General features: G+C 44.3%; 2 protein-coding genes and 1 long non-coding RNA gene across 3 annotated transcripts; all 3 read right to left on the reverse strand.

Moving 5' to 3' along the window:
- Positions 1-875: 875 nt before the first annotated feature.
- Positions 876-39,513, reverse strand: LOC139816176 (uncharacterized). Its single transcript, XR_011732964.1, has 3 exons — positions 39,419-39,513; positions 14,211-14,350; positions 876-1,564 (listed from the first exon to the last, which is right to left on the reverse strand). It is a non-coding gene; the product is annotated as an uncharacterized lncRNA (long non-coding RNA).
- A 50,246-nt stretch (positions 39,514-89,759) lies between these two features.
- Positions 89,760-169,330, reverse strand: LOC139815785 (uncharacterized). Its single transcript, XM_071782950.1, has 8 exons — positions 168,429-169,330; positions 159,712-160,164; positions 147,375-148,601; positions 141,812-141,957; positions 106,372-106,497; positions 95,479-95,668; positions 94,666-94,868; positions 89,760-94,212 (listed from the first exon to the last, which is right to left on the reverse strand). Exons 2-8 carry the CDS (start codon positions 159,884-159,886, stop codon positions 94,186-94,188), a joined length of 2,094 nt encoding a protein of 697 aa, XP_071639051.1. The 5' UTR covers positions 159,887-160,164; positions 168,429-169,330; the 3' UTR covers positions 89,760-94,185.
- A 25,693-nt stretch (positions 169,331-195,023) lies between these two features.
- On the reverse strand, positions 195,024-203,980 carry LOC139816311 (uncharacterized). Its single transcript, XM_071783724.1, has 2 exons — positions 203,780-203,980; positions 195,024-203,633 (listed from the first exon to the last, which is right to left on the reverse strand). The coding sequence occupies exons 1-2, from the start codon at positions 203,978-203,980 to the stop codon at positions 195,024-195,026; spliced, it is 8,811 nt and encodes a 2,936-aa protein (XP_071639825.1).
- Between the last annotated feature and the right edge of the window lie 54,474 nt (positions 203,981-258,454).

Raw genomic sequence — 258,454 nt, forward strand, 5'->3', positions numbered from 1 at the left:
AATATCGAGGCGGTTGTGATACTGAAGTCATCGTCAATCAGATACTCTGTTTCGCCCAAGTCGCGAACTACCGTTATTTAATTAGTCGTTGAGAACGCTCGTCTAAATTCGACGGTGATATTTAGACCGCTCAGCATTCCTCACATAGTCCTATCTTGAACCGAGATTAAGTTTCTGCGCTCGAATAAATCATCCGACGTAACTTTCGAATAAATATTTTTACGAGTGATAAAAAAAATTGCTTTAGTCGAGCATAAATAAAGTAGAATATTTCTACGTTTTTTAATCGCTATAGATTAAAAAAATAATATCTATTTACTAATTTATCCGTTAATTCTAATTCGCTGAATGCAAAATAAAGATGTATTTTTTTTGTCACAATAATTTCTGGATTAAAATTCCCACTGTGATACGTGGAAATATCGGCGACGACACTAACGACATTTCGAAGCATGCAGCATGAAGATTTACGAGCATGCTAATTTTATTCCTGCTGGTGTTGATTCTTTTTCAAAATAAATCACTTTATGCACCTTACATCTCTACTCCGCATTTCATTAAAGTGTGACGAGTCGTACTTGTACCTAGACATTACGTGCACGACAAAATTCCGATGACGTAATTCATGCGATTTGTCGTATAAAACGCGAAGAGAAGCACCAGATAAACCGTTAACCACGGCGAAGGATGTTTTATGCTCCGACCTCACCTCGCGAGGGCAAGCATGGTTTCCAGAGACACAACATCGCGAGCGCAATGCGAGATGATTCCTCAAAAATAAGAGAAACCAGCTTGCTTTGCCTGAAGTTTCGAGAAGAGGAAGATTAACAAAAATATAAAAATATAGAGTAGTTTTACATATTAAGATTGTTATTATTAGATTATTTTTATTCGGGAATATTATGTAATCAGTGTAGTGCAATTTGAAAATGTAGGTAATGTATATGTCACGGTAAAAGCGTGAAATCAATAAATGTATACACTTTATGTTTCAAATTTATATCTTTTAATAAGCAATATCATTATTACACTGATACAGATTAGGTTGGGTTAGATTAATTTTTTTTTGAGGGTATTAGGGGCGCAGCTCCTTATCCCTTTATCTCACTACACTCATACTTATAAATTAGAGTTCTTGTAAGTGTAAATACATTTACAGAATTTCACACGCTTTTACTGTAACATATACATTAGAATAAGAAGGCTGTGGGCGTCGATGAGGCGGCTGTCGAATAACGTTGTAAATATACTTGGGATGATTACGTGATTATTCTTGGTCACTTTAGACCGTGACAGTCCCGTGCTTCGTAAATTTCGTCGGCGTGCTTCTACCTCTTTGCTTTTTTCAATTTCTCTTCTCGGGTCGAAGTACGAAGCGAGAGTCCGGTACGCCAGGACGGATGGTTACAACCGATGCGCACGATGATTCATCCGCTTTGAGTCAGCTGTCGTACGTTGACCCATTTGTCTCGATGAGATGCACTCACGAGGAAGAAGCGCCGATCGGGGTTGACAACGTCTCGCCGGTGTCCTCGATAGTTATATACCTTCGCCATTGGTTTGCCTGTAATTTTACCAATGAGAAACTCGCCCCGAGGTGATCGCTAATCTACGATTCTTTTATTCTACCCAACATAGATAAATCAATGTAGCGAAGAAATGTACGTCACGGAATATATATTAATTTTTTCATCAGTGATTAATAGAAAATATTGGTTTGATAGAATTAAAAGTATTTCTTCGAGTTCCAAATATTTCGTATTTGAGAATAACTTTGACGTCATTCGGGACGAGAGACTCATCGTCAACTAGAAAATGCATCCGAAGGCCTCCATTACATTTTTTCAACCTGCATTTCTAACGTTTTATATTTCAAAGGGGAGATCCGAATGGGGCAGGATTCGGACGAAACGTTATGGAGTTGTATCCTGTTACACGCGAGATGCTGGGAGATTTCGACTAATTTACGTTCGTCCAGGTGTAGTCATAGTGATTATCGTTATCCGACACTATCTGTCGTGAAACACTAACTTTTTGGAAATTGTTGGCTGGTTTTTAGGCAAAACGGGTAAATCAGGCCGATAAAATGCGCAAGACAAAGTTTCGAAATACATTTCCGAACACGAGTTTTTCAACTTCTGCTTTTTGTTTGCGACAAAGAAATATTTATGAGAAATATAATTGATAATCTTTTCTAATTTTACGAGAGATAAATTTACGAGGTAAATACGTACCTCGCAAATTTACAAGAGTTTGGAAGTGCCGTGCGCACTTCGTTAAGATTTTACGACTACCTCGAGAGCTGTATCTTTTTCTTCTTCCCCCATTATTTTTCTCCGGTCCCGTTCCACGGATGAGGCTGCTGCAATCGCGGACACGCTTCGGAACGAGAGATATGCGTGACGAGTGGAAGCGCTGAGGCGTCATAGGCACCACGAAGAGGAGCCACGTCGCGATAAGAATCTCTCGTTCTCGCAGTGTGACCAGAATTACATTATTTTTGCTGTGAAATAATGCGCGCGAGGTGAGGTCCTGGGATATTGTCACCTACGGTCGGCTATACATTCCAATAAGACTTGGGCAATTACGAGCGCGGATTTTCGTAACGAGGACTCGGCCCGGTGACCGACGATGACTGTCCTTGGGGACATTGAGACTGACGATTGTTTCGCACGTCATAAAACGATCGGACGACGAAGAATGGACTTATATTTCGACGTCGAAATAATAACTCGAGTTATTATACATTCTCTTTCGTGTGAACGTCGAGCTATGCGTTTATCGCGCAAACTTTTGGTGTATTAAAATTCTCCTATTATTCTTGATAAAATAATATACAGATAATAATCCTCTAATAACCCAATTAATTGGTTTCGTGCTATTGAAAATTACAATTGAAGACCCCAGATTCATATAAAATTGATCATTTTTGGTTTCAAGAGATTATTTAAAAAAACTTTTTTAAAAAGTATGATTGTCACAATTTTTACCGTGCTATTCAAGTACCGTGTTATTCGAGAGTCACCTGTATTAAAATTGACAGTCTCTTCTATCAAATAATAATTAATCGAACAGGTACTTTTTAGATATAGGTACAAATACTTTTCTCCATACTCAATTAATGTTTGTCATAAATTTACAATTAGCGCAGTTATTTATGTTATTAGCAATTACTTTTCGTCAAAATTCCGCGGCCCTGTCGGAAGATTGATTAAAATTTCACGAATTTCCTCGTTATGTACTCCTCTAACAAAGATAAATGATACATTTAATTTCGACGTTTATATCTTTAAATAAACGAGCTTGTCGACCGTTATCGCGACCTGTACAGATCGTAGTTAATAATCGAGGGTACATACGAACGCGCGCATTGCATATGGGCTTCGCAAAGCCCTAATTACTAGACAGTTAGCGTGATGCTTCCGCGTTCGGATAGAGACGATAAAAAAAAGTCGCGCGCGTATGAATTTCAATTCGTGATAGATCGCGATCGATGCCGATGGCGCACGAAGCCTCTGTCTAGCTACAACGCGAGCTTTTTCTTTATTTTTATTAGAGAGAAAAAACGGCGCGCCTTCGTGGCGGCCATTTGTTCCAACTCGTCGGATCGAAATCAGTGACTTGTCCCGCATCCATGATAATGCGACTGTCCGTATATAATAATAGAGTCGGGCGCACGCACGCACGATGGAAAATGACAACGCGACTGAAAAGCTCTAGCCACCGAAAATCCGAAGAGAAATCGTATCTCTTCGCGAATGAGCGGCGTTCAATCTTATTCCAAATGGGTTTCGTCGAGAGAGCGAAGCGAAAAGGGCATATGTGACAAATATATGTGAGGGCTTAATAATACATTCGATAGAGACGATAATAAATTCTTAATGTACGAAATGCGAACTACGCGTATACGTCCTCGGAAACACTGCGAGATCGATCGGCGTTGACGAACTCGTTCGTATCGAGGCGTCAGATCGTTTTATATAGCAAGATAGCGGGTGAGTTTCACGCGCTGCGTGGCTAACGCGACTCTATGACGTGGATCCTATAAAGTAAAATAAAGTATATAAGGGTATATAGGAGAGAGGCGACGGACAGGCGGTGGACGAGGGAGTAGTGGTGGTCAGTACCGTGCCGTTGAATAAAAAAATAACCCCATTAATTCGTCGGCTTATGTCTCGCAGTCACACGTTCTCACAGCGAGAGCGTCACGCGACGCGTGTCACCTTCGCGTACGTGTCACTCCTTCTACGTTCCTGACAAAAATTCGAGAATCATGCTACGTGGACGACGACGTCGCGATCGAACGAGCATTCACGGAAGGTGGTCGCGTTCGATAAGCCTTTAGGAATATTTACAGCGAGTTTGCTCGAAAGTTGAGCCTTTGTGATATGGTTAAAAAAAACTTGCTAAAACAATTCAAAACAAGTGCAAGAAAATGCATTTTATCAAATGCTCCGCTGCTCATTTCGCAACGCGTTGTATTTACTTTATTATGTCCAAAGACGTTATAAACACTTAGCTTTTTTATATCTCGAACTGTTTGTTGTAAGCTTTGTTAATTATTTTTATATGGATTTCTTTTTTCTTTCTAAATTTAACAAGTACATTCTTACATCCAAATCTTCAATAACTTTTTATTTAAAAAGATTTGTTTGTCAACTTTGATTTAAGCGTTAATTATTGTACAATCTAAAATTACATTTTATTCGAAAATATAAGAATTCTTTAAAGAAGTAGAATTTCTGCATGATAATTTATTTTTCATCTCGATGAGTGTAAAGAATAAATATCTTAGCCGTGCAGAAAAGTGGTCTCTTGCGTTTTATCAAAGGTAAGAATACCTATCGTAATTGTTTCATCGAAGAAGGGAGACAAAGTAAGAGATACCACCCACGATTTAGTCGGGGGGCCGACAGCCGATTCTATCGTAGATTCGAGGGATTATCAGGCGATGCTGTGAGGAATCGTCGGCGGCCGCTGACATAATGCATATGCAGCGCGGTGCATACTGATGGCACGCACTCGATGCATCGCGGCGCGTTTCCGAAAAATGCGAGTCCTTGTAACCGTATTCCTTCGTCCACCTACCTCCGTCATCTCATATGACAATGTCTACGTGACTTGCCTCGGCTATAGATCGCGCCGTGCGGCTGTTTGATCTCCCGGGTATGGCGGCCGTCTCGTAAGTTTTCACACAAATCGTCGAATTTCGTCGAGCGCCGCCGGCCGCGCGTATACGGATGCGACGCGACGCGAGACGCGAGACGCGCCGCGTGGGAGATGATTTCCTTGGAATTATGCTAATTGCGTCCTCCCCCGAAACACGTGCTTCGCGACCGGGCTCGCACGGCACGCCCCGTGTCGATGCGACACCTGAGCATGCAGAATTTTCGTCGCCGATGTTATCGCGCGTTTACGCGCGCGCGATTCCGCAAAAAGAATCGATCGACCGATAGAGTCATATCGGAAGTCGATTAGCGGAACAAGATAGTTCAGTTTAGAATCGTGCCTGGAAAATCAGGATCATGCCTTGCATTCTCGATTAATTTTGATTTTGATTATTGATTGCGGCTTATCCGCTTACGTGGATTCGCGATAATATCCGCCTCTATATATTCGACAAATTATGTCGCGCCCGTTGCAGTAGACATATGTTTTCCTGTATGCAAACGTACAGTTCCAGCGTTACTCAGCTGTCTCAGTTCATAAATGTGTATTAAGATATGATCTAACTCGTTTGACACACTCTTGATACGCACTAAATATTCTTAAAAGATATTGAAATAATACGTAAGATATTAGAGTGATACGCCGATACGCCTTTTTTTACCTTTTGTGAAAAAGGTAATTTTGTACTGCTGAAATAATACGTAAGATATTAGAGTGATCTAGAGATCTCGAAACTGGTTTATTTAAAAATTCTCAAACAATTTCCTGTTACACCTGTATATATAGTTAAGTATAAAGTTTATGACAAAATTTAAGTTTTTTTCTTAACAAAGACTTATAAATGTTACATAAAATATCACAACGGCATTGTTTTTTTATGCGTTGATGCGAGAGACACGCTTCAATCGATCGAAATTACATTTCGATCGATGATATTTTCGTGCAGCTTACGAGTTCATCAGCTTAACAACTATACGTGACACGGTTCTTCGTTGTCCATCGAGTACAAAGTAGCATGATAATACGGAATAAAACGCAGCGGGCGGTGACATTTTCATGCGCGCGTCCATCCCGGCGAGGCGCGAAGACGTTACTCAAAATGTACAGCCATTAACCGTTGGCATCCTACGGAAACTGCCGTCTCTGAATTAACAAGTACTCCAATGTGCGCTCGTACATCACGCGAGGTGTCACATCGTTTCAAAGAATCGTTTCCCCCGATCTCGGAAGCTATTCACGAAGCGACCGTATATTCGGGGAGGCATGTCGTCGCCCGGCCGCGATTAACATTTTAAATATGCAACGAAAGTGTTCGGTTACCCGCCGAAAACATTCCCGCACATTAGCACAAACGAAACGATCGCAGGCTTCGTCGTTATGCTTATTAACTCTGGAAGCGACAAGATATTTCTCATAATTGCGAACACAGTGAACATACGAACATTTAAGATACAATGTCTACTTATTACACACCAGTGTTAAATTTTGATTTCTTTTTATTGAAAGCGTGTAAAAAAGATATACTATATATACATATAGCTATATATTTATATAAGATAGAATTATTAAATTATTATATATCTATATATATATTTTTTAACAGATAAGTTTAGAGATTTTTAGATTTCTTCAAATCAAGAATTTTTGGTTTCTTTAAACCAAGTTTAAAAATTTTTTGTTGGGTACTTATTTTAATTTATTTTTACTACTGTTTTATTAATTAAGGATATAATAAATATGTAGTTGAACGTACGCATAAAATCCATAAATTTCTAGTAAATCTTACATCGTTTTCTTGACGTATAAGCTGAGTACAATATTTGCACCGCCGTTTACCGTTGCGATATGGGTTATCAATTTTTTACAGATTTGCGAATTTAACTGCTGGCGGGTTGACACTCAAGCGACTATCATAAACCTCCGGTTACGCAGCGATTCAGCTGCCTCAATTTGGAGTGTCATTAGCGGTCTCTCTCGGCGTTTTACACGTATAAAAATTATCCGGGCGCTATTAACGCGTGACAAGAGCGTGGCGTACGCGTGATTGTCGCGGATACCAAAGCTCGCAAGCGCGAACCGTGAAAAATTCAGAGCGCCGGCCGCGTCGATTTGCGAACAAGGTGGCGATCGGTCGCCACGCGGTGGTAAGTATAAAGTAAAATAATTAAGATCTCCGCGATAGGTGTCGGTATTTATCCGATTCGACGAAAACGCCCGTGGTCACATGCACCACGCGAACCGGTCGCGTTGCGCAAGTCGTTGGCGGATAGCAAGTTGTGTTTTGCGAGCGTATACGACCCGTCATATCGGACAACGTGGTGCGATAATCGAGGCGGCCCGAGCTCGTTAACGAGTCATTAACTCGACAACAAACTCCGCCGGCGGAGTTGACTGAAGTATATGCGATGATAAAAAAAAGAAGCGAATTTGTCGACGTAAATTAGTATCCGCGAGTAAATCTCGGGGATAAAGGTGTCCGAGAACAAGAACCTTATCTAGCAGTCTCGGCCTATTCGCCCGCAGAAAATCGGTGCGTATCGATTTGCGTTGGAGATTAGTCCCGCGTTGGAGAATATTAATAATATCGTCGCGGGTGCATAGATACGTGATAAACTTGATCTATCCTCTCAGAATTCATTTTTTTATTAATGTAATTATTGTACATACGCTTGACATATCTCTTCTTTGGAAGATATATGCATCTCTGTTTTACTTTAACATATCTGTACATAAATTCAGCTTTGGTTCAACGAAATATGAAATTAAATAATTCACAATGCTTGTTTATCGTTGTAACAGCGCGTTGCGAGCCGCGAGTAAAATGTGAAATAGAATTGCTGGGGACCTCGATTACGACCAAGAGAATTTATGAATTCGAGGAACTCGGGGAGACACGTGTGGAGTCGCGAAATGAGTTCCGCCGAGTGTGGTATAGCGGTTCTTCGATTCTACATTCCCGCGTTAGACAGAAAAAGAACGATGGGGGGAAAAAAGGGGTGACGCGGGGTGCAGAATCGATAATGGACTGTCACGGGTGCGTGCTCGTTAGGCTCTCCTTCGCGTTTCTTTGCAATCCGGCGCGATAAGCGCAAAGAGGTGTGCGAACGTCCGAGGTGCGTTCCGCGCGTCGGGTGTGTGCCCGCGCCGGACGAGGACGGGCAGGAGCCGAGGGGGTTGAGACGGCAGGGCGGGATGAGCCTTGCCGCGCGGAGGGCACGTTCGAGTTGTCCTCTCTCACCCTCACTTACTTTCTTTCTCTCTCTTTCTTTCTTTCTTTCTTTCTTTCTTTCTCTGTTTTTTCGAAAGAGAGAGAGAGCGCGCGCGACGGATAGACGGCAGGAGCGAGACGGAGGCGAAGCGCGCGTCCGCACGAACGAAGAAGAGGATTCGCGAATAAAACAAAAGCGCCGAGCGACGTCGAGGTTCGCGCGCACATCGCCGTCGCTCGGATGAACGAACGGACGAGCGAGCGAGCGAACGAAGGAAGGCGCGCGTACTACACGTACGCGTGCACACGTACGCGCGCGCCGTAACCCACACACCGCCGGCGTGACACCGCGAAACGAAGGAGAAGGTTGCGTAAAAGGGTTCTCGCGCGCGCGGAGGGAAACACACACGCGACTCCGGGTGGCGATGCGAGAGGAGGTGCTGGGCCGACACGCGATGTAGCGTGTACGTGGCACAACGTGCACCCATTGGTCGGCCGATGGTCGGGGCGTCCATGGTAGAGAGTCTCCGATTGGTCCCCGGGACGGTTAACAAGGCTCCGCTTCGCCACAGACGAAATAATAAACCGCCGCCGTGCTCGCGCGAACCGTCAGGTATGTTTATTTCTCTCTAATCCTCTTCTTTTCCCTCACTCTTTCTCGCCGCTTCTTTCTCTTTCTCTCTCTTTCCGTCCGTCTCGTTTCGTCTTTTTCTCCTAGCCTCGCGGTGCTGTCCTTTTTTCGCGCTATTTTTTTGCTATTCTCTCTCTCTCTCTCTCTCTCTCTCTCTCTCTCTCTCCCCCTTTCCTCTCTCCAGCTACTGATGATAAAATACATCATTGAGTTATCCTCGTGCCAGATTTGCGCGAATTTAAAGAGTATTGTCAGTGAGGACGTGGTAGGGCATATTTACGATAAGCGGACTAATACAGCGATACACTTACGTGACATTAATTATTTAGCCAAAATATAAACAGTGTCAGAAATATTGTATAATGAGCAGGAGAGATAAAGAAAGATTGTGAGATATTTGTCATGGACACTGTTTCAAAATGCACGAATTGAAGAGAAACAGTTTATTCCTCTCTTTTTTCTTTATGACTCTCTTTTTTCTTTATGAATTTTGTAAAAAAATTCTGAATATGTGGATCTGTCGGATTGGTTCAATATAGAGCGTCTTCCCGTGCAGGATTTAATAACTTTTACAACACGAAATCGAACTTTTGATTTAACGGGAATTTCATTTCGGGAAGGATCAACTGGGGGGGGGGGGGAAACGATGTCCGCATGTAAGAATGCCGCTCATACGAGCGCTCGGGCGCTATTTTCGGGCAAGATTCCAAATGAGTTTTCCCGACACCCACTTATACGCGGAACTGGTTCTTGTCTACTCAGTAAATCGCGTGCCTGCACTTTAATAGGCTCTCTCGGCGGCGCGTCCGAAGTTGCATGGAAAGTTGTTTGAAAAAAGAAGCACGGTCCGCTATGCACATCGGGAGTAAAACGTACTGTATAATTGAACGAGCCCTCCTCCTCCTGCCCGCCGGCATTTACATAGTTTCGCATTAATCAGATTTCAGATCGTATCGTCTCGGCCAAGGCACAAATTAGATTCCTTCCCCGGCGACATGACAACTATTTGCGTAATCCTTCGAGAGGCGACTCTTTAAATTCGTTCCATTACACAAGAGGGAGATATTTAATCTTTCTCGTAAATTCAAACTATTTAGATCTCAAACTTTATTTTTTACGTGAAAATGAGTCCACATTACTTCTTTTGTCTTGGACTTAATAATTTGGTATAATCTGCACAATTATCATTATCACATCGAATTTAACGATGCATCATCTTACAAATTCGTGGGAGTTTTTTTTTACAAAAAAATTATATTATATTTATTTTGGTTTAATAAGTGGGTAGAATATAGTTATACTTTTTTTTTTACGAGTTTTGCCTCTTCGTTGTACATACGTTCTTTCTATCAAGGATTTTCAGGCGGTAACTTTACCATAGTTTATCATCCTTATCGTTCGGTTATATGAAACTGATGTATGAAGGTGATATGGGCGATAGATCCGCGAATCGAGGGAATACGTCCCCTAGGTTCATATCTTACCCGCATCGTTGCTCAAATGCGATGCGACAACTCACGCATCCCGCCAAGAATGTGCAAAGCGTATATCCGTATGGTAAAATATACCAGATTATTTCGATATTAAGTGGACGGTACACGCGAGCCGCGTAAAATCTAGATGTAACGAGGCTATACGTTTATATACCGTAACCGCAAAAACTTTTCGAGCTCTTTATAACTTTGCACAAATACGCTTATCTTCGCTACGTCGCGCCGCGTTTATGATGAATGAAAATCGATTATTTCGCTATTTGTATTCGTTTCCATACCTATATGTTTATTTCCTTCTCTCTCTCTCTCTCTCTCTCTCTCTCTCTAGGCTCTCTCTCTCTCACTTTTTCATTTAATTCTTGACCAAACTCCTGACTAATTCTTGATTCTTGACATTAAATTTATAATCTTGCAAGCTAAAACCACAAAAACGAGACGTCTATGCCGCGCGCGACGGATACGAGGCGCTTTTCGTATAGTTTTTTTCGCCCGTAAATAGCCGCGCGATAACTCACGAGATGCCGACCATAATTTTGCGCGCTCAACATCAAGGCCTAGACCCAAACGACACCACTTCCGAATGTCTCGGGCCGATACCGCCCGAAGGACATTATTTTCGCCGGGACACGAAATTTCGTGGCCGCGGCCCTTGGAAAGCTGGCCGATTGTAAACAAGGGCTAATCAGCTCGACACGAGACGTTAAGATTAGGGAGGGACAAGTCAACGGGACTCAGTATGCAGCGTGGATCACGTTTTTTAAGGAGGTATCTTCCGAGAAATAAAGGAAGATACCCGAGAGCGGCGGAGAGAGAGAGAGAGAGAGTGAGAGAGAGAGAGAGAGAGAGAAAGAGAAATACGTCCAGGCATGTGTAGTTTAACGCGGCTCGTGTGTCCACACGAGAAGCCGCTTGTTCACGTCGAAATAAAAGTGAGCGCCCGTGGAATTTTCGTGAACTAGCCCCTCCGCTTTTTTAAACGTCGCCGTCCGTCCCGAACCGGTCGGGAAATTATAATTCGTCTGACCAGATTGGCGTTGTCGCGGTGTAGATTCTCTGGATGAGACATGATACTCCTCGCGGCTCGTCTTACACCATCTTTCAAAATTCTTCACCGCAAAATTCCTTCGTCCTCTTGTCGTCGGAAATTCTTACATCCATAGCTAGACGTATGTATGTAACAAAAATATAAAGTTTAATATTTCATGTTGTTTAAAGTTAAACGATTGATAATCAAACGCTTAAATCTATTGAGTATCTCGATGACATCATGCACTTGTGTGTTGCAAAAGAAGTGATCTTTTTACCAGACAATCTTTTCCCGTAAATATTTTTAAATATAAAAGATTAGCACAAGTTTAGCGTTAAACAGAGACACAAGTTCAGATTCAAGATGAGATTATATTAATTTACATTAGTTTGATTTATATCATTGTACGATACTTAGAATTAAAAATTTTTTAGTAACGTATTATATAGTTATATTTAACGTTTAGACGCTTTCTAGTCTTAGGTCATAAAATTTGTATTTATGTTACACGCGCAAGCCGTCATATTTCTTCGGGCAGCGTTAATCGATGTCGACAGGGTTTTCAAAAGTTCGCTCACCTCGGGCGATGATTTTCGTAGTTTAGTTTTGAAAGCGGATACAAGACATTTCGGCGTGCAGCACCGTCGAAAATGAAAAATTGTTCGCTTAATAGGCAATATAATAATTAACCGTTTGACCCACGCCCTACTCGGGAGTAAGAGGAGGAAGGATAAGGAGGCAGGCCATCTCTCACCTGGTCCCACATTGGACCTCACTTAGCAGCGATTTGATGCATTTAAAGCGGACCCACCTGGTGAGCGCCGCTTCATTTTTCCCGAACTCCATTAGCCGTCCGTACAATTATCTTTCGCCTCTCTCATTCTCCGGTCTCGCCCACTGTTCTCTTTCTCTTTCGCCCGGGCCATTGTATTGGATCCCCCGGACCAGGGATTTACACGGTGATGAGCAGCATGACGAGAGAAATGCAAATATCGGCCGAAATTTCACGCGGCATTCCAGTTCGAAAATGTTTCTTTGTATCGAGATCGATACGACTATGTAGCCGGCCTGATTGGACGGCCGGGGATCGTTAATATTTATATTAAAATATTCGCACACGTGTCACTCCTTTCGCGCAAGAGGGATGTAGCTGTGGTCATGAATGATGATTGACACACGTTGTAATTAAGCGCGCGGCGCTATATAATTTTACGTAATTTTCATAAAACTTGCGAGACTGCAGACTCGACGGTGCAATTAAATCGCGCTCGCATCTGCGAGCACTCGCGTTCGGTCGCGAAAAGAAAGAGAGGGCCCTCGACCTTGGAATCGGGAGTCGTCGGTGCGCGTCGCGGCGACTTCCGCGGCGGCTTTCATCCATTATAGACGGCCCACGCGGCTGCGGCTGCGGCTGCGAGAAACCGCGCCGAGCGCGGGAGAGAAAGAAAAAGAGATTCGATCGACGCATCTTCGGCGCGGCGTATTAGCATAAACCTAATATGCCACGCGAGGGGCACAATGCGTTATTAGAGGAGCCCGAGGAATGGGCCACCGGGCCCGGACGGAGATCTCACGGCACGATACGTCACAGGCCGCGCGTATGCTCTACTTAACATAATATAATTGACCACACGCAATTCAATGGATTTTGCATAGCAAACAAATCGTATTGTTCCGCCACAGGGCATTCGGGGATTATCCTCCTTCGTCTCGCGCAAGGACCCCCGTATACCGTCTCGCGAAATAATGAGTTTTTTTTCTTAATCGCGCAATGACAATGCAGGGAATCATTATTCAGATCAAGCAGCTCGAGATGGACGAGTTCCCCATCTGAGATTGTTGGAAAGTACTTCCGTTTGAGAGAATGTATAAAGTGGTATATTTTAGTGGCGCGTGTAGTTATTATATTTAGATTTTTATTAAAGTGATCTTGATTAAAGATATACTACACACACACACACACACACACACACACACACACACACATATATATATGATATTTCTTTCAATTATATTCATGGATTTTAATGAATATATAAGGAAATGATGACATTGATGAATATGCTATGCTTACCTCGAAAAGATACCATTTCACACCCATGCATTCTCGTTATTGACTATAAATTGATAGTCGTTGAATTCATCTCTGCAATTTATATAAAGAGTTATAAACAAAAAATTATCTCGAGAAAAATGGTTTCGAGACTCACGCGAAAGCTTGCGCGGGTCAGGCATGGAGAGGTTTTCGTGCGCGCGACAGAAAGCGGAGAGGAAGAGAACGACGTCCGTAAAGTAGCATCCGCTGAGCAGTGGGCGAGCACAAAAAGCGGCGATTCCGTAAGAGGGAGCAGAAAGAAGAGTGTCGGGAATGATAATGAGAGATTGCCCTGGCGCGATAATCGCCAGGTCTCTTACCTCGACCGCAAGTCGGGAGAGAGAGCCTATGCATATACATACGTTTCTCGTCGTGTCTCGTATACGCATGCGACCGTACGCATCGAGAGTGAGTTTTGTGCTCGGCGCGCTTTTTTTTAACGCTTCTTCTCACCGACCGGAGTTGCTGCCGGACCCCCCGGTGCGTTAACGGAACCCGATTGTGCGTGAGCGAGAGAAGAACGTGGCGTGGAAGGTGAAGAAGAGTCGAGGTATCGTCTTTCGTGTGTATATGTGCATACATCGTACCTCTGGACGTTCCATTATGCGTATCGAGGTCTCGCCGATCCCGAGCAATCTTCTTCATCGATCCTTTCGTCCCGTCTCCTCTGGCATGCGCATTCGAGAATCTATAGACATCAACGCTCTCGACACATGAACTTCTTCATCTGAAATTAAAAAATAATCTTTAGTACTTTTTATTATTAAAGGAATTGTTTTAATGAGCAAATTTATTTCGTAGCAGCGGAAGATAAGAATTCTAATCGCGAAATTAATATTTTTTTGGGAATTCTTCTCGCAGAAGAATTTTGTTAATTTCTGATCGTCAATTTTCTTTATCGTCCGAAAATAATTAATAGTTGACGCGACGCAAATCGAAGGAAAGAGCCATCTTACTTCCGAATAAGACGAGTACAAAGCGAGAAATTGGGGTAGAGACAGGATGAGGAGAAAAGAGATGGAGGATGAGATGGTGATCCTCGCGGGGAGGCAGCGGGATACGCGGAAAGGGGAAATGCGGGAGGTAGAAATGTGGCCCGGTATGGTCGTGTCCTTAATTGACAGGCCGTAGTCCCGTGTCCTTCGGGCAGGACGTGGCAGGACCTCGTTAGCGTGAGGCTCCGCGAAAGAGCGGGAAGGAGCGGGACAGCCAGCGCGACTTTTTTTTTTAGATGGCAGTTAGAATGCCATCTGCATAGGCATACAGGATCCACCGGACCGGAGAAGGGAGCATCGCGTCTCTAAATTAGTCGGGACACATTATCTCCTCCTCGATAACGCGCCGCTACCACCGGCCGCGGCTATACGAATCGACAGATCGATCGTATACGCGGAATCGAATCCGCGTGTGTGGCTAATCGCCATAAATTCAATTACAACTCCTCGATAGAGGCGCTTCCTGGACTTTTTGTAGTGACGAATGTTGTAGCTGAATTTTGTATATGTCACGGTAAAAGTGTGACATCAGTAAATGTATACACCGAGGGGCAAACCGCTGCAATGCCAATGCCTAATACTAATGCACAATTTCTGGGCATTACTGCCGATTTTTTTTATCTAATGCCCACTAATGCCCTAGTAATGTCCGAGGTATACACTTACTAGTCAATGTATAAATTTACTAAATTTTATTTTTTAAATTTACATCTTTTTAATAAGCAATATCAGTATATATCACGCTGATAAAGATTGGGTTGGATTAGATTAGTTTTTTTTTGCGCAATTCCTCACCTCTCTGTCTCACTACACTCATACTTATATAAATTAGAGCTCTTGTAAGTTACATTTACTGAATTTCACGCTTTTACTATATGACTACATTAGAAAAGATTTAAAAACAAAGAATTAATTTACACAAATATGATTTGAAGTGAGTGTTATTTTATAATGTTGATGAATACAGGTATACAGACTTCCCACGATCGAAATACATACATACATTTAATGTATTGCTTGGGAAACCAAAATATGTAACTTATGCCTTTGTTCTTACTCTTAATGATTAAATCATGATAATTTATAATGCTAGACGTGAACCGTAAAACCGTAAATGTCGTCGATATCTAATTAATTTCATCGCACCTCCGCTATTGCGCTCGTTACATTTTCGCACGTCGTTATTTCGTCGCTTTATTTTACCGCCGGTCTTTGATACGTATGCGCTCGCCGTAGCTACCGATGATGCGCCCTTAAAAGCAGATAAGCCAAGGCGAGCGAGTTTCCGCGATCTCCAGGCAGTCAGTATATTTTCTCAGGTCGGACACGTCGCGACAACGGGAAGGAAGGGTTCGGCCGTTATCGTTCGCGTCCATCCGCGACATTGAAAAATCGCGACCTCGGCGCGCGGATGTACGACCGCGGTGCAATGCGAGATAAAACTGCAGGCGAGGGGGGGGGGAGGGAATCACGTGCAGCGGGGCACTGCTCAGCGACTCGAAGACCGGCTGGAACGAAGTAATTACTGGTAGGGCAAATAATTAGTCGCTTAGCGCGTTAAAGAGCGCGAGCGAACGAAGGCAGTCGCGTTTAATACGCGATACGCGAATGCGAGCGTAATCGTCGAGACGTGTGTGCGTGCGCGATCTCGCGCACCTGTGTGTATTGCGTACACGTACGGATATTCGCGACGTGATTATATCGGCGCATCGTGCACTGGAATGCGCCGTGGTATCTACGCACTCGTAGAATGCGCACGAACGTATAATGTTCGCGTTATAGCCAGCTCACACACATTTACGCGACTAGACCGCTCGGCAGCCTAATTACCGGCCCATTACCGAATCAACACCTGCCCGCTCGAAGGTCAATAACACGGACGGGTTTCCCAGACGAATGCGCCTTCGACTTCTGACGAAGTCTTTTAATTACAGACGATTTTAAGACGGTGCCGCGCCGCGTTGGAAATCACCCTTTCGGGCCCATTAGCTGCCTTGCTTTAGTTTCTCTATCTTGGTCCGATCCTATAAACATAAATGTGACTGTTATTAGCCTTTCCGACGGAAGCGTACGAAAACGTACGTGTAAACCGTGAGACGAAATAATATTCGGATTTAAATGATTATCGGGATTAATTCGAGGACTCCCGGAATATTCCCTTTACGTCCTCACTGCGCGTTTCCTCGCGGGTGTCCACATGACGGTAGCACTCGCGTGCTCGGAAGACGATGGCTGTCCAATATATTATAATTTGTCCGGGGCGTCCGGGGGCACGTTAGTGATTCTTAGGACCCCCGCAGTTTTGGGGCGCCGACCGCCACCCCGACACCACGGTATATCGTAAGATTCCCATATATTCCCACGCGAAGCGTGGTCGCATGTGCGTGCATCTATCTCTGCCCGAGTCGACATGAACATGAAGCGTGCTCGTACAATCGCGCAAGTGCTTCGCGTTTCGTCTGTTACTCCTTTCGCTTAAACGCTGCAGCCGCTTCCCGCGCTAACGAGAGAATTATTCCGGCTGTTACGGCGCCGTTCTCCAACTCTTCCGTAGAAATTCAATGGAAAAAAAATCCATTCTAAATGATTCTCAGCGTCTGAATATTCCGTCTGAGCGCGCTCATCAGACGATGAAAGATAAAGTATTCGGTTACGAAGTCTTGAAATAAAAAACAAACAATAAAGACGTAACACGGACGCTTGTTTCTCTAAGGAAATCAATTCAGCGGTTTCTTCATGTTTCTTGATGTTTAATTTTCTACGATTTGGTAATTTTCTACGTTATGATTTTGGTAAGCGAAAGTGTTTATTTTTCTCTTGTTCAAAAATACCATTGGAAAGTAATAAGTACATGTAATGATTTCAAATTCTCACAATTTTAATTTTAATAATCTTCTTGATGAAATTCATTATACTCGCGATGTCGATTATATTATTTTCTTTTCTATAAAATAAAGCGAGCGCCCATGGGTGGGTTCTTATCGTCCAGGAAAGATCAGGATTCTGACCCCGCTAAGCACGTATCCAGTAGCCAGAAACGTTTCGGGGATAAAGATTAATATTTACTCGTAATCTTTGGAATCTTTATCGACCAATTATACGGGGTGTGTCTCTAGGAGGCCGTGAAACTACCTGCCCCGTCGATACTCACCGTGGATATAAAGTGGAAACTTTATTTTCTCGGCATCGACGCCGAGGCGAAAAGGGTCAGTAGGGTCCCCTTACCTGGGGCCGCGCCAACGATTCGCGTCGTGTTTTTAGGGAAAAAACGTCAAGAAGATTTAGCTCGACGATGCACAAACGTCGGGACTTTTTGACATTAACGCAAGACTTTCTCTCCCTCTCTCTTTCTCTCTCTCTCTTTCTCTATTATTTATCTCCCGTCTCTCTTCTCCTCTGTCGACGCTATCTTGCTCTTTTCTAAAACGTGATTTGTGTATCGTTATGCATCGCTGAGTCCGACGTTTGTAATTATTACCTGCGCCAGGATGCAATGATTCTCGAATGTATCCTGGGAAATTTCTGCGTCGCAACTTGCGTGCTCATTTCGACGAGACAATAAATATGTAATATTTAATTTGATAAACTTTTTTTGTTAGTTTCGTAATGTTCTAAGATAATATTAATGGGATATATGGTTAATAAAAAGAAAACAATATTAGATATGCGAAAACTGAATAATAAGTTTTCCTATTATTAAACATGAAAAACGAATAAATAAGGAAAACATGTGTTCACATTAATTAAATAAGAAGAAAAGTTTTCAATAGATTTAAATTTATGTATAACATTGTTTATGTTTGTATAAATGTCATGTCAAAATGTAAAGCAAATTTATGTATCATGTAAGCGAGAGACTCATCAGAAAATCACATGAATTTTAATTTTTTAGCTGAATCTTCGTGTTTCTCGAAAAATTACGAGGGCCGCTATACGAAGCAAGCTCGTAAAATAAAATAGGCTCGTCCGTTACCTGGAAACTCCGAAGGAAAGTCCCGTTAAGAATTCCTTAAAACAATGCCGGGGTGACATCCCTCCACCTGCGACCCCCGATGAGAAAAACGAGGAGGATCTTCTCGATATCTAATCTCGCAACCTTCCGACAAACCCAACGTGATTTGTGCGCATATTTTATTTCGGAAAATGTTCCAAGCAAAACGTTACAACCGCATGCTAGGATTTCTAGTCTATCGATACTATCATTTTGCACTTTTTTATCGTGTATATTTATCTGATTGTACAGAAAGGATAATTATAGATAGTTCAGGATCGATTACTAGTTAATACGATGTATGATAGTTACTTTAATTATTGCATCAATAAGAGAAAGGCGAAGAGGTTGGTAGTCCAGTTCCAAGATCACTCTCAAGCTATATCGACATGTTCCACATGTATCGCTCTGCGAAGACAGCTTACGCCTTGCATCGCGTATTGTTCTGTAGGACGAGGGGGGGGGGAGTCTTCTCGTCGGGGCGGAGGGAGTAGGTCTGAAACGAATGATAATGTGGGGGATATCGTATTAAAATCTGGCGCTACCTAGGCCCGAGCGCAACGAGTGTTGGGCGCCAAAATAGATGGACCTCGTTACAAATGGAATGGAGTTTATAATCAGTATCTCGGTGGTGGCATCTGTACCCCGTTGTCGAGGGCCCGCGGAGAGACGGTAGAGAGACGAGAGAGAGAGAGAGGAGAAATGAAGAGAGGGCAGGGTAAGGAGGAGCTGAGGAAGAAGAGGCGAACGGCAGACACACGGCTGTTGGCGGTTTCTCCTCTTCTGGTTCTGGTTTCTCCGGCTTCTCCGTACCCGTTTATATCTCTCTAACCGGTGCCCTCGCGTCTCTCCGCCGCGCCCTTCCCCCCTTTCTGTCCCCCGCCGAATGCAGCCGTGGCATGCATCGCTGTGGCTGCTGCCACCTGCATACGAGAAACAAGTCCAACAATAAGATTATAATGGTTTGTGGGAATGCGTCGTATTTATCACTGGCCATTGTTTACCGGTGTCAGCTCGCGCTTTTTTAAAATTGAACTCGTGCCCTCACTGGGGGGCTACGCTAGGCGTTACAGTCGAAACGCTAGGCAAAGGACAGTGCACTCTGCGAAAGGTCGGTAGCACGAGCGAACGATAGTGTTCAGTTTCGTATACAGCGCATAGTCATTGCGCGTAATTCGTTCTTAAGATATTCCTTCCGTGAGAGATTCTTATCCTTCAAACTTTCCAACGATGATTGCATATTTCGCATTTGCCAATCGTTAAGTCGAACTCTGGAATACTCTCAATACAGAAAAGCGATATCTTCCTGGCGACCGTACCGCGATATTTACATTCGCGGACCGTGACGGTCAAACCTTGGCCGGCTAAAAAGGCGACAGCCGGGGTCCGTGATAAATATTACCTCGCGACGAGACTGACTCCTTAGCGAGAGACAGCGAGGAGTCGCGCGAGAGGAGGAAACGTCCAGGAGGCAAACGAAGATCAGCGAGGAACGAAGCGAGCAAGGAGCGCGGAAAGGAGTGGACAGACAGAAAGAGAAAGAAAAGAGAGAAGTCGAGGGAGTCGAGTAGAGCGAAGGTGCATCCTTTGGTGCATCTCGCACGCGCGTATTTGCATGCCGTCTGTGCGGAGTAAGTCGAAGGGGGCGTGGGGATCCACTCCATTGGCTCACCATCCGAGTAATGGTCGCTTAGCTACTCCACGAGGGTCCGTTGTGCCCCGTAGGCAACGAAGAGACCCCGATAATTCCTGCCGCGAACCCTCCGCGCGCGGCACTCTTCTCGTCCTCTCTCTCTTTCTCTCTCTCTCTCTCTTTTTCTCTCTTTCCCTCTTCCTCTCTTCTGTCTCTCTACTTCGTCCACCCGTTCGCCGGCTTTCCGCCTCCTCCGCCTCTTCTTCTACTTCGCCCCCTTCTTCCTTGTTCTCCGGTGCGCGCCTCGTCGCGCTCCATACCATCGGTATGCGCCGTGACTCGAGCTGTAAAATCCATTCGCGTAGCCCGGACTACGCCTACCGCACCGTGCGCCGCGGAATCCGCTCGCCGAAGTACGCCTACGTAATATGCCCGCCACGTTTCCTGGAAGCGAGCTATCAAGCGCTAGGCGTTACGAAATGCTGCCTGTCAATTTGCGAGCGAAACGATATTATTTAGGGACCGCATTTTTTTCTCGTGAGCTCTTAACGAGAAAATCGATGTATCCGCCGCACTTGGAAATCTTTTAAGAATATTGAGACTTGACTTGTCGCGACAGCGACGCAGTCATTCCTGTCCACTATCGAATTCTGCCAAGTGGTACCAAGTTTACATCAGGTAATCTGAATGCAGGTAAGTAATAGAACGTCACGCGATATTATCCCGCATATTATATCCGACGAAAATAATCCGACCGGCCAATTTACGGTTTTACCAAACCTCTTACGTGTAATACGTTCGCCCAAACTCGTTGCCGTCTGTCGCGCTGACTCGCACAGAAATTGGGTTCACGCTCGCGCAAGCCCGCTAATTAGCTGAGCCGAGCCGAGCCGGCCAAATGACTCGGTGGTCCCACGAACGGTCCCATATGCCGACCTCGTCCGGAGCTAGATTAAAATCTTAGTTCCCTTCTCCGTCTCTCTCTTTCCTTCGCTCGCCTCGCAACGTTTCCACGTGGGCCCACGGTCCCGATGAGCGTAAAACGCCAGAGACGAGAGTAATTCCGCCGCGTGCGTGCGTGTATGCACGCCATCATGTTGCGCGCGCATGGCACGGTTGTGCGTTCACGACCCTGGATGCGTTTTGTGATCCAGATCGAAGGGATCGTTATCTCTCCCGTTCGGGGCTCGGCCCCGGCCCGTCATGCCTCGCTCGTCGTCAGAAAACCGTGTCTCACCTGGTTTCTCCTCTCTCGGAAGCCCGCCTTCCGTCAACCCACCCGTTTCTCGCGCCATTCGTGTCATCGAACGCGTTGTCCGCGGCGAGACGATTTCATACGGAAGTCCTTCTCTCGGTCGTCCCCGACTTTTCGCGCCACAACGGATGCATACTTCCCCGTATTTATTCTCCACGAGTTTTAATTTGTAACGATTTGCAGTACGGTACCTTGCGAATATATATCGATAAAGAGTACAATTATGTAAAGTATGTATGATTACTGGCGATTATGTAAAGTGCTATCGGCGATGTAAAATTTGCAGCGAACGACTAGGTACGCTTATAAGAGATATGATATCAACCACAAAGTTTCCTTTATAATTTTTTATATTTTTTGAACTGGAAAATTTTTATATTTTTTCTACAAGTATTATATAGAATATTTCATATGTTAATGGAGAACAAAATTGGAATATATTTCCTCTCAGGACATGACTACTTAGCACAATTTCTATCGTTGCGGGAGATCATCTCATTCGCTTCCTCCGCGCGACGTGTGCCGGTACGTCTTTTGCGCGAAACTCGATCCGCCGTCGAAGGCTATAGTTAGCGGATCTAAAAGACCGATCGATCAGTGATGTATTCAAATTTAACATCCCCGCTGTATCGCGAGCGCGAGCGTGTGTATACCCCGTGTAAGGATTTAAACATCAGGTACGCGAAAACGAACTCCGTATTACCTTAAACGCCGCTAAAGTCGTTGGCTGTCGAATTATTCGTGTGGGCCGTCCAAGTCAGCACTCATATTGTCCATTACGCTATCTCCGTCATTATCGCGAATCCTTCGTTATCCTCACCGTGCGTCCCTCGCTGTTTAATATGGAGCTTCTCCCGCGGCCAGGTCTCTCGCCAAATCAAACCTCGACGCTTCGCGAGTTGCAATACGAAAACGTTTTTATCGCGGAAGAGAGACATTCGCACGTATTTATAATTAAATATATCCATTTACGTTTCATCGTTGTAGGTATATCATTCCTGGCGTCAGTCTGCGCGTATTAGCTATCATTCCGACGCGCATACATCATCATTCGTGTTATCAACGATTGCTTACAATCAGTAACATTGATATAATTATCGAGAGATGAATTAATCAGTACACGGCCGCGATCTTTAGACCGCCTCTGTATATTTCGTGCAGATTAACCTGAAAATTCGGGGATGGCGTTCCGTGAAGGAAACGTTAATTCGCGATCGAGAACATTTTGCGCGGATGATTCTTCATACGTGCGGAGTCGTCCACGAGAGTCCACGGCGATAAAATGCGAATCGTGGTGGGAAAAAAAGGTCAGGGCGACGAGACGGGGCGGGGGAAGGAGCGATCGGTCTCGGAGGGAGGAGTAGGGCGAACGGAGCCACGGGGGTAGTGCGCTCGTTTCTACGACGACGCGAGCGAGCGAGCGAGCGAGCGATGCGATGCGATGCCAAGGGTGCCTTAGGTAGGTACCATTATGCAAATCCGTAGTCAATACCTAATACAAGATAATCACAATGATTATACGTCCGAGCCTCCCTTCTCACGGGCCCGTATCTGCCTCCTCTCGTGTACACACGTGTGTATCCCGTCGCCCGATACCTACTCTCCTCCTTTTTGCGGGACGCACGCTTATCCTTTTCACTCTCCCTCCTCCTCCGTGCCCTCCCGCGCCTCCGCAAGATCGTGTACGGTTGGAAGTTAGAAGTGCCTCGGTGCCCCGCGGCGGTCCGCGGGGTCTCGTGGCAAAAATGCAACGCTGCTTATCATAAAATATGCCCGCGATGGAGCGCCCAAGAAAGAAGGGCGGGGGAGAGGGGGCGACGGTCTGCACGTTATACACGAATGTACAGTGTGGTTTGGAAGTACTCGCCAAGAGATTGACGATGGTAGCGATAAAAAGATTTCAGCGGGAGGAACTTTGAGCGGACTTTGGTAAAAATGGCTCGGGGAATTCAGGGAAATCCTGAAAATATTATATTTTATTTTATTTGCCTGTTATAAAAAAGAACATATGCAATATTGACAATGAATATAAAAAACGCGTTAAAATATGAGATATCTATGTGATGCCTCGAAGGTATGATAAAATTCCGCTAGCAATACTGAATTTCGCTAAACGTACACGGAAAGAACGTTTTGGTGAAGTGTCTAAAAATTTAGCTAGATACAGATCTGAAAATAATAATTTTGTTGCACCATCAAAATAATTATAGTAGGTCGCTGAAGTATGATAATAATGCTGTAAAAAAAATTTGACATTTTAGCAATCAGCTTGAGTGTTCCACATAATTATTTTGATGATGCAACAAAATTATTCTTCCGTGTATGTAAATGTATAAGAACGTAAGGCGTCATAATAATAATACTAATTTTATTGAATGCAGAAAATGTTTTTTTTCTAATATTCATTTTAACGCAATATTTTTTACTTTATAGAAATTCTAAATCACAACGGTTTAATCTGATTAGAATTAAGCTTGATTAGGTATAAAGACGTTAAAAGATAGTCGTGACGATCTATCCGAAAGCTTTGTTCAAGCGTTAAGTCGCCACTTCGCGCCCGCAGTCCTCTCGCCGTTACTAATCGTCGCATGCAGGGTGAGGTTCCTGGATGCTGTCGTCCCGGCTATAGAGTTCCGCTCTCCGAGATGTTGCAACGGGGCCCCCGATCGCGGGGCCCTCGCTTCTGCACGCGTGTGTACACTGTGTACGCGGACGTGCGCGCGTATGCGTATCTCTCGCTTGCACTACCTCGTGCGATGGTAGCCCCGCGGCCAATTGGAAATTGTCCCTAATAACAGGGGAACGAGCGCGCTGCACAGAGCGCGGTCCACTCCTATCGCGCGGGGTGGAATGCCGCGCGCTCCGCTCGCTTCTGCCGCATACCGCGCGCCACGTGAGATATTTCGCTGCGCGTGTGTGTACACGGCGCGTAGAGAGCGTACACGGAACCGTAAGTGCATACCGACCAAAGAGATCCAAAACGCGAGTAACTCGAGGAGGACGAACGACCAGATTGGCTGCTGGTCCCGGCACTCCTGCCTCCTCGCGCTCGTCCAATCTGCCGAGACCTCTCGCGAGGGATTTCGAGCTGATCTTATGAAGTCAACGAAAATGTAACAGAAATGACGTCACGATTATTTTCGTTTACTCCACAGATTTAATTATCGCTTTTTTTCAAAGTCAGAACGCAGAATCTGTGAGCGTTGTTCGTATTAATCGTACTGGAAACCGCTAGCGTTCCAGTGAATTTAGAAACCATTTTGCCAGCGAAAATTTGATGATACTTCATGTGTGAGATCGACGATGTCTATCAGATACCGGACAGCATTGTTTCTTCTAATTCAACATTGTGAGAGTAATTTTGTTATCTCTCAGAGCGGCGAACAGAAGCCATTAGTCTAAATAATTAGCGCTCGATCTTCCGAGCCAAAATTTAACTCGAGACCCGTGATGTTTGACAATGTTGATTTACCGTCATGAATCTACACATTGTAAAATGTGCTCGAGGAGAAGAGTGACGGACAAGATGTAGAAACAACGTGATAAATGCGAGGGATTAAATGTAGCAGGCCAGGAAGATCGGTGGCGGATAAACCGTCGGAAGAAATATGACGGTCTAAGTGGAATTGATCGAGCGTTTAGATCACTACGTGGCTGCTTTGCGTGCACGGTAGCCGGTCTTCATCTTTCTGTCTCTCTATTTTTATATATATTTTTGCGGCCACATCGACAGCGATATCGAAGCGCTGGCAAATTGCGCTCGCCACAATTTGCCTATGGAAAATTTATCCCCGCTAACTATTAAGATATGTTTGATAGAGAGCACTCTAAGTGTTTAACCCGTATCGTTTAAGCCTCGCTAGTGAGCATAGATATCGTTAGCATATAGAGATATCATCTCGGCGCGGGACCTTTTATAAAGCATAAGAATAAAATCGCTCTTGGTGACTGGATTTAATCGCGTTAGTTAAAAGCTAATATTCCCTTTTTCAAACTAGAGAACGATCGTTCGCGAGGAAGCGGATTAGTTGCGGTTTGCGAGTACGCGAATCGGCGATTGTCCGTCCAGCTTGGACAGAACGAGGGGGAGAGCGGGTTCCGATGGAGTCGAAAGGGGGCGAACGGGGGGGAAAGGAGGAAGTGATGGTGTGCCGTGTGTTCCTTAATGAAACGTCGCGACAAAAAACGGCCACCCCGGTAATGTATTCGCGGCGGAAGTAGGGCGAAGGGGTCGGGGAACCTGCAGTACTGACCGGCCGTCGCGTCGTCGGCAGCGGGCCCTTCGGTAAAACCGTTACTAATTAACGCACACGGACGCACTTCCCGCTGTCGAAAGCAACGATCGGGCCCGTCGTCCTTTCGTGATTTATCGATCGACGGCCGACCGGCCCGCGTTACTCCTTTGCTTCTCGCTTGAAAAAATAAAAATAAAAAAAAATAAATAAATCGAATGATCCTCGCCACGAGTTCCGCGGCGGTTTCCATCGCCGTCTCTCTCGACGTAGCTTCTTCTCTCCTTTGCCGTCACTTCCTGGACGAACTAGCGCGCGAATCGGCCGGCCGCGGTAGCAAGAGCCAACGATTTCGTTCGTACGTGAGGATAGCGGAAGAGACAGAATGTGAGAAGGAGAGAAAGAGGCGCAAGAGCGACGCGCCGCGCCGCGCCGAGCCGAGCCGAGCCGGTGAGGAGACGCGTGCACGAGTGCGTGATATCGCCGACACGCATCTGAGATCCCGCGCCGTGATATCGAGCACGCATATTACGAGGCCCAGAGAGCAGATGCTAACTTCGGTTGAACCCGAAGCCGCTGCTGCCTCCGTTCCCGGTCGTTGCTTCTCGGCACTTGCGCTTGGGGAGAGAACGGACGGACGCGGACGGCGACGGGGACGGTGTGTGTGCGCTAGAGACTTTTCGAAAGAGTGCCCCGCGGCCACTCACCACCCCGGAGAGGAGCACTTCCTCCTCCGGCCGGCGAGCTGCGATCCGAGCCAACCGGCGCGTCACGTCGCTCGTTTTTATCACGAGCTTGGAGCCCGAAAAAATCCCGCTGTTCCGAGATACGTGAACATACTTATATTAATTATTTTTTACTTACACGAAGAATATACGTTTATGAAAATAACAAATTAATATATAATACTTTGGAATTTACGGACAGCGAGTGTTTGGCCTTAAGAAATAGCGACGGACGGTTTGGGGTACGAGATCGATCGGTGCAACGAACACCTCGCGCGTTAATCATAATTCGTTTCTTGCCGCTTAATCCGCCGAACAATCCTTAACGAGCTGTTTCACGAGCTGTCGATTTATTTCCCTCTTTCGCATTCCACGCTACCGACCGTGCCGAATTGCGAGTGAGCGCGATCACGAAAGCGTCAATCGTTCAATTAACTGCCGCGTTCGCACCGAGGTTCGCACGTGACCGGCACCGCATGAATTTTCGCGAAGGAGCTGTTTCCGAGACGGTTTATCGTTGGTACGATCGTGTGCGTGCGTTGTCTCTTCCCTCTTCTGCGTACCATCCACCTTGCCCAACGTGCGTGCACGCGCAAACGCGCCAAGTGCGTTTGCGTCTTATACGTTTGCAGCCAGGCGCGCTTATCTCGCCGTCGCGGTCGTGTCGCTTTTAATTTAAATACGGATTTCGATTGGGACCGGCGCACGCGAGTGCAGATTCCTTTCCTCTTCTATTGAAAGCGTTTGCACCTGACACTTCTTTCCTCCATTCTCGAATAATTCAGAGATTTTTTTTCTTTTTACAACACGAGCGTGATAATTGACGATTATTTTTGCGGATGCGTCGTTCCTGATGAGGATATCGACGGAGATCGACGGAAATCCCTTCGAGTGAGTCAGAATCCCTTGCTCTCAGGCGCCGTCTTTTTTGTCTGCGACTGTCTGCGAGAACACGGGACTTAAGACCCCGAATGCCTTCATTCCGCGAATACCGCGCGGTTGAGCCGCGCGACGAGAGCCGCAATGAAGAAAATATACGATAGTTGCGGAGACAGGTCGTCGCCACCACCGACGGTGGCTGGGGATCGGAACTCGTGGGGAACCGATTTAACCCGCTGCCTTCTTGAGTTAGCACCTTTTGTCTCGGCCCGGCCGAGGCGCATTTGTCGACGCGGTATGCGAGGCGTTTCGCGCCTCCGTGATCTTTGATTGGCAAATTGCCGCAGCTTTTTGTCCCTCGTTGCAGCTAGCGTACGTTGTCAAGTCGTGGCAATGTACCACGACTCTGCCTTGCTAATGCTCTCGCGTCCGCTTTCTTTCTGGAATTCCAGTATTTTTGATATCGAGGATAATAGTTGTTTAAACGAGCATTAACTTAGAAAATGAAAATAAACATATCATAAAAAAACGCATGTATAAATTCAAACACATAATTTGCAATATGATGTGATAATATAAATTAAAATCGTAGATTTTAGATTTGTGATGCACAATGTTCTTAAGAAATTAATTTTTGATACGAGACTTTTTCCTCATGGTTTAGAAGAACGATTGCTCGCAAGGCATTAATCATCCCGATTATACACGCACTCATTAAATATTAATAAACTTCACATAGATTTGAACTATTTCTTTTTTATCAGGAATTAATTATTGCACGTTTGCATTTAAACCGGATAATAGTGCACAGTGATGCTTACGTTTAGAAAAAAATGCCGGCGAAAGAGTCTCGCCCAGGCGGAGACCGCGAGACGCGATAGTCTCGAGAATTGATTACGAGCGTAATTACCGGTCGCGGATTAACATAAATTTCCATGAGGCTCGCGCGCGCGGCTCTTAGTCGCTTAATAATGCTTGCGTAAAACAATTAAAAAAGAAAGAGAAGAGATCGCGAGAGTAAACAGGCGAATTAGAGATTGAAAATTAGCTTCTGGAATCAGCTTCTGATCCTACTCCGCCCCTCCCGCTCCCCTTATTTCTTCTTTCTCGGCCGTACCGACGAGGTGCCTCGCGCGAGGGACGATTTCCACACAACGGACGCGCAATTATTAATTGCCGTAATTGCATAAGCCGCGACGCTCCGTCTTAACAGCGCAAACGTTGCTAAATTGGTGAATGGCGGCAAACGTTGCTTGGCGCGAACTAACGAAGAGATCTCGCGTGATTTCATTCACATTACCTCGCGCGCAGCACGTCCGTTTGCGCACATGAAAATAGCATATCCGCTTGCGTTTAGTTGCAAATAATTACGTCGCGAGCGAAGCGGTCGATTTCTGTTGAAAAATATGAGGTATCCTGTGTTACATCTCTTCGAGTCAGTGCTTCGTGTTTTGAAAGCACGGCGTTGATATTTTCACGAGTATAATACACATGAGAGCGTAGAGATCATTTATAAATTTTTGATAAAATTAAATATAAATAGGATAAAATAAATTTCTTAAATATCCGGTTTGGAGATTTCAAACTGATTATCGCGGTTTGCATAAAAGATACTTCAAATTGCAAGAAGTAATTAAAACGCTGCATATATATAATGAGAACACCATCACGCGTTTATTACTAGAGAATTGAGGTGATATACATACTTTCGCAGTTTATTGCATAATTGATCAATAAATAATAAGAAATAAGTCTCGGAATGTATAATTAAGTTTTACGATATATAAAGGATAATTCGATAATTATAATTAATAATGCCCGTAGCACGAATCGCTCTGTTCCTTGCGTGCATGTTTAATGCGTGATTCCAAGAAATAACGCGAATCGATCGCGTCGTTATTTGTCACTGTACGAGGTGGTGTCAAGGCCGTCGATAATTTGTGGCGAACATTTCGCCCATCAGCGAATGCTATAACGTTAGAACGGTGTACGTATACAGATAAGATGAGCCGAGATAGCTACGTGGTAAATACAATTTTTCCTGGTGTCATGGCGCTCTTCACCTGTACGGAACGTTATGCATTAACGTGTCGGACGATCGTAATCGCCGCTACGACAAGATCCATGCAAAGATGCAGTTTAGAAACACAAGCTTTCAAACGCCCTTATACAAATGGCTTTAAGCAGAGTTTGAGCACTATTTATTAGGTGATTAAATGAATTCGTAAAATCTACGTGCATATTTAACGTTTTCAGGACTACCGACCTTTCGCGTGTAATAACGAAGTCAAATGCACGTTAAATGTTACAATTTATTTTATATCTATTTCTTTACGTGAGTAACTTTCTGTAGCTTCTCTTGGGACTGTGAAGGTTAACAGAAACGTGTTTCGATTTCACGTTTAGCAGCGTAGCAGAGTAATGGCATCACGCGAGCGACGATATCTCCCGGGAGGACAATTTCGACTCGGCGCGGCTGCGGCAGCGTTCGCGTTAGCTCGGTATGTTCGACTCGGTAGCGTCAAGTAGACAGGGCTAGTTCGTAAGTGACATTTCTCAGAAGCAGAGAGCGAGCGGGATTCTCTCTTTCTCTCTCTCTCTCTCTCTCTCTCTCTCTCGTTGCCGCTCGTCGGGAATGAACGAGAGTGGCACTCCGGACAATCGTTCTCGAAAATCTCCCACGGTACGTGGAGCTCCTCTGCCTTTCTTGCCTCCCTTGCCTGGCCCGATCGTTACTCCCGCATCACCCACGCCCGACAGACATTCCCCCACTGGCCGACGCGACATAGACCTTCTCTCCTCTCAACCCCTCCGGGCCTTAAGTCCCGAGGTTGCGCGAATTATCAGTCGTGTGTGATCACCAAACTCGCGATCCGGCTTGCGAGCATATCGGCTCCCGACAAAGAGGCTGGCCCATCCATAATTCAAGCAATCTGACAGCCGTGTACCACCGCCGTGAGAGTCGAGGCGCCGATTGGCTCCTTAAGCGTGCAAAATAAAGTTCTTTGCACGGGCCCTTCTTGCATTCGCTGCCAACGCCCTTTTTCTCTTACGCGTCAATTATATTGACGTGTCGTCAACACTGACAGCGGGCAGGATAGAAGAAGAACGTTGAAATCAAAATCCCGGTGGATAGCCGTTATTTTTATTCCCGTGGTTTAAAATTGATTCTTAAAGAATCCAGCTTCCATTATATACATACGGTTTCTTACATTTACTTTCATAAAAGAGAAAGTGAATGGATATAAACTTAGGAAACCAAGTTAGAGACAAAGTGCGCATCTTACACGATGTTTGAAAAAAAAAAAAAATATATCGCTGAACGTAGACTTCGTTGCACCATATAGTAATTAAGAATTGAATACGTGCTTTCGTGAAACACACGAGAAAATATGATGTCTGTATTCGTGCGCGGTATAACAGGATACGAAGCGCATACAACAGATCACAAGCGCACAAGTGTAACATGTACGACCATCGAGTGGAACAGAGCGGAACGGGTATATGATTGTAACATTAATGAAAGACGAACTCTTTGATCATAACGACGAATGCGCTTTAATATCTTTGGTGTCTCGTCGTTTATTAAATTATATTACTCTTGTCGATCTCATTATTGTTATAATTATTTAATAATCTTTCTGTATGATGTCGGGTTCTTGAAGAGGAAATTTCTTCGTGCCGCGTGGCGGACGGAAACAGGATTTGCGACGGGCGGCAAACGCGGTTCCGGTTGCATTCGTGGAAGGGAACGGGTGCCGATTGAAATAAAGCAATTAGAAAATTACCATATATAATACCGGCCGTTTCCGAAAGCAGTACGAAAAGGAACGGCACGGTGCACGCACGCGGTTCGAAGCCGAATGCTATCTGATATAGGAGCGTTTCCCCGCGTTTAAGCCGTGGCATGCAGCGCGCGCGCACTCTTCCTAATCTATGTGGTAACTCTCGCGCGGCCGAGGGCCTCGTTAAGAGGGGGTCACAGGCCTCTTTCGCAGAGACTTGCGAATTTCGCTGCAGATCGCCGATTGAGCTTCACCCCTCTTGGGAAAATCGTCCGCCATCGAGGCCAAGGCTCCGTTGTATCCCTCTCTCTCTCTCCCGCGTTTTTCACCGACACGATCCAAAATCCTGTTGCGTGTCGTGAACCTGACAGACCTTGAAGGACATTTCACGCGGTAATAATGCTCGTGAATAAAGTTGAAAGAGAGAAAATGCAGGAATTTTAATTAGCTTTTTGGCCTGTTTCTTATGTATTCTGCTGGAAAATATCGCCGAGTGACCATGGGTAATTGGAGAGTTAATTTATGGATGCTACTTTAATATCCTTATAAAGAGAATTATTCATGTTTTATTTGTGATATATATATTTCGAAATTATCTTACGCTCATAAATAATAAGCAGCTTTTGTTATGCAATTAAAAAAGAGAAGAGATTTCGTAAAGATTAATTATTTAAAAACGATTAGGAAAAAAGGATCGTTGTGAGGGAGAACAATACAATATCTTTTTCAAGATAACTAAATAATATTCTTACAGAGAGTGTTTAATACGCTGTATTATTTTCTATGAGAGCATTCTTTTTAAGTGCAATTTTCCACCATTATACGTTACACGCAATGATACGCGGATCTTTCGTCGATTATCTCGAATGTCAGTTTCATTCTAACGTTTATTCCAAACCGCTCTAATGATACGCTAATGATACCGCTCAAAGAGTAATTAGATTTTAATTGTGCGAAGTAATAAATAATCGTGATTGTGCTGTCGCGGTCCGAGCGCCCGCGCGCCGGCCAGGGTGAAAGCGAGCTGGCAGATTTCCTCCGGAAGCCGTCGCCGGCGCGTCCTGAATCCGCTCATTCCGAAAATCCTTTTGTATTTTAATGCCGCCGGCCGATATTTGAGCGCGCTGGCACGCACGCCCCGCTTGTATTCAAAGCAGCCTTAATTTGAATAAGGAATAAAGTGCCTTTTCGAAGTGATATAAGCGAAACGCGCCGATCCGCTCGGGGAGGCGCGCGGCGCGGCGCGGCGCGGCGGGCCCCTCCGCGCACAGGGGCATTTTATCTAATCTTGTCATGCCATGTAAGGCGGAATGGGACAGGCAGCTCTTAAAAGTCGCAGCCACCGACGTTATTATTTAAATAAGGTCCACCCTTTTCTCTCTTCGGCGGTGGCGAAGCGCCTTTTTATTCACCTCGCGCGTCTGCGCCGCCGCGCCGCCGCCGGCTGACCGATACGGAAATATCGATATATCCTTTCGACGCTAAAAAGCGCGGTCCATTATTCGCGTTTTTGACGAGAATCGGACTGCGAGTATCCGAGAGATTCGATCGATCGCCATTCTCAATTAAATTTATCAGACCTGTAATATTCGGTTATGGAATAATCGTGTATGGAATAATATATGAAATTCAAGCCTGTAAGAATTTACTTGGTTTCACTATATAATTCATCGTGAAGGAAATCCTCAAACGAATTTTCTGAAATGTTGAGACGTGCCTGTCGGCCACAGTCGCGCTTTCCGCCGCCTTCTCCCATATTAACGCATTTACATAAAACATACCGGGCAACAATCGGCGATCGCGCTTCGACGTGCGTCGCATGACGGATGACGGCGGGCGGGTGGAAATAAAAAGAAAGACTTACCTATATGGCCGATAGGGACGTACGATAAAGCTAATGGAAACGTGCCAATAATATGTCCGTGGAGTAGAATGGAAAGACGTGTAATGAAAGGTTGCGCGCGAATAATATGTAACTGTCGCGTCGCAACGCGTTCCCGATTTTGCGACGCAACAGGATCGTGCGAATACCTTTTTCCCTCGTCTGATAATGGAAACGGACAAGGCGCCGCGACGCGTTGTCGCGCGTTGGGAAATATGGAAACTCGAGCGCCGCGCTCCGTGCATATTTTTATCGCGTGTCGCTTTTGTTTATCGCACGCCGTCAATCCGCTCGAGCTGAGCGACAATGTATACAGCATTTTCTCATTGTTACTGTATCTTATTGTGAAGGGAAAAACAGTATTTTCTGTGTTCTCATATTTTTTGGCAGATTTTATCGCGGTACCCTGAATTAATAATCTCATTATTTAATTAAACGTGGAAGAATTGAAGACATAAAGGCTCTCGTGCAATACGTGGAAATCCTAGGGTAATGCACGGCCGCTTGCTTTGTTGTTATTAAGCGGTCATCGTACGTCAGAAAGCGATTAAGATAATCTGACTGCAAAATCGGAGCAGCCTCGAGGCACCACCGACTAGGCGAACGAAGTACTGCCGTAGGCCGTGCCACGAGACCCTACAGGGCATCCGGGAACAGGTGAAGAGCCGTAATAATATGGAAATGATAGGCAGCGCGAACGATTTCGCGGCGGAACGGATATACAAAGCGCCGGCTGTAAAAACGCGTTTGTTGGTTCTTCCAACCGCAACAACGTGGTTTAGTTTATTGCGGCTTCTCTCTCGTAAAAGGTCTCGGTTCTTTTATCTCTTCTCAGTTTTTCTCTCGATATTATGCGTTATTAGTATCGTTCGTCTTGAACTCCAGGAAATTGCGCTCGCTCACGTGTTTTATTTCGCATCCCGTCAAAAATAATGATTCGAATAATACAGCGATTATTTAAGACTTTAGCATCTCCGTATACTTCACTTTTTTTATTATACGTAATCCCTTTGTACATGAGTCTGCGACAAACGTCGGGTGTTTTTTTTTTTTTAAACTTACGAGCCTTGGGCGAAGTCGGCTCGGATTGACGATGCTCATCGATCATTCGCGGTCAACGCGTGGCACGTTTTACGGAGGGACGTTTGAAAAATGCCCTTTGGGTACCTAATCGTCTAAGGTGAGCACGACTGACGGCGACAACAACGCTCGACGAGAACGACGACGACGGCGTGGTCAGCCAGGGCCGAGCTGGCCTACATCGTACAACTCGGCCTGGTGGTTCGTGAGCACGCGATCTGATAAACCTAGACGTGGCTCTCGTGCCGAAATAAACCGTCGCGCTTTACATAATGTGCGGAGAGAGAGAGAGAGAGAGAGAAGGAGAGGAATGGAGAGAAGGCGCGCGAGGGTGGAGGGAGACGAGGGCTGTTGAGCGTGCGGTGCATGTCCGTTTCCGCGTGTTTGCATCATCGATAAGTCATCTTTCTCCCCGGGTATGGCGAGGAGGCACTCGGGAAGTACTCGAGAAGCTCGCAACATACTTTAGGTTTTGTTAAACCTTTCCGGTTAGGCCCAACCCCCGCGCGCACGAAATCTCCCTCTCGCGACAGTCTCGCCCCTTCCCGCGCGATACATATCGAATCCCGCTCTCGGTCAAAGCGGCACCGATAATGTCTATCCGAATGCAGCAAAACGAAAATAGTTTGATTGTGTGCGACTGTCAAGAAAAAATTCTTATTTTTGCGAAAGTCGGAGTGGAAAGATTTCATTGACGATCTTCCGACGGTAGAATATTCCGCGAATAATTTACCGCTCAGATTTATCGTTGTATCATAAAATATTTTAGCACAAAATCAACATCAAGAATATATTTGTCATTACTCATTCGATAACAATTCTGTGGTATCGCCTTTATCAGTCGAAGAAATATGTAACTTTTATTGCTATTTCGACTGCCGTTTCGGTTCTTTTACGAAATTTTCAGAAACAGTTTATTTTAACGCGTTCACATTTTCAACAGTTTCTTTTTCCTGCAAAAAGCGTGGAGTCGCGACGCTCATGACGCGAAGAGATGGCGGTCGAGGTAAGGTAGCCAGAATGGCGAACTGGGGAATGGCCTGAAACAACGAGAAAGCCGAGGCCGGAGGATCACCGAGTGGGTGGTGGAAAGGCGAATGGTAGAGGTTGAAGAAGTCAGGATGGCGCGGTGTGGAGCTAGCCAACCGAGACCGGCGGTCACGCGAACGCATCCGCGATTCGCGTCCTGTTGTTATTTTTATCCGTGAGCAAAATAATTTAAATAATTCCGTCGCGGAATGCGCCGTTTGTGTATGAATTTTCCATAAAATGTTACGTTCCAGACGTTATGACGGAAAACGTCCGAGTTTTCTCCCTCTCTCAGCCTTTTTCTCCTCTTAACCCAGGAATCTGATGAAACCTAGTCAGGCAATATTTTATAAATAGCATTGTTATTATATTGTTGCATCGCAACGTTACGATTTTCACAGACGATATCTGATAATTCGCGCGCGATCGTCGCAGATATATCCGTCTCGGAATAAATAAAGCGATGAGTCTCGAGTTTTCGCGAGCGTAATTAAAACGTCGAGCTTCACAGGCCGGTAGATGAGGAACACGGGGGGGAGGACGATCGATGAGCGAAGATAGTCGGCCTTCCGTTTAAATAATTCTCCCGCAATTCCAGGCAAAATGTTATCAAAGACGTGGTGCTTTATACGGATTATAACCGGCCTCGCGTTCATCGCGAGCGATTCTCCACGCGCGAGAGCCACGGTGATTCTTCAATTTCGCCAGTAGCAATTCCCTTTTCCAATTTGCGAAGGCGAAAATGAACGCTAAAGCGGTCGTTGCGGCATCGACGACGATCGCCCCGGCGCGGTAGCGTTCGTCGGCGCGGAACGGCGACCACGCGGATATTATCATAATTTCATAATTAGCTCGTTCCAGGGGTCCTTACCGCCTGTCTCGAGGCAGCAACATTTAAACGCTCGTCGGACACGCTACCGGCTCTCGCTTCTGCGTTTCTCTCGTCTTTCTTGTTCGCTTATTGGCCGGCCGGCTGTTTCTCCTCGCGCCGACGGATTCGTTAGTTTCATGCTGGGAACATGTACAAGTTGCTCCCACGACTTCGGAATTGTTTAAGTAACTTGAGAGGCTCATATACACGCGAGCTCATACTTATTTAACAAAATTCGGTCTCTTATTTCGGCTTTATTGATCCTACTTTTAACTCGTTAGTCGATCTGGGTGTTGTATACTTATTGTTAGGAACTTTTTAAATTTACATTTGTCTGTCGTATCACATATTATTTACAATTCATTACATTACATATATACGCAAGATTACGGATTACTATGTAATTTTCTCAAATTAATTCGCAGTAGTACGATTAATAAATATTTTATATCGCTTTAAAAATGAGCAAACATAAGAAGAGCAACATCAAAGCTTACTTATCTTTATTAATTTAAAATAGATCCTGAACAAGATCCGAAAGATTTCCGTATCTTTCGCATTGGCTATTTCACGCGTTGTTTACTCCACTTCTACACGGAAATTTGATATCAAATAATAGACAACGCGAGAGAATCGTCTACTTCGACTCGGAGCGCGCAACAGTTCATCCTTAGAAAATAATAGCACGATTCATCTCATGAACGGAAATCGATTTTCTATCTGACTCTCTTTTCTCTAGCGTAAAATGTTCTCTCCTTCTCTCATCCGGTTAGGAAGAATCGCATGGCACTTGTTAGATGTGATGATAGTAAGTCGAGCAACCCCCGTTTGCGCATACCATAGCTCTGTCGATCTGAATATCTCATACTTACAAATTGACCGAAAATGGCTGAAGAACATAATTTTGAAAGTATATATCGATGCGCTGTCCATCGTCTATTTATTTAATGCATATATACTAATGCAAGTCTTTCGAATCCTTAACTGTTCACGCAACGTAACGATTGGTCGCGAGAGGATCGATTGACGAACATTTGTCAGTCGAATTCGGAAATAGAGAATTACAGCTTTTGAACGACTAAAGTGCTGGTCTACAACCTTGCTTTAAAGGATATTTAAGCTTTAAGCCGTAAGAAATTGACCAATCACAATGAGGAATGTGAGGAGAATACTCGACTGTGATTGGTCAATTTCTTACGGCTTAGAGCTTAAATACCTTTTAAAGCAAGGTTGGTAGACCAGCACTTGCGAGAAACCGTCTAAGGGGCCTGGACGATTTACGTTACAACGATTGCATATTATACATATATCATGGAAAACTTTACGTCGCTCTTTGTATAGGTATTAACAAGCCGGTGTTACAAGGTATTATATAGGGTATAATGAGAGGCTACGTGATATCGCGCGTACGTATGTTTAGAGTGGTTCTGCACTTTTACGAATGGGGCGTTGCACGTGGATGGATCGCTGCATGCGTAGACATCGTACCCTTCAAACGGATGAATTAATGTCGGGGTGATATCATCTCGAGCGATGCGGCGACAGATACGTGTCTATTTATAACGTGAACTGTGCCGCCCGAAAAAAATTTCTTTCGGATCCCATCGCGTTGAATTTAAGATTCTCGAGACAAAAAAGGGGAGAACAATCGACGTCAATTTCAATTAAATCAAATCGCTTGAATGATTTACCCTTTAGCCGAGCGCACTGTCGTAACCGTGTACGGGAGATCTTAATCCTTTCTGCTATAATTAATTGCATTACAATAGAAGAATTATCTCGTTTACACACTTGAAAAATTTTCTGCTGAACGCAAAAAATTTATTTTAGGAAGTTAAACATCGGAATTTTTTTTATTTTTCATGCAAATATAAAACAACAAATGCATACACGAAATTTGCTGAAGCACATGACAGTTGGTATTGAAAAAAAAATATACATAGTTGTTTCCAGTCGAGCGAATTTGTTATTTAATCGGCACGGCAGCCGTAATCAGTCGAGGCGCATAATTGCTCCACGCGTTTTGTTTCGGTTTTTCGTTCGTTGCTGCAGCGAGAAATCGCGTGGTAGCCGGCGGCCGGAGATTATTGTCGAAAAGTGGGCAGCAGCTGATCACCGGAACCGCATTTAAATACGTAATCGTTCGACTAATGCTCGCGTTTTGCCGCGATGTGTGCTCGCCGCTGCGCCGCGCCGCCTCCTCTCTTTTCCTCTCCCGAATTTCGCTCATCGAGGTTTCGACGGCCGTTGATTTGCTTCCGCCACCTGCCGCTCTCGCTTTCGCGTGTGGAGTGCCACGTGTCACGCGCCTGTACTTCGTATACGCCAATATTTGGTTGACATATCGTCGGTTTAAATCGATCACTTACAAATGATATCCGCCTTGAGAGTCATAACTTTAATGTTCTAAATTTGTATAATGTTGCCAAATTTGTGTTAAAATAATCTACAAGTTTAAAATAATTTTGCAGATTTTAAATCCTTCGCAGATTAACCCCTAAATGCCCAGACCCTTTAGAATGATATATTTTCAAATGTTCCCCCCAAAAATGGAGCTCATGCTCTCATTGATGATAGTTGAGTGATTGACCTAGCCGGTTGTACACGTAGCAGTACTCAGTTTACTTAATTTTTTATACTATGTTGAAATTGAAATTTTAACAATATAAGCATTTTATTCTTTTTTCCAAGCCTTGAACAACATTGAACATAATTTTCATAACTAAATATCAAAAAATCAATGAGTAAGGAGACATTTTTCATGCTGGGGTCTTTTAGACCCCATGTGTCATTTACGAGATTCTTGAGAAATGTGGCATTTAAGAGTTAAAAATTTGTACATTGAGTGATTTAATTCAATTAGAGCAGTATAATTAGGTGATGCACACAATGAACAACAGTGCGAAATGACGAAGCACATTATCAAATTTACGTGCTCGCTTTGTAATAATTTCACGTCGGAAAAGCGATATATTTATATCGATAATTTTTGAGTCTGTAGACTCAATTATAAACAAGCATCCGCTAATTCTCTAATCTTTTTCTTTATTTTTATCGAAACCTCATATTATTATCTGTCTCGTTTAGTACATAGTTCTTCTCTCTTTTTGACATTTTCACACATCATTACGACTTTCACAATTTTCTGTCTCGCTTAGCCCACAATTTGATTTGAAGTGGCATTTTGTTCTACTCTATTATGCTACAGAGATATTTATAGAATATTTTACGATCTCGAAACTGCACGGCCGTAATCGGAGTGCACGTCGTATAACAACTCCGGCTTATTCGTGACAACGAGTGCGTTGGTGACACGCGGTGGACGCATACAAACATACGATCGTAGATGCATACGTACACATGCGTACATACGTATACACACATGACGGCTTTTCAATTCCGCCGAGTGGAAAGCCCCATTTAGCCGGAGATACTCACGCAAAACAGCGAGGAGGACGGCGTTTTGTATCACGTTTTGTACAAGCGCGCAAACACGCACACACGTGCGCCCGCGTAAACACGAAGAAGAGAGCTCGCGAGAGAAAGGGTTCGTCGTCGGATGAGGACAACAGGGGCGGCCGGTGGTGTCGTTGCGCACACTTACACGGAACGTGTGTATGTGTGTGTGGAGGAGGAGCGCTTACGCGCGCGTGAATGCGTATCGCAGCGTATGGAGACGCGCGGGAGAAGGAAGAGGAGCTGGAAGTTATTCGGCGTGTGGATGTCGTCGTGCGTTTATCGTACATATGTACTCTTGTCCTCACGTACCACGCACGCAGGGACAGGGGTGTATTAGAAGTAGGTGCACCGACACGAGGAAGAGTACGCGACGGAGGTGGAGCAGGAGGAAGAGGAGGATGAGGTTGAACGCGGTTGGATGGCAGAGACGGTCAGCCGAGCGAATGGTATCGTGTCGCAGTGTGCAACTCGGCGTACTGTGTACCCCCGTGTGTCTCTGTAAAGATTCACAAGAGCGTCGGAAGGGAGGGAGAGAGAGAGACAGAGAGAAAGAGAGACGGAGAGTTGAGACGCGCCGCGTTGCCGAGGGAAGCGAGAGGGACGGGCTCGTCGATATTAAACACTTCTTTATGCGCTTCCGCTCGAGGCAGCGTGTCAGCGTCCATACACGCCGCAATCGCAGAGACACACTCGCGACACGTTAGAAAAGATGGTTGGAGGAGGAAGAGGAGGAGGAGGAAGAGGAGTGGACTCGACGAGAGGGAGAGAGAGAGAGTGGGAAAGATCAGAGAAAAAGAAAAAGAGAGAGAGAGAGAGGGAGATCGGATACATAGCGTGTGCATGCATGCGACTGCATCGGCATCAACAGCCAACGAACACCGCTCTCGTCTTTTGTCCATCCACGCGAGGCGACGGCCGATTGTGCGACGCGTTGATAATTTTAAAACAATGCCGACCGGCCCGGCCGCACATTGTGCAAAAATCACGGGGACACCGGTGAAAAGAGAGCAAAAGAGGAGAGGAAGAAACGAGAGAGGGTGGGTGGCGGCTCGTTCGTTCGTTCGTTCGCTCGTTCGCCCGAACAGGAATGGATGATGGTGCGCGCTTTTATCTTGTATTGATGAAAAGCCAACCTGCCTCTCGATCGGCTAATCGACCGTGTGTGGACACCGGAGATTCCATAGAAAAGCTCCCGAGAAAAATGGCCGCGAATATGCTTGTCTTGCTCGGCAAGCGATGACGAGATACACCCATCCGGATAGAGACGGCTCGTCCGAGGACGAGCGGAAGCGAAGAAATCACGTTAATTGAAACAGTAAGAGTTCCCTCGATGCGATTATAACGCGCTACATTCCGCTATTCTTGATTGCTATCATCCGGATAGGTAAATGCGTTCGTGACACAGTGGTTTTGAGTACTCAGAAGCGGAAGGTAATGATGAACGTCATGGTATAAACGCCACTATGTGTTGGAAGAGAAAGATAATAACACGTTTTAAATAAAAATATTAATAAAGGTCACAAAAATTAATAAATTAATAATATTATTTTTTTATCCCTTATAGCCGCGCTGTCGTCATTTGCGCGCGAAAAATGCAAAATGTTGATCTATATTGGGAGCTTTCCAGCAAGCGACACAAGTCGACACAAGCATCGTTCTATCTTTCTTTTTTGGTAATGAGTAACAAAGATAAAACGATACTTATGTCGACTTGTGTCGCTTGTTGGAAAGCTCCCATTATAACTTTCCGAACACAGTCCTGGACCAAAATCTTTTCTATATAGTATCGATGTCCCATGATATCAGTGCTACTCGGCTTCCACGTTGACCGTCGTTCGATATGATTCGGAATACGTATGCAGATATATGTATATACATTGTATACATACACATGTAGGTGCTCACGCTCTCGCCCGTCCCCATGTAGTCGCATTTGCCGATATCCACGTTGCGTTCTGCAACGAAACAGTGCAAATCACAGCCGCGCGTACAGCGATGCATGTCATAATGAACGCCGGGCGACTTTTTGTTTCGGTCCCGTCGGCCGGAAATATCGGCCATTTTGAATTTTCAATTTTCAACGCTCTAGTAAGCCCCTTCGCGGGCCCCTCCTCCCTCGACGTTTCCTCTCACCCTTCCTGTTCCTCCTCGTTCCCGTTCCCCGTTGCTCCCGTTGCCTCCTCCCTCGTCTTGTCGCGCGCGTACGAGAGAGCGCGTTACACGGGAGTGCCGTCTTCGCGGAAATTCAGAAAGAACCTCGAATTTTTGGAAAAGCAGGTATCGAAGTGGAGTAAACGTTCGTGGAGGAATTGAGAGGAAATTCGATGCTTTTAGCCAAGGTATTTCGTCGGAACGGTGTGGCAACTCGTTACGCGATATCGCGGCTGATGTACACAGCTCGTGTGCAACTCGAACCCCCCATCGGCCCCCCCTTCGTTCTCCGTGCCTATCTCACCCGACATATGAGCGGCGATTCTTATTTCCGCGGATTTCTTACTTCTCGCTCTCGGTTCCGCTTACCCTCGCGCAGGAATCCATTTCGCGGATGGACGATTTTTATAGGCGATGACGGAGATACGAGCGGTAATAGCGGGCGCCGCGGTGGATCCGCGGACTGATTTTACGCGAGAGATTGTCGGCGATATTCGGGAGAGAATAATTATATATTTCTCCCGTTGTGCACTCGATCGCACGTTGCACCGACGCACTTCGCTGCACCTCGCGCCCCTTCGACGCGTTGTCAAGATATATGTGTTAACATTAACGTGATGTGTTACGTATTTGCGTCTGACAGATTATATTATTAATAAAACGTCTCTAATTATTTCCAAAAGCGAATACTTAGCAAATTGTTAATTGGAGATGTCCCAAAAGAGAGTTTAAAAAGAGAAGACTTATCTTAGCAGAATTTATATAAATTGAACTTATATTATAAATGTATATAAAACATTCGCGAGAATATATTATACGTATTAGAATATATTATTTCGTATACATGAAAAATTTTACTTACAAAATAATATTTATAAGAATATATATTACACGTATATTAAACGAGAAATTACGAACTTAACTTATAAAAATTAATATTCACAAGAATATGTTCAAGAAATTGTAAACTTAACTTATAAAATAATGTAAGAATGTGTTATACATATTACAGGAGAAATTATAAAGATTTTTATCTTATTAGGCGTTATATAATAGCGTAAATCTCAATTTTTCTGAAGTTATTGGATTTGTCATCATTAAATCGAGAAGCTCGATTATGATACAAAGTTTTATAGATGTTTATTAAGGATTTTTATGATTTTGATGTGCGCGGCAGGTACATAAGATATATTTGCATGACTAATGAAAGTTTAAGATCCTCGTTTATTTTCAATATACGATGCATTCGATCGAGTGAACGAAGGAAAGCACCGAGCGGAAAACGAGTCATTTACCGGGCGATTACTGTCAGCTCTCCATAATGATTGGCCGTTCTCCAGCTGTAAAATCATTTATTAACGAGTAAAGATTGGCATCGATGATCGTTCTCGCAATTACAGATCGCCGATTGACGGGCGTCCGTCCCGTTTCCAAATCGATACAATGACGCGAGTAACAACTCTCGCGCGCAGGTGTTGCTCACGCAGCCGATGGAAATTAAATTCGCTTTCTGGACTTGTAGTGTACCGCGTGTTTTGCACGTACGTGACGCGCATTATGCTACATTAGTTGAATATCTTTCTGACGTCTTTCATCCCATACGGCGATACATTGACAAAGACATTTGAAAATTTCATCGACGTTAAGATGCAGCAATCTTATAACACGTTTGGCATCATAATTTAGGAATAATGCGCGTTCTACACGTTTTACTTGATTATATCGTAATAAAAAGTGCGAGAATATACAGAGAAATCCGTAGAGCGTTCCTTTATATATTGTCAAGAGTGTTCAGAGTCGAGAGTGACGTTTTCCTTCGGTTAAATCATCGGGAAGGAATCCTAAGCGGTGGAAAGCGAATCTGTTAGGCGCGCGCGCGTGCCGTTTTCTTGTCACCGGCCGGATGATTTAATAACGGATCGATTGGTATCGCGATTATGGATCGCCGATTGACAGACGCTCGTTAGATGCGATCGGCTTGGCTCTGCACGCGCGTCTCCGCTCCGCTCCGATGCAGGTGTAACTGCCGAGCTCCGGGTTAACGACACCTGCGGCGAAGGTGCGTTCCAGACCGGGGAAATTATGGCGCGAGATGTTGCATACATTCGCAGGTAATATTTATAGCGCGCCCGAGTCATCGTCTATCAGCGAATCATCATAATTTATTCCGCGTTTCTGCGCTTAATCGCTGTCGCTAATTATGCGATATCTGTGTTGAATCGGAATCAACGCAGCGTACGACGACTTGACGACGTCCCAGTGACAGTTCGAATGACAGTTTTCTTCATTTATCATCGCGATAATCACCTGTCTTCCTAATATGCTACTAAAAATTTTCGTAATAGCGGAAGAGACAGATGAGAGTTTTATGCGTTGAGAAATAGATCCTCAAAGTTTACAAGAACTGAACAATTTTATTTCAATTATTTAATCAGTATTAGATATTTTTTGTGTGCAGATAACCAATTGTAGATAATTTTGATGGATTATGCGTAAAAATAATTTAAAAAAGAATAATAACAATAATAATAGATTTAATGAATGAATATGTAATACATGTCGTATATTTAGAAATATCGTAACACTTTACTTATCTAGGGTTTAAGAAAGTACGGAATAATGAATTAATAGTTGCACGCGTTAAGTTAAAAAAGTTGGTATGAGTGTGTATAAGGTATATTGTAAACCAAGTTTATTTCATGGCTTTTTGTAGCTGAAATTAAATAAATCTATCTACTTAAATCTACGGAAATTGAGAGTCAGGACTTAATGAACAGTTAGAGTCTTGGTAATTAACCTAATTTATTTAAATTCTTCTTTTGTAAAACTTTATGTTATCATTAAACGGACTTGATGCATACAGGTGAAAACGCGAATTGACGTTGTTAGCTTCGCCAATTAATTAATTGCAATTTCGTAAAAGGAAGGTAAAAGCGACAGGAATCATGAATCATCAAATATGTTCAATCGCGAGAATTAAGACGTGTATCCGCAATCGAGATAAACCGATAGGCGGAATCTAACGAATGTCGACGCGAATGAATGAAGGCTCTATGAGTGGACTCTGAGAATGTTGACGTGCCTACCAGAGCGAAATCGTGTAAGTATAAGTAGCTGAATCCAGCATAGTGAATCAAGTTTTCATTAATAACGCTGCTTTTATACTGAAATTTTAAACGAATAAAATCATATTCAAATCACGACGCGATTCAAAAGAGCAAGTTCAAACGCGTGTCTAAATTTATGTATAAAAATGTAGATTTTTTGAACCATTTAATCTCCAACTGGTAGACCTGAGGCACCCGGTACATTCGGGAGATAATTTACAGAATTAACGAGATTTTTGCGTTAGTCATTCGGTGACGAAGTGTGGGATAGAGTAACTAGGTGACAAAGAACACGTCGGAGAATTATACTTGTCCGACGGACTACTCAATTTCCTGTCTGCGAAATCGCAGACTTGGCGGACTCCATTCTTTCCGAAGGATTCAACTTGTTTTTGCCATGGCTGGTGGGTGTCAATGGAACAGTATTACGTCGGATAAAGCCATATTCTGGAGTTGAAAGACGTCTTCGGCGAAACTCACCAGACCACTTCGCTCGTCTGCAAGTAAAATTACGAAATCGCAGATATTGGCGAAGCTAACAGAATTTATATTTTTGTAAAACATTGCGTTATGCGTTGCACCATGTTACGCTGTAGGTATTTATTTTATGCTACGATACTATTATACGATACGTTATAAAAAATGTTTATAAAAACGCGAATATTCGGTTGGGTACACCTGAAAGATTAATTTACCCGGGAAATCACTTTGATTACCTTTCTCAAAAATTTTAATTGCAATCTTGAGCTCCAAAGATAGAAGAATACCTTAAAAATCCGTTCGCACGGCTACACCAAAGCGAATTTTAAGCTGACGCTCCACGTGCCGTCTTCCGGCCGAATTAATGGAATTCCCTCATTCAAGCCCCGGTGACGAGAGATTCGAGATAGTTTTGAGCGAAGAGACGGGACGCCCGCCTTGACGCGGTTTGTCTCTGAAAAGAGCCGGTGGTCTTGTCAATTAACGGCGGCGCGGAAGTAATCTTTCGAGTATCTATTATAAAATGAAAAGCGTAGCCGCGCGCGCCGCGAAATGAAGTACTGTATATCAACGACGCTCCATCTGGCTGCATGAGACCCAGTTTTTGTTTCCCTGCCTGAGCGTGCAATAGGTACCCATTATGTGTAATAGGTATGTCGCTACACAAAATTTTGACGAGCTATTTCCTTTTGGCCCTCATCTCCCGCCGGTAATATCTTTTCGCTTATCCTACAGTACATTGCAGTGTGATTCTTAATCAGAATATCCATCGATATGCATGCAGATTGTTTAAATTAATTTAAATTTTTGTACAATTTATTAACATATTAATTCACATAGATATTTGTTCTTATCCTATCTTAGATTCGCAGAACAATGTTGAGTCATTAGGCCTGTTCGTCTTAACTGAATTTCTTGCACGGTTCATCTTTCCTCTTTTCTTTTCATGTTGGAGAGAAAAAGATAAAAGATGTACAAGAAGTTCAGCTAAAACGAACAGGCCTATTATTCAACAGTATTAGTGTAATGGGAAAATCTGTTTTCTTGATTAGATATTTTTTACGTTGATTCGCGAAGTTGATCTGATTTTTAAGCAACGGCAATCGCGACCGTCGTGTCTCTCATCCGCGATAAAATCTCCCGCGAGTGTCGTCTTCTGCATTTGACGCTGTCGGGCTTTTCAATGCGACCTCGGCTCGATAGGTCGCATGACGGGCGTGCGTTCTCTTTGTGAGGAAAGCTCCACGAGCTTTGCGTTTGACGTATGCACTGTGCACCGGTCGTTACGTATCAATCGAGGCTTTGAACTCTCTCGGCGTTCTCTCCGCAGCCGACTCTACCGGAAAATTTTACGGCGAATGCAAACGCGAGAGCGTCGTACGCGAAAGTACGCGTTGTACGCGCATATGCCGTAGAACGGCGGAATGAAAGATCATCGTAAAATCGGGCAACGACGAAGTATAACGTGAAAAAAGGCAACAATTTATTACGTCGGACATATATTACTTCACGCGATACGTTCGCTATATGATTTACAGGTAATAAACGTTATTCCCCTAGCCCAATTAATTATCGTAACAACAGGAAAATGCAACCTTAGTCGCGCTAATTCTTCGGCGCGCGGCTATAATTCCTCGGGAAAAAAATCTAGCAATAATTTCTCCAAGTAATTACCAAGTAAGGGAGTCCGCCCCGCGGGGGCGTGTTTTTTTTTTTTCGTTCTCATCGTCGGCGTTCGCGAACGATCGCGATTTGCGATTAATAAATGGCGCAGTTTTATCTGCGCGAAATATATATTGCGGGTTCGCGCGCCGGCTCGCGCGCACATATCTTCCGGCACGCTTAATATGAAATAAAAACGGCCGCGAGACGTGTTCGGCCACGTCACCAGATAATCGTGAATTATCTACAAGCCGACAGAATGCAGATAAAACGCGCGGCCGCGGCGCACAGGCCGCGGTTCGCGTGCGCACGGTGAGTTATCTAGATGATTATCTGGCTGCTTTATCGGTAATTTATCTGGGCAGGCATTAGTTTTTGCTTGATGGTGGCGTGCACCCCAGGCCAGCCTTCGCGAACCTAAATTATTCATTATATGGAGCAATCCCCGTATATATACATGTATATATAATATATACATACCCCCGCACTCTCGTTCTCCGCGGTCAAGCCTGCACTTGTCCTTACGAAGTCTGACGTTTATTAATTGTACTGGCCAATCACGACCGCTCCTGTGCCTCGGACCATCGATCGATCGTCCCCGACGTAATACACACAACCCCTAATAACTCTTAAATATTTCTTTATACTCGGAAGAAGTATCATTAATTCGTCGTCGCGGAAATCCACTTTCGTCTTTAATATTCCAAGGTAACAATTATCCATAAAGATCGTTACAACAATTTAGTATGTTTTGTTTCTTTATTAAATCTTGTTGAACGCCAAGTAACCAGGAATTATATTATTCTTATTTAACAGAGGTTGCGCGTTTAATATATAAACTAAGCTCATCCCTTTTCTGCGCGGACAGTTTAACGAGACAGACACGTCCTAGAACGTGTTTGCGGCGGGACGTGCGACGGTAACCGCATTACGCACACACACATACACACATACACACATACACACGCACCGACTAGACGCTATCGTAAAAGAAATATATCGCTCCCGTGATCTACTGGCGTCGCGGAAGATAATTATTCACGTTTAGATAACGAACGGCCGGCGATGATATCGAGCGGAGGCGTCCATTAGCGGGGCTAAGCATCGGCCTGGGTAAAGGTGTATCTATTTATCATCAGATAACGGCCGGGAATTATCTCGAAAACTCGACTCGGATAGCTGGATCGCTCGCGTGCTTGCGACCCCCTCGTTCTCCTCCCCGAAGATCTCATTTTTATAAGATCGCGTTATTAAACACGTTAACCACTCGCTCTCGTGATGTTAATTGAATACGTATTCGTTGGCACAATCGTAATATTATAGATTGCCAAAGAAATTGCGATTGATGCCAAAATTTCGATGCGCGTCCTCGGAAAGCTAGCGAAATATATTTTTATTTGGTTCGTTTTTTCATATATAGTACATTTAAAGACGATTATTCGCAGGACAATGTAAAGAACGATAAAAGATGATCGACAAGAAGGTAAAGGTGCTTGACCCTAGGCTGGTCAAAATCGTAAAGACTTCTTCGTCGTTTCTTTTGTCGAGGAAATTTTATGAGGACGTTTCCCTCATGCACTGTCTTCTTCTTCCTTTCCTCCTGCATCAGCTCTTTCTCGAATTCCAAACACGGCGACCTGTCGTTGTCGATTAGTCGCATTGTCTCACGACCCTTGGCGCCTGCTCCCCATCGGAGTGGTTCACTTTTTGCCTCCCGATTATCAGCTAGAAGAAAACTGGGCCTGGCCGATGGCGGCGGCGACGCGCGGCAGCGGCGGCGGCGGTGGCTTTGCCGCAAAAGGGCCCCGTGATTTAAGATCTAACTCTTAACTCGTGTTTCTCCACGATTCGTGTACTCGCCGCGCTGTCTTCCTCGTTTCCTTTTTTTTTATTGCAGCCCCTTGTCGCGAAACGGACGAGCGAAACCTCGGAGACAATGGATCTTACACCTTGCGCAGCCGCCACTATCTCCTTTCCCGTCTCTCTGTGACGTCCTCCTTTCTTTCGTTTTTCTTCTGCTACCCTCGTGGGGGGTAAACGGATTCTAAAGACGAACGAGTGGTTTACGATGATGCGGTGTGTTTACACTCGTGAAGAGCACGCCGGCAAACGGCGAGGAGAACCCATTGTGTCCGGCCCGACGACAAGCGTGAAACTTCGAGTGACATTCGTAATTAGGTCGATTGCAGTTATGGCGCTGAATAGTCTATATTCAGGTTTTAGTATCAGGTAAAATTTTGGGAATATTCTAAAGCAGTCTCGAATCATACAGCGTTGTAATAGAAATTTATTGTACATTGACATTAACAATTAAAATAACTTATTCGAAGCGTGTATAAAATGTGCTAAAAAGTATCGTGAAATATTTGTTGAAAGGGAAAGCGAATTTTTCCTTATTTGAGAATTTAAGCTGTGGATATATTTGCGTTGCAGTATGTTCGGTGAACGATGTTATCTATTTAGCATAATGGTCAGAACAAAAAAAAAAGATTGCATTATACGAAATTGATTAGAAAAAACCGCAACCATAGAGTTGCTATTTGAATCTATGCATCAACACGCATACACATAAATACGTCTTTAACGCGAACGACGTGATTATTATTCCGATTGCGATCTAATATCAAACATGCGAGCGAATTACAATAATTTACATTAGATAAAAATAATAATAGAAATAAAAAAGTCCTACATTTCTTTTTGGATCTTTTTAGCTCTCGGAACCTAGTATTTCTGAAGTCGAATGAATAAGTTACTTCTCCTTCAGGCAAGTGCTGAGACGCGATGCATGGAAATTCGTCGTCATTTCCGTCTCATCTAGCCGATTACACGTTCGCCCGTTTCGATCGCGTCATTTTTTTTTAAAGCTCGCGCGTGATGTCGAGCATCTTATTTATTCGGAAATAACAAAATCACGCGGAGAAGTTGCAGAATCGTCTACCACACGTACGGTCTCGGTACCTTCTATATACTCTATCCGTAATATACCGTCCTCTCACGGAAACCTCGCGCCCGCTTCCGGCGTGGAAGCTAACCGATTATATATTCGTGGTGCAGAGAAGGACGAAAGTTCGAGAGAGAATCGGCCGTTTAAACACGGTGAGCTTCCACGGGGCTTGTCCAGTGGCCGGGATCACGCTAACCCCTCGTTAAGTCATAACTTAACCCCCTCCGACACAGTACACGCGGGGGCACTTCACGTGTAACGCGGCCTCTTATCCCTGGCGAGGCCGCGCTCTTATTTATATTCCCTCGTAGACTCCTAGCTCGGTGTTACCAGCGATAATTAAATATTAATTAAAAACGATAATAATACATATTAATTGAAATGAATTGCGAATTTGTGATACTTAAATATCGAACGCTGACTCTCGGCCTTCAATAAATTCGGGAAGAATATCGGCACAAAAGAATTTATTATTTAAAAATTTGTTTCTTAACCGTAGGAGATTTTAGAAAATAATAGGGGTATTCAAATAAGTTAAAGTTTAACGGTTTGACAGGTTATGTCGGGTTAAAGTCGAGTAAAAAGTTAATTAATTAACTTTGGGCGCGCTACTCTTTAAGGTTATGCAAAATACATATATAAAGTGTTTCATTAACCTATCACATTAATCTTTGGGTTAAAAGTGTAAAAATTAACTTTTTACCCGACTTTAACCCGACATAACCTGTCAAACCGTTAAACTCTAACTTATTTGAATACCCCTATTATATCAGGAAATAAGTTATTTCAGACCCAATTTTTAACAACGAAATTATTTCTGCTCTTGTCTAAAATCCAACGCTTCGCTATTTTGTCAAGTAATGTACCTTTTGCAAAAAATTTAATTGACCAACAAAATAAGAATAAATATTAAATATAGAATAAATATTACCCTTTCAAAGCCGAAAGGAATATCTGTCTATTTATTAAATATTCGTATGTGTGCTACGTTATATTCTCTGCATTTAAAATAAAACTAAATATAGATATTCAGGATTTAGGAAGAGGGAAAAATAATTAGGAAGAGAGGGTACGATTAGAATGGCTCGCGGTCATGCATCTTCCCTGCATCCTCGAAGAGACTCGCACCCGCGAGACGCCGACGGCGACGGCGGAAGCAGACGGCTGTGACCGAGAAGTTATTCTGTTCATGGGTTATTAAATTTTCCCCCAGTGTGGACCCGTGGGGGAGAGCGGATATATTCCTACATACTAGCATCTAACCTCGCGCGATTTTCGCAACGATTTCGTTACGTATAGGTACGTACTATACGCGGAACAGTCGTAAGACTCGCCGCTCGCGTCCGCACGCACCCCCGCGTGGAGAGTTTTAACAGCCTGCACCGGCAACCATTTAAATTGCGGAATTACGTAATTACTGGCGGTGTATTGTTCGGCCCCGCCGGCCGCCTCGAGATCTGGGTATCGCCCGGTTATATCTATTTCACGCGTTGCAAGCATTCAGCCGCGCTTATGGTAATGCTGCGTTTAACGATACGACGGAGAGCAAATTACATGAGAACGCCGCGCCGGCGCGGCGGAGGGCAAATAGCTCGAAACACGACGAGTGCGAGGAGCGATGCCGCCGACGACGACGACAACGCTAACGCGTCCTTGCCTCCGCGGATATCTTAATTATCGCCGATTTAGGTGTAATTAACGTGGCACGTTGAGAAGTTCACCATGATGTTATGGCGATAGGATAGTACATTATGCGTAAAGGTATGCTTAATTACATCTTCTCAATTCACAGAGATAATTTTGCTGGAACAATTTTGTATTAGATATGCATATCGCTAATTTTACATTTTTCTTAGTACACTGTATATATGATAGCCTCGTCGATCGTGCTGGTAACGTCGCGTTTCGATTCGAAGCCGTGTGAAAATGCGAACGGACCGATCCGAGGGTACTCTCGTCCTCTTCCTCGTGATTTCCTTTCTTTATTTTTCCTTCGACGGGATCGGATGAGATCGGAGGGCCCCGGATCCCCCTTGCTTCATCCTTTCTCCCTCTATCCCTTTCCCTCCCTCTTTTTCTATCATTCATTCCTTACTCTTTCGGGGTGCTCGATGGAGTGCGATAGAAAAACTGAAGGGACGAAAGTGAGAGGAAGAGGGAGAGAGATTTTAACAAGAATTTCGCTTCAAGCCCGCGAGGAGTCGACGAGAAATGAGACGAAGGAGAGAAAGAGAGAGAGTGCGCGAGAGAAAGAGAAAGAGAGAAAGGGAGAAGAGAGGGGAGAGGGAGCGTGGACGCCCCAAGAGAAGAGCTCTCGTTCTCTCCCTCCCACATGCGGCTGGGGTGGCTAACCCATCATTATCGACAATTTATCAATAGCCAATAATATTATATTAAAGCGGCGGGCCGCGTTCCGCAGCGGCGTGGAAACCGCGGGCTGAAATTCGCGCATCTTCCGCCAAGCTAGAACCCCCTTTCCCCGGTCGTTCCCCGTCTGGCTGCCCTCGCCTCGGTACCCCCGGTGTCGATCGGCGCTCGCCGCCAATGCGACGTATTTATGTTGGCTCGATCATAATGTTTATGTTAGCTGGCGGTTGAAAGAGAGACAGAGAGCAAAAAAAGGGAGGGTAAGGGCCCTTTAATCAGATCGCAGGTGGGAGGGCGCGAGAACTCGAATCGCGCGATATTACTCGCGTGTTATATCGAGGCCGCATATACGCTCTCTCTCTCTCCTCCGTTTCTCTCTTTCTCTCTTCTCCATCGACGCGTCCGACGCGCCGAGCATAATCTCGTTAATCCGCCGCGGCTCTCCGTGTGAAAGCGATATAATTTCTGCCTCCCCTCGCGAACTTTCGGACATCGCTCGATTACTACCCGGTGTCCCGTAATATTTGCGATGCAGGTAAAATCTATTCAATTTCCATATTGTCAAATACAACAAAGTGAGCTTTATTTTCCGCGATGGTACCCAGGTATGTACTATTATTTCATAATTTTTTAATTCCACGATACTGTTCGCAATTTTTTATTACGTCAGAGGGGTACCTCTTCCTTTTATCGCACTATTAACTCGGTAAAGATAAACTAGAATTATTTTATAATAAAAGAAGTAATCTTCTTTAAGAAAAGGCGCGTGATTTGCGCGAAGTGACATAGCGAGGGTTTTATTATGTTTTCCTAATTTCCTTATAGGCAGGCTTTCGAAATAATGAGGTCGAGAATACGTGGAGGAAAGAAATCACGTTAGTGTCGCGCGGGCAGAGGGGTAGGATATTATTACCTAAGTAAAGAGGCGAAAGAAGAAGAACGGGGGGTGTACAAAAATGAGTCGGTTAACTCTCACCGGCACGCCCCGACAGTATTCCGGTCATTACGATATTTACCGAAGTCTTAAAGCGTTCGTAAAGCGCCAGCCGGCTGCGTCGTTCCTTAAACGGCCTTGCGTATAATATGCAAAGACGACGGCTATATGAGTGTGCACCTGTGTGGTGTGTGAGTTGTGTGTGTGTGTGTGTCTCCTCTCTCATCTCTCGTTTATGTTTGCCCAGTCGCGAGAGTTTTTAACCTCGATTATCCGGCGCCTCTCGCTCTCCTCCGACACCCCTCATCGCACCCTATCTTACCCTCCTTTCGCCACCCTTTCGCCGCGATTCCGTCGCTGCTATCGGCCCGCGGCCCCATGAGGGGGGAACTTCCCTCCCTGGGAATTACCGGTGGGGATAATGCTATTTTACTTCTGGCTAATTGCGACGCGCGGAAGACGGCATTACTCTCGTATGAATATTCAGCGACGGTCGCGGGGACGTAAATCTTCCGCACCACGGAAATTACCCTCGCGCTTCCGTGACTATATGTTCAGGTGCCCCTCTTCGAGCGGGCTTTCCGCGCGAACGACACATATCTCATCCAAAGTAACATAATGTGCTGACGTTAATAATGTCTCGAATTCTCTTGTTTTCATCTCATTATCGCTCTATCAGTATTTTTTTTACAGTATCAGGAATTTAATTAAGGAATAATGTATCAATTTCTGTATATCCCCAATTCTTCCATTCATCTATTACTTATTATAGCTGCTAATTATATTTTATTATAAATTTCCGTCTGTCTACCTGTCTACTTGTATTTTATTTGTGAAGATAGATCACTTGAGTTTTTATTTTCGCTAGCTCTACATAAATATCGATTTTTATCAGAAACTTTCTTGTTCGAATGTAAGCGTCCTCGTCTGTCAGCGTCCAAGCTGTAAGTGATTCGGGATCGAAACACGATTGTTTCGCAACAGCGATAGTATTTCACACGCGCCTCTGTTAATCGACACGGATGCGATCCCGGGAACGCGCTTCCGATATCTCTCCGGGAGATGAGGACGCGCGCGCGCGCGCGCGCGGAGGAGGAGAAGATAGGAGCGGTATATCTCTCTCGGTGCCTTAATTTACAAGAGCGATCGCGATCGCGGAGATAGCCGGGGCTTGTCGGGATATAATTTAGCGGTAGTCCGCTTCTATACACGATCTCCCCAATCAACCACTTAAGTCGACGATGTATTTACGAGGTGTTCTGTAATTTTCTCTAATTCGACGCGACTCTTCTTCCACGGCCACCACGATGATTGCCGTAGCACGCGGCACCGCCGTAACCGGCTGCGCAACCGCAGCGACCGGATGCGACTATAGGTGTGAGATCCGGTCCCAACTAATCGTCCGCGGATTGTCAACGCAAAACGTTCCGCTGTACCGCATTCGCCGTTGTAAAAGAAAAAAAAGTACGATTTATTTAACAAAAGATATGTATAACTATTACAGTATTTTCTTCTTAAACTTCTTTTATATCCTTTCACAACTTTCGAACTTTTGCCGAAGAGAGATTATCTTGAAACTCGCGAGAAGCGTTATTTTATTCCGCAGATTATTTAGAATACTCTGTATCTATTATTTCGGATGTTATTACAGTTAATCTTTATCCCAGTTGAGAAGATACAGCAGCATTTGCGAGATCGCGGCAGCCGGTCTTTCATAAACGCGCGCGGCAGCGCCCGCCTTACCGGCCGATTATGGTTTATGGGATGCCCATGATTCGTGACTCTCTACGGATTGGTGGCCATGGTGGGACGTGGAGGATGATTTAGTGCGGGACAATCGATCTTCATTCGTTCGCCGTTTAGGATAACTATCGCCCCGTGACTTCCGCAACTATATTACGTCCGCTCGATCTGCGCGGTGACTTTATTAGGTTTACGTAATCGGCAATAAATTCAAGGCAAATCTATATCCCTACAATGCGTTTTTCTAGTCACATAATTAACAGGTAGCGGATCGTCGAACATGCCGGTTTCTCTCGCGAGAGATCAATCTGAATAATTTATTGTGTAGCAAACTATGCAGAACTTATCTTTTCCTTAATTATTTATTTCTTCAGGTTACGTTGCGTAAACGACGTTTAAATGGTCTTTTAAAAAATTATAGTTAGCAGAATATCAAGTCTTAAAATAATTAACGTTGTGCTATTTAATTATTTTGATGTTTTATTAATTTTAATTATCCACGCGATATCAAAAGACATCCCTCGAAAATGGTGTGGATCACGTTGACTCTATTTTTACCCTTTCTCTACGTGCGTTTTATCGCGCAGCTCCAACGTCCGCGTATTTAGTCGGTGCCGACGAAAACACACGTTTCTCGTCGGGCTGATCGGCGCGATATCCGGATGCATCTCGGGCGAAGCAGACTGGTAGACCGCGTGTCTGAAAGGATGCTAACTAGATGCTCGACCCCGAAAAGGGGGTCCCGTAGCAGCCGGTCTCTCTCTCTTCCACTCCCTTCTTTCCACTCTCCCGTCCTCCTCTCCCGGTTTTCTGCCGTTCCTCTCGCGACGACCGACCAGCCGCGACCGAGCGGGCCGATCGCTGGGCTCGGGGCCCCTGCAGGAGAGATTAAAAAGTTAATGGGGGGCGTGCTGTGGGGGCGTGCAACGTGTACGTGGTGCCGAGATTTATGTCTGCACCACCGAGATATCGTTCCACCCGAACGCCAATAGGCACTACGTCGTTCTAAATCTCTCCCTCGCGGAGGTGCTCTCTCTCTCTCTCTCCCAGACTTGTATCCCTGGCGGCCCCTCGATGCTCTTTTCCTCCCCCGAGTGATTCGAAGTACGAAGCACGCCTTTATTCGCCTCGTTCGATCGAGACGAATTAACGATCGCTACAGCCGGTGTTATTGGTTGTACGGTATTACCGAGGCAGAGAGCTAAGACCGAAAAGGATCGAATCCTCCTCCGGAGAGATAAAGCGAGAAGGGGATTGATATCCTTTCGTCGTAAGGCTGGAGGATATCGGTGCTCGAGTTTAGGCGCTATCGAGATACTGACGTGCTTCGTGCATCGCAAAAGTATCGAACATACACAGAGATACATTTAGAAACTTAGCACCAGTTACGCGACTTGCAGATTATAGAAACGATCTCTTATTCCAACAAAAATTTCTCGAATATCTAAATTTTTGCGAACATATAATATTTTCGCTCACGCCACGACGATAAAGTGTGTTTCTTTTATATACAAGGGAATCGTTTATGCGTTAAACGGTCACAACTCACTCGTTGCCGATAGTTTCTCGTGGGAATTCGCACGTCGGACGTTTCCAGTAAAGATAATTTTGGCAGCGATTCAGGTTAGGTCTATCGGGGGCATCATCCCCTCGTCTCACCGTCATCCGGAACGAAGTCGCAAGAGCTCGTTATCCCTCGGCGCAATCCGTACGTCCAGTTCTCGACATGGCTTCCGGGGTTTCCCGCGTCACGATTCCTCTCGCGATGCACGAGAGATCGATCTCACCACTCGCGCTGCATCGCGCCGATGCATCGCGCTTCGCTCCGGCGTTTTCTACGAAGAGAAACCATTCTCTCGAGCCAGGTATACATATAAAAGAAGTAGGAAAGCCGCACGACTAGTCGAGACCACTCGGCCCTCCCTGCCCGCCTCCCCTTCGTGTTCTCCACTTCGATCATCTTTCTCGGGCTTCTGTCCTCTTCTCTGCCTCCTCCGAGATGCGCGCGCTCGCAATCCCCGTCGTTTCCATTTTTTCCCCTTTTAATTGCCGATAATTTATAGTATACGGGGAAATATTAGATTCGTGCGAAACCGTATTAAAAGAGGCCTCCGCAGCGTCTCTAAGGAGCGGAAGGAGTTAGAGAAGGAAAAAAGAGGAAGAAGAGAGAAGAGAAGAGAGGAGAGGCGGAGGTCTCTCTCGAAGGCCTGTAATTACTGCCAAATATGAAAACTGCAACCTATAAGATTAATTTTTACGCGAGATTGATGCCGCGGGATCGAAGGGTATCGGCTATGGCGGGAAGGGGACAAAAGGTGGTCCGTCCGTCTCTGGTCCCTCGCCGTCCTCCTCCTACCCCGATCGTACTACGGCTAGGGCCTCGCGGGACCGTCTTGACTCTTTCCTCCTTGAGACGATCGAATCCGCCTCTCTTAACGAGATTCTATCCTTCCGTCTCTCATTAAGAATAATAATATGCCAATAAATGCCAAATTACGGTGCCAGCAGAGCGCTAGTCGCGGTCCTGAGGCTCACAGGAAATCGCATCCTCCTCGTGCGAGTCTTCTTTAGCGTATCAGAATAAGCACTCGATACATAGTTGTATCTAGTCATATAAAGATCGCGAATTCTGAAGTCTAATTATATTTTTGCATTACAGGGAAAAGTTGTGTTGATATATATTTGTTCAATATATTACAATTTTATTCCTTGCGTAAACATTTTTGAAATTAAGTGCAAAATACATCCGGTATTTTGTATATTCCGTATTTCTCGATACACGCGTTAAAGCGTGAGTCTTGTTCTTTCTTTTCGTTGCATTCTACCCCTGGCTTTCACGCGCAATACATTTGCCGATCACGTTAATGCGTTTCGGTCGATCGATCGTCGAGAAATCGAGAGGTAATACCGAAATGTAAAGGCGGATCTCGACGGCGCGCATTACCGGCTTTAATTACGAGAGCCGTGAGAATTTCGACGAGGTCGGAGAAGCGGCCGACGGAGATTGAAGTTGCAAAGTTTGCGAAAGTGCGAAAGATCGCGTATCGATGTAATGAGCTTCGGTGATGAAGTTTTTGCAAGCGAAACGTCGGAACTTGATGGTCCCGAGGGTTATAATGGACGAATGTGTTTTCGACTTATTATTTCTCACATATCTTAAGAAATATCATTTTCAGCGTATACATTTACATTTTTATATAAGTATACTTTTTATGTGGAAGACTTGGTATTTTAGATTATAATTTTTCGTCCACAAAATGCAGATGGTTATAAATTATGCAGTACTATTTATGGCTTTTACAAGTAACTAATTTTTTTATCGCATTCGATTAACGTTAAATAGTAATAATGGCGCAATTGTGCGGGACCTCCGTTCCGTAATCTACAAATTCGGAAGGCAGTTTCCGCAGTGCCGTTTACTTCCACGAAAAGTTCTGCGACCAATTAAGTCGCCTAGTCGCCGAGGAAGGCGAGGGACAATTCCGGAGACTTCTCTCTCTCTCTCTCTCTCTCTCTCTCTCTCTCTCTCTCTCTTTCACGAAAGAGAACTCAGAAGGATTTGAGAGAGCGATTATTCTTTTTTCTTCTTTCTCGCCAACATACACGCGCACGTACACACACGTATACCGTTGCCAATCGTCCTCCTATCAGGCATCTAAGGTGCGTCGATTTATACGCTGCTACCAGGCTTTACACGATTCCTTGTCGTGAAATTCGACGCGGTTGGAATCCGCGGTATGTCGTATGTCCAACTCGAGCGATAAAAAAGGCACCCATTGGAACTTTAGATGCACCTCGTACACAAACTCGTTGACTAATTACGCGCGATCTTACGATATAATTGGCCGTGCGGCTTAATTGCCAGGGATTATTTACTGTTTGGGTGATACGAGCGTTAAGTATTTCCAACTTGACAGGAGTTTAACTATGTTTATTAAGGAATACCTAATTCTTCTTGTTGTGAAAAACAGCTATATTTTATAAGCATTTTATGAGAAATATTGTCTAATATGTATAATCCGTAATTCTCTTTTATAAACATATTTTAATTAGCATGACTTATAAATTGATCAGCAATTACAAAATAATGATATCCGGCCGCGAACAATGACATAAAAATAATAATGGACTTTACATCTTCTTCTGGACTTTCGAGCCAATCACGTGATTAATTTATATAAATCGTAAAACCACACCACCGGCATACGCTCGACAAACAGGACGAACCTGCAGTCCCCCATCGTCTTTCTCAGCGTTCACGGAAAATCGGCGAAGGGTATCCTCGCCAGGATTCCAGGCGCATCGGTGCCTGCGGTGACCCGCGTCCATGAATTACACGGTTGACCATTAAGACAAAACCTGGCCTGCGCCATAACTCTCCATAGATTTATAGTAGTCGCGACGGTGAGGCAACGGCCCGGTGGAAAAGACACCGGCGTTATAATCCTTCTGTGTGTTCTCCCCCTGGTACCCGTTTTGGCCGGACAACACACGCGCATCCACATACACGCGCGTCGCGTGCACACACCCACTTGCTCGAATAAAATACCTCAACATCGGGAGAGACAGAAACTGCAGAAAATGCAGTTTTGCACGCGGCGTCTACCCCGGTGTTGATCTCGCGGCGTAAAATATATAAAAGCGACGTCGGCTATAAATATCGGTTTATTTACGGACAACGGTCCCCGCATGCCGGGGATAAATTCAGCAAAATGCCCATTTAATTAGCACCTTATTTATTGAGACGTCCACCGCGCACGGTTGCTCCGTCCGAAGCTAGACCGAGAGTTAGGCGCCTACCTGCAGCTGATTGCGCTAAAATTACCTGGTCAATTAAAATTTAATTTTATTTATTTATTAATCGGTCCTTTCTTTTTCGTTCTAATTGTAAGTGATATTTCGGAGAAGAAATAATAAGAATTTATGACTTTTATTCTGAAAACATAATTTAGGAAATATAATGCGCCTTACTTTATGTTGTACATAAACGAATTAAATGAATATAAAGTTTTTTATTGAAATTGATTATGTTGCACGAAATACTGAATATAGTATTTTTACTTTTAAATTAGATCGCGTTGAAGGTAGAAGTTTTTCTTTATGCTCTAACAAAGCGAGGTAATAGCAAATAAAGTGGCCATACACACGAGCAACAAGAAGACAAGGAAAAAAGGCTGCGGAAAGGGCAATAATAGGGAGGAGAAATTTTGCGGAGAGCGCTCGTTAAACGGTCAACTAATACTTGCTACGCAAGGGTTCGTGAAAGCAAAACGATCTCGTCGAAACAAAGCGCGTGCAGGAAAATAAAAACGGAGGGCATGCGACACAGCCCCGCCGCGCGCCGTGTCGAACGATTGTACGTGAATGATTACAACAGTTTCGAGTGTGTTTCGAGCGCATTTCGAGTGCATCGTTAAAACGTAGATATATTGAACAGCCACGTGCAAATCTCGATTGCTCATTGTATTTACTCGATATTATTCTACGCTATATGTTATATTCGCATTGCTTTTGAATAGCTTTTTGAAACTAAAATTGATTCTCTTACAACAATATACATTTTAGGCGCTATATCTCGCTGTCAAAAATGTGGGAAAATGCAATTTTATCTATTATTCGAATTTACGGAGAATCTTAAGGTTACGTTCACGTAATCGTACTTTTCGTTTAACTTTTTTGTTTGGAGTCTCAGCCTAATTCTACAAACGGTATGATATTCCTTGATGTCTACTGAATGGACCTGCACCCTCATTTTGTAACATCAAGTTGTAGAATTTTTATACGAAGCAAATATTGTTAAAAACGAGTGTAAGTATTACAGACAGCTTTAGGATCACCTTAAGGACGGAGTCTTCAACGAAAACGAACGATGATGTCAGCAGCTTCGCTGTTCTCTGTCACGCCGCGTGTTCGTGAATTTAGCTCGTGCTCACAAAACACTTTCGATTCGCCGAAGAAACGTCGTTGGCCGGTGACCGTCGGCATCGTGCATCTGCCATGCCTCCGCCGAGCGACGAAGTGTAATGCGTGTCGTAAAAAGCGACCCCGGACACACTCGTACATATCGGCACGCTTCGAAACGCTCCCGAGTGGGGGATGGCCCTCAGTTCCCGAATATTAGCGCGACAAAAGCGGTGAAATGGAGATAAAAGAATGAGAGGACGCGCGCGTGCGTGACCGCGAATCTATTAATAAATTTGGCGGGGAAACACGCTGTAAAACCGCAGAGGTCCCCGATACGATCTCCGCGCAAAAATTACGCGGCCGTTATGCGAAGGACTCCTCGCCCTGTGTCGCGGCAAATTAATTGCGAGCGTAGGTATCGGATGTCCCGTCGATTAACCGGGCGCCAATTATAATATATGCGGTTACGAAAAGGAAAGTGTATCGGATGCGATAATAATGCGGCACTTCGTTACTGTTTGCGGAACAAGAATATCGTTCAGGCACACGCTACGGATGATATATTCGCGATCCGTTTTCGAAATAACCATTCGACGCTCCATAACGTCAACGACTTAAAATACGATGTAAAGCTGTGTATGAATGGGCCATTTTTGGGCAAATTTTTTTTCCCTGCAAATTACACTTCCATACGATCTCTCGACCTGTTGCATTTTCGATGCTCTCTCTCTCTCTCTCTACGTCGTGTTATTTCGAAATTCATATATTCACGGGGACGTCCCTGGGAATTAGATCCTCGTTAAGCGGTCGTTTCGACGTCCTTAAGGTGCGCCCTCCGATATTTCTTCATTCGAGTTGTTCACCTCCGGTTTCTACCACGAAAACGAGGCGCGCGCACATTTCAGGTGCTGACTTTCCGCGGAGATTCAGCTGCTACTGCCCTCCTTCCGTCCCCACGTGGAAGGGAGGCGCGCTCGAAGGATGTACGAAGGTAGGATCTAAGAAGGGCTACTACCGGGTGGTAAAATACATCGCGGCGAAAGAGGTTCGGTTACACCTGCTTTACAAAAGACGGAACACGAAAGCCCATTCCCTGTTCTTTCCCCCCCCCCGCCTTTTGCATATACCCGCGCGTCTTCCTCTTTTTCCCTTAATAAATGATTTCTCCGTCCCTGTCCTCGTTCCGTCCTCTCTTTTCCGCGCGGTTTCCTTCCTTCCTCGCTGGCTAAACGCGCGTGTGCGGTAACCACGATCGTTGAATATGTAGATCGCGTCCGCAACGTGATTCCAAATAATTTCGGCCGGTGGCTCGCCGGTATGCGTGCGCGTACGCGCGCACGTGTGTGTACGCGATATCTATACGCGTGTCGGCCTGTAATTTATGCACCGCGCCGTAAAACAACGGAGCCCGAGCTCGTTGCGAGTGTTACACGCGTGTACGCGCGCGCTCTGTTGCGTGGGTGCGCATTGTTGGAGTGCCAAATGCGTATCAAACTTCCTGGAGTGATTTAGCGAGGTATTTACTCGGAGAAACGCTCCGGAAGAAAGAACCGTCGACGAATTATTATGTTCCCCCGGATACAGAGATTTTATTACGGCGCTAAGTGCGATTTCTTGCCCGCATTTCTGCCCTTATCCTCACGCGAATTACCTGCAATACTTCTATAACGGAGTGTTTTAAGGAAAAGGAAAAGAATGCTGATTTTTATTTTTGTAGAAATAACGTTGCTATTTACAGATCATATGCGGGCGTGTGTTATACGGTAATCAAATTACGTTTTTCGAAATTGTAATCATAAATTACAAGTAGCGAATTATAATTATGAATAATTCCCGGATTCAATCGTCGTCGAGTCTATCACCGCGTGATTGCGCTTTTTCTTTTCGCCTTTTTTTTTAACTGGGCAACGTATACACGCGTGGCACATACGCCACGTGTCGCCGAGTGGTTTAACACGTCGTCGCTCTACTCACATAACACGCCAATGCGTCGGGATATTCATAGTTTTCCTTCCCTTCGTTCGTCCGTTTCTTTGCGTGTCGAAATTACAACGTGTCCGAATTGCCGTCGTAAATCTGTTCGGCTCGTAAAGCCGTGCGTATCTCAATTACACACGTATGGGTTTTCTTACACGTCTCTATTACACCTATGTTGGAGGAAAGTTTACGCACGCGGACAAAAACGGGAATTATGCAAAATAATCACCGCTGTTTTATCGCGTACAATTTTATTACGTACAATGTTACAATTTCAGGCAATTATCAATCCGTAACAATCTGTACAACCGTTTTGCAATTCTTTTACCTGATAATGGCGTCTGCGTGTATACTACAGCGTTTTAATTGAAAATTTGACGGTCAAAGCAATTAAAATGTGTATAATAAGTCTATTTTCTTATTATAAAACAAAGAAGTCTGTAAAATACTAAAAAGTGATATTATTTATATAATATGATGTTCAAAATAACTATAAATAACGTACGTTAATTATAGAAAAGTAAGATTCCTCAAACTCTTCCTTCTGGCTCTTGCGGCTTATTTCGTATCGAGCCCTCGATTGCCCAACCGTCCCGGTGTCATTTACCCAAATAAGCGGAGCGACATCGCGTTTTTGGCGTGCGCGCGTCTCTCGTAAATCTATTTCTCGTTGTCAACGTTAATCTCCTCTCGTGAATTTCTCCGTCCGTGTATCGGGCCTTCTGGCTTTTTGACACGCGTGCTACATACATGTAGATCGGCCGCGCGGCACGTACGACAACCGTCCACAAAACCGAGCGGAATACACCTGCGCAGCTGCCCGGCTCGGCTCGGCAGGTGAATCTTCGACTCACCTGATCACCGTAGGTCCGCGTGTACACACACGCGACCGTGCGCGTACGCGTGTAACCGGCGCGGCGCGCCGCGCCGCGGGTTCGCATTAATACGCGTAGATAAAGAGAGACAAAGGGAGAGAGGATAGGGAGAGAAAGAGAGAAACGCATGGCACGTCGCCAGACCGATCTGCCGCCCTCTCGTCTCGGACGAGGGAAAAGTGTCTTCGAGGACACAGGCAGGTGATATCAATTGAACGAATTATGGTCGATTGACTCGCGCGAACGGTCGGCTCGTGTCCTCCAGGTAGAAGAAGAAAAGAAAATTACGTATCTCGTACACTTATACCGAAATAGGATTTGACGGAGTCGTATCAACGACGATTTGACGAAACTCCGAGTTGAGTAGATCCTAAGAGTTGCCTAAATTAAATTATCTTATTAAATGGATTTTTTATAGAAGACGTTTACAATGGCCAAGTTTCTTAAACTTTTGATATGATTTATTTATATAGTTATATATATTTTAATTATTTTTTTATATAACGATTGGACCTTGCACTTCTTAGATGCATTTGTAATCAGTAATATGTGTTTAATACAGTCATTTGGAAATACGTTATACAATTATTTCCGTTTATTTCATCGTACGGTGCGCGCGCGCGTCGCTCTTGTTAGTTTATTAGTATTCTCCGAGCGTCGGCAACACGAAACCGGCGGAAACTCCGATGTTATCTGACAAAAAACACGATGCGCGCCGTGCGATGTAATCGGTCAGTTCGAGCTTGATTCGACAACGACGACGACGAAAAGCACGCTCCGGGACGAGCAGCAGGTGATATCAATTGTATACATTGCGGACGATCGACTTGCGGGACAATCGCGCATATCTTTCACGCGGCACGTGCCGACGGTTCAGAAAATCAAAGACGCGACTTGTCAGAAATTTCCATAATAATGCATTACGGTGCAATGTTCGCCGCCGAGACTGCAAATGAAATAGCAATAATGATCGCAGCAATAAGCGCGTGTTACATCGTATAAGAACATCGTATAATCGTTACGGGCAGAAAAGACAAGCAATGAAAAAGTTTCTTTTTAAAATATAAATAAATTTGTGCAATAATGGTATAAAAAAATTTGTAAATGGTATATACACAGTAAAAAATTTAATGTCCCAGAAAGTCTACTCTAAATTTTGTGTTAAAATAACTCATGCATTGTGTTATTTTTTACATTTAGAAATGTTATTTTAGTCGATATAACATTTCTAAATGTAAAAAATAACACAATGCATGAGTTATTTTAACACAAAATTTAGAGTGGACTTTCTGGGACATTAAATTTTTTACAGTGTATAAATAAATAACCAAGTTATTGGAGATTTTAGTAAACCTAGAAGTTTTATTTATCTACATACAACGTGTTCGAGTATCAGTTCAGCTTATCACTTCGCTGATTCTCTCGATAAATCTCGCGGCGTCTTCGACTAGCTCCAGCGGGCTCTCCTCCGCCGTGGTTTCTCGATCGAGAAATGAAAATGTAATCGTTCTTGCAATCTAGTATATCGGCGCGTAAGAACGTTTCTCCAATGTGTGCGGATCATCCGGCAGAATCTTCGTATTGGTACAACTCGCGGTCCGCGCGTATAGTAGGCAATCTTTGTAATTATAGAGCAGAGACGCGCGTCCCATTAGGTCGGTACCCTCGCGCAAATCCATCGACGAGGCGGAGGCAGGCTGGGAGAGGGAGAGGGTTGGCAAGATCGAAAAGCGTTCAGCCGCGATGATCGGACAGCCTAGGTGGCTCGACGCGTTGTCGCGACGTCGAACGACCCCGCGAGAAATTTAATTACCCGCCGCGGAAAATAGAGTAACACGCGTCCCCCGTCGTCGCTGAAATTAGCGGCTCGGTCGTGATTGGCATCCGTGTTAAGAAGCCGCGAGGGTGAGAGGCGTACAAAGGGGACGATCGTTAATGCGCGGACGTTTTAACGGGCAATTACGCGATACGGTGTTATTTGCGAGGTGTTTGTGAAAGCGCGCGCGCGGTGCCTCGCGGAGGCCGGCGAAGAAAGGTCCGCTGCCTCGCACCTCGTCGAGCCTAATCCCCGTTCTCTAATCAGATTAAAGTTAAAAACTCTCGCACCAACCGGACCGTGATAATTGGGCGTGAGAGTAACTGCTGCTTGACGTTCGGAAAAGTTAACCCTTTAACGATCGCACCCACATATGCGAAGTTTTCTTGCCGACATTTGTCCGTACAATTATCAAATTAATTGAGAGACGCGAAGATAATTCAGAACTTCATTATTTTCTCCAATTTTTAAAATCATGCATATGTAAAAAAAAACAGTAACCGGATTCTTAAACTTAATCGGCTTGAAATCCGCGCGATAAAGTAACATTTCTGAAGTTTCTGCATTCGTTAACCGCGTTCGCGTGGTTCGCGGCGTTATAAACAAAGAGGCGAAGGGCGGTGGCGGCCATTAAAAAATTCCTCGCGCCATCGCGCCATCCAAGTTCGCGTTTTCCCTTTGTTTCCTCCGCAACAGCGTAACGTACGGCCGTCCGCGAAGGACAAGCAACAACGAGCGGGTACAACGGGAAGTCGGTTGTAAAGTCGGGCGAACGCTTCTTCTGTTGGGCCGTCGCGTCGCGCGTCGGGCCGGGAAACGCCACCCACATGCGTGTACGCGTTGTAGCTCACACTTTTTCCACGTGGCGCAGGAAGCTGTCACGAGTAACTAAAAGTAGCCTCTGCGAATGTTCGTGTTACGCTCAACGCGGAACGCGTTAATGACGGTTCGGCATGCTTCGCCTTTGTCTCCTTCCCTTTAGAACAAGAAGTGTTGAAACATCATTTTATAAGAAATAACGCATTAAAAAATATGTTTCTCTCGGTTGTTGTTACGAAGCTTAACAATTCACGTTGCGATCTGTATTATATTGTTCGTCATGCATATATCTCGTGTATATCTATATTAGAGAACTGACATAATACCGGTTGCATTTGACTGCCGGATGCACGCAGCATACAACAAAGTATACCGGAATGAAGCGGACCATTAGTGCATCGCACCGTACCATCGCATGCATTTGTCCTCGTACATGTCTCCTCCTCGCGCTCCGTGCGGTATACACGCTTGGCTCATCGCGCGCGCGTACGTGGCGCGCGAGCAAGCGAGATACGGGCCGGCGCATGTCTCCGCTAATCTAATTTACTTCGGGCTAGATAAAAAACTCATTTACCGCGAGGCCAGACCAGGCAGTCTTGGGAAACGACGTTTTTCTGCGCGCCCTCGAGAGAACCGGAAGTGACGTGCCGGCTTGCACGGGTCTCTCGGCACGGACCAGGTCACGATGAAATCCTTTCTCGCGATGAGGTGAGAAAAAAAGAGCAGGATGCGCTCGAGAGGAAAAGAAGAGAGGCGGAATCGAAATGTCGAAATTTGGACTGACGAGGATGTTCAAATCCCTGGAAATTGAAAACTAAAATGTGTACCTGCTTATATTTAACTGTTGTTCACGATGCTCGAAGGAGAAACGCTGAAACTGCGAAATTATATAAAGATTGCGAGAGCCATCGTAGTAAAAGATCGGAAAGGCGGATATGGAGAAGTTATTTGTTCAAATAGATCATGATGGGAAAATAGCTGATTATGAAAATTATGCGTTGTTAAGATATGATTTTTACATATTGTTATTTGCGTCGATGTGCAATACATATTTCTCAAGTTTGATTTCAGTGTGCTTCTACAATGTACTTTTTTGTATTTCCTCCGTAGCAACCAATTAATAGCGTTAATCATAGGTGGTTAATTAAAAAATAGTATAGCGCGCGTGTCTACGGTCTACGCAATAGAATACGCGAAAAGTAGTAGGGTGTAGATGGAAGATTCTTAGATTGCACTTCCCGGCTGCGCGATGCGTCAAGACCCCTGGCAGTGAAATAGCAGAAAATGGTTTAATCGTTAGAATACTATTACGCTGAAGAGTGTTGTAATCAGTAACGAGCGGAGGATAGCACTTAACGCAGTAATTTAATGCAATATTTATGCGCCGCGACCGCGGCAACGTGATATACAGCAAAATCATACTTTGGGGGAAGCACTTTCCCCCGGTTGCACACCAAATTTATGCGTGAAGTTTAATGAAAATATTTCTCATTATAGTTTTATTTCTTAATACGTTTATATTTAGCTCATTTTGATTTAAAGGAAATTATAATTTTATGGAAAGTTCTTATAAAATAAAATAGGCAAGAGTATCGTTGAAAATATAAAAATTAACAAATTATTTGCTTTGTCGCGATTTGAAGATACTTAAATAATCATTGGTACAAATTATACATTAAGGACGTTCTCTCGGCCTTATACTAGAGAAAATCGATTTTCTTAGGATTTTCTTGAAACTGTGTATATACGTTAATTTAGGTGTGCTTTATGCGTGGTATAAATTTCAGTACCTCTTCCGGTATAAAAAATCGAGATACTGAGCCTCAAAGTTTCAACTTTTACTAATGAAAAGGTTTTCCAGGCTAAACGGTAAGAGATACGAGGTTGGCCAAGAGGACCAAAGTTGCTCCTCTCGTCGAGTTCTATAAGGAAAAAATGCCATAACTAAAAAAAAATTAAAAAAAATTTTTTTTTTTTTAAACTGAGGTTCAGTATCTTTATTTTTTATACTGGAAGAGGTACTGAGAGAGAGAGAGAAATTTATACCACGTATAAAGCACATCTAAATTAACGTATATTTACAGTTTCAAGAAAATCCTAAGAAAATCGGTTTTCTTTAGTATAAGGACGAGAGAACGTCCTTAATCTTGATAACGATAATCATGACACAATGGCAACAATTTATGTGATTTATTTATTCTCGTAATATTTTATTTACAATATTTACTTCTTGGATTTGGGTCATTAAAATATTTGTAAGATACAACGAAATGTACTTACACACTCGCAGAAAAGACGAAATTTGGATGAGCGCGTCGAGGTATTCTGCGGTCGACTTTTCTCTCGAGTCAGCGCGTTATTATTGTGCATCCCTGCTTCTGAAGCGGCACCTATAATTCATTGGTTCCGCGGCAGGTGTTTTCAGGCCCTCGAAGCGTCCCGGCGCAGGGAAACTATTAAATCGCGATTTTATGCCTGATCAGCGTCTGGACGCGCCTGACTGGTCTACCTGAATCTAGGAACAGAGACGGTTTACACGCTAATTAGATCAATCTTCCATCCTTCGCGTGTGTATGACTTTCTCATCACCTCACGCTTAGATAACGGAAAATTAATGATATTCTTTAATACATCAAGTTCCCTCTCACATATTTACATTTAAATTGCGTACAAGTAATTTCGCTTCAATGGACAAGCTCTTTTTTTTAATTTCTCCATATAAATTGACACATGTGTATGTTTTTTTGTCTACTAGTTAATATCGTCAATTAAAAGCTATCAAATATCGCACTTATATTTGTCAGACACATAGAATACGTAGAAATAACAAGATAGAGATTATTGCTTGCAGCGAAACTTGATTCGATATTAAGACGTGTACGCTTACGTGACGACATTGTTCCGTAATCCCATCATAATAATGCCACATCATGAAAGTTTCGGGACATTGATGCGGACGAAAGTAATTCCTGTTAACCGGGCGCGCTCGATTAATAATCGACCGACGCGCGAAAGGGGACCACGAGAGCGTGCGGCCGTCGTGTATCCCATTTTTGGCGAACCCGTCAATTGAGTTACCGGTTTATACAACAAAGTATAAGGTGCGCGAGAAGTATAAGGACGACCGCAGAAAATTCCGCTCTCGTTGTGAGAAAAGCGGACACGCGGCAGCAGGTGCGAAACTTCCAGGGATGCCTCGAAGACTGATTAGGGAATAAATGTTTCTTCGGCGCTTTCCGGGCAGGTGATGCTTCGCGATGGAAAAACAACTTCCTGTCCGGTCGATGGCTCACGTCCATCTCTCTTTCATTAGATCTAAAAATATGTTATCTGAATAAATTGTAGTATAATCATGTTTAGAAAAGTGGATAAATAGCTAAAAAGCATGTACAGTACAAAATTATTTTAAAAACCATTTTTTGTGAATTATTTAATTTACTTTACAATAAACATAATTAATTTGTCATGATTTTATCTGTTAAAATACAGTTTATCATGTTAGAAAAAATAGCAACATTTTGGCTAATCAAATTACTCGATCGATTTTTATGTGAAACACGCTCGTAGTTTAAAGATTTAATCTATCTCCAGTTAATAAGGAATGGAGCAATTATAATGTTCATTAAAATTATACATTATTGCTTGCTGTCAATATTGATCAGCAGAAAAGTATATTTTCACGCGTGGCCGAACCGTTGCGTAAGGTTTAACTTGCGGTATAAATAAATGAAAGTTAATCGAATCTGATAAATATGTCTGTTATGCAACATTACAACGTTTGTGACTTTAATAGATATGATTTTAGCGATCGTGAAATCTCATTGAACGTTCAGATCTGTGTGTATACTTGCAGTTATGTCCGAATACATTTCGAATCCCCATCTCATATATCACATCGTTACATTGTCCGTAGCACACTAAATGCGGGTTTGCTCATCGTATTAATCATTGTACATACATAATATTACATTGGTTCCTTCATACATAGCCTGTTTGATGCAATAAAAAAAAATACTTAGATTCTCCTCATATATTTTAAATATATTATAAACACTGCAATTAGCATCAAGTAAACCAGTAAACGCAGTGTTATTAAAAATAATAGAGATGTTTATATTTCTTATTGCAATATTATATAATCAATTAATGCTGTACTTGCAAGAAAATTTTCATATTTCTCACACAAGAGAATATAATTATTATTCTCGAATTACTATACGAAAAGATATACTTTTTAGAATATCTGGATAACAAAATGTTCATTATTAAAATAGATGCAGATCGCGTACAGTATTTTTACAGTGTATCTTGCGTCTCAGGAAGGTGAGGCCACCGCGTCACTTGTACAAAAGAAGAATTTGAGTGCGCAAAAATGTGAATAATAGGGTGCGAAAGGCGATGAATGCTGCCTTTCTCCCATAAATCAAGCCCAAGTTGCAAAATTATGCATATACCATGCTTTTGAAACTTTGTATCGTACGTAATAATGGTCGTTTTTTTTATCGACACTCCCTGTCACTGGACGCGCGTGTATCGAACGCTTGACGTGGCTCATATTTATGAAAGCGTGCATCGGTCGACGGACAGGTGCAACTGCAGCGCAACACGAGGCACGCGTCTCCGCTCGTTGCAGCTGAACTAATTACCGATGGTGCATTGACGGCGCGGTTAATACGAGACTCTCGACTTTGGATCGCCGCTGTATTATCGAGACGCTTTCGGGTTCGCGAGCAGGTTGCTCTCCTTTCCAAGGTTCGGCTAAATTACAATTACTTGGCGATTCGCCGTGTATTCTCCGTCGAATCGTTTCTCGTCGACTCGTCTCGAGATTGTTATTGCTACGAGTCCGATATATGCATAAGAATTCTATTCTCGATTTTTAGCACTTATTTTAAATTGCAACGACTGAGACTGTCGTTGCAATTTAATATTATACATTCGATCTTGCCGTATTGTGTCTACGGTGAAAATAATCACGAACTATGCCAAATATAATGTAATTGTTCTTAAATATAAGATATATAAGATATATAGATATATAAGAATTGCTATTGAATTTTATATTATGTTACAATAATGAGATATCGGAGAACATTTTTATTGACACTTCATCTCAATTTACGTTAAGTGAAAAGAGGTAACGTGTGCTTACGAGATAATTACCACCGCTGATGACGAAGTGCGTAAATTATCGGGGCGGTGCCTAGATTCATTGCGGATAATGATTTACCGATAGAAAATGGAGAACCGCGGGGAATAATTTCGACGCGGGGAAAATAACATCTCATTTTCGTATCAAGGCTCGATGCCGCGGCAATTGACACGCGGCCGCGCGCGTTTCTCATTATATTAAATTATACCGTCGTAATGCGAGTAATCGATGGCACTCGTAGCATTTAGCCATTTAATTCGGAAATGAGAGGCCGTGATTTTTGTCAGGCGTAACAGTAGAAGTAATAGGCCGCGAGAGCTATAATTTATATAGCTAAAAAAATTATCTTCCTCAATGGGTTAATGCAAGATCCTCGTCTCCGTTTTTCTCTTTCTCTCTCTCTCTCTCTCTCTCTCTCTCTCTCTCTCTTTAGATCTCTTTCCATCTTTCTTCCCTCTTGACTTTCGTATTGCCGTATTATCGTGCTACCTCCGACCAAGGTGGGCGGGAACGGTTGCTTGACAGATCGACTCAATTGTACGTGGTAATTTCACGTTTGCGATCGCGATGTTTCTTTTATCACAGTTGTCATTGTCAAGAAATATATTATTACGGGGATGCTTCTATTAGTCTATGCTTAGCCTGTAATTCGCGGTCATTAATTACCGCGAAAGTGCGCGATTAACCCTCTTGCGCTTCGCTACGCGGGGAATAAGATTATTGAGTCGGACTCGGAAAACATTTTTTAACGCTTATCGAAAAATCAAATATTTCAAATTCCACTACTAGCAACGTCGCGCGCAATGAAAATATATTATTTCGATTCTCGATAATAGGAAATTAAAAAAATTTTTATTCCACGTTCGGCGGTTAATCGTATATCGAAAAAGGGAACGAAACAAAACGGAACCAAAAAATGGGCTTATCGTACCGCCGCAGAAAAAAAAGACTGTTTCACGTGTCGTGCGATCTCATTAGTGTCCGATGCACCAATGCGTTCGGCGCGACAAGAACCCTCTCGGCTTCCCCGCAGATACATTATCGAGTTTGCCTTTGTACGCGAGTATATAGATGTCATGGATTTTGATGGATCGAGTAAATTGTGCGTGGTAGTCCCGTGTTTGCTTTCGCGATGGTTTATTTGTCGCTCATGGAAAACTGGATAAGATTATCGATCGTTAACATTTAATACTTGTTTCAGGATCGACCAGATGAATATAGGCCTTTGTACGGTCGAATCATGAGAAATGACAAGCATCTCCTAGCTTCCACCTGTATATTTGTCTGTCTCGATATTTGTTTTCTATGCAGCAATGACTGTTATTGACAATCCCGAGATTATATGTGATTTCAAGAGAATTCTATTAGCGACGACGGTTATAAATCGAAACAGGAGCGGCGCGGGCGGGGGGGGGAGACGATCGCGGAAAGCATCTGCTCGTAAAATCTGGCTATGGCGGACGGTAGCGGCGTCGAAATTACTTGCGTCATAATTGCATTGCCATTTACCTAATTTTTTGTTCGACCGTCCGTTTAAGACGCGTCGTGTGTTCTCCCGTGCACGCCACGCGTCCGCCGGCTATCGGCAGGTGCTTCCTCGAGAAGCACGGTTGTCTCTTGCGCCCTGGTGGATTGGCCTTAATACTCTCCACGGAGGACTCGAATACTCCTCACACACCTTGGCAACTACGAATCTTTCGGCATTCACCGATTCCACCGTCCTCTCGCGTTGTTTCGAAAGTATTCCGCTTTGACTTTCCATTGCGTTACGTTTTCGTGGGTGTTTTAGAAATTGGCATTAGTGCGACATACATGTAACAAAAATGTCTTTATTTTGACAAGACTTGTTTTATGCATCGTCAGTTTTGACCAATTTCGACGATGCAAATAAGGCGCGTATAATCGTCACCCGATTTTTGCCCGCAGTTTCGATCGCGCTCGATTTTACGCGGCACGGATCCGCAGGTGTTCCGCTCCTGGCGAGGCATAGCCGGTCTGCGCCGATTATACGCGTCTGCATGAGTTGGCCAGGTAGTAGCGGGCAGGACTTCTCTCTTGGTGACTATTACGAGCGCGTATAACCGACGTACGCAGTCGGTGTACATCGCGATAAATCGCCCTTGATACGTATCTCGGGGCTGATCGTGTGCCGACGATTTCCTCGGGACTCTCGCTCGCACGATAAAGCGGAAGAAGCGCCATCGGTTTACTCTCAGATTCTCGATTTTAGAAATTAAAATACAGATAACTGAAGAAATTGCAATATAAATATTGTATAAAATGAGAATTTAATCGTACAGTAAAAAAAACGAATTAATTTATACTTATACAAGTCTGTCGAGCGTCTTTTATACGTCTTGATACGTATCTTTTAACTGGATATGTTTATGGAATCTGGATTTCTTTCGTTAACTTAGTTAAGCTTTCAATCACCTCTCTTAACTCATAAAAAGTTTCTTCTTGTCTCGTAGGTCTGAACATTGTGCGTCGTTATTACAACGGGCAGGTGAAATTTTCGATCAACGTAAATATACAATTAACGGTTAAAATGTTTGCGCTCCTCAGACTCCCTGAACACGTGCCAACGACTCCATCGTCGACGATGCGTCGTAGCGAACGCAAGCTGCACGCCGGTCGAATGCGATCGTATGAATCACGTGGAACGCGACCAAGGTATCATTACGCCGGCAATCACGGTCATTTGTCCCAAGCGTTCTAATTAAGAGTCGATCGGCCGGGCTGAGTTGCGCCGCAAAGTTCATTGCAGCTCCGTCGCACAACATGCAGGCACTTTTTTAAACGCAACACCACGCATCTGCGTCGAATAAAACGATTCACGCGGTCGATGAAACGGGTAAATGGATAGGTGCAGTATATCTTTGTTTCCAACGAAATAATTTCACACTTGAATGGAAACAGAGAAAGAGATACATTTTTGTTGCGCGTATTTCATGCTTTGATTTTCAAAAATATGAATTTTGATATATAATGAAGTTTACATCATTTATATCAAAATATTTTTCTATGTTCAGCCATAGTATTCTAATGTGTACAAATTGTTAACCAACTTTCTCCTATCTATTCCGGAATTACGCCGCTTTATTCTCGCGCTATATCCACGTCGCGATATATTACGTTATCGCGACTCGGGGTTTTACACTCTCTCACATTTTAAACTCTTACATGACGCTATTGAAAGAAACGCCTGTGAGAAAAAGAAGATATTCTTCTCACAGACGCACAGATGGTGGAAGCGCCTCTAACTCGTGTCCCGGTTTTAACGATTATTACGCAATAAATATTTCCGCGATCTAGACTGTACGCCGCACGACTAACAAGGATGAAACGGACGGTGCTTCGTGCCCCACCGAGGCGGGGAATCATGCGAGTTTCGGCCGTAAAATCGGCAAAACGTTCTATTGTTTTATACCGGCCATAAAGTTCTCCAAGGTATTCGTGACTGACTAAATGAACTCTTATCATTAATTCTGCCAGACGTGGTAGCGCATTCTGTTTCTGTTTATACGCATATATCTTCAAAAAAATAATCTGAATTATCTACAATCATTTAGAAACAATTCTTAAAAATTCTAGACTGATAGCTCGCTTGTCTTTTAAATTCGCTTTGGCATTTTTCCGAGCCAAATTCATTTTTGCGTTAACTTGATTGCTTTTTCGCTACGACCTCGGCCGTTCGGCTCTCACATAAACGATTTACGCGATTCAATTCATCGGTCATTGCCCTGTATCTAATGCGATCATTAAATAGATCGCAGATTCGAGATTGGCGAGGTTCAAGATTGGGAAGTGTCCCCTAACATTTGAGAATATGCCCCCTTGTGCCATTCGAGAAAAACGATTTTCCACTCGCTGGCCGCAGCTTTCCCAGGGATCAATGGATCGTCCGATCGGCGACGAAATTCACTATTCCGCTCTCGACCAACGTTGAAAGGGATTTAAGCTTAACCTCTCGTTTACAACGAGGGTCAAGCGGATGCTCGAGTTTCCCTAACAACAATGTCATTGAGAGGATCGATAAAATTTAATTTCTTTCTCTAAAATACCGATTCTTGACAATTCTCATTGCTTTGTCGTAACCACACGCGATATTTTCTTTAATACGAGAGCCGCTTATAACTTATAGCAGTTAAAATTTTCTATATTTGAAAGAAGTTTTTTAAAAAAAGAAACGTTTTGCTTTTCACCGCTCTGCGTTTGGTACCGTTCGTTTCTCTTGCAAGACATTACTTCCTGAGGAGAATTTAAACTCAGACTCTAGCCGATAGAGGCTAGGGAACTTTTCCATCGGACCGGCAACAACCCGAGAGAAAGAGCTCAAAGTAATATTATTTAACCGTTAAAGTCAGTCCTCGTTAGGCTCTCGCCGATAGAGGCGTGGGTCGTGTCGTCGTATATTAGTTTGGAAACGCCCCCGCGGATCGAGGGGGATGATGGCACGCGAGATTAATAGCCGTGGGGTCAAGTACGTCGGTATATATATACGCGAATTACCTTGGAAACTTACGGCCGATGTTGCCGCTCAGGTTGTCTGGAAGCGATCGAAAACGCGAACTCGCAGGGATATACCCCCGGGGTCAGCTCGATTCGATCCCGAGCGAGACTTTTCTCAAGATGTTCGATCTTGCCGGTAAACACGAATCTCTGTCGCGGGCAGTGCAAACGGCAGTTCACATTGTTCGATCGGTCAATCTGTACAGTCAACTTTCGAGATGGGTCAACGCGAGAGGAAAACGCGAGCAAAACTTCTTCAAAACTTTTTTACAAAGAAATTGTATACTAGGTTTTTTTTAAACCTGTTTTTTTAGTTTACTAATTTATAATACATATTTTACGCACGCATACCCAGCTTTGTTCGTTAGCTCTATCCTCTTACATTGTTTTTTTTTTAAGTCATGAATAGCGTGGAGAGCGATTGCCTTTTTGCAACCCTTCTCTCGCATTTCTTCGCGCTGACTGAATTAAATCTCTGCTAACAGTGGGAAACACACGACTTCGCGATGCAACATCGTATCTTATCGCGATCGATCAGATTGGTATCGATAAGAACGCGCGCGACCGTCAAACCGGCGAAGTGATCGCATAGCTCACATATATCTGTCTCGGAAAGTGAACAACGGAGCTGGCGTATATATCTATTAAGATTTGACCCTCGCACGCGAAGTCTTCGTAAATTCGAAATTGTTTCTGGCACGCGGCGAGATTTTTCGTTACGTTCTTTTTCCAAGGCGCGTGCACGAACACGAGCCCCGTCCGTCGTAATTTTTGTTATTCGGCGAATCTCACGCATGTGTGGCGGTTGTAACATTTATTTTATCGACACGCACGATCGGCGCGGTGCGCGAACTTTTTATCCACGCTGACCTCATGCGAGAGGTAGAGGGAGACGGAGACGGTGGCGGGAAGTAAAGGCGGCCGGGATACGGAGTGAGATGCAGGGAACGTCGAGCGAGAGACGGACACACGTACGACTCATACGACTATAATAGAAAATTATTCACGCATTACTCAATCGTTCGATTAACTCGGGAAAGATAATGGCACAATTGTCTTGTACTTTTTAAAGCGCTCCATGCCACTCGCCAGCCCGAGGATTTACGAGCCATGTTAATATTGCTGATTTACTTTCAACGGTGTCGGCCGGCGACGCCACACGGTACTCCAACGTGTGCGTCAGAAAATAGATATCTATTAAAATTTATTCGTTTTATCGGCGACTCCGGGTGATTAATGTCGGGGTTGCGCGTTGCGCAATCGTCCTTATACGAGCGATCGTAGAAATATGCCGGCAATCAGGATGTTACGATTGATTAGTCACCGCGCGTTCGCGCACATCTTCACAGCAGAGATTCAAAAAAATTAATAAAATCCATATTTTTCACACTTTAATAAGGACGATAGGCATCACGTTTGGAGGCACACTCGAGCGCGCGTGTATACGCAACTTGGCGAGAGTTATTACACGCTTTTCGCAATACCTTCGCAATCCCCCTCGCAATCGATTCGTGCCTCTCGCAAGGGCGGCCTCTCGCAACGCGGCAGCGTGATCCGGAAATGATTAGAAAGCGATCGTAGAAAAAGATGTACGAGCGGACGCGAGGTCCTAACGCGCGATTCCGGAGGGATCGCGCGCGCGCTCGTCGTCCAACGTCGGGCATTAAATCCTCGAATGCACACCGCCGGCGTTCCCCTTCTGTGAGTCCAGTTCCTGGACGCGTCGGCCTGGACAAATGCCCGGATACCAGCGGTGGAAGTAATGCGTCTTAGAGCCGCTGCCGGCGCGACGCGCCACCACGATCGCATAATGTCCCCCGCGGCCCATTACGGCGTTTCCCCGTTCAGGAGACAAAGTCGGAGAATCTCGGGCTTTATCGGGGAGAGCGGAGAGAACTCTTGCTCTCGTGTCCGACCGTGTCCGTCCTCGCGTGATTTATCGGGGGATTATGGCGCGAGTTCGCCCCACAAGTAAAACGCCGCACGAATCTCGAGATTCACACTTGTTTAATTTCTTTCTCAGATTTTAATATGGCGCGCGTATTTGAAGATTTGCGTGAAGATTCAAGACTTTGTCTTACAATTAGCTGTAGATTCCTCGAGAAAAGTGTGATCCTTATTCGGAAAAAAATTAAATATTCCGATACTCGAGCATTAAATTAACTTTTCACAGTCAGCAGAAATGCATGATGAAACGCCTGAAAGCTTTTGTTATCTGGTTATATATTCTTGAACCCTTTGATCTTCGGGTATAAAATAATTGTGTAATTAAATTCCTGTCTCAAAAGAAAGGTAGGAACGACGCAAAGAGAACGTTAACGAGGCAGAAGTGACTAGCGTCATGCTTTTCTCTTTTTCGTTTCTCGTTCCTTTTGTTTCTTTGCCTCTCTTTTCTTTCCTTTTTTTTTCTTTTAGTCTCTCTCGAAGCCAATTTGAAGGCATCGCGCGCTCCATTTGCGTTGGGAGCACGGCAACGGGCTATCCATCGCGGACGAATGTTCCCGATGGTTTATCGTGCAACGACACAGGTGAAAACGTAATTAAGAATGCCGCTTATTAAACCACGTTGCGCTCGCCGTAAGGGCTCCGACGCGAGTAAAAGGTAAAATAACCGCTCGCCCGGGCTCCATGGGTGGCACGGTTAGCAGCCCATCCATTTTTCTGACTGCTTGTTGTTTCGCGCCGGGGGTCCGGAGCTCCTTCAATCCCGAACCTCCCGAGTCCACCCTATAAAACCTCTCCGCTCCCGCTATCCCGTCCCGAATCCGCGAAGGCGCAGCCTCCGTAAAATGCCTCTCCGGAAATCGTCCGCTCGTCCTCGGAAAAACTATTTCTCAATTTGCTCCCTATAATTTCGCAGCTTGATTATCTTGATAAATAATTCTGCGTTGTTATACGACGATAATAATTTAAACAAATGGCAGAACACGGTGTGAATGAGTTGATATTTGACAATATTAATGTATTACAACAACGTTAATTCTTAACGTTAATTGCAGTTTGCCTCGTCATTCAATTATCCGAAGTTTTTATCCTTCCTTCCTTCTTTTTCCGCGACACCGTGCCGATCTTCGTGGCACTTTGGAGAACCGTTCGAGAAATCAATCGGCAGTCGAGTGCCACGAGCGAGCGATTCGAGCATAAAATGCCGATGTTGCGGACGTCAAGCGGCGCCCGGTCGCCATAAACAGCCAGCGCGATCGTGACGCAATTCCCTCGCGAATACCAATTCGGGGAGACTCATCGTCTTTGAAGCGGTTAGGATCCGAGTCCGAGAGGGCCCTTGGACGATGCCCTTCCTCCTCGGGCTCCTCGACGGGGCAACGATACGCGCGCGCGGGTCCACCGCGTGATTCTTGCGGGCCTCGTAGCGCGCCAGTCACGCCGTCCTCATCAATCTTGTTCGATTATTCCGTGATGGGCGAAAAAAAAGCGAGCGGGCGAGCGAGCGAGGCGCGGGAGCGGGGAGGGGAGGGACGAGACAAAAGGGAGGCACGAGGTGGGTCGTTATAAATGGTGAGGCGATTTGATTTCTATTAGGCGACGTATTGTTCGCTCTTCGCGGGGGACTGCGCCGCCACAACGAGCGAGCCCCGGTATTAATGAATTTGCACTCGTTCGTTCGCGGATCACAATCAGCCGGGTACGTATCAGCTAGAGCGAAGTGAAGCGCTATCTACGATGCTCCCCGCTCGACGGGGTCTTATCGCAGCTCTAGAAACTTATGTACGAATAACGCGCTTGCAAAAATAGCGGCCGCGATTACTTTTCGCGTCAATCGATTGACCTGTGCGTTCTTTAAGTGCAGTCGCACTTTGCATGCATAAATTGTTATGTAATTACTGTGGAATTAAATCTTTAGTCGGAGTTTATTCGGAATTATTGGTCGTGCCGTGATGCTTGAGTGATGCGAGAAATAATGATGGTCACGCAGATGATTAACGTATGTTAATGAAATGTACAACTAATTGTGTGTACATTAATTGTGCATTAAAATACAAAACAATTGGCTACTTTTTAATGTTTCTATTTATGACTATGGTGATTATCGCTTGCCTTTAATGTTAATTAAAGTGTCGATCTTGGCGCGGGGTTTTCACTTCGCCGCGGGATTTGTTTCTGCGTTTCTCGCAACAGAAAGATGATTAAATCGAGTTAATCTTTGATTAGATCAGGACAGCTGCAATTGATCCTAATTACCAAGTGGAGATAATAAATGGATATTGCGTCGATTGGCTGGGGCCTGCGATTTCCATATAGCGGCGAGTTTTCATCGGCCTCGGCCTCGACGCGGCGGAGAACTTGCCGGCGCAATACGATTCGAGTTAACACTTTTGCCGTATAATAACATAATTACGTTAATCGTCATTAATTAAATGGCACGGCGGAATTAACGTCGTCGGGTCGTCGAGCGGTCGTGGCGATAATGGCTTGAGCAAACAATTAAAATGCAAAACGATAACGCAATGAAATTATCGATAGAAGCGTTGCGGACGAGGTGAGCGTTGTAACTTACGGTTGTGTCGGGTTACATCATCGAGCGCGCGCTTCGATGAATTCGATGACTAAGAATAAGAAGCATTTTTGCGCTTCTCTGTGGCTAAATATTATTACTTTCGTTTTCTCTCGTTTACGTAATACAATCGACGTCGCGGCGGTGAACGTCTGTGCGGATAGTAGACCAGCGAGAATCGCACTGCCAAAAATCTTTCGGTCGGACATCGGTGATCATAGATTCGCTTTTATTTAATACATTATTTTTTTATAATTACTACAAGTGAACAAGTAAATAAATAATATACGCATAAAGCGTATATTATTACTTACGCACTTACTTTTTGCACTGATAATATTATCGTATCTGCTGAATTAAGAATTAATTAAAATTTCAATTAATGCATTTCCATGATTAAAATATCGACGCTATTTATCATTTGGTAATATTTTTGCGTTATTGTTCATTCGAGATCGCATCGTTCTCAAGTCTACAGGATATGGCGCATGCACGCTGCATGCAACCAGCAAACGCACAGGCGAAAGCCGCACTTCCGTTTTACAGTCTCGCGTCCGCACGCCTCTACTTATTCGCGCGCTGACGTTAATAGGTTTTTCGTACTGGCGTCTCAATAAAGCGGATATTTACCGAGCAGGTGCCCTTTGCTCGATGCCTCGACGATGAGGAAGCACGCCCACCGTCGTCCCGTCGTATTTAAGGACGAACTTAAGGGAGGTGTAAAGAAACTCTTGTCTACCACGGCTCTCCATCGCCGCGTCTCTCGCCTCGATCTTTTTATGCGAGGGCGTTGACGGGAGGTGGACCATCGCAAACACACCTCGCGGTATCCGTCCGGGCGGATAATTTACGTCGTGACTTTATGAGAGTCTAACTAGCGGGTAGACTATGCCGCGCGCCGGCTCGTACTACTATTGCGGCAATTCGTTTCCGACGCCTACGTCGCCGAGATCTTATAGCCGGAAAATGCGCAAAAATTTACGATTTTGTACGTTTTTAAACCTGAGCATACGGAAACCTATTCCTAGCCTATTTTTAACACTGTGCCTTGAATCTTTCAACTGTTAAGACGAATCGAGCGTAAGAGAATTTTACAAGTCGAATAAAATTGAATAGGGGAATTAAACTGTGTGGAATATATAACTCCTTTTTTTCTGCCATTTCTTAAAAATTATAGTTGAAAGTATATAAATATTTTCTCGGAAGTATATCAAGTATCTGAAATACTTTCCCAAGTAATAAAATCGATAAAACATGTCTTTGCTGAAAACAAACGTATGACGCTCTGTATCCCATTAATATAATTTATTACGAAAAATATTGCAAAATCTTATTAGAAAAATATTACATAAATGTGTGTAAGATTAAGACTGGGATATCTTAGAATTAAGATATTAAAACTTAAAAGATTAAGACTAAAATATTTAAAAAATGCTTCAACGATTCGGAGCAATTCTCGTACACGGCGCGCTCTTTTTACTCCTCGCGGTCGCTGTCAGCTCAGTTTCACCTCAATTTTATGGGAGAGCTATCCGTTATATTAAATACACCGACATTGATGCGCGGAATCTTATTTGCAAACGAGATTTCGAGGGGCCTGCTGCGGGGCCTCAATTTCGAAACTGTTACTTTCGGGTCTGGTAATCCCGCCGCGACGTGTTTAAGCCTCCAAAAAGGACTCCGCACAATGGCGATCGTGAAACCACTTCTGCCGGATGACACAAGCATACAGAGCGAGTAAACGAGGGGGCAAGGGGGAGATGGAAGGAATAGAAGTTGCGACCGAAAAACCGATTTCCTGCATGAATTGACTTGGTGCAGGAGGGCGCCCTTCCTGTTTACCCGTAGGATCTCCGCCACCTAATTTCGCCTCCTCGATCCCCGCCGTTTTTGCTACCTATTTTTCTTCTCGGTTGCTCGCGACGTGATCCTGTTACATCAAACCGCTCGGAAGAGCCCGCCATAATGGGGACGTTGTGATGTGTCAACGTTGTTCCGTTATTCAAAATTCGCCAGAGGTTTCCTCGATCAACAAATGCAACAGGCAATTTTAAATTTAGTATTAATTTAATTTTTCAATCCCATATATTACGCACGTTGCACTTTCTAAATGAAAAATTTTGCATATGAGATATCGTCGTTCATTAACAGCAATTACGGAAATTTAAACTTAACTCGAAAGGGGGCAGAGACACGCGCCGAGATTCCATATACTTCAATATTTCAATGTTACGAGGTAATAATAACGATTCAGATGGTCATGTTTGACTAATTCTCTTCATGCGCCTCTTACAGTCTCATCTCCATCAAGTGTACATGAAAGATCTCAAAGATGGGACAATGACCGAAGAAAACCTATTACAATCGTTGAACGATTAGCCCGATCGTTTTTTCGGATTGGAGCGGCGGGAGGACGGGCGAGGGAAGGCGGCTGTCCGAGGTGGAATCACGGGGAGGGCATTCACTGGCTTTATGAGGCAACAATGACTAGTCATCGACGGGCTTTCGGGATCCCTCTTCTCCTCTTTGTCGAATCGATTGCCTCTCTCGCTCGCGTTCGGCTCCGTAGAGGACCGCGATGATTAACACGCGCGTCTGTATCTTGCCTGTTGAAAAAAAAAACAGTTGTTGAAAAAATAAAATAACATTGTTTTTTAATTACATACAATCTTATGTAAATTTTCTACAAGAGTGACGATACGAGAAATTGCACCAACTAAAAATAAAAAATTATGCACAATATATATAGTTTAAATTTTCTCAATCATCTTCAATATCCGATAAAAAACATGAAAATAGTAAGAAAATGATATTTTACTCTTTTATGTATATATTTTAATATAATTGTAAAATCTAAAAGATTTCTAGTAATTGAGAACAATTTAATTACATCGTGTATAATTTTTATTCTCAGTTGGAACAATTTTTTGTATCGTTACGTTTAAATGTAAGAATCGTGTAATTAGAACAACACAGTTTGGTTTGTTGAACAATTGTTTTTTCAACAGGTAAGGTAGATGCTCGTCACGGTCTTGTACGGGAATGAGAGAGAGAGAGAGAGAGAGACGATCGAATCGGCATAGGAAGGAAGGAGGATCCGTCTCTTGATTCGATCTGCCGGGGCACGGGCAGACTGCCAAATGAAATAACCCCCGCGATCGCGCGCGATTGTTACCGGCCGCGAGATCATTATTATCTTCGTTCCGTCTCGTTCGAGGCACGAACCGATGTTCATTACGATACCAACATCGTCTTACCGTAATCGTCCGGTCGCGCTAATTGGCAATCTAATTAGATTAATCGTCAAAACTTGGTTTATTAACGTATCAATCTATCCGCGCGCGGACGCGCGTATCGACGAGGTGACAGTTCGATTCACCGGGCTGTCGAATGGGGCGCATCCTCGGGCCGGGCCGCTTCGAGCGACAGCGGCGATCCATCGAGAGGGGGGTGTCTCTTTCCACGGCGTCCCACGAATTAACATTTTAACACTCCGGGCACCCCCCGCGGAGGCCCGCCTCCGCCTCATCGAGACTTTTTTCTTCCTCTTCCTCCCCGTCCGCGCGCTTCTTCCGCTGCTTCGCTGTGATGCGCGCCAAGGAGATCCCTCGATCCTGGCCGACCGATGGAATTAGATTAGCTCGATGACTCGGTCCCGTCATTGGAGCGATTAATCCAATCGGATACGTAGACAGGATCACGCTAGGGGCAATATTACCAAATGAGAATCGCATTCTTTCGGTCATTATTCCTTCTTAGTTCCGGACAATAACGCGAGCAAAGACATCCTGCGGAAAGAAATCTGACGTTTAGCTTTGTTTCCTGCTTAGCTTTTTATTTACTCAATTTATACCATCAGGCACAACATTTCTCGAGGTATGTGCTTTTAGAGCAATTATATTTCCTCGAAGAACAAAAACGGTATGAAGATGGATATACACGTTTTAGAAAGCAGCTATTTTTTTCACGGATTACTTTAATATAAAATATAATTATATTAAAGCACAATACGATGCCCTTTTGTACTTCTCGACCGAAGATACATTCAATTTCAATTTTTATTCTGTCGGTGCTAGCCGGATTTGGTTCTCAATTAGATTAGATTAGGCGAGTTTCGAGCGGGTCAGCCGTTGATGCGATTAATCCAGTCGGATGTGTATCGACGCGCATCGGGCAGCGAGCCTGCTTCTCGATCCATCGGAAAGCACCGTGAAACACGCCCAGGAAAGGAGAGAGAGAGAGAGAGAAAGGAGAAAGAGCGAGAGGGTATACGAGCTAACGGGCGTACAGATGGAGGAGGTGCCGGGGTGAGAAGTCGATCGAGAGCTGCGATCGACCGGTCGACCGACCCGATCGGAAATCGGGCGTCGAGAGCGTCCTCGAGGCGTTGATACCTCTCCGCGCAGGTAACCAAATGGTCTTGGACTCGGTTTCGCAAGGTGCCTCGACGGGCAATCGACGGGCGCGTTCACGTGATTAAGCCCGCAATTAAATCGGTGCGCCGAATTTTCTGGCCCCGCGACTCCCAATACCGATCCGCGGCGAAATGTGCAATTACGCGCTTTTATAGATAATTAAATGATAAAGTCGACTCGCGTCGACTCGGCTCAATCTCCGTCCGCTATGTACATATAGCCCCCTTTTCATCATTATAACACGGCGTAATGTAAGACACGATCGCGACGCGCTGGAGAAAGCCGTCGAAATATATATCTCGTAGTACACTTGCGCAGAAAGGGATCCTCGCGGGTGTATCGTATTACGTAAAAATTTTTAAGGGCTAATGAAAGTCCATGAGGATCTCATGTCGCTCGCTTTTACAACTTCATATAAAATAATACTATAGATCTCTCACAATAATTGAAACGCGATGCGTCAGTTTGAAGTCGTATAACCGGTATAACTGTAGATTCTATCGGCAGGCACGCTGTTGCATGCACTTTGCGAAATCGTTTCGAGTAATGATTATTTGGCGAGGCTAGTACCGGACGTGGCGCGGCGCGGATGAAACTATCGAGTAAAAAAAAAGCGTTAAAAAAAAGAGAGGGAGAGAGGCAGGGAAAAAAGAGAGGACTCGTGGAAGAAGAAGGGACAGAGGAGCGGGTGCATTGTTTCTGTGGGAGGATCCCATGCATAACTTAGACAGTCGTGCACAGGTGTAAAAGGAGAATGCGCGTGTGGGTATTATGGGATTTCAGGTGGTGGTGAAGGGGAAACGGGAGTGGAGGCGGCAGCGAGAGAAAGAGAGAGAGAAAAAGACGCGGGGGTAAGAGTTAGAAGAGGCTGGCACCACAAAGGCGCGAGTTTCGCCAAGTAATCGTGCCCATTAATAACGCTGCTGATCCACCTCCTCTGGCCCCCTCCTCCCCTCCTCTCACCTTCTACTTTGTTGCTTCTTCACTCCAGGGCTCATGGACACTTGTTCTCTCCTCAAGAAATATAACAAACCGTGCTCTATCTCATTTGATGCGAACCTACCGGGCGATGCTCGCCGATCGCGCGGTAGATTGTATTACGCGGTCCTCCCTCCTTCGATGCGCCCGACGCGCTCGCCGTTTTGGCCCTCAGCAATTATAATTTAACAGCTGGAACGCTGTTGCGCGGTTTCACAGAAATATATCAGTGCGCGAATTTTTTGAAATGGTATTTTCTTGAAAGTTTTATTGTGTGTTTCGTTTTTTAGATAAGAAGATAATCGATGATTATTACAACGTACTCTACTCTGTTTAATGAATGCGTAAGATAATTTGATAAGATTTATATTATAGTTGTCATGGTTATTAATATATTTATCAATAGTGACTAGTTTCTATCGCTGATAGTATAAAGACAATTAATTAAGATAGCACGGGCGTGAACAACATCGAGAAATCACATTTCGTGGAAAAGTTGTCGGACGCCTTGTAGAAATCTGTGAATGAGTTAACTTGCTTCTCCTCGTCTAGTGCCTTCTTCTCGGGCCATCCTCGTGGATCGGCGCATCGTGCGTGATGCCTCGAATAAAGTCGCGTGCGCCTATTAATAATGCCGCGGCTCCGATAGAAAACGGACGTCGGGAGGAATCTAGGCTGGTCATTTGTACGGGTCGCGGCCGGTTCAATAGCGAACCAGCAGGGCCGGCGCGAATTGTCCCGGCCTGACAGTTCCATCGTGCGCAATCGTTGCGTGCACGCGATATTTCCGAGCTTATTATGCGGACGTGCGTATCGGTCGCGTGGAAATCTCCGTCTGCGATAAGAATATCGATATCGATAAAATGTCGAATCCGTAAATTCCATTTCTTTCATTACAATTAATGTTATAAATCTATATATGTTCATCAGAAACTATTACTAAATATTCTGCAGGCTGTAATAAATGATTAAAGCATGATTAAAGAAATAAAAAAGATTTCTTTCTTTGCCGATAACGAAGTAAATTCTCAATAGTATCTTTTGCACTAATTCTCCTTTCTCGATAATCTTTTTTTATCGTATTGTGAGATGAAAATTTAAAACTAAAAATTATTGAGACATGGTTTTACTCTCGTTTATTCGAATTTGATTGCGTATGAGATAAGTATACGCTATACTGTCGCAGATATTTATTTGCTTACATATCTATGTACGCATCTATATAGAATCCTGGCCCGAGAGATCCGTAGGATGACGATACAACCCTCGATCGTGACATTCGGCGTACAAATCCCACGATTGATTATTTATTTCAGCCTATGCATCCTGAATCTAAGTTTCACACTCGACGTGAGACTGACCCCACGTGCTTGACCCCCGCGGCAGGATATACAGAAGGGATTACCGGTCCCAAAGTCCTGCCACGCCAAAGTGACTCCGCATTCACGAGTCGAGAGTATCGTTCATGCGGCACCGATCCATTTCGGAGGCTTCGCTCGGTGGACATTTATCCCGACTTCCTCGACTTAAGAAAACATCGACGGGATTACGTCAGTGCGTCACTTTACAAAGCGACGTGGAAATCGGGAAAAGTGTCGTAATATTCAAGAGCACTGTTGCGAAAGAATAGAGCCGAAGCCGTCATACCGATTTTCGATGAACTGTTACGTCAAATTTATTCATTCAGAAACAACGTACACATGTCGCTCAGCGATAAAATTATAATTTTGAGGAGGTTTGGCGACGGCGGCCACGGTGACGGAGGGATTTTAGAAATTTAATTACAATCTTACTTTTAATGTAAATGAAATAAGAAAAATAAAATTATAGTTTTTAAAGAAGCTGTGAAATATTATTTACCTCTTTTTCTTTCTTTCTTCTTTTCAATATACCTAAATTCTTTTCACCCTATATTGATTTCCTCTCATTTAAAACATCTTGTTCTAAAATCTCAAATTTTTATAAATGTGAAAAATTCCTGGAAATACAAAAAATTTTTAGAAATGTGAAAAATTCTCTGCAATATTAATAAAATTCTTGGAATTTTAAACAATGTACTTCCTTGCCGATTATGTTCTCTTGATACTTTAAATATTCCATATATTTACATAAACCTATATATTTTTATCTAGTTTTTGCCATAATAGTATCTCGCCATGATAATTTCAATAAAAATTTTAAAAATCAAGATAAATAATTTGAAGAATTTTTATCGTTGTCGCCGGAACGAGCAGCCTATAGCCGGTAGTACATGTGCATTTCGGGGAGATATTCGTTCTCCAACATCGTTACCGCGAAATCTGCGATAAACCGCAAAAGAGAGAATTCGGGACTACTCTCTTGACTCCACACCACTCGCAGCTTGCACGAAGAAAAGGAGGATCATGTGCGCTCGTGAGAGAAGAGCTTCGGCTGGCGGTTAGATAGGTATCCCATCTCTTCTATTCCGCTACCCTAGAGAAACGGGATTACGCGAAATCCCGGTCACTTTTATAGGAAGTATATATCCTCTCTCTAGCCAGGGCTATCTAGAACCGTTCCTCTTCACATTCTCCTCTTCTCTTCTCCTATCTCCTTCTCTCTTTCTTCCGTCGTAGAATCCCGCGGCAGAAGGTCAACGTCGGCGATTCGGCTACGATCGAACGTAAGCAGCTGCTATAGCTCCAGTCTCTCCTTTAGATATCTCGACTCCGGTCCCTTTTTAACCCTCGGCGAAGGGCCCATCCGGACCTAATTCGCCGTGAAACGAGGAAGGCCGACTTGCGCAAAGGCGCGTAAGCAAGGATTTGGAGATTCAGACGATGACACACTCGCCTCTATCGATTTTCTAATTCATAGAATGAGCGAGCGCGCGACCTCGTGATTCTCGGGAGCCGATCGAGATGCCGTGGGATTTATTCGAGAGTCGCAGTGATAACGGTTCCTAGTTTATACTCTGGAAAAAATCCCTGTAGCAAGTCCGACGAATTTGATACTTCAATGAAGCTTAAATTTTTCGTTCTTGTAAATTTTTAACTTGTAATCGTCTCAAATCGTCTTTTTATAAATCTATATATATCTACATAAGAGATAATACATACATACTTGCTTACATAATTTATTAAGCTTAAGAATCACATATAAAAAGTCTTGTTCCATTAATAATTAATTCCATTATTAATTAACATATAATATGCGAGTTTAAAAAAATTTGCTAAAAAATATCCAGCGGTTTTTGGAAGAATAAAATATGCAGCAGGGTTTGGGAAAGGTCAATGAATACAAGTCGCGTAATTAAGTAGATATATCACACATTTATAAATTTTCAAGTAAATACACAGTAGAGAGAGAGAGATAACGGTTACGGTACATTTTATATAGTTGGTTGCACGGGATGGTGTAACCGTCCTTCACTTTAAACTCCTTCGTCCTGCACACCTTGCGCTTCAACACCTCTCTCGTATATAGATAAAATAACAATTATATATATATGTATATATAATTAAATATATATATATATATACATATATACGAATATCACCTAATCACTCGCAACCGGACTCCGCAGTGTAAAAATCCCTTCCATATACAATCTCGTCTTCACAAGTTGCATCGTACAAAATCTCAACAGATATAATTTCTTCGCCATAACGCGGCAAAAAGAATTATTTCCGCCAACTTATTGTTACACTCGTTTACTAAAGGGATAGCATCTCAGATACTGCCGTTGTAACAGGAAAGAAACAAATTCGATCGTAAAAAGTTAACGTGCGACCTTTATCACGCACGGTAACGTGTCGTTACAATTTATCACCGAGTTTCCCGAGCGGAGATGTATCTTCGCGAGATGCCAGTCAGAGTCGCATTAATTAATATATTTAATGCAGTCGAATAGGCGTGAGATCGGATCGCAAACCAATTCCGATGTTAGGAGTAGCTACGGAATGTTCTTCCGCTGTTTTTTCGTTTTTTTTTTATTGTATGGCTCGTGTATGACACGATTTCCTCTTATTACCGGACTCATTAACACGTCGAATGTGACATCGAGGTTGTCGCGCGCAACTACCGATATCATCATATCGCGGAGCGGGATTCATCTACGCTTCGCTGTAATCACGGCGTTATCTCGTTCGCGATTGCTGCCTCGATTTACATGCAAACACCTCGTCCAGTAAGACTCAATTAAGTTACGTCTTTTAATTAATAAAAGGATACTAATCGACATTCGTCTAAACCCCTCCCTCTGTCCCGATACATCGCACGGTTATTACAAATAACAAAAAAAATAAAAATATTTTTGAGTTTTTAAAAAAGGATTCGCTATTGAATTATTGTTCGCGTATAATATCGTAATGAATATGTTATTCCCGATGACAATAAGAGACTGGCTGTTTGTGATAAGATTATTAGCTTGTTACGAAACTCGATAGAGATTTAAATATTTGAAACATACTTGTAAAATGTGTCCGCGAGCGGATTGTCTTCAAAACAAAGCGAAGCGTCGACAGGCTTTTAATGCCACTCATGATTAATTGTGACTAGTCGTAAAAAAAAATACGCAGTTCTCGCTCTCGCGTGTTTGTTTTGCTAACGATGTCAATAGAATTTTGCAATCTACGCGTATTGTCGGTCGGACAGCGCGCTAACTAAACAATATACGACTCGATCGCGTACGAGTTATATCATCGCCGTCGCGCGAGCGCGCGATTTATCACACGACACCGCCATTGTTTCTAATCGCCGAAAGAATTTTGCTCACGACATCGCCCGATAATGACATTACGGCGCCGCGATGCGGGCGAAATGGAATCATTAATAATTCCGTAACGATATTATTATCGGCACGCGTGATTGATTAAGAGAACCCCGGGTTCTCTCTCTCTCTCTCTCTCGCTCTCCCTCTCTTTCTCATCCGAGCCCGAAGCGAAAAGAAATTCATTTCGTGGGAGCCGCGTGTCGGCGGCGCGACATCGTCCGAGATAACGATACAACATCGTCATGCTCGCGACGAGAGAGAGAAAGAAACACGTATACGGCGGAATAAAACCATTAATAATTCCATAATAATCAGTTTATACGGCGCGTGTATGATTTATCAAAGGTCGCGCATTGATCTCGAGTCGTCCAGGAAAATTCAACGTCGTCTCGGTGTCCGGTGATAACGCGACGATATTATCGGCGATATCGACACCGACGATCGGGAGAAAAACAACTGGATCTGCGGTTCCGCGGGAATAAATCGGGTGTCAAGTCGAGGCAGCAGGACAGAAGAATACACGGACGGTTTTAAAGCGCGAAAGAAAGAGGTGTGAAAGGAGAGAGAGAGAGAGAGAGAGAGAGAGAGAGAGAGAGAGAGAGAGAGAGAGAGAGAGAGGAAGAGAGATAGACAGGGAAGAGAGATAGACGAGAGGGGAGACGGTGAGAGAGAGAGAGACGGGAAAGAGAGGAATAGAAAGAGAAATAGAGAGAGAGCATCGTAATGCTATACATTGTACATATACACATCTATAATCACATAATATTCGATTAAAGATTGGTCGGTATGTATGCGTGATTTATCATTTAATTTATTTTAAGTTAAAACCTCTTTTTACAATGGTATCTTACAATGTGTCACTTTTTACATCCAATAAACATCCTCGCCGTACGTCCGCGTGTGCGAAAGGATCGCTCCGGCACTCTTCATCTCTTTCTCCCCCTTTCTCCCTCAAAGTCCTCTCTCTCGTCGTCTCGTCGCACCCCCTAATTTTTCACCCACCGTTAACTCTCTTCTCGCGCGTTTGTGCGGATGCGATCGACCTCTCTTAAAAATCATATATATATATATATTTTTCTTATTTGTTTTTACACAGGGCTACACGCTACTTCCTAATAATACTATTAATAGATGCTTCCTTCCTCTCCTCCTTCCACGGCCCCCTTTCCGATCTGGACGCGCGAAGACCTCGCACGAAAATGACCATCGATATCGACTTTACTTTTTTGCTTTCGTCCCCTCAGTCTTTTTGGAAAATCGCCGCCACTCGTCGTCCCCCCGTGGGATCCCGAAGGGCCACCTTGCCCCGCTTCGTTTTACGTCCTCGCGGCGGGAGGAAAAGATACCGCGCGATATCCTCCCGAAATCACGAACGTCGTGTCTGCCCTCTCTTTCCCCCTTTTCAACTCTCTCCTCCCTTCTCACCTTCATAATTACCTATGTACGTCTATTTAGTCGCAAAAAACATACGCGAGTGGTAAAACCTCTAAAATCGAAAAATCACAATGTGTTCGGAGAACCCAAGCGAGTGAGTCTTTCACGAGTAGCGATCAATCAATGGACAATCGACCCGATGATGACCGATAGCGATAATGACAATGCTAATGATCACCCGGCGCGTCTCACCTCTGTACGACATCTCGTGCGTCGTGTGTTCACTCGCCGATGAGTCTTCAATTATATCCTGTTGACTATTTATATGCATGGTTGTTTATGATGCGCAATTAGTTGCTAATTATGCACAATCACTTAATGCGCGCGACGGTCGCCCGCCCCGCGTGTTCCAATATATATTTATAATACATATATTTTATTTTCTTTCATTTGCATATATATATATATACTATATTATTACAATAACGATACACAATTTCGAAGATACAAAATTTACATTTGCCTTTTAATCGCGTATTTCTCGTGTTTCTTGCGCGCTGACTGTTGCTGTTCAGTGTGTGTATACGTGTGTGAATGTGTAAGTGTGGATTCTTCGTGTGTCCGCCGTGACTAAATTATGAAGCTAAAACGCTCGTGCGATCCGGCGATCGCATCGACGCGTTCGGGTTGAGCCGATCGATCGCGATCGTCGGAGGCTTCTGTATATAATTTATACGAATTTATTCTACGCGCTTGTTTTTTATTACACTTACGTAAACTATCACTAACCGGGTACGACACACAGAACGGTGCTGGACCAATGGACGCCGACAGTGGACAGATAGAGGCAAGGTATACAATCGAAAATTCTAAGAAAAACAAAATGGGGAAAAAGCTCGATTTTCGGAGACTACCGGTGTGTGTTGATCCCGCGACCGATGCTCAATTCACTTCGAAATATCGTGGAAAGGCGTTTCAATTCCTGGGAAATAAATTGCGTTTCTCGCGTTGATCGGTGAAGCTCGATCGACTCTTTGGAAAGGGACTGAATTCCGCGCGCGCGATATATTGGCTGTATTATAAATGTTCTCTAAAAACTGCGCACTGCGCCGGGCGATCGAACACGCCCCCCCTCGATTATTGCTGGCTCGCGTCTACTTGATTAAAAATGCGTTCTTTAAGCCGCCGGAAGGAGAAACATCAATTTTTTTTTTAATTAACGATCTAGATTGCTACATAGTGAAAAGTAGTCGCTCTTTGAAAAGAGGGAACGTTACGACGTTCTCTCTTTCGAAAGAGTCCGCGTAGGATATAGCGAGCTTCGTAAATTACGTTTGCGAGACTGTTAATTGCCGTTACGTTTAATTGCGGCCGAACGACACATCGCGGCTTCGACGAGTCCCTCGGAAACTCTGCACACGCGACCACGCGAAACTCGTCGGCGCGCGACTCGACCGACGGCGAGGGATCTCTGAGGAACGTCCAAACGATCCCGCACCGAGTTACGAACGCCCGTTAATAAACATCTTCCTTTGAAATTGCACGATAACCGCGTCGACTCCCGTGCCCGCGGACTTCCGTTCCGGAACCCCGCGCACTCGCGGCACTCCGCGCGACTCTTCGCACTCGGAACCGATTTTGGGCGCGAAGCGTGGAAATCCAGCGGATTTTTTTTTGCGCCGTCGGGACCGTCGCGCGGGCGGACCGCAACGTGTTACGGTCCCGCGCGACGGTCCGGACTCCGGCCAGAGATCGCTCGCCCAGAATCGCTCCGAGGAGTCACCTAAAACAGGTCATCATCACGCACACGCGCATACGCTCGTCCCACATGCACTCGCTCACACATACACACACGCTCGGTACACGCGCACATAATATAAATTCTTGTATCTATATATTTATTTACATGCTATATATCATATATAAGACTCAATACAATAGCTGATTTTTTCCTTTGTACTTGGGGCCGGGGCTCGATGGCCCTACATTGAAACTTTACATATTTACATGAGCTTTCACTTGAGAAAGATCCGACAGGCGCGCGCGCTCTTTTTACGGCCAGTGCACAAGGACGTTGTGAGTCCCAGAATCCCGCGCGTCGGGATTTTCGGTGTCGTGTCGGTGATCGATCGTGGCCCCTTGGCGAGGTGGCCCGCGTGCGAGAAAGAGAAGAGGAGCGGTTTTGTGTGTGTTTAGTTTTCTTTTTTTTTTCTGGTTTTTTCTTTTTTTTTACATTACAACGAGACAGTGGTGGGCTGCGTCCTGAGCTGCTAGTCACTCGCGATTCATGTGTACTCCGATCGCCAGCCGGTCTGAAACCAGACAAAGATTACCACACTCTTGAGATGCTCTACTTGTCGGCCGCGCGAGTGAAGGCTCTCCTTTCGCGTGCACGCGCGCGCGCCGGCGCGATTAATATTACCGCTTGGAAACAAAGACGGACGTGGTAACTGACACTAGCAGCGGCGATCGAAACTTCAGAATAATATTCAGAATAACGTGTCTCGTCGAAAACGTAACGTTCACATTTTGTATATGGATAATTTTTTTTAATTTCTGCATCAAGCGAGACTGAAACATTTGGGAATTATGAATCTAAATGACACGCGGTCAAATCATTTCGCTGTCGCGAGATAACTGCAGCGCGTCAAGCCCGGTTCACAACTCGGGGGGAATCGGCAAACTCCACGCGGTAGATCCCGATCGATTATCGGCGGCCGAAGCCTTTGGTCAATCGCCGATGAAGGTAACAATCGTGCACTCACCATTGCGTTCGTCGTGGCCGCCAGCTGCAGACCCTGAAGACTCGTCATGTGATGAGAATGGGAATGCGAATGCGAGTGCGGGTGGATGGGGGGCGGCGCCGGTGGCGCAAATCCCTGATGAAGACCTCCGGCCACGCCGACACCCGTGTGATACATGTAATGCTGCATCGCCGGATGCATCGTGTGATGATGCTGCGATGTACCTGGAACAAGTAATGGGAAACGTCGTCCTTTTAAAATCCCACCTTGCGCCGCGCATATGAATTTCGCATAAGAGACCTCGAGAGATACGGCGTGATTCTTTCCGTTCCGTGCTGAATCGTTCGCAGAGGCGATTATATTGAGAAACGTCGTACAATTGCGAATCTTCGCGTTACCGCTAAGTTAAATCTAAATTTAAAACGTAAATAAGGTAAATGCACGTATGTCTGGACATTTTTATCATTTTAGTCCTTAAATAAGTTATAACGCGAATTTTATAACATTTTTATCTTTGATTCTTCGATTTTAATCAAAGATAAAAATATTTTCTTTGTATTATATTTTTATCTTTGATTTTAATTTTCGTTATATTTATTTAAGAACTAAAATGATAAAGGTGCCCAGACAGGTCTTACGTGTCCAGGGATTGGTACATTGTACCCTAACAATAAGTCTTTTTCTTACGATTTAGATGTAGAAGATAATCTCTCTGTCTCTAGCGTTATGTATATTCATAATATAATAATGTACGGAACTTTGCTAAATTGCGGCTTTATTAAATTTGAAATAGAAAAATCTTTTTGCATATATAAGCTGAAGAATTCGACTTACCCATCGGCGATCCAAATCCTGAGTGGAAGGGCTTGTTGTCGAGATCAAGGTGTCCGCTGGCCTTGATCATGTCGCCCATGACGCCACCGAGGCCTAGGCAGCCGCCGGCCTTCTTCTTCTTGCTTTTCGACGAGAGCTTCCTGTTTCTCGTCTGGATGCCCTCCTTCTTCATCGTCAGCGGCCGGTTCACCTGCAACAGTCGAAGTCAACAGTTCGCTAAGTTTAGAATTTATACTACGTAGGAAGCGCGATTTGTCGCGCGCGACAATCGCGGCTCATTCCATTATTAGCGCGGTGGACGAAATAGCCTAACTAGTGGAAATTTATAATAGCGTCGATAAGGACAGACCCGTTAATTGAATCTCAAAGAAATGAAGGCGATACGTAACACAGCCACATCGTCGCGACATTTCCGTGAGACAGTTTTAAGAAAGAGAATAAAGGAATTATATGTAATGAAGGACATGAAAAATAAGCCGAGGAAGGACAGTAAAATTACCGAGACGCGAACAATACGGTGACGTAACGGGAAAGAAAGAGAGAGAAATAAGAAGGAAGCATCGTGTCGGAAGATGTTATTCATTGGAGTGCAACGCGCGATGCGTTTTCTCCGTTCGACCGGCGCGGCGCGGCGATGCTCGGCAATGCGCTCGGTACATACACGGGATCGTAAATCATCGCATGTTGCATGTTCGACGGACGGCAGAGCGCGCGAGGAATACCCTTCTTTATTCTAAACTTCAATCTGCGATTTTTCCTCTCTCGCAACGTTCCATTCGGATTCTCATACCCGTCCCCCGTCCATCACGCACGCCACCGCGCTAAATCAATTCTCATTGCGTTCTTCTCGCCCGCGAAAGTCGGACAGCCTGTCAACCAGCACACACGTCTATCTATTCCTACGACTTAATTTAATTTATAATACTGAATTTAAGAAGACACAGTCCGATTAAATCGTTTTCCCTTAATTATTATTCGAAAGATGCACAGGTTAATATTAGCAGTCTCTCGTCCGTTATCTCGGGATTGATTCTGGAAGCGAAACGAGAATGACGTCGCGACGAGGGATCGAGCGCGGCGCACATCACTGACGTAATCTCGTCGGCTTTAGCAGACGAGAGAGCGCGCAATTAAGGAATCCCTCAGATTCCTGGTAGTCTCTGGTAGCCGGTGCAATTAACGAATCGACAGTCCTCGAGCGCAATTCGCGAGACGCTACGTCACCGTTGCGCGTCTTCTTCGCGCGCGACCACGCCTCGTCCGCGCATTCACACGGAGAAGAACGTCGCGGGTATTGTTTCCCCGTTGAGAAGAAGAAGAAGGAGGCGTAGGAGGTCGTCGGCTTCTCATTTCGATCGAAATTAACGATAATACGCCTGCTAAAAATAAACGGTCGAGCAAACGGGACACCGCGGCCGTGGCAAGCCGCGAACGATCCACGAACTCTCGACTTGAGAACAGCCGCTGGCGGCGAGTGAAATCATTGACGTATTGTCATTACAACAATAATGTAATCTCGAAGGAAAATCGATCGGCATGAGGCGAGCCGCGCCTACGGCATTGTTTTTTCTTTTTTTTTCGTTAACATAAAAACGCAGTAGAATAAGCATAGACGCTTCGAAGGTGCGGGTTGCATCTGCCCTGTCTACAATATGAAAATTATCCGTTAAACAGGATAACTATGTAGAAAATGAAAAAGAAAAAAGAAGGAAGTCCGGTACGGGCGCGCGCGGCTTCGTGCACTTTTATTAATTAATCCGTTATTTACACACCGATGCCTAACGCAGGCGCGCGCGTTGTCCGCGATGCATCATTCATCGGCATGAAAGCGTATTCGCGCGGCACGCACGCATTCACGAAAGAAGACAACCTGCGTTGTATCTATTTTATGTAAGGGGTGATCACACGCTTGGAAGGAAAATTACTACCTTTCAACTCTGTATTCAGAAAAGAAACTGGAAAGAATGACAAAGTTCAATCGTTACGCATCGTATGAATGCGATTATTTGAAATACGAAGAATACGGAGAATATTAAGTAAAATGGAAGTGTCGGCAGAACAAGGAAATATAAAATCGAACTCCGATTACGGGATAGTCAATAAGATAAATCATGTACGATCGAACGAAAGTTCAGCTTGGCTCGCGTCTCGAGAGTTCAATTGAACTGACGATAAATAAGCTCGTAGAAAAAATACGCTCCGCGAAAGAAAGAAAACGTAACAACGAGCGTCAGCTCGAAGGAGAACTTAATTATCGGCTCACCCTGTATATACGACGAAACGCGCGCTCGTGTGCGTGCAGAGATGCACGCGCGTTCCGTGCGGTGCTTAAGTACGAAATAAGTATGGTATGCAAGTGTTGTGTATTGCATCGGGTCGGGCGGGGGGGGATGGAGGGGAGGAAGGGAGGGGGAGAAGAATCGCGGCGCTTTGTAGTCGCCGCGACGTGACACAACTGCCAACTTGGGGGGAAAAGGTTCCCGGTATTGCGCTTGGACGCGAGGAAGATTGTGTGTGTGAGCGCGTCCGTGCGTATGTGCGTGAGGCGCATCATCCTCCTCCCTTTCCTTCCCCTGCGCGCTTGACCGCCCGCAGCCCCCGCGACGCGATTTTTTTTTCACTCGTCTTTCGCACCACCCAAAGCCCGGCGCCGCGTCCAGACGGTCAACGACTCTTTTCGGAATTACGCAATTGGCCGAATTTGTCGAATTAACGGTCGTTTTCTCGCTCTCTTAGGATGAAAGGGCGCGACGACTCTTTGCGCGCAGCATTTTTTTTTGTCATCCAGCCACGACTGACGCGCGCAGGAAAAAAGTTGCGCGATAATCGGATACGAAGCACTACGATAAAACCTTATGGTCCATTACGAGATAGATGTTAAAATCATTGTCCGATTATATTAGTGCCTACCACGTGTGTATCGCTTTGCAGGCATCCGAAAATAAGAAATATAGCTTCCAAATTATAATTCTTGCCTCAAAGATATTAAATATGTATAAATGGAGGGGTTAAAGCCATAGTGGTGTAAGTCACTTTTTTTAACCTATCGAGTTAAGTTCATAGATGCAATCTACACATGCAGATATGTTGAAAAAAGAAGAAAAAAAAGTTGTCAAAAAAAATTGACTTACACCACTATGGCTTTAACCCCTCCAAATAGAAAATTATGATACTTTGCAATTGTTACGTTGCTTCGCTATTACTAATTACGCTAAGATCGTACGAAATACTAGCTATCCGCTAATGGATCTTTTAATGAGCGACAGAGCGACCAGATGAGCGGTCGAGAGAGCGACGCGGCGAGAGACGAGCGGACGTAAAGGTAGGCCGCGAAAGCTCGAACCAATTTGAATACAATACCAACGGATTTAATAGGAACCACCGGAGGGTCGTGAGAGTTCGCGGGTGTCCGAAAGTGCGAGGTGCAAACAAAAGAGACGAGACCGCGGCGAGGAGAGAAAGGGAAATAAAGGGGAAACGTACCCAATTGGCGGAAAAGAGATGGACATGGAAAGAAAAGGAAAAAATAAGAGAGAAGAAAGGCGAAAAATAAACGACGAGATAAGGTGGAAGCGGACGGGGGGAGAATGAACGAAGTGGAAGAAAGACTGGGAGCTCGTATGCAGATTGATGTGATCGCACACGATGCAACTGCACGCGGATCGCATACGAAATTGCATCGTAGCCGAGACGTATCGCGGATAGGGGCAAATAAATGAAAAATCTATTAGTCACCGAAAAACCGGCACAGTAATGTACTCTGATCTATTTGTCGATCGATCGGCACTAAAATTGTGGTCGCCGTTCTCGCACTCGTCCAGAAATCGCCTTCGTTCCACTCGTAAACAAACCACTTTCGACGTTGCGGGATGCTTTAAAATATCCGTCGCAGCGAATTTCAAACAGGCGATGTGACGAGTAGCCTTTCGCGGTGATAATAGCATAAATAATAATGCCGAACCCGGAGCAATAATTATGACCGTTTCGCAGCGCCCGTTTGATATGATAGATAATCTTAACGTTAACCGACGTTGATGATGCCATATAATTAGTTATCAGTCTTAACAGAATTATAAGATGAAGATATTTACGAAAGGATTTTCGTAAAGGTCGAAGATTTTTCACGTCGTTAGTTTAGTTTCGTCACATTCGCGAATGTAGACAATCCGACGAGAGTAATTTAAGATTTTCCACGACAAGTCACGTAATTAAAGCTAGATAACGGGCGGGCCTGACACGACGAGCACAAAGATTTAATCTTCTCATATAACATAAACGCGGCGAAGAGGAATTTCCATTGTTGCTTATTAAGAGAACGAGAAGGCAATGAAACAGGACGAAGACCTGTACTTCACGGCTCATATCTGCGAAGGTGAAGAAGAAGAAGAAGATGACTGGAGGACGACCAGAGAATCCTCACGTAGAACAGAGGCACCTTGTCTTTTCCGATATGGATCTCGATCTCGTCGGTCGCTGTTACGCGCGCGCGCGCGCGAGTGTATGTGTATGTCACGTTCGATGTATGCATGCGCGTATGTACTGCGGATAGAATATATATATATATATATATATATATATATATATATATATGTATCTCTGACACTGTGATTGACCGATAAGAGAAATAATTTTAGGACTGCTCCGCTCTGCTTCCCTCCAGTTGCCTTGAAAAAGAAGCTTAGGACAGAAGGATCGTTCCGCCTCGAGACGGGACTCACCTCGACAAAAAAAATGTCGAAGCGTTTCCTGGTAAATAGACCCTTCATCTATTTCCCCTTTCGAGACATCTGGTTAAATTTCGACGATGAATTTAGCGATGATAATTACCGAGAATTATATCAGGTTTGATTTAAGCAGATAAATCCAAATAGGAATTTAATTCGTTACGAAAAAGATAAATTTTGCATGTGAAAATTTTCCTTCTAGGTTCTAGAAGATTTGCTCAAACTGCGTTATGCTAATTCTGCATTTTGCAGTCGCGACACACGTCGGAAGCTAGCTCCACGAAAACGTTGAACCTCCCGTCGATAAAAGGGCCGATTCGCGAGGAAGTTGTAAAATCGAGTTACGCAGAAGTCCGAATTACGTCGAAGTCTGTCGATGCCACTTGATATGCTCGCGGCGATCCCTCGTATAAGATGTACCGCGTGTCTCTCGCCCCAGCACAAGTCGATTGGCAGGAATTCGACGATAATTTCATCGCCGGATACGCGACTGCGATAAGTATGACGATTGCGAGAGAGATTAAATTTTTGTTGTCGGAAATATCGATGTCACCTCGGAAGATCCCCTTACTTTTTCCATTCCGAATAGCGCGCGTGCATTCACCCGATTTTTTAACTGTCGAAGAGAAGAAGAGACAGATTGCTCGTTAGGCCTTACACTTTGCAGAACAAAAAAAGATTGCGAGATTTACAAGCGCGATTGGGCCTCAACAATGTTGAGGCATCGATGAGGCATCGATGCGAACCTGATCGCGAGTTCCCATCGTTCCCGCCTTTCTCAGAAAGCACGCACTGGCAAAACGTCGACACGTTGTTTGTCGCGAGCTAATCCATGCAAGTCCGTGTAATACTAGAAGTTCGGCGCCTCGGACTCGGGCCCGGGGCCACGACGTTGGCGTACGCACGAAAGGCCGAGGGTCCAGGTCGATCCTCCGACCAGGAGGTCCTCCCGCGTGATGAGCGTGCTAGCCAGCATCTTGGATTACAGCTGGACTTTGTTATTGAAAGCAAGTCGGGGCCCGTATTCCCGCGCTACTTTGTCGGAGGGCCCCCGAATTTTAATCGAGCAACCTTGTAGAATTAATGGGTACCCCAGGATCGGCATCCGGTGTCTTTGTTTACGACCGATGGCACGAAAATAGCCGCGGAAGATGTTTACATCGGAGAATTTTGCTCGCAGATTTAATCGCAAGGTTAATATAGATCGCTTTTGTCAACCGATTACTCTATCGAGCCTAAACCTTCAATGAATAACGCTTGACCGATCGTAGAGAATCTTCGAGCGAAACTCAGGGCATAAATAGATTATTCCTTTCGAACGTGTCTCCCTATATCTGTGAAATATAGCCAAGTAGACGTAACTTCTATGGCCTTCGGACTTCCTCTCTCTTACCTATTCCCTTATTTTATACGTTTAGCAATATAATGAGATTTTATTTTCCGCGCGAGCCTAGCTTGAAAACTACACTGTAGACGGAGAACTCCATCTAGCCACGAAAGTCGAGCGTGACCTTGCTGACCCCCGCATACAGCCATGCCTTTGCGTGAGGCTGGTTTCGGGCGACGATTACCATATTCCGAGCACCCGGTAGCTTGGTGTTTGGGCACGAATAATCCATGTATTTTCAAGCGAAGAGCGCCGAGTCGCGTGTGCGTGTTTGAGTTTAGCCATGGAGCACGCTATCGGTCTGCTCTATCTTAACGACGCCAGATCTGTCGTTCTCCATCCAATCCCGTTCCTTCTCCACCTTCCTTCACCCCCGCCACGACCTGTCGGAGATCTCGCAAGAGAAGTCGGAGGAGAGAAGAGAACGAGATAGAGAGAGTAAGGGAACTCTCGGCATGAGAGACGTACGAGAGACGGGAAGAGAAATACGTCTGCCACCGAAATGATTGATTCGTCGCGGTCTTCCCTATCGAAGGCGAAACTCCGGAAACAACTTTCACGATAATATCTTTCGATAAAAATCTCCGTGATCGAGCTGGAACGGTAATTGAACGTTAACTCCCAAGGTTGCCAATTAACAATAATTCTGAAATAATTCATCAGTTAGTCAGAATTTCGTTTAATGCATCTTATGTCAGCCAATGCATTTCTAATGAAGAAAATTGCGGTAAAAACGTGTAAGAACGCAGAATTCTTACGATAATCATACATCCAGGAAATTATTTTATAAAAACATCAAAGCTAAGGCTGCACGCGTGTTTATTTATTTTTAATTGTTCAGAGAATCTTCACTCGACCCTCGACAGTCGATTAGCACGTGAGATCTTCAAGATCATCTTAAGAGACCATTGAATCGCCGCGTATGCGCGTCCCGATTGTCGAAAGTGCGTCGGCATCGACTATTTCGAGAACCGTCTCTTCGCCTCAGAGGCGTCCATTTCTTCCCTTCGCATCTTCGAGCCGTGGAAGAAGAAAAGATTCGGACACGGGGCCCCGGCGCTAAGACTGTAATGTGTCGGCTTAACGTCAACGGAGACAGTCACCTATTCCAACCACTCGGGCCATGGTTGCGGCTATCCTGCGTGCGTGTGTGCCCGTGTCACGAGTCACACGCGAGTACGCTCGACTTGACGCGCGAGGAATCCGCGCGAATGTTGTACGAGTGCCATGGAGAATAAAAAAAAAATCAGAAACTTGTAGAATCCTGTCTCGTAGGTATAATCATTCTGAAGTTTTCCGTCTCTCTCTTTCATCGATATATTGCTTCAACATGAATATAGTAATTTGGACCAGCTACTGGACCGATGTCGATCATAAAAAATATTCTTTATCACAATAAGTGCGTGACAGCCAAATTTGTTCTCTATATTGTGATCTTTTAACGATTGGTAAAAAATATGGGCAAACCGGAGTTCGCGACCAGAAACAGAAGAAAGGAGCAGAAGAAGAGAGCGGGGAATTAGATTCCACGGTAGAGAAATCGACAATGAGTATCGAGAGGCTCGATGACAATGGCAATTCGATACTTCGTTTACCGCGGTCCGGCTTTTCATTCTCGGGGACGAGGCGACCGACGCCGCGCCACGGCGACAAGCGTCGCTTTGGCTTCGACGGTGGCCGGGGGACGACCTTTTGCCTTCGCTCCTCGTCGAAAGAAAAACCGTTTCATTGCGCTCGCATCGGCTCGATTCGCCGTGTAATGGCGGGCCCTTTTGTCGGCCGTCTCGCTTTTGAAAAATCTCGTGTCGCGCATGCTATCCGCTACGAGGAAAATTCTCGGGGTATTAAGTATCCATTACGGCTTCACGTTTCTCCTTATGCAATCTCTCTCTCTCTCTCTCTCTCTCTCTGTATCTTCCTTTTTTCTCTCTTCCTCTTTATCATGTTGTTTCCTAGGAGATAGAAAATATCTCTCTCTTTCCCTCCCGAGGGATCTCCGAGGATATCGTCGTGGAGAAAGCGGAAGCGGGCGTATTCGGGAAACGGCAAATGTTTCTTCCGAAGTGCGGAACAATCGGCCGTGTTGGTCGTGGGAAGGGACCCGATTGAAATCGGTCGCTGCTCAGCAAAGAGACTTCTCATTTCCGCAACGCGAACGCGCTGCGTTCGCCTTGCGATCCGCTCCCTTTCCCGCAGGCGTGTGTTCGGGATGCCGGAAGTTCACCATTAAATCCCTCAAACGTTAATACGGTCTCAAAGTAACGAGTATTATGCAAAACGTATACGGCAGCGTAAAACATTGTAAAAGTAATGTGAAATATAAAACCTGGAGGTTTATTGGACTGATAAAAATCTCGCTTTTTACAAATCTTCATCATCATTTACTGAAAATATTATGTGAGTGCGGATACTGTACAAAAATTTTCATTTATATATATCATTAGCATTCCGAACGAAAATGAAAAGAAATAATGAATGTGCTCATAAAAGTGACAGCATATTCCTCTTATACGTACGGATAAAAAATACATTCACAGACTTGTTACGTTTATAACTAATTTATTGCACTTTCACGTGCTTTATTAGGCATTTAAGCTTTTATTAATTTCCACAAGGCGTATCTGCATCAAACACGAAATACGCGCGCGCGTAATGACAGACTGTAATCCTCGCTGTAATCACTAACGGCTGCACGACTGTGTTTCTATTTCTGAAATTCGGTGACTCCACCGAAGTTTTCACTTTCTTGCGTATCGGGCAACGGATGTCAGGACAAGTATAGAAATCCGCGGTCGTCCTCGAGAGGAGGCGTAAGAAACGGGGCTCACGACTCTCCCGTCTCCTACCCTCCATCCTCCTCCTCCCGCGTGTCGGGCGGAGGATCCCGTGGCGGAGTGTGTCTGGGCTGCTACGTATCTTGATTTTCAGTCGGCGCAATCTCTCCTAAGCTAATCGCGATAAGGCCGAGGGAAAGAGGGCCCCTCGGAGAACGTGCGCCGCGCCGGTCGGGGGGAGACCCGGGTGAAAGAGGATTCATTTGCAGCGCGCGCTAATTGGCTCGCGATTTCTCTGCGCGTATAGCGGGCCTCACCGCGCCACGGACATTCGTCACGTTTGCCCCCGTCTCACAGTGGGGCTTTCTGTCTTGCCAGTCCCCGCCGCCCGTGACGCGGAAACAAGGCGATGCACTGTGCGGATCCATCGCCGAGCAAATCGCCCGTCCGAATTTACGCAGCTTTTTTCCCTCCATCCTACTCCCGTCCGTCCCGTTATCGCGCGCTTAAATCTCGTCGCGATAATGCCCCGGCGCTGCTACCGAGAACTTCTTGGGAGATCAGAAGACGCGACCGTGAATTATTACATTAATAATCACGTATCTCCATTTCTCTATCAACTGATCTATAAGGAGAGGATTTCTTCTAACATGCGAGATCCCCGTGGCATAAATAAGAAGCGAAGTAATACCTATTCTTACAATTACTTGACAGATCTATAGTTGCGAAAGGGTGAAATATCGAAATTATATTTAAAATAAAATTTTTGATTGCAGCGAACTGCTTTTGATAAATCTAGGAACATAGAAATCGCATAAGTCGTTTCTTTGCAAACACCTTACATAGCTTTAAAAAAATCAGATAGTTCATTTACCCGAAAAACAACGGCACGCGAGAAACGGCGCGCGCGTTTTATCTCGTGAACTCGTTAACTTCGCGAAATTCCTCGGCTAGAAACCGTCGCGACGCGTGTCTCGCTTATTAAGGCCGTCGCCCACACGCTCTCTCGGTCATCTTTGAGATTTCCGTCTCGCGGAAGTCCACCGGCAACAACAGCGAGCGACAGTCCGGTCGTCGCGTCGTGCGTCACGGGGTGAAATATCGTCTTCGACGAGAAGATAAGAGGGGAAGAAAAAAGAGAAAAACGGCGACACTCTCTCTCCACTCTTGCTCTGGGTCCCCCCTTCCGTCTCAATCACGTTTATCGCGTCTCCCTTCGTGCCGCGGCGCTCGCTTCCGGCGCTTCCGGTGTCACACGCCGTTGAGCACGCTCCACCCCCTTCCAGGCGGCCTATGTACGTGTGTAAGGACCACGTCCGGCAAACCAGAAAGCATCCTAATTGTTGGTACAACACCGGCGGTCCCCCCTTCCCCCCGCCGCGGCGGTGCTTTCATTGTCTCGAGGGAATTACTCGTGTGCGTGGGTTTGTGTGTTTGCAAACGGCCACCCGCGCGCGGTTGCTTCCGACGGGAATAACATTGCAGCGAAGAAAGTAATAGAGATTTCTACTTCTATATTACTTTTAAACGAATGTCTATACGAGTATCTTAGATCCCTAAGATTGCCGATAAACTAGATGTGGCGCGAATAGAACGCTTTGATCTGTCTATCTCGTTAATAAAGCACATTGAATGGAAAATCATTTGAAGTTATCTACCCGATTACGTTACGTAAGATGTTGAAACGATATCGTTTAACAAGCGATTGTCTACGATGCTCGCAAAAGGTATTGGAAATTGAGGAGCCAAGCTTCTAGCGGCGCACTAAAGAGCAACTTTCTCCGTCTCAATTAACCGACTAATTAATGTGTTGTTCACACATGGAGCGAGCCGCAAAGTCAGCGGGGCAAGATCAGCTGACAATATTTCATTCCACAACGATACATGGAGACCATGTTTCTACCTCATGAAAAAAATAGTTGCATCTTGAAACTGCCACACTGATTTCGCGGCGCGCATCGCCGTGTGGCGCGGGCAAGGAGTAATAAAATTAATGAGTGTTACTCACGTTGTGCAACTTGTAGTAGAGCCCGCAAGCGTTGCAGACCGGCTCGCCGGCCTGGTTCCTCCGCCAGAGGGTCGTGGTCGCCGTCTTGCAGTTGGCGCAGCTGGTGCCCGCCCGTCTCGCCGCACTCTGCAGCGACAGTTTTGGAAAAGAGAAGACACAGATATCACACCCGTCACGCTGGCGTTTCGGACGATCGTCGCGTGATCATCTCGGCTAGATTTAACCCAAGCAATGTTAAGGTACTTTCTATAAATTCGATCGAAAATCGCAACGCACTATAATCTACTACTATATACAATTATACGTTTGCGTTATTAATTTTTTCCAGCTGCAGACAGTTTTAAAATAAATATTACGAATGAAAAATATTGTGGCTTTTTGATATTTACGTAATGTAATCTCTTATCTTTTTTTGCTAGGGTTAGATCTGTTTATGTAATTGATAAGCAAAGGTTTTCAGATTAATTTTCGTATTTTAGTATATGCAAATATTGTATAGGACACTATTAGAAAAATGGCGAAGAAATACATGTTATTATAATTAAATTAAATTCTGTATATTTAAAAGCAGATTCATTAATCAGATCAATCTTTATATTACTAATTATAAAGAAGAATTTGAGTTGTTATATATATGTAAGTTTTTATAAATGCAAAACGAGACACATTCTTATCTTACATTACCCGCACATATACATATGAATATCATTCTTTCAAACTGCTCTCCTCGGACAAATTGTGAACAAGAAACACACGGCGCATGGAAATTGCGATCAGACTCGCATCATACGAGAAAGGATTATAAGACGCGCGACGGAATGAAATACTCTTTTAGTATGTTCGAGAGTCCGTCTCTCTCTTTCTCTCTCTACTTCCACGCCAGAAGCGCATTTGATCCGTCGGCTTATGCGCGGAATCAAAAAGCCACAAGCTTGACGCGGGTTAGCGTGACACATCAACCCCTCAAAATCCCTCCCGGCTGGCTGGCTGGATGCCTGCCTGCCGGTCGGTCGTTCGGTCGGATCGACGTGTCCCGAAAGAAAGAGAGGAGAACCGATAGCGAGAGGAGAGCGAGAAGCTTATCTTCAGGGAAGCGTCTCTCATTCTCGGAGAATGGGAAACTCGAAAATCTCGGCCTCGCGTACACCTGTATACCCTCGTCGACGGCATGCGAGTGGCAAACACTTAACGAAAAGGAGCGGAATCCGTTTTATCCCTCGGGGACTAACCGCGGCTTATTTCCCCCGCATCACGAACCGGCGCGGCGCGGCGCGCGAATGCACTCTCGAACGCGGGAAAGAGGGAACGGGAGCAGGTATCCCGCCGCCGGATCCGTATTATAAAATGCCCTCTTCTCCGATCCTTCCCCGGTGCACGTATCCACCTTTCACTTCTACCCTCGCCCCTCTTTCTCCGGTTCTTCCTGTTGAACCACTTAACCGTTAATGGATGATACTGTTACCGAAAACTGTGCGCCGCAGGTAAATTTTGAGCGCATCGCGCAATGCACGTTGACCGAGACAAATTAATGGACGATATTATTTAGTCCTTTCGGGATTATGGGGTTTTGAATCATTATTGCCAGACATGCAATATGATAAACTGTTTCTCATGAATTTCTGTCTCGATTACTTGGAACCATTAATTAATATCATAATAACAATTATTGAAATCTTATCGCGCATTTAAGCTTATTATCTTTATTACCTTCTTGAATTAATATTTCGTACTCGTGTACAAATATGATATATAATACTTAGCGATATATTTCATTTACATGTCATATATGACATTGTTTAAGAGTTAGCACATATAACTGATAAGATGAATACTTAACAAAATCGATCACCATGCCAAGATAATGGCGGTGACGGCGCGCATAAGATGTTTCTTTTACGAAAGGCGCCCACCTTTGACCCTCCACTCTCGCCCCTTGTTCACCCCTACTCACAAACCACTTAACCCCCCCAAGATGACACTGCACCCTGGCACTCGGAAAGGCAGGGCACCGTCGAGCGAAACTATACCTGCGTCATTGTCGGCGAAAGCACAAAATACAGGGGAACCTCCCGCCCGCCGGCTCGCATAATAGCAAGCTTATTGAAATTTCTTTGAGCGAGAGAGATAGCACGCGTGTCCCCTATGCAGAACACAAAACTGCCCTCTTTCAACCCGCCCTCCCCGCGTACGTTGCGTCACACACAATGAACTCTGAGACAGTACCAAAACGAGTGTCTCCCGATTTTTTTTCTCTCTCTCTCGCAACGCTTTTCAGGACCCCCTTTTTTCGAGCGCAGTCTCGCGTTCTATTCGATATTCCGGGGACAAATTCGCGGATCAGTGCGTGATCGAGGGCTTGCAGTTTCCGGGGTGGTCGATGCGTGCCTAGTTATTGTAGCGAATGTCGTAAAAAAGTTTCAAAGATTCTGAGATAAGCAGCACAACTGCCAAACGCAATTATATCGCAAAACAGCTTCATTATTTTCCGCGAAGATTGTTATATATTAATGTGAGTTTAATATATTTTTTATGTTATAATCGCGCTCACCAATAATTTACGCGCTACCTCGGTAAAAATCTATCGTTCTTCGATCCATTTTTGTCCCGACGTCCATCGCGCGAAAGAACCCTTGTTTACCTCGAGAATGAAGCGCAAGGGTCGGAAGGCACGAGGGGAGGAGGGTTCGGGGTGGGCGGAGGACGGAGTGAGAAGGTAGGTACGGTGCGGTGTGTAATCATGCCTTATCTGGCGGATCTTATCAACCCTTGCGCGTAGCAAAAGGGGCCCGCGGGGTGTGCGCGCTCGTTGCGGGGAAAACCTTCCCGCCCCGGGAATCAATACGCGGAGAGCCACCTCATCAATATAGCCGCGCCGCTATCTGCTCTAGATCTTTGACACCCTCGCCCCTTCGGGCGGGGGGTTGGGACAATCCGAAAATCGCCGACCGGCACCTACCGGCCATCACGTCGCACGGCTAATGGTTATTAAACGAGAACGCGGGACGAGTTTCCAGACGAGAGCGGGTTTCCGACTGTCCGGGGGATCATTAGCAAATGGAGAATAATTCGACGACGCGACGGTGGAAACACAAAATACGATGGCGGGGGTACGCGACCTTCGCGAAATTCTCCCTTTCTCTCGAATGTATAAATCTGTCAAGAGCGATAGCGAATTTATTCGGAATATAACTGTTTTGGTATTTTAATCTATTTCTCGATAGCTTTACGCGCGGCTTAAGTCAAGACTCGGACGGAATTTATTTTTAAGTTGAAAATCCACCGCTTAGTTACGACACGGAATTATTTCTGCCGGTACACACGATCTCGAAATATCGCTGACTCGACTGCTCAATGCCGACGAGCATCCGAATGTTCCCTCGTGCGAGAGCGACTGACTGGTCAGGCGGCACGGTCGTGTACGCATTGCTGGGCGATTAGATCCCTGAAAGTATTCGTTCGTTTCTCCACGGTAAGTCCTGTCCCTGCCATCCGCGCGGGACGAGAGTCTCTCTCTCTTTCGCGCGCGCGTGCGATTCTCTCGTCGTCGACGTCGATCTCGAATCGGAGCTCGCGAGAGCCAAGTTGCGCCTATGTCCACGGCGAATTTATTTAACTCGCGCGAATATATATCCCGCGAAGGACGGGCTCCCGGTAATTGCCCCCGTGCGCGTATCGGGGACTCGCGCGCGAGAGAGCGCGGACAATACTTTATCATCCGCTGCCGGGTGCGTTTGGAACCGGTTGCCTCCAGAAGGCAGAGCTCCGGACACTGACGGATATGACATTTCTGAAGTTCGCGGCGATCTACGTTTCTCCCGTCCCTTTTATTCCTATTTTATCTCCCGCCTCTTGCTTTCTTTTTCCCGTGTGGCCGAGCTACCCTTGCACTCCGCTCCCGCGCGCCACTTCCTTTCCCACCGGCTTCGGATCCACAGTCGTCAGTCTTTCTCTTCCTCGCTCCTCTTCTATTTTTTCTTCTCTTCTTCCTCCTCTCGACCTCGCGTTTCCCTCATTCGTTTTGTTTCACCCCCTCATCGCCACCCCAACGTACATCGACTCGTCTCGACGTCTCTCGTGGAGAAGGAGGAAAGAGAAGATGAAGAAGAGAGAAAGATCTTTCGCTTTCTCTGTCTCTCGACGAATCGTACTTTTATTTGCCCTCGGTCTTCGTGCCTTCTTCGAGCGAGCGAATGAGCAAGACTCGAGGAACGCATTCTCGAAATTGAAAACTGGATTATCGGCTTCGACGTTCGGTCCGACGGTCAAGCTCAACCAACGGCTCAACGAACTTTAAGTTTCGAGATAAATATGTATTTTTCATCATTAAGATATTAAGCATACGAATTATTATAAAATAATTAAATCTGATATTAGATATACATGTGTCACTAATAATAAATAATATTTTATAATTTTTTAAGATTTAATTGATAGATAGTAAACATTTTTATAGATTATGTTACATCCAGATTGACATGCCATGTATTCTAATCAATAAATATTACATTCAGTAATAAAAATAGCTCGGTTTAACAGTTTATAAAAGATAATTTTCAGATTTTTTGAAAACGTCTTTCCAACGTCTTTGAAACATTTTTAACACGCATGTATGCGAAATAATATTCAGATATCTTTTTCGAAAATGTTGAAGACGCTTGTAAAACGTTTTTTGGTAAAGTCTTGAAGATATTTTAAACAAGATGTCTTTGAGACGTTCTTTTTTAGACAGCGTGTTGTCTGGATAACAAAAACAAAAATGCGACACTACGATAAACAGAAGCGAGAGAAGAAACGACAGAAATGCTGTTACGTCGCTTATCACGGTAATCCTTAATGCGCTAATCCTGTAAGAGGTTGAAAACGAGACGAAAAAGGAGGTTGCCCGGAGAACATAGCTATATTGCGTGAGATCGCGGGGTCTGTCTGCCGGCCAGACCATTACACATTATTAATTAGCTCGATACACTGATTAATGATCGAACTCTCGATAATCCTAATAATACTATACGCAATGTTTGCACTTCTCACTGGATGAAGCTACCCGAAGATTCCGCCAAAAGAATTCCGACCGATATTTCAATCGAACGGGATAACTCGTCTTAATGTTTTAACATTGAGACTAGAGTCCGTATAAAAATGCGCAAATATTAATTTTCAGCAATTAATTAGTTTCAGAAAATCTAACTGTTCCCATCGCGGGATGATAATTAGTTCTCTTAAAATTGTTACATCAATGATTAGATATAGGTATGTATAATATAAATATCCTGGCAATCGAATGTCTTGACATTAACACAGTCGTTTTCCCGAGCTACCTACGAAATGAATAACAGTCAAATTAGCCATTAAATGATTAATGATATTTCGACGATGTCTCCGTTGCTCGTACGATCGCTTCCGAGAAGCTGATCTACATTTGGAATGACAAGATCTCGATGCTCTATGCGCGTCTGTGTTTGTTCGGCGTTTCGACAATAATTATTACTCTCTCAATGTCGCGTGTCACGACCGATCGATAACACGCTGACAATTAACTTTGAAAAATCGTCTCGGTTAGCATACCGGTTTCATCGCGCGCGAATCGCCACAGTCCTTTCGTGCTCCGATTAGAAGTTATGCGATCCCCGACGTCGGAGGATTCCCCGTCGCTTCTGGAAGTCCAGATATAAACGATTTAGTTTAGAATCGCGGAGCAACCGAAGTTGCGATCCAAGTGTTAATCGTGGAACCGATTTCTCTAACAATAAGATATTTTGACATCTTGAGGTCTCGTTAGAGTCAACGAGCCCGTGTGTTTCGAAAGGGAACGTCGGAGAGATCTACATTCAGGGATCAGCGGCGAAATCGGCTGACACTTTTCCGTGGCGCGCAGGCAGGTCCGCATTGCGCGCCGGAGACTATCGTTTTACGAGCGTAGTCTCGATAACGATCTCCGTGTATCCTTGACTAAATCGTGACTAGAAGTGGCAGTGGGAGCGGGCGGACAGAACCCGCCGATACACGCTCGGCTACAAACATTGTTCTCGGGATACAAATTGCTCGTACGGCGTAGCAGCAGCAGCAGCCAGCAACAGCGGTTGCCAATGATAGGGCGGAATAAATAATAGGATGTGAGGGTGATGGATACAGAAAGAAAGAGAGAAAGAGAGAAGGGGATTTTCTTCTTCCTCGAATTGCTCTCCGAGGGGCGACTCCTTGACGGAAGGAACGTCCGCTTGTTTTTACTCGCATTATAATTTGAAAGCAGCTCTACGTTCCGGATTCCGCTTTGCGATCTTCGCGCGCGAACGGTCTCGCGCCCGGATGTGCAAAGACACAGCACTCTGTTATGCGCGTTCGCGCGCGACCGCGACCGATTTTGTCGACCACGTGGAACCGGCTCGTGCGAGAGGGCTAGCGAGATTGCGGAATCGTGGCGTGATCTTTCTTTCTCTCTCCGTCTCTCGAGAGCGTTTTCGAGCACGTGTTGGCTAGAGCGGCGGAGATGCTGCGAGAGCACCGTCTCCGTCTCGGTGGCGACCGGCGATATCTCAAGCTCTCTCGGGGAAGCGCGCACCCCGAGGCGGCGTGTGTAATACGAATAAATACGCGGCACGTCGCGCAGTGTATACTCGCTACTCGCTCGCGCGTTTCGCGGCAGCCTGTGCGCGCCTGTATATTGCTATTGCAACGGCGCGCGCGGCAGGCGCATAATATAATGCACCGACGGTACTGCGCGCGGCGTGCGCGCTTGTGACTGTGACAAGTAGTGGTACCACATTCCTAACACTAGCTCGCGTTCCGGCTGCTCTTGGTGCACACGGGGCAACGTGCACACACATCGCCCTTCTCCCTCTCCCCCCCTCCTCTCTTCCTCCTCCGGCATCGCTACCCTTTCCCTTTACCTATCTTTACCCCTGATTCTTCCTTCGTTTTTCCTCTTCATCTTTTTCTCTTTCTTTCTCTCTTTCTATCGCTCCCGACGCGACGTCGCGATCTAGGGTGGGGTACGAACAATGCTCGGGTCTGTGCAAAAAGTGCATCACGCGGATAGTGTGGTGCCTCGGAGTCGTTCCACCGGTCGTTCACAGAAATTACTTAACGATGATAAATGAAGCATGGAGAACATTATGTTACGGATTACACAAGTCACATTTATGATAAAACTATTATTACCGTAAGTCGGCGTACAATAGCTCCAGCTAATAGGATGTGGTTGTTCTAGTTTCAAGGGATCGATGTTTTCATGACTACAACTAAAGCCCATTAACTTCCCCGACAACATTCTCAATCTTCCACCATTCCAGATGAGTCCTCAACTTCGCGGATCCAACGGGTAATAACGCGTGCAAAGTTGCACGCGCCGATTTCTCTTGCGACGTAGAAACGCATTTTGCAAAACAGTCCCGTTGTCTATATAGTTTTAAAAAGATTTTTTTTATATAACTGCAAAGTTATAGCATTCTTTGTGCTTCGTTAGAGACTCGAGGATACGACGCCAATGAGAAATGTGGAAAGTAAGGTCGCTCGTACGCATTCTCGCATTAACGCATTAAACGATTGCTCACCTTCTCTCTCCGCGTCTATCCGAGTGTCTTTCCAATTTTTCTCCGACTCTCCACCCGCAATTACATATTCCGCGCGAAATCATCCGTTTATCGAAGTCTCAAGGATACTCTCCGTGCAAACGTATACTACAACGTTCCGAGAATCGTGGAAAGTAAGGTCGTACGCTCCACGCATGTCGTATGCATACATTAAGTCCATCTAATTCCACTTTATCGCGCGCGAGCGGCAACGTGCTCGCGCGTAATTACCTAATTAATCGCCGGATTGTCAGTTGAATAATAGAATTGCATTTATTGCATGTAATCCTGTATTTTATGATTTCATATAAGCATTCAATATATATGCGCGATAAAGGCGCGTAAAGAGTCTATCTTTTTATCTTGATATAAACGCACTTCGAAGGAAACGCGAGCCCGATAGGTCCACAGCCATTCACTAATCACGTTTTGTTCGAGGCAACGTATTATTATTATTATTTTTATTAACATAGAGACAGAGATCTCTCATTTAAATATATGACTTTGTAGATTCAGCATTCACTGAAATATTTATAATTAGTGAATCGGCGTCGTGTCGCGGGGGACAAGGTCACGCGTGGCTCGGCCGTGTCCCACGCCAGTGCATGGATTGGGAGGCTGCACGCGTTCTACGAAGTGCATCGCGCGCGGCTCGATCTCGCGGTATCGATACAGCGGTGCAGAAGGAGACGAGGAGGATGGGAGGGGAGAGGAGGGGGCAGGCACGAGAGAACGAGAGAGAGCCTAGCCATTACCGCCGCGCTGCTGCTACTACGAAGTATGGTAGCCAATCTATATGATAAACAGCCTGTGTTAGGTGTACACGCGTGCAACCGTGTATATACGTACACGTACGTGGTCGACGTCCCGGTTTAATAAGCACCCTGGCACAAATAATGCACGCGTCCGTGTCACGCGGGACCGTGTCTCGGGGAGCGTCTCGGGTCACCGTGTCGCGATAGGGCGACACGTCCAAAATCATCTTTCCGCCGCTAGATGAAAAAAAATTATCCGCTGAGATTCGACAGATATCCAGCGCCGAAAAATCCCACCGAATGGTCAACGTCATTCCGTATGACATGCGACGATATTGCATTCGCGGACGGGCACGGCGGGCACGACGGGCATCGATGGTATTCATCGGAGGAAAATACATTGTAATTGGTTTGCTGTTATGCAGTTAATGTAGAGTTGTCTCGGCGGATAATTACGGCGCCCCGAGCGATTAAAATAAACGGCTCGCCCCAATGTCGCCATCGATAAAAATTATATTTGACATATAACGTTCATCGTATACGAGTATTAATATTAATTTATAAATATCACGGCTGCGCGTGACGTAATGCTTATACAATTTTTGCTATTAATCTCATTACGACCAGCGCGCCTTTGTGTCGCGTTATATTTTCTCCTCGCGCACCTAAATCGCGAGCTTTTCATTAAGCCAAGTCCCGCAAGTCGTAAGAGCTCCGTCGTAGCGGTATATAAATCACCGAACCGAGCGAGTTTCAGATTTCTATCGCCGTATTATCGCATCATGGCGATACGAATCGTTGCGATTATCACGACAAAGCGCGGGCGGGCGCCGCCGCCGCCGCCGCTGTGCGCCGCTTTATTTAACAGCGCAGAAATATCTACGCGCTCACTCGCTCGCTCGCTCGCTCGTTGCTATTCCGGAGAAGCTGAAACGAGACATTGAACAGACCTTGGTCGGGTAACCAACCTTTCACTCATCTTCCACATAGAGAACGCGCCACGGAGATCGACGAGGCAAACGATTTTCACCGTGCACACGCCATGACGTAGCCGACCACGCCATTCCGCCGATTGACTCTGCCTTTCTAATAGCGCCGCTGCCTGGCCGGCCGACGAGCCCAAAGAACGGCGGCTAAAATTGTTCGCAAATATAATGGCCGCCCCGCATGACACAGATAGATTTTATAATATCGCATCGCGGTTACGCCACACGGGACAATTTATCCCCGCTCGTGCGCGGGGGAGGAGGGGAAGGATTACCGCTCCGGAATCGAACGCGCAATCGGTATAATGTGATTATATCATTAATGTGATAAACCGCATTTATATCGCAACACGATAAGCAAATCGCATTAATTTCCGCCAAGACGTACGACTGATGAAGATAAACTCGCGGCAGCATCGACGTGTCGCTTAGCCGGCTTAGCCTCGAACGTGATATAAATTTTTTTTCTCTTCGTTTTCCAAAGAGTGGCAACTAGGTAATCGGTTAGTAACAGATTTCTTTACCCTTGCATTCTGTTGACGTCTTCCTTTTTCCAATTCTCTTCCTCTATCGATGCATTAAGATCGTGATGTGAAAAAGGATTTTTTACTGGAATCAATTACCACGATTGAGGAACTGTTAATGCAACGGATTAATGCAGCGGAATGAAAAAAAAATCAAGAAAAGATATGCTAATTTATATCTTTTATTCGCATGTTCCCGATTCTCTTCCTCGTAATTTATCGCTTTTAATAAATTTAATAAATTGTTCAATTTAATAAATAATTATACAAATCTTTTCAAACTTGTAATATTTTACATAAATGTTTAAATATATTTGAATTAATTTTAATTTAATACCACTTGATACTACCCGCTAAAAAGTAAAAGATCTGTGTAATTTGCAATGGGCGGACTTCAGGACATCGTTATTACAAGAGTCTGATATATTTAGTCCCGTTAGAATTAATTTCGAACAATAATCGCGACAGGAATACATCGAATCGGGATGTCGGATCGTGGAAATGGCAATGAAAGATGCAGGACGATTTCAGGATACGTACTCGAGCGCGAGTGATCTCGCGTATGTCCCGTACACCCACACACGTTGAAATACATTCTTACATGCTCGCGAGTAAAGGCCTTTGCACACTGTGTGATGCACGTGGCGATTTGAATGTGAAACTCGAAATAATATAAATGAAACAGATAATATTCGATAAATCCTTACATGTATACATAAAAATGCGGTGGCATCATTAGGAGATATCACTTCACTTGTCGAGTTATAATTTACCACCGAGTCAATTTGTCATTCAACTGAAATGCGTTATTCAATTAAGCTGCAGTTAGGCTAGCCGCTAGACGAAATAATAAATCACGGTGTTTTTCTACTCGATCGAAGATTGGAGAACTCGTAATATTTTAATTTAATAAGAAAATACACAAATTGTATTCGGCTTCGGCAGCGTTCGCACGTGACTCGCTTTATGTAATACTTGTTGCACAATGTGCCGTTTCCAACGAAATGCAGTGTGCATGAGCTTTAACGATCTTTCTCGTGTGCGTGCTCGCGCTGCCAGTTCAGGCCGAACACGAGGCCGGGGAGGAGGAGGAGGAGGAGAGTCTCCGCGCGCTCGCGGTGAATTTATTTAAATTGCGAGCAATGTTCCACCGTGTTCAGCAGCTTCTTCTGTCCCGGCACAATCGAAATCGAGCAAAACGAGTCGACTCGGGAGAGTCGATGGCGTGTAGCGGGGCTAGCCGGTCGCCGGTTTGTAGGGCGGGGAGAAAAGCCGAACGGTGGATCGGGTGGATCGCCCCGTGGGACGACAGGCACCGAAACCACCTCCGTAGCGTGTGTCTCTCGTCTCTTTTTTCTCTTTTTTTCCCCCCATGCTTTTCTCTCTCTCCCGCCTTTTCACCTCTCCTTCGCTTCGCGCTCCGTCCGCTTAAACGAACCACCCCCGTGAGAACCGCTCGTCGATGACGACAGGCTTCGGTCGGTTGAGAACGCAACAACAGAGACAATGGACCGGCTGAGAGTTGATTGATAATATGTCAGATAGATACGTGCCTTAGTAAATTGACGCGAAAGTGTTTCATTCTAGCCGCTCGGGACCGCCGGGTTTCTCTTCGGACCCGCACATAACGCTCGCCGCGACGCTCGAAGTTCTCTTCTAAAAAATTGCCAGCCGTCGCGTAACGTCATTGTTATACATCATTATCGAACCACCCTTTCACCTCACGACTATAGAAATTAAAATGGGACCGAAAAATCACAAGCGAAAAGATATTTAACGGTCGTTGCGCCGCGAGCATGAGAATGTAATCATCATCTCGCGAAAATGAGCGTGATGATCGCGCTTTTGCCTGATGCGCGCGGCGCGCATCAGGATCGTTGCCCGGCCATCCCATCCGTCGCCATTCGTTCGCATCGGGAGCGGTAATAGGAATTTTTGCAAATAGGTCTATATACGCCCGGGCGATATCATTAAATAGATACCCGGCAGCTATCGAGCCGGTTTCCGGCTCACGGTGCACGACGCGTGCGCACGTCTTGCGCGCACCGTGTAATTGCGGGCAATCCGGAATGCATCCAGTTGCCCCGCGTTGTAACTGGCACTATCTCTCCCGGCGCTACTTAACTTCTCCTCAAATTGAACCACCGCGTTACCTAATTGCATTAATTTATTACTCAGGCCGCAGCTCAGGCTGGGAAGGATTATCGATGACACGCGAACGTAAAAACAAATCTCCCCCTTTCATTTTCACGTTTCGTATACGTACGCGTACACGATCTAATTATGCGTAGCCTGCAACGAGTACGATAATGAATCATTTAATTAAGAAAACGTCAGTCTTCGTCAGTCCCCCGATCGCCGGCCGACCGATTTTTTCACGAATTACGGCAGAACGAAAGGGGAACGTACCGATCTTGAGAGTCAAGGCGCGTATAACGGTTCGTAGGAGAACGACAAAATAAAGGAGCGTGTAATTAGCTGACAGCATGTGGAAGCCTCGGTTTAGAGTCATCCAAGTGTACGTTAACCGCAAGGCTCCTTTTTAAACAAAAATCACAGTTTTTAAATGCTTCAGAATAAACTCACAAAAAAAAATAAATCAGTTACTCTGAATTGGGAAGGCACCTTTGACACTTTTCAAACTTTGGCTTGGGAATTATGGCACTTCCTGCGGATATTTCGTAATTAGCCAAAGGGGCCACGACGAATAGAATATACTTTATTCGTTCGGGATATATCTAGTTCGATAGAGTCGGCATATTAAGTCCATTTCGACATTATTGTTAAGAGTTTTCCGAGCAGAACCGGAATTCTATCAAAACTTTTCCGCGTGCCGCACGAAGCGGAACGCAGCTGGTAAGAGAGAAAGACGAGAAGGAAGAAAAACAAAAGGCGAAAGAGAAAGAAAGAGAAACAAGAGGAAAGAGCGAGAGGGTGGAGAGAACGCATTCGCGCATACGAAATAAAGTGGCGTATTTACACGGTGAGATCGCAGTATACATACGTACGGTCGACTGTAAATTACACCGTAAATCGTAGGGTGTTATTTGACCGGAGAGGAAAGGAGGATCGCGCGCGCCGGTGCCCGACGAGGACGGGAGACGAGAGCCCGGCAGTGCGCGTGGAGAAAGGGGAGAGGAGGTGGAGAGAAGGCGGGGAGGGAAGATACAACGACGGCCAAGTTTATGGAGCGCGAGATGATTTACGGGACGATAGTTGAAAACAAGTCTCACGGATCAAAAGACGTGTAAATTGCCCGGTTATGCACCACGAGCGTCTTACGTCCGCGCGCTACCTCACGCCGGCAGACAATGGGTTAATAACACGTGGCCGCGTTAATTATGCATTCAAATACATATTAGAGAGCGCCGCGCCGTAGGCAGATTTCAATTTGTTTGCCCTGCGAAATTAAGCCATTCGTCATAGTCTTCATCGGGATCATTATAAAAAAAATTGTAGCTCATTATATCCGGAAAAGCATAGATTAGCCGAGGATACATCGGCGATCGATGGGAGGGACGCGGTTATTTTACGGTGATACGCGTACACATATATTTTTCTCGCGTCGCTCGACGTGCCTCCATTGTAATTTTCACGAGATGACAAGACTTCGCATTGAAGCCCGTTCGGCCCTCTAAACAAACATAAAGCTGTTGGACGCTCGTTAGTTATTGCGGCAGCAGGAAGCGCCTCGTACGATCGAGCGAATCGTTACAATGCGCAGTGACACGAGAATGCATTCGAACGTATCGCGGTACACCAACGATCAACCTGCGTGCTCACGTGGTGCGAAGGACCGCATAATTATCCTTTTATTTTTTCACGCTTTTGATGTTCCACATTGCGTGGCGAGAGCATCACAAGCGTCGAACGTATGTACATATACGTGCAACTCGAGGAAGAGCCGTCATGCACATAAATTATATGCACTCCTTAATTCGATTGTTCGAACTACGATAGAGTCGTAATTAAAAAATTGCAATTTACAAAATTTGCGATTTACACTCGGGTAAAATCGCGTGTTGCTTTTCGTAGCTCCCACGCTTCCACGTATAGCAATTTATCGCGATTGTACAGATCGTAATTACAGCCACGAGACTAGGAATTCGATGATTCACATTAAGTTTTTTTCTCTCACATTTCTACGTCCATTACGCGGAGGTAAGGTATAAGGTATAATTGCGGGGATAAGCGCCGAGATATATCGAGATTAACGACGAGCGTCGATAAAAATCGGGGGATTGTTTACAGATGATAATGCAATTAGTCTCGCGTCGGTCGGGACAACGCGCGCGCGGCCGGTTTCTTCGGAAGCGTTTATTCCGCTCCTGATTTGGCCTCCTCCGCTCGCACTTCTCTCCGGCAACAACGGCAACGACCGCGTGGGCAGTGAATTACGAGGTGAGCCCCCGGGGCGCGCTCCAGAAGAAGGCGTGCAGGAGAAAAAAAAAGGGCGCAGCTACTCCGCGCGCTCCTTGTTTCAATGGAACATAAATAAAAATTGTCTCCTTCGCTACCGAAAGCTGCCTCTGCCGTTGCTGCCGTTACTGGCCGCTGCTGCGCTCTTTATTTGCAACCGCAGCCTGTATCTTCGGCTCTCTCTTTCTCTTTCTTTATCAAGAAAACACGCAAAGTCGCGCATATAGTCAACGGAAACGACACATGGCCGTGCAAAAATGATTTAATATAATTGCGACCAAGTCGCCGCGAGGGATAAGACTTATCACGAGCGCCGCACGATGGAGGTAAACGTCGCGAAAAGGGTAGATCGAGAGGGAACTGCAGAAATTCGAGGCGCTCTCGCGGCAGCAATTTTGAAATAGAATTCCAGAGGGGTGAATTATGTCGTCCGGGCACCCGAGGCGAACGGGCCACCCCTTGTATACGCGTCTGTACGAACGTTCGTGTGCGTGCGTGTGTCCGGCCACAATTGGACCCCTCGATCCTCGATTTATGACTTTGCCTAACTGCTTGCGGCCACTGTCGAGGTTCTGCTACATTGTGCTCGAGTCCGAACTTCAGTTGAACCGTCAACACGTAACGCGTGAACCTTTTAAATTCCTCTTGTCCGCAATGTATTATTTACATACGTTTCATTCTCGTAATCATAAGCGTTATGATTACAGGTAACAAGAAACTTGTAAACAAAGTTGATATCAAATTATACTGTAATTACCAAGAAGTAATAACAGATGAAACACATACTCCTCCTGGTTTTTTGCCAACCTTCGATGGTTGGCAGGCGGGAAAAATTAAAGATTAAAAATTAAACAAGTTCGACATTCGTGATCAAAATTCTGTGTTTCATTGGCATCTGCTATTAAATGGGGATAATCGTCAATTTAAATTTACAAAATTGTGATAGGAAATTAATCGCCGAGGCCATTAATAACGCTTCTGTATCGCTGTTAATCATCGGATGGATATCAATAATATCTCGAGAGATTAGTTTTACATATTATTGCAAAATCTTGAGAGATTGAACGAATCTCCCGCGATTAAATGAAAATACAAGATGCATCTGCGTCTCTCGCTTATAAAGAATTAATGGCGGCGTCGTATGAGAGATTTATCTCGCGGACGACTCCAGCGATCGCGTGGCGACTTCATTTTCCGCGCTTCGTCGTCGTCGTCGTGGTCGTTCGCAGATATTTATATGCGCGCGTCTCCGGCGCGCGATTCCGCGTGTGTACACGGCTTTCCACAAGGATAGGCATCTATAATTCAAGGCGTTACAAGCAAACGATCCTAGAATGGCGTAAATCACGACGCCGTTGGATCCTTCTCAATGCGGTGAAGTTCGAAGTCTTGCCTCTCCTCCGCTCACGGTGAAGTGACGGCGGTATGACTAAATCGCATTGTCTTCGTTAATCGATCTTCGAGGAAGAAGCGCAAAAGAATTGCTTTTGCATAAATCCCCGTGTCAATATCTTGAAAAAGGAGTCTCATTTTAATGCATCCTGGCGCCGTTGAATTTCAAGATAAATCGCACGAATCCTCATTATCATACTTATTCTTATAAATTTCCACTTGCTATTTTAAATTAGAATTAGCATTGGGTACAGATTCTATCACGTATTAAATTATTAAAGTACGGTGAAATAATAAAATCTCGCCAAAAGAAATCCAGTGGTTTCTTCGACATAAAGATTTTTATGCGAGCGTATGCACCTCCGTTAAATATCACGATTACTCCGGGGCTCCCAACGTGTGCCGTTAAATTATAGTTGTTTGCGCGATTAACCGTGTTCCGTATTTGCATGCGAGACGGCTGATTATCATCTGAAAATGCTGCGCCGCGACTTTGCCCGCCGAAAGGGACATGCATTAGCGTTGAAAGCCGCGCGAACGCGGCTTTTTCACGGTCCGGCAGGCCTTGACCGTGTGCCACTTGATTATACTTAACGGGAACGCAGCCGATACTTTGGAGCTGGAGCGAGGCGATATCATTTATCCCCCGTCTTAGATGGAGGAAAATGTCACGCGCGTGTATAAAGAAACACGAGCGACATTCCTATTCCTCCACGCCGAAAGTACCTGTTGTAAGGTATCATCAACTCTTTCGATTTGTCCTTCTGTCCGAGGATAAAATCGACCCTTCCCGTCCTGACGTCGCGATATAACGCTATGCAATTAATAGCGCTCTCGCGATCGCTCCCATCGCGCGGCGCGAGCGCGAGAGCGAGCGTTAGGTAGTCGAAGTTAAGTCGGTGAGGCTCGACGTTCCCGTTACTCCGCGTTGCAACCGCGCGGCGGCGATCACGCGCGTCAATACTTTTGCCACACAATATCTATCGCGCGATATATAGCATACCATGACGCAATACTTTATTACACATTATATCCGGCGAGCGTCATCGACACGACTTCCAGCTCCCTGTAATTTCACTGACAGGCAAATTGCGCGTTGCGCACTCGGCTCGTGGTCGCGATTTTTACCTCTCTCCCCTCCCTTCCCCTCCCTCCCGTCCTCCTCCTTCTCCTCCGGCGACACCGGGAGGAGAGGAGGATATCTTGGCCGATCCGCGCGTGCGGCGGTGGCCACGGGAGACAAATGGCCGTAAAACGAGCGCGCTAATGATCGGGAAAATCGGTGCTTATTGAAAAGCATTAGATTATACAGACGAAGCGGTAAGACGATGTGCCAGTGCGCGCGCGCGCGCGCGCAGACGGATAATTGCGATTCGCTCGGTATAATCTGCAGCTAGATAATATACGGTATGATACCATCCCCCCTCGGCCACACGATTACCATACAGTTAGTCCATGTGTACGCGCGCGCGCGCGCGCGCACACAGGCGCAAAGTCAATTCGCTTAGTCGTCCGATGTTACCTTAATGGCATCATCATCCTCACCGATGACCAACGTGCGAAACGCCGTGAATCGCTGATTACGCCGATTTCTGCCGATTTTATAATCGAGATAATGAAATTGCGTATAAATCTTTATTATTCGTTATTACGCACTTTGACGATGGTATCGACGTTAGGCCGGATATATAATATACCGCGATGAATATCGCGAGCGCGCGAGTACTTAAAGTATGCACACTCACGTCGGTGCGTTCTTAATAGCTGCCGATTGCCTTTTAATAGTATCGCAGACGTTAACGTCATCGGGAAATATCATTCTCGCATTTCATTATTCGCATTAATCCCTCTCAATGACAGACCAGATAATTAAATTAAATAAGTGCGTTAAATGTCGCTGAACATTGTAATTTTTTTTTAAATTCCCCACCCGTGCCGTTTCTCTCGAAAGCGGTTTACCTTTATAACATATATATGCGACGTTCGCTCGTCGTAAAATATCGAGACACACTTTACGACTTTGTGCCACTTGGTGCGTAACTTTGACGCGGGGATACCTTAGTGGCCGCGTGTCGATAGTTAACGACACCGTCGTTTTCAGTGTCAAACGGGGACGCCGCGCTCCTCGATCACCCTGGATGCTAAAGCGATCTCTCCTGCGACTCCCGGCCCGTCGTGGAAATTAAATCGAGCGCATTACCGTCACACGGGGGCCGATCTCTCGGCCGCGATCCATTCGCGATAGCATGCAAATGTGCGTAGTACGGTCGCTCTACAAAGTGTTGATTCCCTACAGTATACCAGATAAACGACGCTGATCCTCGGCCCGATCGTCGCCGATTTAACTTCCTCTAATGGGACTTCGCCGTAATGAACGGCGGAAGTCGGCGCGACTTCTCTCTCCTCCTCGCTTTTATTAATAATTAACGAGAAGGAAAAAAATTCTACATCATTCATTCCGTATAACGGAATAAATGGTTATATAAAGATTTGTGGGAAACATTTCAATGATTTAACATAAAAAAATCGAGATGTGTATTTCGACAAGAAAATTGCTTGATATTTACTGAAGCGAAGAATTCGCGGAAATAGATGGTCTCGAATTGGCACAAATTAAATTAAAAGACACGGGTATTTGAAAAATCTCTGTATACCTCCCACGGGAATTATTTGCGACGTCACGCTCTTCGTGGCATTGCTAAAAATCCTCGTCGGTAGCGACAGGGTATGCATTTAAATGGAGTATGAATCACCGCGATCTAACGATCGATATCGCGCGCACTCGCTCGTTTGCTCTCTCTTTCTCTCTCGCTCGCTCGACCGCCGCGGCACTTACAGCGTGAAAGTAACGAAACGGGTTGTTCGTATACGTAAATTAATCGGCCGCTATCATTAGCGGCATTAGTCGTAATGCCTCCGCCGTATGTGTCGCGCGATCATAATGCGATATTATATAGAATTATCCGACGCATTACTATTGGCGATGTTACTCTATAAAACCGCACTGTAATCTCGGGAAACTCCATTCGCACTTCATTCCGTCCGCGCAAACGATTGTAATTATATTACAATGATTTATATACTGGTTACATTGATTTAACGACGTTGACCATGATAGACGGAAAGGTTGCCCGAACGAAAAAAAAAAAAAAAGAACAAGATCAATACAGATATTAAGCTTTGACTCAAGAGCTATATAATTATAGCAGTTATAACTATAATTATACAAAGTTGTCAGTAAGAGATCTTCGTGTAGAAAACGTATCGTGCTGCTTTGCGAAAAATCTCAGATTACGCAACGGTGAATCTCTCGATTCGTCTCGATCAGAGTCAGTCTCGCCGACATCGCGATTAGATCGTTGGATAAGGAAATCTCGATGCGTTACATATACGCGTCGAAAAAGAATGCATTACGCGGACGGGTGTATGCGGGACGGTTGAATTTCCAGTGTACCTGCATCGGGCGCGCGCGATTCGTCGTACACGGCACGACGGAGAAACCGCGTGTTAAGTGTGTTAAAGAGTGCTCTAGTGAACTTTTAGTCACGGCCACACCCAGCCTCCGTCCGAGGCAAGGCTGGACCTCTTACACACACCCACACTCCGGCCCCGGTGCACTTTCGTCCGGGCATATATTCCAACGTAACGGGTGTCCGGAGCGTAGGCAAGACGATCGTAGAAAGGGGAGAGAAGGAATTCCGTCCACGTGAATACGAGTGCTATAGTGCGTAAATTGTACGACACGCACGTAGACACGCGTAATCTCGACGAATAGCGACAGTCATCTGGGTGTGATTTTAGCAATCTAACGTTGTGCTTGTTCCAAAAGAATTATTCTTTCGCTGCTATCGAGATTAGAGTCTTGATTTTTTTTTATAGTAGAGTTTACGTCTAAGCGGTTAATTTAATCGATGATAACGTTTTCACCGTTGCAAGCACGCACGTGAAAATTGTTAACTATAAATTAGTATACGTACAAAATAATAGGCTAGATACGAGGCCTATCCGCGCTATTTTCGATCAGCCGTTAATCGTTACCGTACCTCCTACCTCCTTTTACCTTTATAATCGTTATAATCACCGCCCTGCCGATGCGCTCGTCATTGCCAAGAGCGTTTTATTATCCGCCGCCCATTTCTATCGGTGGGCAAGATCTTCGTACGCATATAAAGTAGAATTATCCATGTGTAAAACAGTTAAGAGAGCGGATACCAATCATAGACTAATTATTTCGCATCATCATCATCATCATCGAATCAGGCATCATCCTCCGGATGAGAAGCAACGACAGTGACATTCTCGCCACCAGTGAAATAAATCTCCAAAAGTGTTACGCCGCAATTACCGCGCGATGTCGCGGTCTCAACTGTAATTTCCAATTTACGCGAATCGAGGTTCTGCGGAGCGTCTAATTACGCGGCTTTTAACGTGACGCGGGAAGTAACACGCACGTTCCTCCGCGCACATTCGTACTTTATCTTTTAAGCCGATATTCAAAGTGCTTTGCATAACACAAATTGATGCATACTTTCAAGCACATTCTTGCTTCTGGCATTCCCTCGTCTCTCTCTCTCTCTCTCTCTCTCTCTCTCTCTCTCTCTCTCTCTCTCTCTCTCTCTCTCTCTTCTCTGTATCCGCCGCCGCCGCCGCCTCGTGCTGCGTACGAGACATATTTAGATATTAGACAAGTCGAGTAGTAGTATCCAGGTGTGTAACACCACCGGGTCATGTGGCATTTAAATCGTTTTACAACGTTGCTCCTGCAACCACGACTGCCGCCCGCGTGTATGCACGCGGGCACACGCACGCAACATACACTGCATCTTCTCATGCGTGAATACACGTACCGGCCGTTAGTGCGAGACTCACTCTACGGTCGAGTGAGGTCGCACATGGAAAAATTTACGAGCGATGCGTCCACCGGTACTCTCTTATCTCTCTATGCTTATTTTTTTTCTCGGAGCGCTGAACAACGTCTTCATATTTCGCGAAGAAAGCAAGCTTCTCTGCTTCTTTTTCTTCAATGAAAATTAAAACGAATAAACGTTTCACTGGAAATTGAAAATTATTTATTTAAGAGAAAAGTAAAGACGATTATATCCGAGAAATTTTTTTAAATACGAAGTCGATACGAAGTGCAATACGTAAAAACGGGGTCCCTAATTACCATGCGATGTATATTAATTTTATTTTAGCAGCCTTCGTTCTTGCGTAACTTATCGATTGTCCGTCTTGTCAGTCGCACAATTTCGGTATTTGAATTGATAATATACGAAATTATCTCTGATGTCCAAAGTTGCCTTCAGCCGCGAAAGCTACCGCGTAGAACCACATCGATCGCGTGTACGTGTACAAAATCGGCATGATTGTATGTTAATACAGCGCGGAGTCTGTTTGTGTGGGTAGGAAGATTGTGCAACTGTTCTGCGCGCGTACGTCAGACAATGCACGACACATTCGCATGCACACGCACGCACACGCGCGACGAGGCAGGCAGGATTGAATATCCTGTTCGGCTTATTAGGGCAAGGTGGCCAGCCTTGCTACTTTGATACCGATATCAATGATAGTGTAATGCACCGGCCGTCGGCCCGAGCCCGACGAGGGCGTTTAATGCCGTAACGTTTTGAGCTAATGGCGAGCCGTGCTGCCACGATCCGAGCTATCGGTGAAAGAGACCTCGTGATCCGCGTTAATATGCGATTTATCACCCGAGCATCGAATAAATTATGTCAACGTCACCGCGACATATCCGTGTACACCTTCGTTTTCGAGACGTTGGAAAATACTGCCCTGATATTTTCTCCACGATCTTTAGATACGTATATTGCTAACTGCTGTCTTCAGTTTCAATTAAGTAATATAAAATGATGTTGATCGTGAAATTTATCAAACATTATTTTTGTTGTTGTGTGTTTTACGATCCGTATAATCATTTATGTCGCTTAAAATTGTTTTCCTAATTTTCTATTTTTTTTCACCGATAATTTATACAATGCGTTCCTCATAATTACCGCAGGATATGTTAATGGAAATCCCGTGACGAGTTACAACGTTCACTTGGTTTTAAATTATAATACTGATGCGATAGTGAGAAAAAGGCAATAAACAAAAGACTCGTTATTTTAACTTCAACACTACCCGCATAGTTTCTATAATCGCATATATCATTTCGCACTCCGTTGCATGAAACCGTAATTTGTTTTCTGCATTTTTAATTACAATAATTTGTCATTACAATCAAGTATTACAATGTATTACGATAAAGAGGATATAAATAACCGTATTATTTCTTGCCACATATATCTCATTTCTATAAAAAGAAAATTATATTAATAAACGACTACGAAAGTGTCTTTCTCTTGTTCCTCTTGATAATGTTAGGGTCAAGATCTGTCAAGTGACACACGAGGCAGATGCCAGCAACGTGTTTCAACGCGTCGGCCATTCATCAAACGGATTTTTCTCCTCAAGCACACGGCGCGCTCTTATCTGCTCGGTCAACGATCAGCGCGATTAGCGACGGTGATTATTCAACCGTTGCCACTTACTGCCGTGCATGACGATCTGTTTTATCGCGAATCGCGGGAGTCCTCAATCGCGGGGGCAGGTCGAACATTAATTTTTTCGTGATTGAATCTCTTATTCGATCTACCTTCCGCACGCGTTGTCCTTACCGTAAGCACGGTCAAGGAAAACTTATTTTTATCCAATATCAATGCTCGCGTGTTTCCCTCTTGACGTTCGATATTTCAAAATATTAAATTCGGACTTTCGTCTGGTGAGAGATTAGAATAATCCTTCCACAGAGATGTCCACACGTAAATTCGCGTTCTCTCATCGAGAGATATATTCGACCGAGATAGTCAACCTTCCGAGAAGCCGAGACTCAGTGATGCGCGATTCCGCGGATTCTCGCATTCGCCACGCGCTCGATCGCACCGCACTTATGCTAATACAGAGATTTAATTAATCAACGAAGCGCGCGAGCAAGACATTTATCTTTCACGGCGGATTTTCCTCTTTCTCCTCTCTATCTCTCCTGTTCTCGCCCCGATAACGCGCCTCTCGATCGTCTTCTTGTTACGCGGGTCTAACGGAGCCTGCGTGTCACGCGGCGGTGTAAGAAACTCGCTAGATGAATACGACTAGCTTTGAGAGCCTTTCTTAAGTCTTCCTTACAACCGCGTTTAAACCGTGGCATTATTATTTATATTAGCGCCATTATGTTGTCTCTATTATGTTGGCCGCGGCTCTCGAGCGGATGGTAAATGCTGAGAGCAGCAGTTTCTTCCTCGCACCGCTCCCTCCCGTCGCCTCGTTGCGCGCTGTCCCGACCCGCGAATGTATATAATTATCGAACGCGCTCGTCGCCGACAATGACGTCCGCGATCTGAGAGATCGATCTTAGGAAAGCGATAGAAAATCAAAATTCGGTAAAATGTCCCTCGCTATAACGGAGACAATATCGAAACGAGACTACTGTATGATATCTAACGAGGATGTAAAGACAATCCTCTCCGAGAAAAATGAGGTGCGCACAATCGAGCCGAGCGGTTGCAGCTTTTTAAGCGCTCTTTACGCGAGCGTGACATTTAGAGACGCCTTAATGATGGAAACAGTAAATGTGTCTTGGCGATGAAGTCCATGACTGTCGCTCGGAATAGCCGTTGTGCCTTCGTTCGCGTTTATACGGCCGCAATAAATAACGCCGCCGCCGCACACGGTTGCCGCAACCGTCCGCGCGCGAGTCCCGCTCGTGCGCGAAGATAGAATGTAGCTGAGAAGCTTGCCTCTCGCTCGTGATCTAATAAAAAAATTTTGAACGGATTCAGAAATTACGGCCATTACGCACAAGGATCGATCAATTTGCGATGTTAAAAATAATTTCCATCGTAAGATCGTCTTCGAGGCATGCAAATCCGTCCGTCGGATTCCAAGCCGAAGGATTAAGGCGAAGGTGCAGTGATAGGTCGTTTAATCACGATGTTCGACTGTCGTGGATCTCTCTCTCTCTCTCTCTCTCTCTCTCTCTCTGTCTTTCTCCGTACAGCTGTTCCGTTTATTCACTCGCGGCGAATAATCGCGGGGACGAGCCGCGTACTCACGCTCGTTCGGTTATCGCTGGAAATTGCCGCTACGCCTACGCCTCTCTCGCGTGTGCACGGCAGCGGCACAATAAATAACGCTCGCGGCGGCCATTACTTGTCACTCACCCTCCGCACCCCCGTTTTCACAACTAAGGGCGAAAGGGTGTGCGGGAGCCGTCGGCCGGCGAGTCTCGTTCGCATACAGCGCGATCTGTTTTCCGCAACGCTTAATTTCTCAAACGATTGCAAGCGGTGCAACTACTTGACGCGAAGTTGTCAGAAATGATTCACAATATTCTGATAAACGTGATGCACGCGTTGCATTATTTAGAAACGGAAGAATTCGAGAAGGAATAATTATCGATTTTTCGTGAAATTTTTATCCCTTCCCGTTTTATCGGCGACACGTGAGATCGGGATAAAAGTGAACGCAGACATATAATTCTAGTTCGTCAAACCCGCGATCGCGCAACAGGACGCGCCGGGATCCTTGAATCGGTACATCCATAAATCGCGCGCTAGCTACGCGGCTCGCATTGTTGCGCACGCCGCAGAGCGATTTTACAGTCGACACGCATGATAAATTATATCGGTGATCCCGGTCATTCCGTTCTTGGAATTTGTCGCACAAAACGCAGGAAGGCATAAATAATTCATCGGCCGCGAACGAGACGAAACAGAGGGCGGCGAGTCGGAGTAGTGTCCCGATACGAGGCGAGTCGAGATCGACATCCGCCTCGATCGCCGTGTTCGCCATCTTGATCTCGTCGACGGATCCTCCCTGTACTCGGATTCTGGCCCGGAGGTCGATCGATCAACGGCGAGGAAACGGACGCCTTTGACTTTCCCCTAAAATTCCACGGGCGTTCGCGCAAAGTGTCCGAAATTCCGTGGAGAGACACACGCTCGTCCTTTATCACCTTCCTCTTCTTCGTTCACAAGATGGGGAACGATATCAGCGCCGTGACGGCGCGGCGGCTCTCCCGCGGACGCCATGCGCCGCGGGCGACATTCGCATTGGCTGGTAGCCGGCGTTTGCGCGCCGCTACGTCCGTATTGACTTTACCATCGCTTCGCCCTTCCTATCCACCCCCTCTCGCGAAAGCCGCAGACGTTCCGGCTACGGCGGCGGCGTGCACACGCGCGTGTATGTATACGCACGCGTGCACTCTCGCCCGCACACGTAAACGTACACTCGTGGACAAAGAGGCGCGTGAGGCAAGCATCGTGGAGCACAAAGGACGGCGTCCTCGTCCGGATAACGTACCGTACGAAGAGAAGCATCCGGCGATGCGGGGGGGGAGGGGAGGGAAGATGGGGATGGCTGACGGGCCGACTACACGCGAGGCGAGTGTCTTACAATTGATTTTCACGCCACTTTGATTTATTCGAGAGTGCCATCGTCGCGCGTTTTTCGTGCCCGCGAGGCCAATTCGGGCTCCTCGGTGGACAGAGTCGGCCGGTCAGCCTCCTCTCTTCGTCCTCTTCTTCCCCCTCTCTTCGCTCTTTCGTGACTGAGGAATCTCTCTCCAACTCGTGCCCCCTCTCCCCCTCCGATCGTACTCGTGCCCCGGCGGAGGATTTATGGACTCCCAGGACGATTCTTTTAAAGATTGGACCCGCGCGACCTCTTTCCATCGGTGTTTTTCTCCCGATTCTCAGACGTAGCCGATTGCCGAACCGGAGATCGATACTCGACTCGCACGTAAAGGTAGATAAAAGCGACTTGAGAATGGGTCCGGAATTTTTGGAAGAAAATCGCACGAGTTCGGGAATCGTTGCTCTCAATCGTCTGGTGGGATTAGGGTGTTACTACTGATAGAGGTATATTAGTCGTAATGCTACTGGATTAACTCGCACACAATACGAGCACATCTTTAGACACGATTACCCTTAGAATTCATGATGTTTGCCATTGTCCGGGACAGTACAGTTCAATTCGAACGCCGCGACCAATATTCATACAGTTCCCACACCTATAATTTCCATTGCGAAATGCTTCGAACCCGCTCAAATTAATAACAATGCACATATTTTGTTCGCTTCATAATCTAAATCTCTAGTCTAACACGCATACGCGCGCGCGCGCGCCTTATTTCATCTATATTTCCATTTATCGTTCCAATTAAGAGAGAATAAATACCTAATTTGCAATTTCAACTTTCAACGCCTTCCTTTCGTTCCATTCATTTTCATTTGCTTCTCAGTGTTATAATCACAGATTCTAACAGTTTCTCCGACAAAATATATAAATAAATCATCTTTCCCTCTCTCTCTCTCTCTCTCTCTCCCCGTCGAGCTGTGCCCGCAGCATGCGCCACCATTTCCTAAATCACCGTCAAATCTCCCACCTAGGCTCTTAGCGACTCAGTCTCTCTCGTTCGTGCGCGCGAGGGGTGGCTCGAAGGGAGGAATTCATCTGAGCTGGAGTGTGCGCGAGGAGATGAAGGAAGGGTGGCGGCGACGGCGGTGGCGGCGACCGCGGGGTTCCTACTACCCTCCTGCTGCAACGGGACACGAGCGGGATGGGATTGGTCCTTGATTGCTAGAGGGGTCGTTTCCCGGACTCGGGTGGGATACATCGAGATCGCGACCAATGATAGAGTGCGCAGCTGCCCTGGGGAAACCTAGCGAGGAATCCACGTCTGCCTTCAACGAGAGGAAGATCCCCTTCTCCTGACGGAAGGGGCATAAAGGGCGAGCGATGCCTTAAACCGCCGTCGATATATAGGGCGTGCCGAGGGGTCGCATGGGAAAGGATTAGAATTGTGGGCACTTGGGAAAAACAGGACGCTTTTTTCACGATGGAGCGGAATGAAAGAGCGCGCCGCTACGTCGCGGGCGCTCTAGTCTCTTCGATAATAACCGAGCCGGTCGACACGGTTTAATACCTATCACGAATCGTTACGTTTCTTACGTCCCGTTTCGAGCCGTATACCGATGTTAAGACAAATAGTTAACAATTAATCCGTTCCCGGCGCAATTTCTTCACGTCGTTTCTACCTTGCGGTTGTAGATCGGGCGGCCGCGGAATCATGTTTTCGCCGGAAACTTTTTGTCTATGTCCAAGCAGTGTTCTTTCCCTCGGCTGATAAGCGTGTAACGCGATAGCGGTGCGCACCTGCGTGTGCACGCCACGCCACGCCAGCGCGGCGTGGCGCGGCGAGTTTTACCGCTCTCCTCGCCACCTTCACCGACGCAATGCCCCCGTGCGTTTGCCAGTAGGTAGAATTGATTGGAGCTTCGTTAGAGGGCGAGTTCAGTAACAACAGCCAGACACCGCGACGCGATTTGAATAACGATTTGCATAACTCACGCGAGCCGATATCGGTCGAAGACCGCTTTGCGCGGAGCGATTAAATCGTTAATTCGTCCGTTCTCGCTCGACTCCTGCACGCGCACGCGAAACAATTTCACGCTCTTACAAGGAGGGAAAGCACCGGATTCGACACCGCCGTACCGAGTCTTCGCGTTTAGCAGCGACGAAACATTTTCTCGTCGGGATCACGACGGGCGGATGGGCGCACGCGAGAAAAATTTATGCGCGCTTTCTCGGCTCCGGCGGTCAACGTTGCGGCGCAATCGCAAGATAGTGAAACATATTTCTGCCGACTTTTCGAGATACTCAGCTCGAGTGCCTTGACCCTCATGTTTTAGCGACATATTTATTAATGAGTTAACTTCTGCGATCGCAACTCCCAAATTATTCCGTAAATTTATTTAGTTATTCAAAGTTTATATAATGGTAAAGAATGATTTGCAACTGCAGCAATTCTTGTCTTGTTCGCTAAGCCGCATACGTTACTTTTATATACGTGAAATTCTTCTGCGAGAAACTGTCGTTGAACTCGTCCTTCACGGACGAGTAAAAAGAGTTAAGGGTTTATAAATATATACGCGTATGAAGAGTGAACCGCGGCACTCTATCGACGAAACAATTGTTTCTTTGGGCCGGAGCGGATGATCGATCGGCTTGTCGGACGGGCCGGCCACGGCCGTCCAATCGCGGCATACCGAATCTTAAGTAGCCGTGTACCACGGGACGAAAAAGAAAAGCATTATACACGCGGGATATAACGGTGCCGGGCAAACAACCGGCTTGAATTATCGCGTCAATAATGATCGAAGTGTGCGATCGTGTCTCGCGCCGAGCGAATAGGACAGGATCGTCGTCCGCTTATATCCGGTATCTCCTATAAATCGACATTGATCCGTCCAATTTTTGAGGCCTACCGATAATACGCAATAAATAATCTCGCACGGACCCGATCGTCTCTTTCGAGCTCTCCGATTTATCTCACCCTTTGTTCGCTGTTTCAGATTTTTATGTTTAAATTCTACGAGGCCCTATCAACGAGCGACACGAGTTAGTCGCTTTTCGATGCAAAGTCGCGCGGAAACCCGCAATTTTACGAGTTATCGACACGGAATCTAATCGGTCTTCGGTTACTGCTTCGGTTATGCTAACGGGAATCCAATAACTTTGTCACGCGTCTCGTTTTGCCGAGGCGACAAGGCCCCGGGGATTTATTTCGCGAATTTATGAGTGGAGCACCGCGCACCTCTCTCGCCCACAACAGTCGGAAGCAATTTACAAGTTAATAGGTTACGACGATTCGTTACGCGCCCTTCTCTCACACCTCGGCCTCCCTTTCCCCCTTCTCTCACCTTCTCCTTTCTGAATTTATTTCGTTTGGTCCGCGCGCACACGCCCATCTAATTGGCTCGTCTGTCTCTCGCTCTCTCGTTCTTGCTCTCTATCGAAAATTATATGCGTGTACACCGTCGAGAAGGATACTAAAATCTTTTGAAAACGAGGCGCATGGAGCATGCTCATCCTACCTCATTCAGTCGATTATTATGGAATAAATAAATTTAATGCTATCAAAAATAAACAATTTTTCGAGGCCGTCTAAAACCAATAAAAACTTTAAGATTATTATAAATGGATTAATGGCTATTTATGAATTATTATTTCTTGATCTTAGAATGTAACAATTGTCATGATGCAATCACTCAGTGTTACAATACATATCATATTACAATATGTAATAGTTATATTTCATACAGGTAAATGCAAGTAATAACGAATCAATCGATCGGGACCATACGAGCTCTTTTGTTCCCGGAGAAATCGCGAATTCGTGTGCTATTGTTTCGCGAGGAGCGTTCCACGGTCGTGTAAATCCTCTCTGATCGCTGATTCGAGATTCGATCGTCGATCGATTCTGGAGGCGCTATAACAGAGCATCGATCGGGCGTCGCGAGGTAAAGGAAGGAAAGGCGCGAAAACGGGATGCGACGAGACGAGAGAAAAGAGAGAGAGAGAGAAAGAGAGACGAGTGCCGATCTCGCTTGCGAGGACAGCGCGTCGTATATTCAAAGTGTGAACGGATGCAAATCTCGTATTTCATGAGCGGAATTTTCAAGGAAGCTGAAAGATGGATGGAAGACGCCAGCGGCACCGAACAATCGGCGGTATTTGCATCTGGTACATAATTCAGTCGCCGTTACTGCCCCCGACGTGCTACGCAGCGAACACTGCTCATAGACCACCATAAGGCAGTCGGGGAGACGCTTGTTTTCGTCCGCGAAGGAAAAAAACAGCCACCAGCGGATTTTCGTCGGCCGATGCGATTCCGCTGCGGCTCGAGACTTTTCCAATTTTACTCGCGAGAAAAAGTAAATCGCTCTCGTGTCTCGTAATTTAACGAATAATGTCTAAACATGAAATAAAATTAGCGCATAGTTTTTCACATCATTGATAATATCAAGTTTTACAAATTACTTTAAATTAATAGAGACCTTTCCATAGCGATCTTAAAGCTGATATTTCGTTTGAGGAAAGATCTATGATTCAGGAACAGGTTCGAGAGTAACGGAGGCGAATTGCCGCACGTACCAGACTGCAAAGAAAAAAAGATCTAAAAGTTATTTAAAGCGAACTGTCGGGGATATAGCGCATGAATTAAACCGTAACGTTGACGAGTCATGAGAGCAATTACCGGGCCGCGCGGTGCATTATGTGGAAATTTTCATCGCTCCGGAGCGTGTGTCTGTCTGCATAAAAAGCGAACGCGAAGGGAAATTTTCACGGCGCGCGCATGCGAAAAACACCGAGCCGGTCGCGCCGCCGCGAATTATACTTTCACGCGGCGGAATAATCGAGTTCGCGCACCGGCAAGACGTATTCCAAGTCATTGCCCGGATTACTTTGCGCCTTTACGAGAATCGCGAGCGCACTCGGCGAGTACGAAAAGATCGCATGCCCTTTTTGCCTCCCGTGTTTTTTCTTTTTTTTCCCCCTCCCAAACACGTTCAATCACCGTCACGTAAGTGACACGCTCGGGGCGTGTGCGAGACTTAAAAGGCGAATGCCTCTAAAAATACGCCCGTAACGACGTAGGCTAGGTAGGATCGTAACGACACTTTATCAAGTCATCAAGTGCCATTAAAAATTCACGCTCAATTATTATGCTATTTAAACCGATGCTTCACAACGAGGAAGAATAAATCCTAGTCCCGGTAAATGAATGCAGAGTCATTGGCCGGCTCGGTTCTTCTATACTCGGGCTTCGTTCATTCGTACGAAGGAGTCTTTAATCCCTCGGAGACACAATGCGCGAGCGCGAGACGCCGGACAATTTCGACTCCGGCATAATAGAGCACGCTATTCATTTTCCGCGTGGAGATCGATGAGGATAACCCTTTGCACCCGAGAACGATTTTTGTCCCTCTTTCGGTCGCGCCCTATCTTGGCTACCTGAAGAGCCAATCGAGATAAAATCGCGCCGCGAAGTTCGGGAGGGTCACTCTTTATCTCGTAACTGCTTGAATTTGGATCGAACGATTTTTCGAAAATAACGTCTTTCCGTCTTTTTGACATTTAAATGTAAATGCTTGACATCGTTTTCGAAGCTCTCACTTCGCGCAAATGAGCTTCTCGCGAGACAAGGTCGGGAAGTATAAATTCAATTGCACTCTAGACTATTTGACTATTTTTTTGAACGTTTTTCCTTACTAACAAATTCTCCTGTTCTCGGCGAACGCATCGCGCGCCGTTAGCAAGCAGGAGTTTAATAGGTCTCGCCGAGGCTGCTGTTTCTGCTACAGCAATGGCAGCGCAGTTTCTGCTGGTATGCCCAGGAACGCCTGGAGGACCGTAATTCGACGAGCGTTGCACGGCACGGACCGGGCATGGGCGCAGATAAGCATCGCCCAGGACGAGAGAGAGAAGAAAAGGGAAGCAGGGGAGCGTGTAGGACAGTCGTTAACGAGCGACTCCGCGCGCAAGAGTTATTCTCTCTCCTTTTCGCGCGGTACCTTCCTCCTTTTCCCCCGCGACTACGAGAGGCTCGCGGCTTGCGACTAAAAGATGATTTCTCCGTGTGTGATGTCGTCGAGGAGCGATTCCGGTAGCGGTTTTCGCGATTTCCGCATTACTTTCTCACGCGAAGACGGAAACAATTATCAAAATCACGGAGATACGAAAATAATGTGAATTATAAAAATGTTTGTATTTTGAAAACGAGAATAGGTGAGAAAAAATTGTTTCATTTTTACTTGACTGTTAGAGTATCGTTAAATTGGAAATTTCATGTTCAGAATTATCATTTCTAATTAAATGATAATCGCGTTTGCAAAGTTAACGATATAACCATGTGCGCTATGAAAAAATTAAATTCATTAGGCGCATATATCTAAAAAAAAAAAACCTATATAAATTTTATCGTTATATTAATTTGCTTTTACTAAGCACATTTACATGTTAAATATATTATAATGTATAATATCGTTAATGCTTCAAGTTATATTGTATTAAACGATATTAACAAATATTGCCAAGAATTACATTAAACTATTTTATCTTATTCCCCACAGGTCTCGACGCCATATCGTGTCGACATGAGCGCAATGTTCCACCCCGCGCATGTACGCAAAGATATATAGGTAAGCCACGTAGCCACCCTTAGCGCGAACGGAGAGCAACAGCGAGAAAGAACGGGCGAGGAGAGATGGAGAAAGAGAGAGAATCAAGGGGAGAGAAAGAGGTTTAGGAAAAAAAAAAAACGAAAATTTTCCAGCTGTTCGAGCCGGCGTTTTATCTTCCTGAAGGATCAAACATGGCGGGCGACGGTCGCAACGGGAGGGAGGGGGTTGCAACCCTTGCTATCTGCCTGATCGAAACCTCGCCGCCGTCGCAGGAGTTCACGGCGCACGCGTGTGCGTGCGTACGTATGCGTGCATATGCGTGTGCGTGTGCGGAATTTCCGTGTAGCTCAATACGCACAAAGGAGGAAGAGGACACGAGCGGTGGGCAATATATGCCACGACTTTATTATATACGGGGTGGTGGGCCGCGTGCACACCCGCGTGCGTTATACCTGGTGGCCGCCTTTTGTTTCCCAGATCGTATCTGCGCTCCGTTTTTCGGCGACACATCTGTGATGGATTCAAACCGGTCGACGGTCGGACGCACGCTAAAAATGAAACATATTGCGATAGAGGCATATGCCTTTGCGCGCGCGCGGTTCCCCTTTTTTTCAGCCGGGATACTTTGGTTACTCGAAACGCGCGAGCAGTTAGATCCGACGCCGTTATCAATCGTACTTTTTGAAAATAAACCAAGTTTTATACATTATGTATAAACCTCGCTTTATACATAAAAAGAACTGATTTTTTGCTGTGAGAATTCGATCCCTCTACGAAACAAAGTATCAAATTTTGTCGCACCTTCTACGGTAAATGAAGCTATCGTAATTTCTCGCTATATCTTCATACGTAGGTACTAATCGTTGAATAATAAATGGACACGTTTTTTCCCCTCGCACGGAATGCTCCGCTATTATTGTACGCGGCATCGTTTACCGAACGGGGTCGATCAATCGCGAACGATCGGCCGTCATTTCGCCGGGACAACCGGCAATCGGGGATGAATTTCGGCCGAGTGGCAGCATGAATTTTTAATCCGGAAGTAAACATGGACAAGTAAGTGGCGCGCGCCGCGCGGTGAGTTAGCTTAGTCCGGGAGTGGAAAAAGGGTGTCTGGAGCTCTCGCGATGGGGAAAATTACGGAAAACGCCGAAAGTGTCGCACGCACGTGCGTACGCCCACTGCTTTAAATCGATACATATTTTATCGACCGGCCGGCCGCGTTTTTATACGGGCACGTCACGCACGCACCACACCGCACCACCACCGCGGTGCGCGTGCACGCGGATGAATGATGGGTGGGCGTGTCGGTTCATCATCGCGTCGGAATATTTGTACGGGTCGTCATGGCGAACTCGCGAAACGATTGCCTTTGTTTAAACGGCGACAGCAAATGAGTTACATACACCAGAGTGTGTATTTGGGTTGTATGTAGAATGTCCCACTCTCTGACATGTTAATGATTGATTCTTCGACAAATTCCAATCTTCCTGTTTTTTTCGTTAAATATCTCGATAGTCGAATAGTTATCACATATACATGTAATCAGAGATTTGCAATAAATGATGCGTCGAATATTCCTTGAAGCGACTTTTCTCCGTAGAAATTGCGCAAGATTTTGCGCAGTTCGATCGAGCGAAATCGCAACGAGCTCCGCGCGTTTCGCGAAAGAGTGTGATCGCGATGCGTTAAGCGCGAGCAACAAAATGAAAAGAAATAGCAACGGAAAATTACACGGTGTTGCGAGGCGGTGCGGCGATGCTGTTTGTAAAACTTCGTCAATTAACGAACGCATGACGTGCGGCATATAATTACTCGCGAGACGACCGACCGCCGGCCGGTGAAAAACTTTTGAATCCATCAGCCTTGCTCTATCGCGCACCAGGGAGAAAGTGCGATAACGAGAGGGATAGTGAAACGTCAATGCGCGCTTCTGGCATCGGAGTTATGCCGGGCTCGTTCGTTGCATCTCGCACACCGCTCTCGACGAGGCGCGCCTTCGCTTTGGAGCGCGCGCCGCGATCTTCGCGATCTGAGACACGGGTTGACACTCGTGAAAGTGTACCGCGAGCAACATCTGGACGTCTAATTGGCCTAACAATCTTTCTTTTTCACGGAGATTGCGTGCTCAACCGTCGTGATATTTTTGATCGCTTAACTGACATTGACACGCACACATTCTGCGAATGTTCTAAGAACATTTCTGTCGAAACGTGCTTTTGCATCAACATTTAAAAATTACGGTCGTAAAATCACGCATCGCGCGTTGAAAAATGTTAACCTCGCACTATCGCGAACGATTCAACCATGCGCTGTACGCAATAAAAAACAAAAGAGAGAGAATTCGATTTCGGTAATACGTGATTAGACAGACGGAAAGTGTAAAACCATAAAACAGACGTTTCGTGATCGATTCCGCGAATTTTCGTGAGTGTTTAGTCAGGTCGAATCGCAGTTGGGAGGAGAGTCCGAACGATGGAAGAGGAAGCGGAGCCGGTGGTATCGAGTTTCCGCATCGGTACTTCGGACGAGGCTGCTCCATCTACATAGGTGCTAGTAGCCGAGTCGCCAAAAATAGATCGAGTTCACACGAATTCTACGAGCCGATCGCACGAAACCTCCGGCTACCGTTCCGTGATATCGATCGAACGGTGGCGACCCGATACGTACAGAATTCGCCGCTGCTTATAACGCGCCACGATTGAAAACGTGCACGATGTGAAAACCGTGCATCTAATTCTCTTTTAAACATAAATGATACGAATTTATTATTAGCGTGAGTCGCAGTAAATTTATAATTAATGTATTCATTTTTAACATTTAAAATTTTAAAGGTTCACACTTGTTTTCTACGGAAATGTGTTCGAGGCTACGATAAGCAGTTTTTGAAACGCGCTATTTAGTACGGACCTGAAAGATTTCTATCTCGCGGGACTCGACTTGGCCTTCTTTGTCGCGCGTAAAAATCGCACGTGTAAAATACCGCGCGGGGATGGGGGGTAATTTACTCGGGCAAACGCATCGCTTCCGTTTGAAACGGTCAATTTGAAATTGATTAGATCGCGAGGTCTCGCGCTTCCGACGTGACTAAGGTGTTTCAAGATGTTCTCGTTAACGGAGGAATATATCCGCGCGTTCTCCGACACACAGTGGCGCGGCGATCCTCCACACGAAAATCATTCGACCCGCCATCATCGGGCGCGCTCTGCGATACGGAGCTGCTAATCACGGTGAAGAGGAGCGGAGCGTATATTAATCAGCGGGTACAGGAAATTAACTTGGCCTTGTTTTATCTTGCATTCTGATTAGGTACTATATCTACACACCGCGAGAAACGCATAACTTCGTTCTCTCCGCTATATACGTACGTGCTAATTAAGTATGTGTGTCTCGCTTGCACGAAGGAAGCGATCAAGGACGCACTTTTGCGAATAAGGTGTAGACAGTCGGTAGGATTTTTTTCGAGATTGAGATATCAATATACAAAGTTCAGTCGTTAAATGTATCACGAGATTATCGCGCAAAGCACTATGCATTTCCACGCCATTTTTCAATTTTACATAATTTTCTACTTAATATAATGATAATAAAACAGATATGTAAATTAACATGAGCATACGACTGCCTATTAATCAGAAGCGGTCGATGTCGAGCGTAAAAAAATCAAATTGCCGTCTATTTTTGTCTTTGCGTCGTCGGATTAATCGTTTTTGCTGTCAAGCTTGACGGAAATACACGGTCGCTCGTTCGAGAAACTAACGCAGCTTAGGTACTTACCAGGCGTCGTTTCGGCTTGATGAGAGGTCGATTCTGTCCGTTCATCTTGTAATAAAGCCCGCAGGCGTTGCAGAGGTAGTGGCCAGTGCCGTCTCGTCTCCAAAGGGGTGTCGATGTGGCGCCGCAATTCACGCACTCGCGACCCTCTACCCCGACGGAACGAAAACCATGTTAATTCGGCGCAGTTCATAATCGCACAGCAATATTACACTCGCCCGTGTTCGCGTGCGAAACGCGAGATCGTATTTGTCAAAGTGGGAACACAGCTCGAGAACTTCTCTTCGAGAACTCGATTCCAACGTTTCCCACGCGAACACGGAAGCACGTTGATCGCGCGAAGGGGCACTCATCGTTTTCTCAATCTCTCATATATTATACCTTTAAGAATTTTTATGCGAAAATGCCACCCCTGAATCTATATTTCTCCATTTATTCTTTGTATTATTTTCAATAATTCCGCGAAATGGCATTTTCTTCCACTAGCATTGGCCCTTCAAGTTACACACTACATCGAAATGCATTGCGCGATAAATAACGGCATTAGTTTAACGTAATATAATATCTATAATTTAACTTCGGTGAATCAACGTGCGTTTACAGAGAGATTTGCGGAACAGTCAGGTGACTCGTGAGAAAGAATTCGCATGCAGAGTTGCAGACATACCAATATCAAGCGATTACCAGAGCAAAAGCAGAGTCTCTTTAAGACCATGGGCGTTTATAGGATTCACGGATCGAACTTACGTTAGTGCGGTTGGTTAGTCCCAAGGACACTGCGAGAGAAAGAAGCGAGTATGAGGGGGAAGAAGGATAGGGATTCATTCTCGCGATTGTTCGTTTCTCCCGGTCTATGACCGGACGGTATGGAAAACAAGTGTTGCTCGAAGATTGCCAAATTTATTTTCTAAATGTTTCTAAGGATCAACGTTAATCCAACAATAATTAATAGAGCGCTCTTTCCCGCGGGATTAGCGGCGGAAAATAAATTTGGGATCTTTCGCAACGCGCGACTTTGGAGACGGGAGAGAAGAAAGGATCGTGGAGAGACAAGGATCACTTCTCCCGAAATGCGCGTTTCACGAATCGTCCTCCGAGCTGCGTCCTCCGCGGAGATATAGCCGAGTTTATCGGCCGGTACTGAAAATTATTGCTATTAAATTGCGTCGTCGGGTCCCTCGGGTTTTTGACGTACGAGAGACCGAATTGTCGAATTGTTACGCGATCATATACGATTGAGCGCGATTCGAAGTAAAGGTAAATTGGGTTCCGTTCAGTGGCTGTTGAACGAACTTAACGATACTCGTAAAAACCACCCTCCGACTACTACCCTGCGATTAGATCAATTCTGGTCGTTGACATCTATTGCTAGTGTACGTTTTGATTATTGTTGGAAAAAAAAATTTGTGGGGGTGTAATTTATCTTGCGAGATATATTCAGTTTTATATAAAGGGTGTAACAATTGAAAATCATATCATAATTCCGAAAAGATGTCGTGCCGATGATGGCGATATCGATTGAACGCGCGTCGCTGATTAATGACTCGACCTCAATTTAACGCGAAATTTGACGGCGGTGGAATAATTCTAGCACACGTAACGTAGGTCGCATGTAATTGTCGACACGCGAGCGGCTCGTTTGCCGAATCCACCACGTACTTAGATGAATCTGTAACCGAGCAGTCGAACGTCAGTCTTTTCGTCAAAGGCTTGTCATACGCGCGTGTAAGACGCGCAATCAAGGATCGCGTAGCATCCTGGATTCTAGCGTGAGAGACGCCACGTTTAATGCTCGCCTAATTGTCGTTTCGGTCGCCCAGATCGATCTCGGAACTAACTGGAAGAAGACCCGCCCGAGTCACTCCTCCGCGCGGCGTTTTAATTCGATTTGGGTCTTACCAATCCGCAGATTCTGGGGTGATAAGAAGCACCCACGACTACCGTCGATCGCCGATTGCTATGCTCTTTCATGCCGACAATAACAGAGCGGCATAAACGCGCTCAATCTTGATCCCCTCACTGCTTTCCGATTTGATTTCGATGACGCTTCGGTGATTGCTGATTAAATCCTGATCTTCTCTCTAGTACTGTATTACTTTCTAATTGACATCCTTGCTTCATTCGAGAACAGCAATTTCATCCTTTTGCAGAATAAATTTTTCGCAATTTATATTTATTATCGATGAATTTTGTTGGCTTAATAGAATGGTCGTTCACCGCTTCTCGGGATTTATATATCGCCGATAATAATTTCCGACTGCGCGTGTTTTCCTTCTGACCGATGCCTCTCTCTGGCTATCGATCGGTTCGTAATGGATGGAACGAACAGGCGGACGGTTTCTGACACCGACGCAGACGATGGGTATCAGCCACGAAACATCGAGGTGACGCTCGTTTGCGTCGTACTCGAAATATAGTCCTCGTGTCAGAAGGTGACGCTAAAATGGCCGGTTTCACTCCAAAGGGACTGGTAACGCTCCCATTTTCGACATCACCTCCGACCTTAATGCCAGGCATGCAACGAAGCGCTCGTTAGACCCTCCGCTTCCGTTTCAACTTTCTCGAAGCTTTCCGGATTACAACACGAAATGCTTGATAAAACGGGTATATCGTGACGAAGTTCTGCTGCAAAATTTGGAAACGCTCCTTATTCTTGCGTATCCAAATATACGCCGTTGTATTTTGCTTTATTTTTTTTTAATTATGTATATCAAGTAGCTTGTGCTGATAAAAAGTTTCCAAAAATTCCTTCGTAAGTGGTCCACGTTTATCGTCGCGGGCAACCTATTGTTGATACAGAAACAAACGAGCGAGGGCTATTCAGGGCCTAGTTATAGCCTGAGCACCGGTGGTCGTTGGCGCGCGAAGAAAATCGGCGAAGTGAAGGAAGGAAACCACCTCTTGTCCCGTGCTACTTCTACCGTCAACGGTCGAGTTATGATTCAGTACGAAAGAAGCGGCGTTCCGTCACGAATTTTGCGCTGGCCCACGGCTATCTCCCTTCCACGCATTGTCCTTTCTTTCTCTGCTAATTACCTACGCGACCGTAATTCTGCGATCCTTCCGAACCTAACAGGACTTTCTGCAAAGCTTCTGCTCCTCGATGACTTTCTGGTCGTTGACTCGGTCCTCTTATTTACTTTGTTTAATTGTAAGCGCGAATACGCTAATGGCTTCTAATTTATTTATCGGTGTTATATAAGATACTGCGATATATTTTTGATTAGAAATTTAAAACCGAATGAAAATGTTCGTCCATAGTTCATATTAATATACCACCAAGTTATCTATTTATCCATAATGTATTATTATTATTATCGTTTACTGCGCGATTTATTATCGATTGCCATTCGCCGCTTTCCCTGCCTATCGTTTTAATTACATATCTCTGAACGATCGAAGTCGTTTCTCGTTTCACTCGTCCGTGCGGAGAGGGAATCTCGAGTATCCGTCGTTCCACCTCATTCTCACCTCCTTCCCATCGCGCGCGAAGGATGTTTGCCAATCCCCGTGTCTGTACCGTCTGTGCTTTTCGTGCCGCGAGGTATTGCTCAATCGACACCTCTCAAGCGTCACCTCGGCTGACGCTGCACGTTACGGGAGCCATTTTTCGTGGCCTTCTCACAGGCGATTTTCTCGGCGATCGCGGTAGGCGTCGCTAAATGAACCGTCGGTGCCGCGGGTGCCGTCGCTGCGCCGTCACCGCTTGCCGCGATGCCCCGTTTGGCTTCTTCTTCTTCTTCGTCATCGAGAGGTTCCGCGCGCGGCTAGCTGGTGTGTGTCGTAAGTCGATTCAATTAACGGGCTTCCATGGCGCGAAGCCGGGGGCCATTGTTCCCGGAATTGGGATTTTTACCACGCCGCCGCCGCCGCCACCGCCACGCTGGAGAGCGACCGGCTATTATTACCGCAATCAGCGTATCCGGCATTTTTCAACCGTTTCTCGTTTCCCCCTTCTCCTTTCCTCCTTCCTCCTCAGCTTCATCCACTTCGACGACGACACGACATTACGGGCGCTACCGAGAGTACGCATAATTTCTCAAAAGTTCGTCGATCGCTCGAGAATTCTGTACACGCTCGTCGCGATCGTACTTTACGGATAATAATTGTGATCTGTATAATTGTCCGCGAATCTCCGCGACGAATGCGACCCAGTCGCGTGTGCTCGCGCTAAGAGAAAAAAAAATATATCTGCCGAGGGTACGCCACCGAAAAATGGTCTCCGTGGACTCTTTGAGAGGGAGCTTTGCCGTGACAAAAACAAAAATGCAGCGCTAGCCACACCACATCGAAAAAAGAACCTGTGCTTCTTCGCATATTTTGTCTTTGCGCATGTATGTGTGTCCGTGTGAATTGTGTACGATGTGTGTGTGTGTGAGTGTGAGGGGGAAAATCAGTATGCGTATTTATATAGATAGGGATATATAGATACATATATCGTGTGTCATCTCGTAAATCGGGTGTGGTGCTTCGCGCTCGCTCTCTCGAGTGGGTGCCACGCAAAAAACACATCAGTGAGGCAAAATACAAAAAATCACAATCAGTGCCTCCCTCTCTCTTTCGCTTTCTTTCTATTGTGACACAGCTCGTTCAAAAAAACGAGAGAAACGGGTGGAAAGAACGTGTTCTGAACGAACTTTAAGCGTAAGACGACCGCCACCGAAAGCTCACGGTTAAACTAAAAAAAAAGAAACAAAGACGAATAATAATAAAACAAAATTGATAAATATATCCCGTCTGTTTCTTCTCATACTCTTTTACGTATCCAGCCAATACTCGAAATGCTTTCGAAAAATATATCGAATGGATGTCGAGCGAAGAAGAATACAAGCGAGATAAAAATAATTTCTAAGAAAGTGAACAAAGAATATCTTTAAAGTTAAATGAAATTGAAAATTAACAAGTTTAACGTAAGAAAAAGTAATATTATAAAACCAGGAAGAAAAAAAAACGCATTGGCGTCGATTACGTTGAGCTTATATAAATTGCACAAAATATTGTATGTCAGATTCTTCGATAATGCAATATAGTATTAAAAAAGTGAGATAAAATAAAATGCGTACAAAGACCAACTGAAATTTTTATGTATTAACATTTTTAATTTCAACAATCGACGCCGGTGCAAAGAAGCGGAACTAAAGATGCCGAAGCAAATAATTACGCAAAGTAACTGATAAATAATTCAAGAAAAAAAATCCCAACATTTTATACGGGAAAAATGTGATTTATCAGTCATATCTCATTCAGAACGTGACTTAAAGCTTCAAGGTTTTTAAATTATGGAACAACTCAATACAGAATTAAAAAATTTAATTTTTTTAAGTAAAAAAAAAAAAAGATTTTACTTATCAAGCTTATTCCTAAGACTTCAGGGTTTAAAAGAACTTTTATTCAATCATCTAAGATTTTCTAGAACATTTTTCCCGTAAATGATAATGTAAGCAAAGAAAAGAACAAACCAAATACTCGAAATTGAAGACAAATTCCGAAATGAAAAGAAAGATAATCGAAAAAAGAGAAATGAAAGAAAAAACAGAAGGAACCGTGATAGGCGCGTGCCGCTTACCGGCGGACGTCCTCGACTTGTTCCTCGGCTTTTGCTGCTGCTGTTGCTGCGCGGAGGGCGAGCCCGGTGTGTTTCCGTGCGCGGCCGCGTGACCGACTAGGAGCTTCGAGTCGGCGCCGCCGGGTAGGCCGCCGGTTGCGTTACCGGCGCCGGCACCGCCGGCATGATGACCGAAAATACCGGCGACCGCGGCTGTACTGCCGTTGTGCGGATTGTGGGACGACGCGGTAGACGACGAGGTGGCGCCGTGATGATGATGATGGTGATGGTGGGTGGGATACTGCAGGTGCTGGTACATATTGTACGCGCTCGCGGCCGGATCGTACTGCGAGCCGGAAGTGGCATGGTGGCTGTTGGTCGCCGCCGCGACGGCGGCCGCGGCCGCGGCCGCGTAACTGTCTCTACAGGGCGAGGCCGCGCCGCCGCCATTGCCACTGCCGCCACCGCTGCCGCCGCCGCCACCACCACCGCCACCACCTCCGCCGCCGGCCGGCACCCCGTTGTTGCTCTGATACGCGTCCTGTTGCTGTTGTTGCTGCTGTTGCGTGGCACTCGCCTGTTGGCTGCCCGTCACATTGCCGGATTGGTTATTACCTTCTCGCTGCTTCACCTGGCCGGCGGACGAGCCGTTCGTGCCGGCGGGACCATTGCTGCCGTTGTTGGAACCGTTGTGTTGCTGATGCGGCGGCGAGGGCGCTCCATGATGGTGGCCGAGCATCACCGTCGGCTTGATGTCGCACGAGCTGGCGCCCGATGCGCCCAGCGTGTCCTGATGGTGCATGAACGCGCCCATTACCGCCGCGTGAGCGACCGCCGCTTGGTACTCGCTGGTGGTACCGCCGCCCAACCCGGAAAGAGGATTACCGCTATTATTATTATTGGCGCTCGTGGAGTTGTTATTGTTCGTGCTGGATGTCGTGCTGGCGGTTATGCTGTCGGGCGTAGCGTCCTTGGGCGGTGTCGGCGGGAAGGAGAAGAGATGGTGGCCGCCGCCACCGTGACTCGACAAACTTCCACTGGTGGGCGGCAGCGAGGATCCCAGAGGACTCTGCGGCTTCTCGTCGTTCACCGAGCCGCCCGTAGTTGCCGTCGTCGGGAATCCCCAAGGTGTCTTCGAAGTGTCCGCGCTGCTGCCGGACAGCCACGGGTGGAGAACCGAGCTGTGGAAGTGCGGCCGGCATACCTGGCTCACTGGACCGCTCGACACGCCGCTGCTCGACATCCTTGCTGAAAAGCAAAACGGAACATGGAACGTTAGACGGAATAGCGTTAATGCATACGCAAATGTGAATCAATTGTCTGTATCGATACGTTTGATATCTAATTAAATAAATAAATTCTCATCACGAATCATATCCTTACATCCCTGGCGAAATCGTTACACGTTACGATGCCGACAAACAGTATATTTCACAATGTGATCTTTTTGTTCTTAAAATAAAAGCAACGGAAGTATATAAAGCCCCTTGCACAATAGGCGATAGTCGCTGTCGCTATCGCCTATTGTGCAAGGGGCTTAAGCATCCTGCGTTTAAAGCATTGATCGCTCCAGCTATCAAAGCAAGTTTCATTGCCGCTGCGTGCTGCCATAAATATTTTTTAAGAACTCTGCCGTACGATGAAGAGCTCGAGCAGGTGTGTCTCGCGACTCGTTCGTGTACGAGAGTCGATCGCGCTTCGTTCGGGAATGGCTTTATCTGAAAATGGTAGCCCGCCACGTGGAGTACAGATGCCGTCGTAGCAACGACCGTCTTACCGTCGCGAGAAGGAAGAACCTGATTCGTGCGTGCTCGGAATGATCAGATTTTATGCCGATCGTAAAGGCTGTCTAATTGCGGCAGACGTCTTAATTAAGTGCGATGCCCACTCGTTCGACATGGGATATTATGGCCCTTCTTCCCTTTGTCCTTATATAGGCGAACGGACGTGTATCACTCTTCGATCGAGTTTGAAGCCACTCGCGAATCGCTTTATACACGATAAAGCGCTGAACCTGCGCGCGCGGATTACCCACGCATAATTAATTCTTCATTAGCAATCTTAATTTCGTTATACGACACCAGGAGCGTGTCATCCGCCGGCGCGCGGCGTGATGCCACGCCGACGTCGCCGACGAGAGATCGCGCGTTACGTGTGCCCATCGGCTAGACGACTCGCGCTCGTCCGTTTTATCGTGCTTATCGACAAGAAAGCGCGCTATGTAAATGTCGGACCGAGAAATGGCGCTGTTCGCCTGACGCTAATTGCGCTCCGAGTCCGAATTAGACCGCGTGTCGCATGTGGAAGTCGCGCGAGAGCGTAATGATTTGCGATATCGCAGGTAACTTTTTTTTTATTCCCGATAATGGCTGGCTTTGCTTTAGACTCGCATTTTCCGTTTCTCGACACGCGGATCGTTGAAGTATGTAAAATCACATCGGAGCGCGTCTAAAACGTGCTTTAGATAAAAACTAATTTTTTCGTTTAAAATTGAAGTATTGTTAATGAATGACTCTCGTGCGCTGATATAAATACAATGCACAATGCTGTAAAAACAGTTATATCTCTTTAATGCGAAAGTAATTAACAGTCAAAAAAGCTGGCGTGGCGTGGTTACGATGTCTAAAATTAGAGTTATATTTGTGGGACAAAAATGAATGGGCAATTACGGCCATCCTGCGACGATACGGTCACCTCTGTCATTAACGACGGTACCGAGAGCTCATAACGCATCAAATTAATTAGCCTCGGTTATTATCTTACGACAACAACGACTACGACGACGACGACGACGACGACTAATTAACCGATCCCCATCTTTCGCCGTCAGCCAGGAAAGTGCAGCGTTCTTAATATCCGTGCAAATTTGCGGATGCACATTGTTGCCAGCGAATACCAGAACGTGCATGCGACGCATGCAAACCTGCTTACTTGGCCCAAGTGGCCGATCGATATATCGAGTGGTTCTTGCTAACAACGCCCGCTCCACCATCTTCACGACATACGCTGATAACAAGATGATGTTTTGCCAAACCGCGCTTCGTCTTGTCTCCCTCCCCGGGCCTTTTGACCGTCTCTCGAATCATGGACATTAATTTCGCGTCCGCGTTACGAGAATCTCGCACTTCGCGCAAACGTCGCGGGGAAAAAGTTTCCAAAATTCGCACTTCTTCTTCCACAAATGTACTCGCAACGTGCGCGAATATAAATTCCATGATTTTTAATACAATTGCAAATTTGTTATTTCAAACGTGGAGACAAATCTGACGAGATATAAGCGAAACGCTCGTTGGCGTGTATCGCGCGGTTGCAAATGGCGGCGGCCAATCTGCGAAAAGACGCTGTCTAAATTTAGAGAAGCGCGAAACACAATATTACGAATACAGCGAGCGGCGAGATGAGCAGCTGCGGCTCTGTAATTAATCGGAGCCAACGATGGCCTGTCTGTAATTGGATCCGCTGCATCGCGGCGCAGCCGCAATGAAAAGTAAACAAGCTCTACGTGTAGCTATACGCTTTCGAATCCTCGACTATTTCATTACACCTTGATATTCATCCCGCTATATAACGTTATGCAATACCCATTCGTTATTTTTTATAACGACAAGACGCGCCCCAATGCGATATCTATTTCCTCCAATTATTCGAGACACCCGGCATTATTACAGGTTGCAATAGCAATTAGACAAAATATACACTGACGGAATGACCGAATGTCGAAGTCAGTCGTTTCGTGTCAGAATCAGTCTTATCGCAACGACGAGCAAGATCGGAGTCGAAGATAAAGACGGTAGCGGCGAGAAATGCGCAGACAGAGAAGAACACTTCGCACTCTCAACGCAATAAAAACTTCCATGCTGAGCGATATTTATCGCTCTTTCCAATCCCCCTCCTCCTCCTCCTTCTCGACCCTCGTCGTCGCGACTCCGTTTTTACGGGGATTTCACGGGGCTTTTTGCCGGCTGGCTCTCCCCCGCGATACAAAGCGACTCTTCCGTTTCCTTTCCGTTATATACCTTCGCCCGTGTCGTCTTTGTCCCGCCCTGACTCGCTGACATAACTCTCGCGCGGTTATCTCGACAATATTTATGTCACTCTCTCGCAATTCTATCTGCGACCGCCAATCGGTCGTGGAACGCGTCCGCGCAATATGGCTGTCGGACGAGCGGTCAGCTGTTCGAATGTCTGTCTCTTCACCTCGCGCATTCCCGACATTCTGGCGAATTTCGAAGGGCCCGCGCTTCAGCTCCAAGAACCAACGCTCAAGGACAATAAACGTGATCGCATCATTATCGTTGTTAAACGTCCGACTGATTGTCTAATAAAGTTATTGAGAGCAATAACATTTGGTATCGTTTAAGTATCTCCAAGATACAAGCGCGGAAAAGGAACGTAGCCACGTTAAAAGATCACCAACTCAAAGCAACGCATGTTATAAATCACGCTTGCTATAAGCGGCAGCGATGCATTTTCGACGAATATGATTTGCTCGCTCCACGAGAGCCGGATCATCCAGAATAACGTTTCCATTCACTCTTGTGGCTCCGCTTTTATGAACCCACCCAGCCGCCAGTTTTCGCACGCGCAATAATCGCTCTCCATAAATCGCCCTACGATGATCACGCTGTTCAGCGCAAGATCGAAAACTTGGCAGCGTGTGGCAATAACGTTGTCTTGCCGGAATAGAAGGAAAAAGGAGGGCGCGGACGAGTCGTATTATTATTGCGCTACATATCTGGAAGTTTTTCGAGTGTTCCAAGGTGCTTCGTTGGGGAACGGCCCCCCCTCCCCCGTTCAATATTCCGCCGCTCTCTTTCTCAATCGCGAATTCGTCTTTGCACTGTTAAGGCAGGATTGCCCGTCGATCGAGTCAAAAAATGCCAGATCCGAAAAGAGGCTCACGGATGCCCACGTACACCGAATACAGCTTGCCGTATATTAATGATGACATTATGCTAACGATATCGATTTTCTCGGCAATCTATCCTATTCTCATACATCAAATTTCAGCTCACAATTAAGTCAATCGGCAGGCTGAAGGGAATGGGAAATCACAAATCACTTTCGAGGTTTCGGGACAGGTAAATCCGCTTAGAAAACACATTTTCTCTGCTCTGCTCCGCCGTTAGCCGCATCGTTAAATTCCAGATATCGCTTCGCTCCTCGCGATATTATCCGATCGGCTGATTCCTAGATAATAACCGGAGGATTTTGCACGGTATCACGCCGTTCGGCGCATCATGAATATTCATGAAAAATCCATGGATATGGTCACTGTTATATCGCGCGAACGAGATCGACACGACTGCAGATAACGTACTCGGTTCTTTGACTATATATAATACACGTTTGTATTTTTTTCCCCTCGCTAATACAGGACGTCGCAACGTGCATCCGCTCGTCGTAAAATTGCCGGCGATATTTGTAAACTTTTTTGTCCACAAAAAAAAAGAACGGGTCGCGCCACGGGCCACGCAAATTTGTGTATAATCCCATCGCTCGGATTTAATAAGGTCGCTCCGAGCGATCGGGCTGATCATTTCGGCTTTGGGCTCCGTCTCTCTTACTTCAGCGTATTTTAAATTCGCTCGTCACGGGGCAAGCGATACGCGCGATAACGTCAGAGGCGGTCCACGCCTAAGAAGCGCGATCAAGATCGGTTCGATTAATCGCTTACTCGATCGCCCGCAGTCGAGCGCGCCGAGATGATTCAGGAGCGCCCGCGTCCGCACCCACGCGTTCGGCGAGTAAGTATGCACGGCCGCGATCTCGTGTTACTTCGCCGAGCGAATAGACGACATTCCGAATAAATTAATATGATAATCGATAGCGTCGCCGCGCCAAAGCGCCGGAGCTAGCGACAAACCGGAAATAAATCATGGCGCACCTGAGGAACAATGTCGAGCGCGTTAGTTTTTTTTCCTTTTCGTTTTTTCTCCTTCCCCCCCACTTTTCTGCGCCATGAAAAACCGCCGCACGGAAACTGGCGGCTATTACGTAACCAATACGCAATTCAATCGCACCGATTTACATTTATATTACTCCGGTCGCGGACAAAGATCAAAGCGGCGCGGCGGAGTGAAAGCCGCGAAAGGCATTTTCCGACGAGTGAAACAAATTCAGCGGGAAAAACAACGCGACGACACACGTTTTTTGGAGTCTCGAATGTACTCTACTAATCGATTTTTTTCTTTTTCCTTTCTTTGCCTTTGTTTGATTTATGAAATTCAGTTTGATTTATATCTTATGACGTCTATTAAGATGAAAGATATCATTAATAATATAGTAATATAAAAGCGGAAACATTTACTCTGCGCGAAGCGTAATAACGTTGTCGGAAATATAAAATATGCAACTGTTTGCTTGTTAATGTATTTGATATCTTTTACTCCATTGTCGAATATAGGATCCGATGTGAGCAAATCGGTCATTGAATTTCTCGTCGACTTATTTTTGGTTCTACTTCATTTCGCCTATATATTTTTACTAGCTATTTCGTATACACTTATCTCTCCAGTAGCTATTTTTATCCACACATAACAGCAAAATATCGCAGTATCATGATTATTTCCCAAACAAAGTAAATAGGCGCGGTAGATAAAGTAACGTAGTCCGCTTATCATTATTGTCCCCTGCTGCATTTCTTTCCATCGGCTTTAGCGAAATATATTCCGAGCTGAGGGGAGTATTTCCATAAAAAAAAAAACCTGCCCGCGAAGCTTCTACTAACCAGATAACGAATAATTTGCAAATGCGCGCGCGGTCGCGTTCGCTACACGCCGGCGCAGAACCACGTCCTCGCAAATACCTATATTTATTTCGCGAATGGACACTGCGCGAGATCTCTGTTTCGCCCGTACGTATCATACACAAAAGCGAGTACTCCAAATAATTAACCACGCCCGAAAGAGCGTGCGCGCGGACACTCACACTTCGCTTTTGTGCGCGAGACACGGGACAAAGCGAGAGCGAGAGGAGACAGAGAGGAAAAGGCGATCTCAAAGAGTCAAAAGGATTCAAAGCGCCGGCAGGTTCTTCTGAAAGGACGACTCGCCCGTATCGTATCAGGAAGCGCGCTTTATTTCCCGGCCATTTGCCTTCGACGTCCGTCCCGTCCCAGACCCGCCGTCGGGTTCAAAAGAGACGCGGGAGATCGAGATGCAGCGAGCTTCAGGCGCGACCAGGGTCGTTACCGCGTTGATCTGATTAATGAAGAAATATCCCGGAGTGATCCCGCTGAAAATTACCGGGCGTATCTCGAGCGTTTCTAGGCGAGGAAGGGAATTTCCGAGCGAACACCTGCTTCATTACCATGAAATAGTAATTAATTATTTACTTAGAGAATTATACGACTTATTTTCGCAACGCGCGGATCTGTAAACTGTGAAGCGGCAGTTCATTAACATCCTACGAAAAGGATTCTTTCCGGAAAATATATTTTATAGTGGACGATTTGCGTCGAGATGTTTGCACCATCATGACTTCCTTAAAGCATCGATAGAATAACGTAGTGCTTTAATTTATTATCATTAAGTAAGAAAATAAATAAATAACAAACATGAAACGGGGTGAAAATAAGCATCGACGAATCCGAATCAGATCATAAATTTTTTAAATACGTGAAACTGCTCGACGAGCAAAGCTCCAATTAGTGTCGTTGAATAAGAAATGATATGCTTAAAATATCACCTCGGTTGAAAAACATCCGCCGCCGACCGCGCGTAAACGCATTATTTTTGCGCGGCAGTCTCGTTAACCGTGAGTGCGCGCGCGCGCACACGCTCGGTGTGCGATAAGCATTGTTATCGCGAGCGTCGACAAGGACGAGGAGCCGCTCCGCTGAATTCCATTTTCCGTCGAAAGAGAGAGATCCTCCGATGGAAACTCGCTCTCGCGCGTCATTATTCTCGCGGTTAGCGAGGGGCCCAATTATCGCCCGCAACAACGACGGCGAGACGCACACGCAATCTCCGCGCGGAATAACTAGTTAACGATTCTCGCGCGAATGACTTTCGTTAGGAGATCCATGGCGCGCGGGGAGGGCCGGCGCAGTTTGCCGCCGAGGGCCAGTTAAGCCCCGGAATGCCCCGAAAGTATCCCACGGGTTAAGGAGCCGCCCCGTTGCTGCGGGAGCTCTCGCGCGCGCGTCTTATAATATAATCCCGGTACGTGCACGAAATTCCCGTGGAAAATAACGTCTCATTTCATGTCAGGCGCCCCTCTCCCCTCCCAGCAGCTTTCGCGTAATAACATGCAATTTCACCCCTATCCACCCGTCCGATCAAGCCTTTCCCTCTCTCTCTCTTTCTTTCCCTCTCGATCGCAAAAAGGCGATCGGGGTAAGTGTACTCAGGCGAAAAATATACGGCTTAAGAGAATGTAAGTAGAAATTCATTCCACGAAATTGAATTCCCTTTTCACGAAGAGTTCCATGTCGAAGTCAAAGATCGACCGCCGGTAGTCGCGAGTGCAACTCTTTGCTATTTTTATGGAACAGATACGATTTTTCCGAATACCGTTTCTCGCTTATTATCTACGGCATTACGGTCCGGAGAAGGAATTTTGTTTAAACACCGGCGAGATTTAATCGCGGCGTTGGTAGAATCGGTTCTAAAATCTACCCTAAATTCCCGAAGCGCGGAGGCAACGAAGGCGGACGATATACCTCCTCGTCCGGGTTGCGGAGCTACCGCAGAGAGCGGAGGAATCACACTATGTCTGTGTCGGAGGTGAGAGGAAACTACGGAGGGAACGAAACGCGGCGACGAGGAGGAAGATTGATCGCGGTGAAGCTGCATCTGCTACGATGAACTAGACAGAGAGAAAGAGAGAGAGAGATAAAGAGAGAGAGAGAGAGACCGAGCGGGGAAGAGAGGAAGAAAGAGATAGCGATAGAGAAACGACGGGAGAGAGCGACGGAGAGGCCCTTCGGGAGAAGCTCCGCCTTCAGCTGGCGTGTGCATTTGCGCAAGATGGCGCCGGTCGGTCGGTGTGTGCCGCGGTTGCACACATTTTGCACACCGGAGCAACGCGCGCGAACGACGCCGCCGCGCCGTCGGCCGGCCGCGTTTCGCCGTGCCGCTCTCCGGCCCGGCGATGAACAACACCGGATCCTCTTCTCCTTCGTCGTCGTCATCGTCATCGTCGACGACGACGACGACGAGGGTATACGGGATCGCGCACGGCGGAGAAGGGAGAGGAGCATGGCGAGGAAGGGACAAGATCTAACTTATAAAAGAGATGGAGAGAGTGAGAGATAGAGAGAGAAAAGAGAGCCTCCCGCGTGGCCCCGCAATTACGTATGCACCTCTCTCAGACCCCGCGGGCTTCGCGGTTGGCTGCGCTTCCTTCCTGTCTGTGCCGCAACCACTGTGTATTATGCATCCCGCTCTCCGTGCGCGTCCGCCTATCTTGTTTATTTATTTTTTTTTCCTTCTTTAGCATCACTTCTCGTTGTCCCATCTCTTCCTCCCTCTCCTACCCGCTCTCTTCTCCATCTCTCTGTCTCTCTCGCTGAATGTGGCTCCGTCGGAGGGATATATCTCGGCTTCGGCGTCAAGTGTGCGTGAAAGCGTCTCGCGAATATAGTGTGATTTAATTTAGTTTTGTTGGAGTTCCTAAGTTAAAGAATTCTGACTACGCAGTTCTACTGCATGCATTCTATATAGTTTTACTTGCAGATACTGTCGGTAGTTTTATTAATGAAAAGGCAGACTCACAGTTTTCATACACTTATAAGTTAAACCACCACTTTCGGATTAACTTGTCGTAACGTCGCCATGGTAATTAAGATCATAAGTACTTCGAAAGATGGATGTTCATTAGCTGTCGACATTTTTCCGCCCTACTCATCAGCTGCTGTCAAAACTCGGGACGCGCTCGAGCGAGGCTCGGGGATTTTCCGACGCGGTCGTATCTCGAGCGATGAAAATCAAAGGCAACCGACCGTCCGCCGAGTGAAACGGCGGATTTCTGTCGGCGGAAGAAGAAATTGCCGACGCACGGATGTGCCCCGGCAAGAGCGGCCCAGAAGTCGCAAGAAGTTCCGCGCTTTTTCCGCGTCGTCTCGACGTACAATCGGACAGCAGATTTGATTCTGATTAGGGGCGCCGTTTTTTGGGGGCCACGAGCTAACAGAGAGTCGAGTATGATCCATGCACGTCGGCACGAATCAGGGATATCGCCTTCCAGGGCCTCAAGATCTGGCCCGGCCCTATCGTGTTTCTTCCTCGGTCCCTCACGCACTTTTTGGCCTTTTGCCTTCCCTCTCGTTTCTCTCATCTCGTCCGTCATTTGTCCTCCGTCTTGTCCCTCTCCTGACGTTCTCTCTTTTTCCTTCCTTCCTCTTGTTTTGGATTTTCCTCGGCGCGTCGAAGAGACTCGAAATGAAACGCTAGTCTCGTCCTTCTTCGTCTTCTTTTCTTTTTTTTCTCCTTTGTCTTCTTCTTCTCTTCTCATTCTTATGTCCTCTATCTTACACCTAATATTTCTCTACCTACGCTATGCTTTTTCATGCTTGGCTAACGGCGAGGAACCGAAGGAGCTATCGAGATTACGTACATCTAAAGCTAGAGTGTACACACCATCGGCCTAGCGCGCCTCTCCTCAAAACGATTCTCTTTTTCTCTTTGCGTGAGGCCGTGAAATCTTTTCTCGCGTGGAATTTCTTAAAAGCATTGAGTTAAAAACAGAGAGGAGCAATTTGTTCATTATTGACTAAATTATATACGAATTTAAGAAATAGAAAATTTCGCATTCGCTTTACGCATTAGCAGCATATTCAAGATAAAACTGACAATATGTAATTTAAATCATATGTGCTAAACCAAAGAACAAAAATTAAAACTGATTATTGCTAATTAAAATAATTGGTCATTTTCAGGAGAAGGCGTTACTAACTTTCATTTTATTCCCGATAATTTCTGTCACTACAGTTCATTAAACAATTATTACATAAAATAAATACCAAATAAAATTGTTGCAAAAAAACATGTTTCTTAATTTCTAAAGTTGCTAATATAATCTCTATCGAGATCGCGTTCGCAGTTCCCTCTCACTGTACCTCATCTATTTCTTTTTCCATATTTAATTATATTTTTTACCTTCTCCCTTGTACATAACTGTCAAATGTTGTTGCTTTATCCCCCAGTTACGTTATCTCCCAGGAAGACTTCCTTTTTACGAACAACTAATCACACGTTTCCTGCGTTTACGCTTCTCCTTTATTTTACGCCGGTAGCACGCTAATCGTACTTGCTTTTTGCCGCGCGCGTTTCTGCCTCTCGCTTAGAGAAGTCTTGTCACTCACGCCGGAGAAGTGGGCAAGGGTGGCGCTGTTCGAAATGGAAAGTCATTTGCCTGGCGAGAATCAAGAGGACGTACCTACAGGCCACGAGCGAACGGAGTTAAGTGTACGCGACACGTGAAAAAAAGACGTGGCACGTGGGTACACAACACGCACTCGCGTGTGCTCGAAAGTGCACATTCAAGAGCATCTCGAGGGGGGGGTTTGCCTTGTCGCCTGTATTCGGGGGCTCGAGATGGATTAGCGCTGCGCTAAGAAACTGTCCCAATGGCATGTTACGGTTGTCACTCTCCCGGGCCTCCCAGTGGTACAATGTCACATGCCTATCAGCCGCGGTAGAAATTTAATTATCGAGGCAGGTATCTAGTCGGAGCGAGGAGGGGGGAGAGGGAGAGGCGAAATGGCGATGCATCAGGGGAGACATTCGATGGCGCTGATAGCCTCGGAGACGCCTCGTTAATTAAATATAGAAATTCTAATTAATGAGTAGTGCCCGCAGAGAGGTGACTGTTCAACGGTCGTTGACCTAACGGCAACGTGAAACACGCGAGAACCAGCCAGCAGCATGCAGGGTGTGCTTTCATCATATAGATTCGCTAAAGGGTTCGCTTCAACTAAGTCTAGTGTATTCGATTAATACTTAACATTCGAAGGAGCAAAGACGCCGCAAGTTTTCGCGACAAGCTATATTGCTAAAGAGAGCTTCTGCCGTGCACGCATCACTGAGGCGGATTTCAATCGATAACGCTACAAAGTGGCTCGAAGATTATACGTATTATCTTCTTAATAGCGCAGCACGGTATCCGCCGCTAAAAAAAAGGTAAGACCCTTTCTCGAGGGTCTCCTCTCGCTTCTTTTAATTTCGACCACGCTAAGTCTTCAAAGGAAATGTCGGCGAGAGCAGTCGGTCGTTGAACCGCGACGACAGCTTCTCGGGGAGGAAAAACAGAGAGAAAAACGGGAAGATTAAAAAAAAGCAAGAGGAAAGAGAAAGAGAGAGATAAGAAGATGTAAGCGATTAAAGAAAAGAGAGAGAACGGCATGTGTACTTACTGTGGGCGTAGTGTGCCGCAGCTGCGGGGTGATGCGCCGTCGGTCCGGCATGAGGGTAGTAACCCCTGTAATCGTTGCCGACCACTCCAGCCACGCCGGCGCCCCCCGAAGGCGGCTCCAACGACCTAGGCGTCTCGTACCACGTCCTAGCGCTTGACTCGCTGCTCATGTCCATCGTGTCCAACGAGATCTCGGTGCGTCGCGATCGCTTGTCGAAAAACGAGCAGGTGAAGTAACGGCGGGAGGAGGAGTCGTGAGAAGAGGGAGGAGAGAGAGGGACGGAGAAGCGGAATGTAGAGAGAGAGAGAACGGGCGGCAGGTCGGAGAAGAAGATTAGGAGTACTGCCAAAAACGCCTCTCTTCCTTTTCCGTCGTCCTCGCGACGCCCAGTGGGATCATAGGTAATCTTGGTCTGATTTGCTGAGCGAAAGAAACCTCTTCCTGGCCTCCGTCCTGCGAAACACATCGAACGACATGGGTTAGTTCAGTTGCTTGTTCATCTCAATTGATTTATTTTTTGTTTCGCGTTAATTGTTCTATTGTGCGAAAAAAAAATGTCTCAGTCAGATGATCAGTGAACTCCGAAAGATATATCTAAGAAGTCTAAACATACGGAATTATTTTGGGTACCCTTTAGGAGTAAATTATAATAATCAAAAGCGCGTTTGATATCGATTTAAAATATACAGTTACTACAACACCAAGTATTATCCATAAGATGCACGAGATATATGCAAATGTGGAACAAAGTTAATTGGAGTGCTTAGTCAAACGCGATCCACGCGATCCGCGCCGCACGGTGGGAAAATTCTAACTTTATTAGCAATAAATAATTCCGCGATTTGTACGACCACGTTAAGTGGCCTAGACACGTGCGCGCGCGGCGCATTAATTAATTATATCATTCGCAGTAGCAGGTGATACGCGCGGCAGCCAGACTTGACTTAATAAGACACTGTCAAATCCGCGAAAATTATTACTATATTAATTAATCGATCAATAGCCCCCGATTTCACCGCGAGAGGATAACGTTCCGGCGATATCTCTCTGGACACGTCATTTCAATAAAGCCGTCGCTCGGCTCGGCCCGACTTTCTCGGATTCTGGGCGCGATCGTGTTAACCGCGATACACGAATGTAGGTACGGGATAATGAACAACTTTGTAACGTGCACGACGACAAGCTACGCCCGTCCGTTCGCGCCGCACCGGTTTACGTGGCGTCCTTACCGGCTTTCCGATATCGCCCTTGTCGCGTAAAAGGAAGAACGCGGCGTGTCATGAGCAGGGCGGACACGCACGCAATAAATTAATACCGAAACACGAGACGCTTCAATGATTCTTTCATCGCGTACAAGCTGCATAATGCGCCGCCTGTTTTGAGACGTCTCTCTCTCCTTCTTTCTCCCTTTTTCTCTCTTTTTCTACCGCGAACCGGACGCGAAAACGGGAAAGACGCGAGATGATTCGCAAGCGATCGAAACGAAGCGCCATTCTTGCTTCGTCGAGCTGACTCGGTAACTGATGGCAACATTGGCAACTGGAGGTAGAAAAAAAGATCACTGTATCCAACGACGTTTTTATTTCACTGTAAATTCACTTTTGCTCGATATTCACGATACCTGGACATAGATACCTGAACAGATCAAGAGCTTTTCACGACGTATATGTGAGCAAACAAATATCTTGAGCAACCTCTTATTACTTTGATTTAAGCCGAGATTTAAGCAGAATGCAAATATTTTTATAGATATCAAAACTGATGTATAGATTTTCAGACTTATTTCTGGGTTTTCTGATTACTTTTCCGATTTTCAGATTTCAGATTTATTTGTGGGCGTTACATGCTCGCGCCTTTCCGATCAAACCGCTAGATTCTTGCTTACGTAAGAAAGGAGTTTTAATGGAAATCCTTCCGTTCGATATCGCGGATTCGATAAAAGCGGAGGAAATGCACGAAAAAAAAAACCAACTTACCCCGATCGTTGAATTAGCGTAACGGGTTGAATTTCGATAATCGATCAGCGTGATCTACGGTAATTAGGTCCTGATCAGCGCTTTAGTGCGAACAAACTGAGTATCAACGATTGACGATCAAATACTCGAAATGATTTATCAATCAGCTTATGGGCGATCAAGGTCATCGATGACGCAACCGGGACAGGTAAGTTTAATCGCCCAATCCAGATAGAGGAGCGGGAGAGGAAAAGGGACGGCGAGAGAGAAGAACGGTGGCCCGGGTGGCCCCCGCGTGGAGAGGCGGAAAGCAGCGACGGGATTCTTATCGGGACACGTTTTCGGAAATATTAGATAACTATCTCTCCGGTAGATCGTGAAGTTCCCGCGTGAAGTGAATTTTTATTGTCGCGAGGAACTAAAAACGCCGCGTGCGCGTTCGCGGCTCTACGGCGGAAAAAAAATATCCTTCTCGCGAAACCGGTTACGCCGGTCAACAGGTTTCATTTTCAGTCGAAGCCGCAAAATAGTGAATCTTTCGACGTGCAAAAAGAACGACGCGATGGTGACGGCGATGGCGGTGGTGGCGACGGTGGTGGTTGTTTCGACAAATTCGGACGTTACATTTCTTTTCTCTTTTTCTTTTTGCTGCGCGCTAAAAATCACTCTTGCCCGGAGCAAATAAAACACTCGAAAAACAATGCGCGATAAGATACACACGAAATATCGATAAGATTGATACCGCCCGGAATGTGACACGCATATCCGATTAATTTTGATTGTCGAGCTATCGAGATTTTTCGTTTATTGTTAATGTAAGTATTACATGATATACGACGTACATATATTTCTGCAAATATATTTCATACGTTAAATACTATTATCAGCTATGCTAATAATGTAACAATGTTACAACGTGTAACACACAAACGTTAAGGCAACCCTATATTCCTAATTGGTCTAGATACTTCTTATGAATATATTCAATTATCATTTAACATCGCGAGTAATATGCCAATCGAGCAACTCATTAATTAGGCGTACCGAAAAGTATGACGTTCTAAATTGTCGCCCAATTTAGGCGGTTATCGCCAAAAACGTCGGAAAGATAATCGCGGACTCGATCGATCATAGATATAACTAAATTTGAACAGATCAATCAAACCGTATCGCTCGACACGATCGCAAGACGAACGAGCGATTACTTTTCAGAGATATCTCACGATCGGAATAATATTTTTTTGGCAATATAAATCACGCGAGCCTGCGCGTACTTTATTTTTATCGCGGCCATATTACAGCGGTCGTTTAAATCATTAGCATGCTTGAATATTTACCACTGGAAATATATATGGGTATTCTCACAGTTTCAAATGATTACTAATACGCGAAACTCGTTCTTAAACAAAACAAAAAAAACCAACTTACTAACAAGGAAACTCGTTTCTTTTTGCTGATTTCTTATTTCCTGCTTCTTTTTTCCCTTCTGCTATTCTAATAGATTCTTGACAGTTCGTCTTTTTCAATCGTAATTACTATATACTGAAAATTAGAACGTGAAGGAAATTGTCTAATCTAATAAGAGGGGCGCTCGATTCTAGATAATCAGAACTCTTGACCGATATGCACTTTCGATCACTCGTACAGATCGTGAGTTGGGTTTTTCATCGATTTGACAATCACGATAAAAACCCCGGGCTAGATAACCAAGACGAAAATATCGTAGACTTTAACCGCGAGCGAGAGATTACGACACTCGACGTACGTGAAAACGAAGGACAGGCTGAAAAAAATACTCGGACTTTTCGAGTGAACCACGACGACAAGACGATAAGCGGTTACTTCCTAGATCGGCGTCGTTATATATATATATCGTAAATATTACATACGGCGACCGTGAAGAGAACAGGTTCGAGCAAATTAGAGCACGTCCGTTGAACCGCCGAAGAAATAATTATAGCTGATAAGCGTATACTATTCATGTACATTTGCTCATTGCGATAAAGATGATCTCATCGATCGTAATAGTACATCGACATTAACGAGTTTTCGAATAGACTTCCCTCGCGATATCGCGATTTATTGTACACGTCTCAATTGTAACGCTAATAATTAAAACGCGCGAGAAATTAACCTTCCCTCCGTCGCGATTAATCTAAAATCTCTAAAATCGTGCGTTTTTCCATCTGGCTATCTGGCTATCTGATGATACGCCGTAAATCACATCTGATATTTTTCGCGTAACTAACAGAAACGAGAGAAGCAGGCGTTTTAGGAATTTCGCTCGTGATTAGCGCCAAGATTTGATTTTGTGTTTCCGACAAACTAATTTTACTTTCATTAAACCCCGACTGCGCCGATCTAGTGGATCTTATCTACTCTGAGTTACATCACTGTGTCCACTCTCGACGAAACTCCATCGGCGTGAACTCCTCAATCACGTATCACATCGCTAATCTTATCGAAATTCGTTAATCTCCTCAAAAGTGTCCGCGTAACGTCGTGACAGCGTTGGTTATATCGAAAATACACACTATCGAGCGCGACACACACACACACACGCACACACAACATGCGACGTCGAAATTAACGGAGATTTCGAAGACTGGAAAAGAATTGGAACCGACGATAGCAACGACACGATTTCACCTATATCACAATGTGAATAGAGTAGAATAACAATAGAATCCGTCGATTTTGTCAGCACGTTTCAACGTTTTCGGAATAGAGCGACCAATCTGGCCTTGCGGCTTCAAGATCAAGAAGCAAAATGCTTTTTTTTTATAACACATTATATCTTATTCCTTTTGCTTCCAAGATGCATGCAGAACAGCACTGGTTCCAGTTTCAAATTATTGAACAATTTCAGCGTAAAAAAAGGATGACGGTTCTCAACTAAACCCGCTCGAAAATTTCACAAAATCACACTATTCGCTCACACATTTAATCTTGCTGCATCAAGTGTCGCCGTGTCTCAAGATCTTATTGTCATGTTTGGAACACGTGTGACATATGGACCGATCGGACTCATCACGAACTCACGAAGCGTGGTTTGCAATAACCTGATATTTAACCCCAAAATGGATACTGTTTCGCTCGCGTGCCCGTCGAAACGCGTCGGGAGTCGGGAGGTGAAGAATGGAATCATCAGCTCGTAACACGCGCTGTCACGGCCATGGAAATAAGAGGAGAGACGCGTCGCTTTGGCAAGCGCAAAACTTCGAAAAGCGGATCTCGGATCGCTCGGATCGGCCCGCGGCCGCGCCGCGCCGGTCTGTCCAACACGCTCGGCCGACGGATCGGGAACGAAACAATAGAGAACGCGGGGGAGACTCTAACCGCTGAGAGATATAGTAACACGATACTCGCCTTGATCCGAAAAGAAAAGGGAAAAAAACTTGAATTTTGAAGCTCGAAGGGACATTGGCATTCGTGTACGGGATAACCGTGTAGCGCTCGAGGCAAAAGTTAAATTTGAAGAATGTTTTCTTGGGCGAAAGGGTTTGCGACGCGCAGGCAACAAAAATTTCGAGGACAATTTCACGATAATTTCGAGATGTAGGTAGGAAGAACAGACGTCGACCTTGTGTATACTTCTTCGCTTCTCAGAAATAATGAAACGATCACAAATATCTTCAATAGGATGCGCAAAAGATGAGCGAGCGATGACGATTGAGTGCGCGACGTGCGGGAGTCTTCCTATGAACATTCCTTCGTGGTAAAATTAGGAAAGATATATCAAGTGTTTGTCGAGGTGTGTATGTGTTTTATGACAGGTGAGGTGGGATTCAAATAAATTGGAAGTATAAATACGTTAATGTATCGCAACTTCTCTTATGCTACTTGTATTTAGATAAATATCCAAGACAGAACGTAAAGGGTTAATATTACCGTCGCTGCTACCAAAGGCTTAATATTATCGCCTCCGCATTTTTCTATCATCGAGTTAACAGTAGCCAAATTATACTAGCCAAACTTCACGTCTCTCTATTTCTCTTATACCGTCGGTATGTCTATTACATTTGCAATCTCCAATTATGCCTTACGATTCGCCGTTTAATGTTTTCCCCTCTTCCGATGTCTCTTATACGTCCTTTTCCGCAGAAAAGATATGTTTTTACGAGATAGTAGAAAAAAAGAAAAGCGAATTTCATTCATGTGAAAATGCAAACGATATTAGAGACAACGTGTAATCGCTGTCATATATTATATAAGCACTAAATGTCTTATGAAAGATACAAGTTATTTAGTTAGAAATTTGACAATAATTTCGACGAGAGTAAATATAATTCTGTGTTTTATATCACCCATCACGTTCACAAAAAATATTTGTATATATCTATAATAAAATCTAAAGTATAATAAAAACTATATCAGTTTTGAGCATCTATTTTTAATGATAAAAAACGATTTATCCATACGTCATAATATTTAATTTTGGAACGTTACCAGCGATAATTAAATTACTTAAAACCAGGAATTACACAAAAGGGAAATACTCGTGGAAATACTGCAGAGATTAAGTAAGTTCTTATGATGCTAATATCGATAAAGAATCAATTGTATAGCGAATTCTCGCAATGCTATAAACATTATTAGCACCAGTGCTATAATATTAATTGCAGTCGGAGTTTTTCTCACGAAAGAATTCCTATAACGGCAGAAATAGAAAAGTAGCGCGTTTCTTCCAGTTATATACCTAACAAAGTTTTGGATTAACATCAGCGAAGTACCCCGGGGTATCATTTGCTAAAAGCAGAAAACTGTATTTTTCTTATTCGTATGATGAAACTGTACGCTATTTCGGCACAAATCGAGAAAGAAAGAAAGAAAATTAGAAAATTATTTGTTTTAAATAAAAAATATCACATCAGTTCGTATTACACTCATAAATGCTTTACTATTAATTGTTATTCGCTCGTTCGTTATTCGATATCAAATTATTTAAACTATAAGCATAAATTTGCAATAACTCAACACTATTGTAAATGCATAAAACATGTTTTACGTATCCAGAGATTGTAAAATATTCGTGTTCAATGGCAAGCAATAAATATTTTGAAGGAAAAAAATCACCGATAGGGAATCCTCGATTTTATCTGGTGTAATTTTAAACCCAGCAACTGCAATCATCAGTCTCACCTCAACCATAATGTGAACTGTAGGCACGTTGGGATTTTACATGTTTCAATAATTACTTAAGTCATTAAAAATTGCCGAAAAAATTTTTTTGTTTTCTTTCGAGTCTTTTATAAACGATGATGGTCGGCTGGAGAAACAAGAGTGCTGAAAGTAATTCCCTATTGTCGTTGAGAAAATAAGAGACGTAACAAGATCGAGAAACCACAAATGGAACCCTACTGCGTTTTAGGTTTACCTACAACCATTAGGCCATTTCAACGAGAAACTATAAATGACGCTTACATTCTCAAACCCCTGAAGAAAATCACCGGAGGACATTAATTTGACATTTTGACGAGCGTAAAGTTGTGTTACGACAGGGTGTCGAAAAAGGGTCCACGAAAAGCAGGTCACACGCGTTTGTATTATTCTAGTTTATTGACCGGTCTACCTGCATCTTCGAAATTCATCTGAATATCCAGTTTTCGCTTCAACTCTCGATACAGTTTCGCTCAGCTTGGTTCATCTTGTTTTCGCAAGGCAAGGAATTGTATATAATTATCCGAAAAAGATGTAGTTGTTTGTTGTTGGTTGAAGACACGTCAAGACTCGAGCAATAATAGGTGGTAAACAAATTATTTTAAGAATTCTGTGATTATCCGAAAAAGACGTTGCAGATGGAAGACATAGACTCGCGAGCAATAATAGGTGGTAAACAAATCAATTCAATCGCATTTCCAGAAAGATTGACATCGCAGGAGATGCTAAACCAGTCGGATTGTTCGACCGCTTAAACATTTCCTATAATAACTTTGCATGATGAACTTTGCAGATGAACTTTGCTAGACGGACGAGATGAATTTTCAACATGCCGACTTCACGTTTCTCTAATTATTTTTATTATAAGTAACCCTCTATTTTTATTATAGTGATTTTGAAATGTATCTTGAATCATCTCTTTGAAACTCTTGAAACTCTTGAAACCTACTCTTGATTTGACTATTCCTGCAATATCGAGATCACACAATAAGCCGCGTTGTTTACTGTGCCTAAAAAAAATCTGTCCCGAAATGAATAGCACGCAACGTGACGGTCAGCGTTCGCATTGAAAATAACCTCGATGACGAATAGTATATAAAAGAACAATGATTTATAATTATTAATAATACTGGATATAGAATCGCGACGCTTTATCCGCATATAGACGAGGTGAGCTCGATTTTATCCCGCCAACCTAATTATGCATGAATATTTAAAGCATTTAGAAGCGAAAGTACGATACGTAACGCGAATTGATTTCCTTTTCATGGCACATCATCCGATTGAGATAAAATTTTACACTGCTCGCAATTTAACATTTGCAAATTTCAAAACAAGTTAAACACGTTTACTATTCGCGCGCTGCGGTAAGTCTTAACTTACGTATTATTGTGACGAACGCGGCTTGCGCCAAAGATTGGAAAAGCGACTCGGCAGGGTGGATTCGGATAAAGGCCCAAGCCAGCAAGTAATCGCGAGATGCCTATTTGCGCGGCGCTGCTGGGCTATGCTGTTGCCGCGGTGCGGTGCCCCCCCGTCGCGAAACAATCAACGCGGATAATCAAGCAACTATATACGATCGTCGACGCTGTCTGCTCTTACCTTATCTCCCGGCGGCAATCCCCGGACGAGATAACAGGACGACTAGTTTTGTTGTAGGTTCCGCGGATGATAGACGCGGCGGGGGAGGGGATATCGTTATCACTAAGTTAGCACCAACACACTGCACCGTACATCACACACACAGCACATTGTAGCGTTCGTGGAGTTCTGCTCGTCGGGCGGATGAGCGAGTGAGTGAAGTGGGTGGGTGGAGGGAGAGGGGGCAGGCGTACAAGCAGATTGATCGGATGATCGATCGACCTTCCGTCTGCTTTTCCTCTCTTTCCGTTTCTCCGTCTGCCCGCGGACGTCTCTCGGGAGAACGAAGATCCCGATATACGAGGAGCCCGACGACCGTTCCCGTCACGTTGCGAGGTAGAACTTTGGCGCGCGAACTGTCGTCGCACTCTGCCTTCTTCCGTCACAAAATTCGCCCCTAGTCCATCCTCTTTCCCTCGTCTTCTCGTCGCGGTTCGTCTTATCGAGCAGATAAGGTGCGGCTGTAGAGTCTCTCGCAGGTTTCCTCTCCTTTTTTTTTCCCCCAAAAAACGCACGCACGCGCGCGCGAACTCAACTCGATGCGACTGTCGTGGCACCCGGCGCGAAACTAAGCGCATGAAAACACTGCGCCGCACGAGCCCCCACGTTCCCGCGCGCTCGGCAACGTTCGTCAGCGTTCGGCGCCGTTCGGTCAGTCTTAGCGCCGCCCCCCCAGCCGGAGCCCAACCTACCGGAGGGGCGTAACTGCCCTCTCCCTCCCACTGCTCCGACGGAGAAGTGCACTCTGTTGTTCACCCGTATGCACTTATGCCCATGGCCGTACCTACCGCTCCTCCAGCGACGATGTTATTGCCGCCGCTGTCAACGCCGTTGACAAGAATATGCGAGAGAAACGATGGAAGAGGACAAGTGCCTCGCGCTTTCATAAAATTAGTAGCGTGGTATAACGGTAATAATGGATACGGAGTCCGTACCTCAAGAATGAGAGGATGAGGTAGATGGAGACGCGGTATGCCCGACACGATCGATGATATATTATTGAAATTTTTAGGCTGTGTCGTCGTGGGACGGATTTCTATTGGTCAGCTGAATATTCATGAGAGAAGGCGGTGCCCGCTTAGCTTAGGCGTAATTTCTTTCGAGCATCGAGCCCACTTCGGTCATTTATCTTGTCCGTACCGGTTTACGAAGGAGCAAATCGGGTCTACGGCGTCAGTATTTCTTGAGAATGCCTTCGGTCGAGAAAAAAATGCACAGACGAGTCGTACAACTTATCCTGACTATATTGAAGTCAATTCATAAATGAGAAATGTACACGCACACACATGCAGATAAGTGATTCGCTCGCCTTTTAACGGAAATAATTTACGAGTCGGGAAATAGCTGGTCCTACCTAGCAACAGTATATCGGAGCGAAGAGTGTTCGGAATGCGATTCGGAACGTTCACAGCGGGACGCCCGCGCCCGCGCGCGAGTGGAAAATTCAATGTTCCCAGGCGGATTTAATGCAGTCCTCACCGATTGGCAGATACCGCGGCTCAACAGTGCCAAATCGTTCCATCAGGACGCACATGCACGATACATTTCTATAGTCTACTTTGAATATATTGCAGCGAGCTGCAGCGCGAGTGATGCTATTTACGTTGGCAATTTATCAACGCGCCGGCCAATCGAAAATCTAACGTATCATCGTAGTGCAATGATGAATGAAATTATCGCGGATAATTTTTTTAATCTTCCTCCGCAATGAGAACTTTTTGAATTGGTTGACCAGTTGATACAAAATCAAATTCCATAGAGTGGCTTAATATAAATATCTTTAAATTACAATTTAAATTTCGTGTTTATTATTCGAGATCTTATTGTCTTTAAATATTCTTATTAAGTAAAAATTAAAAATAAATTAATCCATAAATAAAAAAGCAGAGAGAAGAAAGTTAACTCGAATATAAAAAAAAAAATAATTCATTCTGGAGATGCCTTGATCAGTTGGGACCAAACTCAGCTTGTTTACGCACTTTTCGACGGAAAGGGAATCGGGCCGATCGCGTAAAACGCGGTTATCTAGATCGCAGCACGAGCCGGCGGGATGCTGAATAATTCCGTCGGATCGGCGCGCGAGGTGGCTGGGAATCCCGGTGTGGTTCCCGTGATGAAAGAGAGACGCGCGCCTTCTCCACGCGATCGACCGGATCCGAATTTAGATCGGATCGAGGAAAACGAGAGCCCGAACGGCGCGAGCCACGTGCCCCACGTGCGAAGATTACCGGCTAGATACATACACATTCGCGTATATATACGCACAATACACGCACGAAACGTATACACACATGCATATGCCGCGCGTGTGTACATTGCATATACACGACACGTAACTCGCGCGCGCGAAAGAGCGAGCGGGCCCCGTCGATCTTGATGCCGGCGGCCTATCTAGATGAGATACCGCGATTAAGATACACACGCCCTCCGAAATCCGAAGTCTGAAATCCGAGCAAGATGCGACGACGACCACGATGACGACGACGACGACGACAACGACAATCTACCGTGTTACAGGTTGCCCCAGGTCGTGCGATCCGATAGCGCGGCCGAGACTTTCTGGCCTGCGCCCGCTGTTCTCGCATCGCTTCTACGCTAATTGTAGCCGGATACCGGCAATCTTCTTGTTTACATCGCATGCTCGACGTTAGGTGTGTTTTGTGCGGCTTCAAGCTTTTCCGCGATGATATGTTACAGATACATAATCGTTTTGATACACGATACGTGTTCGAAAATTCGGAGTTGTTTTTGTGACCCCTGCTATTAAATTCTAAATTATGAAGATTAATAAAATGGCGTCATTTGTATTTATATTGCATATACACAGTAAAAAATTTAATGTCCCAGAAAGTCCACTCTAAATTTTGTGTTAAAATAACACAATGCATGAGTTATTTTAACACAAAATTTAGAGTGGACTTTCTGGGACATTAAATTTTTTACAGTGTAAATATTAATTTCTTATATCTTATAAGGAATGTAATAGCAGACTTCATAGAACAAGATTTAATAAAAAATTTATGCATTTCTTAAAATAAAAATTGGATAAATTATGTAATTGTGACGAAGACACACACAATTATTAGTTATTATTATTACAACTGAATCACGTAACAGTCAAAATAAAATTCCTATATAAGATAACAAAAAAATTAATATTAGACAAATTTAAAAATTTAAAATAAATTTAAATCCTTCGAATCCTAATCTCTTGAACAAAAACAAGTCGTACCCGGTTCGGAAAATGCGTTTTAATCGACAAAGTACTCTTGGCACATATACTTAACTTTTCGCAAGAATGCAATGTCGTGAGGCAAGAGTCATGTAGATTCTTCGCGATTGCTAACCAGTGAATCTAATCAATCTACCATCGAGGAGACTGTTGCATAATCGACACTTGAAAGCGTCTTCGCGCGTTTTCTTCTTCTGTTTCTGTCAAATTAAAAATCCTAGCTGAAGATCACGCGATAGTGTCCGTCTGGACGACGTTCGTCCAAAAGAACAAGGGAGAGAGAGAGACAGGCACGTTCGATTAAGCGGAAGTGAAATATTGCAATCAACATTTTCTGATGGCAGATAAAAGCGCGCGCGCGAGCGAGCTGTATACGAAACGCTTGCAATTTTTCGCGAGGATTCCTCCGCTACGCGATCGGGACTTGGCGTTTCCTCCGTGTATGTACGCACGTACGTATGTACGAGTATGCGCACGATGATACAGCGGAGAGGGGGGGGAGGAGGGAAGAGAGAGCACATCAGCGTCGGCAACGGGGTAGGAGAAGCTACGGTGTGGGGTGGCAGCGTTGCCGGGTTGCCGGGTGGCTGGAGTACCCGGCGGTGTGTACAACCGAACAATCTGTAGAAGCTTGTCCAGGACGAGAGAAGTCCGTAGATCAGCCAATCAGATAGGCATACCCCCTCTCGTCCATTGTCACAAAATGGCGGCCCTAAATCAGCTTGACTCCGCCTATTGCGCTCCCCACCTGGAGCGCCTCTAGCGGCGCGTCATGAAAAACTCCGCCTATCGATTCATTTTTACCGCTCTTGTTTCTCCGTCTCTCTCTTTCTCTCTCCTTCCGCGCACTCCGTCGACTCGCGTTCCTTCCCGAGTTCCGCGCGCTCCTCTTTTTCTATCTCCCGCCGCCGTTGCCCTCTCGCTCCCTCACCTTGCCACCTCTCTTTTAACAACCGATCTCTGTTCCATCGCGCGCTATACGCAGAGCTACCGTGTCCATTCGCGTGTCTCCTCGTTACCGATCTCGTTCACTTCTTCTTTGACATCGCTGTTTTTCCTACCTCTTTCCCTTCCCCCCCTTGTCCCGTGAATTGCCGGCTTATTGCGTTTCATCTTCGGTAATGTTCCAAACAAAGAATAATTTGATAATTATATAAAAAGTAATAGCTTGATCCATAATAATCCTTTCCTATCTACTTTAACTTGCTTGTTAAGGAACTTAAGAGTAGAATAACATAAATATTCTACATATATAATAATAACGTAAAAAATTATAAATGCTATACACGGTTTATCGGAAAATAGAATAAGATTTCGCTAGAAAGATTGATAGATTGGAAAAATGTTGATTATTAATATATTAACATATATTTTTTTATGATAGATACACAGATGAATCGTATTGTATATGGCGTATTTTAAAATAACTATACAAATATCACCCATAAACATGTCCACATGAACAATAACGCTTACCCCAAATCTAAGAAATTAAAATTATGTACACATATATAATCTTTTAATAAAATGACCAACTGGAAATATATCTGCAATTTCCGTATTCTCCGGCATATAATAAAGAGCTTTAAAACACGCTTTGTTATGTTTGAAGAACGCGACATAATGGATAATGAACAGAATAGAAAGATCAATTTATAAATAATGATTGGTGCGAGTGAATTTCGAGATATAATTAACGATAATGAGAATAAAGTTATGAAATTTCAAATTTTTTTTCAAATTAAAAAAACCATTTAGTCACATATTAATTTATATATTTGTTTCTATCTGAGCGTAATAATTAACTTACATTTAAACAAAAATAGAAATAATGATATCATAAAAATAAAAAATTAATCACTTTTCTTTTGGGGCATAAAATATTATTTTTTATTCTTAATAAATTAATGTAAATTATAAAAATAACAACGCTTTTTCGAAGTTATTTACTTATATTTAATTATATTTTAGCAGATTCGTATTATATTTCATCTTAAACTTCATTTTTTAATTAATTTAAGATTAAAATAAGAACAAGTAATAATAGCAGAGTTAATTAAAAAAAAAAAAAAACAATTGATATAGGAGTTAGGACGATAAAGTCTCGATCATCTTTCGAGTCAAGAGTTTCCCACTGGCTAATAAGCTTTCGATTTTCCGGAATGTCTCCCGGCGATCTATCCCTACTGGTGTCCTACCATAATGCACGATTGGTCGATGCTTTACGCAGATATTTTTCTGCCCTGATTTTTATTCGCGACCGGACTGGAGAGGACGTCGAAAAATAGTCATAAATTACATAACTACGTGAGTTTTTGAACGACCGCGATATCGGTGCCTCGGATACTCGGCGCCGATTTATTATTCTCCGCTGAAAATACGTGCGACGAGTACGGCCGGAAAGAAGGAAAGCTCTTTTGTTTTCTCTGGCCCTCTCCCGTTGCGGAAACGTCTTTCGGAAACGTCGATACTTTCATGGCGATACTGTTGCGGAGAGAGAAACGATAGACATCAATAAACTATACAATATATAGTTATCAAAGCAAGCGAATAGCGGTTGAAAGAATTTCGTTGGAAATTATTTTATCCAAGAAATTATTATATATATGTATATTTGCAGATTATAGTTAAGATATTTTCATAAGATTTCGCAGTCGTTATGCGAAATGCATATCGAGTTCTACATATACGAATACAATTTTTTAGATAAAAAGAATAAAAGCGTTTTCTACATAAAAATCGACACGCGACTTTTAAATGTCATTAACGTTAAATTAGCGAATTAATATAATATGTTAAAATAATAAATTATAATATGGTTATAATATAACATATGCGCCGCGGCTGCATGTAGCTATATATTTTTCATGTAACTTCCTTCATGCAGAAAATCACAATCCCTCCTTCATTGACCGGCGTAACCGGCGATAAGGGACTTCGGATAAAAGACTCGCGTTTAGAAAAGTAAGTGAACAGGTTTGTATGAGGGTGGAAGGAGGGTAGGAAGCGGCGAAAATAGAGAGAATAGAGAAGAGGGGAAAAAAAGCACACCAAAGGAGACTGGAGTAGCAGTTCTCCAGGGTCTCCTTTCAGATAATGCGGAATGCCGTTTCCTTTTTTTTTTTCGACAACGCTGGCCGCCCTCCCAAAAGTCAAATTCGCGCCGATAATAACTTTTTCTTCGGATTTCCTTTTGTTGCCGCGGTTTGTCGTCCGCCTTGGAAGCGTAGACGCGTTCTCGGTAAAATTTTGCTTTCGAAACTTGTGAATAATGGATGAAGCTGTCAGATTATTTGAAGATTCCGCGTGAACTTAAAGATAACTGCGTGTTACAGGTTCTAATTTTGTTATTTTGAGTCCTGTCTTGTCCGTGAACGTGGTCGATTTGGAGAGTTGTCGACTTGCTCCCTATGATTGCCGCATGTCCTTTAGACGCTGGCATTGATTAATATATGCCATGCAGAAAAGAAAATAATTGATTTTACTTCCAGTTCGTTCGCGATTTATGTCTTAAATACGTACTGAAACTGATTTAAGTAAAAATCTTCTTCTTCTGGCCAGCTTCAATATTACGAATTTGTACTTAATAACGCGGAAGTAGATTGATTAGCACTTTAAACATCACCTGTACGCGAAGTACTGCAGAAGAGTGTGCTAATGACTGTTGTTAATGACTCAACATTACCCGATGACAGCAAAATTGCACAGGTATTTAACCGTTTGCTGTTAGCGATGGTATCATAAAAATAAATTTTCAAGAGACAGATAATATTTTAAGCCCTCTTTTCCCGTTAATTTCGTATAAACACGTTAAACATAAATGTCTATCAGACAAGAATTTACAAAGATTCTCTGAATCTTTTCCTAACTTAAAAGTATTGATTTATTTTGTAAAATGCTGTTTTATTTTGTTTTAAAACTTTTACTTCTAAAACTTTACTTCACGTACAAAAGAAATTTGTGATATAGAATAACTGTCTCAAATTGTTTCAGATATTCTCGTTATGAAACCTTTCTCTGAATCTTTTGTAAAACTGTTTTCTAGAGCTGTCTAATTCGTAAACATCGACGCTTACATAATCGAATATGGGAGAAATGTAAAACGAGAAACACCTAGACAGGCAGCTCTGTAAATGATGTAATGCAGTATAATCTGTGACAGACATAGTGGCGCATGAGAGAGCAGAAAAACTCATCGAGAGACTGTGCAATAGAATATCCACTTTATATTTTCACTCAGTGAGAATTACGAAGTGAAAGAGACGGCATAATTAACAAGCTGCAGCCTCCTTAATTGCGTTCCGTATTTTTGTTAAATGCATCCATTAGCCTCAAGGCTAATGCCACGATCGTTACGATGCTTATCAGTTCGGAGAAGCAAACAGGTTAAATATGTTCGACGAATCACTAACGGCCGAGAAACTATGACAAGTGTATGTAGATATGACACGTCATTTCGCTAACAACATGTTTCCCTAATGACGTTGATTTAGAATAGTTGTACGGGCAGCGTCGTCACATTAACCGCGTATTTTTTCTCTAACGGCGGATATATCGCGCGGCTTGGCGACAGGGACTTTCCGCATGAATGACGTTGAGTATATTTATCACGGCTAAGGGACGAATAGACATAAATTTTACGAGGATTTCGTGATTCGAGGGCAGTTAATTAAAGAAGCCAAAATCGGACCCTGCTCACCCTGCTCTCCTTCGGCCCCGAAGTTCCTTACGACTTCGCTCGGCGGCGAGGGAACTTTCCTACTTCTTTAGAAGTTCCTGGCAGATTTACCGTCTCCTAATAAATCGCCGGGGCGATTAGAATTAATGCCAGATTAATTCCAACGGCCTTGATAAATTCTTATCTCGTGACCGCTCTTTCCTCCGGGCTAAGAATGTAGACTTTATTCGGGAGAAACTCGATTTCGCGTGGAATTACTAATTTTTTTGCGAACAATCTTTTCCTCACACTCCTCTTTTATTATATATATATGTACGTATAAAAAATTTATATAGTCGCAAATGTATGTCATAAAAATAAACAATACACAATATAACTTTATTGTTAACGATTGCAAATAAGAGTATGCTATACGAGGAAAGATAAAAGAAACTAATTAAAAGCTGCACCGAAATCACAGATAATATCCATTGGCATCCCAGAATTTAGAAACAATTAAATTTGAGAACTATTAATATATCTTTCACGTAACGATAATCGATATCTAACTAGAGTCAATATACATATGTATAAGCATCTTTCGGACATACCTGTAACAGAAGATAAACGATACTGCGTTTGTGTGTTCTATATTCTATTTCTATCAAACCTATCGCGACGATTGTGTCAGATCGTCGATCCGTCAGACGGCGATAACGTACGGCGCTCGATGATCGGCTCGATAATCGGCGATAAAGGGGATCGGCCGCATGTATCGTTGCCGGTCAACCGACCGACGGACGTGTATTTTTTCGGGCTATAAAAATTGAATTCTTGCAGAGTCACAGAGCCACTTAAGCACGGTCGCTCGCTTTCCATATTGATGGTCCGGGCATGGCGCACCATGCCCGGGTCGTCGAGAGGCGACGGTAGGATTTTTTTCTAGTTGCTTTGTTTTAATTACGCACAGACGCGTGTCAGGAACGTGTTGAACGCGTTGGACGGACCATATAGCGCGCGGGGTCCATCCGGAAAACGGACGGTTTAAGAGAGATAGTAAAAAAAACGAAGGGGAGAGATGAGGGAGGCAGAGCAGCACCTGGCATCTCTGTGATTACGTTAATGCACCGACACGACGACGATGCGTTTTCTACAGCCGAAAGTTTAGCACGCTTTGCGTCTCTCTCTCTTTCTCTCCCTCGCACACACACACACACACACACACACACAACTGTTTTTTGTTTTTTTTTCCGAGTGGAATCTTGTTCGAGAGTAATTTATTTTTTCTCGAAAGGCTGAAGTGATACGCCCGAAGCGAAGATGTTCCGGATTATCATTACTTTGTATGTATACCTACGTACTTCGCCAAAGAGCTCGTGAGAGTTAATGAGTTACCTCTTTGCCTGTGTAATGAAGAGCGCGCTGTCCGCCGTAATTTGTTGTACATAATGCTTTATTTCGCTTTCCCGTTCGTAACGCAAAACGGAGGAGCCTTCAAAATTTCGGCAAAGCGAATATCAGGAGAAGTACTCGAAGTGATAGGAAGATTTGTTCTAAATTTATAAAATTTTTAATATAAATCGTATTTTTTATTCAATATGATCCATGATCCTGCCTTTTTGTACTTTCGATGCAAATGGGACAATTTTAGTTCGCTCTGCGGGAATCTTCCACAAACATGTAGTGAAAATATTTACATTGTTAACGGATCATCTCACGTACGGTCACCACTTTAACTTATCAGGAGCATCTCGCGCGACAATGGAACAGTTTCACCGGCAAACGTGTGCGCGCGTGTATATTGAAGAAGAGACGGGGGCGAAGGGCAGTGGAAGAGCAGTGTCGCCCTGACAGGTTTCGGGCGTGGATCAACGATCCGCGAAGTTTCTACAATGCGTTCCTTGCACTTATCCAGTGTGTCACGGCGCGGCGAGAGAGAGAGGAAAGGAGAGAGAGAGCTCCTTGGTGCTCCCTCTCGCTTCTCGCATCTCCAAGAGACCAAAACATAAACCACGCGCAGCATCCGTACAATATGTCCTACTACCTACCCCGCCCTTCCGTCCCACTGCTCTCGATCCACCTCCACCACTGCTTGCAGCGTTCTCTTGGAAGAGACACAAAGCCAGGCCGGGGAGTTATCTTGATGAACCCTAAGTACTACAAGACCTATTTGGAGGAGAGATAGATCCTAGTGGGGGTAAGGGGTGGGCGACGGGACACGATGAAGAAAAGAAAGGAGAGGAGTGGAAGAAAGGAAGAGAGAAAGAAGGAGAGGTCTATCCACCTTGGAAAAGAGATCTTTCACGGTTGTCGATGCCACTGTGATAAGAAACGGCACATTCTCCGTTGCTACTCTTACTACTACCTTTGCTTCGTCGCTGCTGCTGCTGCGCCTTCTCGTTGCTCCGACAGTCCGACCGCTGATCGGTGACAAACCACTTCGCGAAATGCCTTTCGTTCGACATCAATGACAGGGAGCGCTATAGGCTCGAGAAACATTGTCCAACCTATGTTCGATCGCTGCGGACTCATCGTCCTAAATGGACGCTAAATAGATGATGATAAAGCATATCTTCGTGGACGCGCCATACATTCTATGCGACTCGGATATTTGCTTTTAATCGCACGTATATAAATATGAAAGGGTTAATTGAAAAAGAGGACTTGTAAGGATATGCGAGATTAGTGGACGACAGTCCTTTTCTTCTTTCGCATTATGTTAGAAAAGATAATGCAGTTTAGGTACAAGCAATCAACAACTTCGAGTTTAAGCTGACCTGAGGTCTTGAGGTCAAGGAACTGCCTCTAGATAATTATATTGTAGTGGTGGTCAGAAATCGGCGACACTAGTGTTGGTCAGTGTTGGCGTCGCCGAGAGGCGTGACGCCTGTAACAATGGTCACTTTCTTTAAAAAGGGACAGTAAGAACATAATCTCGTAGGTTAGCAAGATTCGACGTTGGTTTAGCTGCATGTCAACGCACAAGCGCACGTGCCGAAATTATATTGTTTATACATTGTTATCGCCGATTTGTCATCGCTTTAAATTTATTTAATAAATTGTAAAATAAATGTGCCCTGAATAATTTTGTTTCCTACATTTTTAATTACCTGAGCTACTATTGCACATATTTTGCGTTTTGTTTTATCGAATCATTACATATAGAGTCGTATCTGAGATAATAATTAATTCGATTGAATATATTTTAGAATGGAAATATTACTTAAATATTAAACCGATTATATTACGATTTGATTGATACATGTATATATGAATGTATGTTGCGAACAACAAACTTTACTGTTATATACGTTAAATTATTTTACTCCCCTTTTCTAATAATAATTAAAATAATTGTTGCATTTAAAAATTATTAAACGTAACGTTTATTTGAAGAATGAAATATATTTACGTTTTTTGTTGAAAAAATATATTTGTGTAAATTAATGTATTATGATTATTTAGTTTCAGATTTTTATCTGAGAAGAATAAAGTTGCGTGATTTTGAGTGAATTGTATAGTTTTAATCGCCTTTCTCCGCCGATTTCTTTAATAGAGAAATACAACTTGTAACTCATAAAACTGTTTGTAACACGTTCAAGTTATACGTACAATATAATTGTAACTTTGCTATTAATTTACAAACATTCGGTAAAAAAATATCGATGTGATGCGCGACACTTCCAGACGGGGACAAAAAAATATCGCAAAAAAAATTATCCACGACACGTCGACGGTATAAAAGGCTCGAGAAATGCCCCATAATGGTGTGGAGACGTCACGCGTTAGTCTGTTCGCGATCCGACACGGTGATATTTTTAAATCCCAAACGCATGCCTCATCTCACAATCAGTCTAGTCTCTCTAGTCGCCGCTCTATTTTACGGACGAGTCCGGGTGACGCCGCGCCGTCACAAATTCTTAGACGGAATTGTGTCATTTTACTGCTTGGTGACAAACGAGTCTCAATCATAAATCTATTATGTAAAAAACCAAGGTATACCATTCCCAGTGGTTGACTAATCAGAGATTGCCTCTATATTGCCATTTCCAAGGTTACGCAGTTGACGAATAACAGGTAGCCCTCAAAATCACCATTATGCGCAATGGTACAGCGCATGTTTTCTTACATCATGCATAAATCTTTAATTCGGACGAATGAATAATGAATATCTCGTTAGTACATCTTTGTCCTGTTTTTAAATGACTCATTTGTAAAAGTAAATTAAATAATAAGTGATCTCCTGAATTTTGAACAACCATGTTGAGCATGTTATGAATAAAGCGGGAGTTTTACTTCAAAATAAAATAAGATTGCTGCCGATTGTTATTCATTAACGCTAAATAAATTGGAGAATATATTTTGATTATTCATTAATATAATCTGAATGCGCAAATATCTTATGATTCTCGTCTTTCTCGGAGTTAGAATTCTGTTCGAACGCGTGTATCTCGGAACACGATCTGCGTCTACGCTCGCCGTTTGTTGGAACGCGACAACCGCCCATTGTTACGAAGGATTACAATAGTTGCAAACAACATGAGAGAGAGAGAGAGAGAGAGAGAGAGAGAGAGAGGAGGGCAGGGAGGGGGCCGAGCACAATTACGCAATTACCGTTTGTAAATTAAATGGGGTATGCCGCCGATGTGTAAACAGGTAGCGGACACGAAGCGTGCCATATGATAGTCGATGCGAAAGTAGATTTCCGGGCAGCTCTTTCCCGGAGGAACGCGCGCGGCGCGTTGAACGAACACGATTATCTGCCTCGTCGGCGGATAGAGTCGAGCCCTGCCCCCTCTCCTCCCGTAACTGAAGGAGATGGCCTAAACGGCCACTTATCTCGTTGCTGGTCCCGGCCGCAGATAAGAGCCACTACATCGTGGTTTTACATCGTGTCGGGGCGTGTCGAGGATACATCCGGCCCGGTTCTTTCCTCGTTTGTTCAAAATTGAAGTTTATCGATGCGCACGTTGCCTTATCTTCGGCTTGAGGCGTGGTCACTCGTTCACTCACCCTCTTTCTCTCTTTCTCCTTGCTCTCGCTGCTGCTTCTTTTCACTTTTTGCAAATAACACGCGAGAGAATCGATATTTATTTTATTATTTCATTCTATTCGCATTTTATATTAGTTGTTTTATATAGTTGTTATTAAAAATAAATATAAGATGATTTAAATGATTGTATTCTTCAGTTGAGAATAATTGTATAGAAAATAATAAAGAATACAAAAAATCACTGTTTTTCCCAAAATTATTTTCTTCTCTCTGCATATCTCGATTTTTTCAAACATATTTTATTGTTACTATACTTAATGGTGCAGCTTTATTATTTATTCGATCTTAATTGGACTTTGAAAATTTTAGTGTCTAAAAATCAGCAGTAAAATATATTAGATGTATTATTATTATTATAATCGCTATGTTTGAATTTATACCAAACTGTCAACATGTTTTTATGCGGCGCTACACGTATTTAAAGATCTACGTCTATGGATATTTCAGGAACAAGAAGAGGGATATGCGTGACCAAAGGTTTTTTAGTAATATGATTTTAGTAATGTGATATATTTCTAATCGCATCATTGCGTTACGTTAAAACGTAGTTTGCGTTAAAAATATTGCGAGAAATTTCAGTTGATTTTGTTAGTTGAACTAGACACGGGGATCAGGCGTCTCGCCTCTTTTTGTTGTTAGCATTAAGGTCCAGTTAGCAGTGAGCCTCTTAGCTAAAAACCTTAATTTCTATAGAAACCCTCCTGTCATCTGCTTTACCCGATTTGCTACTTTGGCCCTAATACCTAATTTCAAAAGTTTCACAGGTGAGGTGTGTACCCGGCTTAAAAATACCTACAGGTACCCAAAACAATCTCGCTTTCCTTTACACTCTTATATGTTTTTTTGAAATTCACGAAAATGTCGCAATGTCTTACGTATCCTATTGTTCGTCTCGTAGCCACCTAAAAGAGGAAAGTGAAGGGGGCGCCAGGCACCCCGCCTGCGTCAGAGACACTCCTAGAAGACGGCATGGCAGCGAGATATACTCCCGCATACCCTTGGCGCGAATACCACGGTTTTATGGTCGCCCGTGCCTGATTTATGGGACGGTACCAACCCCCGTAGAATATAAAAAGCATCTAAGCCCCCTTCTTAGCCCCTCATCACCGAACTCCTTTCTTGCACTCGAGGGGGTTGACGAAGAGGATCGGAATTTTCGAGACATATCTTTTCAGTCAGGTCATTCTGCATTTTTATAATTCTTTCTGTTCTTCAATATAAATATGATCGATTACGATTTTTTTTAAATATGCATGATCGAATAATTAGTACAAAATTTAAAGGAAAATTAGTGACCCTTTTCGAGAACAATGTGTAAGATAATAAAATAAAACTCTTGATAAAATATAAATAATTGTTACGATAATCTTTATTAGGCAACATCATTAAAATCCGTTTATAGTTATAGAAACTTGGAAATTATTATGATTAATAATTTCGCAAAGAATTTAATTTTTGCCTATTTGTAAACCATAAATCATTATTAATGTCTTTTCAGGTTCTAGGACAGTATTGTCATTATTGGTTGGTCGGAGATTTTCCAAGCTTTGAACTATTTGCAGCTATCCGATGGTGCATTCCCCGTTCTAACAACTCGGATACCCGAGAAACTCCCCGGAAATCCACCCTAATTTCTATCATTACAACTCAATATTTCTCGTTCGTTCATGCCGAAAAATCAGACCGGTTCATGCTTCTAATTACACACTCGCCCGAGACGCTTTCCGCGTTAATTCTGACGGATTGCATCCTAACTATAGTCAGACTATATAGCAGAGATTAATAATGCAGTTAATTCGATCATTCTTTATATTATTGGAAAGTATATCAATTTTAATTAGAGAATTATTTAATATATTATTAAAATATATATGTAATTTTTATATTTCGTTTATATTTTCGTATTTAATATATTCCATTTGACGGTAGTTATCTGAAGTTTTTTAGAATTTATTTTGTAAAAAACGAGTGTCCAACAGTGGGCGAGAACAGAAAATCTTCTGCTCCAGATAGAATAGCATGTGCAACAATGACAACCATATATTAGACAGTCGTAAAATAGAGTCTAGACAAGGAGCTCGTGTTCGATAACGAGGAGGCGTGACCCGTTTCCCGTTAGCACGCAGCCGAAAAGTCGAAGTCCATGAAAATAACCTACCTCGAAAGGGATTTGTGTCCGTCCTCATCCTACTATTTTTCCACCCTCCTTCCGCGATCCAACGTTTTGCGGAATCATGCCCAAGAGCGTAGGAATCGCTTTCTACTCACACGTATTTCGACCGCCTATTCATCCAAAAAGCATTTTTTCTGATAAATTATAGATCATAAAACTGAAACGCTGAAGAGAGACAATGGGAAATATTTTAGTTTGCGTTTGTTGCATCACGCATGAATTTACACGCGAGTCTATTAATTCCAGTTTTAGAATTTATGTACTTTTCAAGATCGACGCAGAAGAGGGGGTGCAAAGAAATCTTAACTATTTATTCCCCCGAGGCTATTAGCTTCCTGATCCCGAAATGTCGAGTACGTTAATTCCCCCGCACTAAACAAAGTTGGCTGATGCTCTATTGATCACTCGTGCGCGCGTGGCCTTTGCGTAAACGATAATACGAGGCAGTGCATACTCGTCGATGGCGATTGTTTAAGAAGTGGCCCGCATTAGATGCTTTAGCCCTCTCGGTCGTATATAGATGTCGATAGGGCAGATCTTAGTCCTTCTTAAGGTACCGCCACTCGAGGGCAACGAGGGTGAAAAAGGTAACTCGAGTTTCACAGCACGTCGTCGAGTAGCGCCTTTTCACCGCGGACCTGCGAACAACTTTCGAACTTTTCTCATTGTCAGGTCACGAAACGTGATGACGTTTCTATCCAAGAGAGTTCGCTATTCTATTATCAGAAATACACGGATTGGTTAGAATCACCCAGATAGATATTTCAATTGATTAAGCGTCGCGTAGCTCAAACTAGGACCAACTTTGTCAAAAGTTTCTTGAAACCTAATTCTTATAAATTAAAGATTTCTTGTAAAATATAATTCCATCTACAACTTTGATAAAACGAAAATCAATAAATGTACGATTATGTAATGCTAATTTAAAAAAGCAAAGTGTCTGGAATATGTAAATGTCTTCCACGCAGATAAAACGATTTCAATCAATCTATTAATAAGACTTAAATATGTACTCTACACCGTTAAATTTCTCAATTCTTTTTCTTGAATCGCGTATCGCATATTGATGTCCTGAAAGTTAGTGTCTACGCAGTAGACACCAAGATTACGTGTGTAAAATCCTTTCTCTCGCAACAAGTGTTCGATACTTATTGCAAATTTCGCATGACTTAAACTAGAGATCTTGTTCGATGCGGTTTTGTGGATAGGACAAGAATTCGCTGACGCAGATAAACGAGCGCGACGATTTCGTTCACGGAGATTCCGGGATGCTGATGGTAAAACCGGTGGCGGGGATGCCGTTGAAACGAAGCGTTCATTACGACACACCGGCCCGCTGATAAGATCCACTCCGTGCGATAGAACGTGAATTTCGAAATCCGTGACGTGAACGCGGAGGATGGATCTCGCAGGAATCCACGCGATGGTGAAAATTAATTGGCGAACGGCGTATTTATGCGTGCATTATGCAACACGAAGGATAAGACTTTCGGACGCGGGCCCGCCGCCGTGCGGCTAATTGAAACGCCACTGCGCGCGAGATAAGCCCCATTGCGACGGAGAGTTATGAGACAATATTATGAGGCGCCGTACGTCAAGCCCAAAATTAATTTCGGCCATCGCTTTGCGCCGGACCGCAGATAGTGGCGAGTGCCACTCTCTACGTCATTACGAACGGAGCCGTATCGTCCGCTCGTCGGACGCCTATGTCTCTTTCTCGATGTTATCCGCCGTTATTGAATTCAATACTCGCTCGCTCGTCCCGTGACACATCGGCGACATAATTTTCGACGAGATTGACTGATAATGAAAGGCCAGGAGACATAACGATACGATATCGCGTGAAATATTATCTTTAACAGAATGCGCGCGTCTATTTTCACATACTCAAGGTTTCTTATCGCGAGTAAAATTATCGCGAATCTTTCGTTGATATATATACACGGAGAAAATTTTATATTAAATTTTACTATGCTGTCGCACCAACTGCGGACCATCAAGACGCACAAGTTTAAATGCTATAGTCTTATAGTAAAATTACTATGTTCATATAGCATTTAATGCTACGATCATAGCATTCAATGGTATAATTATAGACTATAGCATTTAAACTTGTGCGTCTTGATGGTCCGCAGCTAGTGCGACACCATAGTAATATTTACTATAAAATTTTCTCCGTGTATTTCTTGAATTAAAATTTCAATATACTAGACACCACAGACGCGCGCGAAGCGCGCGCTATTTAGCTTTAACATTATGCTATTTACTATTACACTATTAATTTCTTGATACACACAACTATCAAAATATACGATGACAGCTGCAAATGAAGTAAGCGCAGCGAGAGAACCAATCGGCATCGCGGAAAAGTGACAACAATAAACTTCGATAGATTCGAGTATCGACTTTACAAATGTTACATATTTAGAACTTATAGTGTATAGGTATGCGTCTGTTACACCGTCGCCTTTCATTGAAAAAGGTAAGCGAAGAAATCCGCAAGCTATTGGCGAATCTCTGAGGGGCAAACATACCCTAAATACTCTTAATGGAGATAAGGAGAATCACACGCGTCCTGTGTCTAGGAATGTTCGCGGCATATATAGGAAAGCCGTTACTGCCGTCGTTAATGCAACGTACGAAGCACGCCGCATTAAGCGGCATTTCCGAGGGTCCGCGTGTCGCTCGTTAGGCTGATTTGTCGCTTTATTAGATCTTAGTTAGTTTGCGCCCGCGCCAGCACCAGGATTGGCTCGACATTATGCGGCCGCGCGGCATCGGCCAGGCCGGATTTGCAATTTGCGTAAATTAGACGATTGCACATCGACCTCCTCTCCCCCTCTTCCCTTTCCGCCGATATTCTCACTCTCTTACCCCCTTGCCTATCTTCGTTTCTCTCCTCTCCCTTGGCCGGGGCTTCGTTCCGCTGGCACTCGCGGTAGCGTAGCTCTCTAATGGCACGTGTAATCGCCCGATAATTTGCATCGCGCACTTTGACTTGGCGTTAATTGACCTCCTACCGTGCTAATTAACGAGACGCCGGAATTTATGACGCGGGAATTCTTGTTACTCGAAATATCGGTGCGCCGATGCGGGCTACCTGATCAACGCAGATTAGATCTGCCATCGTGCGGAATGGCAAGTCTAACTTGTCCACTTGTCGTCAAACGACACTTTTCGGAGGTTTTTATTGCTCCTAGAGTTTCTACACCAATTTTAATAGGTTGCGATGTCTCGCCAGTGCTTCAATTAAATAAAGTCTTATCTACGATTTTCTACTTTCCTTCATAATCGGCAAACTAAAGATGATCGAAAATGAAAGTCTCTGTTTCTGTATCTTCAAACATGCTCACGCTTCAGAGAAAGCATCTAATCTAAAATTCTGTAAATACTTTTTTAGAATTAGAAAAATCAACGCAATCGGCTGTCACGAAACTCTGACCGAACTCATCTGGACGCGTTTTACGATGGATGACACACGTCCACCTGTATCCGCGCGCGATCGACGGTCGTAAATTCAGCGGGTGACGGGGCAATGGGCCGAAAAGCACGCAGCCGGTGCGCGCGACGTGCGTAACCATCGCGTAGTTGGCGCGGCGCGATTACGGTTAAGAGTCAGGGAGCCGCGCGATCGGCCTTCCCGTGGCGCGCATTAAGGATCGATTTCACCCCGTCGCGGGGAGGACCACCCGCCGGGGCCAATTGGCCGAATCAAATGTCCGTCGCCCATCTGTTCGGCAAGTGCAGAGCCGAGACGAGGCCGCGCTACTGTCTACGTAAACATAGCTGCTGCACCGCGAGACCGCGGTCCCGCATGCGGTGTTGACATCGCAATTATTTCGTTAGATCTCCCGAGGGAACGCCCTGATACGAGTGCGCGACCATCTGTTAGACGAGCCACGTCGTGCGTACAAGCGACGCGACAAAATTACGACTGAAGATACATAAATGCAGCAGGGGAAAGATGGTCCAAGTGAAACCTGAGGACAAGCAATTGCTTCATTTTTGCAATGACGTCGCAATTTATTTCTGAAAATTATCAAGGCACATAGAGCGCCTCAAGTGGTGAACACAGAGGTCCTTGGCGCGTGAAATAAAGACTCCGAGCTACATTGTACATTGCGCGAATACCTATATCGCAAAGGCATGGATACGAAAAAGTCGATACACCGTTTGGAAGGAGGAGAAGTGGGACAGGGATGGGAAGTTTGCGAGATAAAGTGTGGAGCGTGCGAGACAAAATTCATCCCCCTCGCGCGCCGGAACAGGGGGGTGAGCGTTGGGAGAGGTTTCCAGGAGGACGTTGGGGAGGAGGGAAGCGAGCGAACGGTGGCAGAAGAGGCATAAATCAGACGGGCACCCGAAGGTACCGCGGAATACAAAACAGAAGAAGGATCGCGCCCGTGCTGGCGTCGCGACGCTAGAAAGAGGATCTCAGAGCGGCCGACTATTTTCCAATAATTTACCCCCGGGATGGCGGGCGGTGGAGACGGAGGGGTCCGTCGGGTGGCGGTTTTCCGGCAGCGGCGTAGAGAGGAGGAGGTGGAAGAGGAGGAGGAGGAGGAGGTGGAGGGTGCACCAGGGGGGGGGGCGACGGCGGTTGGGTGCCTACTGCTGCTAGAGAGCGGGCGGCGAGCGCACACGACTGACACTATCGCGGCCATAAATACTGGGGAGCAGCCTCTGACGTCACCCACCGGGGGCCCGATATTATACTTTATCTCGAAACTAATTCCCCGCGAGCAGATTTATTGCAAGAAAGGGGTGAAAAAATACATCTTCTCTCGGCCCACGGGCCACCCACTCGTCCCTTTCTCCCCTTCGGCCTGCCATCCTATTCCTGACTTATCGTGCTAATGCAAAGGTACTTAATGCTGAAGTAAAGAAGTTAGCGAGGAGGACAACGGTCGGTTTCGGCTTCTAAGATCTTTTTGATTTAAACAAGAAACTTTCATAAGAAACACATGATTGTCTATTAAACAATAATCAATAATTCGTTGTTTAATTGCAACGTTTACGTTACCCTCTTAACTTTCCTGCTTCCTCCTAAAGAAAATGAGTAATTTACGTGTAATAAATAAATTCGTAGATACTTTCAGAGATCGCGCCCTTATTTCTATAGACGTGGCCCCATTTCACAAATTTTTAAAGTTAACCTTTTTAAACTTTACATATTCTGAGTGAGAGTAGTAATGGAATATTTTTCTGATTGTACAAATATATAGCGGAAAACGGAGTGTGTACCGTGTAGAACGCGCGTATGGAGGCAACAATATATATCAGAGATATCGGTGTTATCTCTAAAAGATATATTGTACAGTAACTCGTATACTTTGGCATACAGGTATGCACGCGAAAACGGACATTTTTACGAGAAACTCGTACACAGCGCACGAACGCAGATCTAGGCGATACCGTTCCGAACCACGAGAGCGTCGTTCTTCTCGCGCGAAACATTTCATTGGCGTTTCCACGTGAAATTATTTTCGTGCTTGCTCGCGCTCGCGCCGAATCGCCTTTAATCGTTCGCATCTTTACGACGGGCCGATGATTATCGGCACGGCCGCAAGCGTAATTAAAGAAAGGCGGACGCGGTGGCCCCGGGAAGGGGGACTTTTTTTTAGTCCACGAAGAGAGATCCACCGGCACTGATATCCTTATCCCGTTGCGTTTCCTCGCGTAACAGGTAAACTCCGTGTCCAATGAAACGGTTTAATAACTGCGGGACCGCCAATAGAAAACGCCGGGTGAGATCCGCGAAGCGGGACAGGTCCAGAAATATATGAAAACCTCGGGAAAAACCCCCGATGTACATCTATACACGTGTAAGTGGTGGCGGCGCGGCGAGGCGCGCGCGAACCCTATGTATATACGCGAACGTACGAGGGTCACTCGTATTCCGCACAACCACACATACGGACCGCATCTTCACATACGCCCGGAGAAAGCCCGAGGCGAGTCGCGTTTTACATTTTTATTCAGCTCTCTCTCTTTCTTTTTTTTTCTCCTCCCTCGCGGTTACCATCCCCCGCGTTTGGTAGCGCGCGCGAGCCGGTGAACGAACGAGCACACAATCAGCCACCCCTGCCCTCTTCCTCTTCTCTCTTCCTGCAAGCCTCCGCCGGCTTGCCGCCACCCTTGCTGGAGACGGTATTTCACATTCAAAACATTCCCCGCGCGTCGCGGTTTCCTACCCGATTCACGAACCCCTTGCTTCTCGGCCAACCCCCTCGCACACCATCGCGACTCCTAGAGCGAGCGTCCTGGCGTATCTCTGGAAGGAATATAAAACATGGATCGTACGCGGAACTCTGCATACGCCGCCATGTACGTGTGTTGGGTACGCGCGCGCGCGCTGGCTTTAATTTAAAAAATAATTAAACCGCAAAATTAAACGAACCCACTCCTGTCTATATTTTTGTTTCTCCTCGTGTTTTTTTCGGCCGGCGCGCACGTATCATAGCGGATAGGGGGGATACCAAGCTGAGAGAAGCCAATTTTCTTTCGCCCTCTTTTTCCAATTTCGCGTTTTCCTCTCCTCCCCTCTTCTTTCTCTCTCTCTCTCTTTCTCTCTCTCTCTCTCTCCATCTCTTTTTGCTTTCTTGTATATAGCTTTCTCAATTTTGTCTCGTAGAACTCACAGGGCAACGGAGAGAATGGTGGTCCAGACTCGCGTGCCAAGTATTGCGTACGTGACTATACTCCCGGGAAGTGGTAATTGGAAGCACAAAGAGAATAGACACGGATAACCGATGTCTCCATTAAATGTGTGCCGATTACGGTCTGCATGCTCGATTACGCTCTCTACCACGCTTAGTCTCTCGAGAAGAATGAAGGATTTCTCAGAGTGTGAGGAACGCTTGATCGGCAGTAACTATGGAACTCTTAATAAGCATTGTGTCTAGGAACGGGTATATCATACTCGCGTCGCGAATTTCAATTTTAATTTTCTCGTCCGTTCGATATTGTCAATATATCGCAGATTTAAATTTTTACAAATCTGTATCGAAAGTTACATGTTTTAGGAAACATACTGTATTCCACGAATTTTCCTTTTGACTGACGAAAAACTTGGTTTCGTCGATTCCGCCGGTTAAAGGTCATTGCCCTACGTAGCGATGTTATCTGGGGTTGTATACAGGATCTTGTTAGGATTTTACGATCGTTCGCGATAAATCTAGACACTTTTAGGTGCCCCACATAGAGTAGATTAGATATATTGTTTTTGGTATTAGCCTAACAGAGGCACAAAGGGTCGTTTATAGATATATAGATATATAATATTTATTATTTCCTAAAAAAAACTTTATCCAAGAATCCCTTTTATAACTTTGTGTCAACGAGATATTGTCATTATTCTAGATCTATTTTTAATTATTAAAAAACAGATTTTCCGTTGCGAAGAGATGGATTTTAGTTTCGTTATATGTAATAAAGATTCACGTGTATATATTTACTGATGCATAGGCATTAGTAAAACATTTCTTTCCTCCCGCAGTAAAATACATATCTGTGACGATATACGGAAAAGAGATACCAAAAATTGTAAAATGCTTCTATGGCGCCATACGATACTACTTATCTCGTATAAGATCACGAAATCCTCGGAGGGTCAACGCGATTTCTCTGTCGCATCGCTGCAAAATCCGAAGAATGTCCCTAAACTAGAACGGTACATTGTCTCAGGTATTGTCGACGTGAAGTGGGTGACTATATTTTTCCGCACCCGAAACCAAATTCTTTTAAGCCTACCTCCATCGACCACTCCAGACCGTAAAGCCTTCGGGATTTCCAGGTGAGACTACCCGCTGCGCTAGACCAACCATAATCCGTAGCTGAACAAAAAGAGTTGCACCAATATAATGAGAAGCTCGTAATGCGAAACTATTGTTGCGGACAATGCCCGGCCGTGTTAAGCCCTGTAAACAGTGCTGTCTTCGACAACCCACTTGAACTTTCCTTCAGTTTCCCGATGCCCAGACGTAAATTACACCGCATGCATATCGAGTAATTGAATCTGAGCACGATTTTTAGTCCACGGATTCTCTCCTCGATTTTTGCGATTTTTTACGAACCGCGACAACATTCCGCACGCTATATCGCGCATGTGCATGCGATGCGTTACCTAATGTAATTATTATTCAATATATGTATCAGCAGAATTATATCGGCTTCTTGAAGAAACCGGTAATTTATGGCGTACTCAGAATTTACGAGCGTTTCTCATGGAAATAGGCAGGTCGCCTAATTAGCGTAATTATACAATTATGTTGACTTCAGTTTACCTTAATATATATTTTTTAATAATATAATCGTCTTTAATAACGGATTGCGACGAAGTTTCTCGCAAAAGGAAGATGCTTCTCGCGTACGGAAACAAGTCGCGTTACTCATCCACAATTTTTGGCGGATGTCGGCGGCTTTTCTCTTCAATTTTTCGCTTGATATCAATAGAAGGCAGAAAATCGTCGCGTCGTTATCGAATTTAAATTCGATCAGACGCGATGTCGATAAGCCCGGCGAGACATCAGCTGTTAAACGCCTCAGATGTCTCGCACCTGATGCACCTGCGCGGCAGATATCACTGCGATCGTCTGTACGCGCGTCTACATTCGATATTGTCACCTGCAGGAATCGGCGGCGCGGCGTCGGGAGCTGCTTAATGTATAACAATCAATATGCTGATGCCAATATAGCAAACTTACAAATTTTCGAACGATGTCAATTTTAGCACATTTTATCAGTCTCTTTTATCGAACAAGAATGGTAATGTACAAGGAAGTGCATTTATTTCAATCTATATATTCGATATCTATATATTCTCTCTACTCGATACGATTCTAATCAAGTATAACTGTAACGGTGACTCGAGAATTTCAGGATATTTTTTATCGATATATAAAATGTCCATTGCAAAATGATTGAGAAAGAGAACTTAATTCGCATTCGGCGCGCGCGGGCGCGATCACGCTTTCCTGACGAGGAGAAAAATATGCGCGCATCGTTGAGACGTCAATAAACGTGCGAGTTGCGCGCGCGGGACGTGATAAGATGGAAGAAAACGAGAAGACGGAGTGCATCGAGGGTGCATCTACGGTACGAATCTGCTGGTTTACGGACCGTGCGCGTCTATATAATTATTCTCGATGCAGGATACACATATCTTTATAAGGAAGGGTTCACGTATATACCGCGCGTTGGTATCCGCTACGGTATCTTTATGGCTTATTGCAACGCTTTAGGCAATTTCGTGATCAACGTGAGGCACGGGGAGGAGGAGGAAAACCATGATCGCCCGTCCGCTCAAAGCTGTTTCGCTGTTCTATCAGATTTTGTTCTCGAGAGGTACATAATTGTTTAACATTACTGCGTATGAAGAAAATATGAGATTAAAGATTTTAAGTCTTAAAGGCGTTAAACTAAGCAATTTTAGCCGGGGATGGGAGAAACGTATCATTACAAGACGTTAATAACATGTTAAATTAACGAGCTAAGTGTTAAAGATTGAAGACAAGTCAGTTAATTGTTAGAGGCCTGTAGAAATATTATGATAGCAACAACAAAGTAAGGAAGCAATCGCGGACAGAGCGCAAACCTTTTTTTACCTTAATCCGAGAAATAGGATTTATAGGAAACGTTTTGTTAAGAAGAAAAAAACCCGTAAAAACAAAAATAACAAAAATTAAGGAAGCTATCCAGATTATCTTCTTCATCCTCTTGTTATCCTCTCGATACAATGTATCGCCGATCAAGAATCGAGAAAGAATCACTCGCGGAACGCGACACGCAGACTCCCGGGGACGGTCCATGTATATCTCTGGTTCACCTTACGGAGATGAAGGGGGACAGGAACTCAGATGGAGAGATAAACAGATTGAGCGCGGGAAGCAGCAAGAAGGAGGGAGGGAGGGAGAGAGGGAGAGAGAGAGAGAAAGAGTATACTGGTTCGAGGGACCAACAATGCCCTCATTCAGGCTTCGTATACACGGGCGCATTATTGAATTCAGTCGCCTTTAAACAGACAGAGAGAGAGAGAGAGAGAGAGAAAGGAGTGACAGAGCACGCGGGAGCAAGAGGGAAAGAGAGACCGAGAGAGAGAGAGAGAGAGAGAGAGAAAGGGTTACGCGGACGGGTGAGATGCGAGAGGAACAGGCTGAATGCTATCTATATTATCCGAGCATAGTCGCTCACGCTGTTTGGCGTAGATCGAGATTATCTTCCGCAGTATCTGAAGCCGCAGCCGCGCGCCGCCGAAAAGCAAAGTGCTTGCTCCGGGCGAAAGGAAGAAAGGGTAAGCGGAGAGGGTATGCGGGGGGTGTACGAGATTGCCGCGAGATACGTTTGTGCTTGGTACACGTCTAGCCTCCAAATCTAATGTGACGTCTGTGTCACGTACCTCCTTCCATGCTGCTCCATGTCGCGCGCATAAACGGAGAGTGTGTCTCTCTCATCCTCTCTGTCTTTTGCTCGCCACAAAGAACGCGCCCCTATATGCGCGCATCGCCGGCGATATCTATGTTCCTGCCTTTCGACGAACAATACTGAAATTCGCATGCGTGTTACTTTGAAATTAAGAGTTGTCAGAATTCGAAAATTTTTCGAAATGAACGAAATGATTCGTTTCGTTATTTCGTCATAAATATTAGATTGAAATTTATAATTGTCAGTAATATAATATTTTAATTTCAAGTAATATGTCTCAAAAGTCTGCAATTCCTCTTTCGCTTTAATTCGTGGCTAGTCGAGTGGCGATCAATTGGTAATTTGCGAGTAACGCGGATGTTTAAGTATGATTGCTGTATTTAATCTAGATCTAGTTTTTAAAAACTGAAAACAAGCTCACGATCGAAGATTATTAATACTTGATTACTTTGATTGATTAAACGAGTATCTTATCTAGATTAGACAATTCTATGTAATTTACATTTGACCATTGATTATTCGCAAAACAATCATCGGCTTCCACGAATGTGGCAATCATTGTCTATAATTTATAAAATAGTTAGAATCTATCCTTCTACTTCAAAAACCATATTTATGATATAATGTAGTATAATATAATATATAACATTATATCACATAATTACAATATCTACAACATATTATCACATATTTATAATAATTGACAATACAAATAACATAATTTATAAATAGATGTGGATAATTGTATTTAAATTGAAAAGAATATGAGTGCAAAATCGAAACAAAATGTAGAGCCTAGAATTATTCATAGAATCGAAACAAAACTTGTTTAAAAAAATATTCTCTCTCTGGCACACTTTATTTACTTTCAAATATGATCAATAAAACTAAGCTTCTCTCTTTACTTTTAACAAGCAATCATCACATTCTTTTAACATACATTTATTAATAATTGACGTTTGAGTGATTTTTTGTAACATGTAATTGATATAAAGCATCGATGTCTCACAAAATTTAATTTACCTCGAGCCACTTTTTATGTTCCTCTTTTTCTTTTCGTATATATATTTATTATTGAGATCTTTCTTCACAGTCTTCGACATTCTGCCGAGTTTCACCTGCTCTGACATTAATTCCTCAGTAAGAAACAAACTTTTTTCGTTCTGCGACATATCGTGTAACGTTCTAGCAATTGGGGCATTTCCGTCGGAATCATCGTACTCGATATCAATACTGGTGTCCGGTTGAGTGAGAGGTCGTTGAGTCTTCGATTTGTGACGCGTTCGGTGGGAGTTATGTGATTTTTTCGGCAGCTTTTCGGACAGTAATTTCTGTGACGATGCCGGAAGAGATTCAACCGTCTGTTCCACAAATATAGGCGAGCTGTTATCGCCTTCGTCGTTAAGGTAGTCAGAACTGCTCGATTGCGTTTGCCGGCTTAAGTTATTTTTCGATTTAGTACGTCCCGCCTTTTTTGCTATCTGGTATTTGACACGGACTTCATTAGAAGGGACGGCGATATCGTTGCGCAACGATTTTTTCGTTGACCGATCGTTTTTCTTCTTTTTCTTCGTGCGATTTGTCGCTAGTACTTCTGTTAAGCTACTCGCGCCTTGCATTTGCGGTTGCTTCAAGTTTCGTTGAGCGCTATCGTGGAGATGCTGAGGCGCGTTGATGACAATGCGAGTTTTGCCCTCGTAGACGTTAGACTGTCCGCTAACACGGTCGAGGTATTCTTCTTCGGATGACGATATAGTCTCGAGCATGTTATCGACGGCAGCGTTCAGCGACTCTTTGTTCTCCTGGAAAGTATGCGATATTTCTGTACCTAAACGAGGGTCCGATTTGAGAGATTGAGATTTGGTATCCGTAAATTCTCCAAACATTCTTCTACTTGGCATCCTTTCCTCGTAAACAATGTCGGCGTTCAGATCGACGCTTTCTTCTCCCGGACCGTCCAGTCTTATCGCTGGTATTAACGACGTTATTTGCTGCTTCACGTCATCGGGCACTTGAGAAACGTTGACGAGATGTTCGAACAATGCCTTCAAATACGAGCCCCTTGTCGCGTAGACCATGTGATCGAAACCCACGGCGTGCACCAGGTTGTCGTACTTACTCTCGAAGAACATCGCCACATTTACCGCGTCGGTCTTGTTTATCTTCGTGTAATCGATAGCCCGCATCACGCCGTACATGTCAACGTCCACGTTGGCGTCGTCCGCATACTTCTTCAATTCGATTGGCTGCGCCCCAGGACCGACGGTGATTATTTTATCTCTGAAGTACTCCAGTGCCTCCTGTTGCGCGGGATCCTGCTGCACGCTTTTCAGTTCCTGGCCCAAATCCATGATAGCCTGTAAAAGTCGACCCTTGGTGACGTACTCAAACGGGTCTCTCGGTAACTTCAGTTTACGCAACAAATTAGGAATGGAGAAGAACTTGATGATACCGTTGGTGATCCTCTCGTCTCTCGTCTTCGGTAGCGCGAAGAAGAGCGACTGCACATTGATATCGTCTATCGTCGTCGGTATTGTATGCTCGATCTTAATCTTGTTGTGCAGAGTACGATTCAGATAGTCTGACGCTGCGCGGTACTCGGGTGAATACTCGGTTGGTCGATTGATCGTGTTAGTCAACATTTTATCATTCATCGCAAACAGCCTCTCTTTATAAGTGGGAAATTCGTTAGAAAAATTCTGTCCGAGAACGTGCGCGAGTCCCCACGACGCGAGATATTTTCGAAGGCCGTCTATTTTTCTCGCGTGATATCTGTAGTCCGGCATTTGTTTCAGCACGTACTCCACTTCTTCCGCGTGAATATCATTCACGAGATCTGGCTTAAAACTCTTAATGCTCTGTCGTATCGCGTCGTCGATATCTCCCTCCTCGGCCAGTTCCAGCATTTGCAGGAGCAATTGCTTCGGCGTATCTTCCGAATGCATTGCCTTTTCCATCGGCGTCTGTATATCTGGACATCGCATCAGAAGCCTGAGATCGTCGTATTTGTGATCACTCGGAATTTCACCGATAGCTAGATTGATCTCGTAAGGCGATGGTGTTTCATAATACATTTCACTGTTCGATTGCATATTCCACATTTTAAACATAACCATGAGATAGTCATGCAGAAACACTTCCATGTCGCTGGCCAACGATTTGCTTTTGACTAACTCCGGTCTACGAATGAATTCTCTCATCATCACGCGCATCATAGCGAATGTAGATCCATAAGGAAAAGCGCGAAAAACGTCCTCGATGAGCACGGTCATGTCTTTCGCGTGACCTTGCGCGAACAGTTGTAGCGCCACCAGCTGCTCTGACGTGTTGGAACGTAAACCCTGAGACAGGTAATTAGAGAACTGTTGCTTTTCATATTTGTATATGTCATTTTTGCAAGCTTCAAACGCGTCTTTCATGGGTCTGTCTATCACATCGCGCGAAAATAGCGCGGAGAAGCGCATAATTCTCTCCCATTCGCTATGGCTGGTAATCGTTGCTGACAGGTAGTCGACTTGCAAGTGGAAATTCGGTGGCAGTATCTGGATCAGATTTTCCGACTTTAACACGAAATCCCGATAGTACGAACACGGCGGAGAAGCCACGACGGGCGACTGAAGTAATATCGTTATGCGTTCCTGCGGTATGTTTATTTGTTCCGGTAAAGACTTCGCGTTCATCACTAAGGAATCGAGGGCGGCGAACATCTCGTCAGTTTGCAGTACCTTGACGTTTCGCAGGGCGGTCAACAGATCGAAAATACGTTGCTTGAAAGTACGCGACGGTCGATATAGATCGAGATCCCAGGGAAGAAGCGACGCGACGTCCGTCTTCGACAGGAATCGCAGCAAGGGCTTTATCGTGGTGAAATGGGCGCACGGTATCGCTCGTATCAAAGCCTCCACGTGATCCCGGGTAACGTCGATATCGGGTGATGTTTTCAGCAAAGTCTCGGCGTTGGTCAACGCCTGCATCGTACTCATGTCCGTGGGATTGGCCTGCTTGCAGTAGCGCAGGATATTCTCGATCTTCATCTTCCGCGACTCTATACTGCTGAGATTGAAATAAATCGGCAGGTATGGCATCAAGATCGCGAGTTTACAGTTCTGTATAAGTAACTTCTCGTTGAAGACATTCAACGGCAACGGCAGCAACAGCCTCGCGATCTCCGTGTCGTTCACCACAGGCATATCCGGCATCTTGCTGACGATTCTTTTGGCGAAATTGATCGAATATAGTGAAGAATTAAACTCCTTGCTTCTTGATAATTCGTCCAAGACCGCTAACACCCGCAGTTTCATCGTCTTGTATTCGGTCAGTTGGAAATTCATGGGTAAAGACGAAACGACTCTCCTAGTCATCATCTGAGTCTTGAGTTGCTCGATTTGCTTGTACTGCTGAAACGGAATCTCTTTTATGACAGATCTTATATCGTCGCTATCGACTATTGGTTCATTCGGTATTACTTCCGAGTTTGATTTCATCAATTCGTTTATGAGTACGTCGAGGGCTATTGTCAATTTATCGCCCTTCGAAGAGCCAAGAGTGACGCTCAATAACGATAAAACATCGCGCAACGCCAATCTATCATTAGACTCTTGCTTTATATTGAAATTTCCGGGTAACAACTTGATCAACGTGGAAGGCTTCAAGTATTTTTTAACGAGCCCCACGTAAGGTAGTCCCTCGACGGGAAGTATATTCAGGAGTGGCACGAGGTCGTCCTTCGTGATATCTGGAACGTCCGGATAAGTCTCCACTTCTTGGAGAAATTCCTCCAATTCCGAATGAACGTCCGTATCGAATTTCAACAGCTGTCGTAACAAATGTAGCATTTTCATCTTGAATGTCGGTTGATTGTCGAAGGTAAATGATTTCGGCAGTAAACTCACTAATTTCTCGGGCTTGAAAAATTCATGCAGTTTCGGCAGGGACGTATTTAACAGGCTGACAAATTCGAGATCCTTGGTGGACAATTGCTTGTGAACGGGAGTCTTGTCGAACGATCGCCTTCCCGGCGAGACGCGCTCGCGCAAAGCCTGTCTCACGAACGTCATGGTTTTGTAAAGCGTCACCTTTCGTTTCAAGCTGCGTATCTGTAGCAGATTATCCAGCACAGCGGTGAAGGCATCGATCGACGTCCTGTAACTGGTGTACTTGAAGTCCGGCGATAGATACTTGATCATATTATCGTGATTCAGGAATATCTTGAGAGGCACTAAATCATATTTGAGTTTGAGACTCGCTAAAGTACGCTGCATGTCCTTAACGTCTTGCTCGGTAATGAAGTTGTAACGTTTCTCAAGATAGTGCCGCAACTTATTCGCCGACCTGTTAACATTCTCGTTCTCAATCTCGTTATTGTCCATCAGTGACAGTAGATGAAGTAATTTCTTGGCCGGAGTGGAAAACATTTTCCAATCCGTGTCCTTGTCCTTGATATATTTGAAGATTTCTCCGGTCTGCAAGAAGATCTTGATGGGTACAAAGTCTTTCTTGTGCGGTATTAAGCTTAGCATCTTGTCCCAGTTTTCCTCAGTCAAATCTCTCCTCGAGAGCTTGCTGGTCCCTACTGTCAATTCCAGAACGCGCTTGAACGATTTCAAATGTTTCTGCATGGTATGATCGACAAACGTTGGTCCTTCAAGCAATAAATAGTCGACGATATTTTTAAGTATCTCGATATTGTCATTGGTATCAAAGAGTTCCTCCGGATTCAAATAGCTCAGTACTTCGGGATTTAAGATAGATTTCAGATAATCCACGTTTATTTGCTGAACATGTCCAAGTTCCAATAACAGTGGTCTGAGTTGATAACCAGTGACAATTGGATAATTCAAATCACGTCCGATATCTGACTCTAGTTTGTTTAACTCATTCGCTACCGTATAATTACTGCTGACTTCTGGCAAGTTCTCCATTTTGGACAATAAAGTAACTAACGGGGTGTTTGATTTGACGATCTCATCATCGTCCGTTAAACGGGACAACGTATCAGCGTTGAATAAATGCTCGATGGGTTTGAACTTTTGTCTGTCGCGATGTGGAATGGCATTCACTATGTCTTCGAGATCCGAAATCAGAGTACCCGTGGCTTCTTTCTCGTTAGATTGAATATTTTTCAGCGTCGAGAGCGCGTCAAAAAATTGCGTGCCGTTGCTTTGTTGTTGCCTCTGGAGAATATGCAGTAACGTGCGATAACGCTTTTTCGGATCGTCAACTGCGAAGACGGTCGGTCCGAATTTCTCGTTGACATCCTTTCTATGCAAGAACAATCTGATGGGAGCGAGCTCATTGATATAAGGGATTCCCACGTTATCAAGTACAGTCAATAAGTCCACATCCACCCCGAAGCTGAACACGTCCTGTCTAACGGCGTCCACTAGTTTTAAAACGTCATCGTTCTTTTTGATCACAGGATGTGATAATAAACGATGTAATAATCCTACCAGCGATATTTTAGCCGATCTACCAGAAGGAACGGTGACTTTCATTTTATTTAATCCGGCAGGAGTGAGAAGTCTTCTAACAGGATCGTAAACGGCAGCCTTCATTTCGCCAACGGTACTCCTTAGCGATTCGATATTCGTGCTCCATCCTTTCAAGCTTGCCTCGACTTTGGAAATAGCTCTCATTAAAGGAAGGCTGCTGGCGACGTCTGCCCGTTGTTTCGCGTAGTGCAGAATCGCTAGTAGAAGTTCCTCCTTTTCCAACAAATCCGAGTTTCTGAGTTTTTCCGGCAAAATGCTGTACGCCCAATCCGGTGTCAGTAGTTTTTTCAGCGGCTCGATAAGGGGATCCATAGGCAAAAGCGATACAGCTGTACCAATTCGCTGTCTACTAGGGCGCGATGTCTCATCCTGACTCTCGTCATACGCAATCTCCTCGAGCATCATCGATGCGGCCTTCGTCAGGTCCTCTGACTCGTTCTCGTCGATGATCTGCTGAAGATAACTTTGCAACCAAGCTTGTCGTTCATCGGGCGAAATAGTTGGGTTCTGCAACTTGCTTATTTCCAGCAGGAGCGGCTGGTAAATGATATTACTTGGATCCTGTAACGATTGGATCAAGTAAGCGAAAATTGGTGTTTGGCGATCGCCTCCGTTCGCATTGTCCAAGGAACTCAACGCCGCTCTGACACGTCTCAGCAGCAATTTCTCCGCGCGTATTATGCGAGATTCCGTCAAGTTTTTCAGAAGCATTATCAAAGCATCGCGCGCGGTAGCTTCTTCCAAAGTTGCAAGATTCAATTTTGGCACGAGCTTCATCAGATTTGCTTTCAGCAACAGACTCACGGGCTTCACGTATGTGTCGCTCGGCAGATACTCCAACATTGCTTCCACTGTCTGTCTTTTCAGGATCTCGGTGTTAATTAGAATCTCCTTTTCCAGGATGTCTAACGCCCGCCTCGTGAGATCAGCTAGATTCGCGTCCGATGAGATATAATTAATGGGATAGCTCAAGGTTCTGGCGAGAACATTTTCCGGCGTTCCGCTGATGGAGACGTTCCAGTCACCGACGTTCATGTACGCGGACGAGTTGAGAATCTTGTTCTGCAGCGTTCTGTTACGCCACAACAGTTGCTGAACCAAGTAAACAAAATCTGAGCGATCAAAAGTTTTAATCGGCAACGGTGGCCCGTTGATATTATTGACAGCAAAGCTCAGCGCCTCGGAGAGCTTTGGTTGCGTGGTTTTCAAGCTCACGGTCTCCAATATAAACAAGAGTGTTTCTATCGGTGTGTGCGCATCGGTCAGACTGAAAGTAGATGATAAATACATAAATAATCTCTGGTTTTTAAAGAGTATCTTTAAGGGCAGATATCGTGGATCGCTATTAATGTACGGTAAATAGTTTAGTAACAATTGCAGATCTTCTGAGGTATATAAATTGATCAGCAGCGGCTCCTCAAGATAATTGTGAGCATCTTGAAGAGCCTTGGCTAAAGACTCATCGGATTTCACGGGAGGAAGTGTCAGCGCTCTTTTCAGCACGGCTAATAATAAGTTCCTCGGTGTTTCGTGTTCAAATTTGTTGAACTCAAAGCTGAGAGTGTCGAGAACGTTCGGCTTGGACATAAAATTCAGCATGGGAGCAAACTCCTCGCTCTTGAAGGCGTTTGGTATTTGCATCAGCAGAGAGAAGAAATCAATCTCCACGTTCGTCGAATCGTCTCTCTGAAAGATGATGCCGGAATCATAGAGCAGTCCTCGTCTAAGGGTTAGACCATTGACGCGACCTTTGTAAATAAAATTATCCATAATTTTTGCTCGCGGCGTGTTCAGCGGGACGTTTCTCAAATGGATCAGCGACGTCAAGATTAATTCCCAAGGATCATCGCTCGCTTGTCTGTCTCCGAAGGCATAGGTCCATGGTAGATCCTCTGATAAATGGGGACGTAACACTGTCATCGCGTCGCTGATATTCTGCTGCAGGCACGGCGTATCGAAGGAATCCAAGTAGTCATTCACTTCGTAGAAGCTAACTGGCGCCGCGTAGTCGTAACTGGCATCGTTCACCAGTTTCTGCGAGACGAAAGGTATCAGCAAGGACAAAGGTTTCCTCAAATGTTGCAGATGTGATTTTCTACGGAGACGCGACAAAACTTGGAAGAGAGCGCGATCGCCCGTTTCATAGAAATCAATATCGAGATCTTGAAGATACGAATCATCGAGATGATCCAGAAGATATTGAGCTACAGCGGCGACGTTAACTGGGTAATAATCGTTCGTCGCTATCGAGAGCTTCTTCAAGTTATCCCTCCAATCGAGAGTGGGCGGATAAGGTTCCACGTTGAAATTCTGAAGCAGTAATGAGGCCGCCTCCCTAATTGTCTCGGACGACAGCTCGTCCACCTCCAGTCTTTCGAGGACGGTTTTCAGAAAATTTGTCGCGTTCTCCAGATTCGGTCCCATATACTGTACCAGAGCGTCTTCCGAACCCGATCGCTCCTTCAGTCGTTGCGCGACAAATCTAATGGCATTGGGGACTTCCGCATCTGTCAGATCAAACGCCGGATAATTTAACAGTATCGCGGACGCTGTACGCAGATTGAGAATCTGATTGTCATTGCGAGCCGCTTGTAACAGAAAGTCAATGTCTTTCGTCAGGGATGGAGGCACCACGCCGGCTCTTCGCCTGTCGCTCGAGATCGATTCGATCACTTCCTGGTCTACGTCGAGCAACATATCGGCGAGCGGCACCTGCTCCAGGGCGTCGCTGACGTTGGAAAAGGCGTTTAGGCAGAGCGACGCGTATTCGGAAACGAAGCGGTTGTCGACCCTCTCCAGCATTTGCAGGAGCTTGTACAGTTGTTGATACGGTAATTTGTTTCTCAGTGCCGGCAGGACGGGGAGGAACTCATAGACCGCGACTCGATGATTTCGTACGGCATCGTGAATCTGCTCCAAGGGTATTCTCACATTGTCCTTGAGACAAAGTAGAAGTACGCGGCCCAACGTCGTCACCAGATTATCACGCAAAACTGCAGCGGCCTCCAAACGTGATAAAACGTCCTGCGGCGTGAGTGCCGGATCTTCGGCAACGCTTTGTAAAGTGCGACCGGGCGCCATCGATCTTCGCGCGGTACGCTCCGAACAAAGTTGATCATAATGCTTTCCATGCGAACTCTATCAAGCGGAAAGGCAGATGCAAAGAAAAGTAAATGTTATTTTTGTCTCCTTTTTTATCTTGTCTTCTTGCAATGTAGTGTAGAAGAATACGCAAATATGTGTACACATAGATAGAACTTATTCGAGATTTTATTTATGCTTACCGACACTTGTCGTTCAGCAACAGATTCTACGAATTGACAGACCGATATTGATACTGTTACGGTCAATATTATAGCCCAGTTTATCCGAAATGGAATTCGGAAATTTGCAGCGTTATATCGACGTTCGAATGACACGGTTCTTTTACTTTCTGTAATGCAGCCTTCAGAGTAATCGAAAGCTGCATATCTCCTATTAGCCATCTAGAGAAATGTTTTGAATTATATTTTAATTGTAGATCTCAAACTATCTGAATTTTTATTCGTGAAAATTGGATTCGGCAAAAGGTAAACATATTTCTTTTTTCTATTATACAATGTGCAGAATTTAAATGTTTTTTTAAATTTCACGCCACACTGTTATAATTCTGTTATCATTGATCGTGCATAAAAATCTATCTATATTTTCAGTGTGATGTTATTCTCTCGAATTTTTATGTCTGCACTTTATCATAGTACAATGCGCTTGCTATGACAGCATAAAATTAAAACACACGCCGATAAGAAATTAATACGCACACCGAACTAAGATGCATTATTTCTATATCGCAAAACAAATTTATTGCTTAACTTATGTTCTGTTAATTGTCTAAAACTGTAATGTATATATTTAATTTTTTCAAGTTACTTTGAAGAAATTAAAATCAATGTTAGATAAAGATATTAAACTGCATACACGAGTACGGACGTAAATTTAAAGAATAAAAAAGTAAATAATAAAAAAAATATTACTTACAAAATAAAATCATGCAAGAGTATGAATATAATACATTACTTTAAAAATAAGATATTACTTTAAAAATTTTCAAGCATTTAATATTTAATTCATAAATAAATACACGAATACATTATAAAAATAAATAAGAAATGGTCCACCACGCATAAATTTAAAAACTTTAGTTTGCTTTCTTTTTATATGTACTGTAATCTTTTATTAAGAAACTATTTAGCAATAAAAATTATCAATCATTAACCGTATTTGACATGTTGTGACATGATTAAAACTGTGAACAATGCGACGTTGTGATTTTTACGTTATAATACAACATATTATAATAAAAAAATTAGTATTCATTAAAAGCTATGCAAAGAAAAAGCACAAATGATCATATAGATAACCCATATCTTTTTCACGAATTTATTACATCAGAAAGCTTAGCCAAAGATCTCGAATACTCGATTTGAATCTGTAAGTATTAATCCAATTTGAACTAATTACATCACCATTTTCTATTACGACGTTAGAAACTTACTGTGTAACGAATACGAGGCACGTATTCCTCAATAAAACAGTTTCTCTTTGCGAGCGGTTTAACTTGGAGCTCGCTCGCTTTTCGCGATTGGCGACAATGAACTCGTCGCGAAGACGACAACGTCGGAACGACGGACCTGTCCGCGTCTCCACCGATCGGTGCCAATGCTGTGACCGATTAAATTGATAGCGCGTGCTCGCAGTGGCGAATTACTAATCGAAGCCTTCTCCGACACAGCGCGAATCGCGTTCACAATCGTGCTCACTGCTGCACAGTCGAATAAGGCAATGCAATCCACATGTACGCGTCGCGAGGCGATAATGCGAGACGTATCGAAAGCGTGCAAAAGTAAATGGCGCGAACTAATTTTCTATGAAATTGTTTCTATAGATCCTTTCGCGCTTAATAAATCTCGCGATTTTTCATCATCAAAATTATTTGCATCGACCTTGGTGTAATCCAGTCTTTCCAGTTGTGTTAACAAACATGTTAGGTAAAATAAGTTTGACAATGTAAGAGTATTTAATGATACATTTATAAAAATTTGTAATTAATATAAGAAAACTTCTGATTTGTATAGAATCTGTTTTTTTTGCATGAAATTATTTATCGCGATAACAAGGGATTGCAACCATTTATGTCTGTTATCAAAACTCTCGTTAATAACTCGTTAATAATTCACTTCTGTCTGTAAAGAAAAAACGTTAATAGACTTTCTATTTATTCGGATACGTCTTGACGTACTGACGTTACGAAACGAGCGCTAAAATTTGCATTCGCGTATAAGCTCGAGTTTCTATATGCATGAGCGTTGTTACAATTTTATTCAGACTTGTATATGCCACAGAATACTGCTATATCACCGCTGTGTTACAATGTCATATTTGCATATTTGAATATATACGCTTTGTAACTCTATCTTTCGAACCACTTTTCTTATGCAAGTTTCTCGTTAGTAAAAAATTAATTTCTTTTTTTAATACCAGGCAAAACTTTTTCATATTAATGTATCACTTATATTATTAATATTCTGTTTGTTTTTGTATTATATATTTTAAAATTCTAGGTAGAGGTTATACTTTTATATACATAAATAACTAACAAACTTTTTAATCATTTACCTATGAATTAATTACGATCACAAACAAAAAAAATAATTTAAACATCACTATTTGTGAATGGATGAAATTTCGCTAAATGTCTCTTTTTACCGCGTACTTCACGGTGGCATATCCCTATATAGCCTATGCTTCGCCGTAAAGAATTTACCGAATCTTTCGACAATAATAAAGGCGTTGCATCGTGTTTTCCGAGAACATTCGTTTCTTGCGACGAAAGGGAGTATCTTTCTGCGCTTCGTGCGTGTGCTCGCCGACGCGTGCATAACGAGGCTATCCTAAGAAATCTGAAAAAAATGCTTCGAGAGAAAGAGCAGAGAAGATGCCTTAAGAGTCGCTCGGCTCTTCAACGCGCAATTGGCATCGACCGAGGCGGAAAGAATCGCTGACAGGACCACGAGGATGAATTATCGTGTCTTAGTACGTGGTAATTAATTATCGTGCTTAACTCTCTCCTTTCACGATCGTCATCGTTGTAGGTCTCCTCGAACACGTTCGCCCGAAATCGAATGGATTATCGACATCGTTCACCCCGACGCGAGATTAAACAATTTTAATTTACTGAACGACAAATTAAATGAACAATCGACCGAACGAAAAGTGGCGATTATCGCGAAATGTTTCATTTATCTTGCGTTCGCGAGCATTAAAGAGGAGATTATGAAAGCCATTAAAAATTTAATAACAGCCCTTGGAGAAATCGCATAAGAGTTGGATGTATCTCGCGAGTAGATGACGCGAATCTGATAAACTCTTTCGGTTTCGCCCGTTGGACGTTTCCCAAAAATACAATTTTTTCATACTTCGACCTCGCAATCACCGTACAATCTCGAATTAACGCGGGCTATAAATCAACATTATTTCTCGCAGAGAAAACATTTCGATATACCGGTCGAAAAAAAGAGTGCTGATCGAGATTAATCCGCGTTCGTCCGCGTTCGACGACAATCGAGTTTTTATAAGCGGCTGCATAATGCCGATAGCTTATCGCGCTCACATCAGAACGATGTCTGTCTACATACATTTTATAAACTGCTGTGCGGTAGAAAGGAGACATTATTTTCAAAATGCATCGTTTGGATATCTTCATGAATACGTTTTTTAGAACTGCAATCAAGCGATTGTACATTCAATTTGACTAATATCACACAATCGCGTATATAAATTATACAATTTTTCTAATATCCTAAAATTCTAAGAGAAAAGCATAAAACGTATTTTTTTATGTAAACGAGCAAAGAAACTAATTCAGAAATATACGAAAATTTTTGAAAAAAAATATCGCAGACATATTTCTATTTTTAAAGATATATTTTACAAATGCGTCTTTGATTATTTTAATAATGTAAAATTATTTCTTTCATTGTCGACTATTAAAAACTTTTCTCACGCGACAACTCATGGCTGTTTCTATTTCAGTCAATCTTATACCGTACCGAAAAATGAAAAATGTTCCAACGCGATACGAGGAGAATGCCGTGTTCGTGCAATCTTGCCAACAAGCAGCATCCCATCAAGCGACATTGGATTGTAACAATTCCGTGTCACAATGGCGACAATACGCACCCCATTTTTGTCGACGAGCACGTCGACAAGCCTCGCCGGCAAATTTTCCACGTGATATGACCATCTTAATAAGGACATCTCGGCGCGGCGATTTAGTCGTGGGCCGGGGCGCTCGCGGTAATCTCGACATCTAAATTCGCGTCGGGCGATGTTTGACCGGAAGACTTCTTCGCGCGCGCTCCCGCTCCCAGGATGGACAGGGATACATTTCTGTGGGGCAGGAGTACACGCTCGTAGACACGTATTTATGTAGGCGCAGAAAGAACGAGAGAGGCGAACGGTCCGATGTAGATGAGATAGTATCGCGCGCCCAGTAATCGCGTCAGATCTCAGGAGCGGTACAATACCGGGGCCCGTTCTCCACTGTTCGGGAACACTCAACATCGCGCGACAATGGCACCGAATGGGCGACAGCTGCTTAACGCTCGCCCTCGCGCTCATACGATTCTCTCTGCCGTTCGCTATCGGAGGTTTTTAACTACGGATTTTCGGTACGCAAAAAAATGGAGGCTGCGGAGAATGCGAAACTCGCATCCGTTGCGCGAAGAAGATATAATACTACAAATTATAAGATCTTCGGAAAGAGAGATTCGATCTCACCTTTTTCTCTCAACAAGCTAGAAGACTCTAGATTTGTTTAATTCTACTCAGGTTTTTACTTCTTGCAGTAAGATAAGTATATTCAGGCTTTAAAATGAAAAAGGATAATATGCAAAAAGTGTAACTCTAATAAACAAACTTATCGATCCAATTAAATTTAAATTACTGGATTTAAACATGAAATTTCATCGATAAACACGATTCTGGAAGAAGCGAGTTTCGGAAGTGTAACACATGTTCGCTGAAAACGCGAGTGCAGAGGAATGCCGAATTAACGTTGCAGCTAGCGGTAAAAAGCGAAGTGATGGCGAGTGCGAGAGGAGCGAGAGGCGCTGATTCTCATTCTCTCTCTCTCTCTCTCTCTCTCTCTCTCTCTCTCTCTCTCTCATCCCCTCGTGCCTTCCGTAAAAACCGAAAATCCGCAGATCGGTGATCGGCGATAACTGAAAATACAGCTGCAGTTTGCGGTCACCCGATGCACGGTGGCCGTAGATGGCCGATCGCGATTACCAAAACGGAGAACGGGCCCCGAGCAGGAACGAGATGGAGACCCGGGAGGGTGACAGAGTATGTACGAAAGAAAGAGAGAAAAAAAGAAAGAGGCAGGGAGGGAGGAGAGAAGAAGAGCTCGTAGAAAACGTATTTTGACTGGAACAGCCGTAATTTGGCGAGTATTGTGCACTACCATTGTCGAGCGGCGTGCCGAGAAGAGGAAGACTCGCGACGACGTGCGGTTTTCATGAGAACATTCTATACGTCTCTATATAATGCGAAGGAATAAAACGCGACGAGCGTTTTCCCCCACGAGGCTCGTCGTCGGGGCCCTCGAGAAATTTGTTTGCGTTTATTGGTACCGTTGAGTGTCAGAGTGCCCGAAGGGAGACTCCAACAACACGGGCTATTGTGGTCAACCGATCGTGTAGTCACATCCGAGACGTTTGCGCGTGATAAATTACACGCAAGCGCAGCTTGTGTTCCGGTGCAATTTCAATGAATATCCCTTCGAATTTATAGACTATCTCTCGATCATTGTACGCACAACAAACATTGGAATTAGGATACACAGTTACAGGAGCAATGCATGTAATTACAAATATAAGAGAAAAAGTCAAAATTATAGATAGATATAGTTTATAACCGTTTAAAACAAAGGACAGGTATCTTAGGGAAAAAAAAGAGAACGTTTTCTTAATTTTTTATCGAGCCAGGTCGAAAGAAATTCCATGGAATTCCGAGAAATGATTGAACCAAAGAGGAAATGACCTAAACACCTTTAGATATGAAAACGAATAACTTTCGTGACACTATGCATCAGGTTCCATGGTGTAACTAATATATTATATTCATTCCAAGATATAGACCCATATCCTAGGGGACTCGGTGAAGGCAAGAGGGAAGGAAGGGAAGAGGATAGCGCGGTAGATGACTGTAGGAGGTCCTGCGATGTCCTGGGGGTTCTAAAACCAACGAGCAACAGGATATCAATCTCGGCACCATTGAATTTGGTTTGCCTCGACTCACCGTGCACAAGTCACTCCCTATTTTACTATATTCTAATGTCTATATTTGCTTGTAGAGATAAGTTCAGCGAGAGAGATGTGATAAAGTCTGAGAAAATTTTTTACAAGTGACATTTGCTATTTCTAACACTAACTCTATTTTCAAAACGGCTCTATAATTCTACGAATCCAAATCTTGTAAATGATAAAAATGTCTCTAACCGCGATTCCTTTAATTTTCACATATATTTCAATTTTGCATATATTTCTTCGTATCTTTTTTATTTTTCTTTTTTCTAAATGACGTACATGTTTCTTACCACGGCTATAAATCCAATTATGGATTTTTAGTTGAAACGATCAGCCATCGAGTCGCGTTGAGTTAGTTAAGTCATTCGTTAGAATCACAAGGATGTTCTTCGATGTCGCTGTAGAACATCGGTGTCAGTGACAAACGAGCGGTACCGTCGCGACCGAACCCTTGTCACATAAGGCCAGCTTCCTAAATGCGAACATGACCTGCCTGATTTTGGGAACGGAATTTTTTAATAGGGTGCAATCAGCTCCGACAAAGATCATTCATAAAAAAAAAAAGATAATCGCAATCGTATCTTTAACCAAGATAATTAGTAATCAAGGATCGTTGATGTTATCGACACAAATATATCTTAAATTATTTTTACTTTATCTATTTTTCAAAAAGTTTAAAAAAATAACGCGTTTTAACATTTTTAGTTGTTTAGCAAATAGAGAGAGAGAGAAAGAGAGGGAAGATGTATTAATAGAAAAATGCCACTGACATCTTCAAGAATTTTCCTTGATGACACACAGTAAGAAAAGGGTGTGGCACATAGTAGTCAAATAAGACGAGCATTTCGAAGAGCGTAGAATTGACGATGGATCCGGTTCGAAAGAGGCACTGGAGTTAAGTATGGGTGTTCCCCCGGGGATAACAGGATGTCTTTTGATTGCTCTCTTGTCCGCGAGATTACTGCGGCGAGCTGGCGTATTTCGGATTTCGTGCCACATATTTGCATTTCTAATATCTCCGACGGTAGCACTGGTCGAGATTTAAATATTGTTACGATTACGAGAGGTATAATCTGATGCGTCGGTGTTGAGCGCGGATACGTCGTAATCTTAGAATGCGCATCGAGAAATTCTGAGAAATTATCTCACTGTATTCAGCGAGCGACAATCCCGGCGAATGAGAACATTAACGAGAACGCGGACGTGAAAGAAAAGAAAAGCTGAAATTCATTTCAATCTGTCACTTTCATTTGTGCCAGATTTTTTAAAGTTTACACAGTGTCTATATAAAGTAAAACGTCTTATTTCTTTTTCTGATCTCTTTTGTGTGTTAATTTTTAATTTATCATATTCTCTCAAGAAACTCGTTAAATCTTCATAACCAAGAAATCATTCTTAAGTTTCTGCATACCATTCTCGATTTTCCGGAAAATCTAATGATCTTAAAATATAAACTTTACTGAAAATGAAAGTACTGAATGGAGCATAATCCCACGTATACATTTTACGAGGATGTAAGAAGAGATCTTGACGACTGCAAAACGACGCACTTTGTCCTTCTGTTCCTATTTGAAAAATCAGGATGTTAGAAGGGGAAGGAGAGGAGGGGGGGGGAGAGAAGAGTTTAGATGGAGGTGACGAGGAGGGTTGGTCTCTTCTACGAGGCGAGAGCACCCGTCTCCCACATCTATGCAGATACGCCGTGCTGATATGTTTCATCTCCCGGTCTAGCCCCCACAGATAGAGCCGATATTATTCAGCTAGCTTCCTCACTAATTCCATTCATTCACCCGGGAATGGAGGGAAGCTGAGGTTTCAGGCTCTCAACGAAGCGTCGCGTCCGCTCTCGCTACTAACGTTAGAATCCTCGTAAACGAAACGCCTCGCCGAATTCCTAACGTTGTGCAACAAACTCTACATGGACATTTTTCTTTATTATTTTCCATAAACTTAATTATATAAAAAATTTAGTATTTTACGTTCCCCCAGAGATATAACTAAATAAAAAAATCAAATGTAGAGATATTTGAATATAGAAATTATTTGAATACATTTTTAATTCAAATACTTATATCAAATTTTTATTAAAGAGGGAAAGGAAGAAGTTTAAAGCTGTTTCAATTCATGAATCGCTAACTTAAAAAGAAGATTTCTCGCTGTTTTCGATTATATTCTGAAAATCTACTACTAATTATCTTACTACTCTATATATTTATCTATAGCACACCAATGCAAAGAGAGTAATGTTTCAAGCGGAAATGACCATATGTACCAATCTAAGACGTCTCAATTACATCCATCTTTCACTTTGGTGTCTATATTCTCTCGTAGAAGCATATATTTGGGCACAGCTTTCGAACAAATCCCGTCGATCGGGATCTGCGCTTTCGTAAGAGACTGGCAGATGCGCAGCGCGAATTACACGGTGGATTGTAACGACAGGATCGCCGCGGGATATCCGCATTACGTTCTGGCCACGTAACCCTCGTTAAGGGGCTTCTTAATGGGGGACGGAACGGCCACCCCCGTATTGCTCGTCGATAGTTTAACGGAGACTATTAACTAACCAAGCACGACAACCTGCTACTGCAAACTAATCCGGGTAGTATAATCTCGATAGCGAGAACGTACACTGCGATTACGCCGCAAGATCGTCGACTAAAAAAGGGGTTACCGAACACTATCGATGTGCTTTTTATGACGCTTGATTGCAAGCAGTTCACGGTAACTGCGTTATTGATGACTTACGAGATTAAATTATAGATAAAAATCATTGCGTGTTTTCATATAGCACATTAACAAATTTATGTAAATGTGTAATATTATCTCTAAGTTTTGCAAAAAAAGTAACTATTTTTTAATTTAAATCTGTATAAATTTCTTAACGACTTTGTCTCGCATCTTTGACTCTTTTAAATTTCTCCTTGCATAAATCTGAATGCTTTTTTGAATTTCTTTACATCTTATCAGAATTAAGGGGGCTATCGATAATACACAGCCAAAAATTAAATTTACTTCGTACAAAAGAAATTCTGCTTAACATTTCATCTCTCTATTCTTTTGCAGCTCTTCAACGCCGACGATTAATTGCCTCCATCGAGTCTTTATGGAAGCAATTTCCAGTAGCCTTATATAAATCCGGGAGTCTTCGAGAATGAACTAACATGATGTAATGGTAATTGGTCGATCATGGAGTGCCGTTGAAACAATGCTAATAATAGGGGACGATCGGATAACTATGCCGCGTCATCATCTTCATCTTCCTCTGTGGCTATCGTGGTTACAAAGGTGAGGCAAGAAGGTCGCGCGTTAATGCATTCAGATTCTGTGAATGGGCGTTTATCGAATAAAGTGCTGGGCGTCCACCTTTGGCGGTCCCTCGAAATTCTTGGCGCAGCATTCGCATCCTCTTTCGACTCTTCATTTACTTAATTTAAAAGACGCAATTCGCCAGTAGTAATTAAATCACAAAATTAAAGGATATTCTACGACTTGAGAGAGAGAGAGAGAGAGAGAGAGAGAGAGAGAGAAAATTGATATCCTTAACATTTTATGAAGATTTTATATAAAATAAATATCTGCTGTTTCTCTCTCTCTCTCTCTCTCTCTCTCTTTCTTTTTCTCTCTCCGCGTATATCTACGTTATACTGGCAACGTAACTCATTTTCGCAGATCGTAAATTTAATTACATTGTTCACATTATTTTACGCAACAATTAATAATAAAAAGGCTATTCCGTCATAGCTAACGCCTTTTATCGTTTTCAAATTTTTTGTTCATTCAAATCAATTATAAAATAAAATAATTTTTAATTGAAACGTGTGCTGCGCGAGAAAATTGCCTGGTAATCCAAGTTAGAACGGCGTACCTAATTGGCGGACTTATCGAATAGCGGTGTACCTAAGGTCGAAGTAAATCTAAAACATATTCGGCGGTTAAACGAAGCGGAAGGTATATGTTTAGTCGATTTAGTCTCATCCCCGGGAGGGGTTGTGGAGAGGCACGCGTACAACCCCTCGCAGTTCGTCGCGCGCGAATATCATCCCTTCCGGTCGTCTGCATCGAGCGCAACCCCCTACTTTTAGTCACACCAAACGCTACCAGTTATTTATACGCACGTCGTTCAACTCTGAACTCTCTTTGGGACTGCCTGGTCGTCGATACTCAGTACCGTATCGTGGAATCTTATCAGAATTATTCTCAAAGTGAAATAAGTGTACATTAAAATCCCTATTTAACGCAGTCTTTTCTTGAAATTTTCACCTATTATTCAATAATACAATCTTCCTTCCTTTACAATTTCTTTTTCCTTTTTTAATTTTCTCTTCTTTCAAATATGTTAGATGTAGCTATATATCATCCTATAAAATAATAAAATAAAATAAAAGTTTACATACTCGCAATTTCGATAATATGATGAAAATGATTTCGAGTGTAGCACAAGAGAATTGTCCAGTTTCGTGGACGATTTTGATTTCATATACTAAAACTTTCATAGATTTTGTCCCAACGTGAAAAACAAGCTTTATAGTTTCAGAAATTCTCAGAAGATACCCCCAGCAGTCGATCCTTCACGACTTCCAGTCGCGCATAAGCACAGCCCTGAACTCGACGTTCTTCCCCCGCCGAAAATCGGTAAGAATACTGCTTCGTCGAGATAAGAGTTATCTGTTGGCGTCCGATACGATATAGCCCTCGGGTAGTACGCGCACGTACGTACCCACACGCGTGCACATGTGTACACACTGCGCGCGACTGTGGAGGGACACTTTTACCCTCTTTTCAGGAACAGCGCGCGGACGTGCACACATACACAAACATACATACACACATATGCACATCTCGTTGGAGGTCATCGGGGTGGTTTTTCTTCGACGAGGGTGTTATGAGCCATTGTTGGTCATGATGCATCGCCTCGTAAATATTGTATCGGGACGGAAAGTAGCTCGGCGGTTAGACGATAAACTTTCTTCCGTTTTCGTTGCAGATCTTACCGAGATTCCGCGCCCTCCCGGAGGAAGCCGGCAACGAATACGAAGAAGGATGGCATCATCTACGCGAAATGATCTTAATGCGAGCATTAATCTGCGATCTGCGACTTGAGGCGGTCTATAAGATACGCGATTTTCGCGCTGATATTTCAGTAGAATCATTAAGGAAATTTAGTAGATAGGTATACGAAATCTAGAAATATGACAATCTCGGTTTTTAGTTTATTGTATTATATATAAAAACTAACTTGCGCATTACTATATTATATTGTAATGAAATGCTATGTTGGATGATCTGTAATCACGAAATAGCTTGAACTTTAATAAACGGTGACAAAGGACAATTGTTTTTTTCTTTAAAACTAAACTGTCGACTGTAAGCCCGATTAAAACTTTAGATATGTAATATTTATTTAAGAGACAATTGCGAGAGATTAATGTGTTACAATTTTATTTCATTTTAGAAAAAATTAAACGACAATTATTGGCACATTAATCTAATAATTTATCATAATTCAATCTAATCATATAATTAGCAAAAAAAATATTAATATGCTAATCTAATCGTTCGTTAATGAGCCTGTCATAATCATATATGAATTTATCGCGCGACAGTTTCTCTTTAGGAATGTAACACGTTTCTTGATACGGTCTATTCTCGTGTATACTCGCATATTCCCGTTTTCTTGGACCGTAAAGTGAATACACTCTAATGCTCACGGCTCGATAAGTATAAAGATGCTCTACAACGATTTGTCCTGTACGGAGAGTAGCCGGCGTAATCTTTGTCGATGCTATCTACCCGCGTTCGGACTATAATTATATCGGATCCTCGAGCCACCGCATATATTATTATTAATATACTTGTAGCGACCGCTATATGTGTTTCACGTGTGCGCGTTACGTGTACGCTACAGTACTCGAGCGCAGTGTTTCGTGCGTTTGTGTGCACGCGCATGTATGCAACAACGGACAATGGACGCCCGAGGACGGGGGTGGAGCTCGAGGAACGGACAGAAAGAGAAGCCTTATTTGCATACGGAACCACCCTATATAATGTGGAACGGTTATTTCGCTATCCATAGGGTGTTCGTATCAGAAATTTTTCCAACAATAAGCATCTATTGCGTCGTTGTACAATGGCTGCGATACAGTTAAATGGATTGTCGGAAAAGAACGAAACGCTCGCCCAACTAGTTCTGCCCTAACGTTCGGAAGTATAATAGTAATCTTCATTTTATCAATCGCAAGTGTTTAGTCATGATATGCGGTTAAAATTATATTGGCAAAACGGGCAGATTGCTAAATAAAAAAAATATTTGCTGCTAGATAAAATTATTTTGCTATTAACGAAATAATCTGACTTATCTGTCGGAGATTTATCGTATAATGCGTTATATCAAAGTCTTGGCTCGCGAAAATAGGAAAGTAAATCCGAGCGAGAAGCCCGGCGAAAGGAGAGATCAGCGAAGCTTTCTCTCGTGGTTTGGAAGGTTGAAGTCAGGAAGAAGATAGCCGCGAGAGCGGAGTGACAGTTTCATTTTCGGGTTCTCCTCGTCTACAACTTCGTCTACGTTGGCGAAAGAATCTCGCCGTCGCCTTGGGATAAAAAGCGTACCGAAAAGGACGAGAGCGGACGTCGTCGTCGTCGTCGTCGCCGCGAGACGCGGTGCGGCGCAGTGTCGATTGAACCGACTTTTATTTTCGTTCCCGCAGACGTTTTCGATTGCCTCCGAATGGAATTTTCGCAGTCGTAAGAACGCCTCGGATCATCGCGCCTCGCGCGACAATCGACCCAGCTCTCCTCGATCCACAGATCCCTTCGATCACGCGGAGAGAAGACACATTTTCCAATATCCCGAAATACGTGTCAGAGAAGAAATTGATGCCGTCGAGCAAATCTGCGGATTTAATATCTGATGTATACACGGCGCTATAGCGATCATGTTGTAAGTCGCGCTGTAAGTCACGGAATTCCATTACTAGCAGCTCACAAATCGCGCGTTCCTGACCAACAATGACACCGCGATTTAAACTGTATGCTTAGCAAAAACATTGCTTCGCAGAAAAGTTATCGTCGAAATATACAATGACGGAGCAAAGATTATAACGGTGCTAAATTGTACAAGTTGTCTTCCTCCTCAAGAAAATCCCATGCTTGGTATTTAGTATTTACGGATAGAAATCACAAATAATATTTTTTATCGGTTCAATGTGTCGATCCAAATATATGGAAATATGATTTTTTCTTCGTGTTTGAGGAGCGCGAGCAAATGGGAGAATAAGAAGCTTTGTCAGCGGACGTATTTACGCTATTTTCCGAGAGATCTCAGTCCTCAACAAAAACGCTAACCGATATATTTGAGGGATCATCCCGAGATTCGATCCGCGCGCCCACCTTCCTCCATCTCGACGAGCGTTTTGACATTTTTTCGACATATTTTGATGCATCATTCTTCTTGGCGGATTTCGAATTCTCGACGGGCGCCCGTGTGGGGCCTCTTTTTTCCTGCTCTCCCTTTGCTTCGCACCGCGTTTACTAAAGATGACAGGTATGGACCAACGTCAACCACTAGAATCGTAGTAAATACCGATGCGTGATGATTCTTTGAAACAGGATACTCTAGCTATTTTGATGGATTAAATCGAGCGTGAATAATGTAATTGCTTATGAATCAAATATTCTAAAAAAGTCATGTTTGTTTTTCACATTACGAGGTTACAAAAATTTTTTTAAGATTGATCTATTCGCGGTAAAAAAATCACGCATCTACAGGCACTTATGATTAAGCAATCTACCGTTCGCCGCTTTAATTGGCGTCTATTTGTTGAACATAGCCGTGCTCGCATCGATGGCTATCAAAAGAGTGAGCAACTTGAATGAATACGTGACGCGCCGCCTCGGAAAGGAGATGTGGATCAGCGACGAGGAGAGAAGTCACAGTGAGAGGACCACCGCGATCTCGCTTATTGCCTTGACAAGGATTCCCCTCGCTCTCTCGTAGCTTGAAACTCGAAACAAAAAGCGGAGCCGGGCCGTTAATAGCGATCGATCGCGCGCGCGGCTCGAATGGACGCAAGAGGAATCTGATGTCCGCCGTTCCACCTCTTCCCCATTCTCTCATCTGGAGGCATTTTCACGGACAACGTGTCAGGAATCACTTAGAGCCTCAGGTGGTTAACAATGACACACGTTCCTCGTTCCTCCGCAAGTTTCCTCGGGATCTCTCTCGCGCGCAGGTGTATGCGTGCGTACGTCCACGTGTGTGTGTGTGTGTGTGTGTGTGTCTGTTTTACATATACACGAGATGCTCGGGCTTACGCGCATTCAAACCCACCATTCGCCTATAGACATTGACGGCGAATGGCGGGCCACAATGCGGAGACTAATCGAGTCCCGCGTCGAATATACGTATACGCGAGCGAGCGATCCGGTGTGCACGCATATCGATTAGTATCGATATATACCCGGCCCGGGGTCTCCGGTCCACCAGCCGAGAAGGGACCGACCCCATTGTCTGCTTGACGAACATTGTGCTCCTGCGGCCTGCCTTCGAACGACCAGCATCTTCTCCTCTCTCGCTCGCTCACCTCTCTCTCTCTCTCTCTCTCTCTCTCTCGTTTTACTTATTCGCTTGTGTTTCTGTCATTTTCTCTTTTTGAACGTCGCTCGACCGGTCCGAGGAGAACGCGAGGAGAGGGGAAACGGTGACACGGGGAATTTCGGGACTAGCTAATCTCGTGACTAAGTGGCTGCTTCGAGTTTCACTCGTTACGCGATCGATATGATTTGGCAAGTTGTATTATTTGGTCGTATAATGAGAATTATTCCATTCCTCTCGTTCGCTGCGGCCCGAATTCTCGATTAGAGCTGGCGATCAATTCTTAGTTAATCATATTAGTTTTGCTGACAGAAACAAAATGGCTTTCAGTATCATAATCGAATATGTTTCTGATAAAAATTACAGACAGAAACCAAGCAGAGAGGAGAAACATGATAAACCCACACGAAATCAAGTTATGTATGATTAATGCATTAATACCTATATGAACGAGGTGAAGTTTATGGAGAAATAATATGTCATCTTAACCAAACAATTAATTCCCGGTTAATTTGTTCTCACTATAAATTTTTATCGATTATATTAATCAACAATTTTTGTAAAATTGTTCTAAAACAATTAGAGGAAAAATATATATATTGAATGGTCCAAATAACTGTTGCTATCATTTTTGTATTAAAACCTCGTATTAACGTATAAAACCGCGATTTTCCCCATTGCCTACTCACACAGAAATTATACTCGACAGTCAAAACATCTATGTACCCTTCGCAGGTTCGCAGGACCTCCGGAGGAGGATCTCGCTGAATCTCGGGTCGTAGTAACGCGTGTCCCAAGGGTCCGAAATGAGAGTCGACGACGGTGCAAGCAAACCAGGGGATGATAAAAGTTCAAACGAATGGGGCGGAGTACGGAGTCAGCGTGACAGCATTCGGGTCACGCTTGTTTTGTACACGGATTCGTCACGACCAATATAATGGCTATTTGACGACGCGCTCGAGCTCGCCATCCTATTGCATGCCGCCAATAAAATTATTCAAGGTACGACATTATGTGACGCGGTCGCATCCGATTTCGGCGTCCGATATCTGCGCGGCGCTCGAACTCGGACACGCAGAAGGGAGTTGGCGAGTGTCGCATTGGTTTAGACATGCGTCCTTTTGATTGTCGTGACGGTAGGCATATCACGGATTATTTCAATTATCTGTTAGTATCGGCTGTAGTTCGAGACGCACCATCGACGGCGACCGCGACAACGATGACGACGACGGCGCGTAATATAATGTATAAGGGGATGGAGCCTCTCTCTCTCTCTCTCTCTGAATCGAGGAGGCGTGTGAACCAGCGCGTAAACGTCGCCTCGTATCAATCGCCTCGTATCTTCTCACCATAAAAACGTGACTTTATGACGCGGCGGCTACTGGCAATCTAGATCATCTGCGCGAGCAGGTGGCCTTTGCTAGAACATTTCGCAAGCTTCCACGCGCGAGAATCGCCGATAACACACGGGAAATAAGTCGTCGATAAAAAAAATCGGCGTGATAAATGCGAGGAATATATTGCGCAATATCGCGTTGTTTTTCCGACGGTCAATCAAGGTGCGATTTCGTGAGGATAATTACCGCTTCGCGAATAATTAAATATAAACGCCGCCGCGAGTATTTCTGTGCAAAAAACTTATCGCGCATCTGCGCAATTTCAAATTAATTGCGATGAGAATCGAGGAAGTCGACCGAGGCAACGAGGTGATTAACATCTCGCGAAAATAATTAACCTTAATTAATTCGTTGATTATCACATGTCTGTCGCATAATGGCTTCTCACCGCTTAGGGAGTATGACCTATCGACGGCACCGCTGCAATCTGCCAATGCTTACTTGGAAGCAGAGCAGATGGGATTTTATACTCTGACATTGCGCTTGATATCTAATGATGCTCGCGCACTCATCAAGAAATTTCAGAAATTACAAGATGTTGTCTCTGGATTAAGAATTTCGTAATAATTGAACGATGACCTGGCTTTTTATCACAATGAAGAGCTCGATTTAATGATTCATAATTAATTCATATTACCGGCACAAAATCAGCGATGCAACATAGTAAAGCATTTCTACAAAATTCCTTTTTACATATATTTTTGGCATATATTGCATTTTTTATTCCTACGTCGCAAAAGAGTTCGATGCATTCTCTCATTCTCCCGTTCGAAACGCTCATTTCGACACTCTCGTATCTAAGCCTCATGACGAGTTCTTAATATCGCCGCGTGGTCGCATTGTGCTGATCAAAAAGTCAAGTGCAGCGTTTTCACAAAAGCGCGAGAGGTAACGGAGTAAAGCCCGCGCGCGATGTACGGACGCATTCACGGTGTCGCCTCAGAAATAATGTCCCTTCCAACCCTATAGAGCGGCGCGGGCGGCGCGGGGGATACACAATGCGCGACAATAGCGCAATCCATAGTTTAGGGGAACAATGAGTGCGAAGCGCGAAAGAATTACACGTTTATATCTGCCAGATTGTCCGTGGGGCCCCCGCTGTCAGGAGGAACGAAGGACTCTATCTGTTTCTTCCCTACGAAGTAACGCGTTGGGCATTGGAGGGATCGGCGCGTCCCTCCTGAATGCGTCGTCCTGGTGCATCGTGAAAAAGCCATGGGTGGGCCAACCTGCCCATGGGAACCCGTGGAGAAGTCCTCATCAAACACCCCCGTGGCTACGCGCGTCTTACGAATCTTCCTCCTTCTTCTTCTTCATCATTCACTCTTTTCTCTTCTTTCGTCGTTTCCACTTTTTTCTTATATTCTTACTCGGCGTTTTTCTCATCTTTCGCAACGGAAAGCCCTCACGGGCGTTTTGATTGATTTCATGGCTCTGTGGAAATCTCTCGAGTTGGACGGCTTGAAGGAAAATCGTTACGACGATGTCTAACAACAAGGATACTTTTTGATATTCATTATAAAATTGTAAATCTTGCGATAACAATTCTATAGAATAAAATCTTTAATTAAGTGTCTCAATTAAAATATGTAAATTTAATTTGCTATTATGAGTTTGAATTAATTTATTCGTAAAAAAATAACTTTTAACTGCTTTTAGTTAGCAACGATGCGTAACGATCTCATTGAATAAAATGGGTTCAATTTGCATCAATCAATTAGCTGAATTACAGTTGCGTTTCACAATCTGGCGAATGAGATTCGTTTTCGTGAAATGAGTGAATAAAATTGGCTCGATAAGATTTTTCACACGAGAGATGATCAACGTGCCAGAAGCCAAACTGACCAATTAATGACGGAGTCCCTTAATCCGGCTATTTAGTTCGCGAACGACTTTTCATCCCCCTTGGCATAATTCGATCTGCGTTGTCGACCCCGGGGGTTTTACTCGGTCGAACGGCCTAAGTGAGGGTGTTACTGCGACCCCTCGAGAGAGAGCGTTTTAACCCACGGCTGAAACATCGCCGTTCCCCATACTAAAGGCATCAGCCACTTATCTGACACGCGCATCGGATTGCGTTCCTTATCGCAACGCTGCACTACTTTCACTACGATCTCTCTCGCCCCTCGCGATGACTGCCAGAACGATGGAAAGTGAACGGGCCCCGTGCGCGTTGTAAAAGGAAGAAAAAAATATGAATTACCCGGCTTACGACGCGTTCTCAGTTTCAAGGACGTTACGTTATATGAGCTTTTTTGTGAAAATTTGACGTAACAAAACCGGCTAATAATAACTAAAACCTGAGAAATTTTATCCAAATATTAAGTTTATTTCGATAAAAGTAAAAGTTGAAAAAATTGAAGTAGGATTGTTGGAAATCTCACAAATGTCACTTAGAAAAGCGCCATTTTTGCAGCACTGTAAAAAACTATATATACAGAAAATATAATATATTCCTCCATTCAAGAGTTTCTTATTACCTTTTAAAGAAATTTATCCAGCTCGAAAAATGTACGTGATAAATGGATACTTTCATAAAGGTTCGACAGAAGCGTAAGCGATCCCGTATAGATTCGTCTCTAAACGCCATAATCCGTAACAGATTCTTTATATAAAAGTATAGTTACAAACACACACGCGCGCGCGCGCGCATCGTCGTGTATTATATCACGATCGTAGCGTGTGTACGAGAACCCCTCCATGTGTCAACGTCTTATTCTTATTCTTAAGGGGGTCTATAGAGAACCATGGGAAAAAGGTTTGGCGCGACACATTATACTCCGAGTCCATTATATCGGGGGAGTGCATTAAAATGTTGATAAATAGATTATAGCATGCCTTGAAAAATTCTATAAAGAATCTACCTATGTGTTTTGAAGTAAAGGAGTTCCGTTTTGCTCCAAGATTTATATATCCTGTCGATAAATCGATTTTAGGAAAGTAAGTCATTAATCGTTAGCGTTATCGAAGACGGAGAAACAGGCTCAATCAAATTCGTAAAAAAGACTTCATAAAAGATTCAAGATTTCGCTTGGCAAAAGATTAATAAACCAATAAATATATGACAATATATAATTTTATATTCCAGTGCTTCCCGGGAAATGAGTAAAAGCTGGATCGGCGAGAGAATCGCGCGGGTACGCCTAACTATTTTAACCGCGTAACGGAGCAGATGTGGGTCCACTAAAAATGAGAAACGAGCCGCACATAAGTCAGACCGCGTGTCAACGGGGTGGCCATAAGTCACGTAAGATGTTTATGGCTGGTCGCTTTGGAAATCGCTGGAAAATTATGCAAAATTCATTTTCGTGGAAAGAGCCAGATTCTTACAAGGCATTTTGATTAATGCGCCTAAAACAGTTTCCGTTTTGACAGTTTCGGCAACTGTACCTGAACTTAACAGCCAACGATGCGTCCGTGAGCGAGTTTCCTCGTAATAAAAAATGGACGCGGTGGATACGGAAAAGCCCGCGCTATATCTGTTCAGCCCGAAATGCTCGTACGATGAATATCGAAGCGTAATAATTCATTACCGCGCAGAGGCGAGAAAGTGCACGATAGTCGAAATCGCAGGCAAACGCGTGTTAATGCATCGCAGTCACGGAAATGCAATTGATGATTTACTATTTTACAATTTAGCGCGCGATAGCGGTCGTTGCCGCCGCCGCCGCGTTACACACCTCGATAATCGTTTCATTTTCGCCTTCAATTTGCCGATTATCTTAGTCACGGATATAACAATAATAAAACAAATGTGTAAATTACAAAACAAATATAATAACACAATACATGCCGTGTAGAAAGAACTCATAATTAATTCATTAATGAAATCTCGGTTTCGCTTATTCATTCCATTTACATTCTTCGCGGATTCAAACTTCGCTCTGTACATCTATACTTGGAAAAACGAGAAGGCGCGAGGTTTCTGAGAAGAGCGACCTGTTCATGCAGTACTTGGAAGCGACTGACTGAATGATCAATGAAATAGACCGCGAGCATGCTGGTGGCTGCAGGGACCCGATCTTTCCAGAAGCCCACTCGCACTCGTGCGCGCATTAAGCATGCATACGACAATGTGTGCGCGCGAGAGAGAGACTCGGGGCTCTTCACATCCAATCTCTCTCTCATAATTGATAGACTGAGACGCCGGCATAATACCGGATAATTTGTCCGCTCGCCCGAACACAATCGGACTTATTGCCGTCGCGAACGGACGGGCCGCATCTGTAATCCTTTTCGTGCGCGAGCCAGTCCGTTCGCCTGCACGCTTGCTCGCTCACCCACACGCACGGATCTTTGGAAAAGAGAGTGTCCTGTTACCCGGCGATATTAATCCCGCCCATTAAAAACTGGACGAGTGAAAAATAGTCGCGCGAAACCGGCGTCGGAGAGATCGCTCGCGAGAGGACAGGCTACCTGTTTTGGAACCTGCGGACGGATGCGCGCTGCATCTCCCCCCCCCCCACCCGCGCTTCTTCTCCCCTAACGAGAAGATCAACCGGGGATCTCTCGTTTCGCTCGCTTTTCGCCTCCCAACCACCCTCCCCCCAGCCTCGACATGATCGATCGACGTGCGAGTTATCGTGTGCATTGTAGCGACGTTGAGTTTGATCGTAGTGATAAATCTTCGAATTGAAATAATTAACGTTTTCTCATCGTGAAATCAAATGTTATTTAAAAAGTTGTAACTAAAATAAACATACACATAAAAAATTTAGTCATTTATGATATCAACTCGAGGCAAGACTGTTTCAAAATTGAAAAGCCTCAAAGTTCTAAGTAGTTATATTCTTTCTTATTCGTCATACGGTTTCCGAAGGGTGCAAAATTCGCACCAACTTTTACATTTAAATACATAGAAAAATTCTGATGTTATTGCGCCGGAAAAAAAACGGGACAAACAGGGAATGAGCCATAGGGGTCTAAGTTTCTTCTAACCGGCAGTAGACACCTAACGCCGAGCGCGCATAATGTCCTCATTCGTCATAAGCACGCCTCTTTATAACGTAAGGTATATGTGTAAGGTACGATCATTTGTGCGAGTGTGCGTGCTCGCATGCATACGCAGAATCCGCCGGGCCCGAGCTTCGATGAGACCCTCGGAGCCACGGAGGCGCGTTAGGGTGGTCTCCGACCTCGAGAGGGAAAGACATCACGCTGTGAGAGACGAGAACTATCTAATTGAAACGTTCTCTTTCATTTATTATTCGGTAAGCAGGAGATGTCATCTTTGCCGCAAGGGCAGAGGCGCGGCTGGCCACTACTCTGAGGAAATCGGTTTCGAGGATGCGCGCGAGAAAGTGCAACGTCTTCCTCAATGCGCATCTTGTTGCATTCATCGAGAAACTCTCGCACTTGAACGCTATAGAAGCCGCAGCTGCGCGGACGATAATTATATCGTTGAACCTCGTAAAGCTCGATAAAACGCGAGATTTTTACGATTACGATTAAAAAACTATTTATCGTAAAAACATTATGTAGGGGATTCCAGGTCAGGTCGATGAAACTTCAAGGTCTTAGAGAAAATTGGATTTGGAACAAAAAAGTTCCACGTTATAAACATAGGTTCGGAAACGTTTCGTTAAAAAGTTATAACACGATGCAATGAATCAATATTGCGTAGATGCCGAAAATGCATTAATAAATAGGAACATCACTTTGAACATATTTGATAATGTGATTGAAAATTATTTTTCTTTCGCTTTTAATAAAATTGTTGTCCTGAATAATCTCATTAATGTAACCTTCGTATTATTCCTTTTTTTTGTAAATTTTTTAAAGATATAGGAACTTTTTTTACTTTAAATTCAATTTCTTGTAAGATCCTGAAGTTTCATTGACCTGACTTGGAACACCCTGGTATATATATGAAAGATATTAAATTTGTATAAATTTTAACTAAAAGAAGATACACAATCGCAAGGCTTAAATTAGAAATAGAATATGTTATCATAATTAAACAAACTATGAAATTGGCTTCTCCACTATGCCAACGTTAAGTCCTTCCATTACAGACGTGTAGCACGAAACGAAACGTGGTCATTGTTGCCGATATGGGACCAGGATGCGTGTCACACACGTATCATCATTATCTTCGCGAGCTTATCTTAACAACATATACGCGACAAAGGGATACATGCGTGGCAGCACAAAGTGAACCAGCAAGTATTACAATGATACGTACATCTACTTCGTGTAAACGCGGGCGGTTCGATGTAGATCTGCGAAATGTCGCCTATTATCATTTTAAATTGATCATGGAACGTTATCATGAGCGACAATTAATATCTTACTGACATTATTATGATAAACAACAAGAAGAAAAAAGATGATTTAAAATGAGCAAAATTTCGATATAAGAAGATTTTACCAAAGGCAGTGTCAAACTCGATTATTTCGTCCACCATTAAACGTCCGCTATTAGACACAGGGAAAATCTGGAGCTCTGCCCGCAGAGATCCTCTGCAGAAAAGCAATCTAGCGATTCCCCCGACAAGAGGCAAATCAGTTAGCTGCGCGAAGCAATATACGCGCGGGACGGTGGCGATTCAATCTGTGCGCGATACGCGCGATGTCATATGGTGTATAGTTCGGTATCAACGTCACGGATTTTCCGGTGGCGCGGACGGGGCGAGCGTAAGAGAAGAAGCCATGGCACCATGACACTTGCAGTTAACGGATAAGATCTGTTCATCCCCTCGACGGGATCACACGGGAAGGACGGACGCAGGGAGGGACACCATCGCGTGGCTTCAACGTCATTCCCATTGCAGTCCCCGCCTCACCTCCGGCTGGACGAGAAAACCCTTCCCTCATCCCCGAGACTTTTAATACGGGTCGTTTCGCTTTACTGCCTAGTTCGGTTATATGGCGTAAGGCTCGCCACGAGAGGCTTCGCGCTCCGATCTTTCTTTCACGACCGCCTCTCGCACCATCGCTATACATCTTCGCGTTCCTGACATGCATTTCGTTAACACACTCTACTGGTTGACAGCTTTGAGACGATCGGTTCAGAATCCTTCAGAACGAAAAGAATAGTGTATCGAGAAAATCTGCTCCCAAGAACCAGATCTATACCTGGATTTCTTAACAGCGATTCGCTCGTTTTTACAGGAACGCGTATGAACTTTATTAGGTCTGCGAGATGTATTTAAAGAATGTCTCGTAAATTTCATAAGGAAAGTAAAATCTACGAATTCGATAAGAAAATTGCGACGTGAATAATTCGTGAAAAATCAAATAAATAAATCTACTGTACTAGATGAATATCTTAGAAAAAATAACGCTCGCATCTATTACGTCGTGTACCCGATTCGCGTGGAACAGGTAATTACAACGGGCGACTTTTCATTCTGAAATTTCGTCTAAAATCCAGGAGTTGTAAGCTCAGGTAACAGATATTGCGAGATTAACGACGATACCTGGACAGGCGGAGCGCGTGGGCGGCCGTCATTCTGGAAACGGAAGCTCCTCGCGTTTTATTATTCCTCTTCCTAGTGAGAGAACGCGACGCGGACGGTCACCATAAAAATTCTAATTTCGCCAACAGTTTCCGTAACTGCGCTCGTATATCCGAGGACTTTTTATCTACCTTCATACATCGCGCTTTTGCATTCTTCTTCCGCGCGAGCGAAACGATCGCGCGCGTCGCGACGCGCGAGACCCGCGGAATCGTTCTTCGTTAACCCTCGTTACCAACCGCGCGATTCGTCGCGCGGCGTTGCGAAAATAATGGATCTTCGTATCTCCCGTAGCGCGGATATTCCAGTCGCGAGTCCTGTGAAAATCCCGCCGTGAAATTTCCCCCGGCGCACGGTCTCGCGCGCTCGTCCCTCTCTCGAGGCCGGAAGAGATCGCGGCCGGAATACGGCCATATATCTAGCGGGCGCCTGCACAGAAAAAATATGCGCGACGGCCTCGTTAATTTCCAGACAAAGGTCTGGCGGAGAGTTCGTTCAGTTCGGCCGCCCCGTTTCGCATGTGTATACCTGGTATGCACGGCGGCACCGACTCCATTTTACCGCACTCTGATTGCCTCAAATATTTATTTACTTCGTCCGCTTCGCAGTGGCGCAGATACGGTCGCACGCCTCTAATTATCGCGCTCGCTTGCGCGCGCGCGCGCAAACGTGCGATTCTACCCGCGCGTTTTACGGCGCGCGCGCGCTTTTAATCCGGCGACGTACCCTTTACATACTCGCGGTACACACGCGGTGTGCATACATATCTCCCGTACACAAGGACCGATGATGTTTACCGCCGAAAAGGCGGTATCCCGCGCTACAAAGCTCGTGGCTCATCGCGCTCTCCTCTACGCGCGCGCGGCTCATCCGCCCGCCGAGAGACGTGACCGTAAAAATTCTAATTTCGCGTGCGCCACCGATAAGACGGCGAGCTCGTATATCTAGACGACTGCCTGCCTCGTCGGGTTTTACGAGGCGAGATCTAGGGGTTACACAGTTTTAAGCGAAGGATTTCCATAATTTATCAATCTCTCTCCGAGCTATAACAGCGCGTACTCCGTATAACCTTACTTCTTCCTTTCTTTTCCCTTTCTTGACTTGCTTCGTGTCATCGAGTTATCAACAAGATCAACTATTGCTACAAGTTCAACAGCTGTACTATCGCTATGTCATCGATGAAATACAAGTTCGAGACATTGTAGTAAAAATTGTATGATAAGAAACGTAAAATTAAGAATAAAATGTGTCATGCTCAAAGATAAAAATCAATCTTAATGATTATTCTTCAACTATTTTTTATCACTCCCTTGCTTTTATATCCCTGTTCTTATCGCGTGCTTCTATCGGACGTGACATTTCATCGGACGATTTTTCGAAAGCTCTTAGGCCATTGCACGTAACAAAGTTTTAGCCATAATCGTAAGGCCGTAAGAAAATAGACCAATCACACTCGATTGTTCTTCGAGCTCAAGGAGAATAATCGACTGTGATTAGTCTATTTTCTTACGGCCTTACGATTATGACTAAAACTTTGTTACGTGCAATGGCCTTTTAGTGATCCATTTTACAATGCGTTTAAGTAATATATATGTAAGATGACAGGGGCGCGTAAATCGTCGCTCTTAGCCGATACCCGGCAGTATCTCCGCCTTTTATTGTTTCGCTTTCTCGCCGCGCCCGCGCCGTCGCAGCGAGGTCACCGTAAAAATTCTAATTTCGCCGGCCCTTTTTCGCGAGTGGCACACCGCAAGCGGTAACTGCGGCGCGGCCGCGCAGTATATCTAGGGTGCTCCCTTATCGGGCTTTATGGTCTTATATATACGTTATACTTTATATTTTATAGCGTATACATCTCCCTCGCCGCCCGCGCCCGCCCGTACTTCGCCTCCTACGCTACTACTAACTCCGTTGCCCCACGTTTCCTCTTCGCTGCACGACGACGCGGTTGCATGCAGAACGCGCGCGCCGCTCGTTTCTCCGAGAGCGCAGATATTATGCCGTTGGCGTACTAGCTCTGCTTCCGACCCCGGCCTCGCCTCTTTCGACTCGGACACACTCGGCTCTCCGTTCCATGCCTTTTCTCCATTTTTCTCTCTTTCCCTCCCGTCCCGCCTAGCCGCGATCACCCTCGTTCCGCACTCCCTCCGCCCCCCGCTCGCCGCTCGCGTTCCTTTTCTTTCTCTCTCTCTCTTTCTCGTCACCGCCCCCGCGCTTTCGTAGGAGAAACATTTTTCCGGAGCATTACTTTTATCGGCTGACCGCCGTTCATACGTGCGCCGAGTCCGCGATACTATCCGCTAATTAATTGCCACGAAAAAAAAAATTATAATAAAATGAGCTTGGCCGTGTGTGCGCGCCGGCGAAAAATTCAAATCGCGAGGAGGAATCAGTTTTTAGGGACGTGCATGCGTGTGCCTGGACGATCGCCGACGAGCTTCGTGTCTAATGGCAGTTTCGGCCGGTGCACCGGCGAACGTGACAGAACCGCTGGTAATGACAGGTCGGGCCTCGTTTAGCGACAGCGAGCGAGCGCATAGCGAAGTGCTATTTTTTTATTGCGTGCAAGCGACGCGGTCGTAACTCGATGCCGCAAGTTTGCGATCCGGGTAAACTTGTTCCTCCGCTGTACAAATCGATGCTTTCGTCCGTGTCGCAACCTCGCTTTACAAAGTTTTTCGAGATACGTTGCTTCTTCAATTTAAAATAATTGAATCAAAGTTTACAAACTAAGTTTACGTTAAGTTGATCTTTTTAGAGAAAAAAATTTATAAGTTTCGAAAAAAAACTCTTCAATACATTTTTTATGCTGTTGCTCATTCATTGTATTAAAATTGATTTAATAATTGATATAACAATGGCCTGTTTCCTATTATCGTTCTAACTAAGCAGATATTTGTGATGATCACAAGCGTTGAAGCTTCACCGCTTATCAAAGAGTCATATAGAGAGTCTTTCATAAAAGAAAATGTCGATATTCTAAAAATTTAAAACTTAGCGCGCAGAAAATATCGAGTTAGTTACACGCGAACAAAGTTGCAGCAATGTGCTTCGTGCCTAATAGCTATTTCAACGTCGCGACTACGAACGTGACAGAACTATCAATAATTACGACTTGATCAAGTTTCAGAGCGACAGCCTTCATTGTCATTATTACTGACAATATGACATAACATTATTATTTCGCCCTTGCTGACAAATGTTCGACCAGGAGAATATATATTATAATAAATGAAAATATCTCGCGAAATCGATGCTTACAAGAGAAAACCGCGATTGACAATGGATAACATCTCGATGAAGCTCACGTTGAACAGCTTTCTCGCGGAAATGGATCGACGTAGACGAAGGTGAAATCGCGAACGATCGATGAATCGCGATACTTGTAAGCTGCTCCGAATAACGATCATTCGAATGTTGATCCAACTCGGATAAAGAATACCTACCCGGCGTTGTTGTCACGCGCGTTTCTTAATTAAATCACGAACCGTTTTGAGGATAATTAAAAGCAAAATCACGCGGACAAGTCCCCTTCCTCCCTTCCTTATCGATATCACATTCCTATTACGAGAGCAACGCACACGAGCAACAAGTCCTCGGTCTTTTACGTGCTTGAACTTCATTTCTCCGACTAGATAGATAACATTCAAAAGTCTCACGATTATCGCTCTCTCGTCGCTGGCAGCCAAGCGGCTGGTAGTCGGTGCACCGGTGTCATCTCGATATCGCGTTATCGTATCAGATACGTACGTCCATAACCCGCAAGGTATTACGATTCACTTTGGTACAATGGATATTGTTGCCGGCTGACGTGTGACTGACAGCCGCGGCTTTTGTGAATGCGGCTCTCAGAACTCCGCTCTCGTTCGCTCGCCGGCGGGCGTTATCGACGCGCCGCGCAAAGGATATGGATTTCAGGATTGATTCAATGTGGATTTAACGAATGCCACAGCGTCGGAGTTACGGAGCGAGGCGCGTGCTGCGTTGCGCGCGGCACGCTTACCAGAGAATTTCTCCCGCGTGCGGATTATATCCTTATTTACGAGCCTTATCCGCGTTACACTCGTTGGCAGGCCCTCAAATATCGCTGGTAAATCCTATGCTTTCCAATATTCAAGTTTGTTCACGGAACATAAATACTAATATTGTTCAGGACGCGACTGAAACGTAATTCGAATATTTCAGGAATTTCAAGTTATCACTTTACAAGATAAAAACGGTGGTCAAAATTTGCAAACGATGTCAGTGGTGTCCAAGCACTTTTAATCCCTAAAGGATAATTCGTACCCGCCACGTGAGCGAGCGCGAGATATTTAAGAGTCACGCGGATAACGAAGCGCGAGGCCCGCTAATGAAAGACCCTGGTGCAATAGGACCGCTAATTAACAGCTTCTCGGGGAGTTAATTTGAATACAAGCTGGCCAGGCAGCTTACACGTCGCTCCTGTGTGCACGCCTCCTCGTCCCGCGTCCCGGTTACGTGTCACGATACGTGCGCGTATATACGCGCGTGTGTCCCTTATACGTGTATATAAGCGTGTAGCCTCTGTGGTTCTCCCGGTACCCGGAGAGTGCTTCCTCCAGCTATCGGATTCTGCCAACCGTAGGAGCGACTAATTTAAATACACATGTCGATGCGTGCGAAGATTGCACCTATACCGCGTATCCGCCCGAACCAACCTCTCTCTCGATGCCAAACCAATACACATAATCCCGCGCGACTCGCTCCGCCGCGCTCCCGTGTATGCTCTATGCTTGCCCAAGCCATGTATGTAATATGTCGGCAGTTACGTCCACCTCGGAGGCTACCAGACGCGAATCGAGAATCGTGATGGTGATAGGCATCGTCCACCGAGCAGCTTCCGCCGCGTAATCGCAGACGTATCGGCTAATGCGATGTCAATTTTCTAATATATGCGAAACAGATTTTTTTTCGATAAACCAGATAGCTTCTGATAAAACTACACTTTCATCTGATTTATATTAAATTTCCTTGAATTACAGGACTGTGTGTGTGATGCTTCTATAGAAGTGAAACTTGTATTAAATTAAATTATTTTTGTATTATCTTTCTGTTTTTTGTTACTTGTGATAATATATACAACATCTAGAAATTTCAGATAACAAATAAAATTCGCAACGTGTTTTTTGAAAATTAACGAGCAAAATTCTTTTAAACGTCTTTGTTATTTATGTCTATATTGAAAGGAATGGACAAATAAAGAATTGGACGATGGACGCAGATGACGACCGGAAGGTTTTCTTTATCCGAGTCCGTCTCTTTTCGCTGATACAAATGTCTCGCTTAACCGGTAGCAGACGATGACACGCCGAGGAATGTCAGTTCGCGTCAAGGTGGTACGAAGATACAGCCTGCCGGACGGGCAGGATGGAGCTTTGCATACGTCCGGTTAGTCATATCGCTCAGGTGGCATTGAATCCGCTGAATCGCTAATGAGACTACCAATCGACAGACGGCCGCAGGAAAAAAAAAGGAGGCCGACCAACTTGCAACCAGCCAGGCCGGTTTCGCTGCTGCTACTTCGCCGCTTATCTGGTTCGTTCAAACTTCTTCCACATCCACCAACTGCCAATTATAAAGCACGTGACCGTACATCATCGGAAGTTTCCGCATGGTGATACTATAGATTTTCCCACGAATATTATTGATATCTCGGGCGAGAGGCTGATTTTCATACGCCGCGCGCGATATATAAGTATCGTGTGTGCATGAGACTTTTACGTACGCCGTGTCTCATTATTCTGATATATTATTCTGTACACTTTCCTCGGCGAACACGCAAACGCGGCGTCACGCGAGCGCTTAAGAAAGGAGTTACGCGTCGCGTCGCTAGATGATATTTCCCGATTACATTTCCCCCCCCGACCCCCGACTGCCATTTTAGCGGCGACACATTTACCGTAAAGTCGGCGGGCTGAACGGGGCAGGATCGAAAATAACGATATCAGCTTTTGAATTAAACGGGTGTGTCTAAGAAGCAGCTGTCGCTACACGTAGCGGCTATCCCGATCGGATAAGACACTTAATTTCAGACGCGCGTGTATTTTTTTCTTCCTTGTCTCTTTCTCACTGTCCACGGGAACACCTTACCGAACGTCATTAGCGCAGTTAGCACATTAACATCGACTACCAATTATCGGGCACGCGTATCAGATACGGCGCGGCAAACTACGAGACACCTGAGTTACGAGTATTTTCAAAATCAGTGTTAATTTGCATGAATTAATCTATCGAATTGCGAGTGTTCTTTACACTTATTCATAATTAATATTATTTCGATATATATTAACGCTCTAAAAATTGAAATAATTTTCGTAACGCGAAGCCATATTGGTTCGCCAGTAGTCACGCCTATGATCTTCCCGGCGAGACGCCACGACGAATCAAACTTAAATCCTCGAAAGTAACAATTCCGTCAACAGAGGGTAGATGCTGTCCGCGGCGACGGAGATGCGATCAATATTATACTCTTCTCTCACTCTCGCCCTCTGGTCCCTCTCCCTTCTTCCACCCTTCATGCGCCCACTGTTCCGCTCTCCTCGATCTTTCTCTCTTTCCCTCTCCCGCCGCTCTTCCTACCCTTCCACAGTTCGCTCCTGTCTCCGTCGCGCCTCCACTCGTTCCTCCCTTCGCGGATTTTCCCTGTCTCCTCTTTCTCTCGCTCTCCAACTTCGCGTCTCTTTCATCCCCTAGCTACTCTCGCTGCTTCCATCGCAGACTCTTCCTCTTCCTTTCCCCTCTCTCATTCACCGTTCGTCCCTATTTACCTTTCTCTCTCTGTCGATGCTCCCGTTTTCCATCCCTCTCCCTCTCCTCTTTCCCTTTGCGTTTCCATCTGACTTCTCCTCTCTTACCAGCATCATGGTTTAGCCATTTCTCTCTTTCTCCCTCCGCCTCGCCATCCCCGCTCGCCTTTTCGCCTTGTCCCTCTTCGTGTCTCTCTCCAGCCACCCACTTCATCGCCGCCCCGCCTCGGCCGAGCCGTGACGTCACTATCGTGGGACGCCATCTTGCCATCAGACAACCGAGGTCCTCCGTTATCGTCCCTCTATATAGCCGCATCCCCGCCCGGCTTTTCCGACCCTCCGGCAGAATCCCTGCAAGGATCTCCGGCAAGGATTCTCCTGCCTCCCGCGTATACCCTGCTGGCGACGAGCGAATTCGCCGGCACGCAAATTAACGAGATTACTCGGGGTTTTCGACCCTACCCACTTTGACACCCTCCGCGCGCCTCCCTTCTGCCAGATCGCCGCTTCCTTTGTCAACGTGGATGTCGTTACGGCGCGAGAGACAACGGACCAACGAAAATTGCGGTGAATACCCGGTGAATTTTCGGCAGAGTGAAGCTTAGATGTAAGATTACACAGGAAAGTAGAAAACAAAATTCGCTCTCGATCAATAGCTAAATCGTAAATTTTACTCTGATAATTGACCAAAAAAATTATGTGGCCATATCTTTATTTTTATTACAAAACATATTAATAATAATAAGTGTTGAATAAATGTTAGCTTGGAGTGGGATTTTCATAATTGACGATTAAAAATAAACGATTTAAAGATTAAAAGACTCTTATTTTTCGAAAAAAGCTTGACCAAACGTTAAATGAAAATATTAGATCTAATTCAAGAAACTTTTATATTGCCGTAAATTTTTGCAGATTGCAATAAGAATCAAAATATTTTATACACACGGAAGCTCGATTGAAACAGCTCGCCGAAATCTACGAAAGCATCACAGCATAAATATCATTCCGGACATTTATGAGGTCCAGACGGATTAACGAGCATGTCCTCGTGGCTATAATAACAACATGCGATCGTAGAGGAAAATGTGCTTACTGTTGTTTGAATTCGAGAGATTAGATATAAATTTTTCATTTTTTAAATTAAAAGATAGTAATAAAAAAAGAGCTTTAGCTTTCACTATCCTATTCTATTTAAATCGAACAAAAGTTTTGTTTTAATTTCTCGATTTCTTAGCCCTTTGTTATTTTTAAATTACGTTGTATCTTGCTTCCGTTTTTTCTCAAATATTTATTGCATTACCGCTCACAAAAATATGTGTATAGCATACATAATATGTATGTGAGTGTCTGCAGTATAATGAGCTCGAGTCCGTGGATTTGCTAAGTTTAAATGACCGTTGCGGATCTCTTGAGGGATCCACGCGCCAGGATGGAAGTGGTGCAAGCGCGTCCTCTTGCCGGTTTCGTTGTCGATCTCCCGTAACAGTAACAAGCGTCCTCGTACCCGAATCTACCTACCGCAGTTACCGTCGTGTATGACAGGGGCGCGTGCACCCACAAAGCGCACTTCAGGGATGACTCGAGTGTCGAAGAGTTGCATGCTAGTAGTTGAACCTTATTGTTTCAATTCACACAGCGGCTCTGTGTGAAGGATCGTCAGAGAAACGGAAGAAAGGGGTCCGCGGAGAAAAGAACGGCGGGGACCACCGCGGTGCTCTCGATTTTAGCCCCTCTCCCCCCCTCCCCAGAGACCCTTGCCCATCTATCGGCCCAATAACGTTGGACTGGACGTCCTTATTGTATCGTCGTGTTGCAATAATGGCAGAAAACGGATTTGCAGCTAGACAATAGCTCGAATTCACGGTTCGTAATTAAGCAAACTATACGCGGGGATAAAACGCCTTATGTCGCGAGCATCACGAAGATAATCGCGCAAGAGAATATCTACGGAATTTTAGATCAAGGACTGAATGGTAATAAAGTCTTATAATTTGCAGTCTAACGATAAGCGCGGAAGTTTTTTAAAGTCTGTGGGAAAAAGAGCAATAACGCATTGTAAATGCTTGCGTCAATTGGCTTACTTAAAATGTATGAAAGATACTTGGTGCTGATTCTTAGAACGCGATACGTGAGATACAATTCCTCGCGGAGTCTTCTAATAATTCCGTAACGCAGGAATCCCGGATTCTTCGCACGATTCTCGATACGTTTGCGTAATACCTATCGTTTGCGTTTCCAGCGATCGCCTTTTCGCCAATCTTCCCGGTCTTGCCTCGCTCCGAGAGATGCAACCAGGCAAATTCTCTCGTATCGCGTTCTCGAGAGAGGAAGTTCCGCGTGTGCTTTAAAACCGCCTCGAATTTGCGAGTTGCATTACATCGTCCGGACAATCGGCCGGATAGGTTTCGCAACTGATTCGCAGCATATGCGACGCACTCGAGGGAAGTGCCATGCGGCATCTGTAGTGCTAGCGCGTGCCTGACAATGCGCACTTTCGCGTCGAGTGTCCTTCCCGGCGCATTCTTCGGTTTTGTATTATCGACCCCATGCCTGGACCACCACCGCACAATGTACGGGCACGTAAGCCGCGCGTTAACGAGTAACTGACGTAATAAGCCACCCTGAAGACAGCGGCTGCAGTGGCTGCACGGGAGCTTTCGTTTCGTTATAGCTCGCGAGATGCAGGAGAGTCCGCAATGCTCGTTTTATACATAGCAACATTATACAGTATTAATGTCCCATTGCGATAAATTGTAATTGCCTTAACTTATATAAATCCGTAATTATAATGCTTACACGTAATTTTTGTCTTCGTCGGAATTTTTTAATGTTTCATTTCTTCGATAAACGTAGGTATTTATCGCTATGCTGAATCATAGCGCGGTATAAGAATTTATTTTATTATATCCAAATGCTTACAAAACGAGAGAGAGAGAGAGAGAGAGAGACCTTCTAACATTATCGAAAATTGAGACTTTATTTTCGTTCTCGAACAGAAAAGACACAATGTAAAAATAAAAAAATTTATAAAATGCAAGCTGCTTCAGGTTACAGGCTTTAAAATCCATGCTTTAACAACGTTAAACGATACGGTTTACAGCATCGCCCGATACGGTCAATCAATAACCGCGGCACGAGCACGAGCCAATTTTGGTAATTAGGAGTCCGGATCGAGATGCAGCCGGATGCGCGCGCGCGCATGCAGCCGATGAACGTCGTTGCCGATTCATCGTGTGACGAGTATCGCGCCGACCTATCTTCACCGGGCCATAAATCTGAGACGATATTGCGCGGTTTGCGCAGATTTGACCCGTCTCTCGCCGCCCCACCCCCGGCGCACGCCGTTAGTGAGATTATGCCGCGGCGTACGTGTGTCACAACGCTTGAGGAATTTATGCTTAAGCCGATATCTGCTGCTCACGTTTTGCATACTCCCCTCGTAGGCGCACGTGTACGCGCAGCCCGGTAAGATCGCGCAACGCGATTGCCAGCGAAATTTATAATGCCCCACCCCCTAAGGCGGATAATTGCGGATCAAAGCAGACATTCGCGAAAAAAAGGCATTTTCTGCTGCAAGAAAAAGGGCAAAAATCGCTCGCAAAATCATTAGAATTTTCAATCCGGAGTAGAAAGCGATACGATTTTAATAAATCTAGATTTCGATTTTATATAAATGGGTAAAAGTAATCCTTATGTTTGAAATAATGAAATACATTTAGCACAAAATCCTCTCGAATTTTTTCTACTCATCGAATATTCTTTTGTTTTATTTTTCTAATTTCTTATTGCGTCACTTTTTTCGCTCCGTTAACTGTTAAAACATTTTGTAAAGTAAACTTTGAATTTTTAATATTTTACGCGCTATGCAGCCTGAACTCCCTTCGCTCTCGTTCGCGAGATCCTTAACGTAAAGGACATTTGTACGTAATTTATTGGACGTTTCGTCTTCGGATACCGATCGGCAAAATGGCGATATAAAACGGGCAAAAAAGGGGATAGAATGAAAATGGTGGCTGAGAATATTATCATCGGTCACGAGAACACTGGTCCGTGTGCGTGCGCGGGGGCGTTCACGATCTTTGTTGGAAAGTCGAACCAATGAGAGCGGCGAGCACGTCGCGTGACACGCCGCGATCTTTTTCACGCTCCGGAACACGCTCCACCCGTGGAAGTGGAACTTCTGGAGGCCTCAAATTATCGTCGCCGTCATCGTCATTCCCGCGCTATATATATATATATATATATATACATAATATCCCGCGATCATCGTACGATGTAACAGCAGCGTATTCTTTATCTTATTAATTAACGTCAGAATTCCTAATATGAAGGCTTGTGTAACAATTCTGTATTTCTGTTGCACAGAACATCAAAATATGTCCTGCAATGACCGAACCGATATTAAAAATTACGTCGTTATATCAATAAGTTCTGTTCGCATTTTGTAGACTTTTGTACGCATTCTTGGTACGCAATGGATCGACAAACGGTTTGGTATAGGTATAAAGTCAGAATTAAATGTTTAAGCGAAGATAAAAAAAATAACTTGACTCACCGATACGATGCGCAGCGGCGGAGTTGTTGGTTACGTTGATCTGTAAAAGACAAATATGAAATCCAGATTATAGCAACGTTAGAGATAATTCATATTTTAAGAAATAATATAATCATTGCATGCATCTCTGTGTACATTCTTTGATTGTCAGTCTGTCAGATAAAAATTTATATAATCGCAATAATTTTATTAATACTTAATTTACAATTATATATAATTATTTAAATTGATTATTAAATTAACAATAAATTTAATAATTTGTAATAAAAATAGAATATTTATATAATTTTTAAAAAGAATTCTTTTCTCGAGAGACTTGGATAAAACTCGATAAATAAAGGCATCCGATTTTTTCGTATAAATAATCCAAGATAATAAATCTCAAATACGTGGAAAACATTATATATTTTTTGTATATATTAGATGATTGCATAAATTCGTGCCCGATTTTCATACTTAATGCCAACTATGAAAATCGGGCACGAACTTATGCAATCATCTAATAATTTCATTGCTGTAATGCAAAATGACGGAACGCGTCATTCGGCTCACAAGGCTAAACAATTATAATTCCAAGGACCAAGTTTTTAATTGAGTATACGAAGAAATAAAGAAACAAGAAAATTATTTACCTCGTGGGTGGTTCCGCCGTCGCCCGATGCCTCCCAGGCCTCCTCCTCCTCTCTCGTTCCCTCGTTGCTCCTCGTCCATGGCACTCACACGCGAAGACGCGGTTATGTCACGATCGCGCGCGCATGACCGATCACCCGAATACGACGATCGCGCGAAACCCTCGGCACTCCCGTACGCGGCTAACCGTACGCGACTCGCACTTCGTTGCATCGCGACCGACGAGGTGTAGGCACGATCGGGAAAACGAGATGTACGAACGTAGTGAACGTACGGAGCACGGAGGTTACGTCGCGCGAACCGGCCGGCGCGACCGATGATGACGAGTCCCGAATGCGCCGGCGGAAATTCGAAAATTGTCCGGCCAACTTCACGCGCCTCTCGCCGCGGTGACGCTGCACCTGTTGCTCCTACCTGCACTTCCGTGCACTCTCCTCCGCGCGAACCTTGAACAAATAACGCACGTCCGCGTTTTAGGGCAATTGCCTGGGCAGGTCCCGTGTCATGAAACGGATGGAAAGCGAGCGAGAGTATCGAAGCGAGTCGAAACCGAGGTCGAGAATATCCGCTGCATCGCGACCGTGCGCGTCTTGCCGACCAATCGCGCGACGGATCTCGATCCCGCGGTCAGAGATCTCACGAGAGATACGCGTTTCAACGAGCCGAATTTATACCGCGCGTTCGACGAATTAATACTACGCGATTGACGATACGCGAATCGATCACGATAGTCACCGCTGAACACGTCGCGTCGCGACGTCCACGTTCCGTACCTGCCTTCGTCCGTTGCCGGAAGCATCGTCGGCAGCTTCACCCCGCTATATGTATGTACGCGCGATACCGCGCTAGTCAAATTAACGATCATTTAAAACGCGACACACCACGCTAGCCAGGTTAACGATCATTTAAAACGCGAATCGCGCGAAAATATACAATCAATGCACGCGCAATACATTCTGAACGCTCATAAATCTTGCGGTATGGATAAATGAACGATAGATGCGTCGCGGCTTTTTCTTACTTGAATATCTCTATCTGCGATTGACGCCCCATGCCTCGAATCCAGAAACGACGGCGGATCGTGTTCAAATGAGCGGGAAATTAGGATATCTGTAAATGCAGGATATATCTGTTTCGCTGAACAGTGCCGGCCGCTTCGATACTCTCGCCAGTCCTTAACCGTGGAAGTTAGATGATTGATGATACACTTAATGATGTTTAAGAGTCAATCGTGAGGAACAATCGCATATGGAGTCTTTGGCGAAAATGCGTATCGAGGGATAACAACGCGGCACGCGGAGCGACTCGTGCCACCACCCGCCCGCTCGAGCGTCGCTACGCAAATGATAGCGCGATCGAGCGCGGTGACCTTGTTTACCGAACGACACGCAGTGACGTACGCATCGCAAGAACAACGCTGCGTGCCGACGATCGTGCTATCACAATAAAATATTTAATATATGAAAGCGTTGAATATACTATCCGTATATCTTAAGTTAAAATTTCAATAAAGGGGCTATCATTTGCGCTTTGTTTCGTGGACTCGTTGAATCATTTAAGATAATGATTAATTCTGTTTAATTAAGATCGACGTGTGTGTGTGTGTATTAAAATATTTAAAATGTATATTAATAAATATGTATATTAAAATATTCATGCGCGCATCGAATCAGAATTTTAGTTACGTTAATTTCCAAAACGCTCTTAACTTTTACCTTTTTCTAAATCTTAGTATAAGAAAAGACTTATATAAAATAATGCTGAGTTTTGTCAAACATATTTGAGCAAATATTAATATTTTAATGTTATAATTTTACTTCACTTTCGTGTATAATTTCTATCAAAATCATGAACTTATTTCGATTTCTAAATACATATATAATTTTTCTAAAACTTAATCTGCGTTAATAGAACGGATATTAGGCGATACAAACGAATGTCTACGTAATAAAACATATAAAATATTTTTTTTTGTATTTTATTATTGCCAGCGATTTCTAAATACATAATAAATCAGAATAAGTTTGTGATTTTGACAGAAATTATGCGCGACTGTGAAGTAAAAATTATACCATAAAAATATTAATATTTGCTGAAATATCTGTGACAGGACTTAGTGCAATATTATTTGACAAATTTTTTATGGCGTTCTGTACCGGCTTCTGTAAGACTATAATATTTCAGCTTATGTATCTCTGTATGGTGCAACAGATCGTTCGTAAGATTCGGGATAGAATCTAATAATTTTATCCACGAAACGTCGAATATGACGGTGTCGAACAGAAAATGCAATTGAAACGATCTCGCGGCGATCTTCATGGCCGATCTGTCGCGCGGCCATCGCAATTATAAGCCTTGGTTTTCGACACGGAATTTCGCTGCAATTCGCCGTTTATCTAACCGGCCGAGCGAGATGCCATAGATTACCCGCGCGGTCGTTTCACCGCGAGCCGGGAGATCCGCGTTACCGGAACGATCCAAATATATATCCGAATGTTTCTCATGAATCACTGATAGCATCGTGTAGGGCCGAGCACTTTTTCGTCCCGTGGCCCGGCTTCGGAGAGCCATAGGGTCTCATTTGGAACACTGGGAGCCCCGCGGTTGATAGGTGTCGCATGATTGAAAGGTTCGCCCCGCGAGCCGATCGGCTATCGATCGATGATTCCATTTCGGGCCGCCCTCCGGGAACTTCTCCACGAACGCGGACGAGACCTGGACTTTCTTAAGCGAGGAGCAATAAGATCCTGTTTGAGATACATCTCGAAGAGCCGGTCTCAGTGTTCTATCGTTCCGTCTCTCTTTTTCGAACTCCCCGAAGATATTGAGATATTTAGGTACTCGACGCGGTCAACGATTCTGGGCACTCAGAATCGAGGACCGAATGGGAGGTCCGAGACCAGTCGTAAAGTAATATTCGGAGAATTGAGAAGCGAATCTTATATATTTTTAATTGGTAAAATAAATTTTAATCCGGAAACGGGTGCCTGAGGTGATTTTTGTACCCCAGTATCGAACAAATAATGCTCACAGTAATTGTAATGTGCTTCTTTCATTTTTTAGTATTTTTTTGTTTCTCCTTACTTTTTCCAGAAAATGTTGAGTAAATCTGTATACATATTGTGTGTCCTTAAATACTAATAAATTACAGAATAATAAAAAATATGCAATATATAATTAATAACAATTACTTTTAATTGAGGTGTAAAAATCACCCTAGGTGACTATTTATGAAAAAAAGAAAAAATTAGTCGCCCGTTCCTGGATTAATTATATTACGGAACAAATTTTGTAGTGCAAAGTTGTGACACTTCAAAAGTATAATGCTATGGAAATATAGGGTATAATAAAATTTTCTACGAAGAAAAACGCGACGGCAAAAACAAATGCATCATATTAATACTGACAAGGGATGAATAATAACGATGTAAGAGGGTGAAACGAAGGCGAGAAGAATAAATCTATCGTGAATGCACCTCTCTTGCGCAACATGGCCTCAGTTAGCTTATTCGCTCCTATCGGAGATTAATCTGCCCATTAGGGTAACTTTGCAGCGTCGAGAGATGACGTTCGCCTTTCGAGGGGTGGGCGGTCTGTATTCAGCGTCCTCGTGCCGTCGTCATAGAGCGTCGATACATCAAGCTTTGCATGCCTGATATGGGAACCCGTGTGCCGTCGCGTCCGAACGCGGGGGCGAACTTGCCGTTTAAATCGCGGAATTACACTAGAAAGCACCGGCAGATTTATGAGAAACTTTATGTTCGAATGTCGACATACATTATGCAAGTCTACAGTTTAAAACTATATTGCAAAACTATATAGCCCTAGTAGTATATCCGAGACACAGAATTTATTAAAACTCATGTATGCGCGAGACAGGAATTATTTTAGTGAGTAAATTAATACTATGTAATAAATAAGCAAAACAGAGCGAGTTAACGTGAAAATTAAGGTATTGCGTAAACTGAGAAAAAATAATAAAAATACACAAACAGAACCATCACATTATCTGATATTTAAAGATTACAATTTTGCGAAATTCTACTCAAAGATTCCAATTATTTTTTTAATACAATTAAATTTTTTAATGCTAATTTATTTATTAAACTATATTTTACATGTACGTTTATGTTTGTGACTGTAAAAAAATGCTTGGGTATATATATTTAACTTTATTAGTGGCGACGAAAGGTTTTCAAACAAACGCGATCGGTAGCTGCAAAGCGACGAGAACAAATCGCCACTGATCCTAAAGAAACAAACGCTATATCCTAAGTAAATACTCGAGGATGTTGATTCCGTCCTGGGATGGAATCGATTGCACGTTGACGTCGGTGACTTAGCATCAATTCATCCCGTGACTCCAGAGCCGGTTACCGAAAAAGGAAAGTAGGTGGGGATTGTGACAAACCCCGACTTTTATGCACATCGCTGTCAGAGGGGTGCGACCGGCACGTGCCGATCTCTGTGGGATAATTTGGGGAGAAGGGCGCTAAAATCAAACCTACCAAGCGGTGACGTAATGGAACTTGAAGAATCGCTTTTGTAATTTCTTTGAAATTAAGAAAATTTCGAGATACACACAAATATAATAATACATATTTTATGACATGTCAAAACAATTTATGTCATAACATTTTAGATTTCGCAAAGATAGAACGCGTCATAGACAGTTTACGTTTAGTTTCCGTTAGAAACTTTAATTAATTTTCTAACAGTCTGTTAAATATTCGTCTTATCCTCTTTCCGAATTATTTGGACGAACATGTACCGTGGATTACAGACTTGAAGAGAAGCACCCCGTTTTTTCTTTCTGCTCGGAAGAAAATCAGACAGGATCGGTAACCGCGAAACAAGGTAGTCGTGCGAGCGCACGGCGTCAGGTGAGGGTGGAAGGCGCCGTCGGGCAAATACATCTCGTAGGTGTAATGTTTAACAATGCGGCGCTGCGGCACACACACAAAGCGAGCGCGTGTGTTCATCTAGTGCGTTCAACCTAGCACCTCGGTCGCTCGCTTACGGAGACCAGCGATTTATGTACGGAGGAGCCCGCCCACCTCTAGTATCTTCATCTCGGCCGAAGGACGTGCCGTGTCTGGAAGAGAGAGGTGAAGGAAGACCGGGAGGGAAAGGAGCGGGGCGGCGAAAGAGTGGAAGTGACTGTCCTCTAGTCAGAAACGACGAAGGATGGCAGAAACTCTCGCCTTCTCTCCAGCTTTTTTCGCCGTCACCGTGCAACCTTTAATTAATGAACCGAACGATGTTCAGCCCCCGGCTGAACATATGTGGGTACATGTTGATAGGCGTTGCCCCGCATCGGTAGAGAAAAGATTGGTTCTTCCGCGGAGGAGGATTTTAATGTGACGAGGTGACTCGCGTTTCACACGTGGCGATCAAAAGTTTGTCGGATTCGACGTGCGCGCTGGCGGGGATGAAATAAAATCGCGGGTACAAAATAAATCTGCCTCTCTGGTGTATTATTAATGCCGACGTTTATTAATACGTCGAACCCTATATAAGCCGTGTGTGTGTGTGTGTGTGTGTCAAGTGTAGGTACTCGTAACATTATAATATCGTGACCCGATGCCTCTCTGAGGCCGCCAACTCTGCCTACGCGATTAGTTTACCTCGCAACTTGCGCGAGAGAGGTACCTATATAAATAAAAAAGAAAAGAGGAATAAGGATATCGACTGATAATGCTGTTATTGCAAGCTGAGTTATATATCGCAATAAATGGCGCCTCTTCTACATCGGCGGGCCTCTTCTCTCCGCGAGAGAGCGATAGCAAACGATCGCGAAGAGCGATTCTCCAGGCGTGACTTAGTGCATGCACGACTCCATACGTTATAAATCAGCGAGCAAACCATCCCCGACTAAATCGACTTTGCGTAACCAAAACTACGAAGGGTGACTGTCGCCGGGTAAGATGGGGCGGGTCGGGGGCGAAGGGGGTTCGCGGTGGTTACCGGTGTGAAATGTTCCCATGAGGGGGTCCTGCGGCCGGCGGAGAAACGGGGCCGACCGACCCCAGTGTACGAAGTCCTCTTCTCTGACACGGGATCCCTAACAGGACAATATGTTACCCGTCTTTCGTTACGCGAGCCATCAGACATCCGATTATACTTATTATCCTGTATTATCCTGTATTGATCGTAACGCGGCCGCTCGGTCTGCGGAGTCGCGAGAGTCTCACGCAAACGCGGAGGATAATCCTGATGACTCGAGGAAACGTCGTTAACAATTATAACGTTATGCAAAAAGAATTTGAAATAGTATGAATTTTGTTTCATTACCAGTTAAAATATCAGTATCGGTTATAAGCCGTGTTTGTAATAATAGTAAGATTAAATGAGATTATACTTCGCCAGTAAATAACTAACAATAATGATCTTTTATAATTTACATTCGACCAAACTGGCTATCTTTATTCAATATAAATTATATTAAATAAAGGTAGTCAGTTTGGTCGAATAGCTCAGACGAAATAAAACTCGATAGATAAAATATGCAGGACGTTGCAGATCGAGAAAAATAGAAAATATAGGTTCATAGTGGATTAGAAAAAACACTTTCATTTTCTCACGTTGCATCGCGCGGAGTTACGCCACTCCAATTAACAAACAAGGATTACCGCGCGTCGAAAAATTCCTGCACGTGAGAAGAGCGCGCTTTCGAAATTACAATAATCATGAAGGATCCTTTTATATTTCCATCGTCATTTTTTCATAGCCTATTATACATTCGCGATCGTTATCTCTTTCCTCAAATAAATACACAGTCGTTAGGTGTGTAACACGGCACGAACGCGCGGCCCTTAATTAACAGATTCGCACAATCGCTGATTTCTCTTGTCAGAATTGCTAACGAGCTATTTACTCGACTCGATTCAAGATGATTGACCGCGAAATGCTGTCCGTATTCTAAGCAAGAATTCAGCGTTAGACGTGTCCGAGTTAATACGCAAGACGTGAATCTAGCACGAGTGTAAATCTTCCGCGGGAAGAAAGAACTAATCATAGAGGGAAAGAGGAAGAAAGCGTACTCGTAAATCTTACAATTATCTCCGTGTCATTTACGAGTCGCAATTCAGCTTTAATAATATCTTACAGAACCGTTTGGCGCAAGCTGTTATTTGGCTACGTAACTTCGATCCCCCAAGGCCAGTCAAGCTTCCTTCGTCGGAATACGCAGATTATTTCGTATACTAATCGCGATTCGCTAGACGAATATGCTAGCCGCGAGAGATCCGTTAAGACATATGCGGCAAATATTGTTGAGAATTACGAGACGTAAAATTTGCTGCTCGCATTTAAATTGACGAGCCAAACACACGTAACTGGATCAGATTAATCACTCGAATAGTCCTACCACGATCGATATGCATGTCAAATTCTTTTTTTAATTTGCCACATTAATCCTGACTCAATCAAAATTATTTAAATTTACGTAAAAGTTAACGAAACACATCGTCTGCAATTGACATACAATATGATAGATGTTAATATTTATTTGAACATATTTTATGCTATCGCGTTAAACTTGATCGACAGAAAGTTTCGCGTGAAATATTATTACATCCATTTTTTAATATATATTGTTTTAGATATTTCGCAACATATACACGGGATGACACCGAGGTAATTCCCCGGCGACAAAATAAAATCAGAATTGCGCTGTATGAATCGATCGGGGGCCACGTCGCAACCCCAGAAAATGATTTCATGGGGTGGGTACTGTGATACCACGCAAATCTGGGGTATCGGTGACGGAGTTACCCTCGAGAGTGTTGGGATTAAAGATTAAATAACCAGCATCCCATCGACCCCCGAGTTAAGCGCCCTTTTAACGTCCGCCGTAGTTCACAAGTGGCTCCCGCGATCTGCCACGGACGTGCCTTCAAATACCGAGAATCGCTTCAGTTACTTTTTTATATTTAAGACTATATCTCGACTAACAAAGACTTTTGTCAACAAAATTTCTTTCAAAAGCTAGAACCAATTTTTTTTACAGATTTTCTCATTTTAATAAATGCTATACCAGTGTGATTTATTCGACTGTAGTAATATCTCGGAAAAGACATGCAAAACTCATGACATTCTCCTAATCTTTTAATCGTGCATTTGCATTTGTACTGGTCAACGATAGATGCGCGAGTGCGAGGGGATGCGAAGCGTCTCTGAAGGGCATGAAAATCGAACGTTCCCGCTTCGAAGTGCGGGAAAGTAAACGAGAAATCGTAATTCCTCGGCTAGCGACATCGATCCTATCGTACGTGATCGACGGTGTCGTCCTCGCGGCAATCCCGTAATTACGTTAACGTACTTACACGCGCGCGGATACGGGCACCGCCGTGTGTACACAGCGATACCGAACCGAACCGAGAGTCGGTTGGCCGGCACGAAAATTTTAATTGGCTTCGGACCTCTAATCTCTTCCTAATGATCTCGGGTTCGCGCGCCCATCTGTTTCCGGCATAAAGAGAAAAAAAGGAACGGACAAGACGCACGGCCAATGCAAGCTTACGCGCTCGGATATCGGCAACGAGTCGGTCGCCTGAAAAAATCGACACTACGATATTACCATCGAATTTTGTTTTAAATTTTCATACACTACAAAAGAAAACCATTTCTGAATTATTTCTTTACTGCTTTTTAAAGTTTTAAATGAGTACGTTGCACACGATTCCTCTCGGAAATTTGATTTATTCAAAATTGCATCTGTAAATTACGCATTTCTTTTCTTTATTCTGACCTTTCTTATCCCACGTATTCGATTATTGAAAAATGCAAAGCAAAAAAAAAACTATTTCTAAACCTCTGCTATGTTTTAAATTATTTTTACATGTATGTGTCGTGTATGATGTTTTTGGAAATTAAATTTATTCAAAATTGCATCTATAAATTACGCATTTCTTTTCTTTACTCTAATATTGTCCTCGCATTCGATTATTGAAACACGCAAAATCCAGTATTAACTAAATAAAGTCATATCCACATTACGGCAAACATAAGCAGTTATTTGTAGGCGCTTTGCTCTTGCATACAAAAAAAAAAAAGACAGATTTATTATAACAAAGACTAGATCGATTTTATTGTATAATGCACTTATGGTCGCACGTAGTAATTTCCGCGCAAATCGGTCGAGTTTATTGGTTATTCAAGAGACGCTGCGCATCACCTGCTGCACCTCGCGCTCGACATCGACCGATGACTGGCTGGGCCTAATTTGTTTGGCGATTAAATTCGCGATCGGTCGGTCCGTTCATCCGTCGAATCGATCGCCAAAATGCCGAGACAACGGACGGAACCGGCCGCCACGCCACGCCGCGCTAATCGGGCCACCGGTACTCTCGTCGTCGCGTCGTTAATGGCAGGTTGTACGATCGTAACACACGCGGTTATTATTGTAATGGATAAACGTGCTTCCGCCAGACGAAGGGAACAAGGAATAATTAGAGGAGGCAGTCTTGATTTCGCGAGAGCGCGCCCGTAATGGGATGCAAATTGCATTAGCAACGAGCGGGATATCAAGGTGCATCGCGCGATGCGATCTGAATGCAATCTTGGCGTTAACGCCGCGACGTATTGTCGGGGAAAATATTAATTTCCGGCATATATATATACTTATATACACAGGCCGACGCGCGGCGAAAGACGGAAAAACGGCGGCTCTGTTCGCGCCGCGTGACCTCGGCATAAATTATCGACGATGTATTCGTAATGTGCGCGCGTAAAGAACATCATTAGACGCATTAACGGCACGTAAATACCCTGAGAACAGAGTGTTAGGCCGACGCAAATACCTAGCACGGGGAGCAGCAGCGAATTCCGTAAATCCCATTTGATCTGCCGACATAAAACAAACACGCCCATCGCCGTGCCGTTCCCGGAGTACCCACACTACTGTAGGATCCACACGCGGGGAAGTTATCCCCCTGCGCGTGGAATTTGTATAATATAATTCGATGCATCCCCTAAACTTATTCACGTGCGCGTGAATACCCTTTATTCGACGATCGCCAGTTTACTTTTGCGATAACGCGGTTTTCATCTCTCCAATTTTTTTATAACAAGTATAATCGACGCGAAGAACTGTCATTGAGGATGAAACAGTTGGACGCGCCAACAGTACAAACTTAAGATTGTATATTGTATATTTGTTTGATTAAATGTTATAAATTCCCTTACAAATTTCTCATACGCCCTGTGATTTTCTGTCCGCTGAATCACGCTGAATTACGAGGGTGGAATATTTTTACGTCCGTTGTGCATCTCACGCGCGTATACCTCGAAACGATTTTTATAAGGACGAGCTGGGAGATGTCTGTCTTTCATCGCGGCGCGCACGGTCTTAATTAAAATGCGCGCTCACACGCGCCGAGAAGAATTTATTCACGCTCACACAATCGGGCATCGCGGCTGCATAAACTCGAATCTTTGTAAAACGCACGAGGACCCCGTCGATGTGCTTCCACTTTCTCCTCTCGTGGTCGCACAATAATGGCTGCGGTTGCCACGATGCTGTGTTTGTTGGCATTTTACTTACAGTTCGGTTGACACGACCGCGCGATTAATCGATGACGGTCATTCACTGGTCGTCATCGCGGACTTGCTCTATTCGACGATTTGTATTACGGTATAGTTTACGAGTGCGACACGATACCCTCTACGGTGACGCTTCTCTTTGTTCGCCGACATGGGAAGTGAACATCGCTCCGGCTTCATTCTCGCTCCATTAAATAGATAATGAACTGAAGGTCTATCCATCGTTTTGTCGTAAGTACACGCGTATACCATTATCAATGGAAACAATGAGAAGTATTAAGAGAATGTATTAATCAGAAGAAACTGAAACAAAAAATATCAATAGCCCGATATGTTGGATTTAAAAAAATAAACCTGAACATTTTAAGTGTTTTGAAATCACAGAATTTGAGGGATAGAATCTTTAAAAAATTTCACCAATTATTTTTCTTAATTATATATGTAATTAAATAAATAGAATTATATGTTTAAAAAATAACATTAAATAATTGTTTGGTAAAATATTTTTATATCTCAACGAATTTGCCAGGTTACTAAATTGATTTATTTAATATGTAGATAAATTCGTAGAGAAAATTTTGATATCAGACACATGTGCGCATGCACACGTGCATGAATGCAACAAGAAAGATTGATGAGAAACGTGGCGGCTGCACAATGGCTCTAACAAATTGATGGGTTAATAAATAAGTAACTCAAGATGGGCAGTAGCCCTTTTCGGAGTTTAAAAATTTTACAAGGGTGCGATGACCAGACGGGGGGATTATAGCGCGTGTGAAATATTCCAAGTATACGGCGAGTCATTTCATGACGATAACAATATGCTGCGAGAAAGGGGTGGAAAATAGGGCGGTTCAACGACGATAGTTGAAAATCGTGGCGCGATACACGCCGACGTACTCGATTTTTTTTCTCCCATTTTGAAAAATCGATTTAGCATAAAAGTTAATATCCTCAATTATGTTTTTACGACGTGGCCATAAATCTTATAACGAAATGGGAATAATCGTTCGATAAGCAATTGTAGAAAATCGGATCAGCAAATATTTTTCGCACAAGAGACCGTCGTAAAAATTAATCCAAATTTAATATTTTCAACTTTAAGATTCATCTTTTTTTTTCACATCGGTAACGCGATGCAATCATAGATAGATATGAAAGCTGGTTGCGGCGCTGCATTGTGCGTGTCGACAGGCGAACATATTCGAAAAAGAGACATCGCTGTTACGGGAGAACACAATAAAAAAGGAGGATACGTGATGCAAGACGTGCTGCGAGGGTTTACTTCCGCGTGTCGGCGGGCGTGCTTGTCCGTAGCTGTGGGATGCTTGTTTGCGAAGTCCCCCTCTTTACCATTTCAATGCTCCAATCGGGTATGACAACTATAGCGTCGTACACGTACTCGATACCCATGAGAATTATGTCAATGGTCGAGTTCGTTCGTGCATGCGAGACAATGGCAGACAAGTCAGGATTTTCTCCGAGATGCTCTCGATATCTAGAGGTAAGGGCGCGAGAAACGACGAAATTCCTATCGCCGCGTCGTAACGAGTTTACGGCGGACCATAAAAAAATGCCGTAACGTCTGCGCAACGAAACGATAAAACGCGAGAGAGAAAGAGAAAAAATTTGTGCGAAACGGCGTTCCTCCCCAATAGAATTTTCTCACATGGTTGTGTCGGAAAGTTCTTAGAAAAAAAACATTCGATGAAATCGCAGTTTCCCACTCCGCCCACCGATTGACGATCGTTTTTCGTGCGAGAGCCTCGCGCTCGCAGCCTCCCTCTTTCGACGAAGGGGTTACGTTACGAAATTTTAAACATCCATCATCTCTCGCTTCAACCCCTTGGTGGGCCCTTCCTTTCTACTTGGCACGCGCCGTTATAATACTCGGGCTTAACTCGCTTTAAATTTAACTGCCCTTTAAAACTTTAACTGCGCTCTACGAACGAGCTCGAACTCGCCTACAGCCATGACAGCACGTCTACGCCAAGCCAACGGACGCCCGATCGTGGGTGAAGCTACTCCCGGAGAAGGCGCCGTCTGTTTTTACGAGCTCTCTATCTCGCCGTTCTTTTGTTGCGCGAGCGCGAATCGACAAGGGAAAACGCACTAAAATGGAAATTTCACGTGAGCTTTCGATGGAGCGCAATGTCGCGCGAGCCCGGAGATAAATTCATAAAACCTCGCACAAAAGTGGCCGCGGAGATGAATTTTTTTATTGCGCTCCGATTCATTCCACCGCTACGGTTCACTGCGGATATGCAGTAGATCAACCAAACATTTCTTACGATATGCTAAGATGTCGAGTACATAGATACTAACATTTTCACACTCAAATTGTTTTCGATATTTGGAAAATTGGAATCTTTTGAAAAACTAGGACCTTTCATTAATTTAAATATCTTTGCAAATGCTACTTTTAAGGAGGAAAAAATTAATAATACATTAAGATCCTCTTAGATTCAACTAGCGTGAACAAACATCCGCTTTGCACTTTTACTTTCTTTATAATCTCATTTGCGTATAAATTAAAGAAGAATTATCTACCGTAACTCGCGCATACAATTCTTTCGCAACAGACGTATGATTAATCCAATTGCTATCTCCGTGGTAATCCAGTTTAGGTCTACGCCAGAAATTTCTATGGCCACATGTATCCGTAATAAATGGTAGCCGAGTATAAGGTCGAAGGATTTACACGACGGGACCTTACTCGCGGCGCCGTTGTCATGTATCATATACGACGGATACTTTCGTTTATTATTCATGATGCGATGTTGGCCGCGGTCGCTCGCTGGCGATACGTCGAAGCCCCTGCGGATGTTCAACAGTAAAAACGTATTCACGACTTGGACCATTTAGACTCGCGATCCATTCCATCTCCCGAGATATATCGCTGCCCTCTTCATTCAGAGATTCTCGAAGCGAAATTAACTTCTTAAGAGCGTTTTAGAAATATCGCGTGAATTTATAAAAGCTAGTTTTTTTCCAGTATGACGTATTACCGGCCTTTTGTCGACTGTTATATTGATAAGAGAAAATATGTATATTACCAATATAATTAACATCGTTATTACTTCAGTTTTAAAATAAATTCAAATTATATCTCTATTTTAGCCCATTTCAAGTATCATCGGGAAGAGATACTTTTGAGAAATGTAGCGAAATCTATCTTGTACAACATTGTCGTCAATCATTACAAAGAAGACTAGTGAATATATTGCTTGCGAAAGAGGAAGGAAAAACAAAGAGATAAACCTTGGATGTAGAGAGAAAGGGAGACGAAGCAAATACGGGAAGGGTAAAGTGAAATAATATGAGAAGGGAGAAAGAGGGGCAGAAAGAGAGAGAAAGAGAGAGAGAGAAGAGAAAGCCGTAAGGGGGCGAGTTATCTCGGACTATCTCACTCGCTGAGCGATCGTCTTTTGGTTCGGCTAACGCGCGACTGCCGCGTCGAAACCGGAAATTACGTCTGGGGTTCCATCTCCGGTGTTGTGCTGCCGAGAGAGTTGGTGTCGAGAGACTTGGCGGAATTCGCCGCCGTGAGAATGCGTCGCGGTGCCCGGTAACCTGAAGCAATGCGACGCGACGCGACGCGACTCAACTCGACTTGACTCGACGCGCCGCGCCGCTGCAAAGTCGGAGCAGACTTATTAAAGTTGTAACCACTCTCGTCTGCTCTCGGCTCGCCGCCTGCCGCCATGGAGCTCGCGAAACTGTTTCCACTTGTAATAATAACGACGACGAGGCGGGCCGGTTCCGCGACAAGCGAAATTTCACGATGTTCGCGATGAAATTCACGTCTCGAGAGAAGAGATGCGGTGGACGCGCACAAATGCGATTTACTGAAAGCGGGAGTCTGTTTACCAGGCAGCGGCGAGATATTTACGAAAGATATAGAAGTGTCGCGACGACATCTTCATGTCGAAATTTTTAACACCTTGAAACAATATTTATTCAAAATAGAAATATCTTGCATCTTGAGTTACCATAGAACTTACAAATAATTTGAAAAGATGCCATTTTGGTCAGTCTAGATCTTGATAGTCTAATAATCATATTTCTATGTCAATTATATATATTTTTCCAAACCCAGTAAACATAGTGTGTCGATTATTTGTCGGTCTTAAAACAGTTCTTTGTAGAAACAGTAAATTCACACTTAAACCGATAGTCGATTTGACTTTTAATGCTACTTAAGCATCCTTTTAATCACTGTAAAGAATTTATTGTGAAAAATACACATAGAACTGATACAAAACGTTGACATAAGAATATATATTTACGCAAAAATCAATTTTTTTTTCAAGCAAATGTTACTTTTTTACATCCAGGAATCATATTTAATGGCAACTGATCTTTTCCTTAACGTCATAATGTTACAAAGTAAAGTGGCATGTTCGCGCGGATTAATCAAAAGCGGATATAGCGTGTAAGGTGTATATACGCGCGTGCGCGCGCGCGTGTTTACGTATCTGTATACAAGAAGTACTAACTCTGGCGTCATTTCCTAGAGCGAGGACCAAGTTACTGCAGCGACATCGGCGAGTCCTCGACGGAGGGTAATAAAGCCATCTTGCTAAGGGGGGTTTTGCCTCCTCCACCCACGTAACCCGCCCCTGAGGAGGCCGGATAGCGATCTATACTGCTGGTCGCCCCTCTCATCGTTGCCTGGCAACCATTCTCTCTCTCTCTCTCTCTCTCTCTCTCTCTCTCTGCCGCCCTCATCCCCGTCTCCCTCGCTCCATGCCATCTCGCTCTCAACCCCTTCTACGGGGGAAGCTCTTCCACCTCTCACTCCGAAGAGATGTAGAGAACGAGGATGATGAAGGACGAGAGATAGAAAGGGATAGAAAGAGACACGGGAAAGGGAAGGAGGCCAGAGATTGCGCCCTTATCTCGTCAGATACCGACCGCCCCCTGCTTTCAGTTTCCGTTCCATCCGCTCTCCCTTTCTCACCCTCTCTTCCTCTCTTTCCGCGCGTTACTCCTCTCCGTCTGTGCCGTTACGTTCTCCTCGTCCTGCCACGACTTTCGCCCCGGGGTGGATTGACACCCGTAGGGGCGGATGCAACGACCGGCGTCCGATTCGATCTGCCGCAATAAAATTATACCACCGACTAGAGAGTGGCGCCTGTACTTTGGAAATCTTGCAACACACGCCGCAGTTACGAGACAACCCCCGATAGTACAGAAATATTTTTCGATTATCATCGCGTCTCGATTTCGCGTACCTTCAAAAAAACTGAGTGGATGAAAACATTAAACACTTATTCGGATGCTGCTATTTCGATGGAAACATTTCTCACGTAAATGCTCGCTCGAAATTCATTACAGCTCATCATCAACTCTTAGCTTGACGCGCACATCGCGGGGATAAAAGATCGTTCCTTGATTCTTTCACAAGAAGTTTCAGAAGACGATAAAAAAAAACACCTCTCTTGATTTGTTCCGCCCCTTTCTTTTCCCTCGCCGTCACATCTCCTCCTCTCATACCTCATATTTTCCCTCGTTCCTCTTTTCCCTCGTCCATCATTCTCCCTCGCTCCCTCTTTCTCTTTCCTCTCTATCTTTTCACAATCTCCTTCCCCCTTTTTCCATCTCTTTTCGAACTGTCTCTTTCTCTCTCTCTCTCCGTCTCGCCCCATCCGAATGAAGGAGGGAGAAACCGGGACTGATAACGATTTGATGTATGGCCCAGTGATGTCACTAGTCGACGGGCAAACTCCCCTTTTCCCTCGCGCAACGAGGAACAGATTATATGGATCGATAGGATTACTAGGCAAAGGAAAAGTCAAAAGCACGAAATTTTTGCCTGAAAAATCCTGCAGCTCGATACTCTATCCTGTTCTATATTCAATTCGCGTAACACTGATATGCAGTCAGTTTAAACAGTAGGTACGCTAAAGAAATATATTTTTCGAAAAAAATCACCTCTTTATGTATATCATGCAAGCATTTGCTTAAAGAAAACTCTTTCGTTTTCTATAAGATTTCGTGTAACTCGATATTTATGTGTACGTATAGACACCTTAATATTTCAGCAGAATATTTTTATTTTTCAAATTTGAAATATAAGGCAAATAAGGGCAAATAATATAAAATACAAAAAAGTAAAATACAAATTACAAACATTTCGTTCTTAAGGTTTAGACCCCATTTTTATTTTTATTGCTCCTTTTAGCTATATATTTGTTACTATTTTGTTACAGTTAGCTAAGAGAATCGAGTATATTTTATATTTCTTTAAATGAGAAAAGACGAAGTCGTTAAATACTGGATTATCGTTTAATACTGCAAACTAGGATGTAATGCAATAATACACGGTTCCCGTCCGACCCGTTTATCAAATTTCAAAGGTTACGGGAGAAGGAAAGGGTGGGTGTTTTATAATTCCGCGTTTCTATCAAGTTGCTCGATCGTTTCGCCGCGTGAAACGTATGTTTCCAAGCATCCGCGACAAACTGCGGGGGCGTACCTTCTTGTTTAGGTCTGCGTCTGGTAATACACCAGGTCGACCGGATGCCGACGGTATAGAGCGGGTGGTAGTCGGCGGGTGATTTAGTAAGATGAAAAGCTACGTCCCCGAGCAACCCCCGGCGGCGTTATCTAGCGTAGACAGAGATTGCCTGTTCCTTACAAAACCCTACCGGAGAGCAACGCATCCGGGATATCTTTCACCGTTTCTCGAGGCCGCGCGCTCCGCCATGGAAAAGCCTGGCTAGCAAAAATCGAATCTCGTCGATTCGAAAAATCGAATTAAATCGACCGAAGTTGCGTTCCTTTTTTTTTATTTTTGAATTGACGAGACAGAAAATCCTAATATTTTGGAGCGAATTCCGCTCTTTTTTTTTAATCGTTTCTCAATGGAAAATTTTAGTTTACATCCAACTTATTAGTTATACATTACTCATCATATGCGAGGCTTCTAAAGGAAATATACTCTCGTTGCATAACGCCAGAGTCATCGCTGATCCTTAATCGATAACGGTATTAATTGCATTTACGAGGCGTTACCGGACGAGATAAACGACTCCACTGAAGTCTTCACCGACGTATAAGGCTTCTTTGCCGGGCTTATCTGCATGCAGAACGCAAAACTATCGATTCACGCAAAAGTCAAACAGCATACGTAGCAGAAATGAAGACTGGAAGCTAAATTAGTAAGTGCAAAAACGAAGCGAACGGAAGCAGTAGGAACATCGCGATAGACGGATCAATTAAAGCCGCGGGAGCTATGCGGGAGTGTGCAAAAACTTGTGCATATACCATTACGTATTTCATAATACAACAGCTAACTTATTATCTTTTAATACACGTATGAATAATTAATTGAATGATGCACACAATATAATTGCTTATAAATTTCCGATTTATAAAGGTCTTACGAGAACACTGTGTTTAGTGCGCTTATACGATGGTACCTACTTCGTTTTAACATTTAAATTTTCGCGACATGGCAAGTACATGACGCTCTTTTCTTGAATTCTCCCCACAGCTGTAAAGAGTACAAGCGAAACGTTAACTTTCCATAAACGATCCCGTTAACGACTGAAAGAATGGAAAAACTTTTCCGACGCGGGGGAGCTTAAAAAATAGATGGACACGGGGAACCAAGCGCGAAGGCAAGATCCTTCTTGCGAGGAAGAGAAAGAGAGGAAAAGAGGGAAAAACGGGAGATAAAGTATGGCGAAAGCGAAGACGGAAGAAAAGAGAGGATCTCTGAAAGAAGCTCGCGGCGCCGACGGCACGTCATTCTCCGCAAGGAATTAAATTTTTATATCTTTTGCTGAGAGTTTGAGCGATAGGAAGAGGGCAAGTCGTCCGCTCGTACATGGTAGATACTCGCCCGATGGGCGTTTTAATTCAAAAGTCGGATTGCCACTTCCACTAACTTGGAGGAGCGCGAACAAGAAGTCGGAAAGGATATTCAATTTATGATAACGCCGCTCGCGACGAAATTTTTCTATCGTCGTTATCGTACGATAAGACGTACGCGAGTGGATCGTGCAATTTCTCGAATTCTAATTTTTCACGTCTCTCGTGTCTTGTTATTGCTATACAAAATGTATTAGATAATCAGAATCGAAACAAGATGTTGAGGTAATAAATGTTTGCCCCATGTTTGAAGTACGAGAAATTTTTATTTTATCTCTAACAATCCAATTTTTCCACAATCACTTAACTTTTTATTTTTAATTACCTCAGAATGAGAAAAACATTTAAAAATTTAATACAGGGTGTCTGTCACGTTCTAGGACATTGCAATTTTTTTATATACCCAGTATACAAATTCAGGAAAGAATATATTTATATAAAATAATTGTATATGTAACATATTGTATATTTTTAACATAATTACACACACACACACTATTTATTTTCTAACGCCGTATTTTGCATATTTATATTGATCTGCTTATATATTAAGGTTTATTTAACGAAGCTCTGATCCTCGACTTTATCTTCACAATTATAACAGACTTTATAGTGAGACAACACGATATAATCGTACTCGAAATGACTTTAAAGAGAGAAGATTTCAAAAAATGATGGTCAACGTTAAGGTGCCTTTTCATGCTGACGCTCGACGCTCATTTTCAGCGGCAAGAAGGTCGCATGACCACAATTGACGCCGGCGTCAATTGAAATCATGAAAAGG

Source organism: Temnothorax longispinosus, chromosome 7 (assembly GCF_030848805.1).
Source record: "Temnothorax longispinosus isolate EJ_2023e chromosome 7, Tlon_JGU_v1, whole genome shotgun sequence".
In the NCBI taxonomy this organism is placed as follows: domain Eukaryota; kingdom Metazoa; phylum Arthropoda; class Insecta; order Hymenoptera; family Formicidae; genus Temnothorax; species Temnothorax longispinosus.

Excerpts from the sequence above, each read along its gene's own strand:
- LOC139816311 (XM_071783724.1), bottom strand. The coding sequence starts at position 203,980 with ATGGCTAATAGGAGATATGCAGCTTTCGATTACTCTGAAGGCTGCATT. Across the intron at positions 203,634-203,779 it reads TTGCTGAACGACAAGTGTCG|AGTTCGCATGGAAAGCATTA; the intron begins GTAAGCATAAAT and ends TCCGCTTGATAG.
- LOC139815785 (XM_071782950.1), bottom strand. The coding sequence starts at position 159,886 with ATGGACATGAGCAGCGAGTCAAGCGCTAGGACGTGGTACGAGACGCCT. Across the intron at positions 148,602-159,711 it reads TGCGGCACACTACGCCCACA|CAAGGATGTCGAGCAGCGGC; the intron begins GTAAGTACACAT and ends TTTGCTTTTCAG. Across the intron at positions 94,213-94,665 it reads CGGCCACGACGAACGCAATG|ACCGGCTGGCGATCGGAGTA; the intron begins GTGAGTGCACGA and ends GTCTGGTTTCAG.